Raw genomic sequence first — 288358 nt, 5'->3', positions numbered from 1 at the left:
ATACTTACCTTCCACAGCAGGAAAAGTCGAGTACCTCTTAAGGGTGCGATGATAGGATCTGACAGCCATACAGCAGTTTTGCAGCTTACAAAGCCCCTTAACCCCCATTATCTCAATTGCAGCCTCACAGTAACCTTGGAACAGAAGGAGTTTTCAGAGGAAGAAACTGAGGTGTGGATAGGTTACATGTCCTGACCAAGGTAAGGCAGCCAATGTCAGAGTGTCCAAGAGTGCAGTGGGCCGAGCTGTCCTATTCCATCATAATCCTGCTGGAGGGTACTGGAAGGTAGGGGGCAAAAATGTCAATGCTTTTCACAAGATTCTAGAAAGCAGAAGCCCTGACATTCCTTCCTTTATCTTGCTCCAAGTTATTTGAAAATATGTTGGTTTTTACCCCCTTCTGCATTGTTGATGGGAATATAAATTGGTGCAGCCGTTATGGAAAACGATATGGAGGTTCTTCAAAAACTTAAAATAGAACTACCATATGATCCCATTATTGGGTATATAGAAGAAAGAAAGAAAGAAAGGAAGAAAGGAAGAAAGGAAGAAAGGAAGAAAGGAAGAAAGAAAGAAAGAAAGAAAGAAAGAAAGAAAGAAAGAAAGAAAGAAAGAAAGAAAGAAAAGAAAGAAAGAAAGAGAAAGAAAGAAAGGAAAAGAAGGAAGGAAGGAAGGAAGGAAGGGAAGGAAGGATGGGAAGGAAGGATGGGAAGGAAGGAAGGGAGAAATAAATCAGGACTTTGAAGAGATACATGCCATCCCATATTCACTGCAGCATTATTTATAATAGCCAAGACTTGGAAACCACCTAAGTGTCATATCTCTGTGTTGGACTATTGTCCAAAAGCAATGTTAGGTATGACCATTCCTCAAGTCATCAGGGGATGATCGAGACAATTTTCAGGCTTATGTGACCTTCAAGATGAACGTGTCCAAGTATCTCAGGAGGCGCTAGCTGAGTGTGAAAGAGTGAGTGGCAGAATGAAGGCCGTCTACAAATTTCCCCTTGCTGCACACGAAGCCTGACTTGAGGCAAGAATCCCCAGGAGCTAGGAGAGAGTTGCTGAAGGGTGACAAGGGCAGAAAGAGGAGAAGGCATAGTCACCCTTGCAGATCACAAATAATCCTGGAGCCTCCAGACCAAAAAAAGAGCCGGCTGGAAAAAACGGCCCCCAGCCACGCTCCACACCCGTCTCCATCCCAGGACAAGCTGAGGCAGTTCTGTGGGGTATACAGCGCAGACAGCACTATTTATTTTTATCTTTTATCCTCTGAGAGGAATAATAGAATTCATCAATAATGTCTTGTTTTTAGACTCATTTGGGAAATCAGAAAATTTGCCATGAGAACAGCATTCTCTCTGATCAATTTCACTACAATATTTTGGGCAATGTAATTATAGTTGGATTTCCCCATGGAAGCCAAAGGACCATCGGTGTCCTTTGTGGTATATGGACAGACCCTTGGAAAAGGCTTCTCGTGGCCAGAGTCTGGCCAAAATTGGTGCTGTCTGATCAACTCAATGTTCTGGATTTCCCCACCTGCCATAAATGTGTGTCACTCCTGGAAAATGAGGTCAGTCTTTCTTCTGGCTCTTTCTAGGTTCTGTTGGGACACTGGTCCACAATGGTGAGCTATTTGGGATTTGGGGAAAACAGAGGCTGAATTGGAGTTGAAATTGCAAAAGGCCTTCTTAGGGAGCGGGGAGAGGGTGTAAGTCAATGGTAGGGTGCATGCCTAGCGTGCATGAAGTCCTGGGTTCAATCCTCAGTACCTCAAGTAGAAAAAAAGTAACTTAAAAAAATTAATAAACTTAATTACCTCCCTCCCAACCACCTCTCCCCCCAAAAGAAACAAAGCTTTTTTAGAGAGGAACACCTGTAAAAGAAAACAGGGAGAAGCAGATCGGGCAGGGGAGCCATCAGGTTGCAATGCAGACCCCACCAGGGTCGGCCAGCCCTGCTGCCTGGGGCCCAAAAACCTTCGGAAGTGGCCAGCCCTTATACCACTGCCTTGCTCAGACCCAGGCCGGGTTTCCCTGGGAGAAGAGTGACCTCGGCTGCAATTTGGAGAGGACCTGGAAGGAGCTGGCGGCTGGAGACTGTCAGCTAAGCGCACTCCTGGCCGCTGGGGAGCCACCTTTCACGAAGAGACATCTGAGCCGTGATTCTCCAGGTCTGCTGTAAAGGTGCAAAAGACATCTGGGCTTTGCCAGTTGACATGGCCTGAGAGAAACTTGGTAAAAGCTGTTAGAGAAGGTCTCCAGGCCTTCCTGAACCCAAGAGAATATTAGCAGTGATTTCTTCTGAGAAATTTACTGTTTGACAGGAGCTGATAACTGCTGCTTATTGAATTCCATTCATTCATAGCTCATGGGTTGATCCAATAAACATCTATTGAGCACTTTAAAAATTTATCTATTGCGGTCCCTGAAGGTGGCATCCTCAATGAGGCTTCAGATTCCTGAAGCTTAAGCCCTGCCCCCAAAGAGCTGGCACTTAAGCAGCAGATAAATAACTGAAAGAAATGCAAGAAATCCTATAATTGCTATTGAAAAGAAAGGCATTTGGGGCTTGGTTAGTTGACAAAAACTGAGAGGAAATTAGTAGAAGGCATCATAGAAGATCTTCAGGTCTTTCTCGACCCAAGAGACTATTAGCAGCAATTTCTTCTTATAAATTCACTGTTTAACAGGAGTTAATAACACAGAGGACCATGAATGCACAGAAGACGAAGTGATTTCTTCTGGCTTGTACGGCGTGCCAGGCCTGCTCTCACTGGAGCTGGGCCGTGGTGGATGGGTGGAATCTGAACAGACAGATACAAGGAGAGGGAGACTGCATGGAGGGAAGAGGAGAAGAGCCCCCAGTTACTAAGGACAGCAAGAATAGTAGCTAACACATCTCTAATGCCTGTTTGGGTTAGGCCCTTTGTGTAAGTTTATCTTACATAAAACTAGAACTATCTCAGCCAAGGTGTTTATATCCCCAACATACAGAAGAAGAGTCTGAAGCTCAGAGAGGTTAAGTAATTTGCCCTAGGCTGCAAAGGCAGTAGCTGATGCACGAGTCCAAGTTGAGTCATCTGACCAGCAAGTCCGTTCCCAACCCCACGCTGTCCCCTAACGTGGGTGAATTTGAGACTGATAACACCATTGGTCAGGGAGGGTTCCTAGCAGAATGAGGACGAGAAGGAGGCTGGGTTCTGGGGAAGAACAGTGGGTCCAGCCCTGCGTTGTCTGTGGAACATCTGGGTGGATGTGCCCAGGAGCCAGGTGGAGATTTGCACCTGAAATGCAGACAAGAGACTAGAGTTGGAAAAGTGTTTGGGAGAGACATTGGGAGAGGTCATTGCTGTGTTAGGAAGTGGAAACCTGTTTATTCACCTAGGGGAGCAGGGGGTCTGCTTGGAAAATGTGTCAGTAGGAGACTCCAAAATGTGTCTAAGTACCTTGTGAGAAGAGGAGCAGGGTATATTTTGCTGGGGGTGCGAGTGGGCTAGAAAAACAGGGAAAGAGAAGGAGGGACAGACACAGAGAGATGAAGGAGTCTCTGCTAGCTTTGAGCCCCTCCTCATGACTCCCCAGTCTTTGGGAGAAATACCAAAAGCACACATGCTCAGGATGAGTGGTGTGTGTGTGAGTGAGAGACAGAGAGAGAGAGAGCCTTTCGTGTCAGGCCCACACTGAGTCCAACAGAGCCTGTGTGCTTAGAGCAGAGGCCCAAGGAGGTGGCACCTGGAAAAGCCAAACGCCAGGAGTTTGCAGAAATCATGGGTGGAGCTCCGGCCTTTCACGGGCTGGAGATTCAAGTCAAATCTGTCAGGTTCTCCACGGAGCAAGGGGACCATGGCTGAGAGAAAACAGGGTAGGGAGGGAACTTCAGCCACCACTGAAGAAACTGCATTGGAGATCAAATCCAGTGAAGGGGAAGCAAAGGGCAGAACAGAGGGAGGCGGGAGCAACGTTGAGCAGACAGGACGAGGGGCTTGGCTCTGCCCCAAACCGATTGTTGGGTGTTGTAGAAATCAGCTGAGCACCCCTGGATCTCTTGTCCCCATATGGGAGCCCCAGACCCCATGGCCCCCAGAGCGTCTCAAGGGCTGATGCTTGGGGAGGCTGGGCAGGAAGGTAGGTACACCAGGAAGAGCTGTGTGTCCCGTATGCAAAGGTGGGGGTTCCAGGGGGGCAGTTTCCAGTGCTGTCGGGCGCGGAGACTGAGAAGGCCATGGACTTAGAGTCACCCATGGGTGTGCTGAGGGGCCGGGCCTCTGGGAGGGTAAGTGGTAGGGCCAGATCGCCCTTCTCCTGTCTAGGAGGTTAAGTGCCTTTGACTCCTTTTTTTAAAAAAGTGCCGAGCATAGGTGTGCTCAGCTGGGTAAATGCCTCTGTCCCTGACGTGTGTGCTTGGCAAGGCTGCCCACTTGGCGAGGGAGGCACATTCTGTCCTGGCCGCTGACCCATTTCCCGGCGCCAGGTGACAAAACCCCCACTGCTCAAACTCATGGCTTCAGGGATAATTAGGTTCTGATCAAGCAGCTCCGGGGAGTGATGCTTCCCCTCCGAAACGGATGAAAGCATCCCAGGAGGCAGGAGGGCTGCAACTTCGTGCTGAGTCTCCTTTCTGTCCCTCTGACTTTGACCATCCCAGCGGGCTCCCCACAGTCCCCTGGCCGCACTGTCTCCAGCCAAAGAGGACACTGGGCACCTTCAGACACAAATTCATGAGCCCAGAGGGGCAGACCAAGGGAAGGCCCCCCTCTGCGCTGGTAAGCCCCTCCCCCACTCAGATGCTACCGACACTGAGCCAGCGTGGGCTCCCTTCACTGTCAATTCTGCCCTTGGGGAAACCAGTGACCCATTACTTCTGTTCCCTCAGCAGAGGCTCACCCGTCCCTTCATTCAGATGTTTTCTCAGATGTGTCGTCTTCAGCAAGGCCTTCCCTGCCCCCACCCCATCGAAAATAGACCCTCCATCACCCTCCATCAGTTCACACAGCTTTTTCTTTGTAAGCAGTTCCCATTGCTTGGCGTAGTATATCTTCATTGGCTAGTTTATTTGTTTAATATTGTTTTTCTCATCAGAATGTGGCCTCCATGAAGGCAGAGACCTCGCCTGTCCTGTTCTCTGCTACCTCTGGGAGGCCTAGAAGAGCTCTTGGCAGTGAATAGTCTCTGGATAAATACTGGAGAATGGGTGGATGCATGGATGGCATTGAGGCAGGACGTTTCTGGGGGAGCCCTAGGGCAGAGAGCATCTTGTTTGGTTTTCCGTGCCAGTCCCATTGCCCAGTGCAGCCCCTGGTACATCATATACTCTGAAATATTTGTTGGGTGAATAAATAAAAGAAGGAAGGAAGGACCAATGTCCATTCCAGCAGCCCTGTAGTGTGACTGAGGAAGTGTCCTGAACGGCACTGGGATTTGGAGCACCTGGAATGGGTACCAGTGAATAGGAACAACTGTACCAGGAGAAGTCAGGCACCAAATATGCTCTAAACCCCTGGAGTCACTTGGATGTTTGGTCTGAGAGGAGGAGGTTCCTGACATAGAGTGTGAAGGTTGGCTTCTCAAGTTTTATTTTCATCATAGAGTGATGCTTCAGCCCCAAATGACACTCTGTCAGTAACTGGCTCTGTGACCTTAACTGCCTAACAATTCTGGGCCTCATAAATTGTTACTTGGATGAATGAATGAATGATAACATTATGCGGTGGGAACTTTCAGTGGAGCATGGAGGTAGAGGAGAATTAGATCACATGGCAAATTAGATCATCTCAAAGATGTTCTTCGAGAGTTCACCATCAACATTCCTATTTTTCAAAAGTATAGAGCAAACTTCCCGACAAGTTAAGAAATCAGGTATATTTAAAAGCAGCAGGGCTGAGCTTGGAAATCAATATGCGAATCTGCTTCTCTCCCCCTTTCCTTTCATTCTGTCATTTTCTTGAGTCAAGTTCTCAGCTCATCCACGTTCTCAGCTCAGGGTGTTGGGTTCATATCCTGTGTCTGAATGGAGGGCAGGTGCCTCTTCTGAGCACAGAGGTTGGAATCTCGTGGGTCTTGCTCGGCTTCTACTCAATGTAATCCTCATGGAGGTGTTGGGATTGTCATCTCTGATAACCCACTAAAACCTGCCCCATTGCCTGCCATGAAAGGGGTGTCAAAGGGTACAACGGTGCCGTTTCATTTGATGGTGACTAGGGAATGTTTTAGTAACCTGAAACCACTAAATCAGGTAACAGGCTCATCTCATCTTCCAAGTGTGCCTGAATTGTTTACATCCGTGTTAATTAGACGAATTATTTATGCTATGCTTTCATTTATACGCACCGTTCCCCCATAAACTGCTAACTTTCTTTTGATTCGTCTTCTGTATTCCATGTTCACGGTTTTGTTCTGCAGCTCCCTTCAGCGGCCAGGCGTGGGATTGCAGGGAGTAGCCTACCCCATAGGCGTTGAATGATTGTGTGCCAAGGGAATGTTTCCTTTGGGTGACTTTTGGCGTATTGTTACTGGGGAGGTTTCACGCAAGAGCTGTGCTTTTTATTTTTTTATTTTTTATTTTTTTTTGCCTGAGTGTTTGCAAAACCCATTCCCTCTGCCTGGAGCTCTCTGCCCTTCCACCTCCCACTTGCCCACTCTCTCATTTCATTAAGTCCTAATGACCCGCTAGCTCTCAGTCCAAACATGGCTTCTTCACGGAAGATTTTCCTGAACTCCCTCAGTAGGTCAGGACTCCCTGTCTTATATGCTCATAACACCTGTGCTTTTCTTCTAGAGAAGTGCTGTCCAATAGAAAGGCTATGCAAGCTACCTGTGTAATGTTTAACTTTCTAAGAACCACATTTTTTAAAAGTAAAAAAGCAAACAAGGTGAAATTAACACTAATAATGTATTTTACTCAACCCGAGTGTACCAGTTTCCTAGGGCTGCCATAACAAAGCAGCACAAACTGGGGGGCATTTTCTCATACTTCTGGAGGCTGGATGTCTGAAATCAAGGTGTCAGCCAGGTAGGTTCCTTCTGGGTAACATGAGGGAAATGTCTGTTCCATGCCTGTCTCCTAGCTCCTGGCGGTTTGCTGGAAATCTCTGGCATTCCTTGGCTTATAGACGACATCCCCCTCGAGTCTTCACGTTGTCTTCCCGCTTTACATGTTTCTTTATCTTTGCGTGGTGTTCTTTTGATAAGGACTTAAGTCGTCATGGATTAGGGACACCCCCTGCTTCAGTTTGACCTCGTCTTAACTAATTACATCTGCAATGACTCTATTTCCATATAAAGTCGCATTCTGAGGTACTGAGGACTAGGACTTCAACATGGGCCTCTTGGGGGACACAATTCAACCTATAACATCAAAATATTTAAAATACCATTTCGTCATGTAATCGACATAAAATTTATTGAGATATTTTTACTTTTCCTCATATTGAGACTTTGACATTTAGTGATGAATACAGCATACAGTGGTATAGTTTATACAGTGGTATAGTTTATATAGAACTGAATTTTCACTCAAAATACTTCATCTGTACTTAGAGTTCATAAAATTTCCAGTTGAAAATGCAGATTCACATATCCAGATTTTTCAAAACACACTTTAAAGTTTTCTAATAGCTGGAATGAATACCAAAAGACTCATTTTCCTTTGATATTTGCAGAGGGTAGGCACCCAGCGGGTCTTTGATCCTGAAGGAATCTGTAATGAGCGGTGAAGGTTCTAATAATTCAGGTCGGTCACGGCCCCTCCTTTCTGTCCTGCTGTGTGTGGGGAGCGTCCCTTGCTGCCATTATCAGTCCTGTTTGTGACATTATACACCCTTGGGTTTTTTTGTTCCATGAGCCAATCCTTTTTTTTTTTTTTTGCCAATTTGAGCTGAGTTTTCTGTCACTTGCTACTAAGAATGCAGACTATCCACCAAACAAGATCTCATTACATTCTCATGTCAGGAATTACCGTTTCCATTCCACAGGAGTCTGAGGTTGAAAGAACTTAAGTAACATTCCCAAGTTCGCCCAGCCAGGAAGTGGCAACACTAGGTTCACCTCCATTCCTTTCTGACTCCAAATGCAGGTGACATTTCTCACAGTCCACATCACCTCCTAAGCGCAGGATACATGAGAACCAGACGAAGCAGGAAAGGCAAGAGAACGGTGAATCAAGGTGCAGAATGACAACGCCAAAGCACAAAGTGTAACAGGGAGCTTCTTATTTCCTGTGCATCAGAAATTGGAAATTAATTGCATTCATGTACATAAGCGGAGGTGAGAACTAAAAAGGGGAGGCTAAGTAAAGACTCTTTAAACAATGTGTTTTCATTGGGGGAGGGTATAGCTCAGTGCTAGAGCACATGCTTAGCATGCATGAGGTCCTGGGTTCAATCCCCACTCCCTCCATTAAAAAAAAAATTAAATAAATAAATAAATAAATCTAATTAACTACCCCCCAAATTTTTTTAATGTGCTTTCATGAGTTGGGAGGAATAATTAGAAATTATTGTGTCAAGTGCATGTACACAGGGGCCTGAAAGTACTGGAGAGTAGAAAAGACAATTTAAGGTTTTACACGATTTTAGCTTTCTCCCTGGATTTGCTCTTTACCCGACTAGCAGTTTTGCAGTTGCCAGTGGCCCTTTGTGAAGCCCACAGGAGATGGATCCATTAGAAAACTTACAGTGGGGTTCAGTGGGGTTCGTCCTCCAGCTCGGTAAATCATTTGGGAGCATCGGAGTGAAGTGGAGGGACTCTGAGGAAAGGAAACTGTTCATCCTGGAGGGTGGCAGGCCAGGCCAGGAGACGTAGCCTCCTCTCTAGCAGAGACTGGGAGGCTGTTCTCACAGAAGATCTCACTAGTTCTCACACCCTTCTCCTGGATGGGGAAAGCGAGGCTCAGAGAGGTTAAGTAACTTGCCCGGGTCACACAGCACACAGTGGGGCAGAGCTGGTCTTCACTGTCCTTCATAAGCTCAGAAATCTGCGAAGCCTATTGGTGTTTCTTTTTGAATTTCTTTCTTGCTTTCCTTTCTCTCTTCCCTCAGTGCTTCGTTTTGTCATTCTAACTTCTCCAGGCCTCACCACCTTGTGTTCTCATTGAAAGACCTGTGAACACTAACAAGTCTCAGATGTGTTTACAACCCAGTCCCCGATGGAGGACTCTGGAGCCCTGGAGATGTCAGAAAGCTTCATGACAGGAAGTTGGAAGGACACCCAGCTCCCAGTTTTGTTTACTGCTCTGTTAACTGAGTATTCCAGGACACTATGTCAACCTAAGCACCTTCCAGGGTTTTTAGGAGAACTGTTTTTTTCCCAGAACAACATGGCACTTTGGGGCTTGCTGTAGCTGCTCTCCCATTTATGGCTGGGTGAACCTGAGCTCACCATTCTCTCTATCAGAGAATCAGTGTCCTCACCTCTAAAGTGGTCAAACAATAGTCCCAACCCCATAGGGGTTGTCAGGTGAATTATACTTAACACTTAGTTTTCCCCCTAATCATGCCCCCATCATGTAATGTGTATTTATATCTGTGCTTTATACATTAAAAAAACAAATTTTATCACCCAAGAACCAGCTTTCACACTGAGAATCTGTGATCTGTAGCATCTTATATCATCTTTCTATACCAGCCATTGAATCAAAGTTTCAGTGGCATCTATTTCCAAAGAAAATCATCAGTCCTGAGAACCTGATGAACAGATCACTTGTTTCCCAAGTCACATTCTTCAAGGGTCCAGGAAACATGGGAGCAGACTGGAAGATCACTGAGCTACGCCCTTTTGCATGTTGAATGTGACACAAACCACACCTCTTTTTAAAGTTAAAAAATCTGTCCTCTCTGGCTTGCAGTGCAATCTCCTCAGCACTGGCAGTCTTGCTGGTTTGGTCTAACCGCCTGGACTTTTCACAGGCAATCACAGGCCTTAAGGACACACTCTCCTCTCTGGTATATTGAGAATATTATGTATAAACACATATCTTCTTGCTACTCTGTCCAGTGCAGTCCACAGGGCTGTGGGAGGGGGGAACAGGAAGTATCTCTTACTTTTGTTGTTGTTGTTGTTCAGCAGCCACAACCCAAGCATGCACAACAAGATTTAGGTAGTGACAATTTGTTAATTACAAAATACCATAATTTGTGAATTACAGAAGTTTGTTTTCCCAAATTGGAAAAAACACTCTTGACAGGGGTCTATTCATTCATTCCAACAGATATTTACTGAACATCTGCTAAATGCCAGGCTGCATCCTAGGCCGGGGGGGATTCGGCAGTGAATGAGGCAGTGCACGTTCTTGGAGCTTCCCTGCTCTGGTGTGGGAGACAGATGATATGTAAGTAAATGCGTGGGGATGAGCAGCAGGAAGGAAATACAACCAGGCAAGGGCTGGAGAGTCAAGAAGGGAGTGCTGCCTTTTAGGAGAGGCATTTAATAAGGCGGGGTCATTTGAGGGATGGTTGGGAAGGTCATTCTAAGCAGAGAGATCAGAAGGCAAAGGGCTTGGCACAGAAAATGGCTTAGTATGTTCAAGGAACAGAAAGGTCAGGTGGCCAGCACAGAGAGATCAAAGTGGGAATGGGCTGGCTTGACAGCAGACAAGTCAGCAGGGGCCTCCCAGCCCACGGTAGGAAGATGGGTTCATTTCAGTGCCATGGGAAGTCCCTGGAAGGCAGGAGAGCGACCAGATCTGGCCCGTAAAGCAGAGAGTACACATAGCAAGTGAGAAGGGGAGCAGGCTGTAGAAGGGTCCCTATAGGACGTGATGGGGACTTGGACAAGTCACAGTACTAGGTTTGTGGTCTGGAATCTCTATTTTAAATAGTTACCAAAGTACTCAGTCTCAGCATTTTATATTCACCTGTTGTTTAACCAATCTTGAAGGCACTTACAATATAGATCAGTGGATATGACACATGAACATTAAACATTTCTTAATGGCAGCAGGGAGTGCGGTCAGACCCAAAGCATGGTGGAGACAATGCCATAAGAGTTTAAACAGGTATTGAGTGCTTCCTCTCCTGAGCTAAGCATTTCATATGCTTCACCTCCTGCCTCCGGGGTATGTGCGGTTGGCCCTCTGTACCTGTGGGTTCTGCATCCACAGATTCAACCATGTGTATTTCTTGAATTCCCAAAAGTTCCAAAAAGTAAAACTTGGATTGGCTGTGTGCTGGCAACTGTTTAGCATTTACATTGTATTAGGTATTATAAGTAAGAAAGAGATGATTTGAAGGATACGGGAGGATGTGCATCAGTTATATACAAATACTGTGCCATTTTATACGAGGGGTTTGAGTATCATGGCATTTCGGTAACCCCATGAAGCCCTGGAACCAATTCCCCTGAAGATACCAAGGGACGACTGCACCAGTATCCCCAAGTGAGCAAGTGCAGCTAACGAGCTGGTAAGTGACAGCTGGTACGTGACAGACCCAGGGTTTGAACCCAGGCCTATCTGACCCTCAGCTACAGTCCAGCTGGCCAGCTGATTCCTCTCCCACATGAAGGGTCCCTCCCAGGACCCTTTCTGGTCTAGGCTTCGTGAGTCAGTGGTGTTGTCCACGTTATCAGAGTCGGCAGGGGTTCTTGGCCCAATACAGAGGTCACTGAACATCCCTAAGAGAAGGAACTGTCTTCTTTACCTGTATATCCCACCGGCCAGCACACAGCCTGGCTCCTGGGAAGTCGTCAGTGCTCTCTGTTCAATGGGGGAAAGAATGAATGAATGAATGCACAAAATCAAGCCATTCATTCTGTTCCAAACCAGAGGCAGGCTTGCCTCTTTTTAAATACATTGCTCAGGCACAGAATTAGCACGTAACTTGCCTGGAGGTGTGCAGTGGCTGGGTGGACAATTTTCATTCATTTATTCGAACACGAATGTGATAAATATTTAACAAATGCATGTCATGTATAAACTACTGTTGAGGCCTTCTCCCCTTCCCAAATAACAGAAAGCTAAGCCGGGGGGTGGGAGTGGGGAATTAAAAACCTGAATACAGCACTTAAAAATTTTGACTCAGGAGTTCCAGTTTGGATGCATAACCACCTGGACGACCTTGATCCACCGAGACTCACCTGCTTCAGCTGTGAAATGTGGCTAATTGTACTGCTTTCATTAGGTTGAGAGAGCTGATCACTCCCTCCTAGATTCTATATGGTTAAATTATATCAGTATTGCTGTTGCCACTGTTATTATTAGTGTATCGCTTGGTCTGAAAAGAATCTTCCTCCTTATCTTTTCCCTTTTTCTTTCTCTTCCCCCTACCCGTCCCTAGCATGCAGAAAGAAGGCTCTGCCGTTAATTAGGTTGTGAAAACTCTTGTAAATGCATGAGCTCTCATTTTAGAGAATCTCCTTTCCCACTTAACTGATCTGAATCAAGCCTGCTTAATTTAATGAAGACACTAAAGTCATAGCATTCGATATTTTATTTCTCTAATAAAGATCACCAAGTGATGCTAACCAACCCCCAAAGCAAAGAGATTGCTTCTAAGTATTCTAAAGGGCATTTGTCAGAATGCAGCATGATTACCTGTTGAGTACAGGTATTGGATTAAATACCACCCTATAGATGGAAAGCCAACTTTGACACAAAATAATTGTAACATCATTTACGACAAAAACTATGACTTGTACTCCTTTGGATTGCATGAAATCACTGCAATTATTTTCTTGGCCTTTTGACTTTGCACTGAGCTTTCACGGTGGAGAGGTACTTTGAGAAATGAGTGAAAAAATACAGTGGGTCAGTTCGACCTGCTGTGTCAGCTGAAGACAGAATACATTGGACGGTTTCATCTTACCGTTTGAAATAGGAAGTTAAAAAATTAATTTTTTTTTTTTGCTTCTGTAAGAAATGATCACAATCTAGTGGCTTAAAAAGACATAAATTTAATATCTGACAGTTCTGGAGTTCAGAAGCTGTTTCACTAGGCTGAAGGAGGTGCTGGCAGGGCTCCGTTTCTTTCTGGAGGATTCAGAGGGGAGTCCCTTGCCTTTTCCAGCCTCTAGAGGCTGCCTGCATTCCTTGGCTGGTGGCCTCTGCCTCCATCTTCAAAGCACATCACTCCAACCTCTGCTTCCAACATCGCATCTCTTGTTTTAGTCTCTGACTCTCCCATCTCCCTCTTATAAGGCCCCTTGTGATTACACTGGGCCCATCCGGATGATCCAGAAAAACCCCCTCATCTCAAAACCCTTAATTTAATCACGTCGAGAAAGTCCCTTGTGTCAAATAAGGTACCTTATTGACAGGTTCCAGGGATTAGGATGTGTCGCCAAATGTGGACGTCTTTGGGGAACCATTATCCCATCTGCCACAGAGAGGAAAAGAAGAGAGAGGGATGATTCCAGATCTTCTAGGATGTAAGTAGAATGCCGTCCCATCCGCTAGAGCATTTTTCTTGAAGCGCATCTCCATGACAGGATCCAGGTCCTGGGCAGCTTTGTCCTCAATCAGTTCCTCGTCTTTCCCCTGCTCTGCGGTCTAGAGGCAGTTTCCCGGCTCCCACTACGTCAGGGGGAGAGGGACTGAAAGGGTTGGGAGGGTGGAGCAAGGGGGAGGCGGGGCTATTTCCTCCCTCCCTCTCCACCTCCCCAGCCGCGTCTCCCGCAGCAGCCGCAGCCCCTACACACAGAGCCCGGCACGGTTCCCGCGTCACCCCGGGGAGGCTGACCTGCCCCCAGCGACGGGCATAGCTTCCTGCTGCTGCTAATCTCGGGATTCCCTCTCTGCTTCCTTTGGCCTTCTTGGCTTCTCCCCCAGTGGTGTAACAAATTCCTGCCTTACTTTCCGTCTCTATAAAAACCCAGAGTGATTTGTTTCCCTAGTTGGTCCCCGATTGATACAGATGCGGAGGAATTCTTGGGGGAAAAGAGACACTTCTTTCAATGATACCGTCGCTGCTCAAATGAGTTCTGAAATTCCTTTCTCTTTGGCAGTTGTCTTAAAACCAAGTTTTCAAGCCCCCGCATAGAACCAGAGTATTAATTTTTGGGGGCTGCCGTAACAAATTCCCACAAACATGGTGGCTTCAAAGAAAATAAATATATTGTCTTAGTTCTGTAGGCCAGAAATCTGAAATCAAGGTGTCAACAGGGCAGTGCACCATCTGAAAGAATTAAGAGCAAATCCTAAATATGAAAACGAATATATGCGTGACTGGGACATTGTGCTGTACACCAGAAATTGATACATTGTAATTGATTGTACTTCAATAAAAATAAATAAATTTAATTTAATTTTTTAAAAAAGGAGCGAATCCTTTGTTTGCTTCAGCTTCTACGGGCTCCTGGCGTTCCCTGGCCCATGGCTGCATCACTCCAATCTTTGCCTCTGTCTTCACATGGGCTCCTCTTTGCTGCCTCATATCTCCCTCTTGTGAGACATTTGTCATTGAATTCACGGCCTACCAGGATATTTATGGATGCTCTTATGTTAAGAAACTTACTTCCCTCTTCAAAAACCCTTCTAAATAAGGTCACATTCAGTTTCCTCAGATTAGGACATACACATACCTCTTTGAGGGGGTGGGATGGGGACATCATTCAACTCACTACAACTAGTTTCATTGCTTTATATTCAATTAGGAAAATCACACACACACATTCATTACCCTACTTGGTCATCAGCTTTATTCACCCCACTCAGCTCTCAGTGTTCTTTGCTGTTTCCAAAAATTAATTCAACTCCTGAAAGATAAGCAATGTGTTAATAATAAATAATGGAAAACCTTATCCTAGCAGCATAAATAGAGAGGGAAAATGATTTGCAGACATCCACAAAAGTTGGTCAATGGAAGAGGTCTGCTTTGACCTCCGCCTTTCACAGCGGCTGAGTTCCCCAATCAGCAGAAGAGAGATTTGGGTCTCCGGACTTGACAAGTAGGCTCAGACTTTTCACATTCTTCTCTGCCTTCACTCAGCAGTTGCTTTTTCTGTTTTTCAGTCCAAATGTCTGTTTTCTCGTTTATTCTTAGCACACATTCATCTGCCAAGTTAAATATGGTTAAGACAGCTATTTATTGGTCCTCTGACTATTTTTAAGGGTAAAGGGAGGTCCTTCATAAAGACATCATTTTCCACACAATCATCTGAAAGCTTAATTTATGTCATTGCTTGTGTCCCGGCTCAAGTTGCTGAATGACAAACAGTGACGTAAATGAAGATTTTAGATGACTTTACTGAGATTATACTCCAGTTACTGGCTTGGAGCAAATAGAATCCTTTGCCAAAATATGAGCTGCACTGACTAATGCTCACCAAGAATAAACTAGAAAGAGCATTAGATGTAGAAATGGAACAAGTAATTGCCCTGAGTTTAAAAAAAAAAAGATATGCCTCGTAGATGAGTCAAATTTCATATAATTTTTAATGTAAGGAAGAAGCAAGGTCCGATGGAGAATATTTGTAGAGTCTTTAGAAAGTGGAGGACAGGGGAAAACCAAGCTTTAAGAGCGCACCCTAGTGACCGGTTCAACAGTGCCTTTCTCCCCGTGGGTGGTGCCCGGGAAGCCTGACCAGTAAAATACTAGCAGGGGACTAGAAAGAGCTTTTGTACAGCATTAATTAAAATGTAAAGAAGAAAGAGCCCCTAAAATGTTCTCTCTTATTTCCCTTTTAAATTTGTGAGTAGCCAAATATGAGACTGAGCATGCAAGGATAGGGGTCATTGTAGCAAAACACTAATCTGACACATATTCTATGAAACTTCTAGTAGACTTCCCGTTGATGAATTAAAGCTACGAGCCGCTGTTCTGAGGCCATGATATCCATCTCCAATATTTAAGACAACCCCGCCATTTTATAGATAAGGAAATGAGGACTCAGAAAAGCAAAGACTTTACCCAAGGCCACAAATGGAATTACCTCAATTCCAAAATGCCATTGACCGTGGGACTCACCATTGATTTCATAACTGCTTTACAGGGAACCACAAAAAAACCCACTTCATTAAATGTACAGCTTTGTTGTAAGATCAATTGTGCTTTCAAAAACATTAAAATTTGAAGGGAAAAAAGAGCCTCTGAAATACACAGAAATATGACAGAACATCAGCCCGGAGGAAGGGCTTTGGATCAAAGTCTTTCTGGTCCAAAGATCCAGGCTCTCTCCATGACAGCCTGCTCACTCCCTGATCTGTGCATCAGGACCAAGAGCAGTGGGTCACACTGAGCACTAGAACTAGCACCACGACTATACAATAAAACCACATGTTGAGTCCTCTCTGTCTCTGGTTAGCTTTTCAGTAATCTGCATAATAAGAACTTTTTTTTTAAACCTGATATCAGGCATCATTGATTCATCCACTGCCCCCCACCATCCCTCTCTTTATTCTGCAAATATTGTGAGCCAGACCCCAGGCTGTGTCCTGGAAGAATAGCAGGGAGCAGAACTCTGTCCTCATGTAGCTCACCCATGGGTTGGGGAAGGGAGGCAGGGATATTATCAAGTAATCACTCAAACCAACAAAAAGCTAGAAGTTGGCATGTGTTCTGTGGGAGAGGTTCACAGTGCCCCGAAAGCCCGTCTAGGGGGATTGGATCTACTAGAGGAGATCTTGGATGGCATTCCTGAACCAAGTTCTGGGAAGAGTTACTTTCTCTCTGAGAGGAAAGAAGAGCACGTTCAGCAAAGCAGAGTGTGTGCAAAGGCCATGTGGTGAGTGAGAGCAGGATGAGTACAAGGAAGTGGAAGCAGGCCAGTGTCACTGAAGGGCAGAGAGTGAGGAAGCCAGCAAGATGTCAGGGGCATCCTGGAGGGTTTCCAAGGTCACTAAGCCATTGTCCAGAACAGCAGGTAAGAGTTTGGATTCTGGAGACTGTTTTCTTGGGTTCAAGTCCCCACTCAACCCCTTATTAGCTGTGTTACTTAATCCCTCCGTTTGCTCACGTGAAATATGAGACTATTAATGGGAGGATTAAATTAATGAATAGGGTGTGTGTAAAACTTTCTAGAACAGTACATGGCACACATTTGGCACCATATGCTTATTTGCTATGATTCTAAGAGCAACAGTGAGACAGAGCAGCTTAGCAGCAAGAAGGTGACATCATCAGGTTTGGATTTCAAAAAGGTCACTCTAGCCTTTGTGTAGAAGATGGGCTGTAGAGAGGCCAGAAGCTGTGGGCTGGCCAATTAGAACTGTCGCAATAGTCCCGGCAACACTTGGAGTAGGAGGGTGGAGTGGTGGTGGAAAGAAGGGGACAGAATGAAGAGATAGGAGACAATAATCATCAAGACCTGCAGAGAGGAAGAGAAGAAGATCTCATCCCAGTCTGTCATCATCCTTACCCCTTGACAACTACAAAAACCCATGCGAGGAGGACTCAGAGACAGAAGCAAGAAGTCAATTTGCTAAGTATTGCGAGGAAGCCAGAAAATAAAAACACAATTGATATTTAAACCAAACAAACAAAAAAACCCTGCGAAACTACCAAGGTCACCAAGTTTTCAGTCATCTGTTCATGGTGGAATAACAGCAGTTTTCAGGCATAATTAGCATCTCCACATCTGCGGGCATAAGTGTCGCACGAGTCAGGGATAAAGGCATTTTGCTAGGTAATCAGCAACTGTCAGGAAATACTCAAGGACTCATTTATTTTGGGTACTAGAACTACATAGAGTGATCTCGTTGTTTTGTTGTTTTCTTTCGTTGTTATTTTATCAATGAATGCAAAGTGTTTTACATTTCTTCCCTCTATGGGGTGTTGTGGGTTACTTATTTGTCCCTGGTGCAGGTGTGAGAAGCATCATTTTTACTTCTATGCTCTCTGTCCCCCACTCCCTACTGCCACCCTCAGTGTGGAGGGGCCTTCTGCTCTGCACGGCCATCTCCAGTCTTTTCTGAGCCCTCCTGCCATATAAGAGGTCCTCAAGAAACTTCCTGAGCTCTTCTCTGGCAAAGGGTTTCCTACATGCAAGGGCCTTTGAGCAGCAGAAATTCAGGACCATGGGGAGAAGGTAGCTGGAAAACTTCTAGCCATGACTTAGAGTCCTGGTAAGGTAATGTAACGGATTGAATAGTGTCCCCCGAATTCACATCCACATGGAACCTCGGAATGTGAGCTTATTTGGAAAGAGGGTCTTTGCAGGTATAAATAGTTAAATGAAACCATCCTGGATTGGATGTGGGCCCCAAATTCCATGATTTGTGTCTTTGTAAAACAAGGAAAAGAAACAGAGAAACACAAAGAAGATAGTGTGAAGATGGAGGCAGAATTTGGAGTGATGGGTCTGCAAGCCAAGGAAGGCCAGGAGCTGGGACAGAGGTAAGAAGAAGCCAGAAAGGATGCTCGCCTAGGACTCTGGAAGGGCACATGGCCTTGCTGGCACCTGGATTTTGGTGAGAGAATAAATTTCTGTTGTTTAAGCCACCAGGTTTGTGGTCATTTGTTACAGCAGCGCTAAGAATCTAAGACAGATGGCAGTTGGTGCAGGCGATGGAGAGGGACAGAAGAATGGCATAGGAATGGGTGGCTTCAAGGAGAGGAAGATAAGGTCTGAATCAGGGACCCCTATCTCACCCATCTCAACAGACTGACTTCCACCCTGGGCCAGGCTGTGATTTCAGAATCAGAGAGAAGATCGTTGAACAATTAAATAAATGTTCAATGGTATGGCAAAAACTGCTGCCTACCAATACCTTTTCTTCCCTTTCTCCTGTTAGTAGTAAAGCTGCCCGTGACAAGTATTAGCTGGGCACACGGCCATCCAGCTAGAGACTACATTTCCCACTCTCCTTTGCAGCTGAACATGTCCATGTGACTGTATTCTTACCAATGTTAAGTCAAGGAAAGTGATATATGCAACTTTGGAGTCTTGACGCTAGCACAGTTGGGCAAGTGCCCCCCTTCCCTCTCTACTCAAGAGCTGGAATGCAAACATAGTACCAATGAGCCACTGTAACCAGGCAGACAAGAACAACCCTCTAGGACGGCACTCATACAACTGCACTGGCCATGTGTGCTGCTAAACCCTTGAAATTGAGATGCGCTATAAGGATATAGCACTGGATTCCAAAGACTCAGTACCAAAAAAAGACTGTAAGGTATCTCATTAATATTTATTTTGATGACATACTGAAATGATAACATTTTAGATATATATTAAAAATGATGTAATGTTAAAATGAATTCTCCACTATTTCATTGTAATTTTTAAATGGTGTACGAGGAAATTTAAAATTATATATGTGGCTCACTGTACACTTCCATTGGACAGCACTGCTCCAGAGCAGAGGTGAGCAAAATTACAGCCCACAAGCTAAATCCTACCAACCACCTGCTTTTGTAAATAAAGTTTTATTGGCATGCAACCGCATCCATTTGTTTTGTATGGTCTCTAGCTGCTTAAGTGCTATGATGGCAGAGTCCAGTCGTCACAAGGGCCACTTGGCTCACAAAGCTGGAAACATTTATTATCCAGCCCAGAAAACATTTGTTGATTCCTAATCAAAAGGATGGTTGACTTCAGAAGAGAATCAACCTGGGTCCTGAGGACCTGGTCTCAACGGAACAGAGTTGCTCACCCTACCTGCACCATCTTTCTACAACTAAAGTATTCTATGAGAGAGAAATAAATGTCAGTCTTGTCTGAGGCTCTGTTCTTTTTGGTATCATTGCAATAGTTTAGTATTTACCCTAAAAACGTGTGGGGAGCCCACAAGATGAAGCTGCAGGATGAGGTCCCCAAAGATGGCATTTAGGGAGGGACAATGGAACACAAGCTAAGAAAAGATATTTCCCCAGCTTTCCCTGGGAGAGGCTTGAGCCCCGAATGTTCATTGTCACCACAGACTATGAGCCTATAGCGTAGGATCCAAACTTCATCTGGGCTTAGGACCTAATTCTGAGAAACCAGTGGGTAATAGGGGTCATGGAGCTTAATCAGCAGCTTTTACTCAGTGCTCCCCCTCTTGGCATTTTAAGCCCCTCTGTCACCAGGCTACGCTTGTTTAAATGCCTCAGTAAGAATGACAGTGCTGTTTGGAACCTGACTCCAAAATGTGCAACCAGCTCTGTTTCCCAGGTTTAACCAGGGCTGCTTATCTGGTCTCACCAAGTGACTGTGACAGTGTCCCCAAATGAGAAATATCCAAATACGTAAGCTGGGTGGTCTTTCCTCCGCCCTGTCTCTCAAGCCTTGCGCTCTCCTCTGCACCGCTCTGAACGGAAGTGTGTCCCCTTCACAGCACACTGGCAATGCGGTTATTTACCAGCATGCCCAGTGACAGCGGTGCCTGGGGGAATAAATTCTCCTCTCTCCGACATGCCTGAGAAGGTAGCCTCTTCGGCTGATAGAAGAATTAACCTTATAAACCCGGGGCCTTATTACCAGACACAGCTCGCAGCCCTACAAGCCAAGCCCCAGCCCTCTCTCTTTTTCTTATTATATCAAGAATGTCACAGTAATATATGGAAATGTTCTCAAGGGCTCTCGGATCAGCTTTGCAAATGGTCACCCATTAAAAGAAGGCAAAGTGCTTGCAGGATGGGTAAGGTAGAATGCATTTGAGCACAACCTATTTCCAGTGTCCCAAGTTATTCATCCATTTTGGGGAGGAGCTATTGGAGATATTCACAGAAAATCCGTATTTTGAGTTTGGCCACCAGCTGTACTCTCTCATTTGTAGCTAACTCAAAGGTGGTATTTCATGAACTTTCATTTCTCCCATGTTCACTCTGGGGCAAAACTGATAGAGAAAAGTCTAGGAAGAGGCAGACACTGGAAACTGACACAGACACCTGTGTGCCCCACTCAGGGTTTTGGTTGTGGTCCCCACTTCCCCAACCCCCTGCAGGGAGGACCAGAGGTTTCATCTTCATCAGATAAGGCTGACACAGGTGTGAAGGTATTCTTCTGCAGGTAATAACTTCCCAAATTCCTAGTTTTACTGCTTTCCACCTTGGTTCCCCTCAAATCCTTGAGTGCAAATATCAACTGTATCCTAATGATTTGTTCCCATTTGGCTCAAAAGACTGCAAATCCAGGTGCTCCTCCTGTTTATTTGTCCTCCCCTTGGCATTGCTGCTCCTTCAAAGCTCTCTAATCCTTCCCCCACCTTTGCCTTGGGCCAGCCCTCAGCAAGTCCCAGCTGGCCTCTCTCCTGAGCTTCCTGACTGTCCCTCTGCCTCCTGATGCCCCATGAACTTCCTGAAACATCCATTTTGGGAGAAGCTGTTGTATGTATTCACAGAAAACACATGTTTTGAGTTTGGCCACCAACTGTACTCTATCATCTGTAGCTAACTCAAAGGTAGAACAAATCCTTCCACAATTCTGCTTGAAAATCCAAATTGACTGTCCATTGTCTAGTTCTCAGGATGGCACCAAAACCCTGTGACCCAACTAATTCTCTCCTTTCACCTTCTCTCCCTCCCCCAACAAACTCCTTACTGTTCCTTAAATGTACACTTTCAGGCTTCCATACATTCATACATCTTTCTGCCTGAACCCTTCTTTGTTCTACCTGGTAAACTCCTATTCATCCTTCTGAACCCAATTTAAATATCATTTCTGAGGACTTCCCTGACACCTCCAGGCACAGTGGTCCCTTTTTTGCCTGGTTTCTTGCTTTTCTTTGCACTTAGCTTTGTTATAAAGAGTATTTATCACATTCTGTTGTAACTTTTGCATGATGTAAGATGCTATGATTATTACACAGCAAAGCTGCCTAAGATTATTTTCCATTTTTTACTATAAATAACAGTAAGATGTCTGTATCTCTGCTTATTTACTTTGGATACATTTCTAAAAATGATACTATAGATGTGAACAAAAGTCATAAACATTTTAAGGCCCTAGATACATGTCACAAAATTATTTTCCAAGAATATAGTCATTCAAACCCCTACCAGCAATGATGAGAGTTCCCTTATCACTCAGTGATATTGAGTTTTATTTAGAAAACAAAACACAGTTTGCTAATGAGGTTGGCAAAAAAAAAAAATCTTGCTATCTTTAATTACTAATGGGTTAAATTTTTCCCTTATACGTGTATTCAATATGAGTTGCACATTTATATCATTAGCTCATATTTTCCATTGGATTGTTTATCTTCTCATATTTGTCTGTAAAAGTTCTTTATATATTAAAGATACAAATCCCGTCTGTCATATTTCTTTGGCAAATTTTAATCCTGGTTTGTTTAAGTTTAATTTTGATATTGCATAGGGAGTTTAATTTGTAAATTTTTCCCTCATTATATGTTCCATGCTTTAGAAAGTCCATCCCCATCCCCAAATCCAGTAAACTTTAACTTACAGTGTCTTCTAGATTTTATGGCTTCTTGGGGGTGAGGGGAGAGGTTAACTCTTCAATCAGTAATTTTGGTAAAAAGTATGAGGTAAAATCTATATTCCCCCCATTAGTTAAATAATTGTCCTAATACCATTCATTTAGCCATTTTTTCCCTTTCCTCCTTTATTATGTTTATCAAATAAAAATCTTATCCTAGAACAAAACAAGCCAAAAAAAAATCTTATCCTGGAGTCTATTTCTGCGGTAACTCTTTTGCTCCATTCGTCCATCTGCCTGGATAGAATTTAGTCACTGGATTTTCACTGTCATATTATATGTTCTGGAAATTAGATTTCTCAGACTTTATAACTGCCCATCTATGCACTTATATTATGGCGTTGTTCTCTTTACCTGACTGTGTTTATTCCACATTTTCCTATTTGAGTGTGGCTTCCTGGAGAAGCCCCTCTCGATGCCCCAATCTAATGAAGAGCCCCTCCCCAGGGCTCACCTAATAATATCTTTATTAGAACTCACTGTGCAGAATACCTTCACCTTTAGTTCCCTTGCCTCTTTATGCTACTGGACTGTCAATTCCCTGAGAGCAGGCATTTTTTAAAAATATCTTTATTTTGTATCCTGATTACCAAATAAGTATTGTGCCTTTCTCAAAGTGGGTGCTCAATGAATATTTATTTATTTAAACTGAGTTCAGTTGAGTTGAGCTGAATTGAACAAAATCATAATAGATTGGGTTGCCAATAGTTTACAGATTGAGACGTCTTTTCTTAGCAAATTGGTTTCCCTCTCTGTAACAGGCTCCAGACAAACAGAAACCACTTTTAAGTATTTAAAACAGAAGGAATTTAATACAGGGAATTGTTTGTCCTGCTGATGAAAGACTGAGAAGCCAAACAGTAGGGTAAGTGTGATATTATGATTTATAAGAAACACACACACACACATATATACAGTCATTCAGATGGCCAAAATACATTTCTCAGATACATTTTGTCTTCATTCAAAGTTCCTATCTCACAGCTTCCAAAACCCTTGGAAGTTTCTGCCGTCACAATTGGGTTTATGTTAATGAAGGTGACTTTTGGATCCCACCCCAGGAGAAGCAACCATGTGATTAGAAAGTTGGAGATTTCAGTCCCACTCCCTGAATTCTGGGGAAGCGAGGCTTGAGATTGAATCAATCTTTATTGGGCAATGATTTAGTCAATCTGACTATGTAATGAAGCCTCCATAAAAACCCAAAAGGACAGCTTTTGGGCCCTTTTTGGAGAGCTTCCACATAGAGGAACCAGAATGCTTCCACGTGCCACTGTGTGGGGCTCCAAGCTCCACAAGGACAGAAGTTCCTTCATTCAGGAACTTGCACTGGGTACTCTTCAACTGGACGTTCATTTGTATCTTTTAACATCCTTCTATAATAATCAGTGAGTAAACGGGTTTTCCTGAGTTCTGTGAGCTGTTCTAGCAAATTAATCGAATCCGAGCAGGGGGTCACTGGGACCTTCAGTTTGTAGCCTGGCAGTCAGAAGCACAGGTAACAACCTGGGCTTGAGACTGATGTCTGCAGTGGAGGGTGGTCTTGTGGGACTAAGCCCTTGACCTGTGGATCCTGAATCTATCTCTAGGTAGAGTGTCAGAATTGAGTTGAATTACTGGACACCCTGCGGGCATCGGAGAATTGCTTGTGGGTGTGGGGACGCCTCCACACACACATTGAAACTGGATCCAGTCACCTATTTTTGAAGTCAGCCCCTACACTGGAGAAACAGGGAGGAGGCGGTGTTACCGAAGCCCAGAGCCAAGTTCCCCCTACGAGACCCTGGTGAACCCCTGGAGGACGATGTTGTGGAGAAGGTACAGCCACTGCTGGGAGCACTGTGGGCAGAGAGGGATAAGAAAGAACCTGGCTTCCACCTTCTGTCCACTCCTTGGCTCCCACCACTGCCCCCTACTGGCCAAACCCAACCAGGATCAACTTTGTTGGAGCCTGGGGAGCAGAGCCTGTTGGGGGGTGGCTCCCTCTGTCACAGAGCAGAGCATGAAAGGAAATGAATTCTAGAGCAACAGAACTAGCGTTTGTTTTTTTTTTTTCTCCTTTTATTTTTTCTTTTTCAGTTTGACAATATTATTTCTTTCTAAATAGAGTAACTAGGGAAATTAGATTTAAAAAAAAGTCAACAAGTGAAAAATCAACCCACAGTGGAACGCAGATGAACAGACTTCAGTGACTCCTTCTAATGGGCTCCCATTTCCAGCAGCCTAGGAATCAATAGGGATGGCTAAGTGCTCGGGGAGCCAGGGGTGGAAAGAGGGGGCGGCCACGACAAGTCAAGCATGGCTGCAGTTTCATTAAAGACCCGAGAGTGACATGAGCCATCGATTTTGTTTTTCCCAGAACTTTTCTCTGATTCGGTGCTTTGTGAAGATAGATGGCTGGACTACCAGGCAGCGCGAGGGCAGAAAGGAAGTCCAGGGACCCTGATGCACAGCCAAGCTGCCGGGGCTCAGACTGGACCAGATTTCCACATTAAAGAGAAGACTCCAAGTGTATAGAAAGATGGCTTAGGAATGCTGAGCTCTTGGCTTCAACACTGCAAATTGAGATTCAGAGAAAGTATGGAAGAGGTTTTAAGAGCTTTGCTTTGGGAATTGGAAAAGCCAGGTTCAGTTGTTAACTGGCTATGTACAACTGGACAAATTATCCAACCTCCCAATAACTCAGTTTCCTCATTTGGAGAATGGAAACATGAGTAACACCTGGCTCCAAGGACTATTGTAACAGTTGAATGGGAAAATACATGTAAAGTACATTACCTTACAGCAAGCATTCAGGAAAAGTTGGCTGCTACCATTTTCAGTGTTGTTTTATTATTATTGGATGGGTCTTATAAAGCTGATCTGTGCCTTTGCATGTGCTGTATTTTCTGCCCGGAATGTTTTTCTCTTTTGTCTCTTCCCTCTTGTTAACATCCATTCATGCTTCAAGACCTAAGTCAAATGTTAACTCCTCCAGGAAGCCTTCCCTGACCACCCCACGTCTGAGTTGGCTGACCCTTGGCACCCTGTTCTTATACTTATCATAGCACTTGCCACATTATATTGTTCTTAACACTTCGCTTAATGGACCATGAGAAACTGCAAACCTGGAACTAAGTCTTTTCATTCTACCTCTCCAGCCCCTCGTACAGGACATAATAAGTGTTCAAAAGATGCCTACTGAATAAAGGAATTCTATAGTATAATTCTGAGTCCCTGGAAAACTCTTCCTGCTTCCAGCAATGCCTCTCCCACTTCCTAAAATCTACCATCAGAGCTTTTCCTTCTAGCCTAAGACTTTGATCCCATTTAAACCCTATATATGCCTCCCCCCATCACCTGCCATGTATGATAGGTACTCAACAAATATTTGAAAAACTGAATTGATTTAGAGGTTGGGTTCTCCAGGAAAAATAATTCAGACATCAGCAAATCAGAGAAGAGGGGATGGCAGGGAGAAACAAGAAGGGACCATCTCAATGGGGACCTCTCACTAAAACTCAGCTCCTTCCACACAAGGCAAAGTGCAAGGAAGGGAAGCTTTCTTCTGGGTCCTCTGCTTCCACTTAGGCTACCAATTTCTCCTCTGGCCATCCCAGATCTCCTACTTCACCTCCTCAGCAAGGCTCCTGGTGCCTTGGGCTGCTCCACGCTTTCATGAGGACAGACTTCGCTGAGGAGCAATACTTAACCCACAGGAATGGTGATTTGAATGAAGGGAGAGCACCTACTGTGTGCCAGGCACTTTACCCACAATTCACTAACACCTCCAATAATCCTGAAAGGTAGCTGGTATTAGCTCCAGTTAACAGACCAGGAAACTGAGGCTCAGAGAGAGTGACACCTTGCCCAAAGTCACACAGCATGTAAGTTGTGGAGCAGACACACCACAGCACCAAACATTGTAGAGGCCCTCAGTGAACGCGTGTATTTAATTGCTGTATCTGGCCATCATACTCTATTTCAATGGTTGGGTAAAAGTACTTACCTGGCTGTTCTGTTACGTCATAATGTGGAAAGTTTTCTGGCATTTTTCTTACTTAGTACCAACAGGATGCTCTGTATCCAACTTTGCTTTTCTGTTTCCAAGTTCCCAGGTTTATGGGCTATCTCTTGGCCATTTTTTCTATACCTTCCCCTTCAAAGCTTTAAAAGGATTATCAAGCCCTGGGCTTGCTCTGTGTGGGTGACAGATGCTGTCTTGACATAGAAAACAGAAGAAACACTCTGTTGAAACATTTTTTTTAAGGCATGCACACTCACTTAACAGGAGACAGTGGTGGGTGATGTGCTAAGAAGAAATGGCATTACGTTTAGACCAAAGACTTGGAAACGCAGTCTTGCTGGGTGACAGCCAGTCAAGACAGCCCTACCTAATGGACAGCAAAAGCATTGTTTGGGGACATTTACTGCAGAATACGATGAGGTGGAGGCACCAAAGGTGAACAAAATATCATCCTTCATAGGCAGAAACATAGACAGTGACAGAAAATAAATTGCTGGAGAAGCATCTCTTAAAAAAGAGTAGGTTTAAACATTTTCCTGACTCAAGTACCAAAGGCTGGTTGGATTTGTATCAATGGAAGGAATGGAGCTCAGCCAAAGAAATTTGTGTTATTTTTCTTTTGGGGGGTGGTGTGTTGTAGAGAAACATTCAAATGTAAGACCATATATTTAACTTCAAATAGTTTGGGAGCAATACAGAATAATATGATAGTAATAGAGCATAGAGCCAAAGATCACAAAATTTGGTATCAGAAGAACCAGGGTTACATAGAAAACAAACTATGGTTACCAGGGTGGGGAGTGGGGCAGGAAGGGATAGATTAGGAGTTTGGGATTAACAGGTACACATTACTATATGTAAAATAAATAAACAACAAGGACCTACTGTATAGCATAGGGAACTATATTCAATCTCTTGTAATGAGCTGCAATGGAAAAGAAACTGAAAATATATATATGTATGTATGTATATGTGTAACTGAATCACTTTGCTGTACACCTGAAACTAACATTGTAAACTGACTACACTTAAATAAAAAATAAGGGGGGGGGGGAAAAGAATGAGCCAGGGTTGAATCCTAATCCCAGTGACTATTAGCTATGAGATCTTAGTAAGTTTCTTAACCCCTCTGTATTAGTCAGGATAGGAGAGGCCTTGCTGCAGTAACATCCCTGCCCCAGAGCTCAGTTTGATTTCTTGCTCACATGCTGCCAAATTGGACACCAATTCTTGGTGGTTCTGCCCCGAGCTGGGATTCAGGGATGCAGGCTTCTCCCATCTTTTGACACACAGACTCTGAGGTTGCCATGGAGGACAGAGAAGATGGTAGTCACGGTAGGGGGTTTAGGGCCAGGCCTGGTATCATCACTTCTGCCCATTTCCCATTGGCTAGGCCCAACAGAATGGCCCCACCTAACTGCCACAGAGGCTAGAAAAGGTCATCTTCCAGCGTGAGCACATAGAATGGTCTCTGCCACACTGTCTGAGCGTCTGTATAACGGGGGGGAATGCAATCTACTGACACGGTCACTGAATGATTAATTGCTCATGTGAAGCTAGTTACTGTTGTTTATATTTGAGCTGATATAAGTATAAATAATCTCTCATAAAATTAGGTCTGGGTTGCAGTCAAATTCATGGAGAAAGAAAGCAGATGGGGCTGGGAGAAGGGGGAAGGGGGGAGTTACTGTTTAATGGGCACAGAGTTTCAGTTTTACAAGATGAGAAAAGCTCTGGAGATGGATGGTGGTGATGTTTGAACAGCAATGCGAATGTACTTAAAGTCGGGAACCTGACAGTTAAAAGTGGTTAAAATGATACATTTTATGTTATGTATATTTCATCACAATTTTTAAAATAAATATTTTAAAATTAGGTTTGGGTAACTCCAAGGTCTGCGTTAACCTGGCCCCAGGGCAGAGTGAGGGCTACTCAGTGGTGCTGGTATTGGACGGACGGCAGTCAGGTTGATTCTAGGTCTAGACTTTCCAGGAAACTAAGGAAGCTTTAGATGACTCATTTTTTTTTTTTTCTTAAATGCAGTGTTTAAAGTCCTCAATGTCTATCGCAAATGCAGAGTCACTTATTACTAAGAAGAAGGAAGAAGAAAGTAGCTCCGATCCCAGTTGTCCTTTTCCCAGGCTCCCCCGACACGCTCTCTGGCTGTGCACTTTCTCTGCATCCTCCCTCCCTGCAGGTCACCTGGGGACTCAATCCGGGCTCCAGCCCATCCAGCCGGAGTTCCCAGACCTGGTTGCACATCAGATTCACCTGGGGAGCTCTAAAAACATACCGATGCCCAGGCTGCAGCCCAATTCAATTAAATCAGCCTCTCTAGGGTGGGGCCTGGGCACCAGCGCTGTTTTAAAAGCTCCCCAGCTGATATTAATGTGCTTTCTGGCTGAGAACCGCTGACGACAGCCTAGTCTGAGTTCTTCCCAGCTGCCTTCCTGCAGAGAGCACCAAAAAGCAGGCACTTCATGGACATGCTCAGGCTTAAGTCCCATCTCAGCCCCTCCTGTGTGGTCTTGGGCACTTTGTATAACCTCTTTGGTCCTCGGTCTTCTCATCTGTTCAATGGGGACAATAAGAATAATGGGATAATGTGTGGGAAACAGGGCAGCGCCTGGGATGCAGTTGAAGCACTTGGTACCTGATGATACGTATTATTATGAACGCTTTCTGTTACTGTTACTTCCTGGGGTGAGGATGGGCTTGCTGTCTTTCTACAGGAACCCTTTAACTTGCAATTTGTCACCTGCTCCATCGAGACCCCTCAGGTTCTATCAAAGGCAAGGGAGGGGCTGTCTCTTTTTGTCCCTTAACATGCCCCCTCCTTCTGCCAGGCACCTGCTGTTCCCTTCAAACTCTGCTTCCCCTCAGAACATTCTAATCCTATTAGGCAAAACCAAACATGAATATAAACAATCAAATACAGATTTCTTCCTAGCATGCACCTATCTAAAAGTGTGACAGGAATGTTTTCATGGGAGGTGGCCCTTTAACCGCAGCTTACAGGAATTTGTTCAGGTTGGTTTGGAGCTTAGGTGTACAAAGCAGTAACAGGTTGGTGCTGATCCGAGTTAAACCAGGTTTGCTTTTTAATCTCCCTAAACAAACCCGAAGCAGGCAGGCTGAGACAAGAGGCACGCTGGGGCCAGACCCCTGGAACTGGTGGGAAAGTCAAAACAGCTGGGGCCTGGAGGGACCATGCTCCGGGAGGTAGCCTAGGAATGGAGTGACCTTGAACTTGGTCACAGCAGGAGGAGAAGCCCAGAAGCAAAATTGCCAGGATGCTGTGATGCTCAGCCTGCTTCCAGACATTGTAGTGGGTGGAGGTTTATTCTTGCTTTACTGATTGCATATACAATTAAATACAGGTCAAGCCCCCACCTACCAGAGTAACTTTCTTGGGAATGATGCTTTAGGGGGTTAGGTGGAGGGAGGCAGGTGTTCTTAAGTCATCCAGAGCATCTCTGAGGGACCTCAGAGTCAGTGTTGACAAGCCCATTGTCTGAGACTCCCAGCACCTCCGGGTACTCCGGGGGAGCCTCCCAGAAAACCATGCTTGGTGTGTCACCTTCAAGGTGCTCTTCATGACAAAGGAACCAAGGTGAAGCCACCTCCTGCCACTCTCCCAAACCCAAATCCATACCCTTTGGTCTCTGGCAACTTTCCTCCTGGTTCTTGCCACTTCAAGGTCACCCCCTTAACCATCAGTGCCTCAGAATCCTCATCGATAAAAGGAAAATAGTAGCCATTGTGTCCTCCTCACAGGATCAGGTCACAGGGAAGAGTAAGTGAGTTAATGTAAAGCCCTTGGCACAGAGCCCAGCACCAAGTAAGTGCTGCAGAGGGATCAGCTTTGTCAGTGCTGCTAACCCTCCGGTGCCCCTGACCCTCAACACGCCCCCAGCCTCCTCAGCCTCCCTGCAGCCCTTAGCCTCCTAACCTAAGCTTTCAGGAACGGAGCCTCTTCCTTCTACCCCAAGGGTAACAAAATACTTAACTCTCGGGATTGCAAGGTTCCAAGCTCTGCTTCCCTCTTGAGGAAGGGAAAGACCAAAATAGAAAAGAAAAGAAAGAAAAAAAAAGCCTTTCATATTTACTGACTCATCTGCAATTACAAGGCCAAACAGAAACTAGTACCTCAGTCTCTTTGCCAGCAGCTGGGGGCCTCAGTGAGAGGATAATCCAGTCCCCCAAGAAGAAAGGCCATTTATTCGTTTGTTTATTTTGTATTAAGCACCTACTGTATACCACTAAGATAATCCCCCTTGCTCTCCAGAGACGGCAGCCCTGGACAGTGTTCTCAACCCTGGAGTCACCTTAGGATCACCTGGAGAGCTTTTAAAAGTACCAGTGCATCCAGATCCAGTAAATCAGAATCTCACAGGGTGGGACCCAGGCGGCAGTATTTTTTAGTTCCCCCAAGGGGTCCAATGTGTAGCCAAGCAGAGAGCCAGTGATGTGCGAGGTCCAGCAGGTAAAAGATGATTTTCAGTCCAGTGTTGCTAGACCTGGCAAATGATATATAGTCTACGAATTATATCCCAGTAGAGATGTTGGAAACAAATCCACAGACACGTGTCGGGGTTACAAGAGCCCAGGGAGGGCTACCTGATTCCGACCAGGGATGTGGGTTGGAAGCAAAGGCTCTCAAAGGGGGGAGTATCCCCTCTGCTTAGATAGCAGCAGTAGTCAGACACGCTAGGATAATGAAGGCATTTCATTCTCATTACTAACGCAACAGCCACTTATATTATTGACAGTATAGGACACACTGCATAATTAAGTCTGCTAATGAGTATTAATAAAATTGGCACTTTTTCTTCATTTGGATGAATATTCTCAAGCCTCAGAATAGCTTTTGGTGGTTTAGTTGGAGCATGTCGGGAACTGTAGGAGAAGTCTGATGTGTGAGCAAAAAAAGCATGTCCTGGACTAGAAAATCTCAGAAGCAGCTTTGACTCAGCCCTTCCGTCTGCCCTGGATCTCAGCAGTCACCAGTCCTCTTAGGTCTCTGTGGTGAACAGACCCCATATGTGGCCCCAATAATTCCTCCCCTTCCTGTGCTTGCATGCCACTCCTCATATCTGTTTTCCCTCCCCTGGGATCTGGACTGGTCTGTGACGTTTTGGAAGTGGAAGTGGCTTTCTGAACTTCCAAGCCTAGGACTGAAGAGGACTGGCAGGTGCTACTTTCCCTGGAGCCCAGACGCCATGCTGGAAGGAAGTGCAGGCTAGCTGACGGCATGGTCAGCAGTTATGCACGGAGAGAACCCTTGGAGGAGGCTATGGACTGAGTTGCATTCCCCCAAATTTCATGTTGAATCCCCAGTGTGACTGTATTTAGAGGTAAGTCCTTTCCGGAAGGAATTAAGATAAAAAGAAATCATAAGGGTGGGGCCCTGATCTGATAGTATTAGTGTCCTTATAAGGAGAGAGATGAGAGCGCTGTCTCCACATGTTCACACCAAGGGAAGACCATGTGAACACACATCAAGAAGGTGGCCGTCTACAGGCCAGGAAGAGAGCCCTCACAAGAAACTCCTTGGACTATCTGGCCTCCAGAACTGTAAGGAAATGCATTTCCGTTAAGGTCTCAATCTACCATATTTTGTTAGGGCAGCTTGAGCAGACTAACACACAGGCTGAGAGGCCAACCTGGAAGTTTCGGATCTAGCCAAGCTCCCAAGTGAATGGAGACACATTAAAAACTCCAACTGAGGCTAGTAGAAAATTAGCTGGTGGAGCCCTAGCCAAATACTTAACTTACAGAATCATGAGGAAATTAATAAATCATTGTTCTAAACCACTAAGTTTTGGAGTCTTTTGTTATACAGCAGTAAAAACTAAAAAAAAAAAAAAAAAAAAAATCTCCTGTGACACATTTCCTTCCCACTGTGTAGCACCACAGTGTGACCTAAGCAAGCCCATTTGGTCTCACCCAGTTATTAGCTGGGTAGCTCTTAGCCATCTCCCAATAAGGGTTTTTAATCTGAGGGTCATGGAATTCAAGAAGGTCCATGAACTGGATAAATATATTTATTTTCATTAAACTTCAATTGAAATTTAGCATTGTCTTTAATTATGAATGAGGCAACAAACCACAGTAGTATGAGTATTTGTGACTTTGTCATTAATAGAAATCACAGATAGATTTTTTTTCACATCATATTATAATTGTTAACAAATACCCTAAAATATCTTTCATGCTGATCACTACCCACTGCTAGACCTTGGTATTTAAGGTGGTAATAAAGAAGTGTATATATTATTATAATACATGTGTTAATATTTTGATGACTGTAATTCTATGTAATTCATTTTTTCCTTAATACTAGTATTTTGCTTTTATGCATTAAAACTATTTTCTATTTTCCTGCAATGGTATCTACAGACTTCACCAGACTGCTGAAGGGGTCCATGGTCCTAAAAAGCAATATGAATCCCTGAACCAGAGGTATGTCTGGGGAAAAGTTCTCTGCTCCACACATTTGCCAACAGGTTTCATTGAAAGCAAGTTTCAGGCTGAGTCCTGCCACCTACACAGTTACTCACAAGCTGGCACTAAAGCAGTGCCTACAACTTATTCTGGAAGTGAGATCACGTTCTGACTGCCTCTGTCTTTTCAGGAGTTCCTACAGCATCTCATCTGAAAAGTTCATTCAAGGCAATATCCCAGTTGCAGGTTTCAGCCAACTAGCAACTAGGAAGTTTTCCAAAAATCAAAATAAAAATAGCTTGAATAAGAATAACATAATAATGGCTAACAGTTAATTGAGAACTTGCTACTTCCTACACTAAGTGTTCAACATGAATTAACTCATTAAATCCTCACAACCACGAGATAAGGTCAGCATATTTTTATACCCATGTTACAGATGAGGAAACTGAGGCTCACAGAGGTTAGTATCTTGCTCAAGTTCACATAGTCCATAAGTGATAGGACACCAATTCCGCAGGTAGAACCCAGTTGTTGGTATTTTTTAAAGCTTCCTGCCAGGTGATCATGTGCAGCCAAGTTTGAGAACTCATGCACTGTTGGGCTCCCTGGATTCTTCGCCTCTGTTCATGCAAGAGCAAGAGTTCCTGTATAACATTTCAAGCCCATCCACACATAGTGAATACCACTGATTTCACCAATGAAAAATAATTGCAAGCTTCATTGCATTAACCAACAAAGCTTCTGATATTGATCTGAGACAAAGACAGCTAAAAGCTTGTGGTAGCCACCTCAAGAGGTTGGGCTTCTGATTTGAAGTGCTAACCAACCATCCTGAAGTCTTTTGGTTAGAATGCTTGAAATATTAATTGCCCTTAGAGTAGAGATTAATACTAACCCACATACACTTATGTATTATACTATCTCTGTTATAAATTTTAGATTAACTAATAGACAACATGATACATTGCCATTACCTTCTTTTCCTTCTTATGTTGAGGAATGTAACAATTCTCCCCATCTGCCCTGTAATCACAAGATGTAATTTCCTAAATCACCTAATTAAGAGTGTTAACAGCTCTTTTTTTAATGCCAAATCATAATCATGTAACTTTAAGAGCAGGCGGTGTTTCCCTGCCCCTTGAGATCAAGATATGATCACCTCCAGCCAACCTATCCCCTACTTCATTCTTTATCACCCACCATTTTGTCAGCAACCTATCCCCTACTTCATTCTTTAATCACCCACCATTTTGTCAGTGTCTGAGGTTTTACCCTATTTGCAAACTAAAAAGTTAGCCTGCTATAGTTTCTTAGGTGCCGGCAGAAGACAGGAGACTCTCGGGTCAGAAACAAAGAGATTATCACTCATAGCACAGCAAGTAGCAGAGGATGCTGGATGCTGGCATTGGTTCCCACGGCTCCCACGTCCTATGGGGATGATGTGGAGGGGCCCAGGTGGATTTGCATCACGGCTGAAGAGAATTGCATTTAGGGAATTTATCCCTTTTAGAGTAAGCAATAAGCAAATCTGCTCTTTGTGTGACAGGAGACAGGATTGCTCACTGCAAACACAACCCTGAGAAATGGCCCAGGTAAAGAGCACTCAGTACTTGTATCCTTGGCCTCTTAGCAGAGGTGAGCAGTGCCTGTGGTGGATTACCTCTTCCAGTGCCCATTACTTTGTTTCATTTTCATCTCAGCACCTACCTTCCTGGTGTTTTTTCATTCGTTTTTCTTACAGGTCTCTCTTAGTGCAGTGGCAGCTCCAGGAGGGCAGGGCCCTCACTGTCTGTCATTTATTGCTATTTCCCCATCACCAAGGATCACACCTGGCCTAGCCCATTGAGGTACTCAGTAAATGCTCATGCAATGAATCAGTAGGACTGGCCTCAACTTCCAACATGGGCCAAAAATTCCCCACTCCAATCAAATCAAGCAGAATTCTTAGCTGCCCCCAAATATGCCTGGTCTTGTGGCTTCTGCTTAAAGAAGCCTCTGCCACAGGGCTTGCCTCCCTCCTCCCACCACACAGCCTCACCTACCCTCTAAGTCCAGCTCAAGCTCCCTCTTTCAACACCCTTCCACCCATAAGTCTTCCTCTTTTTTTCCAAAAGTCCTCCTCTTTGGCCTTAGGCATTATTATTATTGCTACCATCACCCTCTTCTTCTCTATCATTATTATGTAGTTGCTAAGGCTTAAGAGTCTGGTTAAAATGTAAATATCCCTGGGTGGAGAGAATAAAGAGAGATGAGACCACAGAAGTAGTAAAGGCTAGTGGTAATAAGCTCTGGACATCAAGGATGTCTGGCCTTAGGCAAGCAGTTTAACCTCTCTGTGCCTGGGTTTTACCATCTGCAAAATGGGAATAATGACCTTACTTGCCTCCTAGGGTTATTCTGACGATTAAACTAACTGTTTTATGGAGAGTATGTAGAAGAAGGCTTTTTGGTTATTTGTGTCACAAGGACTACCTGCCCTGCGGGATGCTTTAGATGTGTTCTCTAGAGATCCCCTGGGGAATGCCTCATCCCATTCAAGTGCTAGTCCCATGGAAGGGCAGAGACGTAGACTTCTGGTTCTCCTGCATCCCCTGCAGTTCTTCATTCTGCCCCCAGAGCACGTGACTGCTGGGGGAGGGGATGTGAAAAGCATATTCCTAGATGAAATCAAGTCTTTCACAGAAATGGGAGGATGTGTTCACTTAAACAGCCCTAAACAAGAAAGGACTGTTTCATGACTGTGGTTATGGTCAAAAAGAAGAGCCCTATTGAGCCAAATAGGGAGCAGTTATCCCACATTTCAAGTCTGGTAATAAAGGCAAGAGTTACAGTAGGTAACCTTAAGCTGGGTTTTCTGGGCTGTAGGAGGCAAGTGTTTCTAATCAGGGTTGGATGGCCTGAACCAGTCTTTCTCCCTCAGTATCATTTTATTAAATAACAAGAGATTAAATGTTCACAGAACTTCACAAAGCATCTAAACAGAACTCATCCCCTTTAATCTTTACATTTCTAGGAGGTAGGTAGTTCCACCAGCCTCATTATCACCCCTCTTTACAGAGGAGGAAACTGGGGCACAGAAAGCTACAAATAATAGAGCTTGGCATCAAGCCCTGCCCCACCCCAATAGTAAGCAGAATTCTAAGTTTCCCTAATCCCTAGAACCTATGAATATGTTTCCTTGCATGAAAAAAGGGACTTTGTATTTATGATTAAGTTGAGAATGTTGTGATGAGATTATCCCAGATTATTTGACTGAGCCCAATCACAAGGGTCCTTATAAAGAGGAGGTTTGAGTCACAGATTGGAAGGTGCTGCTGACTTTGAGGGGGATGGGTGCAAGTCAGAGAGTGCAAGTAGCCCCTAGAAGCTGGAAGAGGCAAAGAAATCGATTCTCCCCTGGAGTCTCAGAAGGAATGCAGCTCTGCCAACACCTTGACTTTAACCTAGGTAGACTCATTTAGGACTTATGACCTCCAAAACTGTAAAATAACAAATCTGTGTTATTTTAAGCCACTAAGTTTGTGTTAGTTTGCTATAGCAGCAACAGAAGACTGATACAGCCCCCAGTGTATGCATCCACCATGATGTTTTCAAGAAATGTGTTATCTTTAAGTGAATTTATACTTGATCGAAACAGCACGGAAGGCATGTAGGGTCCAGATAGGCTCTCCAGCTACCCTGTCCATCAGCTCCTGGAATTCCCCACTAGGAAATCAGAAAAGGCAGGATGGAGTGGTGGTTAGGAACATGCCTTCTTGAGCTGGTGGCCTCTGAGACCATAAACAAGTTATTTAGCCTCTTTGTGCCTCAGTTTCCTCATCTGTGGATGGGAATGAAAATAGTATGGACCTAAAGGGCCAGGAGAATTCACAGATGCTGGAAACAGTGCCTAGCACATGGCTGTCAACTGTTACCATTAAAGGACTTTTCATCCTTTAGAAGCTTGTTACAATTTAAACATGGCGGAAGGGATGTCGAGGGAGGAAGTTGGAAAAGAGTAGAGAGGGGTCACTTACTGAGCCCCTCCTGGGTGCCAGGCACTGTCTTGGGAACTCCAGACACATTTTCTGATCTATGTCTCCTGAAAACCAAGAGGTGAGGCTCAGAGGATTAAATGCCTAAAGTCATATGGCAGAGAAGAGGAGGCAGAATTCAAAAGCAGATCAGTCAGATTCCAAAGCCCTGCCGGGACCACCTCTCACACCTCAGCAAAAATTGATGGGAATTGAAGGGAAACTGGCAAGTCAGTTTATATTCTAAGCCTCAGTTTTCTCATCTAGATAAAGTAGATGAAGTGAAGGATAATGAAGTGAAGTCTCCCAGGACTTCTGGGAGAATTTAAAGAGATAACATGCATGAGCTTCCTTTGCAATTTGTCATTCAGATGAAAGGCAAGGGGTGAGGAGTGAGGTAGGCAAAACATGGACAGAGCAGCTGGAATGGGGAACCAAGACCAGCCCTCGGCACTTCATCCGATCAGCATGTGTCTGGGCTGGGCATCGTGAGAGGTGCTGGACTCCCGGTCCTCAGGTCAGTCCTGTCTCCCTGGGGATGCCAGAGTCTTCTTTCTTAGAGAAAAAGTGGAGGCTTCGAGGAAAGTGCATGGACATTTCTAATTCATCTTCAGCACCACAACTAAAATGCTGGGTGGAGGATGTTCTGGCCCAGAGTATATCAATCAGCTGGTGGAATTTCCAGCCAGGAGTGGCTAGGCCCTTGGGGTCAGTTAGCAACCTTATCGAAGAGCAGATGCTTTGCAAAGGAAGAGAGGTCTCTGAGCTCCTTGAGCCCCAGTAGGGCAACCAATTCTGTTTTGCCCAGGACCGAGGGGTTTCTTGGGATACAGAACTTTCACTGCTGAAATTGGGAAAGCCCTAGACAAAGCAGGACAAGTTGGCCACCTTATTCCCAGGACTCTGCACCTCCCCTCACCAAAGCCCTATTTGGAACTCTCCCCAACTTGCCCTGGAATGGCAGGGATTTCAAGCCCTCAACTTTGGATTTCTTGCCTAAAGCAGAGATTGGCAATAGTTCCAAACTGATTGCAAACACTGTCCATTTGCTGAGTGCTTTACAATGTGCAGAGCACTTTCACATACCTCAACATGTTTAATCTTTAGAGCAATCTCAAGGTCAAGGAAAATAAGATAGCTGTATTAGGAATGCTTTAGGCTGGAAGAGACAGAAAACATAACTAGAGGGGCTTAAGCAAATAGGTTGTATATTTTTTTCCCAAAACAAGAAGTCTAGAGGTAGGCAGCTGCTGGATTTGACTCAGTTGCACAGTGATGTCAAGGTGGTTCTGCAACTCTCCTGGTCTTCCCTCATGGTTATGAGATGGCTGCCACAGCTCTGGGCATCTAGTTGCATACTAGGCAGGGAGAAGAGAGGCAAAGAAATAACACCCGCAGAATTCTGCTAATGGTTTGTGGCCAGAATAGTGTCACATGGCCATTTTCAGCTGCATGGCCATTAATAAAATCATATATTTAGCTTTCTAACCTCTATAGTAGAGGAAAGTAAGGGTTTAAGAATGGTTTTGAATGAATCATCTATAGTATCTGCCATGATAGGAATAGAGGACCATTGACTAGAGGCTAGAAGGGGCTAGAATGATTTAGGATATCATGGAACCCAGTGGTCTCAACACTTTACTGCACATCAAATCACGTGAAGATCTCTTAAAGCAATGAAGCCCAGGCCCTATCCCAGAGCGCCCAAATCAGAATGTTTGGGAATGCACGCTGGCATCCTCATCTGTAAAAGCTCCACAGTTGACTAAAATGTGTAGATGTCAGAGCTGCTCTGTCCAATAAGGTAGCAACTAGCCCCATGCAGCTATCAACATTAATTGAAATTAATTAAAATTGAAATTAATTAAATTAAATTTTAAATTTAGTTTCTTAGTCGTACTGTCTACATTTCAAGTAGTTGGTAGCCGCATGGGGCTAGTGGCTACCACACTGGTCAGCAGAGACATAGCACTTCCCATCGTCATAGACAGTGCTGTGATTGGACGGCACTGTTCCAGCAGACCCTGGGAGAGAGAGCCTGTTAAGAATTTCAAGTCCCCTTAAATCTGGTTGGCTGAGTTGGAGACAATATAGAAGAGCAGTTAAGGGCAGGAACTGTGGGACAAGATAGCTTAGATTTCAAACCCAGATCCCCCACTTACTGGATGGGTCACCTTGGACAAGTTACTTATCCTCTCTTTTTCCACCTGTAAAACGGAAGCGCTAACAGGATACCATCTCCTGGGGTTGCAGTGAGAATTCCTAGCTGAGACATGCGTTGTGCTTAGAACGGTGCCCTGGCATATGCTACCTGCCGTATGCGTCAGTCATTGGTGCTATCCAGGAGGCCTGACAGGTGGCCAGAGTGCCCAGAGGGGCCTTCGCTGGTCACACCTGCCATGTTGCCCCTCAACCCTACTCAGGACTGGACCCCGGCTGACTGGGGCCCTGCTGTGGGTATTTCTATGACATCCCTAAACCTGAGTCTGATCTCCTGGTGCTCAGCCAGCCAGCCCACCCTGGTCCCTGGTCCCTGGTCCCTGAGTAAGGTGAGTGAGAAGACGAATGAATGGACAAACACATCCCTGTGTTCATTAGTGGAGTACAAGCAGGCCCTGTGATGGGTAACTTGGTCCTGGCGCAGCGACTGCAGAAGGTACAGAGGCAGGAGAGGCAGTCTGTGTTGCCCCAGGGAGGTCACTGGGTCTCCTGAGCATGTGGCACCGGAGCTCCAGAATCAGAGCTGTGAGCCAATACAGAGTACAGCCTCCGAGAGGCACAGAATCTCTGAAACCCAGAGCTCTCCCTCCTTGGGGAAAATTACAGCTTTCTAACCAGGGCGTTTGTGCACTGGTCTTCTTCTCAGGTTTCTGATCCTCCTGAGGTGAAATAAGACTCTCAGCGCCCAGAGCTGCTCCCGAAGCCTTCCCTCTCCCCTCCATCTCACCAGACTGTTAACAGTGTCTAGGAATGGGGTCCTGGAAGGAAGAGGTCATTTACTGCACCAGAAATGAACAAGATGCCCCCTCCATGCCTATGAGGGCTCTCAGAGAAGGGGGGGAAGCCCCCCAGTCAGCCCTGCTTCCCAGGGAAGGAAGGACATTTTCAGATGCAGCAACCTTGAGCTTGAGCACATCTGCTCCCGTTGTTCGCATTCCACAGCCTGGCAGACACGCCGCGATGGGTCCCAGTCATTAACTGGCTGTCAGGTTCTTCAGATGATGGTGCTAAAAATAGCGTGCTATAGATAGAACCTTCTCCCACGCAGGCAGGCACAGGCTGCAAATGGAAGCGGGGAGAAGGGGCTGTGCGGCTCTCTCCCCTAAAGGGAGGTTCGTGCCCATCTCCAGGCCCCCGCCGCGCTCGCTCGTAGGCAATATCCTGCCTCCTTCGGCAGCATCCCTCCCTCACGACCCCCAGAGGCGCCCAAATGTTCCAAACGCGCACTGCCGGGCAGGGCGCACTGTGGGGCGGTTCATTTGTATGCCGCACCCTGGATAACAGAGATAAGGCCCCAAACACTCCAAGGAGACCGCGCAGATGAATCCAGCACTGCTCGCTCGGGAGGCGAGCTATTTATAGAATCCAAATATCAGCATTTTCCACCCATTTACACAAAGCAATTTCAGTCTTTTCAGATGAGAAAAGTGCAGCCCGGGCCGTCATTCATTCCGGTGCTGGAATCACATTTGGGGCCAGGAAGCCCTGATTTTATAGGAAACCTCGAGGCAGGCTTGGATTAAAGATCAATGGCAACATAAAACGTAGGCTGTCATATTTTCACTGTGAACATGTTCCGGTAATAAAAAATGTTGTTTTAGTAAATAAACTTGGGGAGATGCATTGCTGGCTGCTGTTTATCCCCCCGGCCTCACCCTGAGCGCTTGGAGCAAAGGACTGAGAGATAGACAGGCGCACAGCCATATTGTGGGAGCCCACAGCTCAGCCTGCCAGCTGCCCGCGGAGCCTCTGACACACTCTCCACCTTCAGAGCCAAAGCCGCGTGCTGGGTATTTCTCTGCTAAGATGCTCACTTTGCTGCTTCTCTTGGAAAAATGGGAAATGTATTTCTTAATGATGATGAGGCTGGCAGTCAAGCTGGCTGGCTAGCCGTGCAGATTCTAGAGACAGATAGACATGGGATCAAGTCCGGGTTCTGCAGTCCTAGCTATGTTATTTGGGGAAGTTACTCAGTCTCCTCACCTGTTAACTGCCCGTGTGGTCCTCTCTCTCCCTGGGCCAAAATCCTTGCACATTCAGACCCATTCCTTCCAAACCGTTCTGGCATTTCTGATACCACCCCCTGATTTGGCCAAATCAATGGCAGAGGGAAGCTGCCCTAGGGTTGTCTTTTTTCCAGGTGCTACCTCGTCATTCTTTGCTTCCCAGCTAACTCAACTTTCTCCTCATCATCCAGACCGGTGGTTCTCAAACTTTAGCACGTCATCAAAATCATCAGGACAGTTGGTTAAACCCCAGAGTGCTGACCCCCAACCCCAGTTTCTGATTCAATAAGACTGGGGCGGGGCCTGAGAATTTATATCACTCACAAGTTCCCAGATGATGCCAAATGATGCTGATCTGCTACTGGGACCACATTGTGAGAACCAATAGCCTAGAGAAACTAACATGGGGGGTGAGGAACGAGGAAGTTCTGCTCTTAGTCATCACGTCTTACAGAGTCTTTGTGCGTGAGTGCTTTAGGTTTTGCTGAGCCTGGACCTTTAAAATTCAAAAATAAAGATACAGTTAGAAATTGAGATGAATGCTACTTAGGAAAACCCAGCATATCCTGAGAGAGTACACGGACTCTGGTTCAGATCAAGGATCGCCCTGAGGATGCTCACAATGAGAGTGCGTAGAACTAGGTAGATGAGGAGCCAGGGAGGTGCATTGCAGGAAGAGGGCCCAACAGATGCCCTGGAGTCACACTGTCAAGGGATGGGAGGGAAAGCAGAGGAGAGAATTCAGTAAGCATGAATTTCCTACCCAAAGGAACCAACTGTCAGCTGTGGTCTCACTGAGACTCACTGACAAGAGGTCAGAACAGAGACTCAGACTTTTTTTCTCACCATCAGTCCCTGCCATTTGCCCCTCCCCTAGTCACCTCCTACCTGCCCCAGCACCATCAAGTCCTGCTGCCGGGCACTCTGCCTTCGCTGACTGCTCTCTTCATAATACCTTGTTTCGGTTATCTGTTGCTGCACGATCACCCTCAAAGCTTAATCCTCACAGTTCTATTGTTTGTTTGGTTGGTTCCTTGGCTGGACTCCCCCGGGCTCACCCTGCAGCCTGGGGCAGCTGGGCTGTCTGGGCGTCTCTCCTGATCCCTCAGTCTTATGGGCAGAAGCTACTTCCTTCTGTTACTACCTCTTTGATACCTCTGTGTTCCTTTTTTGCCTTTTCAAGACTCTGTTCATCCAGTTCCCAAAATTAAACCATCACTGTTAAAATAACTGATGTGGATGTAGATTGTGTTTTCCGTACTAACACTCAGTCTCTCTGCTGCAATGTGTCTTGCTCCCAGTATCAGATACCCAACCAACTATTGCCGGATTAAACCTTTACTCAAGAAAAGATCTGTGGACAGATAAACTTATATGCAAAACAGAGACAGACTCACAGACACAGAAAACAAACTTATAGTTACCAGAGGAGGGATATGGGGTGGGAAGGGATAAATTGGGAGTTCGGGATTTGCAGATACTGATATATATAAAATAGATCAGCAAGGTCCTACTATATAGCTCAGGGAACTGTATTCAATACCCTGTAATAGCCTATAATGAAAAATAGTATGAAAAGGAATATATATATATAAAACTGAGTCACTATGCTGTACACCAGAAATTAACACAACATTGTAAACCAACTACACTTGAATTAAAAAAAAAAATCACTGGTTGACAGTCTGAGGCCTGGCTTAGTTTCTCAACAATGAGGCAAAGGACCCGGTTCTAACTTCATACTCTGCCACCTGTGGGATGTCTTTTTATCTTCATGCCCATCACCTCATGGTAGCAAGTTGGCTGCTGCAGCTCCAGACATAATGGCTACATTCAAAGGCAGAAAGCAGAGAGAGAGCCAGGGCAGTGAGAAAGAACTTCTACCTCCTTCTTCTTCTCCTCCTCCTCCTCCCCTGCTTCCTCTCTCTCTTTTAACATTTTCTCAACAGGCTTTCCCCTACATTTCACAGACCCTCACTAGGACGTTGGTGCACCCCTAGGTGCAAGGGAAGATGGTGAACGTACTCTCTAGTAAAGAAGGACGGGATTACGTAACAGGCTGAGGTCAGTCATCCTTCCCCACCTAGGACTCCACCTACTACCTGAAAAAAATCAAGGTTCTGTTTTCAGTGAGACATGGGGGAGGAGTGGCAGGAGTGGGGAACACAGCTGAGAAAACAGTCCTCCGTCCAGCCGTTGGCCTTGACTGCCTTCCTTGCGCCCAGGCAGATCCACTGGTATGAAACCTGGCTTTTCTGCCAAGCCTCCTTATCCAGGGCTTGCTGCAATCTCTGGAAACATGGAAAGGGAGGACCGAAAAACAACCTCTGGCCTTCCCGCTGCTAAGCGTGCCGGCGCCTTGTGCTCCAGCTTCCTGGCCTCCCCGCTGCCCTGGCTCCCACGCTCCTGGCCAGGAGCCCTCTTTCCAGCCAGCCAAGGAGACACATCTCTCCCCTCAGGCTCAGTCTGTCCACAGACACCCTGGGCCATGCGGCCAGAGTCCCTTTCAGAAGAGAAGCTCAGGCCTTAAAGAAATCAGTCCTGCCAGGGCCCTGCCTTCCCCTTCTGCCCGCACTGCTCACTGGCTGGCCTGCCTGTGTTATGCAGGGAAAGCAAGGGGTTTAGGAAAGCGTTTTCCCTCCCACAACTGCCCGGCTTTGCAAGGCTGCTCTCTTACTAAAGAGGGCAAGAGAGCCCAGCCCAGGAAGCGGGGGGAGGCCGCCCAGGCTTGCTGCTGACTTCCCATCCCTGCCTCTCCACCACCATTGCTCCAAGGCCATGTTGCACGCACGCACGCGCGCGCGCGCGCGCACGCGCGCGCGCGTTTGTGTGTGTGTGTATGTGTGTGTGTGGACAGAGGACAGACTGAGGGCTGGGGCTCTCCAGGAGTCAGCAGCCCCTCTCGAGCCGTGACCACCCAGTGCAAAAAGCCTGAACTCCATATTCCCAGGCGCACCTGTGCCTCTCGGGGTATTTCTGAAGCTACCCTCTCCACCAGCAGCCAGTAGGAAAGAGAAAAGCAAAGACCTGGGCGTGTGAACTTTTCAGTCTCCCTCTGCTGCCATTTTCCTCCATGACTCCTCGGAGTCAGAAAGGTGGGAAAGGGATTTCCGCCTCCCTTAGGTCGCCCCTCCTTCTTCTCGACTCCAGCTAAGCCTTCATGATCCATGCGGTCACTGCTCTATTCCCAGGCCCAGCACAGTGCCTGGCACACAGCGGGCGCTCACCAAGTGCCTCTGGATGAGTGAGTACCTCTGCTCCCTTCCTGGACTCTGATCCAGGGGCGCCCCGCCCCTTCCCCTCCCCCCCACCCCCCAGCTCTCCCTGGTGAAGCCGACTTACCCTTCCGGCTCTAGCACACATTCACACTTTCCAGGAAGCCCTCACGTCCCCCACCCACAGCAGTCAGAGTGACTTGGGGGGCCCCTTCTTTCTTCCTCGGGTTTCTCCCTCCTCCTCTGCTCTCTCTGGTTTGAAAGGATTTCATTCAGCTTTATGCTGCCCGTGCAGCCTGCTCCCATTCTAGGTGTTTGTGATGCACTGACGGGAATGGGAGATGCTTTATTTTGCTTTGTATTTATTCCCCTACCTCCTACTTTCATCTCCAGTGGCTGGCACCATGCTTGGCACATAATAAGTGCTTAATGAATATTTGTTGAACTAGTAATAATTGTTAGTATACTGTATGCATGTATATATACATTATGTCTTGTATATAATGTATATATGTAATAGTATATTTCACCTATATGTATATTGTACATTGTGTGTGTGTGTGTATATATATGTGTTATATATAGCATATATACTAGTTTTAATGAGTGTTCCTCTATTCCAGGCACAGCTTTACATTCTTTGCATATTAACTCATTCCATCCTCCCAGCAGCCCTGAGGGTTGCCCAAGGCCATGCAGGTAGTACAGGAAAGTGCTGGGAATCTAGCGCTGGAGACTGCCTGGTTTTAAGAGTGCATTCTAAGGAAAGAATGTTGGCCATTTGGGCTCTGTAAATCCAGGAAGGCTTTTTGAAGGTGGAGGTAAATTCCTGGTTATCTAAAGGAAAGGAAAAAATGTTTTCTTGGTAGGAATGGGCAGAGAAATGCCAGGAAGAGTAGGAGGTCCATGGGCAAAGCCATCTGCCCTTTTTCTGTGCCTCACTCATCAAGCTTTAAGTCAGCAAACTTGAAAGAGAAACTGCTTTATTTGGTTCCAGGGAAAAATGGTTCCAACGAACATTATCCTGATATGCTGACTGTACCAGGCATCATCACTGCTGGAAAAGGCACCCCCGTCTCGGCATATCAGACCTTTAGTAAGAGCTCACGGTCAGTTATCAAGGCACATTACTTTCGCCTAGGTATTCAGTGAATAGCAGAAACGCCATCCACTGAAGCTAAAGGGCTCCTTCTCCATCTGCATAATTCCCCTGCTGTCAGTCGGCGTGACATGTGTGCACTGGGCCTCTCACCGCCATCTGGCAGCCTCTCTGAAATCACAGCTCCCCCTTCACCCCCAACCCTGCCCTCCATCAGCCCGGGGTCCCGAGCCAAGACTGTCGGTAAAGCAAGATCAGGATGTATGGATGCCTCGGCGATGACAGCCATGATTTAGCAGCATCAATTGCTTTCCGATGTTGCCATAGCTCTTCCCAGCTTTGCCTCTGTGGCCGGCCAGTAGGACTGCAGGATGCGACAAGCAGAAATTGAATTTTCCACAGCACGCTCATTTGGGAGACTCTTTTTTTTAGTTCTATAGGCAGCTGCCTGGGAAGGGTCTAGCAGCTGCCACTGCCCTCCATGCACTACCCCAGCCAAGCCCCCCTCAGGTGGGGAAGTGGGGGCTGACCCCACCCAGGAAGGGAGGCTTGGCTCTGGGGACAGACCGGGGGTAAGAGTGAACTCTTCTTTGATGCTACTGGAGGGGTGTCTGGTGTTCCCCCTTGAGTTTCCTGAGAAAGCTCAGAAGAACTTCCCATTTCGTTGACAATTTGGCCACACAAAGGCTCCCAAGGGGGTCATGGTGAGTGTGATCGCAGGAAAGGCGCATCAGCATCAACACTTGGCCAACATCAGTGTGCACACCGGCCGGTTTTCTAAATCCCTCAGATGAAAGAATGTTCTCCCACAGCGAGGTCACAAGAGACTCTGGAAGGAGGAGAGGTTTCCTTTGCAGCCTGCTTGATGCCAGCACAGCGGGCTGCTGTAAGGACATGCAGGTGAGGGAGGGTGCCAGACAAGCCGGTTATTTGCTTTTCTGAGACCTTAAGTCCTCTTCCTCTACTTCACTCTGACACCTTTGACATATGTATCACACCCTGAGCGGGGGCTCCTGGGTTTGGGTGTGTAAGGGAATTTCCTGGTGGCCGTGTCAAGACGTGTCTAATCTCCAGCGGTTCTGAGTAAGTTACTTTGAGGTGAACCCAGAAAAATGCATTTTCAACAAGTGCCGTGCAGAGTTGTCATGTCGGTGGTTCTCAGCTGCAGTGTAAGGAATGTGGTCGCTACACGCAGTACCGCCCTCCTGCACTGACCCGCTCCTGGAGGGCCACGACAGGGGTGCTGACTGTGGGATGTTCCGTGCTTCTTCCTCTCCACCCCTTAGACAGCATGTCTGCTCCCAGGACACATCCTCTGCAATCTACCACTTGGGCTGACCCTCACTGTCCTGTGTTCTCCCCACCAAGCATGGCTGGCTTCTCTCCTTGGCGGGCGCCCCCCACACCCCCCGCCAGGTCACCTGCTGGGTCTCCACGTGGACAGCAGTAAAAACAATGCCATTTTCCTCTTCACGTCCAAGGCTGCCTAGCATGGTGATGGGCTTTCTAAATATTCTTGAGCAAATGCAAAGCCTGCGTAATAAGTACCTACCTAGCTTCAGGCCCTGGGCTAGCTGCTAATGGGAAGAAAAAAAGTAGACAAATAATTTTAAGCCAAACTGACAAGTGATGCTTAAAGTATAAAGCATTGGACCCATTAGATTGGCAAAGACTGAAAAAAGGAAACCCCTCGGCTTTGCAGAGCTGAGGAGAAGCCCTGACAATGTGTGTAGGGTTGTAAATTGGCAGGACCACTCTGGAGGGCAATCCGGCCCCGTGTAACCAACAGCAAAATCTCTATTCCCCTTGATCCTAAAATTCTAGTTCTAGAAACTTTTCCTAAGGAGACAATAGAACAAAGACACACAACTGTTCATTCAGACTAGTCCCCAAACACCTATTGGGAACCTACCCACGCACAGGGCATGGAGCCGGACACAGGGCATGTTAGCCCAACAGGCGAGGGGATGTCAGAGTGAGGATGAATCCAAGGAGAGTCACCTTTATAGGGTTTATCAGAGTGAAAGGCCGGCAGCAACCCAGAAGTCCATCCAGGGACGTCTGAGAGTACATTTTGATAGAGTCATGTAACAGAATTCTAAGCAGCCACTTAAAATGTCGCTGTGTATCTCTAGTCATTGGGGGAAGTTCTCAGTGACATCGTTGAGTAAAAAAAGGCAAACTGGGAACAGAAAAAGTCTCATTGTGTTGTATGACACCTAAGTGTCTTCATGAGTATACACATGGAGAAAAGTGTCAAAAACTTCACTGTCAAATGTCAGAGTTGGTTCAGAGGATTTGTTTCTGGCTGATGGAGTGTTTGTGTTCTTTTTTCTACTGTCCTGTATTTAAGTTTTCTACAAGAGCATGTACACAGAAGGCAAATATTATTTTTGTAAACAGAATGAATGAATGGGGAAAAAGCAAGAAAGCATCAAAGTTCCACAAGGAACTGAACTCCCAGGGAAGGCGAAACAGCCCTCACAGCAGACCTGGTGCCCCTCACCCTGGCCCCATGAGGAGCTGCGCTCCTTGTTGGGGGAGGGGGCTGGGCTGGTGCAGGGCAAGGGATGTCCAGGGACCGTTTGTGCATCCGTGTGCCTGCTGCCCTCCTGCTGTGTCCTGAGGTGAAACACTCTCCCCCCCGGGAAAGCCTCATGGGTCTCCTCTAATCCGACAGCTGTTGGACTCCATGACCTTCCTGGGCCTCTTCCGACTCAGAGGCTGAAGCTGCAGTCCGACAAGTGAAGTCATTCCAGGCCCGGCGTGGGGCTGGGAGGTGTTCCACTGGCCCGGCCCTGGGCTGCTGCTGCTTAACTGCCGAGGCTCTGTTGAACTGGCCAACTGACGGGGCCCAGCTGAGGCAGTTAAATCTTCCTCAGCAACGCCCGTGCTGGCAGATTTATTCACATGGCTTGGGTCCCCTGCCCAAGACCACTTTTCCCCAAAGATACCCTTCCAAGCCTGACTCATGGCTAATAAACCCACACCCAAATGGATCTCACAGCTGTTCTGCAGATGCAATGCCAGCCCCCTCATCAGAGCCACACCGTTTGGACTTGCAATAACTAGGGGTGATTTTTCATCCGGGGCTTGTCATTGGCTTCAGAAACTGTTCTCATTCGGCAAAGCCGTTTTTTTAAACACTTAAATTTTTCAGAGCAGTTTTAGGTTTACAATGAAATTGAGATTTCCCACATTCCCCCTGCCCTACACATGCATCACCTCCCCTGTCGTCAATCTCATTTATCAGAATGGTACACTTTTACCCAGGATAAACCTACATCGACAGCATAAGCTTCCAAAATCCATAGTTTACTGAAGGGTTCACTCTCGATGTTGTACATTCTTTAGATTTGGACAAATGTATAATGATATGTATCCATTATTACAATATTATAGAGTATTTTCATTGCCCTAAAAATCCTCTGTACTCTGCTTACTCATCTCCCCTCGTCCTTCCCAGATTCTCCCTGCCACCACTCCTGGCAACCACTGATTTTTTGTCTCCATACTTTTTAGTAAAGACTTTTCAGTAGAGACAATAATACATCTTGGCAACATCATATCATGAGTTGGGAAAACTGGCTTTCTCCTACCACCAGATACACTGGCGGAAAAAAGACTCCCTCTGTCTGTTAACATAGTTCAGTCAGTCCATGGCTGTATGATTTTCTCATAAGAAAAGAGGGCAGTGCATGTTCTCCTCCCCACAGCTTCCTTCCATCGGATTGAGGCACAACTACAAACAACATGGCCCAGATGGAAGACAGAACTGGAAATCAAACACCATCGATCAACTCAGTGCTAGGCAGTTGAGGAAAGAGAGGAGGAGCGGTTATTTGGAAGGAGGTATCTGGTGGTCCAGGAGGACAAGAGCTGCAGACTACTTGGGCCAGTAATGATACAGGGACTAGAACCAGGAGCCACAGTGGTGGTGGTAACAGTGATGGAAGAAGTGACAATGATGATGACAAACATCTGTGTAGTGCCTTGCCCTTTACAAAGCGTGTTTCCATATATAGACCCATTAGCTTCCGTTGAAAAGACAGAATTTCCCTTAGATGCATAACACCCAATGGTCATGCAGGATCCATTCATTCACTTGTTGACAAACACTAAGCACTTGGCTAGGTAATTGCATTAACCAGGGAATCATCCAAAGAAGTAGAACTGATAAGATATTCATATATAAAGGGAGAGACTTATTTTAAGAAATCTTCCTCTGATTATGGAGGCTTGCAAGTACAAAATCTGCAGGGTGGACCAGCAGGCTGGAGACCCAGAAAGAGCTGATTCTGCAGTTCAGGTTCAAGGACCATCTGAAGGCAGAATTTCCTTTTGTTGAGGGAAGGTGAGTCTTTTGTTCTATTCAGGGCCTTCAGCTGGCTGGATGAGGCTCACCCGCATTATGGAAGACAATCCACTTCACTCACTGTTAGCTGATTTAAATGTTCATCTCACCCAAAAAACACCTCGCAGAAATACCTAATGTTTGATGAAATATCTGGGCACTATGGCCTAAGCAAGTTGACACAAAAAGTTGATGTAAAATTAAGTATCATAGTAATGAAGGCACTGAGCTGAATAAGCCCAGCCCTCAAGAAGGTTATAGACTCATAGTAGAAGCAATAGTATGTGCTAGAAGAGTGGTACAAAATAGGAAGTGAGACACAGATATCAGTGCTAGAAATCCAAATGCATTTCTTTTGACCGTGGGGAAGAGGTAAAGGAGCAAGGCGCTCACAAAACACTTTCTGAAGGAGGAGAATTTGAAGTGAGATTCTTGAAGTATGTTGAAGAATTTGGATGGCTGCACAGAGAGGGAGGGTCATGGCACTAGGTAGATGGCAAATCATGAGCAAAGAAAGATTAGAATCTGTTCAGGGAGCAGCCAGGAATTGATAGTAGTTGTGTAGAGAATTAACAAGCATCATGGCAATCAACTGAGTAAACAAAGTCTATTACACGCTGTTTGAAAGTGTTCTCTCTTGTCCCATTCCACCTTCCTGTTCTCTGTGGTCTGACTGATTTCTTTGCACAGTTACAGTTGACCATGAGTAAGGCAGGTTGTGGGAAGCCCCAGCACCCACTGAAACCTACCCATGGCTTCTCTCTGGGGAACTCCTCACTCCCTCTCCAGTCTCCAGGCTGTTCTCTTCAGTTTGAACTCCACCCCTGGCTTTGAGGTGGACCATGTGACCCAGTCCTGAGCCAGTCAGAGCCGCACACTCTTGGGGCTAGAGTGATTGGTCAGGAGTGGACATGTGACACCACATGGCCAATTATTTTCTCTCTCTCTCTCTCTCTATTTTTAATGGGGGTCCTAGGGATTGAACCCAGGACCACCTGCTTGCTAAGCATGCACTCTACCACTGAGCCATTATCCTCCCCATAAAGGAAGGCAAGTGTGTAAAGAGTTGGTTTGGGTCTCCTTTCTCTCTCTCTCTTTTTAAAAAATTGCAATTATACTCTTTTACTCTCACCATGAATATGAGGTGACAGAAGCAGAACTAACATCCTCATGGAGTCTGAGATCGAAGCCCACACATTGGTGGGCAGAGCACAGAAGGGAGAGAAGATGGGTCCTGGTACCTTCAAACACAGCCCGGAGAACATGGAGGAGGCTACTGGGAGACAGTGTGAGCCTGAGGTCCACGTGCATCTGGTGATGATTAAAAACCCTGATAAGAATATTAACAACAATCATTTATTGAGCACTTACTGTGAGCCAAATACTAACATCTTTTGTCTTATTTAGTTCTCTCCACCTCGAAAGGTAGTTACTGTTATCCCCCATTTTTATAGCTGAGATAGCCTCAAAGAATTTAAGAAACTTTCTCAAGGACTCCCTCAAGAGGTAGCAGTAAAATCGAGTTTCAAACCCAGGTCTCCCTGATGTTGACCCCCAAGCTCTTGGCACCTCTGTGGTTCAGAAACACCTGGGAAGATTTTTAAAAATTTCAGACATCCAAGCCAGCCCTTAGAGATTTAAATCGCTTGGTCTGGGATGGGTCCCAGACACTGATACGTTTTCAAAACTCCCAGGCAGCCTAGTCCTAATGGGCAGCCAGAAAGAACCATTGCAGGAGATCGTATAGATGCAGTTCCTACTTCTGTTTAGTAATTTCAGCCACTTGCACAAAAGCATGTGACCCCAAACTCCTGGCAACTGGCAACTCAGGGCAACCCTCAGCTTGACGAAACATCTCCATTTGGATTACATGATCCAATCAGCCCCTGATTGACAGAACCGCGATCTGATCTAAAGGGTGCAAGTGAAGGAGGGAGGGTAAGCTAGGCGAGAAAAAGAGAATGTCCCTTGTTTTTTTAAAATTTGGCCTGTCATTTTTAGAAAAGACTTTATAGGGCCCTAGGACTATAGCCTCATAGGACGATGAGTACAAAAAGCAGCTGCAGTGGGAAGAACTCAGGGACGTTAGCCCCTGGCTTGCCACAGCCATGATCTGTGTTCTGTTCCACTCCACTTAAGCACAAATGTCCCTGTGACGTGCAGGGCACAGTGTACACAGCTGGTCCCACCCACACACATACCGCAGCGAGGGCCAGGAGAGGGACTGGCCGAGACAGGGCACTGGCTTGCTCTTCATGGCTGGGGATTATTCGGTTTTTGAGTTGGTGGGGCTGTGGGGAGCGAGGGAGAGGCCGGGGCTTGTCTGCTTCTTTTCTGGGGTTGGCCAAATGTAATGATTCAGGACTTATTTTCTGAACATTCTTCTTGCTTAAAAAAAAAAATAAAAATGCCTGGACTGCAATTTTGCCTTTATGGCCTCTCCCATGAGATCAGCTTTTATTTCAAAAGTAAAACCCAGCACAAAGGGTAAGGAAGCTTGCAAACCTTTTGAGGATGGCTGTATAGCAATGCTTCTGTGACTCATGCATTATCAGGAAAACGCCTTCTGCGCTTGTTCTAAAAAATCTCCAGATTCCTTCTGATTTTATGATCCTGTGATTCTCTCGTTTCTATCACAGTGCCTGGCACATAGTTAGTATCAAGCAAAAAAAAAAATTTTTTTTTTGAAGGAACAAGAGCAGAAAAGATGCTAATTGACCAACTAGACTCATTCCTTCTTCATCAGCAAGACACTGCAGGGACTTCAGTATTAGGAAATGTGACGTGATTATCCAACTGTTTGGATTTTGATGGAACATTTCCCCTTCGGGGGAAAATTTAAGGAAAAAATGCAAATACAAAACTATCCTGTCTGTTGTTAGTCTCTTAATGTGCATCTATAAACAAACAAAAAACTTTAAGACTATATTCAGAGGGAAAAAAATCAGAATAATAAGAGTAGCATTGGAGAGGATGGTATCTAAGAGGCAACAGAAAGATGTTTGGGACTGAGACCCAGCTCTTAAGACTTTCCTCTCAAACTGGTTGTTGTTCAACATTCTTTGGCTTCAACCAAAGATGAACCAGCCTATCTGTGCTGTATAGCCAGACCACATTTCTACTTCTTGTCCAAAAAGCTTTTGTGGATGCTTTTGATAAATATCTCACAAGATCAAGGTCCACCAGAGATTTAGCATTTCCCAAATCTGTATTAACTCACCCTCAAAAGAGATGAAGTGGTTTAGCGTGAACCCATGATAGTACCGGATGATCACTACTTTCTTCTACAAGTATGCCCAAGCCATCCAATGATTTTATAAAGAAAGGTTGTCACATCAGTCTGGAGTTGCTATAGTTCATCCTTTTTTCCTTAAAAAGTTCTTCCTTTAAAAAAGAGCTAGGAAAACTCTCTCCATCCCTGGCTCTATCCCACCACTCCTTTATCTCTTGATTCCTCCGTGGACACTGACAGCAGTTCCATGGCCATGTCAGCAAGTTGTTCAGTGTCCTGGGGTGCAATTTAGTTGAACCTTGGGATAGCACTAAAGTATCTCAGCATACTTTCCCTGGCCTCCTGGCCATAAGGATCTGTTCCCTCCTTTCCTGAACAACTGGTTGAAGGTGGGCCTGTCTGAAGAAGCTAGAAGCAAATTAAGTGTGGCTGTGGTCTGTCTGGGCCTCCACACCCACTCACATTCTGTATAAACAGCAGCTCCATTTACTGAAGAACATGCTGTGGGTTCAACTTTGTTCTGAGGGTTCTACTCACAAGCTCACAAGTGATTCTTGCAGAAGTCCGATAAAATAGGTCTAGCTATTAGCCCCCTTGTGCAGATGAGAAAACAGAAGCACAGAAAGGGTGAGTAATTTCTCTAAGGTCACACAGTGAAGTGGCAGAACTGGCTTTCAAACCTATGCCCTGAACCACTGTGCCACATTGCTTTGTCCATTCTCTGTCACTTTTTCTGAACTTTGCTTTAAAGGCCCTTCATAATAGGACCGGATGTGGGAGATGAGTTTCAGTTATCTTGTCATATTTTTTGCATTAGGTGAGTAGTTTTTATTAAAGCCTATTTAGATGGCTCCAACACCACTGCTTGGCCCTGCCTTTATGGGAACTTAGCCTTCCTCCCACCAGCCTCCTGGTCTCCCCGCCTCCTGTGAGTACCTCCTGGTTAAAAGCCCCTCCCCACTTTGCCAACCTCAGCTCATCACAGATGGAGCTGCTGCCCTTCTCCAGTCTTCACCAGGAACCTGTCAGGCTCCTTTCCTGCCTCCTGACTCATCCGCATCAGTCCTTTCAGGAGTCACAGGCCCAGACTCAGCCGATGGTAGAGACAGAAGTCTCTTCCCTGGAAGCATCATCTACAAGAACGACTTGGTGTTATGGGCTGAATCCTGTCTCCCAAAATTCGTATGTCAAAGTCCTAACCATCAGTACCTCAGAATGTGACCTGATCTGGAAGCAGGGTCATCGCAGATGCAATTAGTTAAGATGAAGTTACACTGCAGAAGTGTGGGCCCTAAATGACTGTGACGGGTATCCTTACAAGAAGAGGAAATCTGGGCACAGACACACAGGGAGACTGGCCCTCAGAAGGAACCAACCAGCTGACGCCCTGATCTTGCATGTCTAGCTTCCAGAATTGGGAGTCAGTAAGCTTCTGTTGTTAAGCCTCCTAGTTTGTGGTATGTGGTTACAGCAGCCCTAGCTAATGAAGACGATGGATCTCCAATAATAAAGAGGGAAGACGGCCCTCCCCATTAGGGAAATCCTCCTGCTCCCTACTTAGGTGCCTGTCTCCCAGGAAGCCTTCACCGATCCCCTGACTGTGGTTACAGAAGAGAAGAGGCCAGGCCATGGCGTTAAGAGGCTGTTGCAAGGCTGTTGTGTTAGTCCATTTACTTGTAGTGCCTTCAGGTGGAAGGACTGTGAAGCTGGGAGGGAATTGGTCTCCATCCTGCCCCCACCCCAGTCCCAGTGAGTTACTCCTTTCTGACGAAAGCAGGATCCCACCCACGTGGTCCCCACCATCTCTGCACCACCAGCCATGTGCCTGGACCACAGTGCATTTCCGTCAGGTGGATGGATGCGTGCATGTGTGCACAGGGGGAAGAAAGAGCCAAGGAAGTAAGAAGATGGGAGGCGAGGAAAGAAGAAACAGGATATCTTTAAAAGCAGGATTTTTTGAAGGGAGGGTGGTAAAAGCGAGGAGAGTTCAGCCATTTTTCTGAGGCGGATCCACAGTTCCTTATCTGATACTCCTGCGACCAGATGTTTTCCATATTCGGAATTCTGGGGTCTTAAGAGAAGGGGCATGGGCCGTATGGGGCAGCATCCTGTCCAGAAACGCACTGGTGTTTCTGCAGCAAAAATAGATGATTAGTCGCTTAAAATGAGATAAATGAAGGTTAAAAAGTCATGCTTCAAAGTCAGATTGTTTTTTCTACTTTAGGTCGCCTGAGGTTTGGGGGTTGGGGATGACATTAACGGAGTGTGACTCTGTAACGGAGCAAAGCTCAGCTGAGATGCAAATCTCTGCTCACTTTCTCATTTCTGAGAAGGCAAGTGTTCAGGGAGAGAGCCTGTCCCTTGCAGTTGGGTTCTAAGGTCACAGCCAGGGTGCTTGCCAGGGGGATTCCCAAGAAAATGTACATTGTTCATCATATGAAAAGACAATGCTTTGTTCTCAGTCAAAGCCAGCTGAAGAATGAGAGGAGGGGAGAAAAGTCTTCCATTGAAACTCAAATCCTTCCTTTAGTCCCAGACTCCTCCCCACCTTTTCCCCAATAATAAACCACATTTCCCGTTGTTCTTCTTTTCTGGGAACAGTTCTATAGGTGTCTCCCCCACTGCTCAGAGCCCAGCTGTCTCAAGCTGCAGATGGTCTGGGCAGCCTCTGGCTGGAACACCCATGGGGCCTCCAGGGCAACTCCTGGGACCCGCTAAGCACTGAGAATGCTCCCCTCCTATAGAATGTGTCCTTGAATCCGGTTGAGCTTGCTCGTGAGTGACCCAAGGCAGCTGCAGAGGTATATCTGCTGTCATTCAAGGTCTCAAAGCTGGTCCAAGCCTAATTTTCCCTCCATCTCATCAAGATGTGAGGGTTAGGATAGAGCAGAGGAAGAAAAGTAAGACTCAAAACCAGGCAGGTTTGGCTTTCAGTCTTGTCTTTGCCACTTGCCTTGTGACCTTACATCTTTCTGAATTTCAGTATCCCCCTCTGTGGAAGGGGACAATGATGGTCTCTTGCAGGGTTGTTGTGAAGATTAAACCAGATAATACATGATAATATATGAACGCCTAGGCCTTGAATAAATAGCAACTACGCCCATGTTTGCCATTCCATGAGCCATCCCAGGGTACTCCTTGGGGCCGGGGGCCCACTGTTTTCTAGGTGCTAGGAGGGAGGCGAAGGTGATGGGGCAGGAGGACTTGGAAGACTTTCAGAACAAGACCCCAACTTCTCCTGCACTGGCCCCTGCCTCAGGCAATTCCATAGCTGTGGGGACACTCCAAGGACTTTCCTTAGAAGGTTGTCCTAGATTTGAGACTGATTCCTATCAGGTTGCTCTCAAAACCATCTCTTCCAAGGTATCAGTGGTTCAAAGCAGTTCACTGGTGTTCCCACGAGCTCATCTATAAATGGTCTTGCTTACCTGGGGACTGGTAATCCCTCCGGGGCTAGCCATGCCCTAGTGGGGACACTCCCCAGTGTCTGGGCACACCTGAACTGGACACATCCCCTCAGTTCTTCCCGAGTCAGCTGGTGCTATGATTGGTGGCTCCCAGGGCCCTCAGGAGAGGGAGGGGACTCGGCCAGCACTGACCACTGGAACTGATGCCCAGGGCAGCCCAAAGGCCTCCTCAGCTTCCCAGATCCCAGCACCCAGCCATGTTAGGTTACGTCTGAGAAGACTTGATTGCTCATCATCCTTATTGTCTATGCTATGCTCTTGGCTCCTAGTGTCTCTCTGTGGAGTCTTCATGGTCCAAGATGGTTGCTTGAACTCCAGTCATCGCATCTGCAGTCTGCTTTCTTCCCAGGGGCCTCCCAACCAGAATGACCATTACCGAGTGTGTGGCTTATTGATGTGTGTGGTGGTTTTAAACATGTCCACACATTCTATGACACTCTTGTGTAGAAAGGTAGAGGTCTGTGTCCCCTCCCTCTAACTCTGGGCCAGTATTTGTGACTTGTCTGTAACCAATAACATGCAATGGAAGAGAGGCAGCATGACTCAGATCAGACAGGTCATGCAGCTTCCCGTTGGAACCCTAGGGACTCTGGCTCTCACAAAGTCACACCCCAGAATTACTATACTGAAAAGGCACAGCACTGATAGAAAGACCACTGGATGGGACTCAGAGGGCCCAATGCCAGCTGAGGGTCTTTCTCTCTAGCCTGTCGGGGGGCAGCAGGGCCCACTGTTAAAGGGTGTGGGCTCTGAGGCTGTGGGCTGGTATTCATGAGCAACTTCGTCCACTCCCTGGCTGTGTGTCCTTACACAGGCCCCTGAACAATAGGAATAACTGTAGCCTCTACCTCATAGAACTGACATGAAAATAAAATTGGCTAGTATATGTGACAGGTTTAGAATCATGTTTCACTCAATATTATTACCTTGTTTTCTTTACTTCATAGCATTGATTATTTCCTGGAATTTTTGTATTTCCTCATTTGTGGTTCTCTCTCCACTAGAATGTGAATGTATAGGGCAGGCACCATGGGTACCATCCCTACTTCTGTGTCACCGCCACCTAAAAGAGTATCTGGCACATAGTAGGGTCTTGTATCAGTTTAGATCGGGGTTGGCTGTATGTAACAAATGAACTCATTTTAACAGTAGTTTAAATAGGTAGCAGTTTATCTCCCTTTCATGAAAAATGTCTGCAGACGTGCAGCCTAGGGAAAGTTATGTGGTGCTAACATCATCAGGGGTCCAAATTCCTTCTACCTGGCTGCTCCACTAGACTTACTGTGTCTACTTCATGGTCCAAGATGATTGCTTGAGCTCCAGCCATCACATTAGAATTCTGTGTTAGGAACAAGAAAGCACAGACATGTGTATTACTTCCCTTTTAAGGAAACTTTCCAGCAGTCCCACACAATAACTCAGCTTATACCTCAATGGCCTGACCTTACTGGGAGATTATACCTAACTCCAAGGCCAGCTGGGAAAGTTAATCCATTGGAATGGTGCCATTATTCCCAGTTAAAGACAAGGTTCTAAAAGAGACATGGAATACTGAGAAGAAACTAGCAGGGCTCAGTAAATCTCAGTCAGACAGATAAATGGTCCAAGAGCCTCCGCCCTTTCCAATCATGTCCAAGGGAGTCCCACTGAACTGAAAGGCCAGTTGACCTGTAATTTGTGCCAGCCCTGCCTTTAGAAGGCTATGACCGCTGCTTGATTGAGTGGGAGTCAGAAGGTAGGAGGCTGGGTCAGGAGAGAGGGATGGGCCGGGCAGAAGCAGCCAAGCTTCAGTCTGCGGTGCACTCCCCTCGCTCCCAGAGCTGCCCCCAGATCACTGCCAGAGCAGCCCCTAGACATGGAGGGGATGACTGGTCGACAGTGAGGCTGCCTGATGGGATAGTCAAGGACAGAGCTGATGGCCTTCATCTACACCTCCCTCCTTCCAGGATTTCATCTGCTTGGTTGCCAATGGTTCTCACCATTCGCCAAATGTCACCTTGCAACATTGTTGGTGCGAGTGTCAGCAGTCCCCTGGGTTGGGGCAGAGATTTCAGCTGACGGATGAACAGGGAACTTCAGGCCCAAGAAGGCAGACACCCCACTTAGCCTCTTGGGTCCCAAGAGCCCTGCTCTCACCTCCAGACCTCTCCTCCCTGCCGCAAGGCTGTAGAATCATCCAAGAAAGCTGATCTACAGGGATTTCCGGAAACAATGCCAAGTCACAAGTTTCTGCTTCTGCAAGGGGAGAGCAGGGAGCCAGACTGGGGTAAATCTAGGCCAGGCTGGCACATGCTGAGTGGACTTTTTCCTGGATTCAGTTCCTCCACCACTCCCTGTGCTTGTAAACGTCTTCTGCCTGCCGCCCTCCCAGCCTCCTTTGGTGAGGCCGGAGCCCCAAAGACCATGACCTCTGGCCTGGGGCTGAATCCTCTGGGTGCCGGGAGCAAAGAGTTTCCAAAGATCTTAGTCTCTTTAGTCTTCAGGAATAAAAGGTGCATGTTTGGTAATAGACAATTCTCTCCCCGCCCCCGACCACCATCAACACCAGCACTGGTCTCTCCAGAACCCGAGCTTGGTGAGGGTGGTGGGGCACCAGTGAGGTACAGAGCAGGGAGTTCTTCACCTGCTCTGGAAGAATCCTGGCCCCATGCAAAGCACCGTGCTATGCACTTGGCACCTATTATTCTGTTCCATCTTCTCCTCCAGCCTATGAGGTAGAGACCATTGTTATTATCCTCATTTTACAGATGAAGAAACTAAGGCTGGACAGCAGAAGCTCCTTATCCTGATTTCCAGTCAGCAAGCCAAATGTGCTACCTGTTTTCATTTTGTTTGGGTCTTTCTTGTCACTACATGTTATTATTTTTTAAAGGCTTATCTTTGGCTTAAAAAAAAAAGTGTTTCTGTTCTGTGGGCATATCTGAATTTCCCTTCAAAACACAATTTTTCATTAGGACCAGGTGCAGAAAAGGCTGAAGTTGTTTAAAACAGCAAAATCCCCTATCAGTATGTTTTGGGAGGACAAATTGTTCCCCAGAATTTAGCATTATTGAGTCATGACTCCTTCCATCTACTGAGGGTTAACTGCATAGAAGACCTGCTGAACACTTCCCAGTGACTGCACTTCATCCTCTAGTCCCTGAAGGTGTGAATTATTAGGGCTTTTCCCCTCTTGTCATGGAAGACACTGAGGCTTATCTAGGTAATCTGCCCCAAATTACACACTTAATAAATGGCAGAACCCACTCTAAAAGAGGGTCAGCACACAATGGCCCCTGAGCAAAACCCAACCTGCCTCCTGTTTTTGTGTGGCCCACAGGCTAAGAATAATTTTTTTTTACGCTTTTAAATGGCTGAAAAAAATCAAAGGATAGATATAGCACAACTCATAAAAATTATATTAAATTTAAATTTCAGTGTCCATAAATAAAGTGTTAGTGGAACACAGCCATACCCATTCATGTACATAGAGTCTATGGCTTTCGAGTTGTTCCAACAGAGGCTGTGTGGCCCACAAAGCCTAAAACATTTACTGCCTGACCCTGTCCAGGAAAAGAGTCCTATCCCTGCTCTAAAGCACAAGCTCTTAACCCTTGTTCCAAAGTTTCCAAGAAAGCTCTAAGGCCGGTGTCAGAGCCTGAGCACCAGGGCTGCTAGACCCTCCTACGTCTCGGAATGAGGTCAGATGAGCCATCAAAATCACCAAACCTCTCTGGGACTTAACTGCAAAATACAGAACATCATCACACCCTGCCCGGCTCCAAAGACGGACAGAGGATGAAAACAAGATATTGCATGTGGAAGCACTTTGTAATCTGGAAAGCACTCTATAGAAATGGGAAGGATTATAGCGTTATTTGATTCAGAGAAAGGAGGTTGGTATGAGGGAAAGAAGCCAACTGGGGGAGGGGAGTTCAGCCCTGGTTTTGCATGATTCATTAATAAAACAGACCAGTCCTGCGAGAAATGGAGTAAACCCCTTGCTTGTCTAGCAGTTTCCCTGGCCCTGCAGAGAAGAGTCATCCCTCAACCATTCATATTTGGGGCCAGTGCCTCTGCCCCAGAGAAGGGGCTTACCTGGCCTTCCTAGGTTTGGTCTGCTTCCCAAGGAGTGGGCTCCCTCCCCCGGGAATCTCAAGGTGCTAGGAAGACTTCCCTGCCCCCACATACGCCTTGTTCTTTCTGCTCACTGATTTGCAAGAAGATAGCAGGGATTCACTTCTATCTTTATTCCAAATTTGTTAAAACACTTGTTTCTGGACCAGGTTACCATTAAACCTACTGATGATTTCTATAGTGTGAACAAGTTAGTTGATCACTGAATCAACAAATATTGACTAAGACCATCCAACATGCCGAGGGAGGAAAATGTAGTAAGTAAACTGATCACCTCCAGGAAGCAGGCAATCCTAGGGGCCGGAGGGGAGGCTAGGAGGGTGAAATTGAATCTGGTGTCACCATCATTGTACCTAACCAACCCTGTTTTTCAGGGTGTCTAAGAAAGTGAGAGGTGGAAAGGAAGGTACCAGGGGAGTGAGTGTGAGGTACGTCTTGAGTGGAAAGGGATATCTGGAGCTGCTGCCTCGTAATTCCGGGGTGGGGTCCGCTACTGCAATGAGCCCCCTCCCACTTACAGGAAACCTGCTGTCCTGGTGGCTCCCAACACAAAAGCCAATCTGGAACCTGACAGCAGCCCTGCTCTCCCATAGCCCCGCCTGCCTGAGTGCCCCTGCTGGCACCGTGGATGCCTGATGCTCAGCCGGTCTTTTAAAAGTGAGAGACAAACAAAACTGTGTGCAGAATTGGATGTTTATTTTCACCATCTGCGTGGCAATACAAGTTCAAGTTATAATGGCATCCGCTCCCCATCAGTATTAGGAAACCATTTAAACATCCACAGCCATTTACTGATTATAAACACACACTGGAAAAAAAGGCGGCAAGTGGCATGTGGCCCCGCACCTGCTGCTTTTGTGTGTGTCAGTCAATTTCATGCCTAGGAAGCACTGGGCTCCATGGGGATGGCTATAAAAGCAGTTTGGTTGGTTGTGGGTTTTCTTTTTTTCCTGGGGAAAAGCATAAACCAAGTTGCCCCCCAAATACACTTACTGCAAATAGATGGGAATAAATGGAAAATAGACAATGATCATAAATGCAAACAAAAATGCTAAATTTCCTAATGTTAAAAGGTCCATTTGCTTTTAATTAGTAGATTAAAACTAAAGAGTATTTTTACTGGCTTTCAAGAAAAGTTAGCAAGGGTCACTATGCCAAAGGGTACTATCTTACACCTGCTGCCCCAACCCACCCACTCCCGCCCTGGAAGGTTTGAGTCCAGATGATGCAAATAGGGCATAAATTGGACATGGAGAGAGCAGGCATGGGAAATTGAAGGCACAAAGAGAAATTGATGCATTTTACAGGGGGAACAAAAGAAAGTTTACCCAAAAGCTGTGAAAATGTTTTCTGGATCAAGTTTTTATCCTGCAAAGGGTTTCTTCACCACCTTCAGACCTGCCCCTGCCCTGTCATGGGTCCATTGGTGGCTTCAGCCTCAGTTCTGACCTCAATTAGCTGTGTGACTTTGGGTAATCAGTCATCCTCAGAACCTGTTTTCTTACTGGGGAAAGCTTTAAAGGAGGAGTTTCATCAAACCAATGTACTCTTTTGGTCTCCTATTTCCAGGTTAATTTCTCTAAGGAGACATTTTGCTTTTGTTTTGTTCTGTTCTGTTCTGTTGGGTTTTTCTTCTCTTTTCTCTATTTCACTTTCCACTTTTATGGTGTAAATGATCCATTTATTGCCTATGAACAAATTTTTTGGAAGGAGGAGTGTAGAAAAACGCTCTTGCAGCTTTGTATCTGGTCAAAAGCTCCAAGTACTTCCTAAAAGCTCCCATCTCCCTAATGTGGTCCATGAGACACATCAGGCATTCTTCCCACCAGAGCAGCACACTCAGCTCCTCTGATCTATCCTGAGGGGTTTGTCTGCCTCCCTTTTCCTCTGAAAACTAGTTTTGAGATGGCACTCTGCTCATTAAGCTTGGCTGGCTGGAGCCCAACACAATGGCTCAATTAGCCTTCAATACACTTATTTAGAATAAAGGTTCCCTCTATATAGCTAGAACGATCACCCTCACTGCCTTAAAGGCCTAGTCTAATTTGGGGTTCTAATTCGCAGCCTTATGTTGAAGAAGTTGGCACTGAAATTGAATTGTTATACACTGCTATTGACTGAAGCCCATTATCTTAAGATAACCAGTGAAACTTGGAGCAGGTTAAATGGTAATTTCTCCAGCATCCTGGAAGATCTTTAGGAGTCCAGGCAGAGTAGGAATGTCCCCATAAATCCAGTATTATTAGTTCATGGGAAAGTTGTTAGAAAAAACTATCTTCAGTATTATGAATCTCTTCTCTGCACTTGTCTAATTTTCTCTGGCTCCTCAAGCCATCTGTTTCTCACCTCTTCATTTTCCACTAAAATCTACCCTTAGGGGATCTTATTTGGATCACGAGTCAAATATAAAAAGAAAGGTAATTAGAGAAATAAACAATAACAGCATAATTTGATATTAAGATACTACTGTTAATTTTGTGGAGGGGTGATAATAGTATTGTGACTTAAAAAAAATGAGTCCTTTACTTAGGAGATACATATTGAAATGTGAGATACACCTGACATTTACTTTAAAATAATAGGGTGCAGGTGAAACAAAATTGGACTTGGTAAGCGTTGAAGCTGAGTGATGAATACTGGGCCTCGTTTTATGTTCTCTCTACTGTATGTTTGAAATTTCTACAGTAAAAAGTTTTTTAAAAAAAACCCCACTCTTTTAGTTCCATATTTCTTCCTCAAGATTGTTTTGGCTATTCAGGGTCTTTTGTGTTTCTATACAAATTTAAATTTTTTTGTTCTAGTTCTGTGAAAAATGCCACTGGGACAATCTACTGAACAAATAGACTGCCTTGGTAGTACCGGCATTTTAACAATATTGATCCTTCCAATCTGAGAACGTACTGTATCTTTCCACCTATTTGTGTGGTCTTCAATTTCTTTCCTTAGCATCTTATAGTTTTCTGAGTACAGGTTTATTCCTAGGTACTTTTTTTTTTTTTGATGCAGTGGTAAATGGGATTGTTGCATATCTATCTATCTATATCTATTGCATATCTATCTATCTATATCTGTATCTATAGATAGATATGCAGCAGATTTCTGTATTTTGTATCCTGCAACTTTACCAAATTCATTGATGAGCTCTAGTAGTTTTCTGGTAGTGTCTCTAGGATTTTCTATGTATATCATGTCATCCACAGTGACAGCTTTACTTCTTTTCCAATTTGGTTTCCTTTTCTTTTTCTTCTCTGATTGCTATGGCTAGGACTTCCAAAATTATGTTGAATAAAAGTGGCAAAGAGTGGGCATCTGTGTCTTGTTCCTGATCTTACAGGAAATGCTTTCAGCTTTTCATGGTTGAGAATGATGCTAGCTGTGGGTTTGTCATAGATGGCCTTTATTATGTTGAGGTATGTTTCCTCTGTGCCCACTTTCTGGAGAGTTTTTATCATAAATAGTTATTGAATTTTATCAAAAGCTTTTTCTGCATCTGTTGAGATGATCATATGGTTTTTATTCTTCAGTAGTTAATGTGGTGTGTCACATTGATTGATCTGTGGATATCGAAAAATCCTTGCATCCCTGGGATGAACCCCACTTGATCACGGTGTATGATCCTTTAAGTGTATTTGTTTTGGTAGGTCTTTTCCCCCTTTTCTTCTTTTGTCTCTTCTCTTGTGATTTGATGACTATCTTTAATGTTATGTTTGAATTCCTTTTTCTTTTTTGTGTGTATCTATTACAGATTTTCAGTTTGTGGTTATCATGAGGTTTTTGTATAGCAGTCTATATAAATATATATGATTGTTTTAAGTTGTTGATCTCCTAATTTCAAATGCATTCTCCTCTTAGTAATTTTCCCATTTCTAATTGTGGCCTCTTCTTTTCCACCTAGAGAATTTCCTTTAGCATTTGTTGTAAAGCTGGTTTGGTGGTGCTGAACTCTTTTAGCTTTTGCTTGCCTATAAAGCTTTGGATTTCTCCACCAAATCTGAACAAGAGCCTTGCTGAGTAGAGTATTCTTGGTTGTAGATTTTTCCTGTTCATCATTTTAAATATATAGTACCATTCCCTTCTGGTCTGCAGTTTCTGCTGAAAAATCAGCTAATAATAGCCTTACAGGAGTTCCTTTGTATGTTATGTGTTGTTTTTCCCTTATTGCTTTTAATATTGTCTCTTTACATTCTACTAATACATAAATAAACTAATAATAAATGAAACATACTACTAAGAAACTAATAAATATATTTTAAATTTAAAATTTAATTTAAATCTAGTACAAATTAGTACATATTAGCTTTCTGCATAACATCATACCAGTTATTAACAGCAAGCACTATGTTTTCAGCACTGAGCTAATCACTTTACACGTTATCTCATTTAACCTTCTATCCTCTAAGATTGTACCCATTTCACATATGGTAAGACTGAGATTCAGAGAGGTTAAATAAGTGAACTCACATGGTTAATAAGTACTAGTGCAGAGACCTAATTCCAAATCAAATGAGAACTAACTGCAAAATTCAAACAGTACAATTTAAAAATGAAATCTGCTGAAGAAGGAAGTGATACTATTTTATTTTTAGGTGTTTCTTTTAGAAAACATTAAATACTTCTAAGCCTCCAGCTCTCCATAGTCAACAGATTCTTTGTGAAATGACTGTTGGAATGTTATCTCCTCCTTTATTTTTGTTTTTTTTTTTCAAATACTCTAGCCTCCACCCCCATGACTCATGATTCTCATTATAAAATAGGACTTTTGCTGATTTTTGGCCAAGGTGATACTGATGACTGTATCAAAAAATAGGCAAGTAATTTATTATTAGTTATCTGTATTTTCAGATTTTATCTGCACTTTCAGATTTTATCTGCAGCAATGATTAGGTAAAATAATACATGCATTGTCAATGATTTATTAAAAATTTATTTCATGTAATAAATTATGCAATTCATTTTTATTTTTACATAGTCTAAACCAAAAAAGTATTTTTGAAAACATCTTTTTCTCTTGGCAAACATATAGGTTAGCAGGCTGATATCAGCTTCAATTCTAATAGCTAAAAGCTCCAACAATTACACATTTAATCATAGCCTTTCTTCACATTCTCTAAAAGTTCAAGTTGACACCATTTGATACAAATAAGACCATATAAACATTTCTATATTTGCCTAATGCCTTAGATTGAACTGTAGTATATTAGGTGGAAAATTATAAAGATATATTCATTAGCCTTGAACTCATCATCTTACATGTAGTACATACCTTAACGGCCAAAAAGAGTATGAATGTAAAAAGGGAGGCACAAAAGGATGCAGTGGGTAAGTCTTATATCTGTATATCAAGAGTGGCCACAAGAGACAAATAATCCATACAGTGACAGACAAGGAAAGAACTGTTTACAGGAATTTTCTTTTTTTTTTTTTTTTACTGTTAACAGCATATTCCGTTGTTTTTATCAAATATTCAGAGTATCAAACTTCTGAAATGATCAAACTTCTGTGTACACAAACTTCGTTACAGAATAAGGTCAACTCATAAATGCAAAACATAACAAAGCCGTTTAAGGGCTTCACAGAAATTAGCAGAACTTAGTGGCAAAAGAAAGCCCAACTCTCATATGCACCAAGTGTGTATGTATTCAAAATGTCTTCCCTGAGTGTATTACCAATGGGACTCAGCAGGGTTTGTCGTTGTTGTCAATTGTTGGCTTTTTGCTCTATGAGAGAACACAAGAACTTAACTCATGATGAGCTACTAATTCAATATTACAGTAATATCACTGGTTTAAAAAATTATCTTTGCTTAAGTTTAATTTTACTAACACCTACCCTAGCCATATAGTCTAATGATAAAAGCACATCATGTAGCTTGGGCCTCAGTGATAGTTCTTATTATGGTGGTTAAAGAAACAGAACCACAATACAGGTACGTGCTAGGGCAAAATATTAGGAAAAATATAATTTATATTTAAAGGTACCATTCTGTGTATCAAGTGCCTATTGGCTGAATATAACTGTATTCAATAATTCATATTCTATAACTTTAGTCAACTAACACAAAAAGCTAAATAAAAAGATTTATAGTTGAACACAGAGTTCCTAAGGCTAGTATCACAGATCATTCCCTGATAGAGGGGGAATCCATCAGCAGAGATCATAAGAGCCAATCTGAGAACTAGATTTAAAATACCTTACCTTGCTGTGTGTATAAGTAACACGTTGGGTGTAGTGACCTAAAGAACATTTCGTGTTACTCAATTTTCTTTTCTGGGCAAACTACAACAGCCCAGTGACTTTAAAAATCAAACTCCAAAATTCTACCTTATAGTCTTATAAAGGGCAATCGGATCACAAAGATAGAAGAGGTCATCTTAGTCACTGATTGTACAAGATATCATCCATTGCCCCTCCACCACAGGGAGAGGATAACTACGGTCAATTATGAGGCTTACCAATCATCACTAGCAAGTTAAAATAACTGTATGTACATACTTTTTGATACTTATTTGTGGAAATGAGAGACAGCAAGTCAAAGGACACTGGGGTGGGTGCAAAGGAAAGGTTCTAAATATGCAGAACCTGCAACATCCCTTCAAAAATTTTTGTGACCTCTACGACCTCAAGGTCAAATTTAAACCATCAAGAATAGAGCTGAAATTCGAAAACCTCTGAAATAAATGGCTAATAATTTTTAAAAAAACTGCAGCTAATTTTAAGTACCAGGAGTGAAATGCTATAACATATCATTCACATGTGGGTTCATGTAATTTATCTTCAATTAGAATTATTATCTATTCAGCAGCTGAAGCCCAAGAACTGCTGATACAGTGCAGATGAGAAAACATTTGCTAGTCTCCCAGTTCTGGCCTTTCTTAAGCTAAATGATGATCACATAATATAGATCACTTTTCTGTAAAACAATTCTGGCATATGTTCATGGTAAGCTGCACTGCCAGCATTTATGTCTGCAACATCACTTCACCCCCTTTCACAGACTCTAGAGGTTCTAAAGTAACCCTTCAGCTTTATTGGTTCTACAAGTCAGTCCCAAATTCACACAAAAAAATTATACAGCCTTTTAATCCACAATTAAGCGTCTTGGAAAGAAGTTATCATAGCTATTTAAAAAACTCAGATACTTCAAATAGCTGAACCCCAAAGATGCAATCATTTAAAAGTAGCCTTTACAATATTTATAATTAAGTACTTTATCTTAACACAGCCAACTTCCAGGATTGTCAAGCCAGTTTCTAAAATATTCTAACTTACCCATGGGAGCTACAGTATCTGTCTGAGCTCACGGTATCACAGTTTACAATGTCAAGTCAATAGAGAAAAAGACAATCCAGAAGTCAAGGCAGCATTCTCTACTGTAATGTTTTCAAAAGTATGTTCAATGAGGTATCAATAAGGATTTAATTTAAAAATCAGGTTCCATCTTTGGATAAGGATACACTTAAACTGGATTAGAAGAAATTCTTAGAGCCTTTAATATGCCAAAAGGCAGCTTTGCAAAGTCCCCATATTATTTGCCCATGGAACCCTTCATATCCATGAGCATCTCGTAGGAATGAGAGCAGAGAGGTCTTGAGAAATACAGCTTTGACATTTTGGTGCATTCAGAAGCTTCACGAATTCCTTAGGCTATGAGACATCAGTCTATTTCTTAAAATTAACAACAAAAGTAACTGTTACAGCCAATAAGTCTGTAATTCCAGACACAAAAAGTAAGTATAAGGGCAATGCAAGGGGAATACACCTGTTCATTTTACTCCATCATTTTCACTTCCCCAGCAAAAACATGTTCCAAATCCCCAAGTTAACACTCTTGATGATGGCTGGGCACAACACCTGAACCAACCAACCAATATGCAAAGGCTGCTTAAGGCAAAAACAGCAGACTAAAGTTTTCACTTTCCCAAAGGGAAAAATGCACATGTGCTATATGAATAATTTATAATTACACGTTTAGAACTGGTAACCTTGGTTATCATGTAAGGGTCTATACATTATGTAGTTTGATAACATTTATAGAGCTATCTTCCTTGAATTACTATTGAATAATTGAAGTTGCTATAGAAAACTCCTTATTTGACGAGTTCATTTACTTTAGAGCAGTGTTTCTCAACCTCAGCACTACTAATATTTGGGGCTGGATAAATCTTTGTTTCGGGAAGCTCTCTTGTCCATTATAGGATGTTGAACAGTACCCCTGGCCTTCACGCACTAGACATCAGTAGCGTTCCACTAGTTGACACCATCAAAAAGATCTCCAGACGTTGCCTACATATAAGCAAATCATCCCCAATTGAGGACCATTGCTATTAAGTGAAACTAAAGCTCACGCCTTGAGTCTGCTTTCCTGGAAAATGTCCATTTTACAGGCATACTGTGACTGACATTCATCAACAAACATCTAGTAACTAGTAGCATTAGAGATCTTTCTGAATTCTGTGTGGTCAGAAACATAAGTAATTTGTCACTGACAGTGAATGGTTAGAAGGAAGCAGCCTACATATCTCAAAAAGAATCAGGGGTAATATGTAATTTTATTGTAATTACATTAGTAAGAATTATCTAAATCATACTGCTTAATTGGCAAATATTTAACAATTAGAAAAATGCTAATTGTATATCATAACCTGCTAAGAATGATAATGATTGAAGAAATCTAAGAACAAAAAAATGTAACAACTGTCAATGGCTAGCTCAGACCAAACTCTATCCCTTGACCAATTATTCTCCATGAAATTCCCAATTCAAAAATCTCCAGTCTTGTCTTTAAGCTACTAGCTTATACTGCAGCCTCATCATTTCTCAAAATTTATCCAAAAAGAAATCCTTCATTTGTCATCAAGAAGAATACTGGTATGTGTCAAGAAGTACATTATCTAGTTTTAAAGCCATTTCTTCAATATCCACATCTTCAGTTTTGTCATAATTGTCAACCCCAGATATATCACTCTCTTTATTTTGTTCTTTTCTTACTGTCTTTAAACACTTGTCAAGTCTCTTTATGAACAAATCCACATCCTGTGTCTTCATTCCGATGGCTGATGCAGCATTGAGGTAAGCGCAAGGGTAATTATTTGTATGTGACATAAAGCCTTTGAAAGTGTAGCCACTCACAGTTTGCACAGACCCAAGAGGCACAACCCTGAAAGGGAAAAGATTTACCAATTTAATATGTCTGGTGATGTTAAGAGAATATCACCCATAAACAAAAGAAAGTTGTGTTACTAAGCCTTACATCTACTTATTAAGAAGTTTAAGAACAGCTATATATCACAGCCTATGAAAACAGACTGTCAGCCTTAAAATAAAATTATACAATATACTGCTATTTCACATAGGACAAGTACTGCCTGCTCTTACCATTTACTTATCTTCTATTACAGAGCCACAAGCTCTAGGAAATTGTAAATACCTTCACATCTTCAAAAAGGTAAAAAGAAAAATATGGAATCTGACTTCACCATTTTAATGGAATATTTAAATTTGTAAGTCAAATCACTTGGATTAATTGCCGTGTATTGCCTCAAGTAATCAACAAACTAAAATCACCCCCATCTGATGTTATGGAGAGTTTTTGAAGCAAGAATCCAGAAGAAATTACGTAACTGCTTACAGTGGGGTGATGGTCAGCAATCAGTAATATTCAGCAATGACACATACATTTTTAAAGCTTGATTTCATTGGCATATTTGATATAAGCAGATTTCTAACAATACTTTTTTTTTAAGAAGTCGACTAAGATCAACCTAAACATAAAGACAAATAGCGGCACACTAAAAAGCAAGGCTAAGAAAACCATTTTAGAGGTCTGAAAACCATGCTTGTGTATAGATAGAGCTCATCAAGTTACAGGCTGAATTAATCTAAGATCTTTTTTCTTTTAAAAACTTGTCCTTTGATGTGAAATCTTTAACCTCTGGTAGTCAGAGAGAAATTCTTTAATAGAAGCATGTAAAGAAGAGTACTCAGAGCAAAATATTTCTTTTCAAGTCATTTTTTTTCCTGACCTCATCAAATACAAAATGAAAAATGAAATTCATCTTAAGCTATATACATACAAGAGCAAAAAGTACATTTTTCAAAGGCAGTACTTACACAAGAATTGCAGTGTTTTCAGTTTAAGAAATGGACTTTCCCTTAAAAACATTTTTACTTAAACTTAGTAATGAAGATGACTTATTTCTAACACCATAATGTGACACCACTGAAGATTACTCAACAAAGGAAAATAAAGACAAAAATTTGTACAGAGCGAGTAGTGAGCTTGGTTTCTGTACGTCTATTAAAACACACAAGATTCATTTCTTTCTGTGACTATTTCGCATGCCACAGGTGGGTGTATAATAATGGCCTTACAGATTCTCTGCCTCATCACTGTTTTCCTCCACGATGAATTCTCAGGTGTAGTTCAGCATATACTTAGGGGACTATTGTGAAGGAAAGGTACTTTATTAGAGTTAATTTTGAAAAGGGAAATAAATCCAATCGTCTTTTAAACATACTTACCTTGCTCCAGAAACCTGTCTGGTAAAAAGCATTGAGCCAAGCTGAGTGACAGCTTTGTCACAGTGTTCATCTAGTGTTTTAAGTGTCACAGCTAAAAGAGAAAAAAATATTCCAATGAGCCTTGGTTCACCAGCACAAAAACCACTCAAAGAACACTTAACCATGGAGACATTTTTTTTTTATTGTGTTAAGATATATAACATAAAACTGACCATCTTACCCGTTTTTAAGAGTACAGTTCGGTGGTATCACGTACATTCAATGCTGTTGTACAACCATCACTGTCATCCATCCCCATAACTCTTTTTATCTTGTAAAACTGAAACTCTATACCTAATTGAACAATAACTCCCCATTCTCCCCTCCTCCTGGCAACCACCATTACACTGTCTGTCTATGATTCTCAGCACTCTAAGTACCTCATATAGGTGGAATCATACAGTATTTACCTTTTTGTGACTGGCTTCTTTCACAGAGACATGGCTTTTTATTTACTGTCAGGTGGCACCATTTCATTTTAATTCACTTAAAAAATTATAGCAAGGATTTGTTTGTATATCAGATACAAAATATATGTTAACATAAACTAACATACTCAGAATTTCCATACCACTCCTCCAAAGAGTGGATTTTCCAATTTAATAAATGGAGCAATACATGATCAATATGGTAGCTGATTCAAATTCAACCATGTTTAAGGCACTTCTAAAATGAGAATGTGGGGGGAGGGGATAGCTCCAGTGGTAGAGCGCATGCTTAGCATGCAGGAGGTCCTGGGTTCAATCCCCAGTCCCTCCACTAAAAACAAACAAACAAACAAACTGAATCACTGTCCCCACCCAAAAAAAGAAGAAGAAATGAGAATGTGAGATATGTTTCATCACATACATAAACTTCTGCAAGATCATCTTCTGCATATGGAAATGGAACTTACCTGAGGTTAATGGGTAAGCTATACTCTATTCATACAACCACTATTAGCTACCATTTCCTGAGGAGTGACTTGCCATACTAGATATTTTACAAATATAATCTTAACCATTTTTTAACAATTTTGTATGTGAGGAATCATCATTTCTACCTATAGACAGGAAGAAGGAAGTTACAGGCTAGTACATGGTAGAACTGGGTTTTAAATCACACCATATCTCCTTCTGTAACATCTACAGGGATTATAAACCAACAAAGGACTCACTGGGGTGATTTTATTATCTATTAGTGGCCAAATGATTTTTCCATGGAAGCCCATTCCTTAAAAAGGCTTCTGTTACAAATGATTATTCCTTACTTTCCTCAGATATACATGAAATATGAAGCATATACTATATATATTCACAAATTAAAAGGGGTAATTATGAAGCTTAAAAGTTAGTTAAATGTATAAAAGTCAACATTCATATTATTCTGTTTAGGTCTCGTGCTACGTGACAAAATGAAATTATCTTAAATATAGATTTCTCTAACATAGATATACTCAAGAAAATAAAGAATAATGGCATTAAAATTATAAGAATATCTTCTATATCTAATGTTATGATGATTTACTAACTGGTAAACATTTTACAATATTTATAAGGAGTTCTTATTAGTGACCAAATTATTTTGGTGAGAAGTAGGAATTAAAGTGTTATTTTCCACATATTCATTATAACACTTAATACAGATTTGAATTCTTTCAGTGCATAGGTTTTATCTTAGAAGTACATGAGAGAATTTATAAAAGGTAACTAAATTTTTTAAATTTACAAATTAGTACTGTAATGATTTTTCTAACATCATTGTAACAAAAAGAATTCATACTCTTTCTAGAAATACCAGCTTCCCACTGGGGATGGCTCAGAAGTACTAATTTTTCTTTTTAAAGAAAAAAATTACCTAAAGATATGGGATTGTGAGGTGTATGCAACAGTCTTTCATTGTAGGCCTCTGACAGCTTCTTTAGCCGGTTGGATAAATATGAAAACATTTCCTGAAACAACAAAATGTTACACTTAAAGAAAATCAAATAAACACTCATTGCAACTTGCCAGATTTAATAAGACAAATCTGATTGGTGTACAGTCTATGCTGTAAATTAATTCATCCACATGCGCTAGGAGCAATTCTTTCCTTTGCCACAATATAGTAAGATTTAAAGCTGCCAGAATTATTAGAAACCACAGGATTTAAAGGTAAAGAACCAGCACATTTCCTGCTGTGGGCTATCATGTATCTCTCACAAATCCATCCTCTTTTCAGAACCTCCAGGGCTACCACTTTCGTCTAAGCAGTCATCAACCTTTTCCCTGGACCACGGCAACAGATCCTAAACGACTTCTCTGCCTACTTTCCCACCCCTCTAAATCTTTCTCTAGTTAGAGGCCAGAGTGGTCTTTCAAAAACATAAATCAGATCATGTCCCTCCTAACAACTTTCTCCTGTAGGTGTTTAAAAACCAAACTCTTCATCTAGAAGGTCCCACGTGAACTAACCCAGCCAATATACCCAATTCGGCAGATGTCATTCCCTCCACTTACTACATGCCAGCCACATCAGCCTCTTTGCCAGCCCCTGAACATGCCACGCTCATTCAGGTGTCAGAATCTCTGTGCCTACTTCCCCTGGACTTGGCAAGCACTTCTCCCAGAGTAGTCCCTTCTGTCACAGTCTAAGGAGACCTTTCCTTATTACCTCCCTATTAAAGTAGCTCTCCGATACTGCCTACTGCCAACTCCCGATCTCCCTCCATACCTATTTTGGTTCCTTCACTATACTTAACACAGTCTGAAACTATCTCTTTTACTTGCTTAAACAAATATTGCCTATGATTACCTACTAGAATGGAAAAACTCCTTGAAAGTAGGAACTTTTTGTCATCTTCATCACTGCTTTCCCAATTCCAAGAAAAATGTGCCAAGCTTTTAGTATGTGACTCAGGAAGAGGTAGTTTAAAAATGAATTTCCTTTCAATATTTTAAACTTTAACAATTCCCTTAACTCAATTAAAAGAATATAGCAACTAAAAACTAAAAATTGTATTCATGATCTTACTCTGAGAAGTAGCGTATATTTAATAATAAAACAGAAAAAAATCTATTTTACAAGTATAAAATTTCACGTGCACATGCACATGTATGTGAGAGTTTAATGAAGCTACAAATAATAAGTTGGCAACTGCTTGGCCTAAAATCATATTTTCTTCTCCTAGTAAGCACTTTAAAAAGTGCTGAAATGAAAATCTGCCCTAGTAAGTCTGCAGCTGAACAAGCCCATCTGCACTGACCTCCTCCAGCCAGTCAAAGCATATAAACTCTAATGATGCACCAAACAGCCAAGGGCCAGCAGAGTACCCAAGTGGAGACAGGAGGAAATGATACTTCTTCAACTTCAAAGGCCACATAAGCAGCTTCAGTTTTCTCTAAGGTAAGGATTGGATAGTCTGATCTCACACTAGGACCCAGAGTAGCTTTTTCATGGCTGAAGCACAGAGTAGATGACTAACTCCATCTTTTGTTAGGTAAAGATTAAAAGAAGAGGAAAATTCCTACCAGGCCTATGAATTATTAATGAGTCTCCTTAAGACCACAAACATCTTTATCCTTGTCAACACAGTATATTTTACACTCTGACGCAAAAATCCTTTAAACTAATAGTCATTCTTAAATTTTTAGGATATTTTAAGGTTAATTCTCAGTGTGCCAGAATTATGAAATCTTAGATTACTAAAATATACTGATTCTTTTTCTATTCAAAAAGTTAACACCCACATTTGTCATACCTAATGAAGCTATAAGCAAATGTATTGTTGTATGTAGTAAGTCTTTCTCTTTTAACATTAAAAAAAAGTATAGAAATATTTAAGGAGGCAAATGCTATCACCATTTACAGAAGCATCTTTTCTTAGACATATGAAGATTTCCTGGCCCTCCCTTCTTAAACTAATATTCTGATGTTAACACCTCAGAAGATGAAACAGTAAGGTAGGCAAATGAAATTTAAAAAATCAAAAGTTCTTCCTGCAACTGGAACAATTCATAATCTTTTAGTACCACACCATTATAAATGAAGAATAGAATTGCTGGGTTTTGTTTATATATATTCATCTACTATAAAGTTAACCAGGTCATTTAAATGCTCTGTGTTGTTTAAAAAAGAAAAAAAGTCAGATATTTTAATTAAGATATTAACTGCTGATTCTTCCTTATTATATTATATACCAAAGTCTTAATCTGCATCTGTCTGTCCAATTCTCTCTTATTCTCAAATTCATGAACCGTTCATAAGCAGAAACAAATCTGATAGCCAGGAAGTGCCTTTTACAGACTCCCACGTTTCTTACCCTAACAGTAACAACAAAAAACTTATTTCAATCGTGAGAGCCATTTAAAATATTATTTTATCTAGTATGGCTGCCACAATAATCACCAATGCAGTCACACTTATAGAGTGAGAGGAACTCGATGAGTAGTTAATTTGTCCTTAATTTGTACTTAGCTATTTCCAAAAAGAAAAAAAGGAAATGTTTCCTTAGTAACACCCCTAGTGGGTACTTTTAAATTTACTGATGCATACATGGCTATTAAAAAAGATTTTCCCAACGTTCAATTTCTAATACTTTAATAAATTAGTTCTAACCAGTTCCATCACTTGCTAATGCCCCTACAATTGTAGCTAACTAACATTAGGATAAAAATCCTTAGACTGTAAACATTAATGTTAAAATAACGAAATCACGTATCATTAGTATGAGTAATTAAACAAAAAGAATATATATGAGTCTAGTTCACATCCATCTGCAAATATTTTTAGTATCTCTACTCTGTAAAAGGGTTATGATAGGTAATCCAATAAGCAAATAAGCTTAAAATATCTTACAGTGCAATGTACTGAATCCTACAGTATTTCACATATTAAGTTCCTGAATGCTCTCACATTTAGTATCACTACATTTTATAAATATCATTTAAGAGACTGTATCACTATTTCCTACACTTACTTAGCTAAGCAGTTTTTTATCTGATATATTAAAGGTACTTCAGAACCTGCACTATTTTTTTGCTACAGTTAAATCCATAACTGACATTTATTATAAAATACTTCTGTAAAGGGAGAAATTTATAAGTACCCCAAGCAAATGTATATAGAAAGATCTTACTAAAAAGAAATGAAATATTATTGATTTTCTATGTCTTTTGTGCTGTATTTAACTTAATTTTAAAAGACTCTTCACTGGAGATAAACTGAACTGGATACCTGAATGCTAATGTCAGCTATATTTCTAGAATAAAAATACAAAACTTTACACCATAGTTCAAGATGGTAATGGAAGAGAAGCTGAATTATATTAAGTGTTATCTTTCTTTCGTACAGCCTTTCGCAAATTGACTTGCAGACATGAAGCCGAACATCTAGCTTATCCCTTCCCATAACCCAAAGATGTGCATAATTCACTAAATTTTAAAGAAAAAGGTCTCATGTAATCATGTCCTTTGACACACAGTTTCATGTTAGAGGACAAGATAAAAGAGAACTTCACATATTATTACAATATGTCTCATAAGGTGGGTAATGAATCAAAAAGGAAATATAACAAGTGGTCTTGTATTTCAACGATGACATGTAAGAATGACCAGACAACGGACTGCAGGCACGCACCCACACACACACACGTCCGTATCTGAAGATATAACAGTGCTAAACATGATACGTTGCTGTCTATGACTGTGGCCAGCCCAGAGGGCCCAGGCACGTTCCTTGCATCACAGGCAAAGTGCTGCTTTCAAACTCTTCTATTGAGGCTCCACATCCAAGGCTGAAATCTGACGCTGTTATTGAGATTCAACCACTCTACTTTTAGGGCTGCAAATCTACTGTTTCCAAATTTAGCTTTGTTAAAGGACATTGTTTGAAGTTATACGTCTGATGTTCAGCTAACAAATTCCAGCCTCGGAGCAGCCATTCTGCTGTCATTCCTCTTCTGCACTTGTCCAATTCAGGAGATATTCGCAGCAGTGAATGATTATCTTCCTGTCCTGTTTAGCAAAGCACTCTGCTAAAAGGAAAGCTAAGCAGAATTATAATGGTCTTCTCCGGAACTAAACCTGAAGAAAGGATGACCATCTAAGACTGATCTTTCTTTTTGCCTAGAGCAACTCAAACAGTTTCTTAAATTTTAACCCTTTTCTTAAGGCTTCTTCAGTTAAAATGCATGGTCACTTCTGTCCTCAATGAAGGAGATGTGTTGATCAGGAAGGGGCAAAGGGCAAAGAGGTTCAATTCATACAGAGAGTTCCACTCTCTTTGATCCTTTCACCCTTCAAAAAAGAAGGCTTGAGAAGGAATGGCTTCAAGCTGAGTTCTTGTCTGCCTCTACTATGAAAAAGATAAAGCCTTTTCGGAAGAGATACAGCTAGATGAAATAACCTCTAAAAATATCATTGTAGTGAATAAGGGCACAGAATAAAAAAAAAATCCTAAGTTTTCTTTTAACACTCCTTTTTTTAGTACGCAATAACACCAATAATATAAAAAGGAGCTCTCGGAGATGGTATATAAATAGCTCTGGCTGGAGCAAAATAGCTTTGCCTCAGCTTCTCCAGAGCTGAACCAATAAACTATCACGATTCAATTTTCACAGTTCAAAAGCAAGTCCATTTAAACAAAAGAGGCCCTTACTTCTGCCACAAATCTAATAAAAAAACAATATTTATGCTACATATGTACAATTACGGTTTATGGAGGACATCCACATTTTCAACAAAAAGACTTGCCTGTTGAATGAAGTTGCTAAAAAGCAAACTTTTATTCTCTTACAATGGTAAGAGTTCTCAAATGAGCATTTTTATACTTTGAAGATTACTACTAGATAGTTTCTGTTCTAAATAGATTCTACACAAAGAATTTAAAATAAAACTGATGAATACATTAGAGGCTTTGGAGTTTTACATGCCTCCACTATAAGAAGAGGGGTCACAAGATTATCATTTTTATGGCTCAATTGCCCAGCACAGAGTAGGTAAACACTGCCTCAATCCTGGCTGAGTGACTGGAAGCAGTGGGACAAGTGGTGGGACAGAAAAGAGCAGAGGCTTTAGCATCACACAGACTAGGGATTCAATGAAGTTGTGGCACTTACATGTGGCCCTGGGTAAGTACTTAACTTCTAGCCTCAATTTTATAAATGGGGATAATACCTACCTCATAAACTTGCTCTGAGTAGTACATGAAATAATGAATATAATGAACCTAGCAGAGTTCTTGGCATACAGCAGACATTCGTAAAAATATTAGTTTCCCACCCACATACTCTTCCCTTAGCCTAAAAAAGTTTTCAGGTTAAAGTGACTAACGTTAGCTAGCATTACATTAACATTACACAGGCTAATACCCAGCAGCTATAATCCTATTCTTGTCCTGTCTCTGTTTATTCTACTCTACACTACCTGGATAAAGGGAATAAACAATGCTCTGGAAGTTACAAAGCGAGTTACCTCTTGACATCTAAGGTGGAGCCATTCAATTCATAAATATCACTAGAACATAAAATTTCCCCCATAAAATATTTACCCAATGATTAATAAAGAACAAAATCCCAGTGAAAAGGAGAGCTGGGCTGCCTACTGGAGCCATTCAACAGCTGAACTACATATTCCTGCAGGTCACCCTCAAAGCAGGTGGATTTTCACTCATGCTAAGCAAAGTGTATACACGCATGGGCCTTTGGAATCACCTAAAAGTAGCTGAAAATTTTAGTCATACCCTAAATGTCAAATATCGGAAGAACCATGGCATAAAATAAATTCTTAGGTTCCAAAAAGATGACAGAACATCCCGAAAGTCAACAATTCCAAAATCCTTAGGTAAGGAAAGTACTTTAGAAGAGTATTTGCAAAGGAGGAAGCCCTACTCCCAGAAGTATAGTATCTGTTATATACAACAGGTTATCATCATTTTAACTCATTCCTTTTCACAAGTTTTCAACTATATCTATATAGAGAAGGTCTCTCTAAGAATATCTAATTCATTAAGGAAGTCAGTATCAGAATGTTATTTGCTTTCTGACTACTTTTATAGAAAGATACTTATTCTGTGTAAAACAAGAAAAGACTGTACAACAGTGGACCTGTGTGTTCCCAAATGCCCCGCATTAGTCCATTTAACAAACATCTGATGAGTGTATACTACATATCAAGCAATGGATGATAAGAATAGAGGTATCAATGGGCAAACTCCAAGGTGGATGCTAATCTACCAGTCTACCCCAAATCAAGGACCAAGTTTCATTTCAGACACCTGATGGTAACTTTTTTAGGGGTGCACATTCAAACAATCAGTTTAATTTGCTAATTAAATAAGTTTAACCATAAAATCATTCAATACTTTTATCAGTTCATTATAGCAAATGTTTAATATTATTAGTTATTATTATTTATAGCTTCAATTCAAGAAGAACAAAAGCAGGAAATACTACATAACATGCTTATCTGATACTATAATAACAACATATAAAAATTTTTAAAGTTTCTATCTATATAAGAAAGTATACTTTTTAAATGTCTAACTTAAAACTTCGCATAAGTCTTATTGTCTGAGCTATTACATATTCTAGTTATTTAGTTTAAAAGAGAAATTTTAGCCAAATCTGCAGGGTGATCAACAAAAGGTACAAAGCAGCTACAATATAGGATTATAACTATGACAACTAAATTTATCAGAAATAAACAGAAAACTAACAAGTTATATTTTCAAGCTTTGCGATCTGGGATATTTGTGCAGTCCATCTCAAACTCCATAAAATCTTATCTACCTATGTATTGGTATTAAAATGCTATGACATTATTATGTTTCCTCATCAAGTTTCTGTTATAGATACAAGTGACCTGTGTGCCGCAAAAAGTGGGTTTTAAAATTGGGTATGCGTCAGATTTATTAGGTTAGTTTTTTAAAATGTGTAGCTGTCTAAGCCACACTCCAGACCTACTGAATCTGAACTTACCCTAAAGGAAAGCTAATTTTATGGCGTGATCTAAAACAAAACTCTCTAATAACTGCACAGTACTTTCTGTTTTAGACTCAATTTAAAATACCCTTTAAGACTTGATGGCTAGCATCAATTCTAGCCTATGATTCCACCAAGGGGGCCAGTTACTAAATTCATGAGTTGCACTTTTATAGAATAGATGTCACTTCCTCAGGGAGATCCTCCTTGCCCCTCCCAGAGCTGGGTGGGCTAGGTGCCCCTGCTGGGTTAGGTGACACATGTTCTCATATACTCTGCTTGTCCTTTCATAACTCTCATCTGAGTTGTAATTATTTATTTAATACATCGATCTCCCTTGACTATAATTTCCTTAAGGGTAAAGACGGTGTCAGTCTTGTTTGTGAATTTAACCTTATGGCCTACACATAAACATTTCTTTACCTGAATAAATGAATGAGCAGGGGCCAATAATGCTCAAGTAATATGGGATCAAACCACAAAGGATCATGATGAATTATGATGGCAGACTAAGGAGTTTGGACTTTGTCTTATGGGCAACCAGAACACAAAGTGGAAGAACTTGAAGAAAGTTGCATCTTAAGAATATAATCTGGCACTGCTCTACAACACAATTAGAGTAGATCAAGACTGGGGATCACAAGAAGAGTTAGTAAATTATTGTAACCATCCAGGTGTGATATGGTAAGGGCTTGAGTTAGGGAGTGGTGGCAGTGGCACTGGAAAAGATGAAAGGAATGTCTGAAACATTATAAAGGGTGTAAGAGGAATCAAAAGTACCAGTGCTAGAAATCTAGTTTAAAACAGAAAAGATAATTTACTGGTTCATCTAACAGCCAGGTCTACAAGCAGGTAAGGCTGAGACTCAAATGACTTCCAGTTCTATTTTCCCTCTTACATTCTCTAGTCTCAAGAAGGCTTTCTTGGCATGGCCAGAAATAAAGCAGCTGGGAGTCGTAAGATCATACTCTTACAGTTTACTATCTCTAAAGCAATAGACACAGTATCTCTAAAGGATCTATCAAATCTATGGGAAGGACTCTATCCACACACACCCACCTGCGAACCAGGCTAGCCAGATCATACGCCCAGCCCCGTGAAAGAGGAGGAAGGGACATGGTGACTGACAATCTCACCAGGTCCACCCGGAATCAGGGAGGGGAGTTCCCTAACAACAGTGATTTTGCAAAAACTAATAGTGTATACCCTCTCTAAAACATAACTTTTTTTGGCCGAAGCAGCTAAATGTATTCATTATTTTTGCCTCCTTTGGATATTGGTAGACCTAAGTCTTCAGATTTATAGCTATTTAAGATAGCTACATAGCTACCAGGTTAGAATATTTGTGTATATATATATATTTTTTTTTTAAAAGTACAATTTAGAGGTCTTAAGATAGAGGTTCAGCAGCCCACATGGCTAGATTTAAGCCTATGTCCCACAATTTACCTCATATATGTTACTTCTCTGTCCCAACACTTCCTGTGAAAATGAGGATTAACACCTAACAGGAATGCTGAGGATTAAATGAATTCATGACAATATGCTTAGAGGAGAGCCTGCCACATAGTAAGTGCTCAGTGTTAGGAATTAAACTTCATCTATACATACATGTATCTAACATAAACAGTATTTATGTAGATAACACAAGCCCTGCATTGAAAGACTATGTTAAGAATAATTTTACATGAAACTTTTCTACCCAAATCTCAGTGCTCACTCTACTTAACCTATCAGCAGCACTAGACAATCACTCTTTCCCCTCTAATATATCTCCTTCACTTGGCTTCCAGGACTTCACACTCCTGGTTTCCCTTCTCCTCAGTCTCCTTTACAGGGTCCACTTCTTCTCCCAGGCCTCTTAATATCTCTCTCTTACTATCTCCGCTAGTCTCTTAGCCAATTAACTTCCCCAATTTTTTTATCTCCAGCTCAGCACTCTCTCTTTCTTAAACCTTTTTTTTTTTTTTACTTTATTACATTTTGAGGGGGGAAGTAATAAGGCTTATTTATTTTTTAACGGAGGTACAGAGGATTGAACCCAGGACTTCATACATGCTAAGCATGCACCCTACCACTAAGCTATACCCTCCCCCTCAGCTCTTCCTCTTAACACTAGACTCATATCCCACTCCATACCTCATATCTCTATCTAGATGTTAGCAGACATCTCAAATTCAGTCTTGTCTGAAACTGAACTCTTGGCCTTCCCCCCAAACCCACAGGCTTCTGTCTCAGTTAATGGCTCCTCCATTCTTATAATTGCTCAAATCAAAAATCTAAGAGTTATTCTTGATGTCTCTCTTCCACTCCTACAATACACCCATCAGGAACTCCCATGGACTCAATCTTCAAAGCAGACCTAGAATTCAGCCACTTTCATCGCCTCCAGTGGCGCCATCTAGATCCAAGTCAACATCACTTCCTAATTACTGTAAAAGCTCCTAACAAGTGTCCCAGCTTCTACCCTTGCCCCCCTAGTTTATTCGCAACATAGCGACCAGAGTGATCCTTCAACATACAAATCAGATCATGTTACTCCTCTATTCAAAACCGTCTAATGCCTCTCTATTTCACTTGGAATATGAAGCAAAGACCTCACATGGCCTGGAAAGCCCTACATGAGCAGCCCCACTACTCTTACCATCCAGACCTCAACTCTCAACTCTCTTTGATCACCCTGTTCCAACTACACTGGCCTCTTTGCTGCTCCTCAAACACACCGACCAAGTCTGCCCTAATTCCTTGTTCTGGCTCTTTGCCTGAAACACTCTTCTCCGTCATACACACATACTCCCTCAAACTTCTCCAAGTCAACTCAAATGTCACACTGTCATTACACTAACCACTGCATTTTAAAAATCAATTCCTATCACCCCCCCACCACATCATCTCCAATCCCCCTTACTTTATTCTTTCTTTTTTCTGCAGCACTTTTGCCTTTATATTTTATGTATTAAATTTCATAATTTGTTTTATGTTATTTGTTTACTGCTGGTGTCCTCCACATGAATAAGCCCAACAAGAGCAGGTATCTTTATGTTACTGATTGCTATATTAATGTTATATCCCTGACACATATACCCAATAAATACTTAGTAAATTAAGTATTTACTCAGTGAAACTTACTTCATGCTCATCCTCATCTGCTCTGAAACACTGGTCCATACTTTAGACTCTGCTGTTTTAAACAGCCCTGTCGTTATTCAGATTGGTGTTGGGGGCAGGGGCATCAGGACAGTTTGATGGGGGTGGAAATGGATATGAGGCACCATGAGATTGAAGAAACCATCATCCTAAAAATTTCAAACTTACAAAATGTTTGATTTATAAATCACCTATATGACTTGTGCTGTGTTACTAAATTACAAGCCAATTCTTATGATTATAATGCCCAAGGCCCAGGAAGTAGCTATTTTATTTTAAGAAATATTCTATACTCTTTTAGAACTAGAAGTGGTCTGAGATATCAACCTTTTCTTTAACAAATGAGGAAATAAAATCTGTGACTTCAAGTACCTTTTCCATAGTGAAATAACTAGTTATAGAACTGGCATCTGATACAACTAAACTCTCTTATAAACAGACAATGGTTTCCCTCATCTGTAACAGGCTTCATCTGTCATCTGGAGAAGGATCCTTGAAAGAATCACCAAGGTTTTTTCTTGGCTACAATAAAATGATTACTTTTGGGGGTTTATCAAACTGGAGTTTTAATCCAATCATTTAATTTTTTTTCAGATTTATTGAGGTATAATTTACACATATGAAAATTTCACATGTCTATTTCTATGAATTTTGACAAATATATACAGTCATGAATCTGCTCCCACTATCAAGACAAAAAGCATTTCATCACCATAGTAATTCCCTCCCTCAACCCAAGCCTCTTGTATTCACTGATCTTTTTCCTGTCCTGATATTTTTTTGCCTTTTCCAGGATGGCATATTGAAAAAAACGCAATGTGTAGGCTTTTGAGTCTGGCTCATTTCACTCGGCATAATGCATTTGAGAATTGTTATGCTGTTGCATATCATCAGTAGTTTATTTCTTCTTATTGCTGACGTATGTATATACCACAGTTTGTTGATACCCAGATGATGGACATTTGAGTTGTTTCCAGGTTTTGGCAATTATGAATAAAATCACTATGAATATTCACATGTTTTTGTACGGACATAAATTTTCATTTCGCTTAAGCAGATAGCTAAGAGTGGAACAGCTAGTTTATGTGGTAAGTATATGTTTAACTTTATAAGAAACTGCCAAAGTTTTTCCACAGTTGCTGTACCATTTGCATTTCCACCAGCAACATCTGAGTGTTCTACCCACTTGAGAGCCTTGCCAGTGTTGTCACTGGGTTGTTTTTTTTTTTTTTTTCCAGATCTTCTCCTAAGATGTGTAGTGGTATCTCGTGGTTTTAATTTGCATTTCCTTAATGAATAATGTTGAGCATGTTTTTCTATATCATATAAATATTAAGAGATGTCCTAACAATAAAACGCAAACAATTACTTTCCTATGGAGTGAACTAGTGGGGAGAGATGAACTAGAGTAAAACAGGGCACAAAATTTTTTAAATTTCTGTTACATGTACATAAGGCTACTCGGAGGACCTATCAGATGATATAGATGAGAATGTTTTGAAATATGTAAATGACTACCATAAATCTAATTGCTACTAAGTGTTAGAAAGTTACATAGATTAAAAAAAAAAACTGCACAGGGGCCTCTAGCTCCCTCGGATGGGAGATGAATAAAACATCGTAGTCTGACCCACCCTACCAACAGTGCCTATCTCTGATTTTGGAGTTGTCCTGAATTAAGCTAGTTTTTAGTGTTGGAGACAAAGTCTAGTTTTCAAGCACAAATGTCACTTTTCTCTTCATAGCCAACATAATCAATGAGTTCAGCATTCCAACAATGACAAGGGGTGGATTTATTATTTTAGAATGAGAAGCTGGCCAACCTGTGAACTGGTTCTTCCTCCTGTGACTGACATCTCACACCTAAATTAGTATTCAGACTTCCAAAACTAAAAAGAAAAAACTTCTCCCCTTGTCCTTTAAGAGCTTCTATCCATAAATGATAAATGAATTAAATTTTACTAATACTAATAAGTATTCCTGGTGGAGGAGTTTAAAAAGCCCACAAAACAAAAGCAAAACCACCTGCCCAAGAGTCCTCAGAATATCTGAACAGACAGGATAACAATGATTGATTAAAAACAACCTAGGGTGGGTCCAGATGAAAGTAAATCCCCTAGGACTGTGCTACGTATCCACATTCCAAAGTGATAAACCAACAGGCAAAAACACCAATACTTTGGAGTGCTGTCTTATAGTCAAGAGTATTATTTTATATCTAAAGGGAAAGCTTACCTTTCTTTCTTTTAATAGCTTCTTGTAGCCATTTGATCCAAGTGATAACAAAGTAATAAGGACATCTAAAGAAGGAGAAGCTGAAGCTCTTCCTGAAATAAAGATGATAAGGTACATTCAGAAGGGGGAAAGCTTTGTGAGCTAAGATTTATTATAGTAGCCTATGTACAAATGGATTTTTATTTGTTAGTTACTTTTTCTGAAGGGCAACTGATTTATTTACCTGGATACATCTTGCTGATTTCCTGAATGAAGGAATCATTAAAGCCAGCAATTATAGCGCCACCTACTGGAACCATAAAATTTTTGTCCAAGCTCTGAACGAAAGCATCTATTCTACCAACCCGAGCCCCCTAGAATGGAATAACACGGAGTATCACATATTAATTTCTAGAAGAAGAGACAGGTGCCATTAATAAATACCATTAAAACAACACACAGAAATCAAAAGCAGACCAAAGATTTTTATTTTCTTTGTAACAATGCCAGTAAAATTTTAAGCATTAAACTGCGTTTTTAAATGCTGCTCCTTATGTGTGGAAGAGCACTTTATATTTATAGTTTACAAGCTGTTTTCATACATAAATCACTTAATCTTCACAACAAGCCTGTAAGGAAGGGAGGGTTTCAGTATCAGTTCAGGTGGGGAACTACACTGAAACAGAACTTTCCACCTTAAAATTGGGTAAGAGAGAGTGGATTCCTGCCATGCTTTTCATCTGTGATCTTCTATCTGACAATAAATGTCAACAGTGGGTCTTACAACTATTAAGTAACTTTAAGCACCCTCTGTGAGTTCAAAAGTGGCCCCATAATCTAATGGACTACAGCCACCCACGCTGCCCATCAATAAGTTATACATTTAAGTGTCTCTCTCTGACGCCTGGATAACCTACTACCTGCATGACCACTTTAAGCAACAAGCTCTGCTCCCACCACCACTCGGACAACAAAAGGAGAAAAGAAAAATTTTATTTTTCACATCAACTAATGGAATTTTTGGTGCACTCTTGGCAATATTTCTACATAACTTATGCTTCCTAATGTTATCATCTTGGATGATTTCATTTCACTGAAAATGAACTTCAAGTGAAAATCCAATGTTCTGGTGAAAAATGGAATACTTACTAGAAACATAAAATTAAGTTCTAGTCCCATGAAACACAGTCTATGACCTTCTGCCTAATGTGCTTCAATTTCCTCCTCTTAAAAATTGCGATACTATCTAAATTTCATTGAAGATCGTTTTTTTTCTTTATCTGTAGCCACAGATTTTCAATCTGTGTTCACAATCTACATTCCTATTAATATTGTAACCACATTTGACCTTCATCTTTACACTTTAAATCCACATCCATATCTCAGGGAGAATAGAAGGAGCAGATAGGTGGCCTAATCTAAGAGACCAGATCCGGGCAATACGTGGAAGCAGCAAAAGCCGGAAAGGGGCGCAGGCTACTCTGGAGGCTATCGCATGACTGTTTAAATCTTAACCTTCCCCTGTGATTCTCCTTTCTAATTTCCTCATAAACTATGATCAGAGAAAATCTCATCTTATCACAGGAAAACAGAGAGAAGCATACGAAACTAATTGAATAAATAACCGAAAACCATGCAAAGTAGTAGCAGGTAAAAATAAAGTAGAACAGCTAGAGCTGCCTTTTTATTAATATTTCAGTACTGCCCAAGGCTTCCTGAGAGAAATCTGAAGCTAGATTGGGAGCAGAAGTACCAAGAGAGCACCAGACTTTGCTAGAACCCCTTCATCACTAAAAGACAGAAAGCACTCAAAGGGTAGCAAACTCTGGGGCAAGAAAACAAGCAGGCTGGACCCAATCTCAGGAACGGTGTAGCCCTCAATCCCCCACTAAAGTCTGAGGCTATCAATGAGGAGACAAGAAAAACACTAGAAGGCTGGAAGGGCTTAAGCAGAATAGGAAACACAGGAGCACGAAGCCATTTATCAGTTCATTCATTTACTCATTTATTCAAGGAACAAATATGTGGGCACCTATCATCTGCCAAACATTGTTCTAGGTTCTGGGCCTAGCAGCAATGAATAAAACAGATCATTGTCCTTATAATAATCACAGCCAGAATTTACCGAGAACTTACTATGCATCAGGCACTGTTCTAAGCACTTTACATTCTTAACTCATTTAAGCCTTGCAATGACTGTCCAGGCAGATGCCATGATAACAGCTATTTTACAGATGAAATAATTAAGTCACAATAAAATTAAAGTGACCTGCCCAAGGTCAGAAATGTAGTTAACAGCACAGCTGGGATTCAAATCCAGGCTGTTAAAGCATCTTGCTGACAGTCACCCAGGCAAAAACCAAGGTAATCTGGATGAAGAGTCCATGTTTAAAAAATAAAATATTCTGACAGCATTTCCACGCTTCCAACAACTCAGGCCAAAAGTCTTAGAATCCCTGAATTCTCATTCTCTCATTCCTCACATCTGATTCATCAGCATACTCTTTAAGATCGACTCTCAAAGTACATCTGAATCCAATCATTTCTTTAACACCTTAACAGCCACCACCCTGGCCCAAGTCACCAACACATTTCACATGAGCTGCTACAACAGCCTTCCACACTTGCCTTCCTATAGTCCATTCCCCCCAGAGCAGCCAGAAGGATGGTTTTAAAATATAAGTCACATGTCACTCTCCTGCTCAAAAACCTCCAATGGCTGACAATCATACCAAGAATTAAGTCTCAAATCCTTAACACATCTCAAATCTCTTTACTACCTCTGCTGCCTTCATGTGCCCTGGCCCAGCCATACTGGCCTCCTTGCTATTCCTCACACATTCTAAACACTCTCTGGCCCCAGTGCCTTGGCACTTGCTGTTACCTTCTGTCTGGAATCTCTAATCTCACTTCTTTACATCACTCAGGGCTCTAATCAAATGTTTCTTCTCAGAGAGGACTTCCTAGATCACTCCATCTGACCACGCCCCCCGTAAACGCTAGAGCATTTATCAAGACCATCATCCTTATTGTTTACGTCTACTTCTGCTCCATAAGGATAAAGATCTTGTTGTATTTACTACTGCATCCCCAGTGTCTACCCTGATGCCTGGTTCATCAGTGGGAACCCTAAAAATATTTTGTAGAATAAACTAACAACCAGGTCTGTGAATAAGTGGCATAACACCTACTTAATAAGCAAAGTTGCTGCTTCCCACACTTTGGGAACTTTACAATCCATTCTAACTCTAAAATAATTAACCCAAGTGACTCACTTGGATTTTGTGACTCACTACAACTCTGTCTCTTACTGTGTCCTAATATCCATATTCCATGAGTCTCCTAAATTAGTCAGTTTAGTATATATCAGAAGTACAGATTCTACAAAGCTTATTTCCTGGGGACTACGTATGCATACCAGAATGTTCTATAAGCTCAGCTTGAGTTACAGCTCTTTCTTCACTGCCTGCTTGATTATTGCAATAGTATCTTCTCAAGAAAGCATTTGCAGTTTTAGGACTTTGTATTTTAGAGGAAAATAAGAGACTTTGGAGTCACAGTGAACTAGATGGGCCACTTTGCCGCTTGGGACTTTGGTTAAGACACTTAATACTTCTGGGTTTGTTTCTTCATTTGCAGAATGGAAACAATAAAAAATACACCTTAAACTGTTAGGATTAAGTTAGTTAATTTTAAAAGTCTAGCAGGATGCTTCACACATGGTGCATATTCAGTAAATGATATGTATTACTAATAAGAACTACTGAGATGAATTAAAGCTAATTTAAATTTTTTAGAATGTCCTGAAACAGCAACTAGCACTGAATAAGACCCAAATACTTATTTGGTTTACAGCAACAGAGATACCACCTCTTTTTGTGAGGGCCCATCATTATGTACTGCTTTTTTTCTTTTAAAGAAATGTCAGTTTTAGAAGGTAATACAGTATATGCAACAATGCAATAGCTACCTTATAAAAATTCATTCACTCATAGTGTTATTTTCTAGTTAAAATTTTAGTAAAACCACCTCACAAATGAAGAGAGGTGATGACAAAGTAGGGTATTCGTGATGCACAGTTCCACGGGCACCTTTCATATTGTACCTTGGAGTTAATTTTCACTTAGGCTTCATCTCTTCAATTCACCACCAAAATGTCTAGTATTCAAAAATATGTCATGAGCACTATGGGTTAAATATAAAACACTGACTAAATGTTAAGGAACCATTAAACTGATCATTATGAAGACTTTATAGGCATGTGGAGAGTACAGAAATACAACGTAGTTTATATTTAAGTTTAAAAATTAAATGTTTTTCACTACATTTGAAAAAGTTAATACTAAATGTACACAATGCCTATAACCTTATAAAAAGAAATACATACATGCATTTTAAAAAGAGAAAAAAGAAGATACATAAATTATTAAGGGTATTTGTTAGAGTAAGAGGCTTGTGAGTGATTTTCTGCTCCTTCCTCACTTTTCTAAACTTTTAGTAATGCTGATATATTTGACTTTTAAAAGAATTGAGGCTGCTAAAAATTAAAGAGGAGAAAGGAAAAGAGGAAAAAGGGGAGGAGAAATAAAAATGAATCACTGAAATAAAATGTTTTTCAAGATTTCCAGCATAGAGAGTTGTACAGCCTTCCTCTGCTACCATTCAAATTAGATACAATCTAGTCTAAAATTATGATTAAGCCTTAAAAGTTAAGGAATAATGGAAAAGGATATCAAAGAAACAGTAAATAGTCTTACTCCAAAGATTTTAAGAAACCCAGGTGTACAACCACTCCACCTCAGGACTTCTTTTGTTATGTAAACTAATCTATCTCCTTATTGGTTAAGCCAATTTGGGTTGGGTTTCTGTTACCTGCAGTCAATTACATTCTAACTGGTAGAATCTTTGCAGAAATAAGTCAAGCAAATCAGCTAACACTATCATATAAACATTTATATTAGAGAGAATACTAGTACACTCAAAGCAACAACAACAAAATGATGAGATAGGATCTACAGGGCTAAGGAATGTTCACCACCACGTGGGAGACGGCCACCAATAATCTGTGAATGACTCGTGCCCACCTAACACAAATCACGTGTCAAAACTAAATATGTGACTACATCAGTATGCACACAGATCATAAAACACATATCATATCTAGATAGTATCTATCCACATCCTAATATAGTATGTTATTCATTGTAAGTAAATATAATACTTCATTTATTCATTCAATATTTTCAGTAACCAGTTATTGAGCATCAATTATGTACCAGGTACTGTCCTAAGTACTGACGTAACAGTGAACAAAACAAAGTCCTTTGCCTAACAGAAACTTAACTCTAATCACTGCCAATAACTAGACAATAAACAAATATAAACACCATACCACATGGTGGTAAGCGCTATGGAGAAAAAGAGCAAGAGGCCATCCATTTCAAGAAGCACCATTATTTTACACACCATCAGGTAAGAACAAATGTTGCCAATTAACATTATAAAACACCACTAATGATAAGACACCACTAATTATAAGACATCGCAATTTTAGAGATGCTATAATGTGGAAAAATGTGTACCTTAAAATTGATGAGTATGGCAAAACAGGGAAAACAGGACAGAAAATGCTGGCAAGGAAGAAGCAGATGTTATTTTAGATAAGGTGTCTGAGAAAGTCTCGACCTAAAGAAAGTGAGGTCAGAAGCTACACAACTCTACAGAAGAGCAACCCAGCAAGAGGGATGAGCAAGAGTGTGGTACATGCAGGTAGCACAAGAGGAAGACAGGAGGCACATGTGCCAGGAGGGGCGGTGAGAGGGAAAGCAGCAGGAAACAAAATCAGAGAAGCTGCAGCCACCTGAGCACACAAAGCCTTGCGCGCCATGGCTGCGACTCATTCTGAGTGGGATGGGAAGCCCAGACATACTTTCAAAATAAGAATCTAAATTGATGACTGGGATCTAGGTGATGCTTATAAAAATACAATCATAAAGTTTTTTTTAAAATCTGCTAACTCCATAGTTATACACTAGAGTATCTATATATGAAGTCATTTCCAGTCTAGGATATAAAATGATTCTTTAAACACTAAATATAGAACAAATAGTACAGTTTAAAAAAAAAGTACTATAATCCACTGTATTAGAAAAAATGAGAATACTGGCAATGAAACATTCTCAGAAAGTTAAAAAATAAGCTACTGAAGTATATGTTGGTTCTGACCAAAGCTATAGTCCAATTGCCACCACTAGCAAAGTATAATGACTTTTACAGAATGACTATTATATGCATATTTCTAATGCTCCATGAATTAGAGAGTGCTAGATTAACTGTATATATTGTATTAGGCTGTAAGAAAAACAAAGTAATAATCCCACAATATGTTAGAATCCATTTTCTCTTGACATATCTTTTTAAACTCTCTCACCTGTTGAATGAGGTGCATACACTTTGAAGACTGTACTCCATAAGCATTGTTGACTATATGTGGAATGTCATAATTAGCACAAATCACAGCCAGTTCCTCTAATCTATAAACATAAATATTCAATAGAAAGACATTCATACTGTGCTTTAATAAATTACAACATGAAAAGTTTTTTTAATTGAATAGTTCTCCTTTAAGTACACTAGGAAAAAAATGACAAACTGAAATTTCTACAGCAGTATTTTAGCATGTAATTTGGTACCTTGGAAATACATAGCAGGCACTTAAGGATAAACCCGGAAGTTTTTAAATTAATGTTACCAATAAATATGGTGTTTAAAAAATCTATATAGATAGTAGCTTTTTTTTTTTAAACAGAGGTACTGGGGATTGAACCCAGGACCTCATGCATGCTAAGCATGTGCTCTACCACTGAGCTATACCCAGTAGGCTTTTAAGTCACTTTAAAAAATTCCTATATAAAAAGCAAGAAGCAGATTATTTATAAAGACCTCTTACAAGGTGATATGCTCATTTTTAAATGGTTTTAGTTGCGTACTATACTAAAGCTAGTATCTTTAAAATAATTAGCATATTTGAAATCTTAAGAAATCTTACATTAAGCATCTCATAAAGTAAAAAATACATTTCAAATAGACTTTAATGTATTAAAAAATACAGAACATTAAAATATTTCAGTACCAAAATAACATGTTCCAACAACTTGGAAACTAAAGAATCTTTTAAATAGCTGCTGGTTTTAAATTCACTCTTTTTCATTTGACACTCCTCAAATTAAGACAACCTAAGAGTGTAACTTTATGCAAAGTAAGGTAATATGTTTCAATTAAGAGTGTAATAAATGATGTTCCTTTGCAAAACCCAATCCTATTTGTGACTGAGGTCATCTCTAAACAGAAATCTCTTCATGCAATGAAGCTAAAACCAAATCCTATGGTTTTGATAAAATTAATTTTTTTAAATGCTCCCTCTACAATATAAAAATTTTGGAAGTAAAGCATCTTTATGCATTAAAAGTTCTTTCCCACAAAAATGTATTTCAAATATATATTATACAGTTTTATTATCTACTTACGCATAATTCATTTTTTTCATAGTACATGTGCATTAATATATTTTTAAACTACAAATAGGAATAACATTATTCTGCTTATCTGTCAGAAGTTTTCAGTTTACTTCCTTGAAGTTTTATGAATTAAAAACTCATTTTAGTATTTATTTTCATAAAACTCACAAATCAAGACAGAAAACTTCTCTCTTACTTAATCAGATGTTGCTTTTAACAAAATAAGACCTTCTGGGATACACACAAGTATTTTCTTCATAAAAGGCATTTTCACATGCTAGTGTTCTAATGAAAGCATTCCTTAATAACAAACTTCCTTGAGAGTAAAGTATCATAATAAAAAAGTACTATTTTTTTTAAATCACCTATGAGTAGTTTTAAATATTCTGAGTTGATCAATTTGTTAATATTTACAATGTGTATGAAGGTTTGTGATATAAGGTAAGGAGAAGTAGAAAAAATATTTTATATGTGAATCAAATTGTATTCTAACTTAGAAGCCAATTTAAGGTGTTTATCAATTTGAAGAAATGATACTTTTTTCTTTTTTAACATTTTCTCTAACTGATTTTTCCCCACAGTATTCTGTCCAATTAATTAACTAATAAAGACAATATATACATATATACATACCCATTCAGTCTAATAAAATTAAGTCTATAAAGGAATTAAACTTCTTATAAAGAAATCAAAATGTATTTTTAAATTTAATAAAATCAGAAATTCAAACATATTACTAATAATTGAGCATCATTACCTTCCTAAAGTTCACTCTAATCAGACACATTCATTATATGACACCACTAAGTAGTAGTAGATAAGAATTCTGACTGAAAAAATTTTTTTTTATTTTTTTCAAAGGAGATAATACATGTAAAATATACTTAACACTGTACTAGGCATACTGTAAACATTCCCCAAAAGTTAGTCAAAATGGAACAAAAACAAAAATATCTTCAAGGATTAATAATCTAACTAATACAAATATCCACATACTGTTTTTGGAAATGTGATTTATTCCCATGACATTAAAATTCTTCTAGATAGCAAAACCATCAATGAAGGAAGAATAAAGGTATTTATTTACTATTTCAATATAAATTAAAAACTTGATTGGTAAGTACTGAATAAACAACTAAAGCATATGCAACATAATCTGAAAATAGAATTCAGACTTATGGATGGAGCAAGGTAAATTTTCAAGACCATGGTTTTAAAATTGTCTCTTAATATCTACCTATAAAAGCTAACATGCATTCATTACTACCAAATTGTAACCCCATGAATTAAAACTAAAGTATAACTTGCTGCTACAAAGGTAGTCCAAAGTCAATATAGTTTTATAAATTATTAACATTTTTGTTCAGAATGTTAAAATGAAACAGCTGCTGTCAAAACTGGAAAAATGTATTACTATACCTAAGCCTATTATATTTTTAGAATAAAAATCTGTGGCCATCGTTTAGAACAGCAAACATTTCCTTTTTTTCTTTTGGCTTTTATTTTCTTAAATATTTGCATTTTTCCTCAAAATGTGTATTCCTAAGTGTATATCTGGGTTACTCTTCCAATTTAAGAAAATTCTAAGGGCAATAAATAATCCTAAAATTTTCTATTTAAAATCTGTTAATACTAATAGTTCCTGTGTATGAAAACTGCAGGATCAAAGAAGTGAAGACAGCAATAAAACAAGTACATAAAGCCAACATTTAGCTCAGAAACTTCTATTAAATTATGAGGGAAAAGATGCTAGGTGTCCAGAAACAGAAAAAAGAGCAAGAAAACAGAGATGCTCTGCATTTACTCAGATGATAAAGGGATTTACACTTGGTACCAGGTGTTCTTCCTTCTTCTACATCAACTTTTTATTTTCCCAAGCCATTATGCTCTTTCCCCAACAGTCCGTTCACATAGCATTTACTGCCAAATGATACTTAGGCATCTTTGAGAATCAGCGTAAGTGTATGTTATTTAAAAGACTGATAAACACTTAGGACAATATTCACAAATCATTTACCTATCAGGCACCCTTGGAGCAAAACAGGACGTAGTAGAGTGAACACAGAGAATGTAATCAGGCCCAAGTTCCTGGACTTTAGCCTCCACAGCTTTCAGGTCTGTGCGCAGCTCGTCACCTTCTAAAACGTTCTCTATCACCACAGGCTCAAAACCTAACCAAGCCAAACAGAAAGCAAAATGTTAGTACAAAGTAAAATAAGGGGAGATCCTGGAACTCTAGGAGGCAGTGCTAGTCTACACAAGAACTCATTTTAAATATTTATTTTGGTCAATGAACCCTCCTCTAATAGTAACGACCTGGCTTAATACTGGTATGACTCAAAGGCAGGTCAAAATACTGTGAAGGACACCTAGACCACAATTAGGACCACAAAGCTATTTAACACTTTGATGCGACAAGAAAGACTAATTTTGGGAAGTAGGGAAAACAAATGTTAAATAGATGCCTATGAAAATAACAACACAGTCACTGATGACAAAAAGGATCACATAGTCCAGTTCAACTTCAGTCCATAGAAAAGTAAATTTAATCATTCTCTGGCAACAGTTGTTTTATTTTAAAGTTCGTTTTATTTCAGAGATGGACACAAATAATAATGATAATTCAAATCACAATTTAAAGAGATCACAATCATCAACTTAATGTTTTACCTCTAAAGAAAAACATAATGAATTTTAGCAGACCCATCTCCTAGCTTACAGGAACCTTCTATAATTTAAATATAAAAACTGTTTTGCACATAAAGTTATTACATAGTCACGTCTTCAGTCTTCCCAAATACCAGATCTAGCGGCAGGCTAGATTTGTGGATTTAAGAGCTATAAGGGATTTAGAAACCATTTAGTTCAACTCATTCATTTCAAAGATAAGGCAGTCATAGTTTAGGAAGATTAAGTGTCTTCCCCAAGGTCACACAGCAAGTTAAAGCAAAGTTACGAGCAAGTAGTTTTCTGTTTTAGAATCCGCATCAAGTTGTCTGCATTCTGTTTACAGAAATAGAAAACTTCGGCCACCATAAAATCATCAGTTCAAATATGCTGGGCTGCAGAAGACTAGCTTTCATATCTACATAGCTATTAAAACAAACAATTATTATATTTAGTATTCCAATTCTGAGTGTAAATTGAAAAGAATTTAAAGCAGGGACTCAAACAGGTCATCTGTACACCCATGTTCATAGCAGAATTGTTCACAATAGCCCAAAGGCAAAAGCAACCCAAGTGCCCACCAGTGAATAAATGAATGAGTAAACAAAATGTGGGATACAGATACAACAGGAATCTTAAAAAAGGAAAGAAATTCTGATACATGCTATGACATGGATGAACCTTACAGACATTCTGCTCAGTCACATAAGCCAGTCACAAAAAGGCAAATACTCTATAATTCCACCTACATGAAGGACCTACAGTAACTGGATTCATAGAAACGGAAGGTAGAATGGTGACTGCTGGGACCGGGGGTAGTGAGGAGGGGAGAGCTATTGTTTAACTGAGTTTCAGTTTACGAGGACAAAAAAGTTCTGGAGGGAGATGGTCGTGATGGTTCACAACAAGACGAATGTACTTGAGGAACTATACATTTTAAAGTGGTTAAAATGTTAAGTTTTGTTATGTATATTTTACCACAATAAAAAGAGGGAACAGGAGCAGGTTTAGTTTCTTTTTCATTTATCTATCTCTACATAAAAAGACTGAATTTTCCAACTGTGATATTGAAGACATTATACATGCTACTTCTCTTCCTTTACCTGCAGTTATCATGGATTTAAAGCAGGACTTCTGGTCTATTCGTGGCCATATAATATACTTTGCCTTTGGTCTTAAGTGTCGTAATGTTAAAAAACACAGGGTCAGGCTCATGCCAGTTGCCATAGGAACCACAAAGCAGTTGGTCACTGTATGGACACCTACAAATAAGAAGAAAAACAGAAGTTAGTTATTCCATTGAAAAACCAGCATCCTTCTTAAAGAAATGATATATTTCTATCAAATAACAAGAGTTGTAGAATTAGTGCTTCTTCATCTGTACTGTGCTCAGAAAACTCACTGATAAATTCATTCTCCAGGCTTATGGCTCTGATTTTCTGTCTTTTTCTAAAAGTTTCATATATGTATCTATACAAATATATATCTTTTCAAAAGCCATTTATATCCCTTTGGGAAAGAGGTATTAATAACAGAAATTAGGCAAAGGTTGCGTGGCTGGTCAGCCAAAAGTATTATGATTAACTCAGTACATACCAGCTAACTTTATGATGTCCAGGACCAAAGAATTGGTAATTTTGTTCAAAAGGCTAGAACCTGCAGCTTTTGGTTGCACAGCAGCAATATCACCCGATCGTCCAATTCCATGAATGAACCTAGGCAAAAGATGGGCCAATAACTGGACAAAAATATTCAATGTTCTAAGTAATGCACTATATAAGTATATAAATACAAAAACCAAATAAATAAGAGGCAATACTTGATTACTAGTAGTATGAAAATATCCTAGCTAAATTGAAACAAATTCATCGACTGTGATGTAGTAGCTAGTCTCCAAAGGTGGCCACCATCAATCCCTTTTCTCCCTATGCCTATATGCCACTGCCACACTAAGAGATGTTGTGAAATTCCTCTCCTCTTGAACCTAGGCTGGCCTTAGTGACTTGCTTGGCCAGGAAGAATCTAACCTAAGTGACGGTCTGGAACTCGTAAGCTAGGTCATAAGAAGCCTTAAAGCATCTACCTGGCCTCTTGAAGGGTTTGCTCAGGGTGGGGGTGGGTGGGGTGCGGTGGGTTGTGTTCCTCCCTTCAAATCCAGTTGCCATCCTGGTGGAATCCCAAGCCACTTGGAGAGGTCATCTGAGCTCCCAGCCATCTAAGTGACTCAACTTGGATAAAGTGCCCAGTTGAACCTTCAGATAACTAAACTCTCAGCCGACACCTGACTGCACATGAGAATGAAGCAATCACCCGCTGAGTCCAGGTAACCCACAGAACTATGAGAGAGAACAATGAAGATTGTTTTAAGCCACTAAGTTTTGAGGTGGTTTGTTATGCAGCTATAGAAAACCAGAATATATGCAACATTATATTCTTTCTTCCCACTTCCCTAACCAGAGCAGTGAGCTAAGTCCCAACAACATGAGGTCATGTTTCAAATATTGCCTTAATTTTAAGAGAACTACATGCTCCTTGAAAATTATGTGCAAATCCACTCATCTTAAATTTGATCATGTTATACACTACTTAAAGATACCTCTACATACACTTCAAAATCAAAAGCTTCTCTCTTTATAGTTGAATAGATCAGAAATTCTGCACACTGGAATTACCACAGAACACTAGTGTCATACTCCATTACCACTGAAACATCACGTACAAAGCATTTTTTACATGTATTATCAACCATGTTATCAGCTCATTTATAACCATGAAATTTTTATCCAAGTCATACACTCATTATTAGTTTTGACTGCAATGGTTTTGGTTGAAATAAAATTCTACTATACCTAGGAAAATTTCATCATGGTTTAAAATCATGGAATACAGGAGTTTTAAAAAGTTCACCTATATTTCACAGAAAGTTTGAAGAACAGAGAAATGATTATATTAGGAACTACTACTAATTAAATGGTTCTCAGAATTGATGAAAAGCTTTCTGAAATAATGCAAAAGAAAAAAGTGACTTCATAATCTAAAATTAAATATACTTTTCCTACATCTATTATAACAAAGCAAGATACTTATTTTTTTAAACATTTTTTATTGATTTATAATCATTTTACAATGTTGTGTCAAATTCCAGTGTACAGCACAATTTTTCAGTTATACATGAACATATATATATTCATTGCCACATTTTTTTCTCTGTGAGCTATCATAAGATCTTGTGTATATTTCCCTGTGCCATACAGTATAATCTTGTTTATCTATTCTACAATTTTGAAATCCCGTCTATCCCTTCCCAGCAAGACACTTATAAAATGCGACTCAGTTCAGATGCAGATGAACAATGTTGTAAAGGTCTATCCACATATCATTCTCTAAAAAAACTTACAGTATTAGGAAAAAAACATGGAAAACTATAAACAACCTTAAAAATCCTTTAAACTCATACAACCAAATAGGTTTACTAGGTTAAACATTCTTAACAGAATATATAGCCAGTATAAATATTCTTAACAGAACACAATAGCCAGTATTGTAAACCACCCAGAACCTGACAGGGTAACCACCACATACTAGAACTTTTACCCTATCATCTTGAAAAGCACCTGGTCAGACTGTTTCCATCTTCCTATTGCATCTAGCTTACATGCCCATCTGAATAAGAAGTAGGTTACAATACAAATGGGCTTTTTATAATTTAACATGATTAATACTGCTACCATTGTTTTTAACATTAAAAAAAAGGGAACATGAAAATGTTTTCTACCTAAAAAACATACCTGTAATGTCGCCGAGCAACTAGTGCAGATGCTACTCTTCCTTCCCTTTCTCCCACACCACAATTGCCCAGGAAATTGTTGCTATCCATGATCGCAAGTTCATGAAGAAAGAGTTCAAGTGTACTTTCATCCCAACCATCTTCTGGACACTTGCCCTTGAAAAAAATTTTTTTAAAAAAAGTACATTTATATTTAAGAAAACCATCATTCCTAGAATCCCACTTCAACAAAGTTTTAAATTCTTTAATGTGTATTTTGCCATGCCCCTTGTTTTCTAAAATTCAGACATAAATTCAGCACTATGAAGAAACTCTTAGTAGGCAAAATGTTTGTTACACTGTATTACATTTATCTACAGCTGCTGCAGTAAGTGATAATAAATGCATACAATGAGATTTACAGTTAAAGGTTAAAGTGCAGTAAAAGTAACTGAAAACAAATAAACCCTATCTTCAAAGAGGATTCTTCAAACCAGGGTGTTAGTAGCAGGGCTATCAAACTTTAGTGACATTAAAATTCAGGACACTGGCATGTACCAGACTCCTGAAGTTTCGCGACAACACTTAGTTCCAGTTAGTATATCGTAGTTTACAGACATTATGTGTTCCTTAAGTCTTTGGGAGTAGTGAAAGATGGAAGATGCGAACTTTGCCCTATAAGCAAACAAAAAAATAAACCAAGAGAGCCCTCCCCCTTGCTTCCGCTTCCCCAAGTTAGAAAAAAATAGGACTCAAAATCCTAACACCCCTCTCCCCGCAACACATCCCCTAGTAAGACTCTGGGTTTCGCCGGCAGTGGTGAGGCTGAGAGGAACCGAGCGCAGCAAGCCTGCATATGGCAAGCCAAGATGCGACAGACTCTGGGAACAGGGCTCAACCAGCAAATACAAGCGGGTGAAGCAGCACTTTGGCACTAACAGGGGCGCAGGGCGAAGCCGGAGTCCGAGGGGCGCGGCGTCTGAGAAGGGACCCGATAGCTCGGTGGCGTCTGAGAAGGGACCCGATCGCTCGGTACCTTCTCCAGAAGCAGCCGTATGAGGTGCTCGTGTGAGCGGCGGGCCTCACGGCCCTGCCGCACGTAAGCCGGCGACACCAGCCGCTCGCCCGCCGCGAAGCTCTCGCGGTTCATGGCGGTGGCGACTGTGGCCAGAGAAGGATCGACACACGCGGGACACACGCCGGAACCAAGAGGCGACTCGTCGCCTGGACGGTACGGGAAAGCCTTGGGACAAACATCTTCGTCTCGCTCTCGCACATGCGCGAACCGCCCTAAGTGGTGCGCCAGACGTGGTAGGATGTGAGCATGCGCAGGGCTGTCCCTGCGTTTAGCCGGTACGGAAAATTCGCTCCGCCTCCGTGCCTCTGATTGGTCCAGTTAAACCCCAGTGTGCCTGAGACCTACTTGAAGGACTTTGCACCTGTGCGGAGGGGCTGAGGTGAGTCAGGGGCAAGTGCGTGGGCTTCTCGGAAGAAAGACCTTCCCAAGTTATAATGTGTTCCACTCCTGCCGAACAGTGAGATCTGCGTAGTGTCTGTGCTTCAGCCTTACTCAGACCGTGTTTCTCAGATTCCTGAACCTTCATACATCTCCTGCTGCAAGAGCTGATTTACAGTTGACTGGCAACCCCGTGTGAAGTAGCGATGCCCCACTCCTTTTCTCCTTTGCACCACGGAATTTTTGGCCATAAAACTTATCACCCGCCTCCTAATATGACAGGGTTTTGTTTATACAAACACTCACACACTTATGAATGTAAAACTCTAAAAGTCAGAGCCATGGTTTTTGCTGCCCTGTGCCTAGAAAAGTGCCCAGAATATAGTAAGGACTTAAAATTTTCTTTGGATATTGAATTAATGAATTGTCTTTACCATTCAGCAACCTAGCACTAAGTGCCTGAGATGAAGAAATGAAAAGGCAGAATCCCTGCTTTTGACTTCCTTGCAGTCTTCAGCTTAGGTGAGCCTACAGTGATTCCTGACATCACTCTTACCCAATGGAGTGCTAGAGCCCACTTGCACTGGTTCATACTTGCTGTGAGAGCTGATTGTTAAATACTCAGTAGTTTTTTGTGAGCTGGTTTTTAAAATACAGCTCTTCTTTAAAATAAATTATGTAAATTTACAATGAAGTCAGTTACATTAAAAGCAAAAGTAATAGATACTCCAACTTATTTCCTAATTATTTTACTATTATCTCTGCTTTTGAGATTGTCTACTTCTATTGTATCTTTATGATGGAAAGAAGATATAATGATGTCCTACTGCACATCTCTTTCCAATTCCCTTTTTCATGGCATTATGTTTGTAGCTTGAAACTGGCCATAGTGGGAGTATTTACACCATGGAAATTAGCCAGCTCTACAAATCAGGCCCCAGCCTCCCCCCTGCCATCCCACTTACGACTCAATTGCTTAACATATACTCACCACTGTTCCTATTGCATGTTCCCAGGGCATCCTGCCATTTATCAGCCATGACACTTGTCACAAGTGATTAACTTTCTGTCTTCCTCAACTAGACTATGAGCTCCTGGTTGACAAGGGCTATATTTGATAACTGTGTTCAAAGCACAGCACTAAACAATATGTAATAGATGCTCAACAGCTTCCCCTTGCCAACAGCCTCCAATCAAGCACACCTGAACCTTTCCCCTTTTTTACCATAAAGCTTTTCCTCTCCCCTGCCTGCCTTTGAATCTGCCAAATGCAAGTGATTGTGACTAACTCTCTTACACTGGTAAGCTCTGAATAGTCTCTATTTGTTACTTGGATGGTCTTCATTCATTTTCACAGTTTTCCTGGAGGCTCCATGGAGACAGGATCTGCACTATCCATCACTGCCAGCCTTCAGCCAGATGAGGTACTCACACAGGCCCTGGTGCCTTGATGCCTGTGGCTGTCAAGTCTGTGCCAACATGGTAAGTAATTACTGAGTCTAAACCCCACTACCTTTATGTTGAATTCTTCAGCTGTTTATGTTTGGTACCCAGGTTTTGTTGTTGGTTCTCATTTGTTTGATATCCTTGTTGGAATCAGACCATTCCTTTTCACGTTTTTGGCTCTCTTTTGTACTTCTGTATTGTATTGTGCTGTCTGGAAGTATTATTTGTCATAAGAAGAAGAATCATAGGGTAGAACACAGGCATGGGGCCTATAAGCCTGCTGTCTGAGCCAGCCTTGCAGACCAATGCGTTTGCAGTTCTTACAAGACCAGCATCCATTTGGACAAACTTTGTTGTGTCACCAATAAAACTGGATGAGGTTCTCCATTCATCTTGACTTTTTGTCCTGAGAGCTTGCCTTTGATCTAAAGGGAATTCACTCTAATTTTACACCTGCCAAGTGGCACAGATTGTTGGGTCTGTGTTCAGAGTGGTCTTGAAACACAAAGAGAACAAACATCACTTTCAACCAACCATTGCCAGCTCTCCTGGGGTTGTCTAAGCCTAAAACTTCTTCCTTTCCAGGAAAAATAGCTGCTTCACTATGTGTATTCTCATTACAATCCTAATTCTGGTGGCTGGCTCCCTAAATGGCATAACTTCAGCAATGAGGATTTGGGCCCTCAGTGGCCACTCTGGGGAACATTTGCCTTGAATATATTTTTTATTTGATAGGCACCTTTGAAAAGAAAGGGAATGAAGATTTCTGAGGCCAAATGGGCAGCTGTGTTTGACTGGTATGCAGAGGCCTCCAAAGGAAATTCTGGTTCAAAAATTATTTCAGTAAAAGATTCTTTGGCCAAAGCCAATGAGCAACATAAGAAACTTAAGCAACGACAAACTAGATTCCTTTCCTAGTAAGTCCTCCCCATCCTTGTGCTCCAGTTGCTCCCCCAATATCCAGAAGTCCCTCTTCCTCCTTAACCTTCTGATCTTGTCAACTCTTCCCTTCTCTTCCTCATGTCCAGGCTCCCTACCTATTCCCAACAACTTTCCTAAGACTACAAAATGCCGGTTCCCTCTAAAGATCTAGCCATCTTTTGAGCCAGATCTACAGGCAACTATACAATTTAAACTTTGGACCTAAGATGAATTAAGAGCTGTAATTAAGAATCTCCCTACTCCCATACAAGACCAGCAACTGTTCTTAGAAGGCTTTTAAATTCTTTCAAGTGTATGTGATTCAGGATTATCTAACCTATATCAACTTGTACATGTGTTGGTCAGAATCTCAGCTAAACCCTGGATGGCAAAGCTGATTGGACTGACCCAGAAAGGGGGCTACAGGATCTCTCTTTCCATAATAAACCTGTCCAAAAAAGGACCCAAAGAAAAAGATTTGAAAAGCAGGGCAAAGTGTCTTAAAAGTAGTATCCCCAAACATTTCTAATAAAGTTATTGGACCATAATTGAATCATACAAACAGAAAATGATAAAAATATAGAGAGTTTCATGATCTGCTAGGAAATACCTTCTGACAACATTTGGGAATTAAAGAAGGTGCCTTTCATCTCATTTTGTCAATGGAGTAAAATGTGTAACTGGAAGCCTAATTCAAAAGTGGAGTAGTCATTAAAATGGGAATTAGACCCTCTGCCTGAACTAAAACACCTATTAGAACAGTCTGAACGGGCTTTAAGTAAAAATGAGACAGAATCCAAGATAAACTATGATCTTGCAGACTCAACAGCCAGGTGGCCCTCTTCCCAGCAACTAATTTTGACAAGGTAGATATTGTAAACAAAAAGGACGCCATAAAAAAGAATATCCCATCTTATTAAAAAAACAAAAACAAAAACAGAAAACCAAGACAAAGAAAATCCTTCAATTCTGATTAACAGAGGTATTCTGAAAAAGGAAAACACTTTCAATATCATGACTTACCCTTAAATACTCAAGTTGAATAAATACAGATGGTCAGTGTAATCGATTCTCGGGAGATAGGGATGTTACCCTTATTACATTAAACCCCATCATCTTTGCTCAACCTCTTCCTCAGAGTAAGCATATACACAAGTGTCAGTCCTTTCAAACAACCCACAGATTTTTCCTATCTCCTAGCCCTTAACTGTTAACATGAGCCCTTAATAAAAAACCATTCCATCCTGCTCTGTGATACCACCCCTGCAAATTTAATAGGGGGAGACTTACTTTGCAAATAGAATTCTAATATTAAATACACAACAGAATGACTATTTTTTTTAAAGTTCCAGAGGACTCTTCTATTCATAATCAAGTTGTGTCTGTTCTGGATATACCTTTGCCTTCTCCATTATATTTGATGCATACCCCAGATAAAGGTCTTGACATCATCCATGACATTCTATGACCTTAAATGTCCACTGACATAGAAAATCTAATCAGAACAGTAAATAGATCCTACCAAACTATTACCCAAACACCCCCAATATCCCTTGAAGCCAGAGGCAAAGGAGTGGTTCAAAGCTATAACTGAATGCCTTATATCCAAAGGTCTTCTCACATTCTGGACTAGCCTTTGTAAGACTCTGGTCTTGCCAGTAAAGAAACCAAATAGATAAGGATAGCAATGTTTTCAAGACCTCAGGACAATGAACAAAATTTTTGTCCTTCACTTCTCATTGGTACCTAACCCAAATACCATCTTGGCATCAATTCTTCCTGAAGCTACTTGCTTCACTGTAGTGAACCTTTGCTCTGTGTTTTTTGATGTGCCTCTAGCCCATATCTAAGGCAGTCAGTACCTTTTAGCCTTCACTTGAGGAGGATAACAGTACACCTGGACAGTCATGCCCCAGGGGTTCAGTGAAGCCCTCTCCTCTTTTTCTCAGTTCCTGAAACAAGTCTTAACAGATCTAAATTTCCCTTGTAATTGAGTTCTGATACAATGTGTAGATGGTGTCCTAGTTTAGTTAAAGCATAAGAAAGCTTGTAAAGAGGATTCCATTTACTTGCTCTCAGCTTTAGAAGAAAAGGGACGTGAGGTTTCATCAGATAAACTGCAGTTTTTCCGAAGCACAGCCCATTATTTAGGTCATGGAATATCTAAGGAGGGAAAAGTGCTACCTCTTGACAGGCTGAAGACTATCCAGACTTAATTAGACCTCTCACCACATAATAGGATTTCTAGGTTTAACTGGATATTGCAAACAAATTTTTCTAGGATTGCAGAGCCTCTTTATGAGTTGACTAAGTTCCCAGTAAGAGATCGTCTCTTCTAGGAACCCAAATATGGAACAGACCCTCTATAACCTGAAGAAAGTTCTTCAGTAGCTTCATTAACTGGGCATTCCTAACTACAAAAACGTCTTTGGTCTATATGTGCATATGTGATCTGGACAAGCCGTTGGAGTTTTAACTCAGCGGCATGGGAACCATCAAATACCTATTGCTTACTATAGCCATACCCTCAGCCTGGTTGCAAAGGTGTATCCCCATGTCTTATAGCAATAGTTGCTGGAAAGAAAGAAAGAAAGAGAGAGGGAGAGAAAGAAAGAAATTAAGAAAGAAAGAAAGAAAAGAAAGAGAGGAAGGAAGGAAGAAAGAAAGGAAGAGAAGAAAAACGTTGATGCTTCTATTGAACTAGTTTTAGTCTCCCTACTTGACCTTGACCTTTGGTTCCTCATACAGGACAGACATTACTGCTGGCTGAGAACATGTAACACTTTTCAGCCAGCTGATTAAGTGCCTATGATATTGTTACTCTTATACTCTCACATTACTTTCTGTTCACCACTGCAGCACTGAATCTTGTCACTCTAGCAGAGGAAGGTGAACCTCAGGATTGTCTTACCTTTGCTAGGGAACATTCTGTACCTCTTCCAAGTGTATTAGAAAGTCACATTGAGAACTGTAATCTAATATAATTTGTTGATAGCTCATATCACAAAACTGAAACTGGAGGTTATCAAGCAGGATATACTATCACTAATTTAAACTCTCTTTTGGAATATAGATATTCTTCTCCAAAACCAATAACCCCAGTATAACCATGAGAAATTATCAGACAAACCCCAGTTGAGGAACATTCTAGAAAATACCTGACCAGTACTCCTCAAACCTGTTACAATTGTGGAAAAAAGAAAATCTAAGAGATTGCTGTAGAACAAAGGAAACTAAGGAGATAACGATAACTGAATACATTGTGGTTTCCTGGATTGAGTCCTGGAACAGAAAGAGGGCATTTGTGAGAAAAACCAGAGAAATCCAAATAAAAGTCTGAAGTATGCTCAACAGTATGTGTCAACATTGATTTATCGGATTTGACAAATGTATTATGGTAATATATTAATGTTAGGAGAAGCTAGGTGAAGGATACATGGAACCCTTTCTATCTCTCTATATCTAAAATTATGTCAAAGATAAAAAGGTTATTTTTTTAAAAAATGAAGGAGGTATTTTCAGACAAAAACAGAAGATTTTCAACAACAGAACACTACTAAAGGAGATGCTAAAGAGTATCCTTAAGGCAAAAAGTACAAGGTTCCAGATGAGATGTCAAAGATGCAAGAAGGGATAAGGAGCAACAAAAATGACAGGTAAATATATGGATGAATCTAGGTTGATATTATCTATATAAAGAAATATAGGAATGTGTTGAGGGATTCAACTATATAGAGAACTAAAGTACATGGTTGACATTTAAGTAGGGAGGAGCTAAACAGAATAAATAGAGTTAAAGTGTTCTGAGAGTTTTGTAATCATAGAGTGGCCCATGAATTTACAGAAAGTGGAATCTTGGCCCTCTCCCCAGACTTACTAAATAAGAATTTTCATTTTAACAAGACCCCTTATTCATATACACATTTAAGATTTAGGAAATGCTGTTCCAAAGGGAATAAAAGTACCCATTGATATTAGATTTTTGGAAATCTAGAATTTACTTTATAATCTCCAGGGTAACCAATAAAGGTCCAAACAATTGGGTAATTTCCAATCTAACATGGGGGAAAGTGGAATAATAAAAAACAATCAATACAAAATAAGGCAGTAAAGGAAGAAATAGAACAGGTAGGACACATAGAAACTATATTAAATATAAGTGAGCTAAATATTCCCTTTAGAAGACAATAACTATTAGAGTAGATTTTTTGAAAGAATTATGTGCTCTGTACTGAGACCACATCTAAAACAAAAGGCTATACAAAGATTTAAAATTGAAAACAAGAGAATGGGAAAAGATAAATCATGCAAATACTAACAAGAAGAAAACTGACATAGATTTTTAATATTAGGCAAAGTAGACTTTAAGGCAAATGGCATTACTAAACATAAAGAGGAGTATTTCATAATGATGAGGTTCCATTCACCAGGAAAATATAATAATCCTAAATATGTATACACCTAATAACATAATTTCAAAATGTGTAAGTCAAAACTGACAAAAGAAAAAGCAGATAAATCTATAGTCATTCTGAGATTATTATAAAACATCTTTTAGGAACTAATAGAACAAGTTAACACAAAAAATTAGTAAAGATAGAGAAACACCATGTTTAGTAAACTTGACCTAGTGGTTTTTCATAGGGCCCTCCACCCAACAACTGTAGAGCTATACATTCTTTTCAAGGTCACAGGGAATATTTACCAGAATTGACTACATCATGAGGCATGAAATAAGACAACAAATTACAGAGCAGTAAAATTATGTCCATCCTCTGACACAATGCACCTAAGCTAAGAATCAATGACAGAAACCATTTTGGAAATTAAGCAATATTTGGAAATTAAGCAATATTCTAAGTAATCCATATGTCAAAGAAGATGTTGTAATAGAAATTAGAAAGTATTTTGAACTGAATGATAATAAAAATATCACATATCAAGACTTATAGGAAGCAGCTAACACCATGCTTAGGGAGAAACATGTGACTAAAAGCAAAAGAAGAAGGAGAATGGAATGGAAAATACATATAGTAGAAAAGAAAAAAAAGGCTAAACCTTTCTCAGCTAAGATTTTTATCTCAAGAATTAGTAAAAGAATAGAAAACAAACCTGCAGAAAATAGAAGGAAAGATATAATAAAGATAAGGCCAGAAATTACAGAAACAGAAAACAAAGAGAGATTAGCAATAGTGGTTTCTATGAAAAAACTAAAGGTGAGGTTGGAAGGAGGGTCCAGGCCAGAGGCCAGGGAAACTGCAAGAACGCACTGTATGGGGAGATGGATGTGCAGCCAGTGGTCAGGGAGGGAGAAAAGGGGCCGGATTTTCAATGGGGATTTAGAAGTGAAAAGTTGTACACTGTAGAGGAAACCCTCATCACCCACCTCCCTATGAAACACTTGATAAAATACTCTGCTTGTTAATCCACTGTGGGATAGGATCTATTTGGGGGAGGCCTTGAAGCCCTAAATCCTGCTGTAAGCATGGGTGCAGATGAGACAGGATGGAAGGGGGCAGGGCACAGCCACTCAAGGAATGACAGCAATTTAACACAAGAATGGTAGAAGATTCAACTCCCAGTTGGCCTTAAGGATTAAGAGGTTTGACTTCTAGTAGACCTTGAGCTTCATTATATGCTCATTGTAACAGCATGATCAGTAACATGCCCACAGGAGCCATGACAGCCCCAAGGCTAACCGCAAAAGGCCAAAGAATGGGCGGTGGCCCAATTCCTGGTAATCTCAGCCCCTTCCCCAGTGCAGTTTGAATGATCCCACCTGTAGGCATGTGAAGCTACTGAGACCATAAAAGCTGAGAACACCATGCCTAGTGGGTTTTTTTCACTCCCTCCCCTTCAGAGATGGCCCACACTCTTATCTATGGAGTGTGTACCTACTTTTACTTTAACCTGAGCACCCAATTCCTACACCTCTTTCCTTGTCTTTCTCTTGCCTTACACTCTATGCAGTATGTATCTCTCTAAGTAAATCTGTTACGGAAACGACAGGCCAGTCAAGAAACAAGCACCACTCGGAGGGTTGGAGTACTCAGATGTATTACGCCGGCGGGCTCAGAGGGGCTTCTGCTCCGAAGCTCTGAGCACCTTCAAGATGTGCACATGAGGTTTTATAGGGTAAAGTACAAGCTTGGGGTATTAGGCCAATAGGCATGGAACAGCTTTAGCGGCATTATCATCACAAAAGTGGAGGCGGGGAGGCAGCAAACCAACATTCCAAAGCCAGATATGTATCTTTGAAAACCCAGCTGGCTAGCAAAAATCATGAACAGCAAACCAACACTAATTAACCTAGATTTACAAGTTAGTCTAGCAGAACTCAGATCAGTATTCCAATACTTAGATTTGTGAGTTATCTTGTTAGCCCAGCCCAGCCTCTCCTTCACATTCCTAGACTTGTGAGTTATCTTGTTAGACCAGCCCGGCTTTTCCTTCACAAATCTACCTTTACTCAATGGTGGCTCGCACTTGAATTCTTTCCTGCGCGAAGCCAAGGGCCCACACCTGGTGGGGCACATCCCAGGGACTCAACCAAGACCTGGGACACAGCCCTCCTCATGCCTCACATCTGTTTTCCTGCATCACAGAGAGAAATAAAGGCAACTCAAAACTATCTGGTCCCTTCGGATACACATGCTGCTCTGAGGACTTAACCTGCAGTAGCTCATCCAATCCTCCCAGCAACCCTATTAGGCAGGTAGTGTTATCTTCACCCCATTTTACAGCTGAAGAGGCTAAGGCTCAGAGAAGCCAGGTGAGACTGCAAGGTTAGTCAAGGGAAATAGCCAGGATTCTGACGGGGCTGTCTGTGCTCTTAACCAACCCCTCCTCCCCACACGCTTTCAGAGCCAAGAGGCAGTGCCTGGACCAGGCTTTAGGTAGGTAAACATGCAGCCTCAAAGTTGTGTCCAGTGGGATGTGGATGGAGCAAAAAGAATATTGCCAGAAGGGGAGAAAGGACAGCTTACCAAAGAATTATTAGGTCTTAAAGCCTATTAAACTTTATGATCGGAAAAGACCCCACCATATTGGTATCAGGATTCCTTGGTGCTGAGCCCGGATAGCACCTGAAAACCTAGAAGGCATCATAGGCTTCTGCACTCACAGCTCATCTATCAATAATCTTTTCATGCCTCACCCCATCCCTTTCTCTCCATCTTCCCCTCTGCCACCTAGTCCAGGCCTGTCATCAACCTTACACAACTGCAAATACAATCCAGACTCCTTATCTTGACTGACAGGCCCTCCAAGGTCTGGTCCCTGCTGACATGAAGTACTAGCCTCCTCCTCCTCTAGCCTGTGGGCTCCCATTCCACTGAACTCCTTGCAGACCCTGGAACACACCAAATTTTTCCTTTCCCAACTCAGGACCTACCCACATGCTGTGCCTGCCGCCTCAAATGATCTTCCCCTCCTCAGTTTGCATGGTTGGCTCCTACTTTTCCGTCAGTGTAAATGTCACCTCCTCTGAGAAGCCTTCCCGGATCACCTTGTCTAGGTAGGAACCTAGTTTGAAGTAAATGCTCTATATGTTCACTTAAAATTCTTTTATGTGTTGGTTGCTTGTAATGTCTAGAATGGAAGCTTCTGGAAGATGAGAACCTTGACTGTTTATTCACCTACTCTTCCTAAGCATTCACTGGCTGGCTCAGCTTCCTTCCTTAGCACAGTGTCTAGCATATGGTAAGCATTCACAAACAGTTCTGAATGAATAAATGATAAGAATGGGTCCCAAAGATGGCTTATCATTTGGTGGTTGCTGAATGAACCCAGATGTGGAGAGAAACAAGTGAGCAGGGACCAGAGACAAATAGGTGACACCTCGTGTGATGCGGGTATTTCAAATTAAGGAGATATTTTTCAAAGACAGCTGCAAATAGGCAAATAATGACCACATCACTTTGTCATTCCACTCACATGTGCTCTAAAATGTTTAGGGTTGGGGAAATGACAAGTCTCACGTAGCATGGCAGGATCTGGCTGTCATCAACCTCATTAAAGAGAACTCATAAGCAATTTGAAGCAAAATAACTTCCACACCAATGTCAAGCTTCAAAGAGCAGTTGGAAGGAGGAAGTGAGGGAATAGTAGAATCAGTAAGTACGTTGTTTAGAAAAGTCTCCTTGTGGTTAAGAAAAAAAGAGAAAAATGTGGTAATTACATTTTGCTAAGACTCAGAATTCAGAGAGCCTGGTCTCGCCTTCATCTCTACTTCAGATGGGGAGAGATGAAATGAAAGTAGAAGTGGATGTAGCAGAAGGTAATTTAAGGCCTTCCCCGGGATGAGTAAAGCAGTGCTCTCTCCAGAGGGAGGAGGAGTGGGTAGAGAAAGCTTCCTCCAAGCAGTAAAACTGCGAGGTAGTTACAATTCCCCGGAAAAGCAGGAGCGGGAGGAAAGTGACAGGAGACTTGTCGGAGCCTGTGAACTGGCCCGGAGCCTGGCGCCCGCTGACACTGGAAAGAGAGTTTCAGAGGCCCTTGACTTAGAGTGATGGCGGGCAGGAGAGCAGTGATAGAGGCAGTGGGTGGCTGGTGGTCAAGTAGTGGTGAGGAGGTGACCTCTGGAATCAGGCAGGTGGAGTTCAGAGCTTCGCTGGCTCCTCTTCTTCCTCCAGCATGAATATGTGCAAATTACCCAACCTCTCTAGACCCCAGCTCCTTGCTCTGTGAAAGGGACACGATAATAGTGAGGGGAAGCCCATGACAGATGGAAAGGCCCAGCCCTGTGCTGGCACAGAGGGAGCACGCAGCAAATGGGAGACCGTGATCTCCGCTGCTGCAGCTAGTTGTGGCCATGAAAGTGAATAAGTCACTTTACCCTAGATGTGGAGAGTGTGGACCAGCTGGCTCAGCCTCCTTCTCACGGGCCTTACCCAAAGCTGGACAACTGCAAACTACGTTCGCCGGACTCCCAACTAGCACTCTAGAAACAAATTAAGTTTAGCCAATTAGATGTACTTGCCTGAGACTTAGAAGGTGGAGGGCATTTCCTGTTTTGTTTTGTTTTTTTAACTGTTTATTGTTACTGAGAAGCAAGGCAGTAGAGATATGAAATTTTTGGCCTTTCAGAGTCCATTCTCCAGCCTTCTTGGTGTCCAGAGGCAGAGGTAGTGTGGCTTTTTTTTTAATTGAATTATAGTCAGTTTACAATGTTGTGTCAATTTCTGGTGTACAGCATAATGTTTCCATCATATTTATATATACATATAATCATTTTCATATTCTTTATCCAATGTGGCTTCCTCAGCTCTGGGTTCCTGACATCAGTAGCCCTGGCAATGGCCCGGGAGCTGTTAGCTCCCCTGGTGGGTCAGTTCTGCAGTGTTCTAGGAGGCATTTCTAGAGGCCCAGTCTAGAGTCCACACCCCCAGACCGCCCAGTGATTTTGTAACACCTTATTCCCTTCAGAGTTAAAATATCTCTAGCTATGTCTGCTTCCTGCACTCAGTCCTGACTGCTATACTGTTTGCATTTCTTTCCTCCACAATCTCTAAGTCTACCACATTTTTCACAAGTGAAAAAAATTTTTATAGCATCGTCCACTTCACCTGATAATATTCTTTTTCCTGAGTTATTCACACCTACAGAAAGATTGACCAACTACCACATCCCTAAGTAACTAAGCCTAAGGCATTGTCATCCACTGGTGACAGCTGTCCAAATTGCTATTGCGATGCTGGAGAGGGAATAATCAGAGTCAGAAGAACCAGAGTAGAGCAGTCTTGACAATCCCAAACCAAGAAAGGGGAGCCCAATCAATACTGATGTATTTATGGAGTACTGAAAATGGAGACACTGAGAGAGAATAATTTCTCCACTGTTACTCAAGAGAGATGGAGCATTGATGACTCAATATGAGTCTTCCTGTCGGCTTGGCAGATTTAGCCTTTTTATTGAGAATGACTCACTATGCTTCATTGGTGACTGTATTACTTAAAAATAGCCACTCCCTTTGCAATGGACTCAAATCCTTTTCAAAAGGAGGCAGGAAATAAACACACTCTGCAACCTTTTCATATTAATTTGGTTTTCCTATTGAGAAAAGATCATGCTGGCCATCTGACACCTGTGCTGGTATGGTTGTAACTTCTCTATCTCCCCAGACACTAATGAATTAGCATTCTAGAATTTTCTTCAGCTTTTTGTGAGTCTGGAATCACTTATCAATGATTCAGTTCTACAGAGCCTGAAAACTGTTGTACAGAGAACTGAGAACAATTTGTGAACCTCTAGATCTGAGTCAAAATCTGAGCTTATCTCTGTGAGAAGTCCATTAACCCTGAGACTTTCTTCTACCCCCAAAGCCTGACTTGCATTCCCAAGTGGACAAACACATACTCTTTGCTCAATTCTTAATTATCTGCACATGGCTTATTCAAAATCATTTATTTTCATTCCACTGGGGCACTGATTGAAAAGGCCAGGCTCTTGAGTTCAAGAGATATGGGTTCAAATCCTGATCTTTGGCTTCTTGGCTCTGTAATCTTGGACAGGTTACTTTACTTCTCTGTGTTTCACTTTACTAATCTGTAAAAGGAAGCAATAAGAATGGCCAACAGACATGTGAAAAGATGCTCAACATTGCTAATCATTGGGGAAATCCAAATCAAAACCACCATGAGATATCACCTCTTGCCTGTCAGAATGGCTATCCTCAAAAAGAACACAAATAACAAATGTGGAGAAAAGGAAGCTCTTTTCACTGTTAGTGGGAATGTAAATCAGTGCAGCCACTGTGGAAAACAGTATGGAGGTTTCATAAAAGACTAAAAATAGAACTACCATATGACTCAGCAATTCCACCCCTGGTATATATCAAAAAAAAACCTCCCACTAATTCAAAAAGATACATGCACCCCAGTGTTCATAGCACTGTTATTTAGAATTGCCAAGATATGGAAGCAACCTAGGTGTCCGTCAACTAATGAATGGATAAAGAAGATGTGGTAGGTATAGACAGTGGAATACTACTCAGTCATAAAAAGAATGAAATTTTGCCATTTGCAGCAACATGGATGGACTTGGAGGGCATTATGCTAAGTGAAATAAGACAAATACTGTGTGATATCACTTATATGTGGAATCTAAAAATACAACACACTACTGAATATAACAAAAAAGAAGCAAGTTCACAGGTAGAGTAAACTAGTAGTTACCAATGGGGAGAGGGTATAAGGATATATTGTACAACATGGAGAATATAGCCAATATTTTATAATAACTATAAATGGAGTATAACCTTTAAAAATGTGAATCACCATATTGTACACTTATAACTTATATAATATTGTATACCAACTATACATCAATAAAAACATTTTTAAAAAGAATACTTAATTTTTAACGGGATAAATCAATCAGTAAATAGTAGCATTCCATAAATAATAGCAATTGAGATTATTTACTGGATATGTCACAGGAATGCAAAGATGAGCAAGCCACAATCAAAACCCTTTAGAAATATCTAATCTCATAAGAGAGGATGCAACCTGTATATAAGTAACCATAAGCGTCTGAATGAGATATGCCATATAACCCAAGATCCCATCCAACTTAGACAACAAGCTTAAGGAGGACGTACCATTTGAAAGTGGACCAAGTCTCTGCGCAAAGATAAGTAGAAAGCGTGTTCCAGGAGGAGGACAGTAAAAGAGTAATAGTGTTAGAGATAAACATTAGCCTGATAGGCCTTTCAGTGGGTAGCAGGGTGGACCTTAAAGGCCAACTTGAACTTGAATAGTCAGATTGCAAAGGCAGCCACAGGTGCTTCCCCCACCAGCATCCACAACTTAGGTAATTCTATCCCACACTGACACTGGACTTGGTCATTGCAACTTGCTTTGACCAATGGGCTGGATGGTAGCAAATGTGGTTCAGGTGGAGGCATAAGTGCTTGCACATTTGGGCTGACCCATGCTGCACATGCAATCTTTCCGCCACCATGTGAACAAATCTTTAGCCAGTTGGATGATGATGAGAAAGATGTAATCCAATTCCCTCCACTGCCCAAGTCAACAGTCAGCACTGCCAGGGGAAAAGCAGCCTAGTCCCCTGCAGCTGGCCAGAGATCTAAGCATGAGCTCAGTCAACACTAGCAAAAGAGTCGCTCAGCTGGGCCCAAGCCAACGAACTGTGAGCAAAATAACGGTTGTTGTTTTAAGCCACTGCACTTGGCCTGATTTGTTAAGTAGCAAAAGCCTGCTGATAATGGGAGTCATTAAAAGGTAGGGGTAGGCGAATGATGTGAACAAATATGATATGCTATCCAGATAGATGTATACTTAGGAAATTGTAGGCATATCATAAATATTAGATTAAGCCAAATAATTATTAATGTAAATTTCCTTCAAAATAAAGAAGTTGACGAATAATTACTGAGTGTGGAAGGTTCATGATATTCTACACCCTTGCTACTCAAGGTGTTGTCTGTGGGCCAGAGGCATCAGCATTACCTGGAGCTTATTGGAAAAACATAATTTAGGCTCCACACCAGACCTATTGAATCAGAATATGAATTGCAACAACATCCCCTGGAGATTCTCTGGCACTATGAAAATTTGAGAAGCACTATCCTATTCTGAAAATGCAAACTGAATCCACATTGAGCATTCACCTAAACTTTCCTATTCTGGTCAGATATTTTTACTTCTTTAAATGCTTTAATATACCTTCCTTCCTGCCTGCTCCTTACCATAGCTTTAGTTAAAGCAACCCCCACCCCTCCAAAAAAAACCACCTTTATCCTTTGAAGTTGTATTCTCAAGAAACTGTGTGTGTGTGTGTGTGTGTGTGTGTGTGTGGTGTGTGTGTGTTCTTGGGAACTTTGACTAGGGCCCAATAAATTAAACTGCTTTTCCCATCCAAGTTTTGAACCAATTGAGAAATAAGACAAAAGATGAGGCAGACAGAGGCCAAAATATCCTCCTTAACTCTGATAAAGTCTAGGTTAGAGGCACTGCCAAATGGGTTCCTCTCCAGCATCCAGCATCAACCAGAGTAAACCATAATGAGTGCTGGCCCAGGGCAGTCCCTCCAAAGAGAAGGAAGAAGGCCTGGCTGGAGGGAGGGGTGGGAGTGAGTGAGGGGCTGGAGAATCACCTGTACAGAAAAGAAACACTGGGGATGGAGATAGGTATGTGTGTGGTGGTGCTGATAAGAGAGCTGTTTTCTATAACACGTGGACATCATAATTGCTTAGAAGTTTCTTAAGAGCCAAATTCTTTAGAAACGATCTTTAAGGATGTTTGATTGATGGTGTGGTCTTCTGTGAAAATGAAATAATGAAGATTATAATTTGTGACTTTTAAAAAATGGTAACAGAGTTTAGGCTGAATAGTAATGATAACAAGGAATATGTTTGAAAGATTAGGAATAAGAATAGTGCCAAAACTGAGGTGAAAGAAAAGCAATGTAGATTTGGGGAAGCAGGAATTTATTTATGGAGATTGATATTTGACCCAGGAGTGGAGAAAACAATGACTTATATATTGTGCCATACCTTGAGTTGCCCTAAGACACTACACTATTACTATTACTAATTATCATGATAAGCTTGGTTAAGCTTTTTGAGTACTTATGTATTGAACTATAAGAGATGAACCTACTGTTCAGTACTGAACTATAAGAACAATATTTTATCTAAACCTCTTATCAAATCAGCGAGGTCAGTATTTTTATTACCAGTGTTCTCATTTTGTCGATGAGGACATCAAGACTTAGAAACGTTAATAACTCATCCAAGGTCACACAACTAGTAAATGGCAGAGCAAGGATTCAAACCCCCATCACCAGTTTCTTCTTTCAACCTTGTCCCTTTTATCCTTGTTTTATGGTCATATATATTTGTTACCTTCTTTTAAAATAACTTTTTATTATTTCTATCTCAAGTGCAATGCATTTTGGGTATATTTCTGAAAAATTAGAAAATACAGATTTAAAAAAAAGAAGAAAATAAGAATTGCCCATAATTTTTGCAAAAGGGATAACCACTATTAAAATTGTGGTATATATTCATCCAGTCTCTCCCCTGTGCACATATTTACTACTTTCATTGTTGTTTTACAAAAACAGGAACATGTTATCAACATGTTTATTTACCTGCTTTCCATGCTTAACAATGCTTTATAGACATTTTCCATGTCATTCTAAATCATGTTTTCTTCTACAATACCATTTTGAGCATCGCATTTTATTCTGTTGTATGAATCCCTCATAATGTATTTAGCCAACCTCCTATTACAGCTTATTTAGATTGTTAAAATATTTTCATTATTATAAACAATTCTGTGATGAAAACTTTTACGGTATCATCTTTCCACTCATCCTTATTTCAGGCACTATTTTTGCCTACCCCAAAGCCATTTCTTCTCCTGGTTTTTCCTCCTAAGGAAACTTCTATTTTCAGAAGTTAGAAGAGAGGTGTCCTTTGATCTAAACAACTTTCCTCAATCCCTGTTACAGAGTTGAATGAGGTCATGTGACTGAGTTCTAACCAATGAGATGCAAGTGAAAGTGATCTGTGCTATTTCCTAATCAGAGTTTGAAGGGCTTCTTCCATTCTCTCTGTTCTCATCCTCTAGAGAGTTACAACTGCAACTATGCCACGGCCTAGAGGGTGGCTGTATTAGTCAGGGTTCTCCAGAGAAACAGGACTAATAGGATATGTATATAGAAACAGCTTTACTATAAGGAATTGGCTCACATGATCCTGGAGGCTGAAAATTCTGAGATCTGCAGATGGCAAGCTGGTGTTCCAGAAGAGCCAGTAGTCCAGTTCTAGTCCAAGTCCAAAGGCCTAAGAACCAGGAGAGCTAATGTGTATCTGAGTCCACATCTGAGTCCAAAGACAGGAGAAGACTGATGCCCTGACTCAAAGACAGTAAGGCAGAAAGAGTTCTTTCTTACTCAGCCTTTTATTTCGTTCAGGCCTCCAATGGATTAGACGAGATCCAAATTCATTGGGGAGGACAAGCTGCTTTACTCAGGCTACTGATTCAAATATAATCTCATCCAGAAACACCCTCACAGACACACCCAGAGATAATGTTTAACCAAATCTCTGGGCACCCCATGACCCAGTCCAGTCAACACATAAAATTAACCGTCAAAGTGGCAGAGAAGTGTGGGTCACCTGAAAAGGAGAAATGCTTGTGAGACAGGAAAATCTTCCTTGAACTCTTCCGTGGGTAAAAAATAGATTTCTATGATGTTGGAGCCATTATGCAAATATTTCTGCTGTGACATAAGAGGCATTGCTGAAAAACCACACATTCAGCATAATTATACATTCAAAATAATGGTTTTAGGAATATTAGGATTATAGTCAGACTACTAAAAATTTACACAACTTTTTAATGAGAGCACTAACAAAAGCAGTAATTGGTACCTTGAGAGACAACTTGGACCGTCCAGGCAGGAAGCTCAGCATGGTTGGAAGTCGCTTCCAGGCTATTAAAATGCTATTAAAAATAATTGTGTGAAATTAGAGAGACAGAGAACAGATTAGCTATTGCTAGGGGTTAGAGATGGTGGCGGAAGAGGCTGGGCATGGCTGTGAAGGAGGAGTGCAAGGGAGCCTTGTGGTGCTGAAACAGTTCTATAGCTCAGATTTGGTACTAGTTATGCTGATCTTCACATGTGATCAGTTTGCCTGGATCTATACATACACACACACACAGTGCAGGTAAAAATGGTCAAATCTGAAGAAGCTCTGTGAATTATACCAACGACCAATGTCGGTTTCCTGGCTTTGATATCGTACTACAGTCATGCAAGATGTTCCCATCGGGGAGACTGGGTGCAGGGTGTGTGGGACCTCCCTGTACACTTTTTTTTTTTCCTTGATATTTCTGACAAATCTGTAATTATCCCCAAATCAAAAGTTTTTTTTAAAAATTGGGCAAAAATGCTGTCTGTGGTTGTAGAAGTAATACAGATGGAAAGGAAGCTCTGAGCCAGGGGGAGCTGCATCTGGGCCACCAGAGGAGGAGACGCAGGCTGCACTGAGCAGGATGGGGAGGATACCTGTCTGGAAAGGGAGCCCAAGATACTGCATTTATTTTTATTTTCTTAACAAATATGTGAAAGAGTTCTTGCCTGTGTATCAGCCAAGCTGAGGGCTTTTTCTGTTCTCGTCGAGGGTTATAATTCTACTGTCACTATTCAAGCTCTTCTTCTTTCAAAGCATGTTAATGTTTTGGATTTGGCTTGTTTTCTCTCTTTGTTCCAGATCTATCTAGTCATTTAGAAAGATATACTTGACTGCATGTGGGACATTTGCAAAATATAAGCCATAAAATATTTAAGGGACAGGCAGCTTCAAATCCTATGAATAGACCTGCCCTTCATGGAGATGTCCAGGCATATATTTCTAGGAACAGGCTTCTGCAGATTGTTGATGTCCCAGTGTGTAAAGGAATGCACAAGACTCAATCAGAACATAGTTGGTGACTGTAAAAGCCCTCAACTCAGAGGTCTTAACCATCAGTGCATAGGAATCACCAGGGGCATTTGCTTAAAATGCTGGTACCTGATCTCCTATTCCCAGAGTTTCTGAGTCCTTTGGTCAATGGATAAGGTCCAGGGATAGGCAGTGTAACAAGCACCCCAGACAGTGTGGCTGCTGCCTGTCTGAGGATCTCTCTTTGAAAAACACAGACTTACATCCTCAACAAGGAGGAGGCTGGCCCACTAGCTTTTAAGTATTTAGCCAAGTTCCTGCTGAAATAGTGCAGTTTGGCTGAACAACGAGCTGTGGAAGAGATGAGTAGAGGCAATGCTTCAAAGACATGCTGAGCAAACTGAAATGCAAGTTAAAGCACCGTGACATTGCTTCCAATAGCCCCGGATTGACAGCAGCTGACAGTTGTGCTGGTACCAGTGTCACCTCTGAATACAAAGAACATTGGATATTTTGACTTATTTCAGCAGGGATAAAATGTTAGGGAGGAAAATAGTCCCCTAACTAGTTTCCTCCTCTGAAGTGTCAGTGTAGAATAATAATGCCTTATATTCATGCATCAGCTTTCCAATCACCAACTTATTTGAAGCCATCACAAGAGAGATCTTTTAAATTATCTGCCCTTAGGCAAATGGTGCATTTCTTGAAATTCCTTGAATGTTGAAAAAAATGCACTTTTGAAAAACACATCCCAAGTTCTTTATAGCTTAGAAACATTTCCTTCTAGGGGTGTTAGGAGATGTCCAGCGGAAGGAAAAGTGACTACAACCAGAGGCAGAACACTGGTTAGCAGATGGTTAAAACATCAAGGAAAATTCCCTGCCCATGGAACCCTGTGTTGCATTTGAATTTATAAAAATTATGAGAGCTATTTTTGCCAAACACTGTCCCTAACATTTATTGAAGAATATCCTTCTTACACTCTCGGAGACTCTGAAATCTGTCTGATCCATTTTTAGACTTTAGGTTTGCGATATTATTGGCTTCTCAAGGACAAAGACTATAGTTCATTGGTTTTGTATACTCAGCATTTAGTACACTCATTATCCAATATATAAAAGATATCAAATAATGTTGAAAGAATGAAAGATCTCTTTTAGAATGCGCTAGCCGAGGGGAATTCAGAATGGAGCAGAAGGAGGGGAGGGGAAGGGTATCTCCTGGCCCCCTCCTTCTTTTTGCTTTGAAATTCATAGTACCTAACAATTTGTTCAGATCCAAAGAGTTAACCAAGCTAGATGAGGTGGTGGTGGGACTTTGGTAAACCACAAGGAGCAGTGAAGAGTAAGAACCAGCAAGTACCCCGCCACAAGCAGGAGATCTTCAACATGTAAGAGTAAGTTCCAAGGCAGGCTGCCCAAATAGTAGTGTTTTAATCAATGAAGCAATGAGTGAATGAATCTCCACCTTTGCAGGTAAAGAAACTGAGGCTCAGAGAAGGAAAGTTACTTGCCCCAAAGGCACAGTCAATCATTTGAAGATCGAACACTGCTCACACTGCCTCAGCCCCTCACTTCTGCTCTGAAGCAAGGACATTAGTTTGTTCTATAACAAAGGAACATAAATGATTTATTAATATTCAGGTGCCCATTTACCAGATCATCTGTATTTCCTGCAGAAGGCTTATTTCCTCAAACACCCGAGTCATAACTCCGAGGACATGCTGATTCTCTCAGAAATTACAGACTCAGCCTCCACATTCACAATGGCAGCTTCACTTTCAAGGGCAAACCATCACTAACATACTTTACCTCACAGTAAACAGCTTCTAGAGAATTTCCCTTGGAGAGATAATATGACCAGTGATAAAAACAATTGCCCAAAGACTGGGTCTCATTGACTGAATCAAGCCACTTACTTAGCTTCATGAACTTTTTCTTTTCCAGTTACACTGAAAAAGTATAACTAATGTAAAGGAGGAAAAAAAATTACCTTTTTCCTCTGGCCTCTTAGGTTCAGTAGAAAATGTTTATTATTACTTACCTATTTGGAGGCTTTCACAGAAAAGTAAGACCCAAAGACATGGATAGGCCTGAGAGCTTATATGTACCTTTTTAACAAAGAATGATAAATTGTGCAGACATGACAAGACAAATGAAAAAGGGGGTTGGGCTACGGATGGTAAATTGTGGGAAAGTGACTATAAAATATAAGGAGGAATATATACATAAATTACCCTTAAACAATTGGGAATTTTAAAACAAAACAAAATTAAACAACTTGGGTCAAAGAGAATTCAAAACTGAAAAACTGTATGGAAATTAACAACAAGGAAAATATTTTATATCCAAGCTTATAGGCATAGGTAGTGCAATACTCAAAAGGAAATGTGTAGACTTAAATGCTCTCATTATTTTAATAATCTGAAAACAAATGAAATATGTGGTCACTTTAAGAAACTAGAAAGAGAACAAAATAAAACAAAGTAGGAAAAGGTAATAAATAAAGATAAAAGCCAAAATTAATCAAAGGGAAAATAAAAGGCAATGGAAAGAAAGTATTCTAAACTTATTTTTGAAAAAACATTAAATACTAATGAATTAAATGGTTAATTACCAGCAAATCCAATCCAATTGTATGTTGGAAGGATGGTTATACCACTTCATGTCAGTTTTACTTCAGCATTGCTAGAATGGTTCAACATTATGAAATAATGTATCAGGAAAATATGTTGCATCAAGATAAGGAAGAAAACTATAATTATATCAATAAATGCCAGCAGAACTGACCAGAGACACCAGACTGCATTCAGCACTCCTCTGGTTTTAAAGGTTATCAGACCTAATTCTGTTCTACAAGTGAGGTCACAATTCTCCGAGTAATAATAAAAGCAGAATGCGCTTGACTACAAGCTCCCTTATCCTCCTTTTCCCACCAGAAATATTTCTTATAAAGCAATAGGTGCATATTTATATTAACTAAAAAGCTGTCTCCTCTACTGCCTTCATCATAAGTCATCTCAGGCATGCAGTGAAGGATCCCCCTGCAAATACAGATTGCCATGTGGGCCCTCTGACTTGTGCGCAAGAGATTCTAGATAACTGTAAATGGGGAGGATGCCTGTCTCAGTAAATGACACCACCATTCATCCATGTGCTCGGGCCAAGAAACCAGTGAGCTGCCTTGATTCTCTGTCCACCCCTAGCCCCTCATCTAATCCATCAGTGTCTTAGCTCAGGCTGCCATAACAATATACCACAGAGTGAGTGGCTTAAACACAATAATTTGTCACAGTCAGGAAGCTGGAAATCCAAGATCAGGGTGCCTGCCAGGTGGGTTAGGGTGAGGCCCCTCTTCCTGGCTTGTGGAAGCCTCACTTCCTGCTGCATCCTCACATGGTGGTGAGGAGGTTCTTCCTCTTCTTCTAGGGGTACCTATCCTATGATGGAGGCTCCACCCTCATGACCTCATCTAATTCTAATTTCTTCCCAAAGGCCCCACCCCTAACACCATCACATTGTGAGTAGGAGTGGGGAGTTAGGGCTTCAACATATGAACTTGAGGGACATAAACATTCAGTCCATAACAGTCAGCAGGTCCTAAAGTTCCACCTTCAAAATACATCCCCAGATCCAGCCAGCATCTCCCCACCCTCACACTGGTCCAAGTCACCATTATCCTCTCTTAGATTGTTGCAGTGCCTCTCCACTGGTCCCCTGCTTCCACTGCTTCCCCCTCTGCAGCTAGGGTGATCTTTTTAAAACATAAATGAGATTCTGTTGCTTTTCTGCCTCAAACCCTTTAATGCTTCCCATTGTGCTCAGACACCTGTCGGGGCCTCTGATCTCACCGCCTGCTACTTGTCACCTTACTCACTCCACTCTGCCATGCTGGCCTTCCTGCTGTTTCTCAAAAACCCACCACTCATTCCCACCTCGGGCCTTTGCATTTTAGGTGACTCTGCTGGGGATGCTCTTCTCCCAAATCTTTGCGTTGCCGACTTCCTTCAAGTCTTGCTTTATGTCACTGCCTTGGAAAGGCCTTCCCTGAATGGACCATCCTATGTCAGCCTCCCTCCCCCAAACTCTAGCCTTTCACCCTGCTTTATTTTTCTTCAAGTGCATATCTCTGTCTAACATATTAAATTGTTAGTTGTTTTTGTCTGCCTCCCACACTAAAAAGTTCTCTGGAAGGCAGACACTTTCCTTGTTCACTGTTCTGTTCTGAATGCCTAGAAGGTACTTGGCTCCTAATAGGTGCTCAGTAAATGTTAGAGGAATACGTGGAAATTTCTCCATTGTCATCTCCATATATTGCCAATCCCTAAAGTTGAGGGTCTCCAATTTTGAGGTTTGAGTGGTATCATAGATTAGGTCCCCCGGGAAGCAGACTCTGAAATGGAGATTAGCTTACAGATTGTTTATCAGCACCTGTGGGAGGAAGGGAAGAAAGCAGGATTGGGCAGTGGGAGAAGTCGAGGTGTGATGCAGTCTTAGCAGGAGCTTCAGCCAGCCTTACGAGGAGTTCTGAAGACAGACTGACCCTTTGAAACTGTCCAAAGGGTCAAAGAAGTTGACCAAAGAAGTTATGTCCATATACTAATCTCTGGAACCTGTGATGTGACCTTATTTGGAAACAGGATCTTTGCTGGAGTAATTAAGTATCGCAAGGTGAGATCATTGTAGATTACCTGAGGAATTACCTAATACCAATGACAAGTCTCCTTAGAAGAGACAGAAGAGGAGAAGACATAGGGTGAAGAGGTGGCTATGTGCTGATGGAGGCAGAGATTGTAGTGATGCAGCCACATGCCAAGCAACGCCTGGAGCCACCAGAAGGTGGAAGAGGCAAGGAAGAATCCTCCACTAGAGCCTTCGGAAGAAGCACAGCTTGCCAACATGTTGATTTTGGACTTCTGGCCTCCAGAACTGTGAGAGAATAAATTTTTGTTGTTTTAAGTCACCAAGTTAGTGGTGATTTGTTATCCCTAGGAAATAAACGCACAGTCCAAATAAGTAAAACCAGGTCAAAAGCAAGGCAGATTGATTAATAAAATCATGATGTATCAAACTCTACCACTTAGCCAAAATGTTCAGCCTCCTAAACTATAGATCTTCTATGCATATATCACTTTGAAAATGAATGTTCATGTCATTTGTGAGACAGAATTATTTGGAGACTTGTATTTTGATTTCCCCAAGGATAACAAACCTTGTCTCTTTTTTAAGATCATACCACTACCATACATCATTCAGGAACAATGAGACATTTGATTGTCCATGACAACTTTTCCAAGTGCAATATTAGAAACAAAGCAGGGACCACCTAGAGACAAATGCACATTACGGCATGTCTGAATAAGCCATTTTTGTCTTATTTATTATGACTTCGTGTAGGACTCATTCAAATACATTCAGCAAGCACTTACTGTGTACCCAGCAGACACCAGCCTCACTGCTGAGTGCTGAGCAGTCAGAGATGTGCTAGATAACAGTTCTTGTGGTTTAGTTGAGAAAATTAAAGTATACTGAGAGAGGCAAAGTCTCTTATGGTATGGTACATGTGACAAGTGAGAAAGCACAGTGGCAATGGGAGTACAAATAGAGGCGCCTGTCACCCATGGAACCTGGGCTGAATCTTGAAAGCATGGTTGACTGGACTGGGGGTGGGACACACAGCATCAGGAAGCAGTGAGTGAGAGCTTGGAGGTCTGGGAAACTGCCCGAGGGCCAGGATACCTGGATTAGAGAATTATATTTCAGAAAGGCTGAAGATGCAAATAGACTTGCCATGGTGAAGGGTCCTGATAAGGGGTTCAGATTTCATCCGTAAAAACATTAGAGTGCCATGAAAGGGTTTTACCCTCACCAGTTACTGAGTGATATGATCAGATTGCTTTTTGGAAACGTTCGTGTGCTGGTATATGGATGTTGGATGGGGCAGGAGTAGTCAAGGAAGCCAGGTTAAGAGGCTGTTGCAGCCATCCCTCCAGACTTCTTGAAAACCTGGCAGTAGCAATAGGGGTGAAGAGAAGGAAAGAGCCTGGAGAGGGTGTTAAGGGGCTAGTTCTTAGGACCAGATCTGGAGTTGGCGGGAGGCAGAAGTAGTTTTTGAAAATCACCGGAACTCCATTTTTTGAACTCCAGAAAGATTAGGTACTGCCTTTTTATTCATCTCTGTACCAGCCCAGCCACTTGTATGAAATAAGCCCTCAATTTCTTAGTAGTTGAATCAAATTTCCTAGGTTTCTATTAGGAACTGAATTTCCAGGTACTTTCCACGGCACTCTCGAAATACCCTTCACTTTCAAGTATATAAAGCTGTTATGAGAGAGAATTTACGGCTCTCAGAAGGGCCTCCTGTTTTTGTTCGTCTGCCCATTTAGCAGCTTCTCACTGAATTAATGGCCTGGTGCATGAATCATGGTGACTACCGGTGCAGAATTAAGTGCTAACAAGAGGTTTCAGGAGAGCCGTCTCTGGTGCTGCCTGGAGCCCCAGGCAAAGGTCGGTCATGGTTGAACCCTCCACTCCAACCCACCCCCGCCCCCAGGCCTCTCACTGGCATCGCTAGCATACATATTGATACTCATTCTGTAGAAAGACCCGCAGTTCAGGTCTCTCTAGCTACAATCCCTAAAGAAATTCCTATAGCACTGCCAATGGAAGCCTTTTTAAATCACTTTATGACTGACTGAGCAAGCAAAGCACTGTGCTCCTGAAGCACTGGATACAACTGAATAGTAGACTGGCTTCCTGAAGGCAGAGTACTTCCAAAGTGCTTCGACATGTAGACTTTTACATCAAGAAGAGAAAAAACCAGAGTACATAAGACTATACAGGAACAGCGTGGGTAGCAACAGCATGGAGTCATTCAAGAGGGAGAGGTGACTTGGGGCTGGGTTGGACAGAGAAAGCCTTGCAGAGATGACTTGAGTTGGGTCTCTAAAGACAGTTAGGACTTAGCCAAAGTTCTGGAGGGAGGGCTATTGGCAGTCTGGGGCTGGATGATTCATTCATGGTATTAACACTTAGCATCCCTGACTCCTGCCCACTAAGCATCAGGGATCCAAAATGCTCCCTGACACACACACATTTCCAGATACCCTCTGGAGGGCTGTACTTTCCAGGGCATGAACCACTGATGGACAGAAAAGGGACTATGAGAGAGTGATTCAAATGGAGGAGACCAAGGTGTGGGAGAGGACACATGAGACATTCTCAGACCACTGGTAGAGCATTGTGATGGTGGTAGAGGATGCAAGTGGAAGACAACATTTAAAGCAAGCTAAAAATCAGGTTTGTCATTAAATGCTATTCATGACACATCTAAATGGCCCCCAAAGACCATGTTAAACACTAATGTCAGGTCTAATTAAGAAGTCAAAGGCATGTAGCAGATGGAATATGAGCTCTGACCTCAGACCTACTTTGAATCCCAGCCCCACCACTTACTAGCTACTTCCTGGGCAGGTTACTCAGGTTCCCTCAGCCTGCCTTATCAACTTCAAAATGAAGATCGTACTTCGTCAAAGAGCTGTTGGAATCTCATTGTGTTGGAGGAGGCCATTGGAGGACATGACTCCAGATGACCCTCAAGCTGGACCCAGGCAATCAGAGGCTTCTCACCCCCTGCTCCCCTGTCCTTGGAATGTGCATTCTGCCCACTGCCCTAGGAGCCACTTCAAGGACACATCCTTAGAAGGGCAATGTGTTACTGAGAGTCTAGACAGTATATGTGACTGAACCCCATTAAGGCTTCTACACAAACTCTTAAGATTCTGGTGCATAAGTGGGGAAATCTACTTACATTGCAACCAACCAAGACAAATCTTGTACGTAAGGTCCCTTGCTTATTAAAACTGCCAGCTACCAATCTGCAGTGGTCTGTCTCTTTCTTTGGATCTCCATGTTCTCCATGTATAAGGACCAGTTTTGAATTTCACCAGGGAACTCCCAAGGTTGCCAACCAACACAGCAATCTGATATTAAAAATATTTGAGCCTTGACATAACTATTTTGTAAATGAATATATGTTCTACCAGTGTACCGAATTTTTTTTATAAGTCTTTTAAATTTTGGAGGTATGTTGCTTACAGTTAGTGGGAAATTTTTTCCTCCTTTTTGTTAATCAGGGTAATATTTACACTAACTTGAAGTGTCCAGTTTGGTGAATTTTTGTAATCTCATTTAACCACCACAATCAAGAAATAGAACAATTTTCTCACCCTAAGAAGTTTCCTCATACCCATTTGTACTCAATCATCTCCTTTCACCCTGGCCCCAGGCAACCAGTGATCTGCTTTCCATCATTAGAGTTCTGCAAATTATAGAATTTCACATAAATGGACTCACAGAGTATGAGATGTTTGTATTTGACTTCTTTTGCTTAGCATAATATTTTTGAGATGTATCCATATTGTTGTCTACATTCATATTTCCTTCTTTTTATTGCTGAGTAGTTGTCCGTGTTATCCCACACTTTCTCCACTCAAAGGTGATGGACATTTGATTTGTTTCCAGTTTGGGGCTGTTATGAATAATGGTGCTAAAGCCATTCAGATACATGTTTTGCCTGGATACATATTTTCATTTCTCCCAGGTGAATACTAACAAGTAGAACTTCTGCTTATGTGGTATAGTTGTATAGTAACGAATATTTAACTTTTTAAGGGAATGTCATACTGTTGGCCACAGTGACTGTATTCCCACCAGAAATGTACGAGAGCCCCAGTCGCATCACGTCCTTGCCAACACTTGGTTGTGTCGATCTTTTTCACTTTCTCCATTCTAGTGTATAGTGGTATCTCATTGTGATTTTAATTGATATTTTTCTGATGACCAATAAAGTTGGACATCTTTTCATGTGCTTATGAAAATTTTTAATCAAAATATTTATCAAATGAAGTGCCAAAATGCGGTTGCTGGAAGCAGGGTTAGCAAACAGGGAGACTTGAAATCTGTCCTTTCATAAGCACAAGATCTACTGAATAAATTAAATAATGAGCCCCCAAATGATATACAATATTAATATTGAAACACTGTAATTGCAAGTGATATCTCCACTTGCAGGATGAATCATTTGCGGATGCACCTATTTTTAATTGGATAAATTTATGCTCTGTACTGGAATGAAATGAAATTTAGGAGGCCTATAATTATGCAGAATCGTAAGTAGAGACAACTTATTTGATGAGGGTTTTCTTATGAAATATTTGTTGAAGAAAGGTACTCTGAATGAAGGCAAAAAAAAAAGTCAGCATCTGTGAAAATGTTTGGGCTGAAATATTTACACATTTCAACATGCAAAACTTAAAATTATAAATATCCTCATTTTAGTTTGCTGGGGCTGCCATAGCAAAATACCACAGGCCGGGTGGCTGAACAGAAATGTACTTTCTCTCCGTTCTGGAAGCTAGAAGTCTCAGATCAAGGTGTTGACAGGTTTATTTTCTTCTGAGGTTTCTCTCCTTGGCTTACAGATTGGCTGACTTCTGGCTGTGTCCTCGCATGTTCTTTTCTCTGTGCTTACACGTCTCTGGTGTCTTTCTGTGTCTAATTTCCTTTTCTTATAAAGACACCAATAAGAATGGATTAGGGCCCACCCTAATGATCTCATGTTAAATTAAGCGCTCTTTAAAGACCCTGTGTCCAAATGCAGCCACATTTTGACGTGCTAGGGGTTAGGGCTTCGACATAGGCGTTCTAGGGATATATAATTCAGCTCACAACACTCCTCCATTTAGCGGACCAGTTCTGACATCCCTTTTCCTTCCACATAACACTGGAAGAAGCATGACCACTGGCATCCAGAAACTAAACGCCCTCTGCCCTGCAATCTGCAGTCGCCCTTGTGCTCTGTGTTTTCCATATGTCAGCATGGACCTGCCAGGCTCCATAGACTTGCCAGGCTCCATGGACCTCCCAGGCTCCAAAGTCCACCTGTTTAGACCAACAATATCTAGCTGACCCTCTCACACTGGCATATTTTTAAGAAATAGATTTGTTTCTTCTGTTTATAAAAGTAATATATACTCATTGGGGAAAAAAAAGATCAAACACTGGTGAAGTATATAGAAGAAAATCAGATTACCCCCAAAATACACCAGCCAGTGACAGCCACTGTTACCACATTGGTGGCATCAAAACATCGAAGTGTTTTGTCTATGCAAGTACGTGTGTGCTTTTCAATACAAAAAAATAGGAATCATGACATACATATTTTTTCAGCTTTGTTTTTTCTACTTAATATATTATGGACATCTTTCCCTTTCAATAAATAGATATCTTAAGAACTACCTAAATTCAGGCTAGCCAACCATACTCCTACCCAGCGGTAAGTGTTACTTAGACTCACTGGAATAGGGTGGAAGTTTCAGGGCTAAAAGACGTGAAGTGTTAAGCAGAGTGCGTAATGTTCCAACCCACTGCCTGAAGCTGGGATACACAGATTACCAGGTAATGCTGGGCCCAAGTCAGCGAGGCTCAGGGAGTGACTTGGGAGCCAACAACAAGCAGCCTCGTGTCCTGCAGGCTTGAGGGGTACTGCCCTTACCTCTTGTACTGACCTTCCTCCAGGCTGAGATTGTGAACCTTGGTCAATCCCAATCACGCTTCTCTTCTCTCCCCCAGTTTTCAAATAGACACATAGAAAGCAACTCAGCATAACCTCCAACAAAGGAACTATCGAAAAGGAATTCGCAAGTATCACACATTCTCCTCCTTTGCTTAAAATACACAGTCCATCTTCTGGGAGGTGCATAAGAAATACAGATGTTTGTCCTCATCTGTTCATTTTATCTCCACAAGAAAGAAAAAAATTACAGGGTAAGAGAGTCATCAGCCCAGCAACATAAAATCCTTTTGAACAAGTGTTAGATATTCCACTGCCTAATAGAAATTATATCAGAACTTATTTCCTATTGATAGATATTTTAGGTTATTTCCAAATTTACTAAACAACACTTCAGTGAACATGTTAGATAGATATATTTTGCACTCTTGCCTTGATAGATGTCCTAAGAATATATTCACGAAGGTGGAATCTGTGGGTTGAAGGGTATATATTTTTCAAGTTGTGATAGCTATTTCCAATCTGCTCTCTAGGAATGTTTTAGTGGTTTGTGTCATTTCAGTTATCTTGGGCGTATACCTAGGAGTGAAATTGGGTCTCATGTGGTAAACCTATGTTTAACTTTTAGAGCAACTGTCAGGTGGTATTTCAGAGCAGCTGAACCATTTTATATCCCATCAGCAACGTATGAGGGTCCCAGTTCCTCCATACCCTCCTCAACGCTTGTTAGAATCTTTTACTTCAGCTCCCCCACTAGATGTGATGTGGTATCTCATTGTGGTTATGATTAGCACTTCTTTGGGGACTAATGCTGTGAATATCTTCTCACGTGTTTATTGGCCATTTGTATATCTTCTTTTAAAAAAGGTTTATTCAAATCCTGTGCCCATTTTTAAATGTGTAATTTTTCTTTTTAATGTTGAGTTATTAAGAGTTCCTTATATATTCTGAATAGTACTAATTCCTTATCAGATATATGACTTGAAATAATTTTCTCCCATTCTATGGATTGTCTTTTCACTTTCTTAATAGTGTCCTTTGAAGCCCCAAAGTTGTAAATTTTGATGAAATCCAATTAATCTATTTTTTCATTGGTTGTTATGCTTTTAGATTTCATGTCTAAGAAACCATTGCTTCATCCAAGGTCAAGGACATTCACCCCTATTGGTCTTATAGTTTAAACTCTTACATTTAGATCTTTGCTCCATTTTGAGTTTTTTTTTTTTTGTATATGATATAGTATGAGGCAGGGGTCCAACTTCATTCTTTTGCATATGGATATCCAGTTGTCCCAGCACTATTAGAAAAGACTAATCTTTTCCCCACTGAATTGTTCTTGGAACTCTTGTCAAAAATTAATTGACCATAAATTGGCTTATTCTCAGTTCTGTTCTATTCATCTATATCCTATCCTCATACCAGTGCCACATGGTTTTGATTTAAATAGTTTGTAATAATTTTTGAAATCAAAAAGAGTAAGTCCTCTAAGTTAGAGTTTTTTAGGGGGAGAATGTTTTGGATATTCTGAGTCCCTTACATTTCCAAATGTGTTTGTCTACTATTAATTTAAAAAGTACTTTCTATATTAAGAATAGTAATCCTTTATCTATTAAACATCTTACTATTTTCCCTTGTATATTGTTTATTTTTTCTATTCAATAGTTTTAATGTTTAATTAATTTAATCCATTAACCTTTCATTCACAGCTTAGGGATTTGGCTATGGCTTTTTGGAATCTTAATCTTTGTTCTGCCTCAGCCTACAATAGTTATTTAATCCTCCCACCCCGGATCACTATGAAACTCAGACTCCACTGTACCTGTGTCATAGCATTTGTTAGTCTCTTCTTGAGTAAATAGTGTGAAAGACTGAAAATGCCCAAAAATTTTTGGACACTCCTCCCATCAAGAGATGGGGTCTAAGTCCCCTCCTCTTCAATTCAGGTGGGTTCTGTAACTGTTTTCATCAGTAGAATATAGCAGAAGCTCACTCTTGCCTGGGCTTAGGCATTAAGAGACTGGAAGCATTCACTTCCTGATCCTTGGAACATTCTCTGGGAGCCCTAAGGTGCCGTGTAAGTGTGACTACCCTGAGACCGCCATGCTGGACAGGCTCTGTGTGCGAGCCTCCCACAGCTGAGAGTCCCAGCTAAGCCAGTCTTCTAGCCATCCCTTCGAAGAAACCAGACAAGCTAGTAAAGACTTTCAGAGCAGTCATCCACAAGCTAAACACCATCAGATGACCCCAGTTCACACTCATGACGTAGAATTATCACCCAACTAAGCCATCCTGAATTCATGACCCACAAAATCATGAGACATAATTAAATGGTTGTTGTTTTCATTGTGGCAGTAATGTATTACAAAGAAATAGATAAGCAGAAATTAGCCTGAGCTAATAGCCACCCGTGTACTGGTAACACAGATGGAGAAAAAAGGAGCATATAATCCTTAAGAAAAAAGTTTTCCTTTTTGAAAAGAAGATAAAAAGCAATGGTTGAAAGTCAAATGTGGAAGCTTTTCAAGTTCTGTCCTCTTTGTAGAGTCTGGATGAGAGAGTAAGACTATATAAGAGGTGGAGTGGTATAAAAAGGTGAGGCTTTGAGGAAGTCAAATAAGGGTAGTGGCTTATTCCCTTACTTTGGTTAATCTCCCTGGACACTCCTCCCCCTCCTTAATCGAGGAAGAAGATTCTTCTTAGTCCCCACATTTCTAGTGTGGAAGAGATACCAGGAAAAATAGATGAGGGCTAAATTCTAAAGTGCCCCTTGTTCGCTTTCAATGCAGAATCTATTTTAAGGCTATTCCAACTGTTGGTGAAAATGTAAAATGATGTAGCTGCTATGGAAACCAGTATGGTGTGGTGGTCGTTTGTTAGAAAATTAAACATGGAATTACTGTATGATCCAGCAATTCCACTCCTGGGTATATATCCAAAGGACTGAAAGCAGGGTCTCAAGAGGGTGTTTGTATACCCGTGTTCATAGCAGCATTGTACAAAATAGTCAAAAGGTGGAAGCAATCCAGGGGTCCACTGATGGCTGAATGGGTAAACAACATGTTATGGACATATGATGCAAAATCATTCATCCTTAAAAAGGAAGGAAATTCTGACACATATTGCAACATGGATGAGCCTTAGGACATTTTGCTAAATGAAGTAAGCCAGTCACAAAAAGACAAATACTGTTTGATTCCATTTATGTGAGGTACCTAGAGTAGTCAAATTCATAGAAACAGAAAGTAGAATTGTGATTTCCAGGGGCTTGGGTGAGGGGGGACGTGGGGAATTGTTTAATGGGTAGAAAATTTTGGTTTTGCATAATGAAAAAATTCCGGAGATTGGTTGCACAACAGTGTGAATATGCTTAACTCTACTGAACTGAACACTTGCAAGTGGCTAAGATAGCAAATTTTAGGTTATGTGTATTTTACCACAATTAAAACAAAACTGCTCTAGATTTTTTTTTTTTTTTTTTTAGTGGAGGCTAGAGGGGGTCTAGATTTTAGGAAAATGACAGGTCTGCTGGAAAGGTTGTATCCTCAGCGGTTCCAAAGATCAATTGCCTTCATTGTGGAAAGAACTTAAGGGGAATTTGTTTTTTATGGAACGTTGTTTGGAAATTGTGTTTTTTTAGCTCCCAAATTTAACAAATGGACACTATGGGTAAGTCTTCTTGTAATTTACAGATGTATATGCTTGTATTATCCAACAAAGTGTATGTATAATGTTATAGTACTAATTTGTGATGGCGAGTCTTTACCTAATGTTTACATGTGCCAGGCCCTGTGCCTGTTACATCAGTTAGGATAGGTTAGGTTACCCTGTGGCTACAAACAATCCCCAAATCAGTGGGAACTTATTTTATTTTATTTTTTTTTTAGTGTGTTTTTTTATTTTATTTTTTAACATTTTTTTATTGATTTATGATCATTTTACAATGTTGTGTCAAATTCCAGTGTTCAGCACAATTTTTCAGTCATACATGGATATATACACACTCATTGTCACATTTTTTTCTCTGTGAGCTACCATAACATTTTATGTATATTTCCCTGTGCTATACAGTATAATCTTGTTTATCTATTCTACAATTTTGAAATCCCAGTCTATCCCTTCCCACCCTCCGCCCCCCAGTGGGAACTTATTTTAAATAAATTAAAGTTTATTTCTCACTCATAATACACAGCTTGGCTGGGGCTTCTCAGCATATCATCATCTTCATCCTAAGACCCAGGCTGACAGAGCTGCCAATATCTGGAACATTACCAGTGCCCGGTCAGAAGGAAAAACAAAAGCACATACCCAGAGTTAAGCCTGAAAATTTTGAGGTCACAGCCCCCAGGACTGTCCTCACTTCTAGTATCAACTACAAGTTCAAGGGTTCCCCAAACTACCCTCAGGTTTGTAATTCACTGAAGAACTGAGAACTCACTGAGAGCTATTATGCTCAGAGTTACAGTTTATTACAGGGAAAAGATACAAATCAAAATCAGTTAGAGGAAGAGACACATAGAGCAGAATCTCGGAAGTTTCCAAACACAAAGCTACACTGCCCTCAGGATGCATAACTCTCCTGGCATCAGTGCGCAACAATACACACAGAACAGTGCAGACCAAGACAGCTTACCTGAGCTTCTGTGTCCAGGCTTTTTATTGGGGTTACAGGACAGATCGAGTGATTGTCCACATGGTTGAACTCAATCTCCAGGTTGAGATAACACATGACCCAAAGCCCCTACCCTGAATCCCATGGTTGGTCTTTCTAGTGTGGCTTGCCCCGACACTAAAACTGTTGGATATGGCCAGCCCCACTCTAAGATCCAGTGTGGCCAGTCCCTACCCTAACCAAAGACACTTTTATCAGGCATGGCACCGATTACCTTCTAGAAACTGAGGGCAAAGCCAGTCCTTTCTTTGGGCAAGGCCAAGTTCTTTACTACGTAGCTTATGTCAAAACACACACTTCCACTCAGAAATTAACACCTGGCACTTGCTATCATCACATCTTTGGCTAAATCAAATCACAAGGCCAACCTTAACTTCAAAGAGGGTGGCGACGTACATTCTTCCCAGAGCTGATTAGGTATAGGTGATTAGAAATCCAGCCTATCATATAAGTATTTTATGTGTATTAATTCATTTAATTTTCTCAACAATCCTCTATTATTATCTTCATTTTTCAGATAAAGAATCAGAGCCACAGAGCAGTTAAGTGACACATGCAAAGTTGCACGGATGAGGGCAGAGCTGGGATGCCCGGTTTGAAGCCCGGGAACTCCATCTCCATAGCTCATGCTCTTGAAGACAACTAAAGTGGAAAAAAATCCCATAGCATCTTTATGTTTTTTCTTTTCTCCATTCAAGTAATACTTGACGAGTACTTCTGAAGTACCCCAGCTGCTGGACTACAATGTGCTGAAAATATAATGGCCTAGTGAAGCTGAAGTCTTTCCTGCTTTCTTCTTGGACAAAGGAATTTGTGGTGGAAAACAGGAGCTGGAATAAGCAGGCCCCACTCCTCGAACACAGTCAGCACTACCACAGCTACATCAGGCCCATTCTCCCAAACTAAGATCAGATCTCACCCACCATGGGAGACCATTCATTCTCTTTTTATGGCAAAGAAGTTAAGTTGAATTTCTGCTACTGAAATCAAAGAATCTTAATGCACACATATTCTTCCTCTTTTTAAAGTTCCAATGCCAAAGAAGCCATCATGTGCCCTACATGGGAAGGGGAAAAGGTTTGTATGTAAGAAATGAGAATAAACCTGAGGAAGGCAAATGAAGCTCTTAGGGGATGATACCAATTTCCTAGGCACCAACTGCTGAAATTATCTCCCCTTCTACCCATACCCAACAGCCAGAAATTTTTAGAGAAACACGAACAGCAGCAAAAGAAGGAATCAGCCACCAGGATGCATGGAGAGACACCAGCAAATCAAGTATCTTATCTCCACTAAAAAGATTTAGTACTAGAAAGCTGCAGTGAAGTCTCATATCTCGAAAATTCATTACAGCCATAAAAAGCACCACCATATTTTCATGAGCTATTAAAACAAACAGTTAAAAATAAAGCCCATTTGGTATCCAATATCCTTCGCATGATCATATTTTTTCATGTATTTGTGAAGCAACAAAATTTGGTTAACTGCAGTACATCTCCTTGTAACTCGTTCAGATTTCCCCATTCTCTTTTGCATCCTAAAATAATAAGCTACAAGTTCTCTAGCCATATAAATTACAGAGACATATCACAACAGGAAATACATGCTCTTTGTTTCTCCTCTTTACCTTTCTCAACTTATCTTTTATTTTAACAATTCTTTTTTTTTTTTGGAAGGGGGAGATAGATAATTAGGTTTGTTTATTTATTCACTTATTTATTTAATGGAGGTACTGGGGATTGAACCCAGGACCTCATGCATGCTAAGTATGCACTCTACCACTGAGCTATACCTCCCCCATTAATTTAACAATTCTTAATTGAAATCTCCACAAATGTTGAGTGGCATGGGCATAGAATAGTATAAAGGGAGGGCAATAACATTTATTTGGAATCTGTTACGTGCCCATCTCTTCGTTTGTTATTTTATTTCATTTAATACTAGCTCTAATTTTTAAAGCAAGTATTGTTACCCCTCATTTTTCTGATGGGGAAGCCTCAAAGAGGGGAAGTCATTTACCCAAGTTTAAATAGCTATAAAATAGCTGTGGTAGACACCGTTGACTGCTCGTGCATGACTATTTCCTTCTTTGTGGGTGGAACATACTTCTTCTTGAAGAAGCTGAAAATGCTGAGTACACTTTATCTCACACCTCTTTGCTGATAGGACATGAGCTTTGATGCAACCTAGTCAATGGGGCCCAAGGGAAAGTCTGCTGAGGACTTTGGGGAAAGTTTCCTCCCTGGTTAAAAAATAAAATACACATACACAAGAAGGGTCCTCTTTCCTCCCACTTTTTGGTTTTGGATAAGGTCTTCTCATGATGTGGTACCTGGAGCTGTCACAGCCTTCTCGAGACTATGAGCACACAAACCTGAAGATGAAGTTGAATCCTCTAGAACACTTCAAAAATGGCGAAAAGGAAAAGTGGTCCTTAATGAAATTTTTGAATTCCTCATTTAACTTACCCTGGAACCACTATACCTCAGGACTTAGAACAGTGCTTGGTGGATATTAGGCACTTAACAAACATCTTTTGAATGAATAAACAAATGATTTTAACTTTTCAAAACTTGTCTTCATAAAAAAGAAATATCTAGCAAAGCTAAATCTTCATCTACCTTCTGACCCAGCAATTCCACTCCTAGGTATATGTAGAAAAATGTTATGTGTCCACAATAAGTATGTGAAAAAGCATTCATAATAACTCCAAACTGGAAACACCTGAAATGTCCATCAACAGGAGAATGGACAAATAAATGCTGGAATATTCTTGCTTTGGAACACTATACAGCAACATAAAAGAACAGACTATTAATGCTCACAATAGCATGGATGAATCTCAGGGACGTAATATGGAGCAAAAGATAACATACATGTGAGTACATATTACTTGATTCCATTAAATAAAATTCAAAAACAGGAAAAAACTAATCCACAGTGACAGAAATCAGTGGTTACCTCTGGGAAGGGGGAATAATTATCAAAGGTTAGGGGCAGGAGAGACTCTCTTGAGGTGACTTGAAATGTTCTACATCTTGATCTGAATTGTGGTTACATGGGTTTATACGTGTAAAAATTAAGCTGTACACTTAAAATGTATGCACCTTACTGTATAGGTTATATCTTGATTTTTTTTAAAAGGCAAAAAAGTTTTGTTTGTTTTTTTTAAAAGAGATACAAGAAACATTTTTTACTCAGTCTTTATTTAGGAAAGGTTTTACCTTAAGTGCCTTACAAAATAACCTTCATAATCACACTATCAAGTACACATTGCTCTCTGGCAGATATGAGACTCAGAGAGATTAAGTTACTTTCCAAGGTCACACAGCTAATCAATGTCAAAGCTAGGATTTGAATACAAATTTATCTGACTCCAAAGCTCATGATTCTTTCTCTGTGTTATAAACAGGCAGGCAACTGCACAGACAACTTACCAAGGTCTTGAAAAGAATTATCACTGTGACCCACGAATACTCTTCCGGAGTGTGCATTTTTCTATAGAAATTGCCTAAATAGAACAGAAAAGGCTTTATGTACAAAGATAGTCATTGCAGAATTTATAATAGTAAAAAACTGGAAACAACCTAATTATTCAACAGCATATAATTAAGCAAATTATAATGCATATATTCAATAAAATATTATGCAGCCATTAAAAATTATGCTCAAGAAAGCTTATGATATAATATTCAATGGGGTAAAACGGAATAGAAATTGCATTTACTTTAAGAACACAACCATGAAAAACCAGAAAAAATTAAACTTATGCCTATAGAGGGAAAAGCCTGAGGTTGTTTGCATGTAAAGAACATTAAAAATGTCTGCCTCTGAAGAATGTGATTTGGCAAGGTGGTTGGAGGAGTTGGGGTGCGTGGAGGGTTAGAGAGAGGACAGGAACTTTCATTTTTTGCTTTAGAAATTCTGTATATGATTTTTATAATGAATATGCATTTTACAACAAAATTTTAATTCATTAGAACAACCGGAAGGAAATTTGTACAATATTAACAATGGCTGTCTTTGAATAATGGGGATTTGGGAGATTTTTTTTTTTTAATGTCTTCTTTCACCTTTCTATACTTTTTTAAGATTCCTGTGATGAGCATACATTTCTTTATATCTGAAGAAAAACCCAAAACTTATTTCAATGAGATGACGCTTTTGAAAGCACTCTGTAATCTGTGAAGCAATTCAATTATAAAAGTGATTTCATTACTACTGTAAATACTATGCTGGCAATGCCATTTGTAAAGTCAGAGGGCAGATCCTCTAACTAAATGCCCAAGCACTCAAGTTTTGTGCAGCTGCCACCTTCCAGAAGGTGGGAGGGAGGCTGGGCAAACCACCCCCGCCCACCCAGAACAATTATAATGCCTAAGAGTTTTTCTGGCAAAACCACAGGTGTTAGATTAAAAAAACATTTCCTGGGGCTGAACTTCTCAGCCCAGGCATGTTAGTATCTCCTGAGGGAATTTTTTGATGCCTACTGCAAAGACTGGAAATCTTTGTTTAGGGTGAGGCCCAGGCATGGGTGTTTTTAAGATGTTTCCCAGTTAATGCTAATAAGCAGAGTGGAGAAAGATGCCTTCAGGAGCTGCTGTAGATAAATTCTCCCTGTGGTGTGCTGGGAAGAGTTCTGAAACCCCTCTGGGAACGTTTAACTCTAGCCAAAAAACTGGAAAAATACTGCTTTCTTCAAGCCAACCTGAGGTTTTTTTGGTTTTTGTTTCTTTAAGAATTTTAATCGCCATGTCTAATTTACAGTTTATAAAGGTCATCAGGGAGCTAAGATAATCTTATTTGATAATCTCATGGAATTCTGATAATGTATGTAAAGTCCTAACAGGTTTAACTGTCTAGACAATTCTGGGAGGAAAGTAAGGCAAAAACCATTATTTACATTTTGCCCAGGAGAGAATGGAGAGGAAAGAGTTCAGAAATTTACCAAGATTAATTAACAGTAGACTTGAACCCAAGTACCTTCCCCAACCACAACATGCTAGTTTCAAGAACTGGCTTATACTTTTGAGTTGCCAATAATATTACACTAGGACAGATGATTCAGAAAAAGCCTTGTCTTCATCCTTTCCCACTGCATCCCCAGGACCTGGAAAGCAAAGTAAACATACAGTCATCCCTTTGGTATCCATGGGAGATTGATGCCAGGACTCACACAGATAGCAAAATCCAAGGATGCTCAAGTCTTTTATATAAAATGATGCAGTATTTGCATTTAACCTAAGCACATCTTCCCGTATACTTTATTTTTTTAATTGAAGTATAGTCGATTTACAATGTTATGTTAATTTCTGGTGTACAGCATAGTGATACATTTATACACACACATATATATATATATTCCTTTTTATATTTTTTTCATTATAGGCATAACAAAGTATCAAATATAGTTTCCTGTGCTATACAGTAGGACCTTGTTGTTTCTCCCGTATACTTTAAATCATCTCTAGATTACTTATAATATCTAATGCAACGTAAGTGCTATGTAAATAGTTGTAATGCAATGTAAATATTATGTAAATAGTTGCCAGTGTGCAGCAAATTCAAGTGCTTTGGGGAACTTTCTGGATTTTTTTTCTCCAAAATATTTTTGGTCCACGGTCGGCTGAATCCAAGGATTCGGAGCCCTGAGATTTGAAGGGGCCGCCTGTATTGTGTGAACGTATTTTACATGGAATTGTGCAACCCAGTAGCACTGCTGAGAGCAGGGCCTGGACATGAGTAAGTTGTATTGAATGAAAGAGTGAATGACTGTATCCTTCCAGATTGCATTATCCCCATTTGTCTTCGTCCTTTCAGACTGCTGTAACAAAACGCCGCAGATTGGGTGGCTTATAAACAGCAGGCATTTATTTCTCATGGTTCTGGAGGCTGGGAAGTCTGAGGTCAAGGTGCTGGTGCGTCAGTGTCCACTGAAGGCTCAATTCCTGGTTTGTAGATGTAGCCTCACATGGCAGACAAGGTGAGAGGATCTCAGGGTATCACTTAGCAGGGCGCTATTCCCATTTGTGAGAGCTCTACTCTCGTGATCTGATCACCTCCCAAAGGCCCCACCTCCTAGTACATTTCTATTGATAGTTAAGATTTTAATATATGTATTTGTGAGGGGGACACAAATATTCAGTCTATAGCTCCATTTTACAGAGGAGGTAACTGAGACTCCAAAAGGGAAGGTAACATGCCTGAGGCAATGGAATTTATAAGAAACAGAACTAGAAGGAAGGAGAACTCAGGACAGCCAACCTTGCATTTTTACCCACCATACTAAACTACCAACTTTTGTAGTATTTAGAGACCAAGCCCTAAGGACAAACCTTTAGAGACAATTTACGTGGCAACTCTTCTCTAGATATTATACAAAGATATTATAATAGGAGGAATATTGAATAGGAATTGGCAGCAGTGATTTGCTATTAGTGTTTAATTGAAAACAATTCATTTTACTTAAGTCTTACTTCCAAAATCCTTAGTCTGATTAATGACAACCTTCTGAAATGATTTTTTAAAAAAATAAAAAAGATGTTGTTCCTGAAAAATTCACATAATATAGTATGTGACAGATCACTGGAGTCATATATTTAGATCCACAATTACTAGATACAAATAAAAGAGATCTGGAGAGAAGATATCATACATGCTTTTAATCAGGAAAGAAAAAGATCTCTCTAATCAATGTCTTGCAAAATCATTAACCAAAGTCCTAAACTGAAGCTCAAACAATTGAAAAATGAAAATGATCCATTTACTCATGACAGGGAGATTGCAGTCTTATAAAAAAGCTGAATGCATATATGGATGAAAAGGATCGACACTGCCATTTAGTAATTGGCTAAATAATAGTCATAAACAAATGGAAGAAATAACCTAGTTGAGAGCAGAAGTCAGAATTTTCTCCATCATCTTTAAGAGGTCACAGAATTCCGATGCTTAAATCATTAGTTATATGGAATAGAACTGATAGTTGTAAAAGGCATTACAATTCATCCATCCATCATCTATCTGTCCTTTCATTCATCCAGTCATCCATCCACTCATCTATCCACCCACTAAGTTTAACAACATGAAATTGCCATTATTTGAGCATTTTTGACTTACGAGAAAGGCAATTTCATGTGGTTCAATATAAAACATTCAGTTAATACTTAATTGAACATGCTACCAGATTTGGGGAGTAAGGGTTGAATAAGAAATACTCCCCATTTCTGCAAATCTCCACTGGGAGAAACACAAACCAACTACTATTTACAAGAAAGTTACGATTGTACAAAGTGCTGTGGGATTTTATTGATATACTGTATATGCAGAGAAAGAACATACAGCAAATTATCAGTAGGAACATGGCTGGTGAGAGTTTATAAAATTATTTTTCCTTTTGTTTATTTCTACTCTAAAATTTTTTATTCAATGAACATATGTTATTTTTGTAATTAAACGTTTTTTGAAAATGTTCCATGAAGTTTGCAGAATTGATGGATACTAGAAGATATGTATAAGATAAAGGATTTAAAGCTAAAAATAGATGAAGCAACCTAGGTAAAATAATAAGTGGGACACTGGATGTACAAACAGATAATGGCCAGACCATATATAAAAACAGAACTCTGACCCACAACCTGCAACACCTAGCCTGGGAAACCAATCTATTATTTATAGTAACCAGCCTGGGAAGCCAATCTTCCATCTGTAAGTCAGATTTATATCTATCAACCGGCCCAGGAAGCCAAACAATAATCTCTGTAGCAATTGGCCCCAAACAACCAGGACTTTGCTAGTAACTGAGCTTCTCTAATTTCTGTCCTCACTTTGAACATAGGACCAACCAGAGACAGCGCAATATGTGCCCCTAACCAATTACGTAGGATGCCCCACTTCTACTCAGCCCACCTCCAGCTTCTCCAAGCCAACAGCCTCCAATGAGGGCACACCTGAAGCCTTCCCTTTGTTTTACTGTAAAACATCCCCACTCCTCTGACTGCCCTTCAGTCTCTGCAAGTAATGATGGCTGACTCCCTTGCTATAGCAAACTCTACATAAAGACACCTTGCCTGTTTTCATTTGGTTGGTCTTCGTTTATTTCCACAGAAGAGAAAGAGAAATGAACTTGGGAATGAGCTTAGCACACAGACTGCAAATGACAAAGGCAAATACATTTACAAGGAATGAGCAGTATAGCAACTCTCTGTATCCCACTGATCACAAGGACTAGTGGGTTCTGATTAAGCCCTAGGAAGATGAAGTTGTTTTGCCTCCTTTATATTTCCTTTTTCCTTTATATTTCCTTTTTCATACCCACCTTCAGCACGCTTTACCCCCAACTCCGTAACCTGATAGAGAAAATCTAGATCCACCATGTGCCTCTGCTTGTTTGAACTTTGAAAGCTGAGTCCAAATCAGGAGACCTTAGGAACCAGATTTAATTACTAGAATATCAACTCCGTGAGGGAAGGGAGCATGTCTGTTCAGCCCCTCTCCATGTGCCCAGTTGAATGACTGAAATAAACACATGGCTGCACTCAGAAAACACCTGTGGTCCAACACACCAAAGGTGATACAAATAGATTAGCCACATAGGAGCCAAAGACTGGGGTCATCCCTCCGCAGTGATTTGTCCTGTGATGCTCAGCACTTAGTTGGATCCAGCTGCATTTCTAACTCTGTCTTTCTTTTGTGCTCACTGGATAGTAAACATGAATTGCTATTAATAATAATTTTCCACTGCACGTCCAGAACAATCCATCCAGAGAAAATTGGAACTTCTTCTTTGCTGAGGTCCAGTCCCATCAATTGGATGCTCATTTTATAGAAAGGCCATTGAGCAAAATTAATGTACCCAAACAAATAGAGTTTGTCCTTGTAACTGATTCTGAGTATGACAGGAAACAAAAGGGCCGCCTTAATGGTCTCCTCTGGGAAATTTATTTTCAGAACATTGAGTTATTTCCTTCTACTTGACCAGATTAGATTAAAATCTTTGATATAAAAAAAAAAGAGAAAGAAAGGAAGAAGACTAAAACTCAGTTGTCTGTTTTCATAGAAATCACTTTGAGATCTAGCTTCGTTTAAATTCACTTGTTATTGTCCAAGTCAAATAATGTTATAATCTTAGGGTTATTTTACTTTTTTCCATTTGACACTCTTTTCCCCCCATTTTCTTCACACCGTCCCCAGCATGTTTTACCCCTGGCCTCCTGACCTGAAAAGGTAAAGCGAGAGCCGCCGTATGCCAGAAATGAGGAAGCTGGAGCCGCTTTAAAATACTACTATACCTTGCCACGAGATAACACTTCAGACTATTATCCAGAAACTCTGGTCATCCTTTTTCTGCTGTATTGGACAGGTCGGTGAGGGCACCTGTCTCACTCCCAGTCACTGGTGGTGGCTGGGAGGAGGCCTCTCCCACAGCCTCTGGAATGTTCTATTCCATGTGCTCTGCCTGCCTTCTGACCAACTCTGTCACAGTCAGTTGGACCTAAAAGCAGCCAGTTTGTGGGCTAACTTGTGAAGTGGCCAGGCATGACAAGCTCTGTTCAGACAGGAGAGATAGTAAGAAAAGGAGCCAACCAGGGTCCCTCGGTCAGAAATTAGATTTAGAACATATGGAGAGAATCCATTGGGTTCAAGAAGTGACTCTGAAAAGTTGCAAAGAGAAGGCAGGAGGGAGCCTATGTTACCCATAAACAGCTACCACAAGGCAGGAAGGCGTGACGGGACAGGATGCTGCTGGTGGGTTATTAGTAGGAGAGAAGCAGAAGAGATGGGACAGAGCTGCATCAGCACAATGGCCAGGAAATGGGTGACGCTTTGTGCCGCGAGGCAAGGAGGGAAGCCACTTCCTGATCAAGTTTCCCTCAAGTTCAGCTGGATGGCACATGAACTTCCTATCATCGTGTATGTACTTAAAAAGACACACAAAACACAACTGCGTGCTTCTTTTTTTAATACAAAATAGCTGAACACACACACTCCTCTAAGAACCTTGCCACATCTGTTGGATCTTAACCTTCCTGCAAAGAGGAGTAGCAAAGTGGAGAGAAGCAAGAAGTTACAGGCAGAAGTTCTAATCCAGCTTCGCTACTAATTTGTGAGTAATCATAAGTAAGAGGCTTATCATCGCTAAACCTGTTACTTCAACCATAAAGTGGAATTGGACCAGACGCATTCACTTGGTAACCGTGTATTGAGTGCCTGCTGTGTGGCAGGTTCTGTCATGGCTAATGGGACCTAACAGTGAACTAAGCACAGGTTTTGCTCCCTGGGCTTATATTCAAGTTACAGGTTATTACAAAATTGTATGATGTTAGCACTAGATAATGAATTTCTTTTAAGGCAATTTGAGTTGGGACTTCTGTTTTTGCTGCCCATGACTTCTTAACTATTTTGGGGACTTGAGTAGAAGTGAGAGTCCAGTTAGGAAATCACTGAAGTAGTCAAGACAGAGATAATGATGGTTTCGACAAGGGTGGTAGTGGTGCAGATAGAGAGAGAAGTTAATGATTCAAGAGATTTTTCAGAAGGAGAATCAATATGGCAAGGGGTGGATGGATGGAAGGATGGATAGATTAAATCACTAAGGAAGTACTGTGCCACTTTTACAATGACTATCTTAGTCCATTTGGGCTGCTGTGACAGAAATACCACATGCTGGAGGCTTATAAGCAACAGAAATTTATTGGAAGCTAGGAATTCCAAGATTGTGGCACCAGCAGATTTGTTGTGCGGTGGAAGCCTGCTTCCTGGTTAAAAGGCAGCCATTTATTCACTATTCACATGGTAGAAGAGGGTAAAGGAGCTCTGAGATCTTTTTTATAAGGGTGCTAAATCCTTTTATGAAGGTTCCCACCCACACAACCTAATCACCTCCCAAATGGTCCATCTCCAAATACCATCACACAGGGGATTAAATTTTAATATATGAATTTTAGGGGAACACAAACAGTCTATGGCAATTATGTAATAGCTTAACATGTCATTTGAAAATTTCTTATGGACCAGAAATGACTGCAGTTATACATCTGAGGTTCTTTTGCATCTCATTTGTTGGCCGAGTGTGCCAACTCTGAGGTAGACATTAAAAACAGTTTCAACATGTAAGCTTGTTTATTAGTCTATGTCAGAGTCCGAATGTCTAATTCTGGGAGCAGAAACTACCGTGCAGCCACTCTCCAGTGTTTCCTCGGAGCTGTGAGTGACAATTTCCAATTGCCAGAGCTTCCTTGAACAAATAAAGTTTTCCTTTATTCTGAGGCCAGCTTGATGGGAAAGCCTAGAAGAAAAGCAGCCTCCAGAAGGGAGTGGCCAGAGGTCATTTCAGCATAGCCAGGGCATCTTCGTGGGTGGCTTGGACAGGTTTGCATATGTTTACAAGCGTGTGCATCCTGTCATCTGACTGCACCTGGATCCTTGCAGGTGGACCCATCACACACCCAGCGAGGAGGGGACTGTGTGAGGAAGTTCAGAGTACATTCAAGACATCCTGAAGCGTTAATGAAACCACATACAGCATATGGTGTTTCATAGGCAGATTTTCTGGCAGATTTCCTTCAACAAAGAGCTTTCATTGTGCGGTTTGGAATCATGGTCTTTACATACATGGAAAAGTATTAAATCTGGTCACATACAGAAAGCAATTTTCCTTATCTTTTTTGTGACCACTTCTTAGGTTTGTTCCATGGTTTCCTTTTTTTGTTAGTCACAGATTCCAGGAAAGCTGTGCTACTAGACACACTGAGGTTTCGGTAGGAGACATTCCATCTGATAATGACAGGTTCAAGTTACTGTGATGAGGTTTTACAGTGGGTTGAATAGCATCCCCGGTAAAAAAACAAAATCACGTCCATTCAAAACCTCAAAATCTGACCTTATCTGAAGATGCGGTCTATGTAGATGTAATTAGTTAAGATGAAGTCATACTGGATTAAGATGAGCCCTAACTCTGATGACTGGTGTCCTTAAAAGAAGAGGAGAGGACAAGCGGAGATACATAGAGAGGCGCAGGCTCTCTGACGGTGAAGCAGAGATCGGAGTGATTTATCCACAAGGACAGGGATGGTTGCGAGCTACCAGCAGCTGGAAAAAACAAGAATGGATTTTCCCCAAGAGACTTTGGAGGGAACACGGCTCTGCCGACACCTTGATTTCAAACTTCTTGCCTCCAGAACTGCCTTAGAATAAATTATTTTTTTAAAGCACCCAGTTTGTGATGGTTTGTTAGGGCAGTTCCAGGAAACTAATTCAGGCTTCAAAGGCTGAGCCCCAGATCCCCCTGCAGACCTGCACCTGCTTGCCCCACTTCTCCTCCAGGGGATTAATGATTTGACCTATTTCCCTTTTTTTCAGCAGCTATGACCACCCACTCGCCTCCCCTCTCCCAAGCCCAGCAGCAGAGTGATACCCAGTTTTCCCAGCTCCCCATTTTCCTGCTCACAAGCTCACAGTCCTCTCTTTGTTTTCATTACCTTTTTTAGTGATTACTACAGACGACAGGCAACCACACAAGTTAAGAGTGTGGGGGAAATTACAAGGTTCATGACACTTAAACCACAGTTCCTGTACTCTCTCTGGTGCCTGGATTTATTTAGCGCGTGCAATTAAATTGGCACTTGGGGTTTTTTTGTTTGTTTGTTTTCTATCTGTTCAAACAAAAAACAAAGAAAAATTGAATTGTATACTTCTATACAATTATAAATTTTTTTTCAGTGTTTCCTAAAAATAATATAAATTGCACAAATTGGAAGTACCAAAACATTTTAATCAAGTACCTTTATTTTTAACCACCACCGTAGCCTTGTGTCACATAAACCCATCCCAATCCCCAGCCAGAATTTTGGAAAAGAAAAATCTGGCAACTCCTGGCTTAACTCTCTTCTGAGGTGTCCCCTGAGGAGCTAGGCTACTGTCCTTCCTGTTGATTCTGAAGCATGGGGCTGACCAGCCCTTTCCCTCTTTTCTTGCTGAGATGTGTCCTTTCATTTGGAAGCTCTTCTTCTCTTTTGGCAGCTCTGATCATCGCTGAAGAGGTCGTCGTGGCCCTTGGCTGACACCTGGGAACCTGGATTTCAGGAGGGTTCCCACCCTTTCAGATAAGAGTAATTCACTGTGCCTGAAATGTGCAAACCATATGGTTTATGCTGAACTCTTGCCTTGTTTCTGGGGATCTGGAATTTCAGTAGATGCTAGGCAGAGGATGCCTACATGACCAGCCCCAATTAAAACCACGGACACTGAGTCGCTAAGGAGTTTCCCTGGTAGAGAACATTTCACATGTGTCGTCACAATGTGTAGTCTGGGGAGGTAAGAACATCCCGTCTGCCTCCACTGGGAGGGGGCTCTTGGAAGTAGGTGCCCGGTTTCCTCCCATCTTCGTCTCAGGTGCCTTTCCCCTTTGCTGATTCTGCTTTGTATCCTTTCACTGTAACACATCACAGATGTGAATATGACTATTTGCTGAGTCCTGTGAGTCCTCCTAGTGAATCATCAAACCTGGGGATACCCTTGGGGACCTCCCAACCCAGGCTTTCATAGTGACATTTGTCCTACCAAATATTAATCCTACCAAAGAGAAGTTGGGGGGCTGATGGCTTTCATTACAAAATTTGTTTACAGAACTCCTTTAAGTATAATTTTACCTATTCATTCATTTGTTCGTGAATTTATAAAACTTTTGTCAAGCACACAGCATGTTCTAGTCACTCTCCTAGGAACTGGAGGGAGTGAGAGAAAAGCAAAGAACATCACATCCTTCCCTACAAGGGCCTCACGGTTTCACAGCACCTTTGAATAGAGAAATAATTAAACCTCAGTGGGAGAGGCGCCATCGGAGGAAGTCAGAGCAAGGATCTGGGGAGAATACAGGACAGAGACATGATGATCTCTGCTTAAGAAAGTGAAGACAATGTTCCAAAGGTATTGACATTAAACTGGGATTTAGAGGTCAAGTAGATGTTGACCAAGTGATGAAGAAGGTAGGGATATCCTGTCAGCAAGAATAAAGTCAGAGGCATGAAATAACTGGTTCTAGAAATAGGGAGAAGTTCAGGATGGCTGTAGCTGGGACGGGTGTAATACAGGGTTGATGTCAGAGGTTGGAGCCCAGACTGTGGGAGGAATTACATGGTAAATTACAATTATTATATGGTAAATTTTTAGGTTTATTTTGGTTTTGGTGAGCAATGGGATGACATTAGAAACTAGTAACAATAATCAGAACTGTGATTTAGAAAGAACCTTCCATTGGTTTCCTAAGTGAAGAAAGGCTGTATGATAGAACGGCTAACAGGGTGGAGCCAGGCTGCCAGTGTTCCAACACTAACCCTGCCACTGACATCCGGGTGATCTGGGACAAATCACTTCACCTGTATAGGCCTTAGTTTCTGCATGTGCAAAAAGAGGGTAATAAGAACCCCCACCACAGTGGGTTGTTGTGAGGGTGTGTGTGCTAATAAACTCAAAGCATGTGGAATAGCATCTGGTTCTCAATAAACTGTAGCCTTCATTATTACCGCATTAAAGCAGCATTTGTTTCACAAGCATTTCAGATGCATATAAGTTTTTGGGAACAGGTTCTGCTTAAAGCAAGATCCGTACTACTATGAGATAAATTTGGGAAATGACAGAAAACTGGGAATTAAGTTTTATTTTAATATATCTGTATTCAAGTCACAACATATACATGAGCATATTGAAGTGGAGCAGAATGCAAAGTCGGAGGGCTCATCTAGAGGATATTTGTGTTTCCTCCAGGCAATAATAGATTACCCACGAAGCAAAAGTCCACTGCAGCCAGCTAAACAAAGGCGATACAGATTATCATCTAAGTGGCTATTATCAGATTTGCTCAAAGGCTAGTGTTCTTTCTGTTTTCCATACTTACATGTGGTATTTCAGTTGAATCATAACCTTGAAAATCAACCACATCTAATTAAAACTTTCACCTAAGTAGTTCTTGTTTCTATTTTTTCCCCATTGCGGTAAAAACCTTGTAATGTACTAAAATCATTTTAGTCACTTTTTAGTAAAAGCACACACACAAAATTAAAACAGTACAGAAACATATACAGAAGTAGAAGCTCTAGAATTTTCATATAGAAGGGATTTAGAAGTAACCATGTATTTGGAACAGTCTTCTCTCAGATAGCCTAATAGCTGTCCCTGTCACCCTCCAGCCTGTCAATTCTGAGTGTTTGCCTGTTGCAGTAGTTTCTTGCTGCTGTTGGCGTTCCTTGGATTTCTTGGCTTGTGGCCATATCACTCCAATCTGTGTCTCATCTTCACATCTGCCTCCATATGTGTCTTCTGTCTCAAACTTCCCTCTGCCTTTCTTTCATAATCATTCTTGTCATTGGATTTAGGGCCAATTAAGATAATCTGGGATGATATCATCCCCAAATCCTTAACTTAATTACATCAGCAAAACTTTTTTTTTTCCAAATAAGGTAACATTCACAGGTTCTGGGGATTAGACATGGACATATTTTTGGTGGGGGGGGGGACCACCATCCAACCCACTACAATCACCCTGTATGAAATAGCACCCACCCATTCACACCACATCATTCTGTACTCCTCATCCTACATTACTCTTTTTCACAACGTTTGTCATTATTTCACATTCTAATATTCCACTGGCTACTTTTTATTTTTTGTCTTCTCCATGAGAATGGAAGCCTCATGAGAACAGAGTTGTAGTCTCTCCTCTCTCCCCAGCACTACAATAACACTTGGCACCATTTGTTTGTTGAATGAATGGAGGAACTAGTGTGGACAAAGAATGCTGCCTGCCATATCAGTAAACGAAGACTACTGCAGCCATCAAGCCATCAGCCACTGCAGCCACCTCTGTAGGTATACCTTGAGGGGATTAAGGATGGAAAAAAACAGGATACTGGCCACAGTTAAGGTGAACATCAAAGGAATAATTTCATTAAGTGGAGACTCTTGCATCTTCCCATAAATAGAAAGGCATTAAATTCACTCACTCGAGATGTCTGCTTTTTCTTTAATTAGCAGTAATCTTTTGATGTTCGACTACTTTTTTGTTTTTGTTTTTGTTTTGGGGGGTGGGTTTTGTTTGTTTGACTGTTTTGCAAAAACTCACATATTTCCTGGCTCCTCCCTTATCTCTTTTAACTGTCTCTCAGAGCTTTCTGAGAGGCTATATCCCAGGCTTAAGTCCTCATTAATTCCCCAAATAAAACATAATTCTCAACTTTAGGTTATGCTTATTTTTTTCAGTCAACACCAGGAAACTTTCTTAAATCCAAGTTCGCTAAGTAAGGATGCTACTTAGGGGGGTGAAAATAATGATCATTTGGGGTGCCCTGGAGGGAGGGTTGCTAATGGAGCCCAACCAGTATCACCAAGTCACCCCGTGGTCCCACCACTGTATATAGAGAGAAAAGCAGATTTCATGCCCACCCCGATCTCCAATCTCCCATTCCCTCTCCAGAGTTGATCACTGTTACCACTTTTCTATGTATATTTCCAAAAACATTCAGTGCATGTACATGCATCTAAGATTAAGATTAATCTTCAAGAGTTATATGGTTATGTGAGTTCATTTCTTAGAAGAATTGAACATTTGTTTAAAATGTCCCTTTAAAGCAAAAGTTCTTATTGTTTCAGGAGGGCTATGGACTCACTGACTTTCCAATTAAAGCCAAACTCAACTCCATCTCACATAGCCCAGCCTCATAAATCCCCTAAACCTCTAATCTTATCTTGTGTCATTCTCCACTCCTTGGGTTCTAGCCAGAGAGTGGAGAGGTGGTCAGGACCTTCAGCAAAGGGCTGGAACTCTTGGTATGAGATTTGTATTGAAAGACAACACACAGTGAGGCCCTGGACCACCTCTTGGACTCAGTGTCTTGTTTCCCTGTCTCACCACTGACTCTCTTCCACTCTGCTTGTGGGAGCTCTCCAGTGCCTAATATGCACCAAGAACTCCTCAGGGCCTTTGCTCAAGCTTTCCCATCTGCCAGGATTGCTCTTCCCCCCATTCTTTCCATAAACAGCTCTTTCTCATCCCTCAAGTATCCACCTAAATTTCGCCTGCCCTGTGAAGCCTTGCCTGAATGTCTATTTCCCAGCCAAAAGCAGCAGCTAGATTGCTAGGGAAAAAAAAAAGAGATCAGAAATTTCAGATTGGATTTTACTCCAGCCAAGCTGCTTCCCTACCCCTTTATTCTCTTTCTTAACCCCCTTTTCTGATCTTGGCCCCTCTTATATGCTCTTATAGCAGCCTGTACTTCCTCCACATGGCTCTTAGCATACATATTACAACTGCCTATTTATCTGTAAATTCCATCTCATCATAATCTCTACTAAGGCAAAAACCTTGAGATCTTTGTTGAGATCCGTGAGTCATTCTAGCAAATTATAGAACCCAAAGAGGTCACGCACAACCCCCGTCCTCCCCCCCCACCCCCAGTTATAGCCAGTTGGTCACAAATGGGGCTGGCCTGGGGACCCCTTAAAATGCATCTGGCATCTGGAGTAAGGGCAGTCTCACAGAGGACTGACCCCTTAACTCGTGGCATCTGTGCTAACTCTGGGTGGTTAGTGGCAGAACTGAAATGTAGTACACTTGTTGGAACTGGAAAGACTATCTTGAATCTTCCAATAGCTCCTTGTTCTGGGATGTAAAAAACTTGAGCCTACTAACAAAGAAATACAGGTGTTGGCAAATCCTCCATTAACAAAAGCCTCAGAAGGTAGCAGCAGTGCTTCGTGTCTTTTCCTGTTAAAGGAGCATTATTTCAAAGGTGATGGTGACATTGGACATGGCGCGTTTAGGCCTGTGTTAGGATGTTCTGAATACATAGGTGTCATAGAGTGAGGTTGTAAGAGTGATGACAAGTTTCATTTAAAGATCTTGCATCTTTTAAACCCTGACTACTTTCAAAGAATGGACTCCTAAGGAAGTATTCCACAGGAACAAGTTAAGAAAGATCTGAGAAATAGTGAAGGCAGCAGAGCCTTAGAATTTAAAACTGCTATCTTGACACTGGTATATATTTTAACGTGTTTATGTGAATTGAAAAAAAGTCTGCTTTCGCTGATTGACTTGATAATGAACGTTGGCTTTACCAATCAACTTTTAAGTTAGATGTTTTACATACATCGAATGAGCCAAATCTGCAGAGTAAAATTCTTAACTCTCAAAAATATGTTTAAAGCTCATGATAAGATAAAAGCATTTTAATAAATGATATTGTATTGCCAAAGGCCTATAGAAATGTTAATATTTTTATTTTGTCAACACCGAGTTAAAAAATAAAGTGCCTTGAAATGAAAGAGTTACAGTACAATTATTAACAACTGATAAGTCTTCCAAAGAGCCTTTTTGGTATACTTCCCAGAAATTGAGAAAGTGAATAACTCTAACAAAAGAGGACCTAAATGAATTGCCTGATGATAGATCATAAAAAATAATTTTTGATAATAGAGTACTACATGACTTTTAGCATATATTTTGAAAGATCAAAGATTTGAGTGGCATTGCTACTACAAAGCATTCACCATAATCATCTATTTATTTGAAAATATTTTTTTCAGTGTTTATGTCTATAAAAATTGAAACTACAAATAGAACTAATGCTGAATCGTGACTTATCTAGCAATAATTAATATTCCTCTACTAACATGTGAACTATAGACAAAAAATAGCACCATTCATCTCACTAAAAGATACATTTCCATAAAAATATGCCATAGGAGGTTATATCAGACTAATCCTTTTATAGATAAAAGTTATAAATGGGATAAAATATAAAAGCAATTATTTGAAGATGATGGAATATAACCAAAGGCTGGCAGGCAGGCAGAATTTGAAGGGATGCACACTCTGCAAAGAACTGAAATGCACTGAGTATGATTTATGTTCATACATCTTTTTATCTAGGGGCACTACTCAGTCTGCACTGTGAAAGTCAGCTGGAATTCAGAAAGCCACAATCTTAATGGACAGGAATTAAAGGATGGAGCCTGGGGTTCTCAGAGCAGCTGGAAGTTGAGGATGGAAATCCTGGAAAGAAAGGAGTAATAGAAGCAAAGCACTCCAAAATCTACACATACACTCTACCTAAATCCTTGGCTCACACCTGAACTCTATGTGCATGGGGTACAAATTAACTACTTACTAGAATACATCAACATTCATCAGAGGAAGATAACAATACAATAAAAATTAACATATATATAAAGGAATAGGAAAGTATGACTTATAGTCCAGAGAAAAATATGTCAATAGAAAGTGACTCCAAGATGATTCAGATGTAAAAATTAGCAAAGACTTAAAAATTTTTTTAAATTGTTTTTAATGCAGCCAAATATATCCATATTTTCCTTTGTGGTTTGTGCTTGTTGCACAGCTTTTAAAAAAAAATCCTTGCTTGCCTCGTATCTCCTGTTTTCTTTTATTTTTCTTATTTATTTAAAAAAATTTTTTTCTAATGGGAATCGAACCTCGTGCATGCTAAGCACACACTCTACCACTGAGTTATATCCTTCCCTTTAGCAAAGACTTTTAAAGAGTTATTATTTTACATGTATTTAAGGTCTTTGAAAAATACGTGGTCGCAATTAATTAACAGATGGAAAATCTCAGTGGAGATATAGAAACTCTAAAAAAAGAAACAAATGGAAATTCTAGAACTAAAAAGTAGAATATTTGAAATAAAAAATTCATGGGGTGGGGCTTAACAGCTAATTTGAAATGGCTGAAGGGTTGGTAAACTTAAAAACAGATTAAGAGAAATTATTCGATCTGAAAAACAGAGAAAAAACTATTGAAAAAAAAGATCAGAGCCCTTCTGACTTTTAGGATAATAGTAAAGAGTCTTAACATACATGCAATAGGAATCACAGAAAGAAAGGGAAGAGAGAATGGGGCAGAAAATTTTTTGAAAAAATAATGGCTGAGATTTCACCAAATTTGATGGAATATATGAACTCACAGATTAAGGAACCCAGCAAAACCCAAGCAGGATATATAAGAAGAAATTCACCTGATGATCGTCATGGTCAAATTATTTTAAAAAGTGAAGATAATGAAAAAACTCTTAAAGGCAGCTAGAGAAAAATGACATAATACAAATTGGGTGGGTCAGCAGAGGGACATGATTCAGAAACAGTGAAGTCTAGAGGACAATGGAATCATATTTTTAGAGCCGAACTTGGAGGTGGGGGCAGGGGGCAACATCAATCCAGATTCTGTATCCAGAGAAAATATTCTTTGAAAATGATGGTGAAATAAAGATAATTTCTGATAAATGAAAACAGAACTTATCACCAGCAGATATGCATTACAAGGAATGCTTTAAAAAAATTCTTCAAAGGGAAGGGAAATGATAGTTGATGAAAACTCGGATCTATGGGAAAGAATAAAGGGCACTGGAAATGGTAAATATGTGGGTAAATAGAAAAGAATACACATTTAAAAAATTCCTTTAAAAGACGTGATTGTTCACGGCAAACATTATTCACTGTATTTAAACATATATAAGTCTAATATATATATAACAACAAGAACATAAAGGATGGAGGATAAACAGAAATACACTTTTGCAATGTTCACTTTACATCAGTTACTACAATATGAGATCCATGTACATTGAGACAATTTAAGGATGCATAGAGTAAGTGCTAGGGTAAGCACTAAAAATTAATGTAAAGAAGTTTCACAGAAAGTCAATAGAGGAATTAAGATGAAATATAAGGAAATATTGATTAATTCAAAAAGAAAGCAAGAAAAGAGGAACAGAAGAACAAAAAAGGGATGAAACAAATAGAATACAAATTGCAAACAACAGTAGACCTAAATCCAACTACATTAATCTTATATTTAATGTATAGACTAAAAACTCCAAGAGGCAGAAATTATCAGACTGGATTTTTCTTTTTTTAAATCAAGAACCAACTACAAGTGTTCTACAAGAGATACAGACATATTAAAGACACAAATAGAATAAAAAGAAAAGGAAAAAAGATTTATCAGGCAAACAGTAAACATTAAAAAAGGTGGGGTGGTTATATTAATATCAGATAATGTAGAATTCAAGCCAGGAGTATTAAGACAGATAAGGAGGGAAAGTTTATAAAAGAAAGAAAGAAAGAAAAAAAGGAGAAAGAAAGGGTTAAATCATCAGGAAGACTTGAAAGCCTAACAGAAGACATAAAAGTCCTACATATATGCACCTAGTAACACAACTTCAAAATGCATAAAGGCAAAACTCACTAAACTAAAAGAAGAAATAGACAAATCCACAATCACTGTAAGTGTAATATTCTCTCTTAGTGAGTAATAGAACTAAATTTAAAAATCCATAAGGATATAGTTGATTAGAATAACACTATCAATACTTAACTGATTTTTATAGAAATAATTGACAGTTATATAACCACTCATCTGCAGAATACACATTCTTTTAAAAATGCACATGGGATGTTCACTAAGGCAGATAATATGCTGGATTATGAAATAAGTCTCAATAAATTCCAAAAGGTTGAAATCATAGTGTCTCTTCTGGACACAACAGAATTAAATTAAAAGTCAGTAATAATATCTAGTGATCATTTTGCAGTACACATAAATATTAATCACTGTGTTGTGTTGTACTGTGTATGTGTTTACACCTGAAACTAATATAAGGTTTTATGTCAACTATACTGCAATAAAAAATAATATATAGAAAAACCCCTGAATTTTTGGAAATTAAAAAACACTTCAAATAAGTGAGTCAAATTAAGAAATCATAAGGGAAACTTAAAAGTATTTTGAACTGAATGAAAATGAAAGCACAACGTATCAAAAATTGTGGAATGCAGATAAAGCAGGGCTTAGAGGGAAATGCATAGCTTTAAATGCTTATATTAAAAAAAAAAAATAGAAAAGACCAGAATCAATAATGTAATCTTCTGCTCCAAGTAACTAGAAAAGAAGACGAAATCAAATCTCAAATAAGTAGGAAGAAGGAAATAATAAAGAGCAAAAGTCAATTAATAGAGAACAGATAATCAATGGAATCATAAGATGGCTTTTTGAAAAAATTAAAAATTTGAGTAAACTTCTAGCTAGATTAGTCAGAAGAAGAGAAAGAAAATGCAAACTCCCAGTATCAGGAATGTCTGAAAAATGACAAGGTCCTGGCCCTCATGAACTTCTGACAGGGAAACGAATGTTAAACAGTCATACAAGAAAATATATAGGCATAGGTTGTGGTAAACTAGGAGACAATTCTGCAGGGAGGGAGGGGCCGACCTGGGTTGGAGAGGGACACCTCTGCAGAGGTAAGTTAACTTCTCCCACCCTAGCGCTCCGCGAGGAGTAACAGCACCCTCGCGTCTTCCAGGTCCCCTGGAAGGCAGGTGCGCCCCCGCCCTGCGCGCCGCGTCCCCCGCTCCCACCCCGCCCCCGCCCCCGCCGCCCCGGCCCTTCCGCGCAGGCGCGGGGTTGGCGCGAGGTGGGGCGCGGCTGGCGGCCGGGCCGGGTAACCGCCCCGCGGGCGCCAAGCGGGACAGCGCGCAAGTGAGGGGCCTTCGCTCGGACCCAGCGGCTCCGGTCCTCCGTGATGCCGAGGCCAGACCCGTACGCCCGGCTTCTCTGAGCGGGTCTCGTCCCGGAGGGCACCGAGGGAGGCCATGGCGGAGCCCTTGGAGCCCGGGAGGCAGGCATCCGCGGGCGGCGGGAGCCTGGAGGAGGAGGACGACGAGGAGCGGGAGCCGCTGCTGCCGCGGATCGCCTGGGCCGAGCCGCGGAAGAGCGCGCCGGGGAGTGCCGTGAGGCAGGTGAAGGCTGCCGGGGACGAGGGCGCGGCCTCCCGTGGCCAGGCCAGCGACGAGGAACTGCTGCTCCGGCCTGGGGATGCGTCTCCCTCCCCTTCCCTGGGTTTGGGGCGCCTCCGGAGCTCGCCCACCGACCTGGATCGGAACCGCCCCGTGGGTTCAGGTGCGACCCGGCTCATCCCTTTTTCCGCGCCTTTCCTGAGCGCCTGTCGCCGCCGCCGCTCAGCCCCCCATTCACGCGCCTTCTCGCGTCCCTGCCCCCTGCTCCATTCTCCGTCTCCGCTAGCCCTTGCCTGCTGGCAAAGGCTGTCCGCCAGGTATCCCGGCCGGCGCACAGGCCAGGGGCCAGCCCCTGCTCACACCTTGGAAGCCTAGCCTTCCTCTTCTGCTCCCGGGTTTACTCGCATCTTTTCCGGGGGCTACATGCCACTTCACCCAAGGCCCAGGGTTGTCATTAAACTCTGATCCTTGAGGCCTCCCCTAAAAGCGAGCCTAAACTTTTGGGATCAGACAGGAAACTTAACACTAAAATAACGTAAGTTGTTTGCTCAAGTTTGGACTTGAGTTTTGGATTAAGAACACTGAACTATCAAGAAAGTTCCCCGAGAGTTTGCAAGGTGGATGCCTGCTGAGAGAGGGAAAGCAAGAATATCCGGTTGCCACTGGGACACGTTTCAAAAACTTTTAAAATAAAATGTTGTAGTGACGTTAGCCAGAGCGGGCAGAGGCAGTTAAATTTCCGTACCTGCCCTCTCTCTTGCAAAGTTTTCTTTCTTGAGTCATTTATACTTTTATACTTTACAAAGGAAAAACCTTTTCACTGTTGAGCAGACTGACAATATCAGGTGAAAAAGAGGATATTTGAAATGATGTTGAGAGTAAAATTTAGGCATTTGACTGCAGGCATGGATATTTGTTGATAAATCCAGTTTATTTGGCATAGTGGAGTCCAATTAGGCTAATTTGATAGTAAAATAGAATAGCGTTGTAAGAGTCCTAGGTAGAGATGAAACAGGCTAGATGTAAAATGGTCGTAACACCTTCTTGCTGGTGGTAAGGGTGGTTTAAATGAGGTGATGCGTGCACTGTGCCTGGAACATCAGTCCATGCATGACAGCGTAAAGACAAGGCACAGAAAATGTAGTTTCCATTAATGCTGCTTAGTTTTTCTGGAGTCCTTAGATTTTACATGTTCTGCTACTAGTACGCTAATAGGCCTTCTACAATTTAAAGAACTTTGGGTAGAATAAGTTATTCTAGTTGTAGTTGGACTTACAGTCAAACATTCTAGAGTGAATAAACCAGAGAGGCCCGCAGGAAGTGGACTTTAATGAATAAAGCTTTAGCAAATTGGTCTGACATACAGGTTGGCTAGCTACCATTATAATGTTAGCTTTTGGATGCATAGACAGTACAACATTTAACATGAAGATGGAACCAGATCACAAACAGATCCACAGTCACCTAGCTACATCGATAATCTGGGTTTGTATTACCTAGAATTCTGGTTTGTGAAGTAACTAAGATCCTAGCTTGCCCTTTGCTACTCCAAATTTACCTATGTAGCTAGATTTTAAAAGAGTCTAAAACCTTGAAATTGCATTTATTCTATGAAAGTTGGGTTTTGTAGACAAATGATATTAAGGCTAGAAAAGGTAAAAGGGGGGGTAGAATATAATATTCAGAATACAAAATGGATTTTATTAGAATTCCAGCCTTTTAAAATTGTGATAACTTATTTATATCAGACTTTACAGTTTGCTAAGATCTTTTTTCATATATTTCATTAATTCTCACAACAGCACAGCAAGTTAGCTGTTATTCACCCTTATGCTGGGTATGAGGATTAAAACTGACTTAAAACTGTAATGAGTAGTAGCTGATAAACTTAAGAGGTAAACCGAAGTCAAGATCCAGGAAGTGGTAAAGCCGGGACTGAGCTTTGTTCTTTCACGTCCTGCATTTTTTCCATTTTGCTGTAGATCTGCAAGTGTTTCAGAATTAACTTCTGTTTACTTATTATGGAGGCTTTATTTTTAATGGATTTAAAAATAGTTTTGAATTGTAAAACTATTTTTAAAATTTCAAACCATTCTCCTAAAATTTCATGATTTTTTTAACCTGATAATTAAGTTTAATTATTTTTTAATGAGTCCATTAACTTCCTTTGTCCTTTACCACCAATTTCTATGAAGCCAACTTCTCTAGTTCCAAGAAATTCTTACCTTTCGATTAATACTAACATCATTTACGATGCTTAACTATTTTGTTTATGTGAACAGGAGCTATATGTACTTTAGCCAGTGGAAGAATGTCATGTCTGTTATCTTTACTTGAACAAAGCATGTGACAAAGTCTAGAACCAGCATAAACCATAGTATTGTTAGATCAGTGTCAAAGTAGAAGGATTAGTGGCATTTCTAGATCTAGCTGTCATTTTAATCAGTGAGTTGGAGGGTAGTGAAGTTGATAATAGTTAATACCCACAAAACAGTACCTGCAGGGCATAGTTCTGTGCATTTCACATGTATTAATTTATAACCAACTCCATGAAGTGAGCACTGTTTTTTATTCTCACTTTAACGAAGTGCAGAGAGGTGAAGTGACTTCTTCAAGGTCCCAGTTAATACAAACCAGAAGCACTTACCAATTTTGTTGGAGAACCTGACAATTAGAGAATGGCATTAGAATTCACAAAGAGCTACCAAAGTAAAAGAAAGTGTGTATTTATTGATTCATGGTGGCTTAAAAATGTACAAACAAAATAAAATCATTTAAAAGTAAGGAAGAAAGATGAGAGTGGGAAATTAGGATAATGGAATAAATGAGATGGAGGCCAGAATAAGAGTGCACAAAATGTTCATCACACACTTGGTATAGGCAGCCCACAAATTTGACTTTTAAGATTACTGAGCAGCCTACTTGAGAGAAACACAGTCACTGTGTTCCTAAAGTTAAAACAGACTGATTATTTGAACAAAAACAAAACTGAGATTAACCTGTTGTGTATCCTTTTGGAGAAGAGACTGTATGCTAGGTAATATATTTGTAATACAAGTGATGAATTTCATAGGAGTTTTTCTTAAAACTTCCCTGAAGTTCATTTCAGTAGAAGTAATTCTAGTGGGTGGTGCTGTCAGTATTGCTGGGTCTAGATTCAATATGCTGATAACCTGGCTAAATTTAGAGGGAGGTACTAGACAAGTAGATACCCCATGGATCTTGACAGTCCTCCATAGCTGAGCTTTTGAGAGGTAGTGAGCAGCAGTGTGATGGAGATTATTCCTCAAGCAGTAATTAGGACACACGTATTCTTTGTTTTCCATCTGCTGCAGAGACCCATCATTCAGCAGATGTTTCAGTGCCTACTTGGTGCTAGTGGAAATCGAGGCCATGGGGAAACTGGTGGCCAGATGTCAAATGGTTGTCCAGTCACCAGCCTTGTCCCCACGTAACATTGTAACCAAACAGTTCTAATAGAGGATATATATGCTTGGATGGGGAAAGCTGAAGGTTCCGTTGAGCTGTGCTGTGGACCTGGGGGCCAGGGAAGATTTAGCAGAGGAAGTATCCAATTTGAGACTTGGAAATGAATAGCACTGGAAACCCTGAGGCAGGGGTTAAGATCACCAGACTTGTGAGCCAGCTACTTTTCTTTTTAGAAAATATTTTGGCCAGTGGGTAAGATTTATTCATTTCGATTTATTTATTTGAAATGAGAACTTGATAAGTTACCATGCAACTTTATAAAATTAAATATAAAAGGTTATAAGTGGGTTCTCAATCCATTTTTAGTTTCTACTTACCAAAGGATCAGTAATAATCCTTAAGTGTGGTTAAAATTTTGTTAATAAGTAATTCTCAAATTTATTGAGGGCCTACCATGTGCCAGGTACAGTTTTAAGCACTTGGCATATATCACGGGACAAAACAAAGATCTCTGCCCTCCTGGTACTTAGATCATTCTGTTATAGCATTGCAAGTGTTCAGATGGAGTTGAAGGATGGATAAGACTCAGCCATAGGAAGGAAACTTGGCATATATATCAGAACAGCATGGGCAAAGTTTCAGAGGGTGGACTGGATGTCTTGTGAAAAGAGAGGAGCTTGAATAGAACTGGAACTTGACTAGAAGGCCACTGCTGCTTCTGAGAGGAGTCCCAAAGGATATTTACAGAGGTAGAACTGAGATTCTCCTTAGAAAATTTGAATATTTTTTGATACAGAGTCAAATCAAAATCTCATAGTTTATTTCTTAAAAGGGGTGAAATTAATTTTAACTGAAAAAATGTTAAAGAAAATACAGGTAATTAAGTCCCTCAGCTATTAAAAACCAAACCAATGACAACAAACCTTCAAACCAGATCGCTACAGCACTTGTGTCCTGAAGTGGCATAACTTTAGTATGTGTTCTCCAAATTTAAACTCATTGCTGAATGTACATTTAAGTGACTAAAACAAAGAAATCTGTAGAATGTATTTGTGAGTTAAAAGTCAGAAAGAAGAATCATCTACTGAAAAATAATTACTTGGATTTTAGAATAGTTGTATATAGTTTTGTTTTGTCTTCTGGCTGTAATTAGATAGAAACAGTTGTCCTTTAAGTGCCTTTCTGGATTGTGATGGTAAATCCAGGCTATCTTCAGAGAATGCCAGTTTTCATTTATCCAAAAGAGTTGCTCAATAAGGGACCAGGTAAAGAAAAAGGGATTGAGAACATCCTGACTGATTTTGTAGGAATGGTCCTGATCTGATTTTGGTTGAAGCTGAATTATTAAGTATTCAGAGTATGATCCTGGGCTCCAGGAGAGTAACAAAGGCAGGTTCTCTGATGAACTCATAAAGCTTAACCCATAAAGCAATTTGATAACATCTGATACTAACGTCAAAGTCTGCACGTAGTTTCCAAAAGAACTGCCCAAGTGCATGTTGGGAGAGGCCAAGAGTGGTCCAAGAGTTTAGCCATTTCAGTATAAGTTAGTAGTATGCCAGGACTCCTAAACGACAAGTGTAATGCTAGAGTGCTCTTTTTTTCGTATAGTGTCAGGACTGAGAGATGTCTCTATTCTCTGCAATGGGTTGCTTGATTCTGGAGACTGTATTTTAAGGAAGCACATTGAAAAGCTGAGGCATGAAACAGGAGGGCAACTTGGATGCTGAAAAGCCTGAAAATACTTCCATATGGAAGGAGGCAGAGAATAGAGGAGACTTAGGGAACCATGAAATGATCTTCAGCTATTTGAAGGGCTATCCCTGGGAAGAGAGGAGTAAGTACTTTTGTTTTACTCCAGATGGCAGGTCTAGGGCATTGGTTTAAACTGCAGGAGAACCAATTTCTGAAGAAGAAACAAGTTTATATTTGTTTTCAAACAAGCGAAACATTAAAAAAGTGATCAACACAACATTGTAAAATGACTATAACTCAATAAAAAAATGTTAAAAAAAAAAAAAAAAGGAGTGATCTCTCTTTGAAAATGTTTAAACATTGGCCCAAAGACCACCTGCTGATGGTGAATTATAGAAAGTGTACCAGAACTGGGAGCAAAGTTGAAATAAATAACTTTTCAGATTCTTCCTTGGCGTTAAGAGCCCTGACCTAGAAGAACTATCACTTGACTAATGATGATGATTATTGGCACAACTTGGCACGTAAATAATACTATATTTATTCATTTAAATGTTTGCTAAGAACCTGCCAAATGCTGAGCCCTCTTCCAGGTGCTAGGGATACACAGTGAACAAGAAAGACAGAGTTTCTCCCTTCATTCTTATGAATTTCCATGGAATAGATAATAATGATTTGGAATAAGCGTATCAGTTGTATAGACATAGTTATTTATTCTTTTAAGTATGCCCAAGGGCCTTTTTTCTAGTATTTTTCTCACCACAAAATTTTAAAAGTTAGTAGATAGTAGTCTTAATTTATGTCTGAATTAAAGCAAATTTTAAATTAAGGAAAGGTTATAGTTTGAATTTTCAAAAGATTGAATACATGTAATAGCATTTAAATGCCTTTCAAAGTAAAATGTGAATAACTTTTGGCTTGTCTACCACTTTTTTCCTACCACTTTAAATGATCAGTTATTAATTCCACAAATGTTTATTGAGTGCCTCTTATGTTCCAGGAATTGTAAAAGTTCTGGTCATATACCAGTGAAAGAAATCCATATCTTCTTGGAGCTGAGAAAATAAATAAGTTATTTAATATGTTAGGTGATAAGTGCTAACCAGAAAAATAAAATGCAGGCTAGGGAAGATTGGGTAGGGTCTTGGGGGCCAGTATAAGGACTTGGACTTTTTTTTCTGAGTGAGGTGGAAAAACACTGGGCTGTTTTGTACAAAAGAGTGACATGATCTGACTTACATTTGAATAGGATGACTATAGCTTCTCTGTTGAGTATGGGGAGGGCATGGCTGAGTATAGGGAGGAGACCAGTTAGGAGACTTTGGCAACAATCTAGGCTAGAGTTGATAGTGACTTTAATCACACAGAAGGAATGGAGATGGCAAGAGGTGGTTAGATTTAGGATATCTATTTAAAGTAGAGCCACACAACTTACTGATGGATTGGATGTGGGAGAAGAGAGTGAGATCATGGATGATTCCAAGGTTTTTGGCAAGAGCAACTGGAGATTTGGAGTTGCCAGTAACTGAAATAGGGATACTGGGAGTGAAGCAGTCAAGAGGAAATGCGGACTGGAGTTTGGGGTAGTAAAGTTTGAGTTGTCTACTAAAACATCCAAGTTGAGATGCTGAGTACAGTAGTCAGGGGTTCAGGGCAGAAATCCAGGCTTGAGGTACAAATCTGGGAGTCGTCAGTGCTTATAAGGGAGGGAAGAGGACCATGAACAGAGCCTGGGGCATTCCAAAGTTTAGACAGTCAGGGAGATGAAAATGAGTCAGCAAGAGATTGAAAAAGAGGAGCCAATGAAATGGGAAGACAACCTGGAGAAGTGACATCTTGAAAGCCAAGTGAAGAAAATATTTTCAGGAGGAGGGAGTAACCAACAGAATGAAATGGTGGTGTTGGTCAAGGAGGATAAGGTCTGAGGTTGAATTTAGCAAAGTGGAGGTCACTATGTACTCTGACAAAAATTAAATCAGTGGAGTGATCAGGTCAGAGGCTAGATTGAAATGGGTTCAAAAGAAAGTGGGAGAAGGAAAATTGGAGATGGTAAATGTAATTATAGAGCTCTTCTGTTATAAAAGGGAACAAAGAAATGAGGGAGTGTCTAGGGGAACTTTGGGGGCTAAAAGAGATTTGTTTTAAAATGAGAAAAATTACAGCATGCTTTATGTGGTAATGGAAATGTTCCAGCAGAGAGGGAAATAGTGATGCAGGAAAGAATTGCTGAAGAAATGTCCTGGAGTAGTCAGGAAGAAGACAGTTTGCTGTATACCAGCAAAGTGGAGTTGATCTCAGAGCTTGGCAGAAGGCAGAGGATGTGGAAGGGCGGTTACGGTGCTGTGCGCTGATGGTAGTTTTTTCTGATTGCTTCTCTTTTCTTCTTGAAATAGGAAGCTGGATCATCTGCTGAGAGGGAAGAAAGGTTAGGAATTTGAGGAGAAGAGAGGGTATGGGATAGTTCTCTGGAAGAGTGGGAATATCTATTTATCAGTCTATTTATAACTCAGGCTGCTTTAACAAAATACCCTAGCCTGGGTAGCTGAAACAACTGACATTTATTTCTCACTGTTCTGGAAGCTGAGGAGTCCAAGATCAGGGCACCAGGGTGACCACGTTCTTGGGAAGGGCTCTCTTCTTGGCTTGCAGTTGGCAGCCTTCTCATTGTTTACTCACTTGGCAGAGGGAGAGAGAGAGAGAATGCTCTAATCCCATCATGAGGTCCCCACCCTCTTGGCCTCATCTAAACTTAATTACTTCCCAAAGAATCCATCTCCTTGTATGATCACATTGGGGGGTTAAGGCTTCGGTGTATTTTGGAGAGTCACAAACAGTCTCTAACAGGAATGTGGTATGTTTCCTGGGCAACATGAGGGGCCACCTGAAGTTTGTGGTGATGAACTGAAAGGGAGACACGAGGCATATTGTGTGTGTGTGTGTGTGTGTGTGTGTGTGTGTGTGTGTGTGGGTGTTTGTCTAGTCAGGTTCAGCTCTCTGGGCACAGGCAGAGTCAGCAGACGGTTGGTTTTTACCAGGATTGGGGCTTTTCCAGGTGACCATGATGCAGGGTGGTGAGGGGAGAGAGTGACTGTATGATGATTAACCATAATGTAAGCTGGCCAAGGAGGGAAGTAGGGACACAAAGTAGGTGAAGACCCTGATGGCATATGGTAGATCAGTGCTATGGGTGCTAGTGGGATGGAAGAGTTTTTGGACTCTGAGTGTGAGAGGGAATGAAGTAGGAAAATAGAAGGTGCTTGAAATGGAAAGTATGGAGAAGTTGCAGGTGTTGGGAATGACAGGTCTGAAGAAGGACTACAGACAGAGGCTGAGGCAGGATGAAGAACACAGTCACTGGGAGGGTATTAGTGTGATTATTTCAACCGAGGAGATCTTCTTTCCCAAGTGGCATTATTTGAAGCTTGAAGTGGGGTTAGAGAAAAAAAAAGGAGCATCAAACCAGCCCATAACAATACATTTTCTGTACCTAAATGTCTTAATGCTAATAACCTAATCCAATATCACAGGTCCATATCACGGGCATTCTCATAACTGGTCTTTCTTCTTCATGTTCTGTGTTAACATTAATTTTCTTAATGCAATAATTGTTGATTCTTCAGAGTTGAATACATTTTTGGATGATCCAGAATTTGCTGATATTATATTGAAAGCAGAGCAAGCAATAGAATTTGGAGTTTTTCCAGAAAGAATCTCTCAAGGTTCAAGTGGAAGTTACTTTGTGAAGGATCCTAAGAGGGTGAGAATTTCCCAGACCTACTATATGTAACAGACATTTTGGAAAACACTAATTTAAATGTGAAGTCATTGTGAGTTTCTGAAAATATTTTCCTAATAAATCTGATTGCACCTTCTTTTCAGAAATAAATGTCAGTTTATTTTTAACTAAAGGACTCTACTGTTTAAAAATAGAGCTATTCATTTTAAGTCATAGTTTTCTGTTTCATTAATAATATGGTTTCAAGTATTTATTGAATGTTAACATTCAGCTGTAGATTTGTTGGGTTTATATTCACAAGTCCTTTCCTTACAGTAACCAAGCAGAGTAGAAGTTTAAACTTTCAGAACCTTTTTAATATCATTTCAAAGTGCTTGATTTTTTTTTCAAAGATTTATTTTACCTTCAGAACATTTTTTCCCAGCATTATAACAGAAGGAGCCTGGGCAGTCTGAAGTTTGAAGGCACTGGAATGTGACAAAGTGAAATGAACCAAAGTATAATTCTAAGGCAGAAAGGAAAAGTTGATATGGGATTTTGTTCTACTTTGTCTAGAATTTTTCAAAAATATGTATTATCATTTCTAAAAGCTTTCTGAATGATGCATAGCCAGCAGTTCTTTTTTCAGGAGAAAAAAGATGATAATTTCATCCAAATATTTTTTGCAAAGACTGAAGTTGTATTTTAAAACATAGTCTTTTTTGAAATTTAAATATATATGGAGATAATGTTAAGTTCCAAGTTTGATTTCTTAATTTGTTTTTGTTGACTTTTTCATTAGTGACTCAGACTTTATTGCATTTATAAAACAATCATATACTTACAATAAGATTTTTATTTCTTGTCTGAGGATAATTTAGCTTCTAAACTTAATATGAATATATTTTATCAGATCAGTAATAAAGATTATAGACTTTAGACATCCATGAGCAGTTTTTTAAAGAGGAGTTTATTTAAAATTAGTTCATAAAAAAAAAAAAACTGGAAAAATTTAGGGTGGGAGAATCTGACAACATAGATGTCCCTAGATTCTGTCATTATGACTGTATTTTAGAGATGACTTTTTGTCATTGGATTTACTCATTTAACAAATACTTGAATGCCTACTGTGTACAAGCTGCTGTTCTGAGTACTCAGGATATAGCCCTACCAAAGAAAGTCCTTGCCCTTTTAGAATGTACATCTACTGGGGAAAGTAGACAGTAAATAAACATAGAGTTTAGATATTTAATAGATATTGAATAATAATACTGTTTGACCTAGATCAGTGGGTTTTCAAACATTTTAAAATCAGTGGAACCCTTTCTTAACTAGGAAGTCCAGTAACGTAAAACAGGTAAAATCAGAGTCGATCTGGTTAAGTGGCATGGGGTCTTAGAGCCCTGCTCACACCTTTTCTCTCACCTTCCCTAGGGTTTCTCAGAGCACAGTTTGAAAACCATTAGGCCAGAGGATTATTGATTTTAGGTTATGAATGAGAATGAGTGTAAAACTGTAATTGGAACTAAACCTCTTAATAGTTAAGGGTTATGCCCAAATCTGTGGTAGAAAAAAGTAGAAAAAGATCAGAATGCATTTTATGGATTATTATCTCTGTATATTAAAAGTCTAATAAAATTTCTCCCTTTTCTCCCCTATAGAACATCATTGGTGTGTTTAAACCTAAATCGGAAGAGCCTTATGGTCAGCTGAATCCGAAATGGACCAAATATGTTCACAAGGTGTGCTGCCCTTGCTGCTTCGGCAGAGGCTGCCTGCTTCCTAATCAGGGATACCTTTCCGAAGCTGGCGCCTCCCTCGTGGATGAAAAGCTTCACCTGGGCATTGTACCAAAAACAAGGGTAAAGGAGAAATTGTTTTCAGTCATGTACTTCTAATTTACAGCTCCCTTCCCTGTGAACACTTCAGTAATATTTGTAATGACAGAGTCTGAAGTCGCATCCCTTTTTTTGGTAAACCAGAGTCAAGAATGCCTAGTAAGCTGATTCTAGTATAGATCCACAAAATGTCCAGGGGAATATCTCTTGCTCGTGTGAGCTGAGGTGATGCTAATGAAAAGAGGAGAGGGAATTAGCATTTAGAAAGCAGAAAAAAAAAAAAATCAAGGATCTAGAAATTCTGTTGAAGGTAGAGATAACTAATATGCTCAGAAGACTGCTATCTTTTTCTGGTTTGGCCTTTATACATTTTTACTTGAAGATCGCCTCAAAATATTCGTTCCTAATGCCACTTGCTTCTTTCAAGACTTGCTTCTTTCTTCCATTGGTCAGTTTTAGGCTGCCTCTCTGAGAGAGAAATACACGTGTGCTATTTAAGCAACTTTGCAAAATCCCTTATCCTTTCTGTTTTAGATTCTCCAGAGCATTTAGTATAGTATTAAACTTTGCTAGTTTACAGCACTAGAGTGAGTTCCATGGTGTATGTGACTAGAAATACTATAATGCAAATTCTAATAGCCACTTTTCTAAACTGTTCATTTCTAGGTGGTTTGGCTTGTCAGTGAGACATTTAACTACAGTGCAATTGACCGTGCAAAATCTAGAGGCAAAAAGTATGCTTTAGAAAAAGTGCCAAAAGTCGGTAGAAAATTTCATCGGATAGGACTTCCTCCTAAGGTGAGTTACTGTGATGAGCTTTACTTGCAGGGCAGTTCATCACACGTTACCTGAGTTCTGCATGCTAGGCACTGTGTGGTGGGCTGTGGACGTACTGGTAAGAACAGTCTTTCCATCTTCAGGAGCTTATCGTAGCAAGCAGTGATAAAGCTGTCAGGATGGTCATGTGCAGGGAGCTTAGAGAGGTTAGAGGAGGGTGGTCTAACCCAGTTTGGAGGGCTAGGGAATTTCCAAGAAGAGGTTGCTCCTAAGGCTTCATAAAGCAGTGTCTGAAAGTACTAGGTTTTACTCCAAACCTGTTAGCTCTGAGACCTTGGGCAAGTCCCTTACTCTCCAAGCCCCAGTTTCTATAAAACAGAGATAAGAAGAACTACGTCTTTGGGTTGCAAGAATAAAATGAATAAATTTATACAAGTACTTGGTACGTATAGTACCTGGCACATAGTAAATGGTAGTAATTAAGTTTACTCACTGCATATTAGATTTTGTTTTTTCTTATCACTTTAAAGTAAACTTAAGGGATGATTAGCAACTAGCTAAGCAAGGATGGGGAGGGTTAATGAGAAGAGCATTCTAGATAAACATCTAGGCTGTATTATTATTTAAAAAAATATATTTGACCTTCAATTCTGTTGTGTTGTTGTCGCTATACATTTATCTATATAAAAGAATTTGAGTAGGAATACATAGTTAACCTAACTTGTCTTTAATATTGTCCTCTAAGTAAGTAGGAAGTTTGAAAAAATTTACAAGGCCTCTTACTCCTTAGCTACACTGAAATAAGTGTGACTAAAGAAGTATATTATTTCCGTACTTATGAGTACTAGAACTTCATTATAAGTGCTTTAGAGAAGACATTTAGGAAATCATTAAAATTTCATGCCAACAAGGACGTAAAGTGTTATGATAAGAGATAGATTTTCTTTGTGGTGATTTTTTATGAGGCTAGCTAGGTTACCCGTTCATTACCTGTGTGTCCTGTGCTGTATAAATTTGTATTTCCTTCTTTAAAAAATTGTTTAATGTTAACAACTAGTCATTTTAGTGATAGAAAGCCTTATAAAACAGATATATCTTCAAGGAAAGGACTTTTAAAAAAAAACACTATAGAGGTTATGATTAAAGAATTAATTTTTTAAAAAATAAAACTATTTTCTATATTTTATGTTGTAAAAAGAATCCTGAAGTATTACTTCAGTAAGATAACATTGTACTGTTATTAAATAACTAGGATAGGTGTAAAATTTGGTCTTTATAATTAAATTAATTTTAATGAATATTTTTAGAAAATAACATTCTTGTTGAGATTCTCAGCTTGAGGGCACATGTGTATTTTCTTTTTAAGTTATCCTAAAATAGCTTCTATGCTCCTTGAAAGTCTAAGATTGAGCATTTTTTATTTGCTATGTATTCTTTATGTGATTGTGTAAAATTAGGGTATAGAAATCTTTTTCTGATAAATGTGGTTTATCTAAATTAGTGTTAACTTCTATTTTCTTATTGTGTCTAAATAAAGTATTTTGTGATAACAGTGCTGAGAAATATAAAAAGTAATCCGTTTGTTCTTGTGTGTTTTTTTTTCTAACTGTAATTCTTAACATTATAGATTGGTTCCTTTCAGTTATTTGTTCAAGATTACAAGGAGGCTGAATATTGGCTTAGGAAATTTGAAGCTGACCCTTTGCCCGAGAATGTTAGAAAACAGTTTCAGTCTCAGTTTGAAAGATTAGTTATTTTGGATTACATCATCAGGAACACAGGTACTGAAGTTCTCTCATCTGTTCACTCACATCTTGTTAACTTTTAAACTATATTGAACTCTTGTTTATCCGAATCAAAGACATAAAATTTTGTTGCAGTAATTTGAGGCCACTTTTTCTTTACCTGCTTGAAAAAACAGAGATGTAGTACTGACTCTCCTGGGCAGAATGAATCCTGTTATGGGGATTCTGACTCAGAGTAGGCTTCTGTCCAGGTGCTAGTGGTCAGTTCCTGTCCCTAGAGGGGAGTTTCTTGGCAGCAGGACAAAGCCTGCTGGAAATTGGAAATATTATCTGCATAATATGAATAATTAAAACTTGATTGTATAAATTATTTTAAATGCTTATTTTGACATTAAATGACTGTTAATATAGTCTATAAATACATTAAACTCTTAATTTTTTTTGTGCTGGAAGGGAGCAATGACATAGGTAATCCAAAACAATGATTCCCAAATGTGGGTCCTTGGACAGTCAGAGTCAGTATTATGTGGGCACTTGTTACAAATGCCCACCCCAGACCTACTGAATGTGGGGCCAGCAGTTTGTGTCTTAACAAGTCCTCCAGGTAATTCTGGTGCACTCTGAAGTTTGAGAAACACTAGTTGAAATATTTTTTCATTTATATTAGTTACTGAAAAAGCATTATATACTTTTTTAGATTTACCTTTTTAAATCATATAGTCTTAGGTTAATGTTAAAATTAATGTGGAGTCTGATGGAGTATTACTCAGCCATGAAAAAGAGTGAAATACTGTCATTTGCAGCAACTTGAATGGACCTGAGAATATACTTAGTGAAGTCAGTCAGAGAAAGACAGATATTACATGGTATCATTTAGATATGGAATCTAAAAAAATAGTACAAATGAATCCATGTACAAAAAAGGAACAGACTCACAGACATAGAAAAAAATACTTAACAGTTACCCAAGGAGAGAGGGAAGTGGGGAGGGGCAAATTAGGAATATGGGATTAACAGATATAAACTACTATACATAATATAGATAAGCAATAAGGATTTACTATATAGCACAGAGAATTATTTTTAATATCTTGTAATAACCTGTAATGGAAAATAATCTGAAAAAAGATATGTCTATATAACCAAGTCACTTTGCTGTACCCCTAAAACTAATACAATATCATAAATCAACTATACTTCAATTAACAAAAAATTGGTGCAGAGTCTAGAATACTTCTATATAGATATTAGGTAAAGCCCATTGGGAAATTTGCCTGGTAATAGGGGTAGATGCTTTTTCTTCCTAAGGTGAAGAGAAGTTATCCTTTTTAATTACCTTGACTTAATAGTTCTTGACAGTAATTGTACCTACCTCACAAAGTGGTTATAAGAATTCAATGAATTAATACATGTTAAGCACTTAAAACAATGTCTGGCACAGAATAAATGCTCAATAAATGTTAGCTAACATTTATTGAGTATTTCTTAATCTGTATGTGTTAAATTGGAGCCTTTAATGTGTCAACATGCTACAAAAAACAAGTTAAGGTCTTGACAGTAAAGAGGTGACTGGATTTTTTCCCTTAATATTAAGCTTGATGTCCATAAAAAATGAAGTAACAGATTTTTTGTTTGTTTGTTTTGAAAGACAGGGGAAATGACAATTGGTTAATCAAATATGAAAAGCAGAAACATGAAAAGGAAATTAAGGTAAGGAAATTTTAAATTAATATGTATGTATCTGAATACACACACACTATCAATTTCTGTAAAACATTCCTTCAAGTTAAGTTATTCTTCACTACTTCCTCGTTTCCTTCACTTAGATCCTTGGTTTTTTATCTCTCTTGATGTTTTTATCATTTTTTTCTTTCCTCCCCCTATTCACATTGCATTTTTTATTCTATTTTTAAAATCTCTGTGCAGCCTTAATTTGTATGTTGTATTAGAATAGAAGAATGATATCAGCTCAGTTCTTTTTTAGGGCTTGGAAATTTGTTGTAGAACCACCAGATTTATTTTGCTTTTATGTAATAAAGGCTTCTAGTATTTTTTTGCCAAAGTGTTTATATTTTGCTAATTCACTTCTTTCTGAGTCTTATGACAGAATTACCCAATAAAGTGGAATATGTGTGCTTTACCTGTGAATCATATCCACTGAACTTAAAAAAATATACTTCTGTTTATAAGAAGCAGGTTTTCACACACATAATAGGCTTCAAAGACCCTTAACGGTGTCAAAATGATAGATTTTACATTCACTCCTATGAACTTTGACTCCCCAAGTTCAAATTTCAGATATGTACATAAAAGATACTTTCAGAATAATTTTACTAGTTAAAGCAGTTTATACATTTGAGAAAGTTTTAACCAATTAAGAAAAATTTCTGACATGTTTACAATCTGTGTATTCTCATAATTTAAAGCTATTGTATCCCTGTAAAAAGTTTGTAGTTTTCAGTGTTCATCAAATAAATTTAAAGTTACATATTCATAGTACTCAGCAATAAAAAAAAGAACAAACTTGATGCACATGATAACATGGATGAATCCCAAAATCCTGCTGAGTGAAAGAAGCTATACAAAAGGGGAGGAGATACTATCTGATTCCTTTTATACAAAAATCTAGAAAGTGCAAACTAATCCCTAGTGACAGAAAGCGGCCAGGTTGCCTGTGGTGGGAGGGGACTGCTAAGGGACACAAGGAAACTTCTGGGTGGTTTCGCATCTGTCAGTGCTTCTCAGATTGTATACTTCAATATATAGAGTTTACTGTCTGTAAATTATACCTCAATAAAGTTGTAAATAGAAAAAAAGATAGAAATAAAAATAAAAGGCAGTTACAGCAGAAATGGGTTGAAAATACACATAAAAATATACACATTTATAATAGTTCCTAAATATATTTTATTGGTATATTTTAAGCAGTTGGACTTTACTGAAAACTTTGTTCTTTTGCTCTAAGTATTTTATACATTTTCAGTAAGATAAAATATTTGATATAAACTAGCAGAAACAATCCTGGCATATATCACATGGTCCTTCACTCTAATACTTTTAATTTAAAAATTATTTTTTTCACCTTTTGTTGTTTTGTCTAGGCGACTTAAGAATGGCAAGCATCTGTTTTTAGATAATAGGAATAGATAGTAGGAAGGAGTGAAAATTCTCTTACTCCTGAGGTCTTCGTTTCTGAGAAGAATTTAGAGGTTAGAATTGGCCTACATCCTGTAATCAAGAGTATCTTGAGGTTCCTTCTACTGGACCTTATTATATTTAGCTGTGGTTGTTGGGGAGTTTTATTTAGAAATATTTTGTATTTGAACTAATTATTTCTATGAGACCTGAGGAAATACTTGATTTTAATAAGGTAACTTTGTTGAGATCTTAAAAATACCAGCATTTTGCAAATATACACTTAAGAAATACATCTAACAGCATTTTTTTGTCTTAGTAATTCCAAACCCTCTTCCCCAAAGAGGAAAAAACTTAAAACTATTACTGTATAAATGTGTAATACCAAATTTTAAAAAAAGTGATTATGAAATTTTTACTGAAGACAGTTTCTTCCCTTAAAGGGTAAATTCTTTCTGCCAACTTAATTTTTATAGGCTCTTCAAATAAAATTTGTTTAAACCTCAGTAATTATTGTAAATTTATCTTTTAGAAATGTTCATAAAAATTTTTTTTATCAACAGACTATTTTTCTCCCTTTTAGGAAACAAAATGGACTGATGATAAAGAATCGCTTATTAAAATAGCTGCAATTGATAATGGTCTAGCATTTCCTTTTAAACATCCTGATGAGTGGAGAGCATGTGAGTATTTAGAACCTTCCTTAGATTCTATGGTACCCCGTTTCCAGAACAAGAAGGGAGTGAAATTTATAGATATCAAAACAGCAGAGGGAAAGTTACCGAGTGAAGTCTAATTATTCGTTAGGGCTCAATTCTAGGCACTAGGGATGTGCGCTGCACTCTGTGGGTCTTGCCATGTGTTGTTTCCTTATTTTTGGATGACTATGGTTTTAATTTTTGGGCTTGTGTTAGTCTTGTAAATAAGTTTGATAGCTTTTCAGTTTTTAAATGTATGTAACATGGGAATGATCTATTTTAATATTTTGGTAGAATTTTATTTTAATGTTCTGGGTAGTAGTCACTTCTAAAACAATTTAGGCCTACCTCCTCCTAATAGTGAGTAGTGCTGTGTCTGCCTTATCCGTCTCTTTTATGGTTAATGGTCAGGTTTTCTACATCTTCTTGAGTCAGTTTTAGACATTATTATGTTACTTAAAATTACCCATGTTATCTTGAGTTGTGATTTATGGCTATAAAGTTTTTTTGTAGAATTCTCTTATGATTAAAAAAATATCCTCAAAAATACCCTCTGTGCATATAAAATATTTAGGGGTGAAATGAAATGATATCTGGAATTTGCCTTAAAATATTTAAGTGGAGGGAAAATGGAAATAGATGAAACAAGTTTTGTGAAAATTTTGGGAATAATTGAATTAGGTTATTCAGAATATGGAAGTTCATACTAGTTGTTTTTAATTTTGTGTATGTTTGAAACATGTGTAATAGATTTGTAAACTAATCTCTGTATTCATGACTATGTCTCTTTTAAATTCCTACTGTTCATGAGTGGATTTTTTTTTCAATAGACTTGCCAAGATTTGTCTATTATAAAGAATCGGCCCGTATATATATTTATAAAATTTGTTTTTGCTTTTATCAGATAATTGGCCTTTTATTGATCAGGTTTGCAGTTTGTTTATTTGCTTTTTCTCTTACATTGATTTATGTCTTCCATCATTATTCTTTTCTTCTATTGTGTTCATCCTGTTTTGTTTTCCTGTGCATATTTTTCTAGGTGTCATTGCAAAACCACAGATTGAATAGGTGTTACTCTATCGTTCTACTTTTACATATTCATATTTTAAGACTTTCTTTTTGACAGGAATAATTTAGAAGTATTTTGTTTGGTTTTAAATTTCTAGGTCAGTCGATTTATTTTAAAAAAAGCCATCCATTGTTATTTTCAAGTTTTATTGCTTTATAATCTGTGAATGTAACTATATGAATTCTGCTTCTTGAAATTTGTTAATAATTCTTCTGTAATTTTATATATGGCCAATTTGGAGAACTGTATTTGAAAAGAATGTGTTTGGGCACAAAGTTCTGTATCTCTACTAATTAAAGCTTGTTAGTTGTTAGTCAAATCATATTCTTGACTTACTTTTGACCACTTGATCTGTTAATTTTTGAGAGACAGTGAAAGGTCATTGTGATTGTGATGTCAATTTCTTCTGGCATTTCTGTGCATTTTTTGCTTTGTATTTCACATACATAAAGGCCCAACATTTTATCTTGCTGGTGGCTTGTTCTTTTTATTAGTGTAGAATATATCCCACTTTATCCCTTACAATGTTTTTTGCTTTTCTTATTTCATCTGTTGTAACATTGCTATACCTCATTTCTTTTTTATTAGCATTTACCTGTTTTGTTCTATACTTTCATTTTTAACTTCCATCGTTTTGTTTTAAGTGTATTACAAATGAACAGCTCTTAGCTGGAGATTTTTTTTTACCCAATCTGAGATTCTTTTTTTTTTTTTATAAGCAACAATTCCAAAATTTATATGGAACCATAAAAGACCCCAAATTGCCAAAGCAATCATTTGTAGGTCTTTTTTTTTCTCTTTCTTATTTTTGTTCCCTTTTCTTATGGTTTGATGATTAGAGAAGTTCCTTTAACATTTGCTGTAAAGCTGGTTTGGTGGTGCTGAAATCTTTCAGCTTTTGTTTATCTGAAGCTTTTGATTTCTCCATCAAGTCTGAACCAGAGCCTTGCTGGATTCTTAGTTGTAAGTTTTTCCCTTTCATCATTTTAAATATATCGTGCCACCCTCTTCTGGCCTATAGAGTTTCTGCTGAAAAATCAGCTGATAACCTTATGGGAATTCCCTTGTATGTTATTTGTTGCTTTTCTCTTGCTAATTTTAATATTTTCTCCTTATCCTTAATTTTTGTCAATTTGATTACTATGTACCTTGGTATGTTCCTGTTTGGGTTGATCCTGTGTGGAACTCTCTGAGCTTCCTGGACTTAGGTGACTGGTTCCTTTCCCAAGTTGGGGAAGTTTTTGGTCATTATCTCTTCAAAAATTTTCTCAGATCCATTCGCTCTCTCTTCTCTATCTGGGACCCCTATAATGTGAATATTAGTGCGCTTCATCTTGTCCCAGAGTTCTCTTAAACTATCCTCATTTCTTTTCATTCTTTTTTCTTTTTTCTGTTCTGCAGTAGTGATTTCCAGTAATCTGTCTTCTAGCTCACTGATCCATTCTTTTGCCTCATTTAGTCTAGTCTTGGTTCCTTCTATTGTGTTACTCATTTCAGTGATTTCATTCTTCAACTCTGTTTGGATATTCTTTATATTTTCCAACTCTTTGCTAAGAACTTCACTCTGCGCATCTATACTTCCCTTGAGTTCTCTGAACATCTTCGCCATCATTACTTTAAACTATTTCTCAGGTAAATTGCGTATTTCCTCATCACTGATTTCTTCCTCTGGGATTTTATCTTGTGCCTCAGGCTGGGAGATATTCCTCTGCCACCTCATGTTGTCTACCTTTCTATTGGTATTTTTAGGCAGGTTAGTTACATTCCTCGACTTTGGAGAGGTGCCTCTCTGTGGGATACATCCTGTGTGTCCCAGCAGTATGCTTCTCTCTGTCACCCAAGGGCCAGTGTCCAGCCTGTCCCAGGGTAGAGTCTGGCCTGTGTTAGTGGACTCCTTCCACAGGCTTTGTGATTATTATTTTCTCATTGCTGGCATCTGCCCCTGGTGGATGAGGCTGGACTAGAGGCTTATGCAGGTTTCCTGGCAGGTGTTGGTGCCTGCCCACTGTGGGGTGAAGCTTGTTCCTGGACCTCAGGTAGGTAGGGCTGTGTCTAGGGTTATGTCTAGAAGTGTTTGTGGCTCAGGAAGTCTGCTGATAGGTGGGGCTATGTTCCCACCCAGTATATTGTTTGATCTGAGGCTTCCCAGCCCTTAAGCTTATAGGCTGTTGGGTGGGGCTAGGTCTTGGTGTGAATGATCCAATCAAGATGTCAGCTTCCAAGAAAGCTCATGTAGATGAACACTCCCGGGATGCCTGCCACCAGCTTTTATGTCCACCGGGTGAGCTGCAGCCATCCCCTACCTCCCCAGGAGACCCTCTAAAACCAGCAGGCAGGTCTGGTCCAGGTTCCTATGAAATCACTGCCTCTGCCCTTGGACCTGGCACACGCGAGACTCTGTGTATGCTTCCCGAGAGAATGAAGTGTTTCCCCCAGACCCATGGGGTTCCTGGAGTTGAGCCCCACTGGCCTTCAAAACCAGATGTCCTGGGGTCCCCTCCTTCTGCCAATGCCAGAACCCTGGGCTGGGGAGCCTGATGTGAGGTTCAGAACTCTCACTCCTGTGGGAGGGCCTCTGCAACTTAATTATTCTTCAGCTTGTGGGTTACCCACCCGGGGAGTTTGGAGCCCAATTATATCGCGAGCATACCCCTCCGACCATCCCACTATGGTTCTCTCTTTATGTTTCCAGTTGAAGAAGATCTGTTTTGCTTGGTTCCAGTTTTTTTTTTTTTCCAATGGTTGTTTAGCAGTCAGTCGTGGTTTTGTTGTAGTCTTGAGGAGAAGCGAACTCGTGGTCCTACTACTCTGCCATCTTTACCAGAAATTCTTATTTATATACTTCTCTGAGATTCTTTTAATAGGTACACTTAACTCTGGTTTAAGTCTCAATAAACTACTGATGTGTTTGAACTTTTCCTGCTATCTTTTTTTTCTATTTACCATGAATTTCATTTTTTTCTTTTTTTCCTTTCTTGTCTTTAATTGAGCTGACTTGAAATGTCTTTCTTTTATTTCTTTCCTCTAATAGTTTGGAATCTATATGCAAATTGCATTTTAAAAGTGTCAAGTTTAAGGTGCCTACAGTACATCTGGAAATTTTTACCAAGCATACAGTTGGGGATTAAGGGTTTGGAACTTGAAAGAGGAATTGGTATTAAGGATATCATTTTAAAATGTCACCTTGGTAAGTGGAAGCCATGCAGTGTTTGCTATCACCGGGGAAATGATGGTGAGCAAATACATCACTAGGGCAATGTGAGGTACATAGGTACTCAATAAATGTTTCGTGAACATTTAGTAAATGAAGGCGAGAAAGGACTGAGTAAGGGAATGGTAATGTTGAAAACCAGAGGAAAAGTCAGGAAATGAGAGAAATGGCTTAAAAGACAGAAAGTGAACTTTGAGAGCAATATCTCCAAAACCACATAGAAGAGAATTTCCCAGAGGGAGGTGATAGAGAGCAGTGTGTTGCTGCAGAGACATTAGGTAGCATGAGGACTGCGATGGGCCTTCGGAGAGAAGACCGGTGGTCTTAGGGGAGAGTCTGAAAGGTGATAGTCAAAGTTGAGGGATAGGAGTTGGAAGCAGAGGCAGGCATAGCATACAGGCTTTTCTTTTATGTAATTGGTCAGGGAAAGATAAAAGGAACTTGTTCTTAGCTTCAGGGAGATGTAACCCAGAGCAAAGGCTTTCTTTGGAATGGACTCTACTTCCCACAGTGTTCAAAGAGATAGATAAAAGAGACTTAAGAAGGAATGACTCTAAAGGCAGATTTTTTTCTCCCCTCAGGGCTTTCTAAGTGGTAGAAGCCATCAAATCTGGAAGTTCTCATTGGATGTATCCACTGTAGTTCTATGGGTGATCATATTGTCAGAAACCTTACACTTTCTTGCAGGAATCTGAATCTGCATTCTGTCTAGAAGATCCTACTCCTTTATAAATCTTTGTAGTCCTGACACTGTGTAGATTTAATGGTCTTCTTGGGAGAGAACTAAGTTAGCCCAGAGTCATGGATCTTTTACCCTTCAAAGCCACTTCCCTATTTACATACTAATGATTTAAAATTTTGGAACATACACACACACAGACACAAATGAGTGGTCAGTTCTTGATAATTTGTGGCTGGAAAGGCAGGGAGACCAGTCATCTGGGGATCTGGGGATGTGAATAAATTATGGGTACCTCTCAATTTCCAAACACAGAAACCAGAGATTCAGATATAGTTTTTGATATAGGGCTGTTTGAGATAGACTCATTATCAAAACTGTTTACTGTTTAAAACTCAGAAACCTAACTAGTTCAGTTAATACCTTACTGTATTTTACTATCTGAATTAACCATCCAAACTTAGAAATCTGAATGATTTAGATGGCAAAGAATAATTGTTCTCTCTGATAACCTTTCTCCTTTTTTTTCTTTTTTAATCTAGGAATTGTAGGAAAAAAACAGGGTAATGTGGATCGAAATAAACCATTTCCCCCCACTTATAAGACTACTTTTTTTTTTATTAGATCCATTTCACTGGGCTTGGCTTCCTCAAGCAAAAGTTCCTTTTTCTGAAGAAATAAGAAACTTGGTTCTACCATATATTTCTGACATGAACTTTGTGCAAGATTTATGTGAAGATCTTTATGAACTTTTTAAGGTAAATAAATTTTTAGTTTTACTTTTTGCAGAAAATTAAATAAATCTTAAGAGATATTTTCCTAATAGAGCTAATTTGTAATTTATTGCTTCTGGTATCACTGCTTGCAGTAGGAACCCAATATAACAAAGAAATTAGCAATTTTACTTTATAGGAACATATGTTTGTGGCATTACACTATGAGTATTCTTTGAAATGAGACTACATTAAAACTTGAGAAGTTGTTTTCTTTGAAAGTTGAATTTTACAGAATTGCTCTATAAATTATAATACACGTTTGGTGACCTGCTATGATTTAATTCTCTCAAAAAAAAACCTAAACTTTTTTGTCTGGAAAGTAATTTTAGATCTGTTCTGGAACAAGTTGGAGTATAAATAAACTATTTGTTGTCATTCTAGAGGTGTATAAAAATACATTAAGTAAAAATAATCTTTTCATGTTATTTTATCTGTTAGGAATGCTTTCTGCTGACCTCACGTGCTAAGCTGAAGAGTCCTTTTGTTTTCAGACTTTTTTTCAAAGATCTTAATTTTGGAATTATAATACTGTTTTCTTTCCTTTTATGATAGATTGACAAAAGATTTGACAAAGCCACTTTTGAAAGGCAGATGTCTGTGATGAGGGGTCAGGTAGGTCACCTTTTTAAGGTCTTGTTCATTAAGGAAAAAAAAATCTCTCTTTGAAACAGTAGTCAAGTTTTTTTCTCCACTGTGACCCAAAATGCAACTCTAATACTGTCCTTTATTCTGAACCAAAGTAGCTCACATGATTAGAGATGAAGTTGATTTCAATACTCTTTTTCTCTGTTGTCTTCTATATTAGATATTTTTTATCTTCTCGTGTCTTGTTCAGTTAGCCAGTTTGCTCCTACTGTGAATTCTTTGTCCTCATTTTGATAACTTTTCCTGGGCATTAGTATCTTTTTTCTCCTCAAATCCATTTGCTTGAATGTTTCAATACCAAGTTCTGTTTCTTGTTGACTATTTTCCTCATGGCTTGGCCTTTGTTAGAGCAATCAGTAAATAACCGTGTCAGCAAAGTTGAGCACTAATTGGGACATCAAAGTGCTGTTTGTAACTCAGTCCTCTCACCCCTTCTCACCTCCTGTAATTAGAAATACAAGGTATTAATTCCATCTGCTGGTGTGGACCTGCAGGCTGGCCTGACCTACAGGTGACATCTGGTTCTTCTACTCTATTAATAGTATTTAGATTCCAAAAGGAAGACTGGAAATGAAAATAAACTGTAGTGCAAACATGGTCTTCTTAGTGACTTACTAATTCATTTTTTCTTCCTAAAACATGCGTTTCTTTTAAGGTAGCTATTTGCTACAAACATGTGGCAAAGAAGACAAGTCTAGTTTTTGCACTGTGTATTATGTAGCATTAACAAATATATAAAATTAAATTAGATAATCATTCATTCATCAAATATTTATTGAAAGAACCAGTGCCAGAAACTGTGCTAGTGACTGAGATGAAGCAGTGAGTGAAACCGAGTTTCTCCCCTCAGGGAGCTCTTTCTCCAGTGAGGAGGTCAGGAGTCAGGGAAAAGGGGCAGATTGTTAGCTTGTTCACCTCTCTGTGCTCTGTGCACTTACACAGCACTCTGCTGGAGTCATAAGTTTTAAATAATCATAAGTTTTAAGTGAAATGACTGGAGAAGCAAGCTAGAGTCAGGTGATGGAGGGCCCTAACTGCCAGAGTACAGACTCCACAGAGAAGGGACTGGAGCGGTTAGAGAGCTAGCATAGAAAAGAGTTGTGATGGGGGAGGGTAAAGCTCAGTGGTAGAGTGCGCGCTTAGCATGCATGAGGTCCTGGGTTCAATCCCCAGTACCTCCAGTAAATAAAGAAATAAATAAACCTAACTACCCCCCACCAAAAAAGAGTTGTGATAATCCAAGTGCCCATCAGCAGACGATTGACTTAAGAAGTTGTGAGATACACACAGAGACACACACACATACACACAGACACAAACACACACAGAGGAATATTACTCAGCCATAAAAAACTGAAATATTGCCATTTGCAGCAGTATGGATGGACCTAGAGAATATTAGACTTAGTGAAATAAGTCAGACAGAGAAAGACAAATACTGTGTGATACCACTTGTATCTAAAAAATACAAATGAATCTATATACAAAACAGAGACCGAGACACAGTAAACAAATTTATAGTTACCAAAGGGGAAAGGGAAAGGGGAGGAACAAATTAGGATTTGGGGATTAACAGATAGAAACTACTGTACATAAAATAGATAACAAGGATTTACTATATAGCACAGGGAATTATACCCAATATCTTATAATAACCTATAATGGAATATAATCTGCAAGAAAAAAAAACTGAATCACTATGCTGCACACTTGAAACTAATGCAATATTGTAAATCAACTATACATCAATTTCAAAAGTTGTGATAATGACAAAGTTTTCTATTTACTAGTATGGAGAGATCTCCAGAACATAGTATGTTAAAAAATATATAATAACTAATGGTATGTATAGCTGCTTATGTATTGTGTATAATAAAAAAGGAATCAGAATGTCTTTTAAAGGGGGGAGTTGTGATAAGACTGACATTTTTGGAGAGGAGACCTTACCCTGGGTTTCCTCTGCAAACTCCCTGAAATTTTGTGCTAAATTCTGTTTATGTGTACTTTTTGGACATGGAGTGGGCAATAGAATTTATAGCTCAGCAAAAGGTATCCCTAACCCAACAAAGAACCACTGCAGACTGGACAGTAGGGTGCGGATTGGCTCAGCACACGTGTCTAGAGCCACGGAGCCTCGTGAGGAGGTGTTTTCAGTAATTCAGGCATGAACGAGGGGCTCAGATGCTGGATGACTGTAATTGTGTTGTTGAGGGTTACTACCCTAAACTATATTTGAGTTAAATTTTCAGGCATAGATAATTATGCCCTAAGCCGACATTTTTGCTTGAAACAAATTGGCTTGACTTTAGCGGTATGCTCCATCTTCTGGAATTCTCATATCCCTAAAGGTGTATCTTTACCTTAGGAATATTTGTTTTTTAAAAATAAAAGCTGTAAATAATTTTATAAGCTTTAATTGTCGATTAAGGTTAGTACATGAGGAATTTAAATTTAAATTTTAAGATGCTTATTGAAAAGGTACGGGGATGCTCCAGTTCTGAGGTCTATTACAAAGATACACCAGTGGCTATCTGCTGTTTAAGGTTTATTTATTCATATCCTGTCTCATCTACAAAGGAATAAGGTATTGTACAAATGGGTGTAATAGAATATAAAACTGACAGGATCAGGATCTGGAGAAATAAAAAATAAAATAGTACCTTGGCTATGTGTTTTGATTTTGTTTTGGTTTTTTATTTTAATTTGGTTTTGACCTTTCTGATAGCCAAAAAGAATAAGGTACCCTAACCATGTACATGATTGTGTAACTCTCTGGTTTTAGCCTTTAAAAAGAAGAAAAGCTAGTCTGAAAAATCACGTATTATTTTATATTCTAAAGTAAAAAATCAGTATTTGAAACGGAAGCTTAACAAACAAAAACAAATAACCCGTGTTTTAAGCAACGGAATTCATTATTTAGCCAATTCCTTAATTGAGTCAAAATACTTGTGTTATTTCTATCGTTTATAATTATCCCTCGAATCCTTCTCCCTTCTAATTTTGCCAATTACCGTCATGATTTGTGCTTGTACAACCAAGTCTTTTGCCCTAGTTTATGGGAAGTTTTTAGTTTTGCATACATAATCAATGACACGTTCTGATTCTTCATATAACGATGAAGACGGGAATTAGGAACTAGTGTGAAGGCATTTCTTTTAAAACTTGACTAGTGATGTTTACTAATTTAAAGATTGTGAATTTTACATTAAGTAGCAGTAGGATCATGGACAGGTTCAGTAAGAGCATTCATTTTACTCTGCCTGTGCCTGTTTGGAACACGGGACCTCAGAAGGTACTTATTTATATGAGATGTATTTCACACATGATCTGAAAAAATGGCAGAAATAATAGTTTTATTAATCCACAGTGAACTTGTATTCAGTGGTTTTAACCAGAAGCTCATTTGAATATTCAATAAAAACTGATGTTAAAAAAAAATGAAACTAACACTTTTATACTTCCTGAGTACTGGATTCTTTATTAGGTATTTTTAAGTTTGTTATTATTTATCCTCATAACATCTCTACATAGTTATCTGCATTTTATAAGTAGGCTCAAAAGGGTTAACATGTTGTATCTGTTTAATAAGGGAGTCTGGCTAAATGGCACGTGTGGCATTGCCTCTGCCTGGAGCCCTTATCAGCTCTTCTCTGAACTTAATGATCTGCTAAGTGGTGTCCTTATATCCTTACCTGTTTGCCCGTCCTTCTTCCACATTAGACTAGAACCATCTCTTTAAAAGCACATATGATCGCCTCTTTAGTGATTTAAAGCTCCCTTGATTCACACTAGGTGCAGGCTCATTTCCCGACTTTGAGCATTCTACCGTCACAATCTGCCTCCATCCACCACACCTGCCTTTACCCCTCATTGGCAGCCTCCCCTAAGCCTAGCCATTTGTCACTGTCCTGTCCCATTTCCCCTTGCCCTGTGGGGCCCTTGTGTGCACTGTTATCTCCCCTCAGTGCCTTTTCCTCTTCGTCAGGAGAACGGTATTTTTCCTTCAAGCTCCACCTCTGTGTTCCTAGGCTCCTCCCGCCGCTCAGGGAATTCTGATTTCCACAGCACACCCTGGGAGTACCAGGGTCACATTTCATTCAGAAATCTGATGTTAAAACAGCACATTGGGTGTAGTACTATTGAAAAATAGCTTAAAACCAACAAGAAATTAAAATATATGCAGTTCTATGTAGCTAGTTCAGTAATTTTCATGCCCACTAAAATTTGCGGACCAGTGAACCAGTCTAGAGGAAAGCAAAGTCTACATGCAGAAGTCTGTGAGCTCACACCATCTGCCCTCAACCTAAGTGTCACATCCCTACCACGTAATCAAACGTGGCATTGATGGAGAATTCTGAAGTGTTTCTCCTTGCCTGCAGTGTTTTGTCTATTTCTAAAAATAATCTTCTTTGATTTAAATATATAGTAACGTATTTATTCTCTGAGAAATGAAAAAATGGGCAGTATGTACAGAAGGGGATCAGATTTTACAGTCAGAGCATAGATCCACTGTTGCTGAAGTATCTGTCACTCTCCACTCCAGCTGTTTGTTCGTGTGGCTGTTTGTTTCTAGAATGTGAGTACTTTATGAGCTCAGATGGTTTTCTTCCCTCCTATTCACTCTTCTCCCCTCCCCAACAGTGCATGCTAGTCAGTGTTTCTTTAGTAAGTAAATGCAAGATTATCAAGTATCTCATCAATTTCCAAAGAAATATTAATTTTTAGGGTAGTATTAAGACTGAATAATTTTTGCTATTATATATTTGAAAAATTTTAATCGTGTTTCATTTTCTTTGTACCATTTGTTTTCTAGATTCTCTACAACAGTCATGTGTTATTTTTAGAGTTAGGAAAATGTTGGATATTAGTTAAATTAGTATGTTTATACTAACATATTTAGAATAGAATTTTTAAAATCAAAAGAGGAGACCAACCAGAATATTTCATTCCTTAGCCATAGTGGTACCCACATTTTATTTTCATGGCAAAAGCAATGCTTATAAATGTAAATTTTATAAGTTATTTTTGTCTTGTTATCCAAATGCAACCAGCCTAGAAGATTTTAAAGGAAGAACTTAAATTAAGTGATCTTAAAACATAAATACAATGAGTAACTACTATTGCTAGTGAAGGTTTATTTCCCTGATGTGTTAAATACTTCAGATCTTCCAGGACGTAAACCATCTAGTTGACACTATTCAAAATGTTACAAAGTTTATTTTTTTGGCTCTGTGTTGAAATCTTTATGCTTATCACTATTAAATGGTCTTTACAATAACTAGTAATATGCCCACCATCTGTATATAAGATAACTTTCAGAAACCTAAAGGAGACCTTATTTCTAAAGTATACAACTAAGGGAATTTTCTACTTGATATGCAGGGGAAAAAAAGAAAATGGATTATTAAATTTTTATTTAAACAGAGTAGGCTGTAAGCTGTGCATTGAGTTTCATAACCTTATTTACATGTGCAAGTAGCAATTCCAATAGTGTATTTAAACATGGAAGGTAATGCATTTTACTATTCCTAGTTTTATTTATTTTTAAGAGTAAACTCTTAAATAAAACTTTATTTCAAATGCTACCTTCCCAAATTCTCTTAACCCGTTTGCCCTGCATCGTGCTTTCCCATAGCACTTTTTCCTTCTAATACATGGTACAGTTGACTTGTTCATGATGTTTATTGACTCCTCCCCTGCTAAAATGTGAGCTCAGTGAAGGCACAGAATTTGTTTCTTTTTTTGTTTGTTTTGCTGTTATATCTCCAGCACTTAGAACAGAGCCTAGCACGTAGTAAGTATGCAATAAATATATTTGTTGAATAAGTGGGTAAGGCAGGTATTTAGTTAAAACCAAACTTTTTAGACCAGTATTTGTTGGATCCAGTGTCAAATAGAGTACTGTGTGGAACCAGTCACTTTATTCCATCTCTAACCCCAATGCTCCTGGATATACGTGCATTCTAAAATACTGCAAAGTTACCAGCTGGCAAAAATCATTAATTCTAAGTTTGTGCATTTGTGTGTTTATGTGTTTGTGTATGTATAAGCATACACATTCACATAATAGATATTTGTAGCAGTTACTCCTCATCACAGTCTCTACTGGGCATAAATGGATGAAATAAAAATTACAATTATGAAACAATGGTTAAAATAATGTCAGTGAACCGAATGTTTTGATCTTTTTTGAGCTGGTGAAAATCTCTTCTTTGCACAGATCTTAAATCTTACTCAGGCACTGAGAGACGGGAAGAGCCCTGTCCAGCTGGTACAGATGCCTTGTGTGATTGTGGAACGCAGTCAAGGTGGAAGTCAAGGCCGGATTGTGCACCTCAGCAACTCATTCACGCAGACTGTCCACTGCAGGAAGCCATTCTTTTCCTCCTGGTAGCAGATGCACGAGTGAGAAAAACAAACTATTTGGCATTTTCATGTTGTTAAAACATGACAGTGGTGTGATCTCTGTTAAGAGCTCCAGTTGCCAAAACCTCATATAATACATTTTAACAGTACTCAAAGTTTACAGTTTCTTTGTCCAAATATTAAATTTCTATTTCAGGGAAGAAGTGATGTATCTCTTACATCATATTTTTGTAGAAAAATTGTATTTTATGTTGTTGATGTTAGTTGAAGAGGTGATTTCATAGTTTACACATTCTGAAACGACTGTAATTACTTTAGAATCCCAAACCAAAAAATGAGGTGTGTGTTGACTTTGAATACAGTAACTTTTTATGTACCTTTTAAACACTGAGAAGAATGTTCATGTTAACTCGTCTTACATTATATAAGGCCTTTCAGGTTGAAACTGCTCTTAGAAACTTTAATAGAGTAGTTAATAGAAAAATAGGTAAGAATAAAGCAATGTTGCCTTAATTTTAAAAGCTGCTATTTTAGAACTTGAATAAATGCTCTTAAAGTAACCATTATTAGGGACCAGAAAATTACATTTTGTTTAAGTTACAGATGACCATTTTCTCTTTTTTGTACTTCAAAGTATTTTTGGTCAATTAGTTTGTTATAGTGAGGGAAAAAATCTTAAGGTTATCTCCCTTTCTAAAAAAAAAATAGAAACACTAAACAGACTTGAGGGGAATAATATGAAATTAAGATAGATCCCTAATATTTTGAAATTCCAAAATATCGTTAAAAATTCCCTTCTGTTTCTTGCATGGAATCAGTACCTCATGCAGAGTCAGTTAGTACCTCAGAGTACTGACTGATTCAACTTAGTATTTCCGTTAGCGTTCAACTTCACTGAAAGGTAAACCGTAACTCAAACCGTATATTGGATTGCATTTTTGGAGTCCTAGGACATAACCTCTTAAAAATAATAGTAGTATTGTAGGGTACTTGAAATTACTGATGTTATTATAATTACAGTCACCTTTTAGAGTATCAGCCCCAATCAAAGGGGAACATGACAGAGCTAACTATAAAATCATTTTAATTTGATTTTGAGTATCAGTATGTCTGACATCCTGGGTATCTGTAGCACTTTTAACTCATCAAGTGATTTAAGTTGAGATGAGCCCAGTGTGAAGATTTGATCCCAAAGAAGCTTCATTCTCTTCTCCGCTTCAAAGAAATAACATCACCCCATGTACTAAACTGGGCAATTTGGCCTTTTGTTTTTTAAGCATTCTGTCCTGTAATTTTTAAAGTTATTTTTGTGTAGAAAGTATTTCCTGAAGTTGAAATTAGGATGGAAGTCAGATGTGCCGTCATCTCTCCCCTCACGCCTTTCCCCTGGCCTTCGTGGATGTGATGCGTGAGAACACTGTCCTGGTAGACGTCCGCCAGACGCCGTGCTCGCCTCCCTCCCTGACTCTCCGTGCTCTTAATGTTGAGATGATGGAAAATGGACTGGAAATTCAAAACTCAAGCTACTATCTTTAGATGAATACTAGTAATTAAAACGTGCCTTTTGAGGGTGTATTCTTATTGAAATAAGTTGTTATGATGTGGGTACTGCTTTCATCAGTTTTTTTCAGTATTTTGAGGATTGCTATATTAATTTTTATAGTGGAAACTTAGTGAGTTGCTTCTGTTTTATATCCTAAAATTAAAATAGTGTGGAAATATTTTTAAATGGCCTGACCAGGCCAAAAGGGTAAAGTTGAAATATTTAAGATGTGATTACAAGTCAGAGTACATTGCTTATATTTCGTAAATTTTCATGAGCTTCATTCTTATTTAAATATTGGGTTAATTTTTTCAGCGAGTATATTTATAGTGTCAAACATGGTAGACTAAAGGTAATAAAAATAACTGTCTTAAGATTAGACTTCTCCTGAAGTATGTCTATGGAATATTTAGAATGCTTGTGAACACATTTATGTTTATAAATGATGCCAAACCACCATTTTCTTACTTCATGTATTAGTATAGTTTAATTCTTGGTCATTCCAAAAGACATGGTTAACTGGAATCTTTATAATTAGAGACATTTTAATTCTTATTTAAATATATGCTGCCTTATTCTCCCCCAAATTTGTCAACAGTTGACGACTCTGGAAACATGTTTTTGCAGTTCTGAAAACAATTTGATTCAGGAAAATTTTTTTTAATTTGAAGTTTTGTACTAAAGGAATTAAAACCTTATTAAAAACAACAGTGACCAGTTCTTTGATCAGATTATATCTTAAATCCTTCCACAGATACATGAAGGGACAGGCAGCATTTTATGTTTTACAGTCGACCTTCTTTCCCAAAGTTTCTCGGGCAGCTGTAGAGTTGTGGGAAGATTCTCCCGTGTTGTCCCTCTGTTTCCAAGCCTCTCATGTGGTTAGTTTGGTTCCACGTGACTGTGTTCTGGCCAGTGAGATGTGGGGATAAGGGATCTACGTGACTTCCAGACCTGGCAGTAAAACTCACTGCATCACAACCAGTGGTCATGGTTGGCCACTCTCTTGCCTTCCCATTTGGCTATAAACAAAGAACTTGCAAAGTGGAAGCAGCCAGAGCACATGAGTCACTTCTTGGAAACGTACCAGGAGAGCGCGCTGACTGCGCTGGACTGTGACGTGAGCAAGAAACAGGTGCTTGTGTTTAGTCACTAACATTTTTTGCATTTATTTGTTAAAACTTGCTGTAGGCCTATCCTGAGCATTATAGTGTAAATATAAAAATACAAACCATTTTAAAACAAAAAATCAAAAACCAATCATAGGAGGCTGGATGGCAGCAGCAGTGGATAGTTTTTTTAATCCCTAGTCCCCATCAAGCAGCTAGGATAGCAAAAGAGAAATCACAGTGATTCCATCTTCACCAACCTTTTTTTAAAGGCTGTATCTCCAAATACAGTCGCATGGGGGTTAGGGCTTCGGCATATGAATTTTGGACGGGGACACAATTCAGACCAAAACACTACCCGAAAGAAAAGGCTTTTAAGCACCCCCAGATGCATTACTCTCCCTGAATGTGACCAGGACCAGCCTCTACCTCAGCCATTACTGCAGTCCCAGCCACCTCCTGGTCTTATCCCAGATGGAAGGCTGAAGTAATAGGAACACCCATCTGTAAATATTTCCTGTAGTGAGGCCTGAGAGGCATTCTTCTTAACGTGTAGGACCTTTCAACCTGGATTTGTCATAATTCTTTTGATAACTGAGATAAATGTCTTGCTTACTACTGGGCTCTTGGTTCTGTTCCACATAGTCATGTACTGGAACAGCCCATTCCTCAGTCACGGCAAATACATGAGTTTGCTTTAGCCCTTTATTGTTTCCTAAAATCCCAGCTCCTGAATGGACAACAGTTTGTGTGACGGATATAAATCACTCACTGAGTTCAACGAACATTTGCTGAGTACTCATTGCATGCCAGATTCTCCAAAAGGCAGTAGGAATACAAAAATCAGTAAAATACAATTTAGGTCTTGGATTCGCTCTTTAGATACTGCTCCAAGGCAGAAGGAAAACCGGGAAATGATAACAGATCAAAATAAAGTATTTTCTAGGGAATAATGTCTTAATCTTCATGTGTGCACATTTCTACCTTTGCCTCTTAGACTGTAAATTCCTTGCACACAGGGAAGGGAAACTAAATGCTTTGTAAACAAAATGCTTCACTGACTTTGACGTGAGCTCTCAACATTTTTCTTATGTATAATAGAAGCATATTTTCAATATCTAGATTCCTGTTGCATTGTGGAGTGTGTGGCTTTCATTCAACCTCTTAATATATTTAATCTGTTCTTTGGAGGAAAGGGAGTAACTGGTCTCCAAAAATGGTTGTCCTCACTTCCTTCCCTCTTTGTAAGCATGTACTTTTCCACCTATCAGGAAGTGGAATCCACCTCTTGCCCTTTTCAGTCTGGGCTGGCCTTGCAGCTGGCTTTGACCATCAGAATGTAATGAACGTGCAGTGATGCTATTTTGGGGCTTAGCCTTTAAGAAGCCTGGTAGCCCCCACTCAGCCTGGGAAGTCAGCTGCCAAGTAAGAAGTCCAGCTATCCAGAGTCCACCATGCTGTGAGGACGCCCAGGCTAGCCATGTTGAGAGGCTGCATTGAAAGAGAGGAGGGGATAAGGTCATTCTACTTACCACAGAATCGTCTCTCTTAAGAAAATTAACAAAAAACCCTACTTATATAAACCATTTTCAAATATCTTCTGTTTTTCACCAAATATATATTTTACAGCTATACCACTCTGAGTTGAGATTCAACCAAGTTTTATACATTGCATTTGTTTGTTCTATCTTTTAATTTGGGACAGTTCCTTCACTTTTCCCGTGACATTAACCCTGGGGATATCCGCCATTCTGGATTTGTCTCATAAGACTTCTTAGTATTCAATTTCATCCTCTATCCCCTGTATTTCCTATAAACTGGGAGTGAGATCTAAAAGCTTGAACAGTTTCAGGTTAAACATTTTTGGCAAGAATATTTCATACCTACTTCATATTGTGTTTATAGCAGAAGTCAGATAAGAGAGATTTAATTTTTATTGAAGAATTCATCATGGTAGAGGAGGAAGTCCCCAAAAAGCCAGAGAATTGTGGCAGCAGGAAATCTCTTCACAAAATCAGAAAATATCCTCATTTACAGAGTGTGGTTAGATCACCCGCATTTCTTTGAAAACCTAATTCTTGTCCCACGTTTTTCATCAGTGAGTTTTTCTTAATTAGGCCTCCTTGATGATGATGATGATGAGTTGGTTTCCATCAAGCAAATGTACTAATTTGTCACAATATCAAAAGATTATTGTCCTAGATGGTAGTAATTAAGCACGAAGTCTCAGGAACAAAACACTTAACTTGGAACAAAGTCATGTTTGACTCCTGCGAGCTTTCCTTCATTGCGAGCAATTGTGCTTTCACTCAGTGCTGAGAAGGTCGCTAAGTGTTAAGTGGAACCACGGCTTGAACTGTGAAAGCATGTAACAAAAATACATTTGTCTAAGCAAGTTGCATTATTAATCATTTTATCCAGTAGATTTTAACCTGCTTCAGAATCCATGTAAGGAGTTCTTTGAGGAAATAAATCCTTAAGCTTTAAAGTTTCTGTTCTAGCACTAAGTAAGACAACAGATGTCACTTTTGGCTATAAATTTACTTATGTCCTAATATTGCTTATTTTTAATAAATAGAAGGTGGGTCAAAATTCTCTTTTGACTAAGAGTTTGAGTAGACCTGTATTTAAGTAGTATTTGCAGTAGACCTGTATTTAAGTCCTGACTCTGCCCCTCTCCATGTCCTTGGGCGGATCTTGCAACCTCCCAGACTAGCCTTCTCTCCACGTGTAAAATACGTGATAATGCCAGCTTCAGAGGTTTATGACAGGGGCGAAATAACGTGTATGTATTTTGTGAAAAGTGCGGTACAAATTCTGTTAGTTACAGATTCAGCTTCTATCCAAGCAGCTGTCTATGTGTATTAATGGCGCTTTGGGAGTTTTGGTTTTAGATGATGAAATAAAGCGTACATCTGTGCTTATGGGTTTGGATTATTGCATAAATTTCTAGATTGGATATCATCTTTCCCGGAGCAGGGTGCCAGATTTGGAATCAAAGGCTATTTTAAAGTTTTCTGTTGTGTGACACCCGAGGGGTTGATCTGGCTTTGAGAAGAAAAGGCACCTGAGGTCACTGGGTAATAGTAAGAGATTTATCCAAACCTGAGTCCCTGAGAAACTAAGCGACATTTCAAAAGGTATTTGTTCAGAATCCTGACATCCAGTTCCAGCCAGTGAAATGCTAATCTGGCAGTCGGTGGCTGGGGCCTCTGCAGGTCGCCTTGTGTTTTTTTTTTTAGACCTGAAAATTGAAAGCATGTGATATCAAAAAGAAGCAGCTAATCTACTCTGTATGCAAAGAGATGTGTTTATTTTTCCTCTGACTCCAGGAACCCTGGCTGCGCCTCAGCTCTGATTACACAATTTCCACCTGACAGTGAAGGCTTCTGGAACTACTGAGGCTTTCAGAAACAGTGGAAAAATCGGGTAGCCTTGTCTTCCCCAAGAGTCATAAAGTTGAATAAACATTTAGGGCTGATCCCCTGGCTGCAGGAACTGGTTTAACCAGATTCGGTGATGCTTATGCCCAGATGCCTGTCAGGGTAAATATAATCTCCTTTAATCTCGGTGTGGCGTTGGGAACAATCCAGAAATCTGTTCTAACTTTCACGTGTTTGTTTTAAATTGCAGCGCTTATAGGCAATCAGAAACTGCCTTTAAACCCAGGCACTGGTTTAAACTGAGGTCACCGCTGCTCTGGTACAGTTTCTAAGCAATTCACCATCCAGCTACACTTGCTCTCCGTGCTGTCGGTGAGTTGGAAATGAAGGAGTCCCTGACTCTCTAGCTTAAATGCTGCTCATCCGCGAGGACAGCATCCTCCTTAATATGTTTGGGGGGGGCAAACATTACTACTACCCTTAAGTTTCGAAAGTCTGTGGCCCAGAGAGGGCAAGTTGTCATCGCTGACGTGGAAATTTGAAATAATCTACAGAGGAACACGGTAGAAAAAGCCTTTGACTCTGAATGAAGAGATGAAAAGGCAGCAGACTACGCCACTCCCAAATATGCCAGTTGGGCACAAGAATGATTTGGAGATAATGGCAATTGAGAATCAGCAGATGTAAGAAAAGCTCTCTGCCCTCCCCTTATTTGCCTAAAAAGCAAGACGTAATCTGTAAAGATATCCCCATTCCCCCACCCCCAACTTCCCTCTGTACCAAGAAGAACAGAAGTTAATCCCTAGTTTCGATTCTAGACCCTTATTTACCTTTAGTTTCCCCATATCCTTGCCTTCCCCAAATTTGTCCCTCACAGGAGCTCAAAGTCCTTTTCATGTTTTGTCATGTCTCTAAAAATGTGCTGTTCTCCTATCAAGATGCTGTATAAGTGCAGGTTCTAACACCTCTTTGAGGTGCCCCCCTCCGAGTGCTCCCACGTGCATGCCTGATACACGTTTATAAATGTCTGCTTGTTAGTTTTATTTTTTGTAGGGCTTCAGTTGGAGAACCCAAGATGGGTAGAGGAAGGAGAATTTTCTTCCTTCCCTGCAAGATCAAGTAGACTCTAGTGGAGGTTCTAGTCATACTTTGGGGAGGTTATTTGTGTTTCCAGTTAATGTATCTGTGCGTGTATGTATATGTATACGTATGTATGTGCAGGTGTGTGTGTTTACTTACTTAGCTAACAGTGCTACAACTTATAAAGTTCTTACTCTGCCATGTAGCTGTTAGGACACTGCTCCTTTTTTTTTCTAAAATGTGTTTGTTGGGATGGTTTCCCATTCATCTTTTGAGGGGGGTAACTAAATTTGTTTGTTTATTTAGTGGAGGTACTGGAGATTGAACCCAGGACCTCGGGCATGCTAAGCATGCACTCTACCACTGAGCTATACCCTCCGACCCCTTCTGTAAAATTATTCTCTTTGGATTTCCAGTAAGTTCTATTTCCCCTTGGCTCCGTAGACTTAGGGGTGGAAATAACTTCCTACCGTTAATCACCCTCAGGGAATGCACATTCCCTGGGTAATTGAACTTAACTCTGGTAAACTGTCCCCTCACAAAACTTTCTTCAATTACCCAACGTGAGCGCACCATCTGTTTCCTGCCAGGATCCTGCATGTCACACGTGTGATCTCATTTCATTCTTCCTGCCAACCAGAAGCGATGGGTATTATTACCCTCTTCGTACACCTGAGAAAGGCTCAGAAATGCTAAACAACTGGCCTGAAGTTACATAATTAACTTGTAAATGGTAGGGGCAGGACTCAAAGGGAGGTGTGCGTGACTCAGGGACCCCTTCACCAGACTGAAGCACACTGAATTAGCCACAGGGTCCCAAATTTTCCCCTTTGTCCTCTTCTCATAAAGAATACTTTGCCAACCCGCATGAGTCTCTTAAAATGAAATCCATTAATAATGTAATCTATCCAAACACCTCATTTCAACTAAGATGCACAAAATATTTTAAAATAAAAGGATAGTTACAATAAAACATGTATTTCACATATGAATGCTCAGCATGACCACATTATTATATTACAATGAAGCTGTCAGATGCACCTACCTTCATGATCATGAATACACTTGGATTTAAGATAAGTAAGACAAAATTGTTTTTTTTTTTCCTTTATATATGACTTTTTGAAATCAGAGCTAAATTCGGATATTCATGTAGAATCACTCAGGTAGATTAGGTTTTGCTCACAAATATTCACCGTCTCCCCGCCACCTCCGTGGGGAGAGTGTTCTTTTCCTCCCCCCCACACCCCCCAGACCTTGGGCTTGCCAGTGTGGTCTGCCCTGGCCAAGTGGCATAGCAGCAGGCAAGGCTGAACTAAGGTGTGAAATGCGCTGGGCAGGGGGCCTTGCCCACCTGGGTCCCTGCCATTCTCATGCTGCCCCTCCAGCCTGGGCCCATGATGAGATATAGGGAGCAGACCTGAGCCCAACTCACGCTCGGAGAAAGCCCCGCTGACCAGGCGTCAAGCGGAACTGCCCCGCTGAGCCCCGCCTGCATCCGCCAACCCCTCGCTAACCCACAGATGTGCGGGGGAGAACGATGTGTTCTAAGCCACCGTGTTTTAGAATGATTTATTATGTGTGAAGAAACTGCTGACAGATGCAATCATCATGAAGGTAACGGCTTTAAAGGTGGATACAGATGGGATGTACTGGGGATTCAAGGAACATGAGCCATGTTGCTGTTGATCACGTGAGTTTTCCACAATGGTGAACAATTTTTTTTTTCCTGGACAACGCACAGTATAATTTCTCTTTAATACAGACAGTGGTTGCATACCTGTCATATTCAGATATATGAAAACTGCAAGTAACTACTTTGTGAAAAGTTAGAGTCTAGATTTAAAAACTATAAACAGGTTATTCATCTACATAAAATGTCTTTCCAGATTAGAAAAGTTGTGCAGAGCCTAGAGTAATTAATTCTTCATTGCACAGGACTGTCCTAACACTTACAGACCACTTAGCACACAGCCCCTGTCCTCCAAATTCCAATAGTGCCTCCCAGCCCCTGTGCCAACCAAAAACACCTCCTGGCATTTTCAAAATGTGCCCCTGGGAGGTGGCACAGCCCTTGTTGGAATCACTAGATGAGATGACTCAGTGTTTCCTTCCAGCTCAAATATTCTCAGATTTTCTGAGTCTGATTTTAGTTGTCATTCAATCAGTGAATATGTACTAAATGTCTGTTATGTGCCAGCATCGTGGATATAAGAATAATACACAACCTTTGCTCTCAAAGGGCTTACGGTGTAGAGGGAAGCACAAACCAGCAATCAGGCAATTCTCATGTACAGCGATGAGCGGTACCAGTGCTGGATGGTCAGGATGCTACAGGAGGACGTCCATAAGAGGAGCATCTAACCTAATCTTGGGGCTCAGGAAAGGCTCTCCCAGAGGAGGTGATGTCTAAGCAGTCATAAGAGAGGTCTGGTTATTAATTAAGCAAATAGGAGTAAGAGGTGAACAGAGGGGAAGGAGTAGGCAGCATGCTCTTTCCCTGAAGCAAGGACCTGGATGACTTATCTGCGGAGATTGTTGAGGGAGCACGAGCATTGAGTTGGAGGGATCTCGGTTCAAATCTGACCGCTGCTATAACCCTGAGCCGTTTTCATAGCTAAGCTTTATGAATTTCTTGCTATGTTCCAGGCACTCTGGTAAGTGCACGCTGTGGATTACTTCTTTTAATCCTCCCAACCAACAGTACCTAAAAGGGTGGGTACTATTATTATCATCCCTCTGTTTACAGAATGAGAAACTGAGGCACAGAAAGGTTAAGTAACTTGCCTAGTCTAGCAAGCGGTGGTGTGGGATTAGAACCAAGACAATCTGACTGTAGAGCCAACTTTCCTCCCCTCTCCCCTGCACAGCCTAACCTGGGATCCTGTTTCCTCAGCTGTGTGGTATGTGTAACAGCAGCTCCTGTAAGCTGATATGTAAATGAAATGTTTATATATTTAAGCACCAGGCACATTGGTAGAATATTTTTTAAAACAGTTGATTCAACTTCTGATCCTTCCATTTTCAAGGGAGGAGCAGCATACAGTGTGCGTGATTTTAGTTACAAATCTGGAGAGCATACAGTGTACGTGATTTTAGCTTGTACAAATCATGTTTTTGAAAACTGAAGTGCCATTAAAAGAAAATGTATATTAAAATTAAGTTTGATTACATGTAAGAGAAAACACAAAAAACAAGTGGCTTAAACAGACAAGGGTTTACTCTCACGTGAAAGGAGTTGAGTTTGACAGTCCAGTTTCTCCTTACTTTCTCTCAAGTTCACCTCAAGGTCCAAGATGGCTGCAGGAGCTTCAGTCTTTGTACCTGCCTTCCACAGCAGGAAGGAGCAGGGGGAAAGAATAGGAGATAAACCTCCCAGTTGAGTTGATTCCCTCAAGAAGGACTCCTGCTTAGTCTGGGATTAGGACACACTGATGATGGGGTACAACAGCCCCGCCTCTCCCTGTAAAGCAGGCAACACCACTGTGCTGGTCGTGCACCCGAGCTCCCTGAGCATCAGGCTGAGGCTGGACTCCAGCTGAAACCACGTCTCTGCCTCACTCTCCTGCTTCTCTTCCTTCCTTCCAGGTTTCTCCTTCAAAACAAACAAACAAACAAACAAACAAAACCAAAAAACAAACAAACAAAAAACTTGCGTAAGAATCAACCTGGGCTCTGCTTCTAGGAACCCCACAGTGTGTTCTTTTTTCCTGCCATAATCTGCCTCTTTATAATCTCACCCAGGTTCTACCGCGTTGAGTAATCCAGGATAAATGGAATTCTCTTCCATAGTGTAGCACCTCTATATATTTGAACACAGCTGTAAAAGAGTGATGATATGTACATACCATTTGACTGTTGACAAAGAACTCTTGTGTTCATTTTCTCTTATAATCCAGCACTCCCTCTGCTTGATGACAGATATTGCTATTTTGGGGAGGAGGCGCCAAATTCGAACATGTTTTAGTAGCATCTGCAGTTATACTCTGTGAGATGGGAGTGTGGCAAGGGTCTGTCTCAGACAGTCCTGCCGTGTCTCCCAGCTTTTCTCTGCTCAAGGATTTTGTTGTACAAACTAAAAACATTATTAGACAATAAAATAAAAAATTCATAAATTATTGCTCATATTTATAACCTCTTCAGCAAAGATCCAACATATGCAATGAAACATACATATATTTACAACCAGACCAAATCTTTGCTCTACTGAAGGGTCATCTCATCTCCCGGCTAAACTCTAACGCTAGGAGGGTACTGACAGGTGCTAAGGTGCTAAGGCTGAGGCAGAAAATAGGTGAGCTTATTGTACAGGGTCCAACGAGTTGCCTGGGAGTCGTCCCCCGCCCCCACCTCATCCCAGCCTACTCCACCTCTGGCCCGGGACCCCTGGGTGGCAGCCTCTGGCCTGCCTGGGACAGGGTTTAGAGGCGTAGCCTCAGCCTCAGCGGCCGAAGATCCTCCTAGGAGCGCGGGGGCGCTGTGAGTCACTGCGGGTCATGGAGGCGCTCTGTCTCAGCCTCGTTGGTTCGGACCGAGGCTTTCGGGACGGCGGCGGGAAGATGGCGGCCCCCAGGGACCAGCTTGGAGCCGTGGAGGAAAAGGGAAGCTCGGGTCGCCAGGGGAGCTCAGGAGTCGAGGTGGTTTTTCCCTCCGATCCCGCCGCCTCCGCCCCGCTGTGCCCTCACGGTGGGTCCGCGTTTGGGCTCAGGCTGGCTGTCAGGCGCCAAGGGGCGTGGGTTAGCCTGAAGGTGCCATGGGCTTTTAGGACTCCCGGATTTTTTATCTGCCTCTCTTCCCCACCGTGTGTGATGCCTTTCTCTGGAAGTTGTGGTTTTCCACTTAAGAAACCGTCGTAGAAAGTCCCCACAGTTGTGGTTTTGGCTCCACAGCTATTACATCTTTTTGAAGGGACGAGGCAGAGGCTAGACAAACAGGATGCATGTTACTGAGTAATTCCCATTGCCAAGTACTTGGAGATTTCATGTGTTGCTTTGCCATTTTTTCAATTAAAAAAACATTAGGGAGCAAGATAGAATGAATTCTTGCTTAGAAACCAGACCCAATTTTTCTGTAACTTGGGGGAGAAAGGGTATGTACAACTATAAAGCTCAGATTTTCACTGAAAGGATAGATGAGCAGAGGTTTCAAAGTTCTCAGTTGTTGGACCCTTCCTTGTGTCAGGACACAGGCCGTTCACCATGTGGACCGCAACTAAACTGACGATAGCATTTTCTTTCTGGAGAGACCAGTTTTGAAAACTTTTAATTTCTTAAGTAGTCAGGGCCTGAATGTCGTGACCTTAGGGGGAAAAATTACTTAGAATAGTACATTTAATTATGATAAGTTGTGCATTAAACTAAAACCAATTTTATTTAAGGGCGGTGGAAACTAGGAACTGACATGTTTTTTCCTATTCTAAAACTAGGACCCACTCTTCTGTTTGTAAAGGTGAACCAAGGGAAAGAAGAAACACGGAGGTTTTATGCCTGCTCAGCTTGTAGAGATAGAAAAGATTGTAATTTTTTTCAGTGGGAAGATGAAAAGGTATGTAAACTTTTTGGCTATATATATATATGTTTTTTTAACAGGGGAAAATCAAATTCATTATGGGCACACGGAATTCTCATGGAAATGAAGAATTCCCTATTTTAAAATTTTTGATGTGCGTGATATTTTATTGAGAATGTATAGATAAATCTTTTCAGAGATGAAGATACCATGTTTTTTGGCTGGAGAGACTGGTGTTTATATTTGCTCTGAATTTACTCTGATTACTGATGTCTTAAACTACTATCTCAAAGACTGAGTTCCCTTTAAGACTTTCTGAGATGTTATTACGGAGTTGCAAATACAGATTTCTCCCAAAAGAGTATAGGTGATGGTCATTCAAGGAAGTGTTTTAGAAAAACACTTTCTTGGGAACATTTGCATTGGACATCCTTTTATTTATTTATTTTTTAAATTGAAGTATAGTTGGTTTACAATGTTAGGTTAATTTCTGGTATACAGCAGAGTGATTCAGTTACACATGTATATATATCTAGTCCTTTTCATTATAGTCTATTACAAGATATTGAATATAGTTCCCTGTGCTATATACTAGGACCTTGTTGTTTAACAGTTTTATATATAATAGTATGCATTGAACATCCTTTATACAGCTGTTGGATGACCGATGAAGGCACTTAGAGATAGTTATGAGCTTGGTATCCTCTTGGACTCAGCTCCAATTAAAGTTTCTGAAAGTTTTAACTAGAACATTTTCAGGTTTGTTAGGTTTATTGGAAAACAGTCTTGTATGCGCCTCTTCTGCAGACTTGTTAAAATCACCAAGTGTGATTAACCTCTCAGTGCTTTAATAGTTGGTTACTGTTTCAAACCGCTCTAGGATTTTCCCAGGTTAATGTTTTGTTTTGTTTTCCCCTGAAATGAATGTTTGTTTACAACTTTGAGCTGCTTGAATTTCTGGCTTCTCAATGTCAGAATGTGATACTAGTTTTTCTAGGGTAGTAGCAAATTTGATGGTTTATTAAGTGGCTTTACTTTTGCACTCTTTCAGTTGTCAGGAGCTAGACTTGCTGCCCGAGAAGCTCATAATCAAAGATGTCAGCCTCCTTTATCCCGATCACAATGTGTGGAAAGGTACTGATGCAGTGTCATTTTTCATTTACTATCCTTTTTTTCCCCTGTGCCCTTAAGTTTAATTAATTTATTTTTATTGTGATAAAGTATATCTATAACATAAAACTTGCCAATTCAGTGGCCTTAATTACATTAACAGTGTTGTGCAACCATCACTGCTATCAATTTCCAAAACTTTTTCATCACCCTAAATGGAAACTCTGTCACCATGAAGCAGTAACTCCCTATTCCACCTTCCCCCAGTCCCTGGTAACTTCTAATCTACTTTTTGTCTGTATGAGTTTGACTATTCTAGGAACCTCAGATAAGTGAAATTATCAATATTTGTCCTTTTGTGACTGGCTTACTTCACTTAGCATGTTTTCAAGGCCTATCCATGTTGTAGCATGTGTCAGAAATTTATCCCTTTAATGGCTGAGTAATATTCCATTGTATACATGTACCATATTTTGTTCATCTGTCAATGGACACTCAGGTGTTTCTACTTTTTGGGTATAGTGACTAATACTCAAAACATCAGTATAAATATCTGTTTGAGTCCCTCTTTTTATTCCTTTTGCATACATGCCTAGGAGTGGAATTACAGGATCATATGATAATACTATATTTAGTTTTTTGTGGAACTGCTAACCTGTTTCCTACAGTGGCTGCACCATTTTACATTCCCCCCAGCAATGCATGAGGGTTCCAATTTCTCCATGTCCTTACCAACATGTGCTATTTTCTGTATTTTTTATTATAGCCATCCTAGCAGTTGTGAAGTGGTATGTCATTGCGGTTTTGATTTTTATTTCCCTCATTACTAATGATGCTGACCATTTTTTCATATGCTTTTTGGCCATTTGTATGTCTTCTTGGGGGAGTGTCTGTTCAAGTCCTTTGTCCATTTTTAATAAGGTTGTTCATCTTTTTGTTGTTGAGTTGCAGGAGTTCTTTATATGTTCTAGATGTTACACCCTTATTACATGATTTGAAAATGTTTTCTCCCATTCTGTAGGCTGTCTTTTCACTTTCTCAGTGATGTCCTTTGATAACATAAGAGTTTTTAACTTTGATGAAGTCCAACATCAATTCTTTTGATATTACTGCTTGTGCTTTTGGTATCATAGCCAAGAATTCATTGCCCAATCCAATCTCATGAAGATTTACTGTAATTTTCCTTTTAGAAATATTAAAAGAACCACAAAAAACTTTTAAAAGCTGTATACATCTATTTTTAAAAATCTGCATTTAAAAATATTTTATTGGGTGAACTGGAATTGAGTCAGAGATTAATTTTTTGGCAAACCTGTGAAAAGAACTCATCCCCCTCCTGTGTTGTAGACGTCGTGTTCTGTTCACTGGGAGAAACTCACGAAGGGGCCTGTGGTCTAGGTTGCTGATGACATAGGTTTTCACTCTCATGACAGCTCCTTCTGGTTACCTGGGCTCCTATGTTTAAGAGGTTTCTGAGATCTTAGCCAGGGTAAGAGGAAAGAAGTACTGGGATCTGTTAAAAATGTCTTTCTGAGTTTAAGATTTTAAGGCCCTTTGATGGAGGAGGCTTTTAAGATAACTTGATTGCTCCTTAACTACTGAACTTAATCAGTGATGTCTGCTTAATTTATGGGAATTGAATCAACAATGAAAAATGTTGAAAAGGGAATTAATGTAGATTGAGCACCACTGAGCTAGGCACTATGCTAGCTGTTTTCCACAAGATATTATTTAATCCTGCCAAGGTGGTTTACTTAGAGGAGAAAACTGAGACTTGGACAAGTAACTTCATCAACTTCATACTGCTAGAATGACTGAGCAGTGATTCAGACTTATGCCTCTTTGATTCTGAAGTGGTGTTTTTAGGCATAAAAGCAGATAGTAATTAATATATGATGTATAGTAATTTAATTTAAGGAAATACAAGGCTTTAGACATAAAGAATTTTGTAGAAATATATTATTATGAGACTATATAGCTTAATGAGATAAAATAGAATATTGAAGAAGCAGAAAGTAGGAAATAGAAAAATATCACCCATGGTTTCTGTCTTTGAACCCAGGACCTTGGTCATTTTGTAGTACCTCCTCCTGACCTTTTTTTAATATGCAAAGGTTTGTTTTACAAGGTTATGGTCATCATGTGTACATGGTTTTGTCCTTTGCCTTACCACTTTTGTCTAATAAGCATGTAGTTCATTTTATTACATAAGGATATTGGTGATTCAGTTGAACTCCATAAGAAAATTTAGACGTTCTTCTTTCCTTACATAATAAAATGTTAATCTGGAGCTAAACCACAGTTCAAATTTTTGTCCTGCCAGAGTATGGTTCTTGATACTAAAAAATTCCTGAAATTCATATTTCATGTTAATTAGAATATAAAAGCACTGGCTAAAATATGAAGCATTAAATTTTTTTTAAGTTAAAGTTATTTCTTGGAGGCTGTAATTTTATCTGTTATTTAGTGCTGGTTTTTGAGAGCATGTTCTGATAAAGTAATTTTCATCATCTTAAATCATCTGTGACCTATAACTTCAAGTTTTGTTGCCCAAGCCTCCGTTCCTCCCTTCCTGCATCCATCCATCCATTCATCCAATTGTTTATTCATTCTTTTTTAAGGGCTCAAAAAGAACTTAAAAGGCTAGTAATGGAGTTGAGCTATATTTAAAGATGATACAGTAAAGATTTCTAGTCAAAATGGCGGAGTGGTAGGACCACGAGCTTGCCTCTCCTCGCAGCTGCAACAAAACCACAACTGAATGCTAAACAATCATTGAAAAAAGACTGGAACCTAGCAACAAAGATCCGCAACTGGAAACATAAAGAGGAAACCACAGCAGGTTGGTAGGAGGGGTGTGCTTGCAATATAATTGGGCCCCATACCCCTCAGGTCGGTGACCCATAAACTGAAGATTTGTTAAGTCGCAGAGGCCCTCCCACAGGAGTGAGAGCTCTAAGCCCCACGTCAGGCTCCCCAGCCCGGGTTCGGCATTGGGTAGAGAAGGAGACCCCAGTACCTCTGGTTTTGAAGGCCAGGGGGCTTGGCTCTGGGAGCCTCATAGAACTGGGGGAAATGGAGACTCCATTCTCTTGGGAAGTGCACACGGAAAGTCACATGCAACAGGTCCAAGGGCAGAGGCAGTGATTTCATAGGAACCTGGGCCAGATCTGCCTGCTGGATTTGGAGGGTCTTCTGGGGATGTGGGGGATGGCTACAGCTCACTCAGGGGACATAAAAGCTGGTGGCAGACATTCTGGGAGTGTTCATCTACATGAGCTTTCCTGGAGGCTGACATCTTGACTGGATCATTAGCATCAAGACCTAGCCCTACCCAACAGCCTGTATAGAAGCCTCAGGCCAAACAACATACAGGGTGGGAACACAGCTCCACCCATCATCATCAGACTTCCTAAGCCACAAAGGCTTCTAGACACAGCCCTACCCACCAGAGGTCCAGGACCAAGCTTCACCCAGCAGCGGGCAGGCACTGGCTCCTCCTGCCAGGAAACCTGCATAAGCCTCTAGTCCAGCCTCATGCACCAGGGGCATATACTAGAACTAAGAAAACAATAATCCCAAAGCCTGTGGAAGGAATCCACAGACACATAGAAAGATAGACGATATGAGTTGGCAAAGGAATATCTCCCAGGGTAAGGCACAAGATAAAATCCCAGAATAAGAAATAAGTGATGAGACAGGAAATTTATGTGAGAAAGAGTTTAAAGTAATGATGGCCAAGATGTTCAGAGAATGCAAGAGAAGTATAGATGCACAGAGCGAAGTTTTTAGCAAAGAGTTGGAAAATATAAAGAATATCCAAACAGAGTTGAATAAAATCACTGAAATGAGCCATACACTAGAAGGAACCAAGAACAGACTAAATGAGGCGGAAGAACGGATCAGTGAGCTAGAAGACAGATTAATGGAAATCACTACTGCAGAACAGAAAAAGGAAAAAAAGAATGAAAAGAAATAGGATAGTTTAAGAGAACTCTGGGACAACATGAAGCACACTAATATTCACATTATAGGGTTCTCAGAAAGAAGAGAGAAAGGGCCTGAAAATTTTTGGAGAGATAATCACTGAATAGTCCCCCAACTTGGGAAAGGAAACAGCCACCCAAGTCCAGGAAGCACAGAGAGTACCTCACAGAATCAACCCAAAGAGGAACAACACATCAACGCACATAGTCATCAAATTGATAATTAAGGATGAGGAAAAAATATTAAAATTAGCAAGAGAAAAGCAACAAATAACATACAAGGGAACTCCCATAAAGTTATCAGCTAATTTTGCAACAGAAACTCTACAGGCCAGAAGAGAGTGGCATGATATATTTAAGTGATGAAAAGGGGAAACTTACAACCAAGAATACTGTATCTAGCAAGGCTCTCATTCAGACTTGATGGAGAAATCAAAACCTTCACAGATGAACAAAAGCTAAAAGATTTCAGCACCACCATACCAGCTTTACAACAAACGTTAAAGGACCTTCTCTAGTTGTCAAACCATAAGAAAGGAGAACAAAAAGAAGAAAGAAAAAAAAAAGAGAGACCTACAAAAGATTGCTTTGGCTGTTCTGGATCATTTGTGGTTCCTTATAAATTTTGGAATTGTTTGCTCTAGTTCTGTGAGGAATGTCATGAGTATTTTGATGGGGGTTGCAGTGTGTCTGTGGATTGCTTTGGGTAGTGTGGACATGTTGATAGTGTTGATTCTTCCAATCCAAGAGCACAAGAAATCTTTCCATTTCTTTGTGTCGTTTCAGTTTTTGGAGTATAGGTAACCTCCTTGGTTAAGTTTATTTCTAGGTATTTTGTTGTTTTTGATGTAATGGAAATATTTCTGCCAGTTATAAAATTCTGGTTTTTGAAGTGAAAAAAAAAAAGTGAATGAAGGGCCACAAATGGCAAAATATCCTTTTTTATGGGTGAGTTGTATTCCATCACATATATTTATATATGCTGCATCTTCATAAACTATTCACTATTGATGTGCACTTAGGATGCTTCCATATCTTGGCAATTATAAATAATGTTGCTGTTAGTAACGGGGTATATGTATCTTTTTGAATTAATTCTAATTTTGTGGTTGGCTCTATTCCTTTGATAATTATGTAAGTTTTAAAAGATAAAGTTCTAAATGTTCTTAGAAACAGTGAACAGTAGATATATGTAAGTTAAAAATGCATGTGTAGTAAAAAAAAATGACCTATAAAACCATGAAAGACATGGAAGAAACTTAAAAGACATATTACTAAATGAAAGAAGCCAGTCTGAAAAGGCTACATACTGTACGATTCCAACCAAATGACATTCTAGAAAAGGCACAGCTACAGAAACAATAAAAAGATCATGGTTTCCATGGGTTTGAGGAGAGGGAGGGAGGGAGGAATGAATAGATGGAGCACAAGGGATTTTTAGGGCAATGAAGTTATTCTGTATGATACTATAGTGGTGGCTACATGTCATTGTGCATTTGTCAAAACCCATAGAATGTACAATATCAAGAGTGAACTCTAATGTAAACTATGGACTTTGGTTGATAATAATGTGTCCATGCTGGTTCATCAATTGTACCAAATATGCCACGCTGATGAAGGATGTTGAGGGTAGGGGAGTATATATGTGTGGGTGGGGAGGGCTGTGTGTGAACTCTGTATTTTCTGCTCATTTCTGCTGTGAACCTGAAACTGCTCTAAAAGAATAAAGTTTATTAAAAAAAAAGATGATACAGTAAAAAGAAGAATGTGTTAAGTGTCGACAGTATTCATAGACAGCATTGAATACTCTGGAAAGTCAGAAGCTTTACAGCTCACTTGTATCTTAGCTGATCAATACAGTTTAAGGAGATGGAATTTGAACAGGTTTTAGAGGACGGGTTAAAGTGTAAGCTTTTTGAAATGTAGTATCATTGATTTCACTGCATCATTTGATAATTCAAGCTGTTATGGTTTCTTAAATGCTTTGAAATCAATCATTCCTCAGAATTAAAAATTTTGGCTTTTCAAACCAAGGGATTACTAAATTACCTATTCTGTGTTATTAATTACTTATTCCCTTAGTGTGCTCTAGCTTGAGACTAGCAGTTTATTCTTGCATGTAAACAGACCTAAGGGTGACATACTATTACTTGAGATTATAATTATTTTCTAATTTAACTTTGCACAACTCATAAGTTATCTTATTAAATAATTATATTTGAAAGGGTTAAAATGCATTTAAACATTATCCCTAGTCTAAAAAGCAAACGTTTTATCTGTTGCTGTGACACAGCAATAGCGTTTCATTGGCCAGTTTAGTTTTGAAATTGTTAGTGAGGAAGACTGGTAGCTGTTGAAGTAAATTGACCTTTGTTGCTTGATTTTTGTTGTGGACCTGGCAGTGCTGCACGGATTTGTAGGTTCTACAGAACAGGATTTGATATTCATTTTTCTAATCTCACTCTTTGAGCCATGCTATGTATTTCACATGCGTTCAGTTGACAGATTTACATTTTGTGCCTGAGACTTGACTTTCTACATAGTTTTTAGCTGCCTGTTATGCCCTGAAATGTGTTATTCTACTATGTGGTATATTGGCACCTTTATCATGACCCATGAAGTCTTAGGGAAGATATATTTTAATGCTAAAATCAGCATTAATTTATGTGCATCCAGATAGTTTTGTTTAGTTGATGTTTCATTTGGTTATGTTTTTTTCAGGGCTTATTTAAACTCAAATATTCAAGGTCTGCTATTAGGGAAATGCCATAAACATTTGTCTACTCCCGGAAAGGCAAATGGAACAGCAAATGGAGATCAATAAAAATGACATTTCAGAATGCTAGCCTGCAATTTGTGAGTCATGCTGAGCCATGCAGCAGAATGAATTTCTTCTCCTCACACCCCGGGTTATGTGTTGTAAGTACAAATAAGGAGGGTGCGCTGAATAATCCTTAGCTCTGGAGAGTCTCAGGTTCTTCCTACCAAACTTAAAAAAAAAAACTTGTGTCTGAATGTTAAATTTAAAGCCATATGGTTGAATGATTATGATGTGATTTTGAATAGAGAGAAGTATGCACAAGATCTCAGTTGATCTTTGTCAAGAGGAGGTTAATAAACTAGCAATAAAAGCTTTCTGAAGGACAGTTTCGACAAGGCACAAAAAAATACATCAGTGGAGTTTCATTTTACGTTGTTCTTCTTTTCCTTCTTTTAAAATAAACTTAGTGCCTTAAGATAGTCCTATATAGTGAGGGAATTGTCACACTAGCTCCTCATTGCTTTGAACTTTCATCTCTTCCTGGTGATTCTGCAGCTTCTCCTGCATTCAGTTGGCATTGCTTGGTATGTGACAGGCAGTCCTTTTGTATGCGTTTAAGCAACAGGACCTGATACAGCATCATCTATTTGGGGAGCTTCCTTTCTCCTTTTTCCTATAAAGCCCTTGATTGTTTTCATCATTTATTCAACGATGAAAATTTACTTCTCTAACGTGAAACGTATGCTTCACCTTCATTGCTCTGTTCTGGTTCCTGACTGCATGTGTAGTAACTTTGTGTTTTGGGACTGGATCATAGGGTAATGGCAGTGACACTCCACTTGTGGTCTGGCTGATGGCAGTTACAAATCACATCTCAATACTGTAGATGCTAAAATGTGAAAATGTATGCATCTTAGAAGTGATGAAATGGGGTGATTGGATTTTGCTTTGTGATCCAGTCTGACAGGCTTTCTTTTAATGGGTGGATATAGCCTGTTTTCATAGTGGATATGACAGATATGCTTGGTCTTAGTTTTGTTGTATTGTTTTATGCTTTCTGTTTTTATTGCCTCTTTTTATTCTCTTTCACGTTCTGGTCTGTGTTTGCTTTTCTTTTTTTAATGTGTGTTTCTTCTATATTTTTGTTCTAATCGTTGCTTTTGTAACTTTTTATACCATATTTAATCCTTTTTTTTTTTTTAAAGATTGTCTTCATCTAAAAATGAGAATTGATGACTTAGTATATTTCTTTTTCCTTTCTCTTTTTTTCTACGATTACTATCCAATTTTAGTTGATTATTTCTTTTTAGGGTTAACTTTTATGTCTTTCAATAGTGCTTGTAGCTCTTTTGATTGTTCAGTTTTAAATGATATCTTTTGTCCCCTGGCTCTAAAACATGAGAAAATCAGTATACTTCCACTACCTCCCACTTTCTATTCCCCTTCTCCTACCACTTTTATTTAGATTTATATTATTTACATTTTGTACTCTACCTATAATACCCATATTTGTTTCTGTTTTTATTCTGTGGTTAAATGGATTTAGTGCTGACTGACAGCCCCTTTGCTGTACTTTCTTCTCTTATCTCCTATTTGCCTGAAATTCATCCTCTAGCAGTTTTAATTTTTTTTAAAAGCTTTTACTAATCAAAAATTTTTAAATAAAGATATCTATATGGCTATCATAAGATTCCATTTATATAAAAAATGTATAGCTCATAATGACGTCTTTCCTACACTGCTTTTTGTTTTCCTCCTAGTTAATAGCAGTTTTGGAATTTTTTGCTGTTAAAGTGCTGTTTGCTTAGTTATTTATGCACTTATCACTGATTCAACTGCAGACTCTGCCAGGATTATTTGAATCCTTTTAGAACATTCAGATGTAGCATCATCCATCAGTTTCGTCTTCTTGGAGAAATCTGTCCCAGAGCTTTCAGAAGTGCTCCCATTTGGGATGGTTGTCCTTTCTGCTTGGCATCCAGTTGTTCAACAGGTTCTTCATGAAGGATCAAGGTTAGATAACCATATACCCTGAGTTCTTCCAAGTCTATATGTTTGTTTAACTCCTTTGTTCTTTTTTTCTTGAAAGTTTTTTATTAGCTAACACATGGTAAAAGAACGTACGGTACTTTTAAGTCCATTAAGATACTTTTAAATATACTTAATAGTTCAATGTGTTGATTCAAACTTTAGGTTCTTAAAACATTTTTTAACAAGTATACTAGTCAAATGTTTCTACTATTAAGTCCAATTAATTTAGTTTTTAAAATCAAATCAAATCATCACAAAGAGACAAACATTCATAGTACTCATTGCTTTGAAATCATAGTTACATGGAGGAGTGAAAATTAAGTTGGGAAACTAGAATCCATTTAATAAACTCTTTGATCAGATTCTCTGGAACAAAACCCCTCCTTTACCTACATTAGTCTTTTTTTTTTTCTGGTGGAAATACTCTTTTTTTTTTTTTTTTTTTTTTGACGAGTTTTGACATGAAGGTATCTTGTGAAACCATCACCACAATTAAGAATATCATTACTGCCAGAAGTTTCCTCTTCTGCCATCGTCCTGTATTCCTCCGTCCCCAAACACCGCAGGCAACCACTGATCTGCTTTCTGTCACTATAGATTAATTTGCATTTTCTGGAATTTTGTATTAAGGAATTATACAATATATACTATTTTTTGAGGGGAGGTGTGTCTGGCTTCTTTTACTTGGCATAACTATTTTTGATATTCATCCGTGTTGGTGTGTGTATCATTAATTCATTCCTTCTTATTCCTGAATAATATTCTGTTGCAATGATATATTTTCACTTGTTTTTAGACACTTAGGTTGCCTCTAGTTATTGCCTATCAAATAAACCATCTATGAACATTTGTGTATAAGTTTTTTTGCAGACTCATGTTTTTATTTCTCTTGGGTAATTACCTAGGAGTAGAATGGCTGGATCATATGATAAATACATGCTTAACAGTACAAAACTACCAAGCTGTTTTCCAAAGTAGCTACATCATTTTACATTCCCACTAGCAATTTATGAGGGTTCCAGTTTGTCTCCATTCTCCACAATACAATTATCTGTCTTTTTAGTTAATAACCATCGTGGTGGGTGTGATGTGGTAACACGTTGTTTTGATTTGCATTTCCTTGATGGCTAAAGATGTTGAGCATCTTTCCATGTGCTTATTGGCTATTTGTATATCTTCTTTGGAGAAATGTCTATTCATTTTCTTTGCTATTTTTTAAATTGGGCTAATTTTTTTTATTGTTGAGTTACGAGTTCTTATGTATTGTAGCTGCAGTTCCTTTACCAGATATACTATTGGCAAACATTTTGCATTCTTGAGTTGTCTTTACATTTTCTTGATGGTATCCTTTGCAACACAAAAGTTTTTAATTTTGATTAAGTCCAATTTTTTTTTCTTTTATTGCTTTTGATGAGTGTATTTTGAGGAAAAAAGTTTAAAATTTGAATGTCCAATTTATTGTTGTTTTAAATACTTTGTGCTTTTTAAGTCCTATTTAAGAAATTCTTGCCGAATTCAATCATTATTTTCTCCTGTGTTTTCTTCTAGAAGTTTCATAGTTTTAGCTCTTAGATTTAGGTTATGATCCATTTTGGCTTAGTTTTTCAATGTGTTATGACATAAGGGTCAGGCTTTTGAACTTCTTCAGCAGTATTTGTTGAAAGTTTTATCCTTTCCACATTGAATTGACTTGGCCCCTGATTTAGTTTCCTTTTGTTGCGGTCATAGATTACCACAAACTTGGTAATCAAGTTGGTGGCTTTAAACAACACAGATTTATTCTCTTACAGTTCTGGAGGTCCCTAGTTCACAATCAGTCTCACTAGACTAAAGTTGAGCTGTTGGCAGGAGAGGGTGTTTCTTCCGAAAAATCAAGGGAGAATCTGTCTTCTTGCCTTTTCCAGCTTCCAGAGGCTGCCTGTATTTCCTGACTTGTGGCTCCTTTCGTCATCTTCAAAGTACGTCACTTCAGTTTCAGTTTGTCATCTCATTGTCTTCTCCCTAACTTTATACTGCCGCCTTCTTGAAAGAACCCTTGTGATTACATTGGGCCCATTCAGTTAATACAGGATAATCTTCCCATCTCAAGATCATTGACTTAATCACATCTGCAAAGTCCCTTTGGCCAAATTCTTAGGTTCTAGGGATTAGGATATGGGCATCTTTGTGGGGGCATTGTTCAGCCTGCTGCAGCACCTTTGTCAAAAGGCTGTTGACCATTTATGTGGGTCTTTTTCTGGATTCTCTGCTCTGTTTTACTGACCCATATGTATATTTTTATACAATGATCACATTGTCTTGATTACTGTGAATTTATAGTAAGTTGTCTTGAAATCAGGTAGTGTTGAAAGTCTAATTTTGCTTTTCTTTTTCAAAGCTGTTTTGGCTGTTCTATATCCTTATCTTTTTCATATGAATTTTAGAATCATTTTTTTCAGTATCTACAAGAAGCCCTGCTGGGATTTTAATTGAAATTTTGCTGAATTTATAGGTAAAATTCAAGAGAATTGACATCTTAATAATACTGAGATTTCTAGTCCATGGCCAGGGTATATCTCTCCAGTTGCTAAATCATCTTTAATTTTTCTCTGTGACATTTTGTAATTTTCAGTGTAGTGGGGTTATGTATCTCTTGTCAGATTTATCCCTAAATATTTTATATTTTTAATGCTGTTTTAAATTGTTATGTTTCAGATTTCAGTTATTGCTGGTTTATAATATTGCAATTGATTTTTGTATATTAATCTTTTATCCTTATTAAGCTTACTTACTAGTCTTAGCAGCTTTTTTGAAGATTTCCTTAGGACTTTCTACATACATGATCATGTTGCCTGTGAATAAAGAGGTTTTAATGTTTCCTTTCTAATCTATGCCTTTTATTTCTTGCCTTATCAAAGTGGCTAGGATTCCCAGTCAGTGTTGAGTAGAAATGTTAAGAATAGGTAGCCTTGCTTTATCTCGGTCTCAGGAGGAATGCATTCAGTCTCTCATTAATATGGTGTCAGCTGTAGATTTTTCTTACATGCCGTTTATCAGGTTGTGGAAGTCCCTTTCTGTTTCTAGTTTTTTGAGAATCTTTATCACAAATGGATGTTTGATTTCTGTCAAGTGCCTTTTTTTCTGCATCTAATGAGAAGATAATTTTTTTAGACTGTTATATAATGAATAGCACTGACTGAATCCAAACATTAAAGCAACTTTGCATTCCTGGGGTCAACTACACTTGATCATGATGTATTACTGCCTTTATGTATGTGTTTTTGATTGACTAAAATTTTATTAATTTTGAGTTTGTGTTCATTAAGTATAGTGGTCTTTAGTTTTCTTACAACTTTTTTTTTGGTTTTGGCATTGGAGTAACATTGGCCTAATGAAATGAATTGGAAATTATACCCTCCTTTCTGTTTTCTGGAAGACTTCATATGGAATTGATATTGCTCCACTGTTTTCTTGTTACCAGTGAGAAATGTGATATCATTCTTTCGTGCTACAACAGAAGAATAATTGTGACAGAAAGAACAGATGGCTGTTCAAAAACTGATCCTTTATAGTCCCTTGCTTTTGAAGGTTTATCCTTTAGCCTTTTGGCAGAACCAGAGCAGCGTTTGGGGTGGGGCTAGTTCCTCCCCACTCCTGAGGCTGTCCCTCCAGAGCTCTCCACCTGATGCTTGTGGACGCGGAGGTGTCTCACTCTGCCCGGCGGTGTTCATCTGCTCCCCCTCGGCGGGTAGTCTTCTCATGCACATGCCAGTCAGTCCTCAGCACAGGCTGGAGGGGAACCTCGGCAAAGTTCCGAGGCTCCCTCAGTGTCATGCTCGCCATCTGCCCTCCGCATGCTCTGTGCATAAGGTCTCCCTGCTCTCCCCTGTGACTCTGGCCTCCCTGGCCACCACCAATTCTAACTCTGCATGGTCAACTCAGTGTGCTCCATTGGGGTCTCCGTCCTGTGCTGCCATCTGTCCACAGGAGGAAGCGGGCAGCTGTTCCCACTCATGCCTCTGCTCCCTTCTCTTCTCATTCGTGGTTTGAGCTGCCACTTGTCCACACATGCCACATGAAACTGATTTCATATATTATCTGTTTTTTGAGGGCCAGGATGGTAAATGTGGTCTCTGTTGCTCTCTCATGGCTAGATGTGGACATCTTCAACAATGAACAGTTACTAATGGGCGGTAATAGTAGTAAATTCAGTTTATCTATTGCTGAGGAGGGTACTGGTTTTTTCCACTTGCATTTCATGGCTCTGCTGACATTCTTACTGTGAATTACTATTAAGATTTCTTCTAATAGCGCTCTCCTTTTTCTTTCCAGTCATAGATGAAGCTGTCAAAAAAAAAACAGTTATCATAGAAATAGAAGCATTTAAATTACTGGCACAGTAAGCTTATTTCTTGCTGTAACCCATTCAGAACATCTATTTGTCACTGCCTTCGGTGCTCTGAAGTGAAACTGTGCTTAGATACAAAAAGTTTTAAAACCCACTTTGATTCTATGTCAAGTTTCCAGTTTTTATAGTGCAGTTCAGAGTTCAGTTCTATGGAAACCATATGACTCTTCTCAAACTCTTAAGACTCCTTTAGTGCACTGTTTGACATGCTTAGATGGAGACATTTCTGACCCTTCATGAGCCCCAGTAATCTTACTTATTTTCCTTTTGTTTTCTTACTCTGGTTTCTTAGCTGGTATTGCATGTACAAAATCAGTTTTTAAAACATATTAACTGTGATCATATTCTCTTTTTAATCATCAATAATAAAATGAAAAGAAAAAAAAGTAGTGATGTTGAAATCAGATATAAGGGTGACTTGTAAGGGATCAAATAGGGTATCTGGTATTGTATTTTTTTTAGGCTTTAATTATTATTTTGCTGTTTTGGGGGTGAGCGTCTCAGAACTGCTTCCATCAGTACTGCTAAGAATAGAGGAACTTTGTAAGAACATTTTTGCTTTTAGGAGGTAATTTTTCTTGCTGAGTATGCCATAAGAAATTGAAGAATGATCTTAATTTCTCATTTTAAAATGACTGTCTTACCGAGCCAGACTGTTTAACACTTCCAAGTTAGAACACATGGATTTGTCAATAAATTTAAAGGTGATAGTAGTCTCCATTACTACTAAGTTGTTTGAGTAATATATTATATTCACATTTTAAATGGATATTGATCTTCATCCAGTGACTAAATTGCAGCATCTCAATTCTCATGAAATCGCTGATTCTTTTCCACTTTGTAGGTATACAGCCAGACATAAATTCAAGCCAACATTCCACAGATTTTTTTGGTACCTTTGCTTCTTTACGCGGTAGTCTTTGGAAAGTAATAATACTTTTTGCATATTAAAACTGTCAAAGATCAATTGTCTTTAAAGCAACAAACTTAAAATATATTCCTTTGTATTTTGTTGTGTCTTGCAGGTACTTGAAGTTTATTGAGTTGCCCTTGTCTCAGAGGAAGTTTTGTCAAAGATGTCAGCAGTTGGTACTGCCAGACGACGGGGAGAAGCACCGTGAGCATCAGATAGTGGGTGACGTCTCCATCACCCAGTTAAAAAGGCCCAGTCAGCTCCTCTGTCCCTTGGAAAACAAGAAGACAAATGCCCAGTATTTGTTTGCTGATAGGAGCTGTCTGTTCTTAGTGGACCTGCTCTCTACCCTTGGGTTCAGAAGAGTACTGTGTGTTGGAACACCAAGGTATGTTATGTGGTATTTTAAACACTTCTATCACCCCTATTGAAAGTGTAAGAAAAATTTTTAAGTAGTTATTTACTATGTGCAGGGTACAACATGAAGCTTCAGGTGTGCAAAGGAAGCATAAAGCATGGTCCCTCTGTGAAAGTTTGTAATCTTTATTCCGTCTGAGAGAAATCCTTACAGATTTCTGATATGTGATAGGAGATGCTTTCTGATTTGATTCTTAAGTTGTTTATTATAACTTTAGAATTCTTTGTTTCAGAAAAGTTCTACTCTTTAAAAAATATCTGCAAAATTGAAATGACGCTTATATCTGTCAAATTTTCTTCAGTGTTTCATTGAAACACTAGAAAGATCAGGAGAACATGGGTGGGTTTTTATTTGTTTGCTTGTTGTCTGTGGCATGTGTAATTTCTTATTAAATTTGCTTTCACTAATTGCTTTAGGTTGCATGAGCTGATCAGGTTGAAAACATCAGGTGACGAGAAGTCTAACATTAAAAGCCTTTTATTGGATATTGATTTTCGGTAGGTTTACAAAGTATATTTATTCTCCTTCATTGTCTCCTGTTTCTTTTTAATGGCTTCCTCCTGTTAATCCTGTTACAATCCTTTACCCAACATTGAGAAGCAGTAATGTGTTACAAGCATCATGTTAATCAGAGAAACTCAACATGGACTCTTCCATATTTCAGACAGGGAGGCGGTAGGTTGCTCTTTTTGCTAGTGTGCTTCCTAAATTTTCTCTGTGAATGGGTCCAGCTGTCTTTGGCTTATAATTTAGAGATACATTTTTATTGAATGAAATTTCTTCTCATATACTTGTTTTTCAAAGGTAATTCTGAATTACCTCTAGGATTTTGTTTTGTCATGATGTTTTAAATGTGATGACATTTATTTTAATATTTTTACCAGATGATGTGCTTTCTGTCTTTCACTGGACATAGCCTGAAGTGAAGAGAGTGCTAACTGTGGAACAGACAGGTCCCCAGGCAGAGGATAAGCAAACAGATATGCTTTGTGGGAGAGGGTCAGAATTAAATGACACCTGATATGTTGGACAAACAGAAGAGACAGCAGACCATACCTTGACTCCCCTGTGGTGATAATTGAGAAGATACGGGTTTCTGATTTACAACACAGAATGGCAAACGTGTCCATCCATAGACTCTCTGATTCTGTAAACTTGAAGTACTCTTCCTAGTTTCTGTAATTGTTTGAATTCCAGGAGTTCATGGTGAGTGTGTAAGACACCGTGTTCTTAGTATATTTCACTTGTTCTTGAGTGTATTGAAGGAATCATGCTTTGAGTTTCTTTTTATTTAACCTGATAGAGTCTATTTGGCTAATATTCCAATATTTACTGGAGAGAATCTATGAAATGATATATACTTTTTCTTCCTAATAACAAGGCAGACAGATTTTTAAAGTGTAAAAGTTCACAATAAAAAGTATAGCTTTCGTCTTTATTTTTCTTTAGATTTCCAAGTAAACTTTAGGTTATCTAAGATAAGCAGGTACATTTCTCAGAAATAAGCCACACTTTCTGTAACTTTCATCTCATATTAACAGAACTAGCACACTTTACAAATACCTGCTTGATGTGAGCGATCCTCAGCGAAATCGAATCCCCTAGGTGATAATACAGACTTCTTCAAGAAAACTCAGTTTCTTTTTTTAAATTGAGGTATGATTCACTTAAAATTTACCATTTTAAAGTGAGTATTTCAGCAGTTTCTGGTATATTCACTAAGTTTTGCGTCCACCCCCCATAATTCCAGAACGTTTTTAATAACACTGAAAAGAAACTCCTTACTTCCCCTAATAACCCCGCTAATCTGCTTTCTGTCTCCATAGATTTGTCTGTTCTGGTTGTTTTATACAAATGGAATCATACAATGTGTGACCTCTGTCTGGCCTCTTTCACTTAACATAATGTTTTCAAGGTTCATCCATGTCTTAGCAGATAAGTGTACTTTTAAAAAATAGCTGTATAATTTTCCATTGTATGAATATGGTAGTTTCTTTTTTTAACTACCACGTGTCTTTCCTAAAATATTATTGTTAAATTATCACAAATGTATTATTTTAAAGGTAGAAGTTTAACTTTTAGGTTCTTTTAATACCATTATTAACAATAACTATTAACAATAACTGAAATTTAGTGAATGTTTGTTATGTGTCAAACTCTGTTCTAACTTACCTGGTCCTCATAATAGTCCTGTTAGGTAGATGCTATTACCATTCTCCTTTTCCTCAGAGGAGAAAACTGAGGTGCAAAGACATTAAATAACTTGACCACAGTCACAGTTTATAAATGGCCAGTCAGTCTGGCTCCAAAAATTAAGTTGTCCTCTGGAAATAACCTTGCTTTTGAAAGTGTATATAAGCCTTTCTTATATAGCTCATTTCTTTCTTGTCATCCTTCTGTCTTTCCCTTTCTCCATCTACAGCAGTTTTCCAATGAGTTAATAACTGGTTTCCAGATTATTCATATATTTAGAATAAGGCACTTACAGTAGTCAGGGATCTTTCATTAGAGGCCTGGACATCTGTTTATGTCAGAGAGCATGTACTGGCTCTCGTTACTGGAGTCTAGGATACAGCAGGCTTTAGCCCAGTTGAGATCCTGGGCCTCACACAATGTTGTTAAGGCCATAACAGGTATATATCTATGAGTAGAATTGCTTGGTCATACAGTAATTTTATGTTTAACTTCTTGAGGAACTGCCAAAATGTTTTCCAAAGTGACTGCACTGTTTTGTATTCCCAACAGCAATGTAGGAGAGTTCCAGTTTCTCTACATCCTTGTTAACACTGTTGCTGTCTATCTTTTTGAGTCCTGTCTCATTGTGGTTTGTTTTGCATTTTATTGATGGCTAATGATTTTCATATGCTTATGGCCAATTGTTTATCTTTTTGGAGAAATAGCTATACAATTCTTTACTCATTTTTTAATAGGTTATTTGTCTTATTGTTGAATTGAAAGAGTTCTTAATATATTATGGGTACTGGACCCTTATCAGATATGTGATTTGCAAATATTTTCTCCCATTTTGTGGGTAGTCTTTTTGCTTTTGATGAAGTCTCTTTTTTCTTTGGTTGTTTGTGTTTTAGGTGTCATATCTAAGAAACTATTATTTAACCCAAAGCCGTGAATATTTACACTTGTTTTTTGTAAGAGTTTTAAATTTTAGCTCTTACATTTAGTTCATTGATTTGAGTTAATTTTTGCATATGGTATGAGATAGGGGTCCAGCTTCATTCTCTACATGTGGATATCTGTTACCATGGTGCCATTTGTTAAAATGATTATTCTTTTCCCATTGAATTCTCTTGGCACCTTATTGAAAAGCAAATAATCATAAATGTATGGATTTATTTGTAGACTCTCAATTCTTTTCCGTTGAACTGTCTGTCCTTATGCCAGTCCCACACAGTCTTGATTATTGTTGTTTCGTAGTAAGTTTTGAAATTGGGAAATGTGAATCTTTCAATTTAATTCTTTTCCTAGATTGTTTTGGCCATGGTGGGTTCCTTGCATTTCTGTATGAATTTTAGAATCAGCTTGTTAATTTCTACAAAAAAGCCAGCTGGGGATTTTATAGGGATTGTGTTGAATTTGAAGATCAATTTGGGGAGTATTTACATCTTAATATTAAGTGTTCTGGTTCATGAATATGAGGTGTCTTTTCATTTATTTAGATCTTCTTTAATTTCTTTAAATAATATTTTGTAGTTTCCAGTGTACAGGTCTTCTTGTACTTCTTTTGTTAAATTTATTCCTAAACACTTTATTCTTTTTTGTTGCTATTGTAAATTAAATTGTTTTCTTAATTTTATTTTGTTTGTGTTTGTTGTTGTTTTGGGGGGAATTAATTTTATTTATTTACTTATTTTGATGGAGGTCCTGGGGATTGCTAAGCATACACTCTACCACTGAGCTGTATCCTCTCATCTTAATTTTATTTTGTATTGTTCATGGCTGATACCCTGATTTACTTGTTTTTTAAAAAATTGTGATAAGATACACATAGCATAAAATTTACTGTTAATTATTTTTAAAGTGTACTGTTCAGTGAAGTACATTCACATCATTGTGCACCATTCTCTAGAACTCTTTGCATCTTAACTGCTTTACTTTTAATTTGAAAGATTTATATGGCCCTTTAACTCTTTTGCTTAAATGCTGTGCCTTGTAGTTTTACCTTTTTTGAGCCTGTAGTTGAAATTCCCTGGTCAGAGTAGGGAGTAGGGAGTAGGGAATGTGGATGAAATTCACATGTGGAATACACAGATGCTTTTTTCTTTCCATGTCTATAAACTTCTGTGTGTGTGTTGCAAATAAAAGCTGAAGGTATTGTATTGTGAATGTCTTGGCTTAGCTTCTTTGGTAGCATACTCTGTTTCTGAGTCAGTTCTGGAAAATCAGCATTGGGTGCTAAGAGAGGGCTGGTTTATTGAAATACGTTAGTAGCCAGGATGAACTCAGTCTGTTGCCTGTATTTACGTTATGATGGAGTGTGGGATGGGTTCAGATTTCTCACAAGGACCATAATTAAATCAGGAAAAATTCCTGTGTGGTGTAGAGTGGCAGTGAAGAGTTCCTTTTGGCACTTTGACTTTGGTTTGTTGCCCTGCAAAAGGTCTGTGCAAGGCTGCAGAGAGCTCTCAACTCCAGTGTTCTATATAGATGCGCTATAAATGTCCTTTTCAGGGGGTCTAAGATATGAAGTTAGCATTTGCTAAGATGGATTTCTATGTGCTCTAATTTTAGCATGAAAGATGTGAAACTGTTTGGTAAACTATCATCCAAATAAAGTTATATCAAAAAAATGAATTTCTTAGGTTCATTTCATGAACTAATTTTATTCAGCTCTTGATTACATTTCCTGTGTGTAGAACATGTTTCACACTTGGAAACTGACTCTCATTTAAGGAGAATGAATGGCCAAATTAAATGAATGTCCTTTTGAGCAGTTTTCAAGTGCATGCATTTCTGATTGGTTTTGTTTGCCTTATTCATTGGAGAGAATAATTCTTTGTGGCTGACTTCATTTTAAGAGGATAATGTTGAGTGATTTTTCATAATTTAAATATGAATAATTTTGCTATCTTGTTTGTGTTTGATGGAAACTTAGCTGAAATCTTGGCTTTTTTTTTTCTCTCTGGCTATGCCCGCTGCTGCCCAGAACGTTGGACAGGTGTGCTGTGATGAATTTTATGTAAATAAAATTTTTATTTTTAATTAAAAAAAATGACTATTGTGTCGTGAAGCAGTGAAAAAATGGAGGAGGGTGGAAATATCTTTAAAAAGGAATTATATTTTCCTTGCTCGCACAAAGCAATGCAAGAGATAAGAACACCCTCAAATGATAGTTGATCCACAACTGTAGTCGTATTGATATATATATAAATTAAATAATTGATATAGATGTATTATCAGCTATTTAGAATTTTGTTAAATAGGAACACTTTTGTTTATTAATGATAATTGACATTGTCCCACAGTTTTTGGAATGTTCCTTAGATCACAGTATATAGTTTAAATATTTTTCAGTTATCTAAACTTTCTGTTTATTTCTTTAGTGCACATTTATATTTTATGAAATCAGCAGGTGTACTAGCAGTACCTTAAATGATATTAAGGGATAGTGTACTGAGAATGGCAAACAGCTGTTCTTCCATCTCCACAGAACAAGAAGAAATGGATTTAGATTATAGGAGGAGAAACATAATTCTCTAATATTAGAGACATTAAGACATAAATCTTTATAGCTGGTGTTTATTAAAATAATACCTCACATTTCAGTATAAGCTATGCAACCGACATTGTATTAAGCACTTTACGTACATTATCTTATTTATTCTTACCAAATCCTGTGAGGTAGAAACTATTATTTTTCCTATTTTGTAGATGAAGAAACTGAGGCTCAGACAGGTTAAATAACTTACTAGGGTTATACAGCTAATAAGTGAAGCGACCGAGAGTTTGAAACCAGACCGCCTGACTGTAGCGCCTGTGCTATTAGCCACAGCGTAACAGGACAGGGATAAACTAGGCTTGTCCACCACGTTAAGTAGTCAGCATGGCTGGTGACTCAGTTGTGGACAGTAATGAGTAACTGCAAGTAGAAGTAGCAGCAGAGAATTGCCGCTGTCATGATTTGGTTGAAGAAGTTGTGTACGGAAGGATGTGTCCCTGATTTTTTTCTGTCTTTCCACTAGATTATGAATTCTGTAGAAGGATGATGTGGTTCATATATGAATTGTTTATGACAAAATAATGGAAGTTCAAAATCCTATTGAGATAAAAGGGGTTTCTATATTAGACCAAAAGCTCAGAAATCAGCAAGAAAAACATTAAGGCCCAAAGACATAAATGGGGAAAACAGAGACAGACAGTACCAATACAATTAAGGGATAAAGAAAATTCAGTCTTGTAAGAAATCAAATAAATGCAAATTTAATGCATAATGTGGTATGAATTTTGCCTAGTAAATTAGCAAAAATTTATAAAATGTTAATACCCAAAGCTGGCACTCTCATTCATTACTGATTGCATTTTTAAGTAGCATGTTAGAAGAATAAAATGATCCAATCAGTAAATAAATATCCGCTTTCCTGGCACTAATTCAGTAAATATGAAATGCATATACTTCTTTTTCTTACATATTAAGAAGCATATTTTATTAAGCTAATGTGCAGCAGATAAGAAAAACTCTGTATTAAATACCCTTTTTTTTTAACCACAGAAGAGAATAATTAACGGCTCTTGAGCAGAAATGTTGATTCAGTATTTTCCTCAAAATTATTAACTATGAGAGATGTATTTTAATTGCCAACCCATCTCAAGCTTAACGTGCTTAATAATCTGTCAGGCATATGATTATTTATGTATGATCTTCTGGTTCTTAGGAACTTGTGTATTTTTTATATATATGAGTATTCCGTAGTTTTGCCACTGGCTTATTAAACTTGGGACTATAAATTAAGTTATTCATCCACTATTACTGCCTTTTTTTTTTTTTTTTTTGGTGTGGGTAGGTAATTAGGTTTATTTTGTTTTTCGTGGACATACTGGGGATTGAACCCAGGACCTTGTGCATGCTAAGCATGCGCTCTACCACTGAGCTATACCCTTTCTGCCTTATTACTGACTTCTTAAGATTTGGGGAAAGTATTCTTTATTTCAGATAACTAAAGGATGATGAAATTGATTTCATTAAAAGTGTGATTTCATAGCTTTAAAATTTAGTTTATATTTATCTACTGCATAGCTATGACTGGACAAGTAACTACAGTAATAAATTATTTTACAGGTATTCACAGTTTTATATGGAAGATAGTTTTTGCCATTATAACATGTTTAACCATCACTTCTTTGATGGAAAGGTAAGAATTATGACCGTTTTCTCTCTTTTTTTATTGTGTTTCCTTCATTGTTTTTCTGGAATCCCTGAAGAACAAATGGTGGCTGTCCCACCATCTATCAATATTTATTTTTGTTTATTCACTGAGTGTGTATGGAGCATCTATAGGTGGTCAATGTTATTCATCTTTCATGACTTTTCACTGCTTTTGGGTAGAGACCCACTTTCTCACCAAGGCCCACATAGCTTTGTGTGATATGATCTCTGCCACTGTCCAGCCTGTCCTCTCCCCATTCCTGCTTTGTTGTTTGTTTTCAGGACATAGGACATTCATCTCTAACTGGCCTTTCTAACAAAGGGTTTTTTTTGCCCATGCTGTTCCCTCCACCTTCCATTCTCTCTTTGCCTTGTTCATTTCACTTCATTCTTCAGAACCCTGTTCCAAGTCACTTTCTCCAGCCTCCTCTGACCATCAGACAAGGTCAAGTTCTCCTTTGTAGATTTGTGAAACTGTAATTAAATAATTTTGTGGTTAGTTTGCTGACTGCCTTTCTGATAAATTTCATGTCCCAGTTAAGGGGATTTATGGTTTTATTAAATTAATCCTTTAAAAAATAGACAGTGTCAAGAGTGAACCCCAGTCTATGAGCTCTGGGTGATAATGATGTATCAGTGTATAAGTTCATCACTTTTAGCAAATGTCCCACTCTGGTGGGGGATGTTGATATGGGGGAGGTTATCCATTTGTTGGGCAGGGGTTATGTGGGATGTCTCTGTACCTTCCTCTCAGTTTTGCTATAAACTTAAAACTGCTCTAAAAAAAAATCTTTGAAAAAAGAGTAGCTGGAAAAAAAAACTTCTTTCAATATGATGTTAATAGTGTCATTGTGAATAAACAACATAACAAAACTGATATTTCTACTCCTAATTTGAGCTCTTTGTCAGTCCTATTACAAAGTAAAATCTGTAACCAACCAAGTAATCACACCTGGCAGGAGGTTGGCCAAAAATATTTGAAAGTATCAAGATTACTTGAAGCATGTCCATACATATATGCATATATACCAATTTTTAAAGAATTGTGGACCACGCTTAAGTATATATTGTGCTTTAAGATATTGGCTAATGATAGAATGAAAACCAAGCAAGGCTAAAAAACTAAGTCTAAATTGTTGGTTGAGATTGAAAAATGAGTCTCCTGATTTAGTAAGTGTAGCCAGTAATGTACTCCTTCCATCCATCAGTTTAGCATTTGGATACATAACTTTTCAGCAGTGAATGCCGTAAAAACTAAGTATTGAATTAATTAGCAGTTAGAATTAGATTTATCTCACTATTTCCCAAATGGGCTTCTGTGGTTGATAATCACCACGACTTGAGAACTGGTTAGATGAGCGTGAAGGAGGCCAAGGAGCTGAAAAATCCCTTGACAGCAAATGATGAGGGGTTAATCACCTCGGACAGTGACGGTGGGAAAAAGAGGAAAGACGTGGATTCTGAAGGCATTTCACAGATGGAAACAAAAAGACTTGGAGTAATCACTGTGTGTACACCTGACACTAATATATGTCATATGTCATACATCAATTAAAAAAAAAAGACTTGGTGATAAGTGTGCCGGAAGAGAAGTCAAAGATAACTTGGGGGCGTGGCCTGGATTCATCTTTCATTCTTCAAAACGGAGTAGGGACGTTTGGAAGGGAGGTTTGTAAATGTTGGGTTTGTGGGGCTGGCAGAATATCAACATGCACGTGTCCAGTGTAGCCTCTTGAAACTGTGGGGCCTTGAACTGAGGGGTGCAGTTGGTGCTGGGACACAAATGAGGAAGTAACTGAGTTTATATTATTGCTTGATGCTGCAGTAATGGGTCAGGTATTTGTTTGTTTTTAATACTGTACAATGATTTTGAACAATAACAAGAGTAAAAATACATTTAAATAACTAACAGTTGGCTAGCAATTTCATATATTCTAAGAAAGTAACATATAAATGACCTTTTTCTATGAAATTCTGTGTAACTTTTATTGAGAATTTATAGGTTTCTAGAATAAATGGTTGGAATAAGGTGCCACGACTGAGTTCCACGTACTGTTTCCCAGAAGGAAATAGTCATCCAGCCCAGGCTCTCCTTTGTCTATTTTTTAGGGGCAGTCTCTAAATAGCACTGCCGCGGTAGAAAATGACCTACAGAAAACTATCGTTTTAGTGATTTTACTATCAGCCCTTTTTCTCTCTACTTCCTGAGTCAAGGTTCTCAGTAGAGATTACCATCTACCAATCAATCACTGAAGTATTTAAGTATCTACTAGGCACATTTGAAGGTATAGGAGCCTTTGAGGTACCAGGCGCCTTTGAGGATTTAGCCTCTGCCACTACACTCTTTACAGTCCACTGGATTAAAAAGCAGGGGTTTTCTGCACAGGATTTTTTTTCATAGCAAATAATACAGTCTTTCAGGTAATAAAAAATGCCACATGACTTAATGGTAAAGGTGGTTAAGGTGTGTAGAGACGGTGGCTATTTAAGATACCAAGCACTTTTTTCATAGTAACTGAGATGAAGAAAACAGTTAAGTTACTGTCAATACTGGTGGCATAAGCAAGCATCTGTTTCTCATAAGTGGTCAGCATGAGGACCCCAGCACTCAGGATGGGACCCTCCGCCATTGATTCTTACCTGGAAAAGATATTCTGTAATGTTTTATAAATTTGGTTAAGAGTTCAGGCCTCGCTTACTTATTTATTTTCTTTTTTCTACTTCTAACTCTAAGGAATTTGAAGGTTTTTCAATAACATCATCTGTACTTTTAGTCCTTGTTCGTGTAGGCAGGTTAAGGAAGTGCCGGGCAGCACTTGAAAAATGATTAACCTTCTTGACACCATCCTTCGCTGTAGGACTTCCAGCAGGAAGTTAATAAAGACTTTCCTAGAGAAAAGGGATTAGGATGTTATTTATGATTTATCCTTTCATCAACTGGATCTTTTAAGTTGATTTACTACTAGAACAATATATTTTTATTATAAAGTACATGCAGGTTTTTTAAAGTTTTGATGCTATTAAGCTTTAAAATCTTATGCCATTTTGTATACCGTAGGGTTGATTTGCTTATATAGATAAGTACTTGAAAGCAACTACAAAATCAGTCAATACTGGAGCTAGTATTATAGCTCTGTCTCTTACTGATTTCTCCCAAAGCAGAAAGTGATAAATATCCTGGATAGTTTTTAATGTTAACCTTGTAGTTACTAAAAACACTTCAATCAGTTTGTTGGGAAAGTGTGTTAATAGCATGGTCGCATGGCCTGGATAAGCTGTTATTTGTGAACTTTCATTTAGTTACTTTGCATGTTCAAAAATGCCTGACTTTTACCTGGTACCCCAAAACGTGTGCATGTTTAACTGGTAATTTGTAGCTCTTATTAAACAGAACTTATGGTGGTGGACAAACCAGATAGGAAAAAATATGTCTTATTTGTCATTGTGTCTCCAGTGTTCAGCACAGCCCCTGTTTCTGTTTATTGAATTGAATTTAGCATTTTAGATAGTCTTCATGGGTAATGAGTTTCTCTTTTTTAGGTTACTAAATTTAGTTTGCTAATTTAACCATTTGAAATGTGTAGTCCTCTGATAGTGATGGTGTTTGAATTTGCAATTCTAAAAACCCACTTATCATGGAACCCAAAGATAAAATCTTATGGGGGCTGAATGAGAGAGGCTTTGGGATGTCACTGAGGGACTCTGGGTGAAGTTTCAGTGTGAAGTGTGAACCTAATGCATTCTCCTCCGAATAGGATGAAGTGCCTTCCTCTAGTCCTAATTTAGAAATGAATTTTTATTTGTTCCAGGCTGCCCTTGAAGTATGCAGAACATTTTTACAGGAAGATAAAGGTGAAGGAGTCATTATGGTGACAGATCCTCCTTTTGGTGGCTTGGTTGAACCTCTGGCTGTTACATTCAAGAAGTTAATTGCTATGTGGAAAGAAGGTCAAAGCCAAGGTGTATAATTTATTACTTACTGCAAAATAAACATGTATCTATGTATCTACTTCCTGTCAAATATTAGCAGAGCTCAGTGAATCAGAGCACTGATAAAATATAGTATGTCTTAGGTTCTCTTCTTTTTAAAAAATAGGCTTATTTGATGATGTGGCAAACTTTATCATCATGGTACACTTCATATTATTCTAATCATGTTTTCTTAAAATGGCTCATAGGTAAAATACTTGTTTTTGGTGGGCATATGAAGAATAATAGTGAACTGTTGACATTTATTCAATATTTACTGAATGACCACTATGTTCCAGGTACGGTTTAGGTGCTGGGAATGGAGTAGTGAACAAGACAGACACTCATCTCTGCTCTCATGGGCCTTATATTCCCTCTTCCTTAAGTCTTACCCAGAACTCAAAGAGGACACCCAGCTTCTGGGCCACAGCTCTAAACTGTGCCAAGATTTGTGTGGGAAGGTTGCACGTCTGGGAACCTAACAGTGGTTATCAGTGACACGTGGATACCTGACCTTAGAAGTGGGTTAATGACTGGGGGATATTCAGTTTAAAGTGGCTTAGGACTTCAAAGTATTTTATGTAATTATCTAATTAGTCGGTACGATCATTTTTTAGCTTCTAGTTTGCAAGTTAATAAATTGTAAGATTGTCAGGAATTTGTGATCAAGCTTCTCCATTAATTGTGCCACATAAACAGTGTGCTTTGGGACAGAATGCAAATGAAATCTAAAACACGACTCGTGGTGTTAAGTATCCCACTTATTTTTGGTTCTGAAGTCTACTTACCAGAGTGGATAAAGTCGTTGTTGGGGAAGCAATAAAGAGCTTTGTGGGCTTGCGTTCAATTTTGCTGCTTATTAGCTGCATGAATTTGAACAAATTGCTTAAATTTTGCATCTTCATTTTCCCCATCTGTAAAATGGGATTACTGTATTACTATCTAACTCCAGGGGTTATTGTAAGGAGATAACATGTAGAAAGTGCCTAGCATTGTGCTCAGTCTATTCCAGGTGCTGTGTTAGTCATAGCTGTGTCCCCTGTCTCTCGTAAAAACTAATTTTGATAAAATTGTTCATAAGAATCTTCCATGATTCAGAAAAGATGGTTTCATCCCTGAAAACTGGTATGATGAGTGGTGGCAGAGCTAGGATTCAGACCTAAAGCCTTCTGCCTTCTGGTCCAGGATTCCTGCCACCACATCATGACCACCTTTGTGTTTCCAAGTGATGCTCATTTTTAATTTCCCACCTTTTTTGTAGTATCTTTTTTCTAAATTTTTTTTTGAGGGGGAGGAAATCAGGTTTATTTATTTATTTAATGGAGGTACTGGGGATTGAACCCAGGACCTTGTACATGCTAAGCATGTGCTCTACCACTGAGCTATACCCTCCCCCTAATATCTTTTGCCTTTACCTAGACTATAGTGATATGCATGTAAAGATCACTTCTATATACCCTGTGTTGCTGTGTTTAGGTATAAAAGAACATTTCCATTGACTTTTGGCAGAGGTCAAGTTGTAAATGGCATTCTGGTTAATAGTCTCTCCTTTGTATGATTTAAATGTATTGAAAGGTTATAATTTCTCCCAATACCAGATGTTTTTCAGTTATAGCTATCTAATTTATTTTTTCTCTAATAATAGTCTTTTATTTTCTTTTCTCTTTTTTTGTGATCCATTAGAAAACAATCGCAAAGAACTACCTATATTCTGGATTTTCCCCTATTTTTTTGAATCCCGAATTTGTCAGTTTTTCCCAAGCTTCTGCATGCTGGATTACCAGGTATAGTAAATATTCTGTTTTCTGGCACGGTTGGGAATGGATACTCTGCTTAAATAAATACTCTGATAAGATATCCATCAATTTTAGTAAATGCAAACACTATAAGCTGTATGAAACTCTAAAACTGTATCACATGGAACTTAGTGCAGTGGTTCCTAAAATGTCCATAATCCCTAAGGTGCTTATTAAAAATATAGATTCTTAGGCAAAATAAACCTGCTAAATCAAATCAGGGGATAACGCCCCAAGAAGAAAATATTTTACCAAGCATTCCAGGTGGTTGTGAAGTGCAGCAGGTTTTAGACCAAATGACTTGATCTCTTACCATCACTGGAAAGTTGTGGTGTCCCAGGAGCATCGTTAGGGGTGTGGGTCTTCTCTGTTCGGACGCTGTAGAGAAGTAAGTCGCTTTTTCTGGTGGGTAGAATGTCATGTACGCTTTACTCTGCTGCTCAGAGGATGCACGGAGCTCTAAGGACGAGTGTGCCCACAGTCGTGGGGTGTCAGGGAAGCAGAGATGCTGAGATCTGTCTGTGAGTGTGCGTGTGCTGACTGGCGGCAGACCGACTAGACCTCCTCCTTCACATTCCTGCCGTTCAGCTCCTCTCCTGCTTAATGTCCACTCTCCTGGATTCATTTCCCCAGGTTCTGAGGTTAACCCTATTCTCACCATCACCACGTGGGGTCACCAAGTGGGCACTGCTTCCTCTTTTGTAACATTTTTGTTATCATTCAGTTGGTCCCAGAGTGGGGGTAAAACCCTTTTTGTACAGTATCTGGGACACTAAAATTAGGAAACACACTGTCTGTCCCTCAGAAGACTGTTTCATCCACATTTAGAGGTGAGTTTTCACTGTGGTCAAGAGTTTGAAATGACGAGGAGGCAAAAGAAGCAGATCCAGAATAAAGCAGATGAGGGAGATTAACGTGGAGTAACCTATTACCGTTTGCTAAGGCAACCTGTGTTACTAGGAAAGAACTTTTGGAAATATTGGAGTTTTAGTTTTGAGACTAGTTCCAAGGTCCAAGCTTATTGAAAATAATTATATAATTCAGTGCATTGGTGAAAAAGATTCTAATTAGGCCATGTGTATCAGGATGAAAACAGCAGCCTTTTCAATACAGAGAAAGCCAAACTTTGAAAAGAAAAATTAGAATAAAACCTATAAAACAAAACAAATCTTTGTTTTTCAAGATTCCTACTAAAGAGAAGGACACTACGGCCCATTTTGTGCTCAGTTGGAGAAATGGATTTTGCTGTGTCTCCTAGGATATATATGAACCTTATTTGTACCTCCCCTTTGATGACTTTTCTACTATTTTTTTTTTGAAAATTTCTCTGGACTCATTACTATTATCTTTTCTGAGCCTTTTGCATTCTTTTCTTTCTTTTGTTACTTTAACTTCATTTTGTGGTAATTTTTTTCCTTTTATATTTATTTCCTTTCATCAAATAAAAAAAGTGACAGTCTCCTCTCCTCCTGCACTGATCTTTTTCCCCAGACCTCAGTTAGGCCTTCTTTCTGACATTGCCTGAGATGATTATAAGCCCCCATGCCACAATACAGTGAAAAAAAAAAAGCCAAAGTCACTAAATCTCTTTTGGGAAATACTTTTCAGGTAAGAGGAAGGCAGAGATACTATAAATCTTCATAAAATACAAATCCTGTAGACTCTTCAGTGATAAAGTACTTGATAAGTACAGAATAAAATAGTTATCAAAGTGCTAGAAAACCAAGAGTTTTATTAAGGGTGGATTAGAAAGGAAGGGTGTGATAATGAAAAGAAATTCTGATTTAGAATCAGAAGAAGTTTGAGTCCTGACACTGCCTTTTAGAAGCTATTTAATCTTGAGGGAAGTCACTTTATCTTTCTAGGTCTCTGTTTCCTTACCTATAAAATAAAATGATTGAACCAGAAAAGGGATGGCAGATAAGTTTCACTTTTACAGCTAAGCCTGATAAATTGGTAATGACTTTCTGGAGAATTTGTTGAGAACCCCAGGTTCAGTGGCAGAGAGTAGTGTGATTGGTTAGTGATGTCTGCCAGAGGGTCAGGGTCAGGGTCAGGGAATGGTGGCATTCAGGTCCTGTATTTACCATATCTGAACTAGCTCATCATTTCTCTTCCACCTTGAACACACTATGATCTCTTGTTTCTACTTAATCTGGGCCATATATCTGGATTGTTAAAACTAGAGGTCTTTGCTTTTTTTTTTTTTTAAATCTATCTTTTAACAAATCATCCTGTTTAGAAAACATTTTTGAGGCTGGTTTCATTTTCAGAAATGAAGATATTTTGACAAGAATTTCTGAGAAATGATCGTAAATTATAAGATGACAAGTGAAATTCTCAAAACTCAGTGTATAATAAACATTTAATAAACATAAAACAATGATTTGAAGTAACAAGAGGAATAACACACACATTTATGTATGTGTGTGTATATGCATATATGATATTTAAAATAAGAGGTTACATGGGATATGGGGAATGTGACTAAAAGACCTTATTGCTATGGTAGAAGTTGGTCGATGGAGCTGAAAAGTTCACTTGGGATCTTTTGAATATACTGAAATTAAACAGAATACAATGTAGGTAGTTATGAAAATACAAGTATGTACTCTCTTTTATTTAATCTTTGCTTCCCAGCATGATACCTGGAGCATAGTAGGCGCAGAATAAATGTTTGTTGGCTTGAATGTCTTGGTTTCCATATAACTAGTTTCAGTCTCGTGTTGCAGAAGTAATTTGCGTATAGATAAAATTAAAAGTTAGGAATTGCAGAGATTTTGTGCTTTCCCTCATTTCTATACAGTACTTCATCACATTAATCAGTTCCATGGGAGAAATTTTCTATTTGAAAATGCTTCTCATCATCATCGTGAGTGAAATGTCAGGGATAATGATGGGAAAATGGTGTATCAGCTCTACCACTAGTGATATGCAATTTGCAAAATTGTGTTTGCTTTACAGCACTTCCATAGGAGGTTTATTTGTGTGGATGAAGCTATGAAATATGGATGCATGTTAGAGGTACATTAATTTACCCTAGCAGCATGCATTTTACATACCATATGTTTATAGTTAATTAGCACAACAAACCCACATTTAAAAATAATAATAATCTCAATTAGGTTATGCAAAATCAAGTAATCAACCACCTTCCTGACACATGCATTCTCTGACTCCTTGGGTAACCGTAAAGAAACTGTTCTTTTTTTTCCCCCTCTCTTCCATCTGCTATCTATTATATTGCATGGAATATTCCATTTACTAAAAATCTTTCTAAGATACTCTTTTCCAGCATTTGAAAATCTTTATAAGATTCTCTCGGGAAGAATTTTTTTCTTATGACACTCATAAATGTTCAAAATATCTTTGTTGAATTTAATAAGGTGCTATATATTTACTGAGTACATAGAGGGGGTGCATTAGGGAAAATTATGAATTTGTCATTTTAAAAGAAAACTACTTAAGGCACTATTTTAAAGGTGATTTTGTAGTAAAATCTACTTTTGTATCTTAGCCTGTAATAGGTAACATATATTCATAGAATTTTAAATTTGGAAAGAAGCATAGAGGTAACGTAGGCTAACTTCCCAGTGTAATAATCCTCTCCACTAAATTCATGACAAGCAGTCACCCAGCCTCACTTGAATGCTTTCAGTGAGCAAAGTCCTACAGCCTTACAAGGCAACTCAATTTATTTAATAGCTCTAATCGTTAGAAAATTTTCTCATATGGAGATAAAATATGCTCCCTATTAACTTCTAACCATTGGACCTACTTCTATTTTCCGAAGCAATAAAAGAGTAAGTCTAATTTCTATTCCACATGACACGCTTTCTGTTATCAAATAGCCATCTGATCCTCCCTGTCTTCTCTTTTCTGAATAAACACTCCCAATCTGTTAAACTATCAATCCTTTTTATTCCCATTACTTTCAATAGAAATGAACTGGTTTTATTAATGATTCTCTTAAAATGTAGCAACTGAATGCAAGGCTTCGGATGTGCTCTAACCTCCTCTCCTCTCCGCGTTCTGATGCTACACTTCTGTGTAAGCACTGAGCTGTTACATCGCTATGCTAGACTGCGGACTCACCATGCCGACCTGTGCGTGTTCATTGTGCAGAACATCCTCGGAGTTTTTTCCCCACTGCTGAAGCTTATTAATGAGTCTTCCTAAATTTGTTCACCTGTAAATCTAGCAGGCATTGGCATGGCCATTGGGAGAGCTTGGGAATCTCCCATTCAAGTCCTCTCTTTCCATTGCCACCAAATCCTTACATTTTTGTAGTTCTCTCATGAAATAGCTAGCTTGCAAGCCAGTTCTGTTGTAAATTCTTAAGAGTAATCTGATTTAGAATCCAAACAATTCATAACAACTTACTCGAAAGTTGGGATCTATCTGTATTAACCTTATAAAAATCTCATGATAGTCCTGTGTGTAATTAAATCAGTGGTGCTCAAACTTTAGTGTGCCAGGAGGGCTTGTTAAAAATACAGGTTGCTGGGCCCCGCCCCCAGAGTTTCTGTGTTCTTAAGCCCTAGGTGGGGCAAGAATTTGCATTTCCAACAAGATCCCAGGTAATGCTGGTGTTGCTGATTCAGGCACCACACTGTGAGAATTAGTGATCTGAAGGAAGACGGACTTAGTGGCCAGATGGGTTCATAGCAGGTTGAAAACCAGATTGAGACTGTGTGTAGATGATAGGGTGGGAAAGGAGACGGGAGCAAGAAGCTAGTAGAAATCATGCTTGTTGGCTTCATTTTACTTTCCAGATAATCTGCTGAAATGGAAAGTTGAGTTAGGGGTCTTGAGGAGAGAGGTAAACATTTGAAATAGTCATGGTGGGGAGAACAGCTATAGGTTACGAGTCTCCCTCTGCATCTCCATCCTTCCATCTCTACGATGTGCTGGGCCCTGAACTCTGGGTTTTACATACGTTGTCTCATGTAACTTTCACAGCAGCTCTAAGGTAAGTATCAGTAACCTCTTTTTTCCAGGTGAAAATGATGCAAACTTGCCTGAGGTCACATAACAAGTGAGTGACAGAGAGCCCCTGCCTGGCCCCCAAATCTGGCTCTGTTGGAGAGTAATGTTGGAGGGCCAAACTGAGGCTGCACTGAGCCTTGGGGAGCAGAAAACTGACATGCAGTGAATTTCACACACACAAAAATGAGAAGCCCTAACCAAGTTGTCACAGATCTTCAAAGGTGGAGTTTTTTTAAACACCGATAGCTAAAATCTTAATTACATAATAGCCTTTATTGCAGAGTCTGTTGCGTTGGATAAAAGATTAGAGTTGTTCTCTTACCTAGGGGTAGCATGAATTTGTCATAACAAATTTTACCTTTTTTATAATGAAATTTGGCTGCCCACAGAGGCCTCTCCAAGGCTGACTATAAACTCTTGCTTTTAAGAATTTCTTATTCAATACTTTGATTTGATTTGTTTCTTGGCATCACTTTGTTCATTTATTGGCTAAAGAGTCTGAACAAATGTTGACTCTTTTGAGAAATGTTTCTTTTTAAATTTTTTTTAACTTTCTAGGTAGATTATGATAATCATGCACTTTATAAACATGGAAAGACAGGACGGAAACAGTCTCCTGTGCGTATTTTCACCAATATTCCACCCAACAAAATAATCCTTCCTATTGAGGAAGGGTACAGGTAAGATCACAGTGGGACCTTGAAATACATAAGTCCCTGAAAATAAAGTTCCATATATCTAACCCCAAAATGCTTTTAATATTGACTCATTTAATTCTTCTGTTACTTTTAAATTTGGCCTATAATGTTATATTGAATTTAATTTGAATTACACCCAATTTTTCTAACAAATCCCTTGTGAACTTTTATCTACTGTGTGAATCTCAATAAGTACATGCAGCTGATTTCTCCACATCTTTACTTTCTCCTTAGATTTTGCTCTCTCTGTCAGCGATACGTTTCTCGAGAGAATCAGCACTGTGAACACTGTAATTCTTGCACATCCAAGGTATAGTTTTCTTTAGAATTAACTCAAATATATTAGTTTTACTCAAATATATCAGTTTTATTTTAGTTTACTAGTTTCATTGCATTTGTTTCCTATTGTTTTGTTAACATTATAACTTGTGTTAATGTATTATTGTTTATTAATTATCCTTTAAAACAATATTTTTTCTCTAATTATAAAGCACAGCAAGCTTTTAAAAATACATAGTTGCCTTCATCATCATTAACAATTATTTGAGTTATTTTTATACGGTACTGTATGACTGCTAAAATTATTAGTGTTTCAAATAAGGCACTAAATGAGGGCTAAATACTGTTCAGGGCAAAATTAAGATGTTTTCAAATAAGGCATTGAACTATTTGATACCATCACTGTTCTGATGAAGTAATAATTAATAACATGCTCCGTGCACTTTTTATGTGCCAAGCCCTATCCTCAGAGCTGTTCATGGACTAACTTATTTACTCACACAGCCCTGGTAGGTAGGGCTTTTTACAGATGAGGAAGGACCACAGGGGACACACTTCCTAGTCATTTTTTAGGAAGGTGGAATCACCCTCAGGTTACTCTGTTATTTTAACTAAGTCTAGTCAGAAAGAACATGTGAAGTTTAGTTGACTAATAAGCACATAATATTCTCCAAAGAAAAGGCTGTATTTTTATACCTATTGGAAAGTACATTTTTCATAACTTTATAATTTCATTACTGGTTATACTGGTTTTTAACTATTGTAACACATCTGATTATATTTATTTCCAATTGGTTTAGAAATTAATCTGTTATTCTTCATTTAAAAAAATTATGCCCAGATTTTACAAAGTTCAAATGAGGAAAACAGTTTTATTATTTAGAGATGCACACATAAGTGGTAAAAATAAACAAAAGCAAGGAAGTGACCATCACACAAACCAGGATCGGTGTTTCTCAGTAAGGAAGGAGGAACGCTGGACTGGGAAGGGGCGTGTGGGGAAATGTCTAGGGGCTGATGGTAATCTGTCTCTTGACCTATTGGGTTCATCCATGTTCACTTTATAATACTCATTAAACTGAATATATCTTTTTTTAAGCATTTTTATTGATTTATAATCATTTTACAATGTTGTGTCAAATTTCAGTGTAGAGCACGATTTTTCAGTATACATTTTTTTCTCTATGAGCTACCATAAGATCTTGTGTGTATTTCCCTGTGCTATACAGTATAATCTTGTTTATCTATTCTACAATTTTGAAATCCTGTCTATCCCTTGAATATATCTGTTTCATGCACTTCTCTAAGTATGTTTTATTTCACAGTTTTAAAGTTACCCAAATAGTAACCTGTAATCTCTATCCTTCTAAATTACAATAAGTTCTCAAGTATGAGTGTTACAAAGGATTATGCCAGATAGACACATACAAATTATGAATCATTAATTCTCTTGAAATTTTTCCTCCTTTATGCAAATTGTGTTCCTTGATCTGGAGTGGACTTTAAAGATCATTTAGCTAAATCCCCCAGTTTTAGCATTAAGGAAATTGGGGCCCATCAAGAAGAGATTTGGGTTGAGTGGAGAAATGCATAAATTAAAATCAAAGTATTTAATTGTAAAGCCCAGGAAAGTGAGAAATAAGGAATGAATAATTTACACAGATTTTTAATAAGACATTTTAATTTTTAATTGTGGAACTTGATTTTTAATGACAAATTAAACATACTTTAAAAATTGTTTTTGTAGGATGGCAGGAAATGGAACCATTGCTTTCTCTGCAAAAAGTGTGTGAAGCCTTGTAAGTATTTAAGCTTTAGTGTTTGAGATCTTACGGAAACATTTGTTTTTCTTCAGCTAAACAGGATTTTTATGTAACTATATTTATGAAAGAAAAAATTAATATAGAGACTTGCATTAATTTACTAGCTTTTTAATTTTTACAATTACCAAAACGTATGTGAGAGACATGACTGCTACCCTGTTGCAATGTGGCATTTGGTTTGGTTTATTTTAACAGGGTTTTGTATCATTCAGCTGGTCCCCATTGTTTTGGTGGCTCTAAGCTCAGGACTCACTGAGGAAGGGCTGAATTTGTTCATGAATCAGAAAGAAGTTAGCTGGTTTACATGGGATTCCAACCTTATAACATTGGCCTCTTTGGCCAAATTATAACTAGCTGTGCAAAGCTGTCACAGTATTTGAGGTAAACATTATTCAGGCTTCCTTATCATAAAGGTTAATCAAATGAAAAATTATATTAAATGAACCTCTTCTAAAACCTAATTTTTATTTTACAGCTTGGATCCACTGTGACGTTTGCAATCACTGTGCTCTTCCAGATCATTCTTGCGAAGGTCCTAAAGATGGCTGCTTTATTTGTGGTGAATTAGATCATAAACGTAGTACTTGTCCTAACATCTCTACATCTAAGAAAGCGGACAAGTTAGTTGAATTTTTTTGTTTATTAGAAGAAACATTTTCCTTGTGTATTTGTACAGAGCAATCCAAAGAAGTATGCAATAATTGGAGGATTCGGGAGTGCTAAATTAATTGGTGCTTTCCCTATTATGTATTATTTGCATAGATGGGGGAGGGAGGATATGAAGATGAGTCAAAGACCTTAAAATTTTACAGAGAGGACATGAAGATAACCAAAATACAAGGTAGAAAGTGTCTAACTTCCTATATAATATGATTTATATAATACAGTTGTATAATTCGAAGCAAAGTTATACCAATGACAACAGCATACTTAGAAAAACCACTGCTGTTTTCAACTGGGCTAACTTGAATGATTGCACTTTTACCTTTTAAATTAATGGGATGATAGGTACTGTGTCCTCTTGTTTTACTCATGTGAAAACCAGGTATCCAGGTTTAACATTGTATGAAAATTGAGATCAGGATGTAAGTTTTGAGCTATCATATGACTTGTGATGAAGAAAAAACATCTGTTAGTGTTAGGAGTGTCTGATGCTTTAGTAAATACTCATGATTGTGTTAGGATTCTTTTCCATTTATTTGTTTATTTTTGGTTTTTTTGGTCAGTGGAAATTATTTTTTCCATTAAAGCCCAGCCATTTGAATCCTGCCTACTATTTAAAAGTGCCTTTTCCATTACTTTTTATCAGATTTACTTTAAATAATTATTTCCACCAAGTAATCCAGGGCAGAAGTGGAATTTTAAAAAATTAATTAAAGAGGTATATTAAAGGCTCAGAAAATATTTTTCCTTATGAATCTTCAGGAATAGAATACAACCCAATAAAGTGTTGGACTGGGTTTGTTGCACTATTTACAGTGTAATTCTGGTTGCAAAAAGGAATTAGTAACATGCTTAGTCTTTGATTCTGTGATCTTGTGACACATGGAAACTGAATTTGCATTTTGGTAATATATTGTAGGCTCTTCATTGGTTGTTAAATAGCCCTGGCTAGTCTATTTGTTAGTAATACATTGTTTTCATTGAGGGAAGTCAGCTAGTATCTTTTAGATTTTTTTCAAGTTTAATTCAAAGAGCAAACCCCTTCGGATGTGGTATACCTGATAATTCTTAAATAGCATTACTTTCTTCTCTCAGAGAAGACGCCTAAACTTCTGTTAACAGTTATCATTAGGTGTTGTTTTCAAAAAAATTTTTTAATGAAATGGACAAGGTAAAATTTTTTCTTTATAATAGTAAAAAATAATTTTAATAGCTTTTTTTTTTTAGCATATACGGTGTAAAAGAGCTTTTCATCTTAAGTGTTTTATAGTCTTACGATAATTTGTTTTTCTTTGGTATTAATTTTCTTTTGCTTGTGAACTGGAATGATGCTGGCTCCCTCTTGTGGCTAGAGCTCATTTTATCGGTTATACAAATACATATCCTTTAGAGGACAAATACTAGGTCAGTTTAATTTTAAGGCAAAATAAAACAATTGATTTACTCAGTTTATCACTGTTGAAGGACTTTAGCCATTAAGAGATTATACTTAATTAAATTTGCTAAATAATCACTAACCAGGATATTCTCCTGCTTTTAAAAAATGGCTGGAGGGAAAGGAGATTTAAATAACATGTGCAAAACATTATAAAGGTGACTGTTTTATTTTGAACTGATGGGATGCCCCAGACCATAGTGCAGAACCTTAAATATGGAAAAGTATAAAGTTGTCAGGCAAAATTCTGAATACTAGTCATGTGTAGCTGCTAATAATAGCTAATAGTTATTTAATGATTACTACATGCTTAGCATTGTACATACGTGAATAATTCATAGTAGAGTACGTAGTATCGAGGGAATTAGAGCACAAGTCCCTGAATCAAGCTGGTTCTGCTGCTTCCTCACTGGATGATTTCATAGCCTCAGTTTCTTAACCTAAAGAAAACTTGGGGGAAAGAAAGGGAAGGGTGACATCTGCTTTTCCAGCTCCCTGAAGTTGAAGATTGTACCCATTCATTTTTGCATTCCCAACACTCAACATAGATGCTGAGTGAACAGAAAGTGAGGCCTGCGTTTGGTCCACTAGGAGATTATATCTTGGTTATGATGCTTCTTTCCCGGCTTTTGGTCCTGGGAAGATCAAGAAGTTTTTCCTGAGGACCTGTGGTAGTTTAGGAGAAGTGAATCTAATGGTTGATGTGGCTGGGCAGCCATGGCAGCTGTCCAGGTTTGCCGTGCCGGCAGCCCGGCCCATCCCTTTGTTCATGGTATGGTACCTGGCATGATTCTGCTAGCTTGGAGAAAGTGAGTGAACAGACCAGTGATCTTTCTCAGCTGCAGATTGCCTGTAAGTTCAGTGAGCACCAGCAGCAGAGGATCTGTTTTTTTTTCCTGGTGTGGTTTAGTGTTTTTTAGAGAGTGAGTTCCAGCTTTTTCATGTTGAAGCTAGTCTTCAAGAAGACAGAGACCACAAAACATGGACATTCTCTATGGCACCTGTCAGGACTTAGATCTCCTGAGGAAGGGAAAATTAGTTTTAGGACTGTAAGACGGGCCTCTTTAAGCGTCGTCAGTCTTTCCCATTGTGTTATTTCATTTTTCTACCACTGCTAACTGCCAGTGTATCGGTCTTTTTTCTGAAAAATGTAATTCAGGGATTTGGAGATTGAAGTGCTGCTGAGTTGAGCATTACAGATGTACCAAAACAAACAAACAAACAAACAAAAACAAACCCAAAAAACTATCAACAACAGAAAACCTCCCAACTCATTGACTTGACTATTTACCTCTGTGGTGTATTTGTCCTGAATAGATTGTTCTAAATCTGTAGTAGCCATCTGTCAAAGGAATTTCTTTTCCCAAACATTTTGCTTGGTCAGGTCTCTATCTCCTTGTTATTATGGTTAGGATTCTGAGGATTTATGCGTATAATACAGTACATTCTTTCCCTTCTGTTTTTTTTTTTTTAATTTGGTTAGCTAGTTAATTAAACTTCAACATAATTACATAATTCACTGTGCTCATTCTACAAAATAATTTAGCACCTTGTTTTTCAGAGCTGTCAGAAAGCAGAAGCAAAGAAAAAGCAATAAGATGAAAATGGAGACCACTAAAGGACAGTCCATGAATCATATATCTGTTACAAGGAGGAAGAAAAGGAGAGAAAGAGCCCATCAATATCTTTGCTCTTAAATGTCCAGTGACTTGAGAATAAGAAAGATTTACAGTCCAACCTTTGATGCCATTTTCTGAAAGTGCCACGCCGGACTTAAATTCTGTAGCTTTCAAAAGTATGCACCTTTCTAAGCTTGAGAACAGGCAAGTGGTATTTGCTGGTTTATAGACCCCCCAGCAGCCCCTCGGGAGACCTGGGGACTTGTTCCATCCTTAGCTGGTTTACTAGCTCTCTCTGCTTTTCTTCTTCTTAAATCTCTTCCAGTTGTATTGTTTTAGCCTCTTTTATATGAAGAATGGGCATAGAATATTCTTTTGCAGAAAGAAGAAAATGAAGATGAAAACCTAAAGCTTTGTTTGTATTGAACAGAGGAGTAGGTTAAGTTAGATATTTTAAATTAAATATTAAAATATTGTAAAATAGCTTAAGCCCCACTTGTAAAGAGAAATATAATATATAATTTTTTAGCCAGAATCTGAAGATGATGGAAAGAATTTTGACAAAGGCAGTCTAAAGATATAAAGATTATGATTATGGTTATATTATTATTAAATATTTATTTTTCAAATACTTTTTGCAGTTGTCCTTTGATGGTATAGAATCACCTAAATGTTTGTTGAATGACTGAGGTGTTTGGAATTATGACCTGCTCTGACATCTCAGTGTCTTTTAAGCTAGGCAGTGCATTTCTCTCTTTGTAAAAGTGGTAGCAGGAGGCAGGATACTTTGGTGACTGGGACTCTTCACTCTGATTTTCACACTTCCTGGTTGTATGTCCTTGGCCAGGTCATTCACTCTCTAGAAGCCCCTAACTCTTCATTATTATAATGGTGACAATAATATTCACACTTGGGTTTGTTTTGTGATTAAATTAAATGGGGCGCATGTGCCTGGTTCTCAGTTCTCCTGTTACTGGTGAGAAGTGAATCAGATGTCCACGGAGCACTGGTGTTAATCACCGGTCCCTGGGTGGTCCAGGATCATGGTGCTGAAGGGAGTAGTTTGGACAAACAGCTCATCTCCCTATTTCTCTGCTAGGTATCTGACATTATCTGCTTAAGCTTGAATAAAGTCTTGAATGGCTTGCATTTGCATAGTAACTTTTCTCCTTTTCCTCTGAACACCTGTTTGAGAGCAGGTTTGGAGGCATCTCTCCTTGGGCTTACCCAGAGCCCTGTGAATAAAGGTAGAAGAACTGCCTCCATCTGGTATTGAAATTCCATCTGGTATTTTATGTTAGGGTAGTTTGATGCCTGATGTGGAATACTCAAATGTGGCTCTGGTAGATCAGGCGACATCAAAAGATGAGCTAAGCTTCTAGACTTAACAAGTCTCACAAAACTCTTCTCTTGCCCCTCTTTTAACATGGGTTGCTATAGGAAGGGCAGATTTCCAGGTACATGGATGAGGTATGAACCTCGTAGAATCGTTGTGAGATTCCCCTCTCTGATTGAGGCATACACATGGACATTGCCTGACTATCATGATGTCCATGATATTGTGGTAAAATCTGTTGAAATCTCCCAGAAACTCAGACACTTGGGGGACCATGACTGCTGAAGAATTGAGTTCTGATGGCCAGTGGTCATTATCATCACCATATTTTCTTAGTTTTAAGATACCTTCAGTTGTAGAACGCACTACCGATGTAATCATAGCTTTTGGGGAACAAACACCTCTATCTCATTAATGTACATATTAAATTTTAGATGTATCTTATTTCAGAAATACTGAAATGTGAAAAAAAGTCCGTCTTAGAATTGAGCATATAGGGTGTTACTTATAATCAGGAATTCTGTACTTTAAAACTTTCTTACTTTCTTAGAGAGTTGAAAATAGGAAATTTGGTGGTTCTGATCTTGTGTTCAATTAATACTAATTTTAAGGATTTAACCTCTTTCTTTTCTCAGAGAATAAAGTAATAGAATGTAAAACTGTCTCTGGAAGGTATACAGTGTGATGGGACATGAGGTCATGTGTTCTAATCAGAAATCGACATATCTGAACATTAAGATACCTAGTCGAAACAGCAATAGAAGAAAATCCCTGAAATTTGACAGATAAACTTTCCAAAGTTTTTTAAAGGACATTTTTCTTAAATAACTACAGCTAAATTTCATCCTACTTCTTGCTTATGTTACAAAATGTAGTGAAATACAAAGTTACTTTGTAGGCCTTGAATGATCAGATTTGTTTTTTTTCCTAAATTTAGTCTGAAATTTAGACTAATTTATTTCTCCAGTATGCCCCAATCTTTCATCCCATTCTCTTCTTTTTGTTTGGAATATTTCCCTCCATATGGCCATCATTAAAGTCTTAAGGAGCCTTCAGGCCCTGGCCCAAGCCCCACTCTCTTCTGGGAAGTCCCACATGAGTCCCTGATACCAGCCAGCACCTTCCTCTCTGCACCACATTTGAGGCACTTTTCATGTATTGTTCCGTGATTACATTTACAGATTCTGTTTCTCCAAAAGGTTTCAGCTTCTTACTGTCAGTACCCACTTCGTATCTTATGTCTCTCTTCTGTATTATAGGTGCTCATTAAAAACTTGATGAAAGCATGAAATTTTCTAGAGATTTTCAGACAGTAGATGTATTTGTTTCTAGGGCTGCCATAACAAAAAATCACAGACAGGGTGGTGAAAACAACAGTTTATTTTCTCACAGTTCTGGAGGCTGGAGGTCCAAGATCCATGTGTTGGCAGGTTTGGTTATTGTGAGGCCTCTCTCCTTAACGTGCAGATGGCTGCCTTCCCAGGGTGTCTTCACACGGTCTCTCCTCCATGTATGTCCAAATTTCCTCTTATAAGGATACTAGTCACATTGGATTAGGGCCCACCCTAATGGCCTCCTTTTACCTTTGTCTCCTTTTAAAAGACCCTGTCTCTAAATACAGTCCCATTCTGAGGTACGGGGGGTTATGGCTTCAGCATATGGATTTGGGGAGACACAGTTCAGTCCCTAACAGTAGGCATGCCTAAGATATGGAGAGGACTTGCTCTTCTCTCTTTCTCAGAAGGACTGGAAAAGAAAAGGAAAACAGACCTAAACAATATTGGGAGGAGCTCAGAGCCAACAGGAGGGCAGTCCCGACACTGAGGGTTTAAATGTTGGGATGTGTGGTGTGAGCAAGACTGGCAGCCTTATCTGGAGGCTTCTAAACTTAGAATAATTCAGCTTCCAAGGTTACTTTCAGAAAAACACAAAAGTTGCTTTCTGCCCCCTTCAAAACAATCTATAAAATACTAGGCATCTGGGAGAAGTCTGACTGTAGGCAGACCTCAGAGATATTGTGGATCTGGTTCCAGACTACTGCAGTAAAGCCAGTATCTCAGTGAAGGCCATTGCATGAAGTTTTTGGTTTTCCAGTGCATATAAAAGTGATGTTTATACTGCACTGTAGTCTGTTATGTATGTAGTCTGTTAAGTAAGCAATGCCGTAGCATTGTCTTAAAAAAACCCCACACGCCTGAATTAAGAAGTACTTTGTTGCTAAAAAGTGCTAACCGTCACCTGGTAACACAGTGTTGCCCCAGACCTTCAGTTTGTAAAACACAGTGTCTGTGAAGCACAATTAAACAAGGGGCGCCTATCGTTTTAAAATATAAAATCAGCCTATAAAAGGTCCTGGTCTGATGCCACCTCCTGCACGATGTCCTTGTCGGTGTCCCCAGTGGAATAGTACATCTCCTGCCAGTGAAATAAAAATAGGCATGTGTTTGTGTGTCTTTCTATTTTGGTTTCTTTTCAGGTACTTAAATCAAGCCCTGTGTTAGAACTTCTTGTGCTTGTTTCCCCGTGTAGATTAGAAGCTCGCCGATTGCAGGGGGCTGTGGATGGACATCCCTGTGAGTGTCCACTGGCTCCCAGGCTGTATCTTGCCCACGGTGATACCAGGGATGACCCGCTGCAGTACTCATGGCCCCATCCCTCCTCCCACCACCCTGGGAAGCAGGTGCCGGGTCTAACTCCGTTCTCCACCCTCCAGGTAGAAGCTGCTCAAAAATACAGATGGAGTGATTAGAAATGGCCATTTAGGCCTCCAGACCCAACTGTGCTACCTGATAGTAAGATGCTGACACACGTAGAGCTGCCTAAGGAAGGAAAGCTCAAACAGAAGGCAAAGGAAAATCCATCTTGACTGCTTTGATTTTAATTGGAACATTAGGACATGGGTTACGTTACTTGAGGGTCAGTCAGGTCATCACTGCAATGAAGTGAACATAAGACCTCTACTATTTGATTTCAGGAGATTTAGTATAAATGTTAACCCAGCAAGACTGAGGGGAAAAAGCACCAAAAGTGAACAAGCAGATCTCAGGGATCTGAGGGGTGAGTTTTATCCCATTAGCTGGACAGTCACAGACTCTCCTACTGTTGTGTTGTTTGATGCCCCTGCAGACTGGAAATGTGACATTGGTGGTCTCTAAGAAACTCAGCCTGAATAGACAAGGCCAGTTTCTTCATCTGCAAATGTGGAGGCGAGGAGTGGGAGAAAACTAGAGATAGCCTAAACATTCTGCATGCTTACAGAGGACAAAAGGAAACAAAAGTTGCTGCCCATTAACTTTACAATTAGTACACGGGCTAGGTGAATCACAGAAAATGAAAAGTTACTTTTAACACCACCACTCAGGTAACCGCTGTCACAGCTTACATGTAGGTTCTTCCAAAGGTAGATTCTTGTATAAATGGCTAGACACTCTGAAATTTCGCCCACAAAAATGGAATTCTAAAAACATCCTGTTTTGTAATCCTCTCTCATAAACATGTCAAGAACATCAATTTATACCTAAAACAATAGTATTATTCTTCAGGATGTACTGTATTTAACCAGTCAGCCTCCTATGGTTGGACAATTAAGTTTTGTTCACTATTGTAAATGACTCTATGATAAACATACTTAGAACCAAATCTTATTTCCTTAGGATGAATTCCTATACGTATAAATACTAGTTCTGTAGCTCTTAGTAGAACTTCTTTTCTTCCCAGATAGGAATCACATGAGTTGGTCTCTGAACAGCAATAGAAGTGGTCACGGGAGACAAGCAAAACATGAACTGATACAGTTGAGACCCGTATCTCCCAAATGTACTTAGTACCTAAAACTACCCTTTGAGTAGTAATGATTGATTGCCGTTATTGAATATTATTGATGGGTTGCTTCGCCACCATCATTTCCAACCTCTCCTTTGTGTGTCTGCTGTGGGATTTGGGGGAGAGTTGACTGACATCCTCTCCTGCTCTTTTTTCTTTTTCTTTAACTGGAGGTACTGGGGATTGAACCCAGTGCCTCATGCATGCTAAGCATGTGCTCTACCCCTGAGCTATACCCAAGTCTCCCTCTCTGCTCTTAGGGAGGACTTTCTATGGGGCATAATTCCATCCCCTTTAACTGTGATTGATTTCAGCGAGGCTCAGAATAGGGGCTGGTCTAATCACGTGAGGCTCAGCACTTTAGTCATGTGATTGGTGAAGGGGCTCTTGGTCTTCCTCTGAATGAGGAAGCCTGTAGCTCCAGGTGCTGTTGGCAGTCTTCCAGTGACCACAAGGGGAGCCAGCCTTGTGGTGATGCACACCCTGAGCTGGGTCCCTGGTGACACCGAGTTGCTGGATCTAGCCTGCCCTGAAGCTGGCCCTACTGCCGGACTTGTAATTTACTTGAGCCAATACATTCTAGTTATTACTTGTGCCACTTTGAGTTGGATTTTTTCTGTGGCCTAATGAATGCAACCATGGTAGGGTAGAGAGATTCCAACACTAACGATTTCTTTTTCCAGAAAATTCAGTCAATTTGTTTATTTTGTGTGTTTCACTTATTTTATGACTTCAAAATAGACCTCTCAAATTAACAGTCTTTCACACGGCTTAGATTAGTCACACCCCACAAAACTCCAACTTCCATCTCTGTATACTGAGTCCCACATCTTTGCTCAGGCCCTGACCTTTGCTCTTCAAACCTGCCTTCCCAGCTGCCTTTGGCCGTCACAGATAGATTTCTACACCCACGTCCACCTGAACATGGTCCTCACTACACCCCTTCGTTCTGGTCTGCTCTCCCTGTCTCCCCCCTCATACTTCCCTCATACCCCACCCCACCTAACGGCAACCAGTTCTCTGCTACCTGAGTCTGCGCACCCATATATACAACCTCAGTCTTGACGATGCCCTTGCCTTCATTCTCCCAATCTGATCAATAATCTGTTCTTGGTATTATACTTCAGAAATGTGTCTGGAATTGCCTCCCACACCCCCACCCCCTTGCCCAACTAGTCTTCCTGCCATGTTTACACCTTCAGTCAGTCCTTCCTTTCTAACCCAACATCAGCCTCATCACAAGAATTAAGGTCCTGAATAACTAGTGAACCAATGTGATGCTGTCACCAACACGCCCCTCTGCAAATTATAAATCTCTGTTGGCAGCTGCCGGGCCCTTCAAAATCCAACCCCATGTCATTATAACACGTGGAAAGATGCCATCAGCATGAGCTAGCCCAAGGGGTCTAGTGATTAAAGAAACAGCCTAGCTACCAAAAAGTTATTTCAAACCAGCTAGTTTTTGCACTTTCCCCCAAGCACTAGGAAAAGGTGAGACACAGCATAGGAATTCTTAAAGTCTGTTTTCTCTTCATTTCCCTCCCCGCTTCCCCACTTCCCAGTCTCTGTACATTTATACCTCCTGCCCTTGCCTCCTTAAAAACCACCCGTGCCTGATCCCTGGGCCTTTCCCCCCTTCTCTCTAGATTCTGTGCCACAGAAGTGCATTAAACCAGTTTGACAAAGCAGTGTTTTCCTTAGAGAATGGGGAGAACAAAGAAACGGAGTGGGTAAAGCCAAAACTCTCCTTTATGGGACAGTAGGAAAAAGAAAAGGCTGGAAACACTGTGTTCATAGCTCTTGTCCTATGGCTACTTTGAAACCTTTCCAGTAACAGTCACTCCCACTGACACAAATGAGGTGCTATGGCCACATAAAATTATTTGTAGTGTCCTGGCCACATCTGCAACTCCACACCTATGCTGTTTCCTGTGTTAAACATACTTTCTGGGAAATTCATACTCTTCTGTGAAGGTTTCATAATAGGCAGGTAGTTGTTCTCTGTCTCCTAGCAGTGAGTGTATAGCTCTAACAACAGTCCTTTTCATGTGTTATATGAAGGTTCATATTCAGGACACAGTTGAGGAAAATGGGCATTCAGTTTTGATAAGACTGTTAAGCAGCTAGATATTAGTCCCCCACCATTTAGATTATCTATTGCCGCCTGTTGGAGGATGGAGAAGGTGTCTTGAGACGGGAAAACGAGGCAGGCAGCTCTGTATCATCAATGGATCTGATTATTTTAGGGAAACTTACAGGGTGGGATCCGGTGGACAATGATCTGGAAGCATCTGCAGCTGCACTTAGCACCTCGAAGGGACCACTGGGACAATTTTATAGTTCACCTAGAGAAACAGGAAGTGCATTCCTAAGTGAAGATTTATGAGTGGGTAACTAGTCTTGTGAGTGCCAAAATTAAGTCAGGGAAGGTCTTCATCATTGGGGACTAACAGAGCATAAAGGCCACCTGGTCCTAATGATTATTAACCAATATCTATTAGCTACAAAGCCATTAAGGACAGAGAAGTGATTTACCACACATCACAGTCCTAGGTAGGGTCAGTGGAAGGACAGGAGGAACTGTACTCGCCCAAGGTGGCGATAGTTATGCTAGCAACCATACACCACCCCAGAACGTTAAATAATGATCCAAAATGCATTTCATGATAACAAAGGCAAGGCCATTCTCACTTTAGAATACTGCTTCTGGAAGAATCTGGGAGACGTGCTAAACTGTTTGCAGCAAACTCAAGGGAAAAAGCGAGGCTCTCAAAGGGAGCAGGGTGAGTATCAAGCGTTACAAACAGTGCCTTGCAGAAAGCAGTGCTCGAATATTTGCTGCTGAACGAATTAGTCTACCTCTATCACCCACCTCCCAGGGGCTACATCCAGATAGAAGGCGAGAAGGTGCGGCATGTTGAAAGTTGAAGATCCCGCCGCCTTTCTCCTCTGAACAAGTGAAAGAAGTGAGAGGTATAGATGACTTTCTACCACAGATTTTAAGTTCAAGATGATACTCTCACATTCTCTTACCCTGGTTGTGGGAACTTTTGAACAAGTTAACACATTTAAATGTGTCTGTAGCGAGAAGCATCAGATGGATTCTGGTTGACGTCCTGTCAGGCTGACTGAGCCCATGTCCCGTGCATCTGTGAAGCGTAGATTCCTTCGTACAGTAGATGCTCCAATAGCTATGGGACAAATCCTGGGTGAGCTCACGGTCCTCATTCATTATGGTGGGGCTGCTACTATCAAATAGTTGGGAGGCTTAAATGGGGTAAAGAATCAAGATATTTGCCTGTGTCGGACGTTTTAGATCAGGGCTCTCCTTCCTTGGCTGCAAATTGGAAGCACTTTAGAGCGTTTTAATAAATACTGGGTCCCATCCTGTATTACTTCTCATTTAATCGGGCTGGGGTTTTGCCTGGGCAGGAGAGTTTTGAAAAAAACAAAACAAAACAAAACAAAACAAAACAAAACAAAACAAAACACCTTCTCACTGGTGGTGGAGCCGCCAGGGCTGAGGACCGGCGGTCCACAGGCTGCCGAAGGGGTTCCTGCGCACGGAGACCTCGCCGCCGTGTTCTCGCGAGGAAGCCCGGGAACCGGAAGTGCCCGGAGCGCGCGGCGGCGACGGCGCTGCGGCGGGGAGGTTGCAGCTCACTCTCCGGTGCTGCGAGACAGGTAGAGGCTACCCGGGTCGTGCTGGCTGCCGTGGGGCAGCTCGCAGGTACCGCCGCTGTCCGGGCTCTGCGGGAAGGGCCAGGGGCAGAGACGGGAGCGGCACCCGGCCAGGGCCGGGCGGCCCAGGGGGTCCCTGCCGGCCTCCGACTGGGGTGTCATTGCAGGGCCGCCCCCATGTTGCGTTTCCCGACTTGTTTCCCGTCCTTCCGGGTCGTGGGAGAGAAGCAGCTGCCGCAGGAGATAATTTTCCTGGTCTGGTCACCCAAGCGGGATCTCATTGCTTTGGCCAACACTGCGGGCGAGGTGAGTGAGCCGGCGCGTAGCCCGGCCTCGGTTTCCACTGCTGTGGGCGCCACCTGTCTACCCCGCCCGTCCCTTCCAGTCCCGCTGAACCAGACGGGAAAGGTCGTTTATACGCCCATTGCCCAAATCTTATGGTCAAAACAACAGTTCTCACTCAGCTGAACTCAGTTACACAGTCCAGCATCCCGCACACTCTTTTAGTCATTTATTTGTTAAATGGGCTTTTAAAAGGCTCATGATGTGTCATTCTTGAGTTAGACATAGTACTAGGTCCACAGACTCTCCCCTAAGTTTACTTAGAGTTTAGGCAGAAGAAAGATGAGCTGTGGTCAGACCTGAGCTGCGAATATGCATGCATGTAGCTGCCACAGAGGATATGTCTGAGAATCTGTATTCTGTTGTCCAAGTTTTGCACCAGGCTGGAGAGCCACCTCCTGTTGACACCTTTAAATTAAACAAGGAGTGATGCTTCACTGGGTTCCTGATGCAGTGTGGGTAGTGTTGTCAGTTAGCACTTCTAGTTCACATTAGATTACCCTCCATCAAGTGTAACCCGGTTGTACCTAACTTTCTGCTGAGTGTTTTTAATTACCTGACAGCCATTTTGTAAGGAAACCTTCACCTGTGCATCTTTGCTCCTGTGGCCTTTTGGCAGGTTTCATGAGAGTTATCTGGCCAGGTGAGAGCTGCATTGTGTGACCCAGCTTGGCTAAGCTTGGGAACTAGGTGGTAAAAGAACTTAGCAGCAAGTGAAACTTAGCAGCCTTCAAAGCCATGTTGACTGTCCTGACCTCGTTGCCAGGGTATTGATGTCTGCTTTCTCAGGGCCTGCTGTAAAATCTACTCTGCCTCCACTGCCAAGGTGCTTTGAAACTCTGTGGTGGCTCTAGGCAGAAGTCCAGGTACCATAGCCACAGCAGTAGGAGGGAAGGGAGAGAACTGACGCATCGTGTGGTCAGATGGGTAGATGTAATTGTGGGCACGTGTTGCCTCTGTTTTCTCAGTGAAGAAAGGGCGCTATTTAGGAGGGAGGATGGAGGAGAAAAGAGAGATATGAAGAAGATGACAAGGCAAGTGGACTAACGAAACCTAATAGGATTGTTGGTCAGTATTAAGAGCCCCACAAGTTTAGTGGTTTTGTAGTTTAAAGGAAACTAATGAGCATGGTTGTGTCTCTTCTGTTCACTTGTGTGAGTGCAGGCAGGCATGGTTGGGTTTAACTGGGGTTGTTGTGCCAAAGTGTGACAAAGCAAGAGAGATGCAAGGGAGTTGAAGTTATATGCAAGAGGAATGATTGTAATGATGAACTTCGGACTCCAACCTGATAAAGAAGGAAAGTGAGGGCATGTGTGGTGTGAGGGACAATGAATAGGTGGTGGAATTAATAGATTGTATGTTTTGATGAGGTTGAAGAGTTGAAGTTGGGTATCAGTAGGGATGAGCAGGAAAGATACAAGTGGTGATGGGAAGTGGGAGGTTTGGAAGTTAAGATTATGGGAGCATCTGGAGTTTTTGGTAATGACAAGGTCACAGGCATGACCCTGGGAGTGACCAAAGTGAGGCAGAAGATGTGATCATTGAAGGAGACATAGTTGAGAACCGAAAAGTCAGGACATTTTAGCTCTTAAAATCACCAAGAATGACAATGAGTAGTGTTGGGAAACATGAGCGAGCCAGCCAGGAGTCCAGACCCCCCAGGAATGGTGGGGGATGGCCGAGGGGTCTATGAGTGACTGCAGTTAAGAGGGATGACAAGTGGTATTGTCTGACTGCATATGATTCAGAGTTAGAGGATTTTAAAGAAGAGAAGAAAAACATCCAGAAATGACATCACTCATCAAGGAGGAAACCTACTTTCTCTTCTAGCCCAGTAGTAGTACTGGGAACATGGTATGCAAAATGGCCACTGTACAAGCATCCTGTAGGGAAGCAGTGTCCTCAAGTGAGAAGCACATTTGAGAGAAGAGAATGAAGATACAGGGGATCTGTATCTTCACCTGACTGTGAATTCCAGAGGGCAGAGAGGAAGGGTTTCAGAAGTAAGGAAAAGGCAGAGATGGGCTCAGAAAAGAGCATGGAGTCTGGGTGGTGAGCGGTTCCTTGGGAGTCCTGGCTTCCCTGTAACCAGGAATGAAGGATGCTGTGAGATAAGGCAGGGAGTGCTACAGCCGTGAGTGTGGGGAACTGAGACAGAGTGTGTGTGGAGGGGTGGGGGGATCTTCAGGAGCACAGGCAGTTCTGATGCCTTTTCATTCCATTTCCAATGATTGTATAGAGGACAGAGTAGGGACAGTGTAGTTTTGAAGCACGAGGAGCTCTGGGGCATCATCTTGACCCTTCAAGGTGAGAATTTACCTGTGTGGAAATGGAAATTTAGAATGGCTCTGACTTGTCCAAGATCTATGGCCAGTAAGTGACACAGCTGAAATTAGATCCCAAGTTGGCTGATTCCAAGTTTAGTGTTATTTGATTATATATAGCTACCTTTTTCTTTTTTTTTTTGATGTCCTTTATTTCTTTTTTTGTCATCTTCTTGGACAGCCTTATTCCTTTCTAAAAGATCAGTCTCTTGTTGACATAAATGATAAAATGTATAGGATACAGAGTTAAATTAGACCTTGTTTCACCCATTTCTTTGGAAATACGTTAAGTTCATTCAGACACTGTTGTCTTCTAACTTGTTCTGATAGTTAAGTATTGTTCTCAACATGATTTTTAAAAATTTTATAGTGAGTGTCTAGGTTTATTTTGTTTTTGAAATGGATGTTTAATTCTCTGCTATTATATCTGGTTTGTCTTAGGTTTTACTTCATCGTCTTGCAAGTTTTCATCGAGTTTGGAGTTTTCCACCAAATGAAAACACAGGAAAGGAAGTGACCTGTCTGGCTTGGAGACCAGATGGCAAACGTAATGATAGTATTGTTAAAAAATACATTTTTGCTTTTCAGAAAGAGTATTTTGTAAAGAGAGCTTATTTCCAGAAAGAATTGATTGTTCTTATTAGATGTTAGAATTTTAAATACCAGTTTGGGAACTTTGTTTTTTCAAAGGCTTTACAGTGTTTTCGTAGAACTCAGATTAATTCTACTCTCTTTGTTTTGGCAAAAGGATCTCTAAAATGAAATCTGACTTCTTAGCAAAGATAAGTCTAAAAAGAGATTTGGTGGGAACTTTGGTTTCATTCTTTCCCTATCTTGTCCTGTTGTTTGCCCCAGGCTTCATTTGCCACTCACTAGTCCGTTCAGTGCCATCATGGCCCTTTTCTCCCAGAAATGTGTTTTAGTATTAAGTGTGTGGCTCCTGAGTGTTCTCTCTGCATGTGTGCTTCCCTCACCGGAAGGACTGTCAGCTCTGACCCCATTCCTTCGGCTTCAGTGTACTCTGTCTCCTCCTGGTGCCCTGTATGTTGTGGCTTGTTACATAGTGGCTCTGAGGACTGAACTCCGCTCTTCCACGTGCTGCCCTGCAGTGACAGTTGATGTTTGAGCTGTTGTCCATATCTGGTCAGTACAAGAAAGTGCTGTAAATCATACAGCTGAAAGTTCATCTGTATCTTTGATGCTTTAAAAAAAAAAAGCTGAATTGTTTTTGTAAAATGATACGTACTTCTCACTGCTTACTTTTTTCCTAGATGAATGTAAGTATGTAAAAAATCCCCTGAAAGCCTACCGCTTACAGACAACTCTTTTTGTTTACACTCATTTTGCTCAGTTCTTGTTTTGTCTTTTACTTAAAAAAATAGTATGTGTAAAATTAGAGGACTTTCTTAAGTAATATTTTGAGATCTTGCACTATACATCCAAAAGCACCGGGATCTCAAAAATCATGGAAAGTCACTGTGGGTGAAAATGTATTTAAGCAGATGATATTTTTATCATTAAAAAGTCTTGTTTTTGGACAGTAAAATAGAGTTTTGCTTGGTAATGATTATTTCAAGATTGCTTTAAATTGTTTTGAAGAAGAGGAGACTTAGATTGCCTCATATCTAGCAAAGTTGCATGTGTTGGTATACAGTAAAACTCACAGCCCTCTATTTAGAAATTCTTAAATTGATATGTTTGGAAGATGTTAATAACTTATGTAGAGAAACTATACTAGATGATTCAGCCACAGTGAAAGGAAGAAGACCCAGCAATATTTGATGGCCCTGTTCACGGAGGGTTAGAAATAAAAAAGGAATAAAAAACTTCCAAGAAGCAAGCAGATGGAATCACTTTTTAACTTTTAGATGGGGATCACTATGTCTTGGTGATACCATATCATTGTCTATCTGTTGATACTTGTTCAGTGTTTTCTGCTTGACATCAAGGTTCCTGTCTAGAGAGTTTGGTATGTAAGATGTTAAGTACAATACACGAGAAAGTAGTAGATCACTCATGAAAGTTTGAGCTTTTGAAAATGCATAAATAATGACATAACTATCTTTTAGTTTTTTAATTATTTAAAGGGAAGATTTAGAGGTCAAATCATTAGTATAATTGGGTGAGAATTGAAATACCCATTTTTCTCGAATGTTACACTAATTTGTTTTAATTATTTTTTCTTGTTCTAGTTTTGGCCTTCGCTCTTGCCGACACCAAGAAAATTGTTTTGTGTGATGTGGAGAAACCGGAAAGTTTGCACTCTTTTTCTGTGGAGGCTCCAGTTTCTTGTATGCATTGGATGGAAGTGACTGTAGAAAGCAGGTAGAGTAATAAACTCCAGTAGTCACAATCACATGTTGTGAAATTTTCAGTTTTTAAAAATGGAAGCTTAGGAGTGTCTGAGTGTTGGATGTGTGTCCATTACATTTAACTTTTGGTTTTTAAGTTAATCAAGGTGAAACTTTTTTTAATGCTTTGTTAGACTTTTTTCTCTTCTGAGAAAATCTATTTTCTTATCGAAGTAATAATGCCTGAATGGATGAGATTTTTTTTTTCAGTCATTTTTAGTAGTTTATAGCAGTGATTTATACATTCAAGTAATATTAATTAAAGTTAATGATTAGCAAGTTGAGGTTCTGTTTTTCTTTTCAGCGTGTATTTCATCTGGAGCTTTGTTTTTTTTTTTGTGTGTCTTGGTAAATATTCTTAGAATATGAAAAGTACTGAATTGAGCATTCTGTTTTGATGCTAAACTGGTTCTTTCTGTGTTCGTGGTCCCAGTAGTTTCCTTGTTTCATGAAGATAATTTTGCCTTAGTCTTTGATGTCAAATATTTTGCCAGGTTTGTGGTAAAGGTGGCCTAAAGATCAGTGGGTTTAGTGAATATGGAAAATAAAGTTTCTTTTTGAGGAAATGTGATCATTTTCTTTACATTAGCTTTTCTATTCTAATTAAGTTGTAAGTTAAATATCAAATTAATTTGTAAATCCTGATTATTAATTCACAGATTTCCTAAGTTGGGGGCCATAAAGAATTGGATAACAAGGATCTAGCCTGGGGTTTGAATTCACTATAGATAAAACAGGGATTAATCCGTCATAAAATAATCAAAGGTGGCAAATGGTCATGTGAATTCATAGATGGTTAGAGGAGCAGAGTATACCACAGACTTTCTATCCCTGCCCAGTTGCCTTCCAAGTGTGTTCTAACACTCTCTACTGAGAAATCAGAAATGTTACGTGGGGATTCCAGGGTCTCTCATGACACCACTTTTTCTCCTTTTCACTCATTTATTTTCAACCACATTTGGAGGTAGAGTTGAAAAATAAAGTGGAATAAATAAAACTATTCAAAATGCCTGGTGGCGTCTTATGTACCTGCTGGGTTGTTAAATCTCCAGATATGTGTAAGCCATAGAATGCATCATTAAATTATATAATAATTGCGGTGTTTTTAAAAATTACTCCTGGTACTCAGATGTTCAGTGTCAGTTCTTAGAGGAGAGTTAAGAAATCATAAATTCTCAGTATCTGATACTGAATACTTTTGAATACATTTCATATACTAAGAAAATTATTTATAAATATTTGTCTTTCTAAATGTAAACTGACTTTTTTCAGAAATAAAGTTCTAAGTAAATGAAGAATTTCCAGTTTTTCTATTTCTTGTTACAGTGACTGTTTTATAGTGGTAAACTGTGTGACATCTGTTTAGTTGGCAATGTAAAATGTATACAACCGAGCATTTAAAAAAATTAGTATTTTCCAATAGAAAAAAAGTAAAATCTTTGTTTTTATAATGCTTGTTTTTGTTTTGTTTTGTTTCCCCCTTTTTAGTGTTCTAACATCTTTTTATAATGCTGAGGATGAATCAAATCTTCTCTTACCTAAGCTTCCTACGTTGCCAAAAAAGTAAGTATCAGAGTTTAATTTCATTGGGATTAATCTTGCAGATTTCTTTTCTTTACTTTTAACACTGTAACAGTTTTCTCGTCTGTTTTTAAAAACTGTATTTTTGTTAATATTTTTTATCCTAATCTCTGTTTTTCTCTAGTTATAGCAACACCTCAAAAATATTTAGGTAAGATAATACCCTTTTTGTTTTCAAGTAAGATAATCTTTTACTACTTGAAATATATAGTTGAAAGATAATCCAATTTATTTTTGTATTTTAGTGAAGAAAATTCTGATGAAATTATTAAGCTTTTGGGAGACGTCAGGTAAGTCTTTCAGATATCTTATTAAGTCTAATTTTCTTAAATTTGATGCTTGATATTTGAGGCAGTTTTTAGACTAAAGTTTCAAGGACAGTTTCTTTATTTGTCATGTTATTTCATTGCTGACAAGTACCTCTGAACAATAAACAGATAATATCTATTATTTACTTGTCTTTATTGTATGGTTTTTGATTGTGTCTGGTTTAATATTATGGGGTACTTTTATTTTAATAAGTAAAGGAGGAAGAAAGTCCTAGAGTTTCTAAAATTTAAATTTAAATATTCAAATTCTTAAGCCCATTTAATATATTTAGCATCAAAACTGATGATGCTTTGTATTAGCTGAAAAAGGGATGCTTTATTATTGAGAATATATAAATACAGTTATCATTAAAATAATATGTTCTTATTTTACTATAAACTGATGTTTTCTAGGTTGGATAAAGTTTATGTTTTTCCTTTGAAAGAAGGAATAACCTCAGTGTGATTGAGTCTTGGTGAGTTTGTTTGGTGATTCAGTTGTCCTGCAAGGGAGCTTGAGCGTGCAGAGTATATGAGAGCAGGAACAACTCAGGTCTTGGTTTAAGAACTCTGTCCTCTCTGTTGTCTTCACCTTGTGCATTATTTTAAATTAGGCTTAATATTCTTGTCCTTGGAGGAAGCGCTGGATTTATTGAGCTTTATGCTTATGGAATGTTCAAAATTGCTCGAGTCACAGGGGTAAGTTTTTCTTTAAAATTTTCTATTTTTTCTGTTAGAATATAGCAGCTGACTGATTTATGGGAAAAGGATAAGACTTTACTTTTTAAAAAATTTCAGTTATTGAAATTATTCTTAAATATTAAAAGTATAATTTTCTTACTAAGATAAAATAGTGATATGATGTCCATGAAATTCAGGGGCTCTTAGTGGAATTAGGCACGTTTTTTCCCTAACAAAAAGATTGATATGATACACTTGATTATGATTTAATGTTTTTCTGGCCTTGTAGTGTTTAAGAGGTACAATTTGTGATTGGAATGTGATGAAAGTCATCGGAAGCCATCTGATGCTCAGTTGTGGCCTTCTCCATGGCTTTTTATTCTTATTCTTACCATTCCCTAAAGGGGTAGAAAATACTGTAGACTATGTGGAATGTGTTGGTTATCCAGCATTTGACTTGAGCCCCATTTGCGGGGGGTGTCCTTGTGATGAGTGGACACATGCCTTCATCTGCTACACATACATGGCAGGAGCCAGGCGTGTGTGTTTCTACTTTTTAGAGCTCTGAATTCTTACTTCCTGTATTGTAAGCGGGTGCGGTCTAGCAATAATACTAAATGTACTGGGGACTTGACTGTTTTACAGATTGTTGGTACTTGTCTTGCATTATGTCTGTCAAGTGACTTGAAATCATTGTCAGTGGTCACAGAGGTGTCTGCTGGTGGTGCTTCAGAAGTTTCCTACTTTCAGGTGAGTATAGGAACCTGACAGCAGCAGAGAGTAGATGTATATTTTTAAAGGTTTAATAGTTTTTAATTATCCATATCATTGGATTCTAATGGTCATTAAAACAAAAGAGCAAGAAAATCGACTTGGAGCTTCTTATATATAGAATCTTATTGTAGTAAACACCGTACTAGTCCAGTGATCCAGCATAATTTTCCCCAAAACAATGTTTTGATGGTCTGTTAATGACCATATTACTTCGTTGCTGTACCAGTTCATCTTTGTACCAAGTGTGTTTTTAGGACTCTGACCCAAATAAAAAGAAAAAAAAGCTAATATTAATCATTTTATACGTGCCACATACTGAGTGATTTAGAATAATTCATTTGAATCTTCACAGTAACCCAATAGGTAGGTACTGTTATTATCTCCGTGTCATAGATGAGTAAATGGGTGCACAGAGAAACTGTAATATGGTTGGTGTCACAGAGTTGGAAAGTGATGCTGGGCAGTCTGGCTCCATAGTGGTGCTCTTAACTAACACATTGTCTCTTGGGTAAGATGATTACTTAATGTTGGGAAAACCTTTCTTATTGTGTGCTATTTGTGTTATAGATTGTGGAAACTGTTTGGAAACTGTTCTTAAATAACCCAGCCACTTAGTCTAAGTGTGCATGAACTCTTAAACAAAAGTAGGACAAAAGACGCAAGATGCGTGTGATGCCTTCCAACGTTTGCTGTATTCAGAATGTTAGACAACCTTTCACTTTTTGATATTTGCTGGACAGTTGTTCATATTAGCTCTTTATCTTAAGGTTCTGTGAAAATATGATTTCCAGGATTGCATTTGGTGCTGTAATAAAGCAATTCACTATTTCTTTTAAATTTGTAATAGATGCTTTTAATGACAGTTTTGTTGAGATAATACACTTTGTATTAGATACTTAACTTGTATTTATCAGTAGCCTATAATTCCTTTAAAGTTTCTTACAGATAATTCCTCATAGTAGTGTTGCAAAATAGGTTATTACATTTATTCTAACTATGTAGAGGGGATTGCTAACCTAGAGAAAGTGATATGTGCACAGTTAAACACTGCAGATTAGAAAATCCTCAGGTTGTATTTTGTTAGTCTCCAAACTGTTATGCTCAAAAGGATCAGAATTCTGACAGTCTTTCTGATATATAGTTAGACCTTGACTCTTCTAAATTATAGGACTTCTTTTTTTTTGATCTGAGAGGGACTTAATTTATCTTTAAAAGAAGTAATCATGTCTGCTTGTGACTCACTTTATTATTTTGATTTTACAGCTTGAAACCAATCTGTTGTACTCTTTCTTACCTGAAGTAACTAGAATGGCCAGAAAGTTTACTCACATTTCAGCTCTTTTACAGGTATTTATTTCTAGCTTATTTTATGTGAATGTTTGCTATAAGTTTCTAATGTTCTGTAAATAAAAACTTGAAAATCTTACCTTTTAAAGCCAACTATATGTGGTAGAGGTGTCTAGTCTGGTAAATAATTTTATAATGTCCATTAGAGCAAGAAAAAGAAATTTAATTGAAAATCTACTCCCACCCATCTCTATTTCTCCAAAAAAAAAAAAAGAAAAAGGAAAAATAGTTTAAACTCTTAAACATTCTCATAAATAAAATAACATTTTGGAATTTTAAAAGTTTTATTGCAAATAAAGTATTATGGAAAACAGTCATCATATCAATTACCTTTTGTATGTAATAAACGCACCCTAGATAAGCTCATGATTCTGTAGGTTAGTCAGTTGACAGTTTGAGCTGAGCTCAGCTGGAAGTTTTTGTTGTTCTGCTGAGATTCAGCTGCTCTGGGCTTGGTCGTGCATGGGTGGCCAGCTGGCTGGTCCAAGTGTCCCTTAGCTGTAGTGGCTTTGGGCTTCACATTCCTCATACCCAGCAGGCTGGACCAGGCTTGTTCATGGAGTGGTGATGGTGGCAGGGGTGTCAGGAGTGCAGGTGGAAGCGTGTACAGCCTTTTGAAGCTTTGGGCTCAGTGTCATTTCTGCAGCTTTGGTCATACCAAGGCATGAGGCCAGTTCAGATCGAAGGACTGGAGAAATTGACTCCTTGTCTGGATAGAGGAGCTACAAAGAACTGGGGCCTTCTTTCAGGCGACCACCCACAGTCGCTTATGTACTTCATGTCAAAGATTTCTGGAGATCAGTATCTTTTTAAAAGGATACTGTTTGAAAACTGAATGGTTGAGCAAACCAGCATTTTGACAGTTAATGTAAATAAAATACATCTTATATGTAAAAAGTAGAAAATACCTGTTTTGTAGGATAAAAACTTTAAGAATGTTTGATAGTTCAAGTGTTAGCTATGGTCTTCTCTTTCTAAGGCTTAACTGAGTTAAAAGTGATGGAAAGTAAATTCTGGATTTCTTTGAGACGGTTGACAGTAGGAAGCCTGTATTATTTAGTTAGCATATTGATTTAAATATTTTTGCCACTTTAATATCTTTTTCTTCTTGTTAATAGTATATAAATTTGTCACTGACATGTATGTGTGAAGCCTGGGAAGAAATACTGATGCAGATGGATTCTCGTCTCACCAAGTTTGTGCAGGTAACGTAACTGAAGTTTCCTGCGGAAGGAGTTAAAGACTGCATAACGTCCTTATTTACCACATGATGTACATAAGGAAAATTGGTCTGAGATGTAAAAGGCTCAGACCATGATTTCTTTCAGATGGCTTGCTCTGACCTCAAACTATCATCTCAGAGGGAGAGAGGGCTCTCTTCTAGGATTGTGAGATGGAGCTGTTAGGGCTTGGGGAATTGACAGGTGTTGGAAGAGCTAACTGGCTGTTTTTCAGTAACTGCGATTCAGATAATCAGTTTAAACATGCATTTGAGGGGAGGTTAAGGGCAAGAAAGGGAGTTGTGTTCATGTAATTTTTGAATAAAAATGCTTACAATTTAAACAATATATATCATGATTTTACCTGTCTTTCTCTAGGAAAAGAACACAACCACGTCAGTGCAAGATGAATTCATGGACTTGCTGTTGTGGGGGAAAGCAAGGTAGTAAACTCATATTAGGTACTTATGCTTTTCCTTCTCTTGTTAAGGTAATTTATTTCAAAAACAATTCATATTCATTGTGAAAGAAAAAATAGAACATTCTGGTGCACAAAAAACAGAAGAGTAGTATATGTCTTTCTAGGCTTTTTTATTAACATTTATTTTTATGTAAGTGTGATCATTTTGTGTGTATGTATAATATGTGTATACATATTATGTACTTTTTAAATGTATAAAAAATAAAATTTTTATATAGCCAAGTCAGTATTTTCCTTTATAATATTTGCCTTAGTGCTATTCTTAAAAAGACCTTTCTCGCCTTAAGAGAGAGTGTTTAGAGGTCTATATCTTCTTTTAGAGGTTTTTTGTGATTTATATTTTTATTCCATTTGCATGTTCCAGATATGATTTATTTGGTTATATGCTGTGGAAGACTAACTTCTTTATTTCTAAGTGTTTAGATAATTGCCCAATGTAATTTGTTGAGTATTACACCTTCTCCTTACTGATCTGAAATACCATTTTAGCATCTAGTGTTATATCCTCATATTTACTTCGATCTGCTCCTGGACTTTGTTGTTTCCTGTTTCTGTCCATTCCTTTGTGAGTGCAACAAAGTCTTAGTTTTTGTTGGGCTATTTCTTTTTGTTTATTTTGTTTAAAAAATCTTTTTTGTACTTTGAAATTTAAGCAGTTTAAGTGATGCATTCAGATTTTGAGTAGAAAAGACTGAAAATATTTTCTTTTTCATTCTAGTGCTGAACTTCAGACCCTCTTAATGAACCAGCTAACAGTAAAGGTGCAGTTAAAATCTCTTTGTATTTAAATGGCTGTGAACACATTCTTAATTTTTTTTTAGAATGCCATACAGTATCTTACTTGTATGCTAAATATGTATTTTTTCTTTTAATCAGGGCTTAAAAAAGCTTGGCCAGTCTATAGAGTCATCATACTCCAGTATACAAAAGTTGGTTATAAGTCACTTACAAAGGTATGAGGGGATGTAGAGTTTTTTGATATTGCATCTATGTGTACTTGGCATTTGTTTTCTTTCTGCAGCCTTCTTTTGGTCATCTAACACTCTCTTTTTGAGCCTCTTCCAGCTAAAATTGCTGTATTAGCATTTGAGGGGAACCTTGGAGTGCCGCAGATTTAAAGAATCAATACTGATAATTCTGCTTTATGAAATAACTTTTCAACAACTTTTCAACTACCCTGGGTCCTGTCTGGGCTTTTTTCTCACCCAGACAGCCATGAAGTATAACTTGAATAGGGCATACAACCTTTTTTGAGCAGTGAAATTAAATGTTTGTATATCGTTGTACATGTTATATAAAAGCGTGTTATATATTTTTGCATTTAGCTCCTTGGCAAGATGTTGGTTATGATTATCCTCATTGTACACAAACTGAAATTCAGAATAGTCATATGGCTGGCCAATGTTATTTAGTGTCAGAGCCAGGACTGCCCCAGCTCTTCAAGTCTCATGCTGTTTCTAGCAAGCCTACCTCAGTGAAGTAGTTTGCAGGTAGCTGTTCAGTGTTTGACTTAAATTTTGATAAATCTCTTTATGCTGAGACCCCTGGCCCTTACTACATCATATCCCCCTTCCATCAGTGTAGTACCCTCTGGCCTGATCTCCTCCAGTCCACATTGTGTCCCTCAAATGTATTCTCCATAGTAGATCTGATCATGTTACTCTTATTTAAAAACTTCCAGTGCCTTCCCATTTCTTAGGACCAAGACCTTTGGATGGCCTGCAGCACACCAGCCTCTCTGCTTTACCCACACTGGTGGCCTTCTCAAACTTGACGTATTTTTCTCCTGCCCAGGGCTTGTGTACATCCGTCTTGCCTTCTGGAACACTCCCACCCTGTTCTTCACTTGCTTTCTCCAGCTCTCAGCTTGGATATCACTTACTCAGAGAAGCCTTCTCTAATCCCCAGATTAGATCACGTTCTGTTATACCTGCGTCTGGTTTGTTTCCTTTAAGGCACTTATGGTAGTTGGGATGATATACTGTCTGACTGTGTGGTTATGACTATCTTCCCCATGAGACTGTCAGTGTCATGAGCACCCTTTCATTTTGTTCATCATTATATCCCCAGTATCTAGCGTAGTGCCTGACCTAAAGTTGGAGTTAAGTATCTGTTGAATGTTAAATACACAGCTGTTGGATGAACAAGATGACCATATGATTACCTTAAAAGTGCCAGGACTAACTGTGAAACATAATTTGATCTTACAGAATTTAATCTTGTGATCATGTATTCATCTCAGTAGTCATGACAACAAAATGATTCTGCTACAGTTTTGAGAAATAATTTTGAGAAATAATTATTTCTCATAGAAAATTAAAGTTACTTTCAGTTTTTATTTCTGAAAACTTAGAAATATTTAACCAAGCTAGTAGCTGTCTGCTGCTGTGATGATGGCGATGATACTGATTTATTTCTGCTCTGTTTTTGTTAGTGGCTCAGAGTCTTTATTATACCATTTGAGTGAACTGAAAGGAATGGCTTCATGGAAGCAAAAATATGAACCTCTTGGACTTGATGCTGCAGGGATTGAAGGTAGTAATTTAATTCCTCAGTAGAATGCATTAAGCCCACTTTACTTATTTGACAGGTGATATTTATGTTTATTTGCTTCCTTTTAGATGCTATTACTGCAGTGGGTTCTTTCATACTCAAGGCAAATGAACTACTTCAGTAAGTATTGGGAATACTTGAATATTGCAATCACTGATTTGAGACTATTTTACTTTTTACTTATAAAGAAACCTAGCAAATTGTCATGATTTTCTTAAAATGAATTTTTAAGTTTTTATCAAAATTATACCTTTACATAGCTAAAACAAGCCTTAGCATAGTGAGTTTCCTAAATTAAAGTGGCCTTCTCCTGTCTCAGGCGCCCTCACCCCAGGCCTGCTCTCCAGAGGGAATCCTTTTAATGGTGTAACTGTTTCTTTTTACTTCTTTAGGCTACTTCCGTATTTCTAAATTATATGATTGTACTGCATTTCTTTTACTTATCAATTCTTAGAAGTTATTCTCTATGTTTTTTCCTAGACTATGTGCTTTCTTTTTTCCTTGCATTGTCTGGCTTTTCCACATCCTTCGGTTCTTTCTCTGTCTCAAGGGTAGTATTGTATCCGTGGACTTCCCCCTGTCCCTGGTGCCTCCTCCTTTGCCTCCGTCCCCCTGCTCCAGCCTGCGCGTTGGTTCCAGCTCTCATGCCAGCCCCGCCGTCTAGGCATTTTCTTCACTGCTTTCTTGGGTTAGATTCAGACTTCCAGGATCTCTATTTCTTGGTTCACTTTATCGTTTGCTGGAAAACATCCTTCAGTAAAGAAAGGACGTTTATCCTTTAGAAAACAGATGTGTTAAGGGTAAGCTTTCTGTGTCCTTATGTGTCTTTTCTCCTACCTTTACACTTAATTGATGGTTTTGACTGGGCATTGGTTGTGAAGGGGAATTCATCTTCTCATAGAACTTGAAAGCATTGCTCTATTGTATTCTGACCTTGTTGTGATGGAAGTTCTCATGCTTCTGATTTTCATCCCTTTGTGTGTTTTTTCTTTCTCATCTTGAAAAGCTTTATTCTTTAACCTTTACATATTGAAATTTCATAGTAATGTTTTAAATGTGGGTTTTTTCATTTATTATGCTGATAATAAGAAAATGCCATTTTAACCTGAATTCTGTTGTATTAGTATTTTGATAGTATCCTCTTACTCACCTTTTTTTAAACTAGATTTTTGTTCTAGAATCTAGTTGGTCAAATATTAGATTTGATCTTCTATGTCTCTTATTTTTTTCTCTCATTTTAAAAATATCTGTTTTCTGTTTCCTGCAAAATTTTCTTGACTTAATTATCCAACACTATCATTCATCACACACACTGAGCATTTAACTATGTTTTAAACACTATTCTAATTGCTAATGGCATAGCAGTGAACAAAACTGATTTTAAAAATCTTGCCTTCATAGATATTATATTCTAACATGATGAGACAGACAACAAAGAAATGAATAATTAAAATATATAACAAGTCAGATAGTGATAAGTAGAAGTGGGAAAAACTAATTGGGGAAGAGGATCTAGGGCAAGCTGGGGGTAGTGGGTACAGTTTTTTGGTCAGGGAAGGCCATACTGAGAAGGTGATGTTGGAAAGGGAGGAGGGAGTGAACCCTGTTGATATTTGGAGGCAAAGGAGACAGCAAGTACAAAGGCCTTGAGTTTGGAACATGCCTGGCAAATTTGAGGGACCTCAAGGAGTCACTATAGCTAAAGTGAATTAAAGGACAGTGTGAGAGGTAGGGGATGAATTAAGAGACATCATGGAGGATGGGCCAGGTTGTGTAGGGCCTGTAGGCAGTTGTAAGGACTTTGGCTTTTACTCAGGGTATAACAAGAAGCTCTAGGGACTTACGGGCGGTGGACTGACAGGATATGACTTAGGTTTAAAAAGATCCCTTTTGTTATTTACTTGGTGTTGAGAATAGATTATATGAGGACGAGGGCAGAAGCCAGGAGAAAATGGTGGTCAGAATCTGAAGTGGTCAGAGCCTGGATATATTTTAAAAGTAGAAATAACAAGATATGCTGAACGACTGTGTTGATGGTAAAATAAGAGAGTCATGGATAATTATGAGTTTAGGTCCTGAGCATCTTGAAGAGTAGAACTGACATTTACTGAAGTGGGGAAGGCTTGGGGAGTATATAGAAGTATATATGTATTTTATGTTCCTCAATTTGGTTTATCTGATACTTTTCATGGTTAGATTCAGGTTATGCATCCTTGGCCAGAATACTACATAATTGGGGGAGTGGCCTTCTCAAGGTATCACATCCAGAGGCAACGATGTTCTTCTACCTTTTCTTACTGATGTTAATTTTGATCACCTGGTTAGTGTATTAGGCATATTAAATTTGAAACATGTTAGGTACCCTGGTGGAGCTGTCTAGCACATTGTTGATTGTATGAGACAATCAAATGAGGGGTCCAGGCTGGAAATGTAAATTTAGGAGCCATCAGCATATGGCTGTTACTTTAAGCCATGAGCCTGGGTGAGGTAGAGTGTGCTTAGAGGAAAGATCTGAGGACTGAGCGATGGGCTTTCCAGCATTTAGAAATGGGGTTGATGGGGCACTAGTGAAAGAACCTGGAGAGGCAGAAAGACCAGGGAGTGAGTGTCCTGCAGGCTGAGTGAAGGAAGTGTTGCAAAAAGGAATGAGGGATTGGTTGTCTAATGCTGCTGAGTCAAGTAAGGTGAGGACCAAGAATGGAATAGATTGTAGGAATATGATCAGAATAGATGATTGATGACCTTGGTAAGAGACACTTTTGTGGAATCATGGGAGCAGATATGATGCAGAATGAAAACAATTGCAAAGAAAAAGGATGTAGTCTCTTGTTTTGCCGTAAAGGGAATGGCCAGCAGTTAGAAATAGTTGTTGGATTTTTCTTTCTTTTTACACTGGGAGAAATTAGAGCATGTTTATATATGATGAGAATGTTCTTCTAGAAGGGGAACAGTTGAGATGACAAAGAGAAGGGAGATGGCTACAGCAAGAGGATACAGGAGGGAGTGGGACTTAGTGTGTCAGGGAAGGGGCTGGGGAAAATAGTTCCTCCACAGTTACAAGGGACACGGCCGAGGAAAGGGTCATCCGTGTATGAGCAGACGGGGGCTTGGGGATGTTCACTTCTGTTGTTTTTATTATCTTAATGGAAATAGGAAATGTTCTGTCATCAACTGAAGGTAAGAATGGGGGGTGGTGTTGAACTTCAAGAGTAAGGAAGAGCAGCGGTAGGGTATAGCTCGGTGGTAGAGTGCATGCTGAGCATGCACAAAGGTCCTGGGTTCAGTCCCCAGTACCTCCATTAAAATACGCAAACAAACAAACAAACCTAGTTACCCCCCTCAAAAAAAACCCCCCAAAAACAAAGAGTAAGGAAGAGCTATGAGCCAGTTGTCCAGGACAGTAGGAGGGTGAATGGGCTAATGGAGCAGGAGCATTGCTGGTGGTGCTAAGGGCCACTTGATGAGCGTTCATGGGAGTGTTAAAGTGAGACCAGCCAGCATGGCTGTGTGGTTTTCTCCTGTCAGGGTCAGCTGCTTACCCTGCTTGACTGGGAGCACGGGATAGGTGAGCAGTTTGATTTACTAGCCTTGATGAGTAAAAAGGAAGTAAAAGGGAGGCAAGAAATTGAAGCACGGACATGATTAAAATGATAAACCTCAAGTCTGTACTGGTTTAGGAGGGAAGTGAGAACGGAGTGGGTGAGAGACAGTGAAAGGAGGTAGAACCAGTAGACGGTAGCCTTGGTAGGACAAATGTTGGGCCACTGGAGAGAAGTCACTGGAAAGATAGTTGGTGGTTGCCAGCAAGTAGGATGCTTGAAATTGAGATTTAGGAAGTTCAAGTTGGTAATGACTGTCTAGGGTGTGAACTTTGGAATTACAGCCAAGGTGAGATGGAGGATGAGGTCGTTAACCTGAGCCATGCTATTGAATTTTCTATTATGGTAGTTCTGTCTTTTAATTTCTCAAAGTGTTTTCCTATTTGTTGAATCATTTTTCAAAGCTCTGCTCTTGTTTTGTGAATGACATCTTCTCACAGCTCTCTAAGGACGTTAATTAGATTTTTTTAAAAGTCTCTGCTGCTCCCTGAATGATCTCCTCTTCATGTGTCACTTTACTGTTTATGCTGGTCTGTTGTTGCAAGTTTGCTTTGAATACCTGGTGCCTCATTGCTTATATTTATTCGTTAGGCAATTTAAAGTTGCTTGCAATTGCTGGGTGCAGGGGCAGCCCAAAGGCAGCACGGGTGCCAGAACAGGCGGGCCTGTGCTTGGGCAGCCAGGGCCCGCCCAGATCTGCCTCAGCTCATCCCAGTTTATTCAGCTTCTTCGAAGAACTCTTTTTCAGTGTGGAAGGTAGTAAATGCCCAGGTGTTCATTTGTTTTGGAAAGAACACTTTGGCTACTCTGTATTTCGGTTTGTCCTCCTTTGTTCAGCCCCACAAATCATCCTGATGTCTTCTGTTGAACTTGACGTTTCTAAGGACTGAGTGTCCCCGGGTTCTGCAGGGCGGATGATGCCTTGCTACCCTCTTCACTGCCTGCCACTTGGCCGCCTCTGTTGAGCTTCACAAGTCTTCTGTTGGCTTCTGACATTTCTGAAATTTGTTTTAATTTTTATCTCTTGTCCTCTTTCTCTGTGTTAGTTGATAACACATACACCCTCCCCACCAATCCACCATCATTTTAATGAGGTTTTAGAAGGTAGAGCTTATTATAGATATGTTCAAAGGACAAAATGGGAGGAGAAATGACATTACTTTTCCTGTATGTTGAATTATTTTTTGGTTCACCATATTTGCAGGCAGTAAACACAAAATATTAAACTGTCTATGATCACCTTTTAATATGAATGAAAGGTAGATGATTTAATTTCTTGATCCTTTGAGATAAGTAGAATATAGTGTTATTTTAGGTTATAATGGAGAAACTGAGGCAGTGAGAGTTTTGATGTTAGCCTATAACAGATCAGCAGATCAGTGGTTGCCTGGGGTTGGGGTGCGAGTATTGATTAGGAAAGGCAGAAAGGAACCTTTTTCCTTTTTTTCATTTTTGCTGCAAGAGTTTTGATCATAGTGTTTGGTAGCACAAGAGATGTCACAGTCTTTTATGTCAGGTGTTTCACTGTATACAGACAGGTTAATGATACTGACCTACTTCTCCAGCAGTATTATGAGACTTAATGCTTTAAAGGAACTTTGAGATTTAGGGGCAAAAAGTGCATGTATTATTTGCTTAGAGTAATTATCTTAACAAATGGGAGCTTACAGAGATTTTTTTATAAAATGATATATATCTCTATATTCAGAAACAGTTTCATCAAAATGAAGATGACTTCCACTTATAACATTTAATTTTGGGGGTGCATTTGTGTAAAGCCCAAGGAAATTCAATTTCTGAAGTCTGTTATTGTAGGATAAAAGAATCATCTTCCAAAAATAATGGCTTTTGATATAAGACATAGTGATAGCGACATAGTACAGATTTATAATAATGATTTTCTATTGTGGTTGATTTTTTTTCTTCTTACTGATCAGTGAGTACTTTTTTAAACTGAGGATAATGCTGAAAGCTGTTTTTTTCTGTTCTTTTTTTTTTTTTTTTTAATTTCCAAAGCTAGAAAAGGATTTCATGCTTTACTGAATGCTAGGAAAGACTATTACACAGTTTGTGTCAAGGGTGTTGTAATCAGTTAGAATCTGAGTTATCTGCTTTATTTTTGAAAAGAATCAGGATTTGCTCTTTTGAAGTTCTATTTTTAGGTTTGTGTTTGATTTGTAAAATCTGTTCTAAAGGCTTAAATGTCATCCATATGGGATATAATAATAGAACAGTAAGGATTACTACATTCCACAACAATTGAACAATGATACCTGAGCCCCATGTAATAATTTCACTTCTGATTTCTTTTATTTTTATCTTTTAGAGTTATAGATAGTAGTATGAAAAACTTCAAAGCATTTTTTCGGTGGCTGTATGTGGGTAAGTTAATTGAATGAAACATTCTTTTTTTTTAATATTTTTTAAAAAATTGTGAGAGTATCAATTTAGAATATTTCAATTATTCTATGAAAATTTTAAATGCCTATAGAAGTACAGAAAATAGTATAAATGACCCTCTCCCCAGTTCTACCCTCTTCTACCCTCTACCCAGTTTCAGTTTTCAACACATGGCCAGTCTTATTTCTTGTCTACACCCACCCATCTCCATCCCCTGTAAATATAATTTCTAGCATTGATTGTCTCTATCACTCACTGATAATTAATCCTTTTTTACCTTATAATGTCTCCTTCAGTTAAGATAACATTTTTTAATCTCTACTTTGTATTAGTCACTGTTAGGTGTTATATTTGGAGGACAAGGGGAGGAGAAAAAAATAAGACATAGCCTCTGCCCGTGAATAACTTAACTCCTGTCTTAGACTTTGGTCTTCTGTCTGTAGATCTGTGCCATCCATTACGGTAGCTACTGGCCATGTGTGGCTATTTAAATTAGTGGAAATTATATACAATTATATGCCTAGTTCCTTAGTCACGCTAGCCACATGTGGTTTGTGGCTGCCATGTTGGACAACACAGAACTAGGACATCTCCATTATCACTTATAGTGGACAGTGATGCCTGAGCTAAGTGGAATGCAGACGATTTCTGGCCTTTCTTTGTGTCTCCGCAGTATCTTTGCATTTTTGGTAATTAACAAATAGCTATTGGGGAGGGTATAGCTCAGTGGCAGAGTGCATGTTAGCATGCATGAGGCCCTGAGTTCAATCCCCAGTACTTCAGTAAAAATAAATAAAATAAATCTAATGACACCCCTCGCCAAAAACAAAAACAGTTGTTGAGTTGATATTAAATACTTTTCTGCTCACCCTACAGGGCATGCATATTTTATTTGGGCACATTTCTACTACTATTTTTGTGACCCCTCAATATCTTTGAAATAATTTAGCGTACATTTCCCTCCAACATATGCACAATTTAATTGTTAATGGAATTTATCCCATATTTGTTAAAATTCTAAAGAGTAAAATAGAATTACCTGTAATGTGCTAACATCCCTTAAACAAATGCCCAAATCTTATATCTGAGATTTTTAAAAAAAGACTGTATATTTGTTAGCCTAATATAATTGTTTTAATTTTTAAAAAATGTGATCTGCAGATGTTAACATTTAAAATTCTTAGATTTTTCTCAAAACCATACCAACACTAGCCAGAATGGGGAGCCAAAGTGTTTATCAGGCCAGCCCATTTAATATCAGAGTTAATTAGAACAAATTACAATATTAAAACTAAATGAAACCTTAGAAGTGATTTTCTTTTACAGAAGTAGTAGCTTGGTTTTACTTACAATTACTGGAGTAATCGGGCAAATTATATTCTTATTGCATGTCCTAACTGTAATAAGAAGCTGGATTAGAAGACAAATGAATTACCACTCAGCCCTCATCCTTAGAGCATTGCAGAAAGCACAGTGGATTGAAGAACTGGAGACCTCACTGCAATCAGGCCCTGCCACTAGTTGGCACTCTGACCTTGGTTTGCTCTTTCTTAAAATGCAGGCTCTGTGAAGGCAGGACTGCTTTTATACTGCTGTGTCCCTGGTACCTGTATTATGCTCAATAAGTAGTTTTTGGATGGATAGATGAATGTGTGGAACTAGATTATGGCTGATTTTTCAGATCATTTGGAAGTTAGGATTAAAAACTATTTCTTAAAATAATCCGTATTTGCAGAAGCATGTCCAGCATACTTCTTCCTGACCAAGCATAAGCATGGTCAAGCACTATGCAAAAGCACACGCAGCACACTTCTTGACTTCGGTGAATGTAATATGTATAGAAAACACAGTATTGATGAAGACAACCTTAGCAAAGGACAAAAAGAGTCAACCACAGATATTAAAGGAAGTGTATAAATATGTATATGGACATATGTAAGTGTGTGTCTACACGTATAAATCTTACTGCAAATATCTTCATGTAGCAAAAAAGTCGAAGAGAGAGAAACGCATTTGTTTGGTATTCTAAGGCTCTCAGAAGAAAAAATTGCTTACACATTTTAAGAGAAGAAACATCACCAGGTTAGGAGGAATCCCTGCATGTGTAGTCTTAGCCCAAGGCAACAGTTAGGTTTCTTTGTCTGGAGTGGCAATGGGTTGAATTGAGGAGAAAATGAAAAATAATAGTTTCCTAAGATGGCTAGACCAAGCATTTTGAACCTGAAAATATGAATCAAATTTGAATTCTTCACCCTTGAGAAGAAAAATGTTTCCTTGGTGAAAAGAAGCTGTTGAAAAATGGAAAATTTAGTCCAGTGAGATACACTTAGTCTTTGGAATGCATCTGTAATTAAAATTATGTTTGTAGTTTCCCTCTAAAGATAATTTTAAAATTTGTGTTTCCAGCAATGTTGAGAATGACAGAAGACCACGTACTTCCTGAGCTGAATAAGGTAGTATATAGTAGTATTTTTGCTAATGTGTTTATATTGCCCTGCTTGAGCTCAGCTTTGCTGATCATCTTGGTAGTCTAATGCAATTATTAGTTAATAGGATGTTAGGTTCTAGACACAAGACAAATCCTAGTAAGCCTTTTTTTTAAAATTTGCATGTTTGATTTTTTTTTTAATCTCACAGAATGACTTTATTATGGCTACCTAAATTTATTGTTTTCATGTTTGTGTAAGATTTTATAATCTATATAACATAAGGTGTTTGGATTCTTTACTTAAACATCCTTAAATCTTAAATGCTTTTTATTTTCCTTGGAAATCTGATTCTTGGATATTAGTGCCTATGCTGACATCTAGTAAGCACCAGTTTCTTTCTGACTGTAAGAACTGTTACAAGTAGCAGTGGAGTCACCTTCTAGGAAGATCTTACAGAATAGGGGAAAATTCCCATTGGTTTCCTGCTGCTCACTCAACCTCACCCCTGCCCAAACTGTCTGATTCAGACAGAATGGGTAATTTCAAGCCTGAAAAAATGAGGAGCATTAAAATTAGCCTTGGTGGACCAGATGAGTTAGGGATCGCAGCTCTTAAACGAAGTAGATCTTTTGTGCTGTGAATGACTGGCCTTGCAAACCCAGAAGTTCATATTAGCTGTGCCTCTGACATCAATCTTAGCTTTATTTTGGAAGATACAATATGTTAGTTGTTGGGAGAAACTTCAATGTGTAATTTTTTGAGGGCTGAAGAACTGGGGCAGGGAGAAGGCAGGATCATCGAAAGAAGCAGAGGCCAATACTGAAGCAAGCAATGCTGTTGGGTTACAGCCCTTTATTCAGGTTGTAGCTGTTTATCTGGACTGATAGTCCCCTCCTCCCAAAGGAGGGACTCCACACACATAGTCTTAGTATAAGGCATAAAATAATAATCAGCTTTAGGCCATAAGGCCTTCTGTAGCTATTGAATTCACTGATTGGAAAATGGGTTTAAAGGATTTAATTATGTGCTTCTCAGAGCCTAGGATTTCATATTTTCAGAGTTGCCTAATTTGAATTTCTGTTGACATTTTCTTTGAAGGAACTTTGCCTGCTTGTCCTGTAGCTTTTAGTAGATAGTTTTAAAAGTCACATTTTTTTATTACATAATATTTTATTGGGAGGATTTCTTTTATGTTGATTTGTTTTCTTTTTGTTCCTTTTGGTTTTGATAGATGACTCAAAAAGATATCACATTTGTTGCTGAATTTCTTACTGAACATTTCAATGAGGTAGGAAATTGATATTTACATAGTGCTTTTTTTAAAAAAAAATTACAGTAAATCTCGGTAATGGTAAGAAGTAATTGAATTTAATACAATTTAATTGGCATTCTAACCAATTATGTATGCTTTTTAAACTATTAAACTAATTAATGGCAGTACTTGTTTATTAAACGTAAGGTATATAAATTGACCTTTTGATTGTATGTATGTCTTACCATCCAGAAAAGAAAAGAGTATCTGCCACCAACAGCTTTCTTAAAAAAACGGAGCTTTTGATTTAAATATAAGATTTTTTTTTCTTTGATGAGTTGACTTAAGAATTAAATTCTATTTATTCTTTCTAGGCTCCAGACCTTTATAATCGAAAAGGAAAATACTTCAACGTTGAAAAAGTTGGTCAGGTATGAGCTCTGGATTGAACTTAGTTACTAATTATTTTATTTTTAAAAAACTAATTTTAAAACTTTAGCAGTGTTAGTCTTTATTATAGAAAACTTTTTGAAAGTAATTTAATGGCAAATTATATAGTAGCCCTGCCCTTTTAGTAAAATAACCAAAGAGTAGCAGTTTTTAAACTTACTGGTCTCAGAACCCTGTTACATTCTCAAAATTATTGAGGGCTTCAGAGAGCATTTATGTGGGTTGTATCTATCAATAATAGACATTATTAAGTATTAGAAATTAAACAGAATAAAGAATTATTTATTTCTTAATTCACTTAAAAACAACAAACCCACTTTCTATTACATGCTAATATAAATATTTTTAATGAAAAGTAACATATTTCACAAAACAAAGTGAAGAGTGACATTGTTTTATAGTTTTGCATATCTCTTTGATGTTTGGCTTAAGCAAAGGCACCTATATTCTCATCCTTCTGTATTTGATATGTTGTGATATATTGTTCTGGGTAATGTGTATAAAGAAAGTCTGGTTTCACACAGGTATGTAGTTGGAGAGGGAGAAGTATTTTAATAGCTTTTTCTATAATTGTGAATATTCTTTGATACAACACCAAATTCTGACAGATGATAGTATCTTATGTTAGTTTCAATGTGTAATCTAAATTGCATCAGTGGACTTTTCATATTCTGATACATTAAAATTCATTCATCTACCTTCACTTTGGATGTTTCACCCCATGCATGATTTTGTAATATCACTATTGGTCATTTGGAAAAATTCACTGAATTATGAAGATCTTCCATGTGCTGACACCTTTCCTCATACATTATCCAAAAGTCAGATTCCATTCCATTCATATCATCTCCGGTCTCATCAGACAGTCTTTAACTACAGTAGGCTGCCGAGCACACAGTAGCAGGTACAGGTTTTTCAAAATTTCAATTTTTGCTTGAATGTTTAAATTTTATCTTTGGCAGCAAGTACTGTCAGTTGTTTTGCTTAAAGTGACAGGCTCATTTTACTTATTCAAGAAAATATCTGCCAAATACCCAAGAATGAATAATCATAATTAGTCTGCCAGTCATTCTTTTGAGTAAAAATGGAATTCCATTAACAACAAAGAAGTGCCTGGCTTGACTCACAACTACATTTTCATAAATGTTTTTCCTCATGATAACTGTCATGCTTTGGTATGCAGCAAGAGTGCTTTATTTATGCTTCCCAGTTCTGTCACTCAGAATATTGAAAAGATTTTGTAGATTTTTTGATCAAATTAATAATTTTAATAGTCTCATCAGAGATTAGTGAACCTGTTTGTGGCAAAAAGGAATACAGTGACTGTGGTTTGGGGCCACTACTTTGACTCTTGGTGACAGTGCCAGCAGTTTTCCTGACCTGTGCTTTTGACCATCAGTGCAGATGTCATTACAATGAAAAGAGCAAATAACGTCCTGGTACTATTATAAAAATAGTAATGAGCTCATGGATCTCTGAAAGCATCTTGCAGACTATCAGAGTAGCTTTAAGAACTACTGCCATAAAGTAGATTGACAGTTGATACTTTTCAAATTAATTTATAAACTTACATATATAAGTTTAAAATGTGCTTCATGAAAAATAGAGCATGAAATTTAAGCACAATTTATGGTCTCTACATCTACAGTATTGTAATCTTTTAGTAGTAGTTTGCCGCTTGTTCAGTTGCTTGGCATTTAACAAATTTTGGTCATCTCACAGAGTAATGTAGTTTACTGCACTTGGCAGTACAACAAAATAAACTTAAGTAGAATCACTTAATTATAAACAATTTTGGAGCCTAATTCTTTGGTGTACTAAACTTAAATTTTTAATTCTGTATTTCTAGTACCTGAAAGATGAAGATGACGATCTTGTGTCCCCCCCTAACACAGAAGGGAACCAGTGGTATGACTTTCTTCAAAACAGCAGCCACCTTAAAGGTATTTCATGAACCAAGTGGATTGTGGCCATATTTATATTTATTTGAAACCAGTACATCAGCAAGTGTGCTTGCTGAATACTTAACTAAGTTCTTTAGATTTATCTTTTGTGTTCGTTTTATTTGATTAGAGAAACAGTAAAATAATAAGTGTATGACATTACCATGATCAAAAATGCTGTTGTTAACTGTGATGTAGTAACATTGCTTATTTTAAGTATTGTACTGTCTGTTTTGCAACCTATAAAAAATAGAATATTGGGAAGAAAACTGTAGAGACTATTAGTCAGAGGAGTCTATTTTGCCAGTTCCAATTTATTAACTTTAAAGAGTATATAGTGCTTATAACTCTATTACAGTAATAATGCATGGCTGTGTGCTCCTGAGGTTGTATTTTTTTGTTTGTTTATGTGTTGTACCTTTCGTTCTCTAGGATGTTGATATAGACTTTATTTAGCCAACATTATTGGGATGCAGCTCAAAATAGCAACCATTAATTAAATATGTCAGAACTTCTCCATTTTAGATGAAAATGTTTTTAAAGCAGTTATTTCTTTGCTTTCTCAAAGTCGTCCGACCACAGTTTAGCTGTTTGTTCTATAGACATGCATGATCACCTCCTTGAATCCTCCCAGGAACCTGTGGAGTTGGTACTTGTTTTCCTCATTTTGCTAATGAGGAAACTGAAAGTTAGAGAAGGCGCAAGATGGTAAGCTAGAGTTAGGATTCTGCTAACTTCAGAGCCTGAGTTTTTAACTGGACTCTGCTTCTCTCTGGTGGCTGTTCAATCTGAATGAGTGAATGAAGGGGGAGGCAGAGAATTCTCAGGCCCAGGAGTTTGCTTGCTTATTGCTCTTTTGTTTTAGCCTAGAAGTCCAAATTCTTCTTCACAGCAGAACATATTTTATATTGCTTCAGAGTCTTAGGATCACTAAAGAGAAGTATTGATGTAGGTTAGCTGTTGAATGCAGGGAGAATAAAAGTACAGCTGACTCAGCTCACTCACTGTATTTGATCAGGATGCCCAAGGAGTAAGGAAGGATGCCTGGGGAGGGCTGACGGCAGTGTGCCAGGAGTGGTGGCACCTGGACCCTGTCACTGCATCGGGCATAATACCTACCCTGGGAACTTCGGGCTAAAAATAGATACTACCCATTTTTCTCCCCACGTCATCTGTGGCTGAATAGAAAGACCTAATCTTAGTTACAGGCCTCATGTTTAACTAGGATTCACTTTAGATTAATTCCATCTCTTAGATACTTAAGATTTTTCTAGTATGTGTATTTGGACAAGCTCATTAATCTCCCAGTTTCTTAGTCTAGTATGAAGCAAAACCGACTATCATCATGAAACTATTAAGAAACTTTAATAAAACGTCTTTCTAGCAATTTGCAGAAGTCAAGTGCTAAATACTTAAATGCTCGTGCCTTCTCGGGGGACGTGAGAGTCTGTGTGGTATGTGGGCAAAGGTGGGTGCGCTGGCAGCTGGGCTGCCTGGGCTGGAGTCGTGCTCTGCTGCTTCCTGCTGGTGGGGCCGAGGGCACGTTGGCTGGCCTCTGTGTGCCCCAGTTTTCTTATCTGTAAAAGGAGGATGATAATAGTGCCTCCCTTACACAGCTGTTGTGAAGATTGAATAAATTAATCTAGATAAAGCATGTAGGGTAGTGTCTGGCACATAACATGTAAGCAGTCAGTATGCGTCTGAGCTGTTTTTACTCAAAACACGTCTGACACCAAAATGAGAGGGTTTTTCCTTCTGAGTGAGACCAGTTTTGACACCAGTTAGGTGTCCTACAAGTCAATTCTGACACTAACTATGCAGCGTTAGCACCCGACTCCACGGGTTTAATTACTTAGTCCCACAAGACTGCCCCCACTTTAGAGTTCAGTCACGACTATCAGGTCCCCAGTTTAGCCACATTTCTGTCTCACTTGGCTACAAAGTTGGGGGTTCCCCTACCCCCCCCCCACTTTAGGTTTAGTAATTTGCTAAAATGGCTCACAAAACTCAGAAACACTTAACTTACATTTACTGGTTTATTATAAAGGATACAACTTAGGAATAGCCAAGTAGAAGAGATGCACAGGGCAAGATATGGGGGATGCCTGGGGCTTCCATCCCCTCTCCAGCCCACTGCCCTCCCAGCACCTTAATGCGTTCCTCCACCCGGAGGCCTTGGGATCTGTTGGTTATGTTTTTTTTTTTTTTTAATGGAGTTTTCATTATGTAGACATGATTAACTCACTGACTGTTGGGGACTAGACTCAACTCCAGGAGAGAGAATCCCTACCTGGAGCTTGGTGGGTAGGGCTGAAAGTTCCAAGCTTCTAATAACAAGGCTTGGTCTTCATGGGGACCAGCGCCCATCCTGAAGCTGTCTAGGGGCCTCATTAAAACAGAGGGTACCCTTATCATCCTTGTCACTCAGGAAATTCCAAGAGTTTTAAGGAGCTCTGGGTCAGGAACTGGGGACAAAGACCAAACTATCTTCTATGAAACCAATTAAAATGTTAGCATAATTAAAATTGCTTTTATCCAGCATAACTGAGCCATGAGGTGCTGTGAGAGGGGCCTACAGAGCACAGCGGAAGACGGTGGGCTTGGGAGTTGGACTTGGATTTGATTCATAGGTCTAGATTCATAGTCATTCTCATGCTGGCCAATTGCCTAAACCTCCTAAGCCTCATTTTTTTTTTAATCGATAAAAATAGAATGATGCCTACTTTATACAGCTGTTGTGAACAATAGAAATAACAGACAGAAAAAGAACCTAGTATACTTTGTCACTAAATGACAAATTATGTATAACTGTCTGTTGATAAAGTAGCCTTTTCAAAAGTAAAGAGCTTATTTTCATGGTACCCGTTTCTTGTCCTTTCTGTTTTCACTGCCATAGTCTTCCGAAAACAATACTGGATTGCTGCTTTTACTCCACTGTGGCAAAGAACAGAGAGAAATGAACTCTATTTCATTACATGTCTTATGATTCCCAGATCATCCCTTTCTTCTTACAGCCAACAGAAGCACACTGTTGGATTTTGGTGGGAAAAGTAAAATACAGAATAATAAGCTGCTGGGACTCAGCTTGTAGTAAGTGTGGTGGTTTTCAGTGGGCTGGCAGCAGGGGATGATGAAAGACAGAGGCATGGTCATTTTTAATGAGGTCGTGTGAAGGTATATTGTAGTGGCCAGGGAGAATTCCACCGTCAGATAAGCTGTGTGGGCTGGCTCTAGGAGTAGACTGCTTTCTCCTAATTGCCTGGTTTGTTATAGCTTTTTTTGGTTTTTGTTTGTTTTTGTTTGAAACCAGAAAGTCCTTTGCTGTTTCCTTATTATCCTCGAAAATCATTGCATTTTGTGAAAAGGCGGATGGAGAACATTATTGATCAGTGCTTGCAAAAGCCAGCAGTAAGTTTGAAAGAAATGCATGTTTTTGTGTAGGAGCAAGAATACCTACAATGTGGCTCACTTATGTAAACGATCATAGTTATTAAGATGAACCATATCAGAATGCTGATATTCAACTGTTTTGACTGACAAAAATGGCAGTTTCATAAGGTTCACCCTAATAGTTCCTCTTACTGATCATTTCTTGTATAAATTAAAAAATAAGTACAAGGTTATTGAAAGTGTTGGCATCTTTTAGTATTTTATTTGTTCCCAGAACAAATTTATTATAAATGGTCTTAGTTACAGAGCTGATGTGTCTGTTTACTACCAAAAAGTGGACGATTGATGCTGTGAGACCAGAAGAGGTAGTTTTTAACCTGCCATCGCTTGTCTCCAAGGTCCTTTTCAGCTCAGAATTTTCTCTCTTCCTTACTGTCATGACTGTCATTAAAGTTTCTTAGGTGAAAGTTTGGTGATATAGATGATTTTTTTACTAGACTTAAATAATGATGATCAGTCAGTTTCTGTGGAGTATTTATTTGTGTGTATGTACATGCTTTAATTATATTTTAAAATCTTGTTTAGGATGTAATTGGAAAATCGATGAATCAAGCAATATGTATTCCATTATATAGAGATGCTAGAAGGTAATTCTGTTTACCTTTTGGGTGGTATAAATTAGCAGCCAATTAAAATTTTTCTCACTTTTTTTTTCTTTTGTTTTAGTGAGGACTCCACACGTAGACTGTTCAAATTTCCTTTTCTGTAAGTGTGTGTTTCTCCCTATCTCGTGAACAGTACAGTTTTGTTCCATGCATTGATAGCTAAATATCATGTTTTGACATTAATTTTTTTCCTTAGGTGGAATAATAAAACGTCAAATCTACATTATCTTATTTTTACTATTTTAGAAGATTCACTTTATAAAATGTGCATCTTAAGAAGACATACTGATATTTCCCAGTAAGTATTAATCTGAAGTTTGAATCAAAGAGATAAGATTTTATTATTTTTTAATAATAAAACATATAGCTTCCCTTCCCTACATTTCAAGTTTTACTTAAGTTCCTTTATGACTTTAGGCTTGTTAACTGTTCTTAGTCTCAGTTTTCACATTATGAAGATGATATTACCAAATTAGGAAGATACACTATCCATTCTAATTCTAGATTATTTTTGTACTGGTGAATAGCTGTTACATGTAGAATTTTTTTTTTAGAGTTAGGAAAAATATAACAGCAAAAACTCAGGATTGTATCTCATGAATTTGTGGAAGTTCAAAACTGCATTTTGGGTTCCTTACAGAGAGAGTTTTTACCTCAGGTTAAGTATGCCTTTCATTAAGAAAGAGGCCTGGCCGATAGAGACTTTTTTTGAGAATCCAAATAAAAATTCTTAAGGATGAATCATATTCATAATGTTACTAGTATCTTAAATACTTTTACATCTAAATTTGAAGGAAATTTTTGATACCAAGGTGTAGCCAAAGAGAAATAATTTGGTTGTCCCAGACATCCTCATTTTGTAAGGTATCTTGCTACTTTGGTGACTAAGATTTTAAACCAATTTGTAATTTTGATACTAGGTTTATCCATCAGGGGTTTAAATTAATTATCAGAATTCTGGAGTGAGTGTAATGGTATTTTGGCCTGGGATTTGGTGATTAGGGAAATGTACATCACTGACCACCATGTTCTTTCAAGCATATTTAGATTATTCCCTATCCAAGTTGATCCACAAAGTCTCTTTTTTCCCCCTCTTCTTTCTTCAAGATCTGTAAGTAATGGACTTATTGCTATTAAATTTGGGAGCTTCACATACGCCACAACTGAAAAAGTAAGAAGAAGGTAAATCTTTTTTTTTTTTTTTAATTGAGGTATAGTCAGTTTACAATGTGTCAATTTCTCGTGTACAGCATAATGTTTCAGTCATACATATACATTCATATATTCATTTTCATATGAGAAGGTAAAGCTTGAATCTTGTTTGGATGAGATGTATATATAGTAAATACAATTACAGGAATATGGTTAGCCTCAGTTACAGTGATGATATTCTTAGAAGGCCTTTGTCACTTGCGCCATGTGGGGCTGGGTTGGTTACTTAGAGGATGATTTGACTTACAGTTGAATAGAACCTTACTGCCCTGCAGGAATTTAAGTAGTGTGATTTCCCATAATTAATACTTCTGAGCTCTCTGTCTGCTAAGACAGTAATGTAATTCCAGGGGGCAGATGGCTGATGGTGTCATTATGACCAACAGAGATGTGAGGTGGTGTCCTTCTCACTGCTGTGGGGTTTTCTTAGGGCACAAAGGGTAACAATACCTCTGTTATCCTGAGGCTTTGCAGGGGAAAGAGCTGACACTAATCCTAGACAGACCTTTTTCTCACTCTTTTCCCTACATAAAGGAAGTTTTTTATGATAGTGTCTTTGAAGTTGTTGTGTCTTTTCATATGTAGATCTTATTTTTACTTTTCATTCTAGTTAACTCTGTTTACTCAATATATATATGGTGTCATTCATGGAATTTCCACAGGCTTAAGTCCTGACCATTGAGGTCACAGGTTTTCTGGAACTGTGAGCCAGCTTCACAGATGTTTTTTCTTTTCATGTTTCCCTATTTTCAGGGCCTAGTTATATTTGTGTATAATCAGTACAACAGGTAACTGTGACTTCAGTGTAAACTAATGATATATTTTAAATGTTACCATGTAGACTGTCACTTGCTATTTTTATTGTCAGTTTTCTCTGCCTGGTATCAGTATAATGTTACATATGCAGTATTTTCTCAGTCATGATAACATCTTTGATATAACAAAAGTTATTTTAATTCTAGCACCTACAGTTGTTTAGATGCACAGTTTTATGATGATGAAACTGTAACAGTAGTTCTTAAAGACACTGTAGGACGTGAAGGAAGAGACAGACTCTTGGTCCAGCTGCCATTGTCTTTAGTGTATAACAGTGAAGATTCTGCAGAATATCAATTCACTGGGACTTACTCTACAAGGTAACTAACTCCGTAAGGCGGTCTTTCTGGTAGAACAGTTAAATTTTTTTTTTTTTAACGTATCTTGTATATTCTAGTTCTCTAGGTATGATAGATAATGGTTACTAAGGATAATCATAAAGTCAGCTGAACAGAAACACTCCTATTTTTTAACTGAAAAATTACTGGCTTCAACAGCTCTTCTGTCCTTTTGTTTATTATTATTAGTAAATGAAGAATTATTTGCTGGAGCAAGGTGGGGAATTATTTGGAGTGGAGAATGGAACTTCTGTTCTATTTTCAAGGGTAGCTTTAATCTCAGTTTGTAGTGGAATTATTTTAGATTTGCCTCTAGTGTTTTCCTTTTAGGATTAAGACCTAGGTAGCCATGTGGAGGATACATGGTCAATTCCAAGAGATGGCTTTAGATCGAGATTTAAGTAAGGAGATCTCTTCTCTAATTTAAAATGTGTCCATTTGCTCAGAAAGCTAAGTAAGTTTCCTGCCTTAATAAGATATTTGGAATTGCAATATTTTCATAGAATATAGTGACACAGCTTTTTAATAGAGTGGCTGGTAGATTATGTTGGAAGTGGGAATATTGGTAGAAATCAAACCCTGATACCACCCCTAGGAAGCTGGGCAGCAGAGCCCCATTTCACGCCTGGGTTTGTTTTCTTCCCTCTCTAGGCTAGATGAGCAGTGTAGTGCTATTCCCACACGTACCATGCATTTCGAGAAGCACTGGAGGTTACTGGAAAGTATGAAAGCACAGTATGTGGCTGGGAATGGTTTTCGAAAAGTGTCCTGTGTGGTAAGTATTTACAGATTGTTACCAAGAGTAACAGAAGGAAGTGACTTAGGATCTCTAAGCTCCTCTCAGTGTAAACATTTTGTGATGTAAAGCATTTATTGATCATGAGCATGTAGTGGCCTTAGCTGTATAGTTCTCTTGTTCTGAGAAAGCTTGTTTAGTAATTAATAATAGTTTTAGATTTTAATAATCATGTAATTGTCACTGTATGTGGAGATCCTTTTATACAAAATGAAAGCCTGATTTAGTGACTGTTGTAAATTGATGGGAATGTAACTTTCCTTAAACCCACTCTTTGCTTTGATTTCTGATTTCTAATTTTTTATATTAGTTATCTCATTTTTAAGTTTCTTTATTTGGCCTTTTCTTTAGTTAAGCTCGAACCTCCGTCATGTGAGAGTATTTGAAATGGACATAGACGATGAATGGGAGCTTGATGAGTCTTCAGATGAAGAGGAGGAGGCCGGTAATAAGCCTGTAAAAATAAAGGAAGAAGTGTTGTCTGAGTCCGAAGCAGAGAACCAGCAAGCTGGTACTGCTGCTTTAGCTCCAGAGATGGTCATTAAAGTGGAGAAAGTTGACCCTGAGCTAGACTCATGATCTAGCTTGCTGTTACTTTGTTATGTCTTATGTTAGAAAGGACATAGGAGGTGGACTGAGATGTGTTGAATCACTTAATTTTCTTTGTGAAATAAGCAGAAATAAACCGCAAATTTTATTTTTTTAAATTCTGCTTCATCTTCTCTCAGTGGGATAGCCACTGTGATAGACTTTCTCTTTGCTAAAACTTCTTTTAAATACTGTGTGCAGAACTAGTGTTTAAAGAAAATATCAATTGAATATGAAGAAAAAGTTCAGTCTTTCTGTCAAAAGATAGATATCAGGAATCATTCCTATATCAAGAAGAAATCATAGTTAGATAGTCATTCATCATGGGAACTTTTGATGCATTTAGTATTCTTTAAATGCAGAGAACATTTCTTCCTATTTTCCATCTTCTCCTTCTAGTTCATTTTAGATCTCTAGAATGCTTTGAAAATTTTGTTTTCCAAATAAATTATACTGATTTACTGTAATCCTAAATAAGCCAAAAGATGGATGCTATCTTTAAAATTTAAATAGCAAGAATATTGCTTGACACCTGTATGATTATCTTTTCTCATTGTTAATTGTATTTGAGCTCTGAATCCTTTGAGTCAGCAGTGTTTAGAAGTGTCTTTTTCCTCTGTTAGTGTTGGTCAGGGACATACGGTGGCTGTGTGGTTGACTCCTTGGGAACGTGAGAAATCAACTCATGATCAACTAAACATAATTTAGCACTGGTGCAGATGAGCTGCCGTTGACTTCCTCATGCTCACTCCTAAAGTATTGTGGTGCTGTCATGTGACTTTCAAAGAGTGTCCATTTTATATGTAATTTCTAATATCAATTCACTGATAAATGAGAGAATCACTTTTTAAAGCTTTAAATATCTTTAGGCAGGAAGATATACTATACGCAGGTAAGTGGGTAACTGCAGGATTGCTGTCATTTGTTAGACACAGACAGGGAAAGACACAGGGAGCTGTAACACTGGGTTTTAGGTATATCACTCTTTAGATGCTGAAGGTGCCTCAGTTGGTCTGATCTTTTTTGGTTTTTAAGGGAAGCCAGTGTTGTGTGGATAAACTTCGAGTCTAGAACTGTGGACTTCAGGAGACCAGCCATGCTACCCTGCAGCCTTGCCCATAACAGGCCTGAAATACGATTCATATACAGTTTACATAAATGTTTATTGATGGTTGATCAGTGTTTGTAGCATGTTGCAGAATGCCTTGAATTAACTTTTGTGAGCAAGAAAGGTGAACTGTTAGATGACATTTCAGAGAATTTATAGGTGGTAGGTATGTGGGGCAAATTAGGGTGAGTGCATTGCACAGATTTACTACATAACATTTAAATAACTGTGATGGATTTTAGGGACAAATAATTACAGCTTGTTCTTGGAATGAATTGCATTTTCACAGTAAGCAACCAGTGCTTTGTTGGACTGTAATCTCTCTCATTGACTTCATTAAATTTATAAAGATTTTTTGATAGGTGAACATTTGCTTACTGTGGTTCCAGCATAGGGATATACATTGAAACGGAGACACTGAGACCCTGCCCTCATCTTGAACCAGGGATCAGAAACAGTTCTATTGATGCCCTAACTATCGCTTAACACTGAGCTAAATTAGTAATGCTTTTAGGGTAATATGGTAAATCACGTATGTCGGAACTGGGTTTGTATTACATTAATATGAAAACGTTTAAACTGATACCTGCATATATCTCCTTAGTTTTACTAAGTATAAAACAAATAATTTCCTGTTTATCATTGTATTTTTAGATATATGCTATCATTTCCATACCATTAGAAACTTTAATATTTAGAACCAATTTGATCATTATAGATTATCACTTTATTACTAGTATAATTAGCAGCAGATACTGAATTTGAGTTTTGACTTTAGTGAATGACAAGTAAAATGTGGGGACGTGAGGAAGCTGGGCCATTAAGACTCCACCAGTTACTGGCTGTGTGTGGAACTCTGGACCCCTACCCTGGTACAGTGGGGATGAGAGAACCTGTCCTAGGTGTGAGGGCTGAACGAGGGCACTACTGTAGAGCATCGTGGTTGGCACACAGGAGACACCTGATAGAGACTAGCACTTCTGAGTTCAGTGTTCTCTGCTGCTCTTTTCTAGGATAAATTGTGTTGGTATTTTAGAAGTTTAAAATAGCTTTTTTTTTCTTTTGGTCAGACTTAATGGACTGTGACAGTAGTCTTTTTAATTCTCTGGCTTTCTAGATTTTTGTTTCCTTGTTAGTTTTTTTTTTCCAAAGTAAAGTACTTCACAAAATGCTAAAACATTTTTCTTTTTTTTTTTTTAACGTTTTTTTATTGAGTTATAGTCATTTTACAATGTTGTGTCAAATTCCAGTGTAAAGCACAATTTTTCAGTTATACTTGAACACACGTATATTCATTGTCACATTTTTTTCACTGTGAGCTACCACAAGATCTTGTATATATTTCCCTGTGTTATACAGTATAATCTTGCTTATCTATTCTGCATATGCCTGTCAGTATCTACAAATTTTGAACTCCCAGTCTGTCCCTTCTCACCCCTCTCCCGCTTGGCAACCACAAGTTTGTATCTGTATCTATGAGTCTGTTTCTGTTTTGTATTTATGTTTTTGTTTTGTTTTGTTATTTAGATTCCACACATGAGCGATCTCATACGGTATTTTTCTTTCTCTTTCTGGCTTACTTCACTTAGAATGACATTCTCCAGGGACATCCATGTTGCTGCAAATGGTGTTGTGTTGTCGTTTTTTATGGCTGAATAGTATTCCATTGTATAAATATACCACTTCTTCTTTATCCAGTCATCTGTCGATGGACATTTAGGCTGTCTCCATGTCTTGGCTATTGTAAACAGTACTGCTATGAACATTGGGGTCCAGGTGTCTTTTTGAAGTAGGGTTCCTTCTGGATATATGCCTAGGAGTGGGATTTCTGGGTCATATGGTAAGTCTATTCCTAGTCTTTTGAGGAATCTCCATACTGTTTTCCACAGTGGCTGCACCAAACTGCATTCCCACCAGCAGTGTAGGAGGGTTACCTTTTCTCCACAGCCTCTCCAGCATTTGTCATTGTGGACTTTTGAATGATGGCCATTCTGGCTGGTGTGAGGTGACACCTCCTTGTAGTTTTGATTTGCATTTTTCTGATAATTAGTGATATTGAGCACTTTTTCATGTGCCTATTGATCATTTGTATGTCTTCCTTGGAGAATTGCTTGTGTAGGTCTTCTGCGTTCAGAGTGCTAAATACTTCTAGAGGGTGCTATACCTGAAATCATGGTTTGCCTGGTTTCACCAGGAGCAAATCAGTTTCTCTGGCACCTCTTAACATTGTGACTCTTTGCATTTATTAGACTCTACATTTTGACGGTTCATGTCATCTTTAGTTCTCACTGAGCCAGAGGGAGATGGTACTTCGAACCATACTAAGTCAAGATCACAAAAACCTTATAATGTGAGAGTAAGATATTAATATTTAAATAATATTAGGGCAGAAAGTAGCATTTCAACTCTTGTGAAGAATTTTCAGATCAGAAATTCTCAGTAGTTAAAGGGTTAGTGCTAAGGAGTGAATTGTTGATATGGTAGATAATCAATGTTTTTCACTTTCTGGGTGAACTAGAACAGGATATAGGATTTTCCACAAAGCACACACTGCCACATCAAAAATCACGTGGGCCAGTGATTAAAAATGCAAATTTTGGGAGGCCACCACAGGCCCGCTCAATCAGAAGGTGAAGATTGGGTCCAGGCCTGCATTTTTAACCAGTTCACCTGATCCTATGTTCACTGAGGTTGAGAACCATTATTTTCCACAGAAGCTAGTTTTTAGTAATTAGCTGTTTATCATTTTTTAGTTGTTAGGTTAAAAACTACTCCCTTAGATGCACTGGAAATTGATGTATTTTTTCTTTAACGATAACTAACTGGTGGTGAATATCACCTACAAGGTGCTCACACTTCCATAAGGCTGTTTAGATGATGGTGGGCCTACTTGTACCCCAGTTCTCTCTGCACTGTGATGTGTGGAAATGAAGCCCTTAAGGACACCTTTCAGCACTAGGAGGGCGACATTCAGCCAAGCAGTAGATGCTGATTTGGGTCTGTGTGGGCCGTGCAAATTGGTCCATTTCAGCTCGTAAGTGTCGCCTTTCCTCAGTGTGTGCAGTCAGACTCCAGACACGGAGTGTACTGTGTGGTTACCTCTGTGCTCATGATAAAACTGTTCTGTGATGTGACTAAGTGACACTGTTTACTGGCTTGATAGATGTTTTAAAGGTTAAAACGAGATAAATTTGTAGTTTATGCCTCCTGTCTCCAACTTCCAGTGTTCTCATATGCCCCCAAGACTGGATTCCTGATTCCTAATGCAGAAGGAACACTATTACTCTAAATTACATTTTCCGCTATTCAGATAATAAAATTAAGAGTTCAGCTAGATGTGTGGCTGGCTGCTCTAAACTATGCTAGTGATTGTCAACATTTTAGGTGATGCTGCAAAACTTCCTAACATTGATAACACGTTTCTTCCCTTTTACCTTTCCACTAATTTTGTCCTGCCCAGTTGTTGCAGGAAGACGTATGAAGGATAAAAAGAGAGGTTTGGTTTGCTTTCCTGGGGTGTAAGATCAAGATCTCCAGGTGGCAGGGTTACAGCCATATGACTGGCTGTAAATGGCTGAGGCTGTTCTGGGTGCCATTTTCTCCCTGCTGGAGGAGGAGCCGTCAAAGGACACTTGGAAAGATTAGCCCACATGGCAGGAGGAGACCCAGGTGACTGGCGTAGTGGAAGCCCAGTCGGGAGCTGTCAGCCATGTCAAACTCCGCCAGGAAATGGAGAAAAGGAGTGGTGGAGAATTGGCTATCATCTCTGAAAAACTGCAAGTCAGGGGTGGTTGCATTTCAAATGACCTTCAACCTCCTTATTCTCCCCAGTGTCGTCTCGGGGCTCTCCCCTACCAGCTCAGATTGGCTTTCTTGCCATTTCTTGAAGGAATGGAATTGTTTCCTCCCCCAGAGCTCTGCCAGTGCTGTCCTTTCCTAACCCTTTCACAAGGTTAATTCTCACTCACTCTTAATTTCTCAGCTTAATGTCTCCTTAGAGATCCTACTATGATTTTGAGTCTCTGTTACTGATCCCTTCCAGTCAGTTGTCACAATTTGTTGTTATGTATTAACTTGGTGCTTAGTATTTTATAATCTGATTAAATTATAAACCTTGTAATGTCAGAGATCATGCCCATTTTGCTCTACCTCCCTACACGCAGCACCAAGCATGGTGTCTGTCACACTCAAGAGACAGGTGCTCAAAAAATACTTGATTGGATTACCAGATATCATACAGCAAAGTGGACTTTGGTTTGAAATATGATAAATTATCCTGAAATCTTAACAACATCACAGTGTATTGAATTTGTTCACAAAATGGGCTATATTCCAAAATTTGCAAACTGACTG

At 39.5% G+C, this 288358-nt stretch overlaps 4 protein-coding genes and 2 long non-coding RNA genes across 10 annotated transcripts; 4 read left to right on the top strand and 2 right to left on the bottom strand.

Annotated features, from left to right (window-relative positions):
* Positions 1 to 6438: 6438 nt before the first annotated feature.
* LOC123619162 (uncharacterized) lies at positions 6439 to 14150 on the bottom strand. The gene is made up of 3 exons (XR_006727707.2): positions 13242 to 14150; positions 8676 to 8870; positions 6439 to 8217 (listed from the first exon to the last, which is right to left on the bottom strand). It is a non-coding gene; the product is annotated as an uncharacterized LOC123619162 (long non-coding RNA).
* Positions 14151 to 65365: 51215 nt separating this feature from the next.
* On the bottom strand, positions 65366 to 100450 carry SEPSECS (Sep (O-phosphoserine) tRNA:Sec (selenocysteine) tRNA synthase). 2 transcript variants are annotated; one of them, XM_010963042.3, is made up of 11 exons: positions 100318 to 100450; positions 99304 to 99458; positions 97112 to 97230; positions 96619 to 96777; positions 94866 to 95019; positions 91762 to 91864; positions 85576 to 85705; positions 85353 to 85444; positions 72869 to 72962; positions 70994 to 71084; positions 65366 to 69629 (listed from the first exon to the last, which is right to left on the bottom strand). In XM_010963042.3, the coding sequence occupies exons 1-11, from the start codon at positions 100429 to 100431 to the stop codon at positions 69326 to 69328; spliced, it is 1515 nt and encodes a 504-aa protein (XP_010961344.2). In that variant the 5' UTR covers positions 100432 to 100450; the 3' UTR covers positions 65366 to 69325. The 2 variants fall into 2 exon arrangements, with proteins under 2 accessions (XP_010961344.2, XP_045378637.2); XM_045522681.2 differs by having other exon boundaries at positions 100221 to 100338.
* Positions 100451 to 100519: 69 nt separating this feature from the next.
* Positions 100520 to 153074, top strand: LOC105075288 (uncharacterized). Its single transcript, XR_006727697.2, has 4 exons — positions 100520 to 100738; positions 101179 to 101259; positions 102095 to 102219; positions 135280 to 153074. It is a non-coding gene; the product is annotated as an uncharacterized LOC105075288 (long non-coding RNA).
* Positions 153075 to 157213: 4139 nt separating this feature from the next.
* PI4K2B (phosphatidylinositol 4-kinase type 2 beta) lies at positions 157214 to 189591 on the top strand. The gene is made up of 10 exons (XM_074349671.1): positions 157214 to 157725; positions 166307 to 166443; positions 168063 to 168263; positions 168906 to 169037; positions 170644 to 170797; positions 172410 to 172471; positions 174480 to 174579; positions 180178 to 180311; positions 180882 to 180941; positions 187195 to 189591. The coding sequence occupies exons 1-10, from the start codon at positions 157419 to 157421 to the stop codon at positions 187366 to 187368; spliced, it is 1461 nt and encodes a 486-aa protein (XP_074205772.1). The 5' UTR covers positions 157214 to 157418; the 3' UTR covers positions 187369 to 189591.
* Positions 189592 to 198776: 9185 nt separating this feature from the next.
* On the top strand, positions 198777 to 240849 carry ZCCHC4 (zinc finger CCHC-type containing 4). Of its 2 annotated transcripts, XM_010963040.3 has the most exons (13): positions 198778 to 199141; positions 199881 to 199999; positions 201015 to 201097; positions 215264 to 215539; positions 215986 to 216066; positions 222861 to 222933; positions 226757 to 226907; positions 228600 to 228700; positions 234260 to 234381; positions 234634 to 234709; positions 236426 to 236477; positions 236977 to 237121; positions 240161 to 240849. In XM_010963040.3, the coding sequence occupies exons 1-13, from the start codon at positions 198952 to 198954 to the stop codon at positions 240294 to 240296; spliced, it is 1605 nt and encodes a 534-aa protein (XP_010961342.3). In that variant the 5' UTR covers positions 198778 to 198951; the 3' UTR covers positions 240297 to 240849. The 2 variants fall into 2 exon arrangements, with proteins under 2 accessions (XP_010961343.3, XP_010961342.3); XM_010963041.3 differs by lacking the exon at positions 215986 to 216066 and having other exon boundaries at positions 198777 to 199141.
* Positions 240850 to 248981: 8132 nt separating this feature from the next.
* Positions 248982 to 283016, top strand: ANAPC4 (anaphase promoting complex subunit 4). 3 transcript variants are annotated; one of them, XM_074349648.1, is made up of 29 exons: positions 248982 to 249060; positions 249225 to 249363; positions 252165 to 252270; positions 253916 to 254048; positions 255563 to 255637; positions 255780 to 255806; positions 255901 to 255945; positions 256578 to 256662; positions 257290 to 257394; positions 258682 to 258765; positions 259884 to 259970; positions 260364 to 260428; positions 261185 to 261227; positions 261343 to 261419; positions 262901 to 263001; positions 263088 to 263139; positions 268945 to 269000; positions 271425 to 271471; positions 272679 to 272735; positions 273074 to 273130; positions 274999 to 275092; positions 278403 to 278500; positions 279068 to 279129; positions 279209 to 279247; positions 279344 to 279445; positions 280255 to 280329; positions 281322 to 281495; positions 282165 to 282288; positions 282661 to 283016. In XM_074349648.1, exons 2-29 carry the CDS (start codon positions 249235 to 249237, stop codon positions 282886 to 282888), a joined length of 2427 nt encoding a protein of 808 aa, XP_074205749.1. In that variant the 5' UTR covers positions 248982 to 249060; positions 249225 to 249234; the 3' UTR covers positions 282889 to 283016. The 3 variants fall into 3 exon arrangements, with proteins under 3 accessions (XP_074205749.1, XP_010961341.2, XP_074205757.1); XM_010963039.3 differs by having other exon boundaries at positions 248992 to 249106; XM_074349656.1 differs by lacking the exons at positions 248982 to 249060; positions 249225 to 249363 and adding an exon at positions 252739 to 252866 and having other exon boundaries at positions 252178 to 252270.
* Positions 283017 to 288358: the final 5342 nt, after the last annotated feature.

This window comes from Camelus bactrianus, chromosome 2, assembly GCF_048773025.1.
Source record: "Camelus bactrianus isolate YW-2024 breed Bactrian camel chromosome 2, ASM4877302v1, whole genome shotgun sequence".
Classification (NCBI taxonomy): Eukaryota; Metazoa; Chordata; class Mammalia; order Artiodactyla; family Camelidae; genus Camelus; species Camelus bactrianus.
Note: the sequence above shows the minus strand (reverse complement) of the source record. Positions and strands in the feature narration are given on the sequence as shown.

Excerpts from the sequence above, each read along its gene's own strand:
- SEPSECS (XM_010963042.3), bottom strand. The coding sequence starts at position 100,431 with ATGAACCGCGAGAGCTTCGCGGCGGGCGAGCGGCTGGTGTCGCCGGCT. Across the intron at positions 99,459-100,317 it reads TACGGCTGCTTCTGGAGAAG|GGCAAGTGTCCAGAAGATGG; the intron begins GTACCGAGCGAT and ends ATTTTTTTCAAG. Across the intron at positions 97,231-99,303 it reads GTTGCTCGGCGACATTACAG|GTTCATTCATGGAATTGGAC; the intron begins GTATGTTTTTTA and ends TCTTTTGCCTAG.
- PI4K2B (XM_074349671.1), top strand. The coding sequence starts at position 157,419 with ATGGCGGAGCCCTTGGAGCCCGGGAGGCAGGCATCCGCGGGCGGCGGG. Across the intron at positions 170,798-172,409 it reads TTACATCATCAGGAACACAG|ACAGGGGAAATGACAATTGG; the intron begins GTACTGAAGTTC and ends TTGTTTTGAAAG. Across the intron at positions 180,312-180,881 it reads ATCTTTATGAACTTTTTAAG|ATTGACAAAAGATTTGACAA; the intron begins GTAAATAAATTT and ends CTTTTATGATAG.
- ZCCHC4 (XM_010963040.3), top strand. The coding sequence starts at position 198,952 with ATGGAGGCGCTCTGTCTCAGCCTCGTTGGTTCGGACCGAGGCTTTCGG. Across the intron at positions 201,098-215,263 it reads CGATCACAATGTGTGGAAAG|GTACTTGAAGTTTATTGAGT; the intron begins GTACTGATGCAG and ends TGTGTCTTGCAG. Across the intron at positions 215,540-215,985 it reads CTGTGTGTTGGAACACCAAG|GTTGCATGAGCTGATCAGGT; the intron begins GTATGTTATGTG and ends TAATTGCTTTAG.
- ANAPC4 (XM_074349648.1), top strand. The coding sequence starts at position 249,235 with ATGTTGCGTTTCCCGACTTGTTTCCCGTCCTTCCGGGTCGTGGGAGAG. Across the intron at positions 252,271-253,915 it reads TTGGAGACCAGATGGCAAAC|TTTTGGCCTTCGCTCTTGCC; the intron begins GTAATGATAGTA and ends TTCTTGTTCTAG. Across the intron at positions 259,971-260,363 it reads GTCTCACCAAGTTTGTGCAG|GAAAAGAACACAACCACGTC; the intron begins GTAACGTAACTG and ends GTCTTTCTCTAG.